The 288358-nt window shown below is 37.5% G+C and overlaps 3 protein-coding genes across 3 annotated transcripts; 2 read left to right on the top strand and 1 right to left on the bottom strand.

Annotated features, from left to right (window-relative positions):
- Nucleotides 1-39200: 39200 nt before the first annotated feature.
- On the top strand, nucleotides 39201-43208 carry NEUROD1 (neuronal differentiation 1). The gene is made up of 2 exons (XM_053597703.1): nucleotides 39201-39288; nucleotides 40822-43208. The coding sequence occupies exon 2, from the start codon at nucleotides 40832-40834 to the stop codon at nucleotides 41900-41902; it is 1071 nt and encodes a 356-aa protein (XP_053453678.1). The 5' UTR covers nucleotides 39201-39288; nucleotides 40822-40831; the 3' UTR covers nucleotides 41903-43208.
- Nucleotides 43209-57745: 14537 nt separating this feature from the next.
- Nucleotides 57746-195084, top strand: CERKL (ceramide kinase like). Its single transcript, XM_053597702.1, has 13 exons — nucleotides 57746-57980; nucleotides 115982-116224; nucleotides 155190-155321; nucleotides 162675-162738; nucleotides 169069-169211; nucleotides 181105-181179; nucleotides 182228-182405; nucleotides 182481-182540; nucleotides 183523-183548; nucleotides 183642-183750; nucleotides 186320-186416; nucleotides 191166-191344; nucleotides 192226-195084. The coding sequence occupies exons 1-13, from the start codon at nucleotides 57746-57748 to the stop codon at nucleotides 192305-192307; spliced, it is 1623 nt and encodes a 540-aa protein (XP_053453677.1). The 3' UTR covers nucleotides 192308-195084.
- Nucleotides 195085-195212: 128 nt separating this feature from the next.
- Nucleotides 195213-284488, bottom strand: ITGA4 (integrin subunit alpha 4). The gene is made up of 28 exons (XM_053597701.1): nucleotides 283878-284488; nucleotides 283400-283521; nucleotides 261037-261143; nucleotides 260818-260944; nucleotides 257555-257622; nucleotides 256124-256253; nucleotides 254619-254704; nucleotides 253875-253937; nucleotides 253648-253785; nucleotides 247849-247960; nucleotides 242088-242182; nucleotides 239566-239656; nucleotides 238930-238975; nucleotides 238412-238566; nucleotides 232721-232875; nucleotides 222756-222905; nucleotides 222175-222251; nucleotides 210902-211052; nucleotides 205715-205810; nucleotides 205014-205093; nucleotides 204558-204647; nucleotides 202780-202870; nucleotides 200504-200611; nucleotides 199492-199617; nucleotides 198694-198813; nucleotides 196520-196618; nucleotides 196008-196127; nucleotides 195213-195387 (listed from the first exon to the last, which is right to left on the bottom strand). Exons 1-28 carry the CDS (start codon nucleotides 284069-284071, stop codon nucleotides 195289-195291), a joined length of 3096 nt encoding a protein of 1031 aa, XP_053453676.1. The 5' UTR covers nucleotides 284072-284488; the 3' UTR covers nucleotides 195213-195288.
- Nucleotides 284489-288358: the final 3870 nt, after the last annotated feature.

The following is a 288358-nucleotide window of genomic DNA, read 5'->3' as shown; positions in this document are numbered from 1 at the left end:
GACATGAGCAACTTGATTTCCTCCAGCACCATATAGTCAGAGATTTTAACACCCCTTTGGCAGTGTTGGATAGATCCTCCAATAAGAAACTAAGCAAAGAAGTTTTAGACTTTAAATTAACCATTCAACAATTGGATTTAACAGACATCTACAGAACATTTCATCCTAACAAAACTGAATATACATTCTTCTCATCAGCCCATGGAACATTCTCCAAAATTGATCACATCTTAGGTCATTAGTCTAACCTCAGCAAATTTAAAAGAATAGAAATTATTCCCTGCATACTCACACAAAAACATGAAAACTAAATAACCTTAGGCTGAATGATAGCTGGGTCATAGATGAGATTAAGAAGGAAATTACCAAATTTCTGGAACAAAACGATAGTGAAGACATGGATTATCAGAACCTGTGAGATACTGCAAAGGCAGTCCTAAGAGGGAAATTTATAGTGTTGTGAGCCTTCCTCAAGAGAACAGAAAGAGAGTAATTCAACAACTTAATGGGATATCTCAAGCAACTGGAAAAGGAAGAACATTCCAACCTCAAACCCAGCAGAAGAAAAGAAATAACCAAAATTAGAGCAGAATTAAATGAAATTGAAAAAGAAGAACTATACAACAGATCAATAAATCAAAAAGTTGGTTTTTTGAAAAGGTCAATAAAATAGATAAACCTTTGGCTAACCTAACAAGAAATAAAAGAGTAAAATCCCTAATTTCATCAATCAGACATGACAAAGACGAAATAACAACAGACTCCTCAGAAATTCAAAGAAGCCTTAATGAATATTACAAAAAACTCTGTTCTTAGAAATACGAAAATCTGGAGGAAATGGAACAATACTTGGAAGCACACCACCTTCTTAGACTTAGCCAGAATGAAGTAGAAATGTTGAACAGGCCTATATCAAGTTCTGAAATAGTGTCAGCTATACAAAATCTCCCCCCAGAGAAAAGTCGGGGACCAGATGGCTTCACATCAGAATTCTACCAAACCTTCAAAGTGGAACTAGCACCTACATTACTTAACCTTTTCCAAAACATAGAAAAAGAGGGAATACTTCCCAAAACATTCTATGAAGCAAGTAATCACCCTGATCCCCAAACCAGGAAAAGACCCAACAAGAAAAGAAAATTATAGACCAATATCTCTAATTAATTTTGATGGAAAAATATTCGATAAGATCCTAGCAAACAGAATCCAGCAACACATCAAACAAATTATACAGGGAACCACCCCTATGGAGCATATTGTAAGGGTACAAGTCAGATCTACCAAGTATCGAACATAAATATCTTAACACAATAAGTAATTGAGGTGAAAGCTATATTAATTAGTTTGATGTAATCATTCCAAATTGTATTAAAAAAAATCAAGACATTGTACCCCACAGAAGCATAGATGTATCCTTGATGTATGTGTATATGACTTAATAAAAGGGAAAAAAGCTTAATATTGATTTTAATACTCAGTCATATCACTTATTTGTTTTACTCTATTATTTTATTTTATTTTATTTTATTTTGAGACAGAGTCTCACTATGTCACCCTCAGTAGAGTGCCGTGGCATTACAGCTCACAGCAACCTCCAATTCTTGGGCTTAAGCAATTCTCTTGCCTCAGCCACCCAAGTAGCTGGGACTACAGGCGCCTGCCACAATGCCCGGCTATTTTTTGTTGCTTTTGTTTAGCTGGCATGGGCCAGGTTCGAACCCACCACCTTCAGTGTATGTGGTTGGTTCTGTTTTACTTTATTCTTTAATGAAGAAAATTATTAAGATGATTTCTTATAAATAATAGAACATAATTTCAAATACTATAAATTTGTGTTGTCTAATATGATAACCAGTCACCACATATTATTATTTAAATTAATTAAAATTAAATAAAGGTAAAAATGCAGTTTCTCAATCATACCTGCCAGAATTCAGGTGCTCAATAGTCACATGTGACAAGTGGCTACTGCATTAGACAGTGAAAGTATAGAATATACCCATAATTGCAGAAAATTCAACAGTTAAGTAATCATTCTTTTGACCTGTAGCTCTGTCAAATTTCTGAAAAAGCACAATGATTCATGCATGGGTCAATGCTGCTATTAGAAAATAGGAGAATTCCTTCAGGAATTCCTCCAATCAACACGCCTCCTTATTCTTTTCCTCTAAAGTTGGAAGTAGAGAAATATTCTTCTCTCTTGGTTTGGCTTTGTATGCTAGGGAGAGAATGAGCCCACCCAGGCACCCCTGGACACCTGGGCCAACTTCTGCAGACAAACAATATCAACACATCCGTGGCTCTTCTGATTTCAATATGCACCAGCCATCTTCCAACTGTCAGTATCTCCATTTCTTTGCCTCATTTTTTCAAAAACTTCTGTGAAGCACTCTGCCTGTACATCTGAAAGTCTGAAAATGCTCGAAGATTAACACCAAAAGAAATGTTCTAGTAACTTCCAGTAAATGCGAGAATACTCTAGTTCCCCCATGTGTTCTGCTGCATTTTCCAGAGTGGCCAATTCATTATCATGAATTGATAATGTGCCCTATATTGTCGCTATTGCCTTTTCCACATAACTTTTCCAAACCCGTCTTATGTTTATTTGCACCTGCAAATCAACCCCTTGCATGCAAATTCTTACCATAGGCTTTGCTTTTGAGGAAACCTAAACTAAGACAAAATCCAAATTGAGGAGTGAGAGGGAGAAGTGGAAAGGAAGAGGGGCTTGCAAAAATAAAGATAACTAACATTTGTAGTAAATATTAGATTGTGAACTCCATGGGGACAAGAATTGTGCTTTCATTTTCTATACCTGATGGCTAGTGCACACAAGGCCCTCAGCAAGTATTAAATCTTATAGCATTTCACAGACATTACTTCTTTGATATCCTATTAATCCTATCAATAATTGGTAGCTATTATAGCCATTTTACAGCTGAGTAAATTAAAGATCAAATACTTGAAATGAATTGCCCAAAGTCACACAGTTAGCAATGGTGTTCAGCCTGGAAACAGGGCTTCAGACTCGAAGCCCTATGCTCAGCTCTGCAGCTGGTGCCTTGGCTCACTTGAGCAGGCAATGCCATGCTTGCCCCCACCTCTGCCTAATTGAACAGGGCGAAGAATGTTATTTATTTGTGTTTCTGCTCATTGTTCTAAGTATGTGTTTTCAACCTCGTTTTCAGAAAACATGGCTCTTTAGGCTTGATCCCCAAAAAAGAAGAAGAAGATGGTACAACAGTGAGTTCCTTGGTTGCCCACGGGCTCATTACCAGAGTCCCAGCTTCTTCAGACTCACTCTGGAAAGTCTCAAGAGCCTACATTACCGTATATGTCCAAGGCAATGCCACGACTCTGGAACTCCCAAGGACTTCTGCATTTCAGGGGAGCTATTCCCCAGTTATGCATGCTGTTCTCAGTTCCAAACTTCCTGTTCTCTGAATCTTCTGCTTCGACTATTAGCTTATTCTTACCTGGAGTTTTATCTCAGGTCTGTGCCCTAAAAATGTTTTCTGTTTAAGAGGTAGGATGAGTTTTTCATCAAGCCTGTTGGCTCTAGAGAGACAATGCCTAAGTTAGAATTTTTTTTTATAGCTTTACTAGAAAGAGGGTGTGAGACCTTGGGCAATTTATTTTAAGTTCTCTATTTTAGTTTCCTAATCTGCAAAAAAAAGTAATTAAAGTTAGTACCCACCCATTTAAAATGTACCCACAGGTTGTTATGAGTAGTAAGTGAAACAACCTATGTAAAGCACCTTGCCCATTGTGACCACCTGTTTATGGTTGGATACCATCATTGGCTGCACATGCTGTGTGTTTGCTCCTTCCCCCACCCCTCTAAAGCCCAGTTTTGACTTGAAGAAACCTAAGTACTTATGGGATGACCTGGTTCCTCATTTATCTAGAAATGGAATTAGATTACTGGATTAACTCTTTCAAGATTAAAAGGAGCTCTGAGATTTAAGATTCTTAGGTTGAAAGCATGCATTTCTAACAAGTCTAGGAAGAAAGGCCTTTTGTATGTGGGTACTGCAAGGTGATAGAAACTGTTTGCCTCCCTGTAAAAGACAAGCAGTTTATCCGCCAGTTATTCCCAAGGCTGGGATGAATGTTCAGTGTGGGTTAACCACTGCACCCTGCTCACAAAGGCCAGACATATGATGGTAAGCACATGTATGCACGTGTTTTTATAATTAAAAGCTGAGAGAATGTTTTAAATACAAGTCTTCTCGTGAGGTCTATCTGTACGTTTTATGTGGTTAACTATGTGTATACTGTTCATTTCTTATAGTTTTTTCTCCGTAACCACCTTATTTTTAGAGTGGAGATTGTATAAGTCTATTAGATTACATTTACTGCAGCAAACATTTGGGTACAAAATCTGCTAATTTGTAAACCATTTTCAATGCATAAAAGTTAAATTCCACTTGACTATACATTTAATAAAGCACCTCACAAAGAACATAAATATATAAAACAGGAAAATACTCAGATAATATGAGCACTAAGGCATAAAACTTGAAGTAATGCTGCCTTAATTTCTTGTTCCAGCCTCTTCCACAGCAAAAACTCATTTTCAAGCTCATGGACACTTTAAAACTGAAAGGATTTTGAAAGAAAATCTGCTACCATCTTTCCTATAACCTGTGTTAAACTACAGTTCTCATGAAGACAAAGGATTTGGTCACACAATTGCAGTTGGCAGAAATATTTTTCTCAGCTTCTTTTTTTTTAAATTTCAGATCAATATGAAGTTAGGTTACACTGTTTGCATTTGTCAGGTAAAGTTCAAGTTGTAGTTGAACCCTTGCCCAGGGAGAATGCTGTATACCTTTACATTGTGCCCATTAGGTGAGAATTTACTAATTTTCCTCCCTCCTCCCCTCACCCCCTCCCTCTTCTCTCCTACCTCCCCCACTTGAATTTAGTTTTTCTCTCATGTGGGTGTGTAGTTATTTATCTAATGGTTTCATATTAGTATAGCATATATTGGATACTTGCTTTTCCATTCTCATGATATTTTACTAAGAAGAACGTTCTTCAACTCCGTCCAGGTAAATACAAAAAAAAAAAGTAAAGTCTCCTTTTTATGGCTGAATAGTATTCTATAGGATACATACACTACAATTTATTAATCCATTCGTGTGTTGATGAACACTTGGGTTGATTGCATGTCTTGGTGACTGTGAATTGAGCTGCAAATGTCCTTATGGTAAAATGATTGTTTTTTCTTCTGGGTAAATACATAGTAATGGGATTGTGAGATCAAAGGGAAGGTCTACTTTTAGATTTTTGAGGATTCTCTATACTTCTTTTCATGGAGGTTGTATTAGTTCACAGTCCCACCAGAGTGTAAAAGTGTTTCCTTCTCTCCATATCCATCCAGCATCTGTAGCTTTGCAACTATATAATGTGGGTTATTCTCACTGGGGTTAGGTGGTTTTGATTTGCATTTCTCTGATTATTAGGAATTATAAGCATTTTTGGATGTGTTTGGCCATTTGCCTTTCTTCTTCAGAGAGGATTCTGTTTATGTTTTTTGCCTACTTATAAATGGGATTGTTTGCTCTTTTCTTACGGATTAGTTTGAGTTCTCCACAGATTTTAGTTATCAGCCTTTTGTCAGATTCATACTCTGAAAATATCTTTTCCCATTCTCAAGGTTGTCTGTATGTTTTTATTGTTGTATCTTTAGCTGTGCAGAAGCTTCTTATTATCAAACAAGATGGAGTCAGACTCACTGGACAGAAAAACATTCTGCTGTAAGAAGCCTGCCTTTCTCCTTGGTTTGTTTATAAACTTTTAACAAACTGTCCTGAAGATGGCGCCGCGTGCCTAGCTATGTTACAAGCTACATCACTTTGGAATTCTTTCTGAAACCACTAACTCCTAACGGCTGCACAGACTTACAGAAAGATCCGTAATTGCTACCTTGAAATGGTATTAGTGTATTAAATGTGACGATGACACTAAGTCACCCGAAGAATAATATTATTTGATTGTCTCTAAATTTTCTGTTAGGAGAAAGGATTGCAGAAAAAAAGTACAGTTAATGCTATTCTGAATGAGATCATGTCATGTTCTGAAAGGCAACGTCCATCTCTAATCTTGTTCATTCTCCTTTTTTCCCTATTTGTAGTCAATGGCACCAACCATCCATCAAGTTGCTGGAGGGAGAAATTTGAATAACGTCCTTGATGGTTCTCTCTATTTTAACCTGCTGCATCAGCAACCCTGTATCCAACCAACCACACATTCTATCTATCCTAATCCCTAATGTCCTCAAGTATATCCATGCCTCTCCATTCCCACTTCTACCAGTAAAGTCCAGAAGCACCATCACCTCCTCTTTGCACTGCTTCAGGAGCATGCTAACATTTCCCCTTTATCATAGCTTGCTCCTGTGAGATTTCACAAAGGCAGACAATTTTCTATGGCTCCCTAGTGCCTCCTACCTGTGTAACTCATGTTCACCCTTCAGCTCTCAGCACAAGCATTATTTCCTCGTGGAAGGAAGATCCCTAGTGTACATTAGGATGCACCACTCTATAATTCTATAGAGTACACTTTCCTAATTTTAATAGTTAGCTCATGTTATCATAATTACTCACTTATTTCCCCCACACACACTAGATTATAAACTTTATGAAAGCAAGGGCAATGTTCTTATATAACATTCTTACAATGATTTATAAGGCCTGTGTCACCTGCCTCTGTCTCCTCACCTTTCTGACTTTATCACCTGCAACTGTCTTTCATTTCTTTGCTTCAACCTCCTTACTTGTTCCTCTAACCTGTTTCCTATAGCCTTTGCACCTGCTATTTCTTCTACCTAGAATGCACTTCTCCCATCTTTCTGTGTGCTTTTCTCCCTTACCTGCTTCAATTTTTTATTCCAGTGCTTCATTCTCAGTAGAGTCTTGTGTGACCAGCCAATCTATTCCTTCTCCACTCACTATCAATGTTTCTATCCTATCCCTCCTGAGGTCTTAAGCACTATGAAATACTTTTCATAGTTTATTGTCTGTCTCTACCAGAATGTAAACTTCATAAGGGCAGGGATTTTTGTGCACAAAGTTGTCAGTGGAATCGTTCATCCTAGCCCTGCCCTAGTGATTTCATAGACTGATTCTTCTCCTCTATCTTGGTACTAAATTATTCTAATTTGTAAGCAGAGAGAATTTTATCTTCACCTGGAAATTCTTCTCTCTCTCTCTCTCAGATTACTTTTGTTTCCTATTTCTAGAATAAGTATCTTTTAGGAGATGAAGAGGTAGAGAAATCAGAACTAAAAATAAATCTTCCCATGAAATTATAAAAGCAGAAATACTGAGGTCTTTTAAGTTTTAGTTGCTTCCAAATTAAAAAAAAAGTATTGAAAACGAAAAGAACACTTGGTGTGAGGCCAGAGCTGCCAGTCTTACTAAAAAAGGATGCCACTTGGCCAGCTCCTGAGATCCCTTATCTTTCTGTTATTTGGTGAAACACTCAGATAAACTCTGGTTCCCTCAAGTCACTGAGGCACCTTTTATACAGAAATGAACATAGTTGCCTGGCTTTATGACTGCTTGATCACTGGGTAGAAATGTGAGGTTTCTAAAGCCAAGCCAGCTGTGCATTTAGATGGAGCCCAATTTCCTACCCAGGAAATGACAAAGAAGAATCAGGTTGAATGACAGCAATGTGAGTATGCTGACATTTTGTAGAATTCCAGCATCCTGCAATGATCAACAACTCCAGGGGAAAACAACATTCAGTCTCACAATGTGTAAGAATGATTCATAGCGAATGATTTACCATAGATGTTTGATTCAGCCTCCATTTTTCGAGTTGTAAGATGAGTAAACAGATGCTCACCACCCTTAATTTCAAGAGAATATCATATTGCACTGCAATTAAGCACAGTTCTATATGAATATGTAAAATATTTTTGCAGAGAAAACTAAAAACAATCATTTCTGGTGAAAAATAGAAGTAAAAGTATGTGTAAATATCTTACTATACTAAAACTTGAATGTTTGATAGAACATAAATATCCCAGTCAATTAAAGCCAAAAGGAAAGGTGAAAATCTATTGCTATATTTGAAAGACCACGCATGTCATTCATTGTTACAAAATAATACAAAGCTTACAATGAAAAGGAGTTAAAGAGGATACTATTTTAGAGACTTTAACAATGGTGAGGATATGGGTAACAATTAGGCTATAAATGATCAAGATCATGTTTGACCAGTATTTATTATATGATTCAAAATATTGCTAGAAGAATTGAAATGTTCCCAACATAAAGAAAAGATAAATGTTTGAGGTGATAGATATCCCAGTTACCCTTATTTGATCATTACACAAAATGTGCGTGCCTCAAAAAAACTCAGGAACCTTGAAAATATGTACAAATATTATATATAAAAAAAAGTTTGAGGAAAGGAAGAAGAAAACAGGTGTCATCAATTAGGAATTCCTGCAGTGAAGTTCAATAGATAAGTAATGAAAAGCTTGGTAATTTAATTAAAATAGGTCTCCCGCCCTGCAGAAAATAGAGAGAGACATGGGACGAGAAAGGATGACTTCCTGCGAAAGAATTCTCCATGACTGAGAGAGATCAGGTGGAAAGGGCAGAGGTGTGGGCAAGGTTCAAGAGAAAGATAAAAAAAGATGGCCGAGGAATGAATGAGATTATAAAAACAAAGCTATGCAATTTTCTTCTTTGTTCCAAAGCATTACTCTCTGAAATTGGGTAAAGGGATTATATGTTTAACAATTTCTTCATATTAAGAGAAAGATTCAGACCAAGCAGACTGGAATAGAGGAGATGTTTCTTAAAATTCCTGCAGAGAGTCCACTTAACAAAAGCCTACATAGTAAAAGTTTTTAACTAATGATAGGGAAATCTACAGTCATTTCTACTTGGCCTTGGAGGTGATTACCCTGCATCTTGATCAGAAAAATAGCATTAATGAGTTCTAGACTTGGTTCAAAGATAAACTGATTGGAGGAAGGAGTAAATTCTAGGAAAAAGAATTGCCTGCCTGGTCCCATTTTGGGATAAATTTTCTTTATATTATATAACTTTTAGATTTTAGATTGATATAAGGTTACAAATAAAAACCATAAGACTGCCTGACCCAGTCTCACCCTGTGGAGTCCAAAAAGTGTGAACAAATAGAAATTGGTTTTCTTAAAATATGTGCCACTGAACACTGTTCTTTGGTTAAAAAAAAAATTGTTTATATATATGTGTATATAAAGTTTGTGTACAAATTTACTATGTTAAACTACTTTAAATTGCACACAAACTTTATGTCCACCCTGTACATTAGGATTTCTGTATTAAATAAAAGAAAACAAGTTTTGTTATTGTCAGGAGACTTGGTCTTTTGTGGTCCCTGAGCATACCTATGCATCCTTCCTGGGTATATCAACATTAAAAGACCCTGATAACTCTTCCTGGGACGTTTCTTATGATTGTGTTTGCAGTGAGACATCTTCCAACAGTCAATTATTTTTTGTTGTTGTTTTTGTTTTTTTGACAGAGTCTCACTTTGTCCCCCTGGGTAGAGTGCTGTGGCATCATAGCTCACAGCAACCTCAAACATTTGGGCTTAAGCAATCTTCTTGCTTCAGCATCCCAAGTAACTGGGACTACAGATGCCTACCACAATGCCTGGCTATTTTTTAGAGATGAGGTCTTGCTCTTGCTCAGGCTGGTCTCAAACCTGTGAGCTAAGGCAATCCACTAGCCTCAGCCTCTCGGAGTGCTAGGATTACAGGCATGAGCTACAGCAGCACACAGCTCCAACAGGCAATCTTAAGAGAGGGGGATAATTCTTGCTCTGAGATAAGAACAGTCTTGCTAGAAAAAAATGTTGGATTTTCCCAAGCTCAAAGTTGAATTACCTGGCTGCAATACAAACCTGTTGCATATGCAGCACTCACTGGGTCCCCTCTCCTGGTCCTTACGTCTTGGGAGGCAAGTGGAACCAAGGCAAGCATGATGTTCATGCTACTTGCAGCGCTGTAATACTGCTGCTTGTCACCTTCTTCTGCCAGCATCCATGACAAGGTGATAGGATATCTTGTTAGCTTGGAAGTGAGGTAATATCCCTGACCCTGACAATTACTACAGAATTTTTTAGGACCTTTACTCTGTTAAAATCACTGTGATCCTCCAAAGGGCTGGCATAGTACAAACCATTTCCCAAATTTATTTAATCATGCAAATTCATTCTCCTATATAACAGTTAAAAGAATTAAGATTTTGCAATACATACCTTGGGAACCCCTACTCTAAGAACACTAATGCAGGTCTGAGTAGAACATGTACAGAATTCAAAAAGACCAGCTTTTCCAAATGCATCTTTCTAGGGCCTGCTATGCCTCCCACAATTCCCACCATTTGAATGATTCATTTGGTAAGTGCTGTATTTCCAGAAGGTCCCCATTAAAATTCAAATATGTTACGTGGAGGTGTAGTACAGTAATATATTAATTCCTTAACACAGATTGCAAAAGAGGAGATCCAGAGAGAGAGAAAGTTTAGCTCTGACAGAATGAGGAAGGTTGGCTTTAGGTTAGGAAAGGTCTGGGATTAAATTTGTGTCTGTGTAGAAAAGGCAAAATAGAAGCACGGCAGAAATGGGTCCTCTGGGGTGGCACCTGTGGCTCAGTGGGCAGGGTGCGGCCCCATATACTGAGGGTGGCAGGTTCAAACTCAGCCCCAGCCTAACTGCAACCAAAAAAAAAAAAAAAAAAAAAAAAAATAGCTGGGCATTGTGGCCGGCGCCTGTAGTCACAGCTACTTGGGAGGCTGAGGCAAGAGAATCACCTAAGCCCAGGAGTTGGAGGTTGCTGTGAGCTGTGTGAGGCTCTGGCACTCTGCCGAGGGTGATAGAGTAAAACTCTATCTCTTAAAAAAAAAAAAAAAAAAAGAAAGAAAGAAACGGGTCCTCTTTTTCCTTCCATCTCTTCCCCAAGAGACTGGGCTAAGATTTATATTTAAAATGAGTTGCAAAATGCTAATCATGTCCCCTTTTATCTCTTCATTAATTTTCTGTTTGAACTGGAATATAAATTTGTCATTCACACCCAGTGAGTAGGTTCACATTTGAGTATTCAGTTGGGTTTTGTTTTTGTTTCTGTTTTTTAAGAAGCTTGAGTCAGCATCATTTTTGTGAGCAGAGGGAGGAAATGATAGGCTGTGAGGAAGATACTTTCAAAACAAACTTCCTTGAGGACCCTTCGGAAAGTAGCAAAATAGGACAATTAGGGTGTTGAACTTTAGCCTTTTATATTTTCTGGCTCTGCCTAATATGAGCCTTACTGGTCTGGTTTTACTACTGGCTTTTAATTTACATTTGTTTTGTTTATTTTATTGATTTTTGATTTTTTTTAAAGCAGGAAACTAGAAGATTTCCAGTATGTATGGTTCAATAGTTCTTCAAATTATGACAATTTCTGTCTGAAAACAATGCATATTTTAAGGTTCTTACTTGAATCACAACTTTCAAGAAGCTGTTTATCACATTCACTTAACTTGAACATGATTTTGCTAAGTTCTTATCACCATTTGGGAAAAGTTATTCAGAGAGAACACACGAAGAAATTTTGTATTTGCTTTCTTTAAAAGGAAAAAACTGTTATGTGTATTCAGCATTCTGAGCATTGTGCTACAAGGAACTGAGTGAGATTTTCCATAGAAAAAACATCTCATTCTCTGAGATGTTTACCATGCATTATACACACATCAGAGCCAGGACAACCACCATGTTACCCTACAATGGCATGTCAAACATCACCATGCCAGATGGGCTACCACACGAAATATGTAAGATGTTTCAGAATAGCCAAGTCAATTTCTTGGTGTTTTTCAGCCAGATCTAACATAATATAATCTCTTTCAAAGAAAGCATTTCTGGACCAGCCAGTTCTTCTTTCATGTTCAAGATCATTTCCCTCCAAAAACTCTGTAGGAAAGCTTGACCCTAGGGATAGATAGTGCATCAAAAGGTAGGTCATTCAATTCGGATGTATCCTAACTCATTAGGATGCACCAGCCAACCTTGAACATAAGCCTCCTTTGGATTCTTACCTGGCAAAACTCAAACTCAATGAGGAGAAAATATAACTGCTGATAGGCTATCAGGTGATCAAAAACAAACTTCACAAGCAGACTGTAGAAAACAAGAATTCTGTAGGACATTTTCCTCTCTATTTACATACAAAGTGCTCCTTGGTTCCATATAGTTCATATAGCAATGTAGTAGTCCTTCCAGGAATTTAACAGCATTTTCTGGGATAGGAATATCATACAAAATATTCAAGATCATTAATGTATTGTAATTGAATGTATTGCCACCTACTGACGAATTATCATAAAAATGAGTACTTTTCTTTCTTTCTTTTTTTTTTTTTATTGTTGGGGATTCATTGAGGGTACAATAAGCCAGGTTACACTGATTGCAATTGTTAGGTAAAGTCCCTCTTGCAATCATGTCTTGCCCCCATAAAGTGTGACACACACCAAGGCCCCACCCCCCTCCCTCTTTCCCTCTTTCAGTTCCCCCCCATAACCATAATTGTCATTAATTGTCCTCATATCAAAATTGAGTACATAGGATTCATGCTTCTCCATTCTTGTGATGCTTTACTAAGAATAATGTCTTCCACGTCCATCCAGGTTAATACGAAGGATGTAAAGTCTCCATTTTTTTTAATGGCTGAATAGTATTCCATGGTATACATATACCACAGCTTGTTAATCCATTCCTGGGTTGGTGGGCATTTAGGCTGTTTCCACATTTTGGCAATTGTAAATTGAGCTGCAATAAACAGTCTAGTACAAGTGTCCTTATGATAAAAGGATTTCTTTCCTTCTGGGTAGATGCCCAGTAATGGGATTGCAGGATCCAATGGGAGGTCTATCTTGAGTGCTTTGAGGTTTCTCCATACTTCCTTCCAGAAAGGTTGTACTAGTTTGCAGTCCCACCAGCAGTGTAAAAGTGTTCCCTTCTCTCCACATCCACGCCAGCATCTGCAGTTTTGAGATTTTGTGATGTGGGCCATTCTCACTGGGGTTAGATGATATCTCAGGGTTGTTTTGATTTGCATTTCTCTAATATATAGAGATGAACATTTTTTCATGTGTTTGTTAGCCATTCGTCTGTTGTCTTTAGAGAAAGTTCTATTCATGTCTCTTGCCCATTGATATAAGGGATTGTTGGCTTTTTTCATGAGGATTAATTTGAGTTCTCTATAGATCCTAGTTATCAAGCTTTTGTCTGATTGAAAATATGCAAATATCCTTTCCCATTGTGTAGGTTGTCTCTTTGCTTTGGTTATTGTCTCCTTAGCTGTACAGAAGCTTTTTAGTTTAATGAAGTCCCATATGTTTATTTTTGTTGTTGTTGCAATTGCCACGGCAGTCTTCTTCATGAAGTCGTTCCCCAGGCCAATATCTTCCAGTGTTTTTCCTATGCTTTCTTTGAGGATTTTTATTGTTTCATGCCTTAAGTTTAAGTCCTTTATCCATCTTGAATCAATTTTTGTGAGTGGGGAAAGGTGTGGGTCCAGCTTCAGTCTTTTACATGTAGACATCCAGTTCTCCCAACACCATTTATTGAATAGGGAGTCTTTCCCCCAAGGTATGTTCTTGTTTAGTTTATCAAAGATTAGGTGGTTGTAAAATGTTAGTTTCATTTCTTGGTTTTCAATTCGATTCCAAGTGTCTATGTCTCTGTTTTTGTGCCAGTACCATGCTCTCTTGAGCACTATGGCTTTGTAGTACAGACTAAAATCTGGTATGCTGATGCCCCCAGCTTTATTTTTGTTACAGAGAACTGCCTTAGCTATACGGGGTTTTTTCCGGTTCCATACAAAACGCAGAATCATTTTTTTCAAATCTTGAAAGAACGATGTTGGTATTTTGATAGGAATGGCATTGAACAGGTAGATTGCTTTGGGAAGTATAGACATTTTAACAATGTTGATTCTTCCCATCCATGAGCATGGTATGTTATTCCATTTGTTAATATCCTCTGCTATTTCCTTTCTGAGGATTTCATAGTTTTCTTTATAGAGGTCCTTCACCTCATTCGTTAGGTATATTCCTAGGTATTTCATTTTCTTTGAAAGTATAGTGAAGGGAGTTGTGTCCTTAATTAGCTTCTCATCTTGACTGTTATTGGTGTACACAAAGGCTACTGACTTGTGGACATTGATTTTATATCCTGAAACATTACTGTATTTTTTGATGACTTCTAGGAGTCTTGTGGTTGAGTCTTTGGGGTTCTCTAAGTATAAGAGCATGTCGTCAGCAAAGAGGGAGAGTTTGACCTTCTCTGCTCCCATTTGGATTCCCTTGATTTCCTTGTCTTGCCTAATTGTATTGGCTAGAACTTCCAGCACTACGTTGAATAGTAAAGGTGGCAGAGGACAACCTTGTCTGGTTCCAGTTCTAAGAGGAAAAGCTTTCAGTTTTACTCCATTCAGTAAAATATTGGCTGTGGGTTTGTCATAAATAGCTACAATCAGTTTTAGAAATGTGCCACCTATGCCTATACTCTTCAGTGTTCTCATTAGAAAAGAATGCTGGATTTTATCAAATGCTTTTTCTGCATCTATTGAGAGGATCATGTGATCTTTATTTTTGCCTCTGTTAATATGGTCAATAACGTTTATGGACTTGCGTATGTTAAACCAGCCTTGCATCCCTGGGATGAAGCCTACTTGATCATGATGAATGACTTTTTTGATGATAAGCTGTAATCTATTGGCTAGGATTTTGTTGAGAATTTTTGAGTCTATATTCATGAGTGAGATTGGCCTGAAATTCTCCTTTTTGTTTGGGTCTTTTCCTGGTTTGGGTATCAGGGTGATGTTTGCTTCATAGAATGTGTTGGGGAAGATTCCTTCTTCCTCAATTTTTTGGAATAATTTCTGCAGTACAGGAATAAGCTCTTCCTTGAAGGTTTGATAGAATTCTGGAGTGAAGCCATCTGGACCAGGGCATTTTTTGGTTGGAAGATTTTTTATTGTTTCTTTGATCTCAGTGCTTGAAATTGGTCTGTTCAGGAGCTCTATTTCTTCCTGGCTGAGTCTAGGGAGAGGGTGTGATTCCAAATATTGATCCATTTCTTTCACATTGTCAAATTTCTGGGCATAGAGTTTCTGGTAGTATTCAGAGATGATCTCCTGTATCTCTGTGGGATCAGTTGTTATTTCCCCTTTATCATTTCTGATTGAGGTTACTAGAGATTTTACTTTTCTATTGCTCGTTAGTGTGGCCAATGGTTTATCTATTTTATTTATTTTTTCAAAAAACCAACTCCTTGTTTCATTAATTTTCTGAATGATTCTTTTGTTTTCAATTTCATTGATCTCTGATTTGATTTTGGATATTTCTTTTCTTCTACTGATTTTAGGCTTAGATTGTTCTTCTTTTTCCAATTCCATAAGATCTCTTGTGAGATTGTTGATGTGCTCTTTTTCTGTTTTTCGAATGTAGGCATCTAAAGCGATGAATTTTCCTCTCAAAACTGCTTTTGTAGTATCCCACAGGTTTTGGTAGCTTGTGTCTTCATTGTTGTTATGCTCAAGGAAGTTAATGATTTCCTGTTTTATTTCTTCCTTCACCCGTCTGTTATTCAACAGAAGATTGTTTAATTTCCATGCCTTTGGGTGGGGTCGAGCATTTTTCTTAGAGTTGAGTTCCATCTTTAGTGCCTTATGGTCTGAGAAGATACAAGGTAAAATTTCAATTCTTTTGATTCTGTTGATATTTGTTTTGTGTCCCAGGATATGATCAACTTTGGAGAATGTTCCACAGGGTGATGAGAAGAATGTATATTCCTTATCTTTGGGATGGAGTGTTCTATATGCGTCTATCAAGCACTGTTGTTCTAGGGTCTCATTTAATTCTCTTATATCCTTGTTTAATTTCTGTTTAGAGGATCTGTCCAGCTCTGTAAGAGGAGTGTTAAGGTCCCCTGTTATTATGGTATTATCAGATATCATATTGCTCAGACTGAGTAAGGTCTGTTTCAAGAATCTGAGAGCATTTAAATTGGGTGCATAAATATTTAGAATTGAAATGTCTTCTTGTTGTATTTTTCCCTTGACCAATATAAAGTGACCATCTTTGTCTTTTTTTACTTTAGTTGCTTTCAATCCACATGTATCTGAAAATAAGATTGCAAGTCCTCTTTTCTTCTGAATTCCATTTGCCTGAAAAATTGTCTTCCAACCCTTGACTCGGAGCTTTAATTTGTCTTTTGAAGCCAGGTGTGTTTCTTGCAGGCAGCAAATGGATGGCTTGTGTTTTTTAATCCAGTCAACCAGTCTATGTCTCTTCGGTGGGGAATTCAAGCCATTAACATTTATTGAGATAATTGATAAGTGTGGTAGTATTCTATTCGTCTTATTTTGTGAGAGTCCATTGCTTAGTTTTATCTTTTGCATCAGTGTGGAGGTTAGGTTCTGTCCTTTAATTTCTGAGTTCTTACTTTGATGCTGATCCATTGTGGTGGTCAGTGTGTAGAACAGGTTGAAGTATTTCCTGTAGAGCTGATCTTGTTGTGGCGAATTTCCTCAATGTTTGTATATCCATAAATGATTTGATTTCTCCGTCAATTTTGAAGCTTAGCAGGGTACAGAATTCTGGGCTGGAAATTGTTCTGTTTAAGTTGATTAAAGGTAGATGACCATTGTCTTCTTGCTTGGAAAGTTTCATTAGAGAAGTCTGAGGTCACTCTGATGGATTTGCCCCTGTAGGTCAACTGGCGCTTACTCCTGGCAACTTGCAGAATCTTTTCTTTTGTCTTGACTTTGGACAGGTTCATCACAATGTGTCTTGGAGAAGCTTGGTTAGAGTTGAGGCGACCTGGGGTCCGATATCCCTCTGAAAGCAGTGTGTCAGAATCTTTGGTGATATTTGGGAAATTTTCTTTTATAATATTCTCTAGTATGGCTTCCATTCCTCTGGGACATTCTTCTTCCCCTTCTAGAATTCCTATAACTCGTGTGTTGGAACGCTTCATAAAGTCCCATAATTCTGACAGTGAACGTTCTGCTTTCTCTCTCTTCTTTTCTGCCTCTTTTACTATCTGAGTTATCTCAAAAACTTTGTCTTCTACCTCTGAAATTCTTTCTTCTGCATGGTCTAACCTGTTGCTGATGCTTTCCATTGCATCTTTAAGTTCCCTAATTGACTGTTTCAGTTCCTTCAGCTCTGCTATATCCTTTTTATATTCTTCATATCGTTCATCTCTTATTTGATTCTGTTTTTGAATTTCCTTTTGGTTATTTTCCACTTTATTAGCAGTTTCCTTCATTGTTTCCATCATTTCTTTCATTGTTTTCAACATGTGTATTCTAAATTCCCTTTCTGTCATTCCTAACATTTCTGTATAGGTGGAATCCTCTGCAGTTGCTACCTCATGGTCCCTTGGTGGGGTTGTTCTGGACTGGTTCTTCATGTTGCTTGGAGTTTTCTGCTGATTCTTCCTCATGAGTGATTTGTTTTATCTGTTTCCTTGACCTAATTTTCTTTTCACTTCCTCTTGCTCTTTAAGTTCTCGTGCCTGTGGACTACGGGTTACAAGACCAGAGGGTGAGAAGGTTGAAGAGCAAGAAAGGGATGAAAGAAAGGAGGACCGATTGATAAGAAAAAAGAAAAGAAAAATAGAGAAAGGATAGGGGGTGGGTAAAAGGAATATTGACAAAAAGAAGAGAGGCACAGAAAGAGGGAGACAGAGCAATATAGGTGTACAATAGGGTACTTTGATACAGCCTTAAAAAAAAAACCACCTTCTGGGGGTGCCCAGTTGGGTGGTTCCCTTGAGGTCAGCAGCTCTTTGCTAACCTGATCAGACACAGTACCCCACCTCCACCAAGTAGAGAGGAAAGACAAAAATGCTATAAATCAAACCAAAACAAGCAAACAGAAAACTTTACGGATAAAATTGGCTGGAAAAAAACAAATAATAGCGGTAGAAACACTAACAAAAATGAAGTTCTAATTATTGAAATAGGCAGCAATGGGAAAATATAATTAAACTAGAAAAATTGAGAAAGAAAAAGGATCTGTATGGAAAAGGTTGAACTTAAAAAACAAAACAGCAATCCACAACATCAAAATAAACAAAAAAAAAAAAACAACCAAACCAAAAAAAAGAAAAAAAAAAAAAACACAACCAAAAACAAAGCAGTATGTATATGTTATTGGATATTGTCTGGGCAACACGTGGTCTTTTGGGGTATGAGATGTTAATCACAGTTCTGATATGACTGGAGGCTGCTAGTTTCTCAAACCCCAGCAGGTAGACACCCTAAATCTCTCTTCAGCCCACTTAAAAGGCACTTTGAACTTGTTCACTTGCTGAGCAGAAGCTTTCCCAGGGAAGTGCTTGTCGCTGGAATCACTGCTGAAGTGGCTATCCACTTACCCTGTGTGCCAAAACTGGTCTCCCTCTGCCCCCGAGTGTTAGGGCTGCAAGGCGGCTCAGACCCCGCCCTTAGGCTACTTGGTCGCTGGGTTACCAGCTCCCACCCAATTCCAGCTCTGCGACCCTGAGGGCGGAGCTTGCTGGGGCAGATCACTCACAATGGCTGCCTGTGTCCCAGAGCCAAACACTATTAGCTCCGTCTGGCTCAGCGGCTCAGACTGGGGCCCTAGACAAAGGCCAAAGTTCTCCGCACTCACTCAGGCTCTCCTCAAGGCAGTTCAGCTGAGTGCCAAGTCCAAAGACACCAAAACAGTTCACAGGTAAGGCCTTTCTGGTTTGCAGTCTTGCTGCTACTGAACTTACCATTGCGGGCGGGTTTAGACGGATTGAACACACGCGACCACTTGCCGGTTTTCCACTGTTTTAGTCCTCCTCTTGGGGTCCAGAAGTCTCTCACTGACTCCCTGTATCCTCTCAGGGGTGATGATAGGGAGATCCCCCCAGCCAGAGATGCCTGGAGTCCTATATCCCCAGACTCACGGTGCCCAGATGCAAGGAAGCTGTTACTTGGCTGCCATCTTGCTCCGCCTCCAGTACTTTTCTTTTATGTTTCCAAAGTCTCAAAAGAATTTTCATTGAGAATCTTCCTTCCACTGAAACAAGTGAAGAAAAATAGTTTAGCAGTAGATAGATATTTTTGCTGCTTTGTTTCATTTTTATCTCAAGAATTTTTTTTTAAGATTCCTAATACACCAGTCAAATGCATTTTTAATATTCTCAGAATTAGGAGTTAATAGTGAAAGTGTTGGCATTGCTCTTCCAATGCCACTAAAGTTATGGTTCCCTATATAACATAATGTTCCTTATGGGAAGGGCAAGCTAGCTCTTCCAACAATCCCTTCCAGCTAGTGCCCAAGGCTACTGTAATTCTCCTACATCACTGCAAACACTATTTAGCTCAGAAAACTCTCTCATCAGATTCTGTCTCCTCTCCTCTTCCACTTCTTACCCTGCTCTGGGGAGCCCATCATTTTTAGCATGTAGCCCTCTTGGCTTTGATTATGCTCCTTCTTAGATGCCGTTGATGCCTCATCCACGGCCTCTTAGACCTTCCCATCACAGTGCACATGAGGCAGACTTTCAACTGCTAGCACTGGCATCTGCCTGTGGAGCCTGTTCTGCCCACGTGGAAAGGAGCAGCCTTCAGCAATAACTGACCGAAATCAGTCTGTATACACCCCAGCTCTCTCCCACTTGGTAGGATAACTCCGAATGTCCTAATGACTCCATGATTTCTCCAGCAGTATGAAGTTCCAGTTACTCAGCAGTAATTGCCCGATAACACATCCTTAATTAACTTCCTTCATTTTCCTTTATCACTTCTCCAACCCCCTACCTACATTTCCTGGGATAACTTCCCAAATAACTACTTGAATTTTTGTATCAGGGTCTACTTTTAGGGAACCCAAACTCAGACACTGGCACTGGATTTCCTTCTTACCTGCTTTCAGCTTACATTCAAATGATGTCATATTCTATATTTAAGTTAGGCAGCCAGGTAACTTCCCAGCTCCACTTATCTTGAGGTGAGGCTGGTAATTACATGTGTATTTGTACTCAGAGGGCATGATTTCTTGTGCAGTGTATTTTTCTTTCATTGTGTCTTTAGCTCTCTACACAAATCAATACTAAATGTGTAAATGATTCCCAGATCTGTGTCTTCAGTCCAGTCGTCTCTCTTAGATGTTGAACATAAATATCAAATGATCTCCTGTCCCCTGGATGTATGCATGCTCTCAATCTTATCATAAACAATCTGTAATCTGCATTCTCAGGCTTCCCTACACCATTCACCCAGTTACTTAAGTCAGAAACTAGAGAAAACTCTTGACAACTCTCATTATACCCAATATCTAATAGGCATATGTCTAGCTAAAAGTTAAAGACGACTCAATTTACAGTAGTTTAAATGATATTATTTTCTTTCTCTAACATCACAGTTTCAAGGTAGGTGGCTTTGGGGTTGATTCAACAACTTAAAAATATCCAGCAATATTTCCACAATTCACGTGCTGTTCTCTGATGGAATTGAGTCAGAGTTGCATCACTTTCCAAGGAAAACAAGAAGGCAGCAGCAGTCGCAGTTGTGTGAGTCTCTTTTTTTTTTATTTTATTGTATTAAATCATAACTGTATACATTGATATGATCATGGGGAGATAATGCCAGGAAGGCTGTGTGAGTCTCTTTTAACAGGAAACGGTTTTCCCTGAAGAACCTCCCCGTAAACTTCTCTCTGCAACTCATTTGTCAGAATAAGCCAGATGATCACCCCAGCTACAAGGGGTTAGAGTGTTATGACTAGATCATTCCAAATAAGATCCATTGGCTCAAGATAGGCCATTTGGCACCTCAAAATTGAGGGTTTCTTTAGCAGAAAAAATAAAAGTGAAAATAAATATTGATTAAGTAACTTGCAGCATCTGCAATAAACCTCATCCTTCTTTCAACCAAGTTTCAAGTTGGGTCTCTTCAGTTCCTTAAATATCTCTAGAGTGTATTTATTTCTTTACCACTTCCCCCCACTGCAGTGTAAATGGCTATCATCTGTGCTCAGGACTGCAGCAACAGCCTGTTATTACTTGTTTCTCTGCTTTAAGTCGTAATCACTTCCCTCCAATCTCTTCTTTAATTTCATCCAAAGTAATTTTCTATGTAGGTAAATCTGAACTTGTTATTCGTTGCCTTAAATCTCTTCCCTGACCGACACCAAGCTATTCCTAACCTCTGCTCATCTTCACCCTGGTTCAGTGTCTGCTTCACCAACCTCTCCACGTCCATTTGCCCACTTTTAGCTTACTCCCGCTCTCCGTTGAGGATGTACACTCACTCTTTCCCTCATGTTCCTCATCTGTAGGTTGAGATAGGTGCTCCCTATATGTTCTCAAATGGTGCATTTGAATTTCATACGTTGTATTACGTAATACAATATTGTGTTACATTACTGCAGTATATAGTTGTCACCACCATCAGAAACAATTTCTTTAAGTGTAAAGCATTTGTTTTGTTCAATTGGGTCTTTATCACTGAGCAAAGTTCCTCATGCTAACAGGTCAATTAATACTTATGGAATAAATAGTGATTAATTTTAAAAGGTTAATTGATCAATTATTATTGTTATTGGAAAAGTTGGGTAGTAATTATTCCTCTAGACATTAGTAATAAAAAAAAAAAAAAAGAAATGGTATAACCAAGTTGTTGAGACTATGTCTCTGTATCCCTTCCACAGGGTAACTCCACAAAGTCATCTGTGGGACTTTAAGCACCTTAAATTAATCTGTTTGTACAAATTTCCCCATAGGTATATCTGGATAATGATAGTACTTAACTCAAAAATTTATAAGGATTAACAGAGTCCATGCTTGCAATTATAAGTTAATGCATAGATTAATATATGACATATGGTGAATGTTATAAAAGTTTTTTAAATAAGTAGATAGGAGTCATGTCTCTGCAGAACTTATAGTCTAAGTCAGTCCTGTTGAACAAAAATATGAGGTAAACTACATATGTAATTGAAAGTTTCTAGCACCTATATTAAAATGTAACTGAATTGCAAGTAAAAATAATTTTCATCATTTAAGCTGATATATCAAAATATTATTCAACAAAAACTTGACTTAAAAAGTGATTAATGAGAAATTTTACATTATTTGTACTAAGCCTTCATATTTTATACTTATAGGCAACTCAATTCAGATGCCTAATGAGAAATTTTACATTATTTGTACTAAGCCTTCATATTTTATACTTATAGGCAACTCAATTCAGATGCCTAATTTCCATCTTTATTTAGATTTCATAAACTTACCATTGAAAACCTAGACTCACATACTCATGTTGTTCCAAACATACTTTAAGTTTTTACAATAATTAATTCAGATAACATTTTTAACTTAAAATTTATTGCAGTTATATAAAATTAAGAATTCAGTTCCTCAGTCACGAAAGTAACATTTTTGTATTCAAAAGCCACATATTGGGCAGCACAGGAATAGAGGAAATGTGGTAAATAATCAGACAATTAGAGTGTGTGATTAAGTACTACATTAGGGCAAGGATGGAGTGCCCTGAAAGCACTCACTGGGGGGTGCTGATGCTGCTTGGCAGAGGAATTTATCAAGAGATTTTTCTGGAGAAAATGCTGTCTATCTTGACACCTCAAGGATAAATAGTGGCTAGTCAAGTGATGAAAAAAGCAAGAGCATCTATCAGAAGGAATCATATTGGAGACGAGGAAAAAGACAGCATTTTCACAGACCTGAACAAATTTCAGAGTAACTGATGCAGAGTGTGCGGGTCTGTATCAGGGGGATGAGTTTTAGAGGCAGAGGTGGAAAAGGGAGCAGCTGAGAGGTAAGACTAGAAAAGTAAGGCTGGGAGGAAATCATGGATGGTTCCTAAGACACGTGAGGGTGGCCAGACTATCCTGAAGGCAATGAGGAGCTCTGAAGGGTTTAAACAGGGTGGTTACATGGTCATAATGTGTTTATATAAATCATTCTGGCTACAATAATGAAAAGAGTTTAGAATATAAAAAACTAGTATCTGGCATCTCATATCCATTAGGATGGCTAGTATTAAAGCAAACAAATGACCCCCCAGAAAAATAACAAAAGCTGGTGAGGATGTGGAGAAATTGGAATCCTTATGCACTGCAGGTGGTAATGTAAAATGGTGAGCAGCCACTATGCAAAGGAGTATGAGAGTTCCTCAAAAGATTGACAATAGAATTATCATATAATCACCAAGTGTAGTTCTGTGTATATACCTAAAAGAATTGAAAGCAGGATCCCAAAGGGATATTTGTACAACCATATTTATAGCATTTGTTTCCAACCGCTAAAATGCGGGAACTACCCAACTATCCACAGACAGATGAATGGATAAGCAAAATATGGTACCTACATACAATGCAATGCTATTCAGCCTTAAAGAGGAAAGAAATCCTAACGTACGGTAAGTGAAATCAGCCAATCACAACAAGACAAATACTGTTTGATTCCATTTATAATAGTCAAATTCATAGAGACAAGAAGTAGAATGGTGATATTCAGGGGCTGGGGGAGAAGAAGTGGGTAATTATTACACAGAGTTTCAATTTTACAAGAAAAAAGAGTTCTGGAGATGGATGGTGGTGACAGTTGCGCGACAATATGAATGTATGTAATATAAGTGAACTGAACTTTAAAATGGTTAAGATGGTAAATTTTATGTCATGTGATTTCCCAAAATGATAACTTGGCATCAAGTTGAAAGCTGTTATTGCTGTGATGCAGGGAATGATAAAGATGGGGACTGAAATGAGGTAAGAGAACCATGGATGGAGAGAAACAGGTTGATTTCAGGGATGGCAGGGCTGCAATTAAGGAGAGTTTATCAACAATTGATTTTAGTCTTGGGTGAGGGAGAATCAGAATTTAAATTATTTTGCATATTTCTAGTGTGAGCAACCAGGGTGCACAGTGATAGCTTTCATTGTGACAGGGAACAAAAATGAGACACAGACTTGGCTGGGGCTGGGGGACAGAAAAAAAAGAGTTCACCTTCAGACACATTGATTTTAAGGTGCTTACAAGAAATCTAAGGGGGATTGTCTAGCAAGGAATGGGGAATATAGGTTATAATTTCTGGGTAGATCTTGGAGCCGTTCTCCTGTGGAGGATAATTAAAGGTGTATGGATGGGTGATCAAAAGGACATTTATTATTTGCCAGTACATTTCTCTTGATTTTCTTTTGAGTATTTTGTACTTCTTCACTAGACTCAAATCTGGCCCCAAGGATAGATTATGAGACCCAAAACTATATCAAGCAGAAGATCAACTATTTGTGGCCACGGCAATTAGAGCGTAAGAGGTGGCAGTCTAAGCTAGTAAGGGTATGTGTGAATCTAAGGACAGGTACTGAAGTTACTGATTTAAAAAGAAAAGCCTACCCAACTCAATCCCATTGGACTAGAACCTGCAAAAATATGAAGCTAGAGTTGTTGAAGCCATCTTGCTACCATGATGGTTAGAGCCACTGGAGGCCACAGCCTGGAAAGGAATCCAGTACAGGAAGATGAAGAAGAAGTGAGATCTTTTTATGTTATTTCAGCACTGAATCCAGCCATGCTTGAAGAAGGACCAAATGCTGAACATTTCAATGATATAAGCCGATGAAGTACCTTTTTTTCTTACATGAGCTTCAATTTAGATTTCTGTATTTGCATCACAATAAATATAGGCAGTTCTAGCTTTGTGTAGTAATGCAGGACCATAAATATGACTTTGCAACCTGAAACTCTGAAAAGTGATCTTAATAATCAAGGGGCAAACTTACCATTCATCTGAGACCTTTAAAGTTTTCTTGCCAAATATTAAAAACCCTCTTATTGTTGAGGAAGTTAAAAGATTATAAAGCTAATGTACTTATTTAGTGCACTAAAATTTCGAACATTGGAAACATTGAGAATTAAAGTATTTTATTTCTTTGTAAAGACTTATCAAAAATAGTTTGAACACTTTTGGCCTTCATCTCTTCTGCAACTTAAGATACAGAGCAAGCATCTTTTCTGTCTTGATGAATTATCCTACACCTTTATAAGACTGACTCAGCTTCCACTAGTTTATCATTTTGTACTGTCAATGCTCTGAAATGTCTCTAAAACTTCCTTTAACTTGGAGTTTTGTTTTGTTTTGTTTTGTTTTGCTGGTGTTACTTCCTCTGAGACATCTTCATCCTTCTTGTCACAACTACTTTCCTCATGTTATTGATACATTTGCCTTCACGAAGTTCCAATGGCTGCATGTATGTCTAGAGTCACTGAATGGTAGTAGTGTGACATTTCCTGCTCAGCTATTTCTTCTATAACTCCATGTACATTCAATTGGAATTCTGCAAAGTCATGCCAATTTCTGAAACACTGAAATTGGCCTTCCCTGGCAGTGAAATGTTCCTCTTCAGTCCGCTTGTAATGACTGTTTTCCTTCATCACAGCACCTCACTTCAGTGTTTGGCCTACGTGCAGTCAAGCTGATTAGATTTTTGTTTTCATTACAGTCCTCAGTTCAAAGTAGAAGTGAATGCTCCATGTCCACAAGAAGTGGTTCTCTGTTCTGAGTACAGCTTAAACCAAACAGTGTTGAAGCTTCACTACCCTGTTGTCCACTCATCTGACTTTTCCAACACCATTCTCCCGTTCATGCTGGCCTAGGTCTCGTCCTATCTTTGCTTTATTGTCTCCATGTTGGAATCTCCTAATCACATTTAATTTCACTTCCGGTATTAGCATTTTTAATTTCTTTACTGCATTTTAATTTTGTTTTTCCCTTAGAGACAAAGTCTCACTTTATCACCCTCGGTAGAGTGCTGTGGCGTCACAGCCTACAGCAACCTCCAGCTCTTGGGCTTAGGCGATTCTCTTGCCTCAGCCTCCCGAGTAGCTGGCACTACAGGCGCCCACCACAACGCCAGGCTATTTTTTGTTGCAGCTTGGCTGGGGCCGGGTTCAAACCCACCACCCTCAGCATATGGGGCCGGCACCCCATTCACTGAGTCACAGGTGCCATCCCGCATTTTAATTTTTATGGGCCAATTTTCTTTGTTACGCATTTTTGTAAACTGCTGTATGCGTTTAACATTAGGAGACAAAGAGGCAACACCACTACAGGCTTTGTTGTCTGTGCATGAACAGAATAACAGACATGTATAACTGATCGCTAATAGACTTTGAAGGAGCTGATGGTCCTGATCATGATACACATCTGTTATTTATGTAGAGATTTGCAAACTGAAGAACTAGCAGTGAATTTTATAATTTATGCAATTACTCACAGTTAACATACTGTGTAACTGACATTGGAACCATGTTACCAGGGATAATGTCATTTACCTAAACAGTAGTATATGAAATTCAATAGTATTGGAACTGTTCAAAACAGTGACTGCTTTTCTACCTAATGCAGAGATTATTTTTAAGAAGAAAATAGAAGGAAGCCTAGGGGAAAGTCCTGAAGAAAATTAAGGTTTAAGGGATGAGCACCAGAGTAACTGCCCAGTAACTCGTGAAGAATGGTCAAAGAGGCAGAGGAAAAGCCAAGAACACATGGTGTCACACCAGGCAAGAGAGGAAATACTGCATTTTCTACTCATGTTTTACATTGAGATATAATTAACATTCCAGAAAGTTCACCATTTTAAAGTGTGCAATTCAGTAGCTTTTAATAAGTGTATTCACAAAGTTGTATAACCATCACCATTATCTACTTTCAGAATATTGTCATCACCCTGAAATGAAAACCCTTACTTGTTAGCTGTTTGCTCTTCAAGACCCCCCACCCCCCACTTTCCAACCCCTAGAAACCACTAACTTTGTAACTTTGGAAGAAATAATCTGTGTGTCCCAATTCATTAGACCCCCTAGAACTTTCACTGAGGTGACAGGACTATAAATTTTTCTTGGGTTTACTAATCCCATCCTCTTTATGATGCATGTAGCAAGTTGGTCACTTCTACATCCCTATCTATCAGCATAATGTCACTGATGTAGCAGAGCAGTTTGATGTTCTGTGGGATGGTGAGATGACCAAAGCTCCTGAAAACTAAATTATTACATAGAGTGGAAGAGTTAAGATACTTGAAACAGTATGTGTCAAAGTAAGCTGCTTCTGGTCCTCTCTGTTTATTGGGATAAAGAATATATATATTTGTTAGAATAGCTGAATACCGGGTGTCAGAACTGTGTTGATTTACTCAACTAAAAGAGATTATGTGGACTAGCAACCACATTTAAAATCACCACACTTGATTAAGTTTACAGAAATCTGCTGACATTCTCCAAAACCCCTCTGTCATCTGCAAAAGGTAAGGAAAAGTGTTCTATAACCGACATATTACAGGAATCACTAATTATATTTGTTAGCACATGAATTCGGTTGCTGGAGAGAGATCCAAAATGGTAAGGGCATATATAAAATAAAAGTTTATTTCTCACTCAAATGAACATCTTTATTATAAGCAGACTAGAGCTAGTATCATGTTGCTATCAATGCCTCAATTCCTTTTATCTTACGGCCACGCCATGTATATAGTGGTGCCTTGGTCTGCACTTTAGCCAGAATGAAGAGGAGGAAAGGGAATAGACACATCATTTAAATGACAAGATCTATGGCTCTGATTACTATCATTCACATCCCATTGGCCACAACTCAATCACATGGAAATACACAGTTGCAATGTGGCAGAAACATTTAGTCTTTTTTCTGAATGCCTATTATCCAAGCTTAAATTTGGAGATATGATTTGTATGAGAGAAGGGGGAAGTAAAACTATTGGGGGACAACTGATAGCTGCTGTCACATTTCCTCATACCTTTCAAACCTTTGATAGTGAACTAATCTCTGCAGTTTCCCCAGTGCAGATAAGAACAGAAGCTCCATATTGGCCTTTTGTTGCATGAGAACCCTCATTTTGAGGGTGAGATATGCAATCATAGGTTGAAGGCTATAAGAAGGGGAAGCAATGGGTTATGAGGAGAATTTGTGTCTTCCTTCCTGTTGAATGCTTCAGACTTGCCTTCCATTATGTCAATATACAGAAAATGTGGAAACAATCACACTGTGGATTTTCAGACCTACAGGTGCCATTGTAACCAAATTAACCCACCAATTCAATTGTCACCCAACTTTCATGTGTCCAAGATTCTGTCAGATAGATCACAGTGACATTCCACACCATACTCCCTGAAAAATCTGGCTATTTCCCCCTTCCCACTACACAGCTACCCTGGTAAATGACCAAGATTCTTACATAGAAAGCTAGGAGAAAGTTTTATGGGATGTACTTGTGATGATATGACAAGGTTCTTCTTCAGATTTACCTGGCTTCCTCTGTTTGCAAGTTTTCGAAATACACTCAAGTTTGGGAATTGGTGAGCAGCCATCAGGACATCATAGTACTTTATGCCAGGGCTCAACCAGGTTTTAGCATTTGTATATTTTTATTTTTTTATTTTATTTTATGATTTTTATTTTTATTGTTAAATCATAGCTGTGTACATTAGTGCAATCAAGGGGTACAATGTGCTGGTTTCATATACAATCTGAAATATTCTCATCAAACTGTTCAACGTAGCCTTCGTGGCATTTCTTAGTTACTGTATGTAGGCATTTCAGACCTGATTCAATTATAGGAATCCCTTCAAAGGTGAAGGCTCTGCCACAGGATTCCCCTGTGTTGAATCTCTCCAATCACCACTCCATTTCTGCGGTGCTTTATGGTAAAAATCCCTCTGACTCTTCCATGCACTCCCTGACCTGTTATCACAGAAAGCTATTACCAAAAATACTAACAGGTATCACCATTCAGTAGTAACATTGTCCACCTGAAGGACAGCCTGAAGGAGATTTTTATTCTTTTTTCTAAAGGCATGGTCTTGCTTTGTTGCCCAGGCTAGAGCCCTTGACTCCTGACCGTAACCTTGAACTCCTGAGCTCATGATCCTCTTACCCGTGTCTCCTGAGTAGCTGGGACTACAGGCACACACTACCATGCCCAGTTAATTTATTTATCTGTATATATTTTTGTAGAAACTAGGTCTCAGGAGATCTTGCTTTTTTCCCAGACTGGTTTTAAACTCCTGGTCTCAAGGAATCCTTCCACCTTAGCCTCCCAAAGGGCTAGAATTATAGGCCTGAGCTTCCAGGAGATTTTTTTAAAGCAATACCTGAATGTTAGGCATAGTTAAGAGGTAGGTGAGGAGTTTGCATATAATGAATTCATTGTTACCTTTTCTGCTTAAGCTTTGGATTGCTTTTCCTATACCACATCAAGAAATTTTTGGTATTTCAGTCTCACATAACATAGGTCAGTTTTGAATGTACATTTTAATTAATGTTTTGAACAAACAATTAGAATTCTACCTAGGGCTTACAACAGCACTTTAAATCTAAAATTCCTAATAATTATAATTGTATTCATAAATTCAGCCTGATCTAAAAGTAATGTTCCATCTTCCCTAGGTGAGTATCTTCAAAATCTATTCCCACACATTTGCCCCACATTTACTGCAATAAAAATGAACAAAACCTTGAAATTACTTATTATCATTCTCCTGGGTATGAAATAGTTCTTGTCTGACCTGAGTCCTTTTAGGATCTGACACTAGTCATAGATTGGAGTCAGTGAGAAAGAAAAGGAATGGGATATGAAGAGAAAGGATGTCCTCTCGCAAGTTGAGTACTTCAGAGGAGCATTCAAGATGGCTTAGACCAGCTTCATTAGATATGGCAGGAGAGCACACTTATGTTGGAAAAGAAGCTCTCAGTTCTACTGGGGTATTCAGAGTAGCTGAAGCCTTCCTTCGAAATCCTTCCCAGCGTTGTCATTCTCAGGTCAAAAGGGGATTGTAGTGGGGTATTCTCAAACTTTAGTGTACATCAAAATCATCTGGAGGGATTTTTGAATCATAAATTGCTAGCTACCTGTCCTAGAGTTTTTGCTTCTGTAGCTTTGAGACGAAGTCCAAAACTTTACTTTTCCACCAAGTTCCAGGTTGTTACTGATGTGCTGATTCAGGGATCATAATTTGAGTGCCACTGAACTACATTTGTTCAACAACCTTTGTTTGATAACTATATCAGCTCTGTAGGTAAAGTAATTAGAGTTCCTTTTAGGGAAATGGTGGAAATTCTATGGTATTTTTTTTTCTTTTTACTGTGTCATGAGTAAGTCATGTACCTTCTTGAAGTAACTCAGCATAGGTAAAAGCAGATAACCCACCTCAACATTCCTTATATTCCTTGCATTCCCATAATGGTCCACTGAAGTAGCCACTTGGTTTAAAAATTCCACTTCACTCCAAGGGATCACAGGTTTATAAGTTAGTTAACTAATTCATCCTGGGTAGTATGGCTTAGTCTCATCTCCTCCCTTAATACCTTCAAACTCAATAACAATATTTTAATCAAACATTATATATATATTACCATTTTCTCATAGTTTTGTTGCCCATAAACACTTCTGATACCAATTACTAAGCAAGGAAGTGTTTAATTGCAAACAACGTAATCAACTCTGCTTGGAATTTCTACAATTGGATTTCATGATAGGTATAGATAGTTCACAGAAATACGTTAGGAGGCTTGAAGAAACACACTCCAGCCTAAACACACTCTAGCCTAATTCCAGGAATGGTATCTAAAAGCATTTCACAAAACTAGGCTGCTAAGAAAGCTTCTACCTTTGCTGGAAATAAGTTGAGAAATCATAAAGGCAATGCCACACTTGCTGGGTTTAGTGCCTTGTACCAGAATTTATGCTAGTCAAATAAATCTCCTGCTCCCTGACTTCTCCATCTAATTTAGTTCTGAATCAAAGCCTAATACATTCAAAACATATACCATTTGTAGGGACAGGAGAAACCATTTCCATTTGTTTCTTTGTTTCAGCTTTCCAGCCTTTTTACTCCCAAAAGCATGCAAGAAGGGAGTTAGACTGGGTATACAGTGCTCCTGAATTTTTTAGTCGGGTAGGTGCACATTTGCTTGTGAGTGACCCTTACTAAAGCCTGTCTCTCCCACTAGATAAAAAGCTTCAGGGAAGTAGAATCTGATGTCTGTTTCCGTTTACCCTTGTGCCCCTAGCACCTAGAAGCACAGTGTCTGACACACAGTGGCACTCAATAACGATTTGCTGGGTAAGTTTACTACCCAGTCAATCAGCAATTTCTGAATGGAAGGGGATGAGAGCACAAGCTATCTAAAAAAATCTGAAGCAGTTCTAGAGCCTTTGTTTTACCCATCCATGGCTCTCTAGATAGCCTGTGCACTCCAGCATTGTGGACAAACATGGAAGTCTAGCTTATTTTTCTCATAAAAGGCTACTCAATTTTGTCCTTGTGAAGCTTTAAGAAGTGGGAACCAGGAGTGAATTCAAAGTAGGGAAAAGGCAAATTTGATTTGCAGAGTTTCTTTAAATTACATCTTTTCTCTGAACATAAGGTCTAATTCCTTGAAAAAAGTTCTAATTCTAAAAGTCTAAGATAAATAAATTAAAAGACCAGAGAATGCATGAATTTTTCCTTTTACCATCAAAGCATTCGAAAGGTTCAGTAAATGATGCCTAAATAATGATGTGGGTGTCTGGCCTAACAGCTTCATATCCTATGCTAGGCTGTCAGGGGTGGCCAATTCTCTCCAAGATGGCTCTTGGCATCCATATTCCTCCCATGGTCCCTCTTTTCCCCCCTCAGAACCTGCCTAGAGATTGTACCATCCTCACCCACACTGTCCAGCCACATACCCAACTGTCCCAGGACAAGTCTTGAAGGTAGACAGAGGCTGCAGCCTGTATAGTACACTTGACTGGAAACACAGTATTACACCCAGATTCCATCCACCTTAGTCTTTATTAATCTCTTAATATTTATATTAAGTATTCATTCCTTTGTCTTGGGCTTTGTGACTCTGCAATTACTGCAGGTAGGGGCATCAGACTAAGCATCTTCTCTCTTATTTTAATCTCTTAATATAGATGAATTTGTGGGTTTCTTTCAACAGTAGTCTAGGTAGGCAGTGAACAGAAGGAGCTTAAGGTGCTGAGAAATGAGGGGTCTTGGAGTAGCGTTACCAGTGGCAAAAATACAAGAGCATGTAAAGGGCTGGGAGGCTACAGAAAACCCCTGGGCCTAATTCATGATCTTGTCAATATTGGTTGTAGCCTGCCTACAGGTTACATTTTTAATGTTTAATGTCAAATTAAACATTCTTCAAAGGAAAGGCAGTAATTGTATAGAAGCTTGTACACATGGGAAAAGAGGAATTTGCCTCACGTTAGGCAACTGTGTGTGTCTGGACTCCCAACTTCTCGTCCTATGCTAGGATAGCAGGGGTGGCCAATTCCCTCCGAGATGGCTCTTGGCATTCATGTTCTTCCACTGATGCTTCTGTGGTCCTTTTTCTTCCAGAACTAGGTTGCCTGCCTTGGGAGTAGATAAGTGAATGAGTATGAGTGATGGGAGAGTCCTGGACTATCACACCACCTCCCAAAGGAGCAAAGATCTCATAGGAGGAAAATAGAATGAGGTACTTCTTGGTAATTTAGGAAGTTATTTTTAAATGTCTAGTCATATTACAAATAAATCCTCTGTTACAACATCACTGTAAAATGCCCAAAGCTTAGGCACATTTGTGTCATGTGGGTATGCATGCGTTTATTTATTTGTTTGTATATTAGAGTAAAGCCTAACCTTATAATCAGATTGTTCCACTTGGGCCCCCAAAGTGGCTTGTCACTAAGTGAAAGTAATTTCCCATGGCAGGTGCTCCCAGCAGGTGGCTGCTCACGGTACCTGCATCCGAAAGGTAGATTTAGTCAGAGATTTTATTTTAATAAGAAATCCACATTGCAGCCGAGCCACCACTGGGTGATGTGCCAAAATTCATGTCTGCAGCATGATTTATTATGTGAAAATACCACAGAACTAATCAGTGGAGTTACTAATTAATACAAATCTGCATTTTTTGCATAAGCAATTAGTGCAAAGAGAGAGCAGTGAAAGAGGAAGTTTGACTCCTTTAATCTCAGTGCCTATTCAAGCGGAAAGACCCACTAGGGCCAAACTCAGAGATCTACATTTGGAATTTTCCCCTTTGATTAGTTAAAGACATAAAAGGTCAAATTATCAATATTTAATTTGAATGAAATGTGTTTGTTTAAAAGAAAAGAAAACATTTTATGTAAAGAAGGTGAGACCCTAGGAGTGAATTCTTGAATCATAAATAATTATATTTTCCATTACAGTGAAGTCTGAGTAATAAAGTCTGATAAAGATTGTGTTTGCTAATAATGAAAATTATATCAATAAGTATATATTTGGTAATACATACTAATGTATGGGTGGGGGGGTTATAGTATATATTTCTAAGATGTTTAATTTGCCAAAGGTGCCTTCTTTCTCCAGTCATGCCTCTTCGATTTTTTCCAGTGTATGTTGTATAAGTTATATGTCCTAATATATAATATTTTAAATTTGGTATGTTTAGATAATTGTGTGGCTCACCAAATCTGAGCAAATAATGCTATTTACTGTCTGTTGGTTTATTTTTTCATTAATTTAATAGAAATTGTTATCCTACAAATTAACTGGATAGTTGATGAAATTATAGTGATGGAGATTTGTATTTCCCGTAGAATTTGTGCTCCATAAAGCAAAAGCAAAAGCAAAAGTATTTTTGGAGAAATTTTATCATTGCTGTGGACAGCAAATAAATGATTTATTTTGGTTTTGAAGCTGTAAGGCAAATAAGAGTAATTGTTAGAATAATTAACATCTTTTTGAAAGTTACTCAATATATGACTTCTGTTTGTTGCAGATGGGCCAGCTCAAATTGTAGTTTAAGCCCTTCCCCTACCACTGAACTGGATGTCTAGTTTTCCAGGAAACTTATTCTGAAAAGGTGGCTAATTCGATCCCCATTTATAGGATCTCTGACTAGAAGTTCAGGCACCATGGCCAATGGTTTTTTTGTTTGTTTGTTTTGAAAAAGAGAGAGATAACAGGAATAAGAGAATGAAATGAAGGGAAGGAGGAAGACTGGAAGGACCGCAGGAGGGAAAGAGGAGGTGAGGCGGAAGGCAGACTGCTGGAAGGGAGTTTCATCTTAACAGGACAAGTTTCTGGCCCAGCGAGGTGGGAATTGTCCACGGTGCTGATACGTTGAGGAGGCCATTTCTTCTAAGTAGTAAAAGCAGCCTGAGGCTCTTAAACTTGGCTTGCCAGTCTTCTTCCTATGCCTGCAGAGGAATCCGCCGAGGTCTTCTCCCTAACCCACCCCAGCAGCCATTGTTCAGGGGACGCTCAGGCTCCATGGATACGTCTTGGCTTTTCACTCTCAAAGCTATACCCAGCTACCAGGGATGTTTATTTGCTTGTTTCTCTCTATTAAGACAAAGGTTACTGGCAAATACCGCCTTTGTCATTTACCCCTGGCCCTGCGGTCCCCTTTGGACCGCAAGCTGTTCCTTAATCCCAGCGAAACAGGTGTGCAGCCTCTGCTTATGCTCCGCCTTACTGAGAGCAGGTGCACGCGTGCACATACACTAACTCAAGCACCCTCTCACACTTACCCGTACTCAATACATACCCCTACACACCTTCACATAGTCAGGTTCACATACACTACACTTTACACACTCTCTCACACATGCTCATACACTCACACAGATTCACGTACACATGTAAACCAAGCACAATCACACACTAACGCACATTTGCACGTAGCCTGTCTATAGCACAGGCCTCGAGCAACTGTGCGTGTGACCCGCGTCTGTCAAGATACTTGGACCTCTTTGATTTTACATCGCCGATTCTGTGTGTTAGAAGGCTTAAGGGAAGCCCCCTATCCTGACGAGGAACAGAGACGAAGTCCCTCCAAGGACTGTGGGCACCAGGGCGAGAAGGCCACTAACGCCCAGCAGGACCCGGAGGACGTAAATAATAAATAAAAGGGTCCAGGCAGGCCGGGCAGGGGAAGCTGGGCACTAAATCACTTCCCAAATCACAGCCGCGTCCTGCTCCATCCAATAGCTCTAAGCGATTTGTGGGGCTGGGGGGTTGAAATCAATTTTTTTCTGTTCTCGCAGGTGCAATATGAATCAATTATCTTAATTAAGATTATGCCGCAAGCCCAGGAGATTTGGGGAAGACGGGTTTTGAGCTCCGGGCGACAGCGAGGCATTTTAATAGCGTCCCACTTGCTCCTGGCTCTTCCCCACCGCCTGCCTGTGGAGCAGGGTCAACTCCAGCCTCTGGCCGGGACCGTGGGCCCAACTGCCTCCCTGAAGCGTCTCATCGCCCCCACTCGCCCAGCCTCTTCAGGTCTGCGTAACTAACAGACCGAACAGATCCGGAGCCCTGCGCCCCACGTTCTCGAAGGCCCCCTCACCACCCCTGCCCCTGGAACGCGCCCCATCCTAGACAACCCCCTCCTGGGCCAGGCGGGGAGAGGACGCGGGAGCTTCTGGAGGTCGGCGGGGCCACTCTGGCCACACTTGATCCTTTCATTGAACTCAAACCTCCCTCTGCAAGAGCGAGCATCTGTTTCCCTGAGAAACAGGTCACTGCCCGGGACGCCGCCCGGCCCCAGCTCTTTATCTCCTACGGGTGAAAGCTTCTCCCTTCTCCCCCCTACCCCAGCCCAATCCTTCGCCGCCAGCCACACGCTTCCCACCCCCTACCTCCGGGCCACAAGCCTCCACCCGCTTCCCCACTCCCACCTTCACCCCTCCCAAGGTGAGAGGCTTCCCATCCAGCCGGCCCAGGCCACACTCCTCTCTGCACCCGGGCCACACGCCTCCTCCCACCCCGCTTCCCGCGGGCACTCCGGCTGCCGCTGTAACGGCCTGGACGCTGGGCCAGCGCCGCGCTCTCAGAGCTGGGACCCGGGAGGCGGCAGATTTGGGGCATTGCTCGAGGGCAGTGAGTCATGAAAGCGGCTTTTGTTGCCTGCGCGTGCGGTTCGCGTGCCGCTCTGCAGCCTGCAGCGCCCAGTGGGGACCCGAGCTGGGGGAGCTGGGCTAGATGCAGCGTGGGGAGGGGAGGAAAGGGAGAAAATTTAGAGAATCTGGAGGGGGGGGAGTGTGCAACCCTTCAAACGAGCCTTAAGAGAAGAAAATTAGGAGGTGGGAGGGGCGGCAGAGACCATTCTCTTTGCTAAACGCCACCGCGCCTCCAGCTCGGTGCTCTCCTGGAGTCCTGGCCGATTCTGCTCTCGCGTCCCACTTTCTCGATCCCCCAACTCCAAACGAAAGACACCTCAGTCCAGGTTCTGGACTCCTCTCTTGCGGACCTTACCACCTGGCAGCAGCTGGGGCTCCCTGGCAACCGCTGAATGTGGCGAAGTTGGTGCCGGGGAGGACGGACTTGACCAGGAGGCAAGTCCGGGTTGAGGCACTAAGGGTCTCTGAAACACCCCGGAGTGGCCTTTCCTTTGTACAATGTCTAGCTCTGAACGAACACCTGCATAGTAGGATTAGGGATGAATTTATCATCGGGAGAGGGAGGAAACGTGTCTAATAATCCCCTCACTTCACGCTTTTGAGTCTTATCTGACAAAACAAGAAGTCCAGGCTTCCTTCTTGTGTGGAACATGTGGCGTCAGCAAGATTCTCCTGTATTCTGCAGGACGTTGCAAACTGGGGGAGTTTTCCCTCTGGAGGGTGAGGGATTAGCACAGCGACCTCTAGGCTACCCCCTGGCCTTGAGGGCAGCTGGAGCCCTCTTTCACCCCTAACCCCTAGTATCTCCTCTGGAGTTCCCCAAAGATGGAGAAATGAGAGCTAAGGCACGAGTTGTGACATAGAGTGTTAGTCCGTCAGAGCAGCTGCCTGGAGAGTGGCAGCACTTCGCTTGGCCCTCCAGCAAATGTCCTCAAACCTCCGTGCTATGGCCGGCCTCTGCAGGCTGGCACTCAGTCCACCTCCATCAGGTCTGGCCTGGCCTCTGCGGGCTGCACTCCCACGACCTCGGTCAGGTCTGACCCGGCCTCTGCAGGCTGGCACTCGGACAACCTCCATCAGGTCTGGCCTGGCCTCCACAGGCTGCACACGGATGACCTCCCGTCAGGTCTGGCCTGGCCTCTGCAGACTGCACTCGGACTCCGCTGGAGTTTTAACCCAGCACTGAAGACACAGATGGTACAGAGTAAATACTGGGCGCTGGATCCTGGGTGAATCCTTTCATCCTCCTCCTCCATGTTTTTTGTCAGCCAACGAGTAAATGAAGAAAAGCAAAACTCCAGACAATTATGCTGCAGGACTCAAAAAGATTCACTCCACGCTTTGGGCCACACGGGTCACCTGGAACATCTTTCTTGCCCCTTTGGATTTGTACTGGATGCGAGTGGGTGCACCCACCACCTTCCAGACACTCGCGACCTCCTTAGGACCCTCCTCTCCACTTTCACTCTCTCCCAGTGCACTCCACTCCAACCGCTCAGCCCTGCCACAGTTTGCAAACTAGAGGCATGTTTAGGACAATTGCCTTTAAATAAACAATTCAAGTAAGAGGCATTCATTGTGAAGGGCTTCAGTGCTGAGAGGGGGTAAGGAGTTTGTTAATGGAGGATTAGAAAAGCTCAAGGAGCGAGAGTGGACAGGGAAGGGAATAGGGGTGAGGTGTGAAAGAGGGCTCCAGCTTTTCTTGTCTTTCTTTTTTAGATGTGTCATTCGGGAAAACATCTAGGAAAAGTAAATAAAGAATTGCTATTTATGTGACCACGTGACTCCTCCAGAATTGGTTAGGAAGCACCGTGGTCTTTGCTCAACCTGCAAGGTAGAGGTGAGGTCAAATCAGAGGCTTTGAACTCTGAGGCGCTACAGCCATCAGTCCCTTCTGGAGTTGTGCTGATGGCAGCTGGAGTAAGAGAGTGAAAAGACCCATTCAACACAGGCCCATTGCACCTTCTCTTTCAGAAAGTTTGTCTGAATCAAATATCTATTGCACAAGTCCAAGATTGAGGGGGGCCAAGGGTGCGATACCAGCTGTAGCAAGTGGTTAACAGTCTGGGCTGGAGAGCTGAGGTTGAGGGGTCACGCTGTCCAGGGAGCCAGAAATGTGAAGGCTCCCTTTGAAACAACCCAATGGCCTTGGTTAATAGGCAGAATCCAAGCATCAGAGAAACCCCCAGCTCCCACGCAGGAAGGTAGAAGGCCAGTGGAGTGAAGGCCTAGGTGCAAGAACTAGCTCACCTTGCGGTCAAGATCCTGGTAATGCAGGCGGAGACTGACATCCTGAGAGGTCTCCAGGGACAGTGACAGCTAAGATGAGGACACTGGGGTCGCAAAATCAGTGGAGGTACAATATTTCTATGCTGGAGGAACTAGGACCCGGTGATACAGTCACAGAGGCTAGGCAACCAGTCTCAAACCTGTTATAGATGAAGCCATTTTTATATGGCTACACGTTTGCTTAAAGAGGTTGATGGAGATTAAGAGAAGGCACCCTTTGGCGCCAATAAGCAAAGCATCTGCCAAAGGGAAGAAGCCAAAGGATGAGCGTTTCAGAGAGGGTTGGGAGTGGCGCTGTCCCGTGCGTGCCAAGGAGAGGAATCCAAAGGAGCGAGGCCTCTACGCTGCGTGCCTCGGTCTCCCCGCTTCTTTCAGCCCTGCGCTACTTCCCTCCTGAGTGCAGGTCACTTGCTCTGACCTACACCTAGGCTTCGTTAGCTTTTCATTCCCTTCCTTCAAATCTCCTCCCCTCACCACTCCCACCATCCCCTCTGCCTTCCACCGCCTGAAAGGGTTAATCTCTCCTGCGGGTAAAAACAGGTCCGCAGAGTCTCTAACTGGCGACAGATGGGCCACTTTCTTCTGGCCACAAAGGGGCCGGAATGGAGCACCCCCCGGCATACAAATGGGCAGGTCACGTGGTTCCCGGCTCTTGGCTGGACCGGGAAGACCATATGGCGCATGCCGGGGAGGAAGGAGAAGGGGTGGGGGTAGGGGTGGGGGGTGAGGGGAGCGGTTGTCTGAAGAGGGCGGGAGAAAAGCGAGGTTGAGGGGAAGTGGGGAGGAGGGGAAAGCAGGGAGCGCTCATCCCGGACGCCTGCGCAGGCGCAGGGCGAGGAGACCTGCTGGTCTCTCTGCTCGCTCGCGGCCCCGCCCGCGCTCAGCATCACTAACTCGGCTATATAACCTGAGCGCCCTCGCGGCCCGGGCACCAGGAATTCGCCCACGCAGAAGGCCAGGCGTCTCGAAGCCCCAGGGTTATGAGACCACAGCTGCTCAGGACTTGCTAACCATAAAGGTAATTGTAATCCTTTTATATTTTTGTTTTGGGATAAAAGCAATAATTGAAGACCCAACCCGATGTACCTACATAATGTGTATGTGCGTGTCTGTGAGCGTGTGAATGTGTGTTGAGAACAACATCCCTCCCCGTAGTCGCCCACAAGTACTCACACAAAATGAGTTGAGTCACTCAAGAACCTCCGCAGGCTTTTTAATTTAATTTTTAAAAATTGGGTTTTCTTGTTTTTGCTAGTCTAAGAGCTTCTTGGATTTTTTTAATACACAGTAACTTTGATTATTTGCTAGTGGTTGGTAATTTTAAAGTTCTAAAAGCAACTAACTACTACAGTCTCTCACTTCTTCCAATAAAAAGAAAGCCCAAGATGTAATTTGTGCGCGTGTATTTTATGCATATTGATGGTGTTGTGTTTTCAGTGAATGAAAGTGGATACTTGAGTATACACAATCTGGAAAATAAATCAGCTTTAGAGATAGCTGATAGGAGCGGAAAACTGCCGAAAGGGAGAAGGACCCGCTCCGCTCCTGGTACTTCTGCTACCTGTTACCGCTCCAGAGGCGGCCAAGTCCTCAACAGCCACGGCGAGAGCCAGAAATTCTGTTGTTTTACTAAAGGCTTTTTATTTTCCGTATTAGAAGCGGCAACTTCGCCATTGCCAATCGCTGACCATTATAATTACTCGATTTTTAAAGGGAGGTTTGAGGCGAACTTTGAAAAGCCCCAATAAAGAGCGGGCAGCCCTTTCAATGGGCTGTTTATTAGAGAGGAGCCTTCCGCACCTGATCCCAGGCGCGTGGGAGAGCGCTTTGCGCCGCGCCCCCAGCCCTGTGTGTAGCTAGCGCTTTTGTACAAGGTGGAAATTCAGCGGGGTGGAAGGCGAGAAAAAAAAAAAAAGCGAAGGAAGGATGGACGACCTCTGCTCATTTTTTATTGCCAAATGTTAGGTTGGTGGTGAAATAATTTGGTGGAAACCACTTTTCCTTCTTCCTGTATTTGCTTTGCAATCTCTCGTCGGTATAATCTTCTTAAAAATCACTGCCAGTATTAGTAAATTACGTAATAGCTCTTCAGTTTAAATCGCTAAGTACCCAGAAGCCAGGGCAGAAATGAGAACAGAATGCATTTTTTTGAGTTGTGAGTGAGTTTGATAAACACGAAGTCGCTGAAATGGACACTCCCTTCCATACGCTTTACCCTGCCCGGCAACCTCCATGAATACGTTTAAGTTAATCACTAGGAAACAAACACACACGCAGGAGTGGTGTGCGCACACACACACACAAACACACACGCGCTCACTGCCCTCCCCCACCCCGTCCTCTCTCCTGCGTACCACCCAGGCACAGACAAGGGTTATGAAATTCTGCATTTTAACTTTTTCTCAGAGGCATTCATTGTGTAGTGAACTGGTTCTTCTCTTCCCATGCTTTTGTGTAGTTTCCGGGAGTGGGGGCTGAAAGTGTATCTGGCTTGTGATTATAGAGTTTCCTCCTTTTCTTTCTGTTTACTTCTGTCCCCTGTTGAATGCAGGAACAGAAACATGACCAAATCGTACAGTGAGAGCGGGCTGATGAGCGAGCCTCAGCCCCAAGGTCCTCCCAGCTGGACAGACGAGTGTCTCAGTTCTCAGGACGAGGAGCACGAGGCAGACAAGAAGGAGGACGACCTGGAAGCCATGAACGCCGAGGAGGACTCGCTGAGGAATGGGGGCGAGGAAGAGGACGAAGACGAGGACCTGGAGGAGGAAGAGGACGAGGAAGAGGAGGACGACGACCAGAAGCCCAAGAGACGCGGCCCCAAAAAGAAGAAGATGACCAAGGCGCGCCTGGAGCGTTTTAAACTGAGGCGCATGAAGGCGAACGCCCGCGAGCGCAACCGCATGCACGGGCTGAACGCGGCGCTGGATAACCTGCGCAAGGTGGTGCCCTGCTACTCCAAAACTCAGAAGCTGTCCAAGATCGAGACGCTGCGCTTGGCCAAGAACTACATCTGGGCCCTGTCGGAGATCCTGCGCTCAGGCAAAAGCCCTGACTTGGTCTCCTTCGTTCAGACGCTTTGCAAAGGCTTATCCCAGCCCACCACCAACCTGGTTGCGGGCTGCCTGCAGCTCAATCCCCGGACTTTCCTGCCTGAACAGAATCAGGACATGCCCCCTCACCTGCCGACAGCCAGCGCTTCCTTCCCTGCGCATCCCTACTCCTACCAGTCGCCAGGGCTGCCCAGCCCGCCCTATGGTACCATGGACAGCTCCCACGTCTTCCACGTCAAGCCTCCGCCGCACGCCTACAGCTCCGCGCTGGAGCCCTTCTTTGAGAGCCCCCTGACTGATTGCGCCAGTCCTTCCTTTGACGGACCCCTCAGCCCGCCGCTCAGCATCAATGGCAACTTCTCTTTCAAACACGAACCGTCCTCCGAGTTCGAGAAAAATTATGCCTTTACCATGCACTATCCGGCAGCGACCCTGGCAGGGGCCCAAAGCCACGGATCAATCTTCTCGGGTGCCGCTGCCCCACGCTGCGAGATCCCCATAGACAATATTATGTCCTTCGATAGCCATTCACATCATGAGCGAGTCATGAGTGCCCAGCTCAATGCCATCTTTCACGATTAGAGGCATATCAGTTCCACCATTCCCAGGAAACAAATCCACTGTACTTACAGTGACTGTGGTGTTTACAAAAGGCAGCCCTTCGGGTACGATTGCTGCAAAGTGCAAATACTCCAAGCTTCAAGTGATATATGTATTTATTGTCGTTACTGCCTTTGGAAGAAACAGGGGATCAAAGTTCCTGTTCACCTTATGTATTACTTTCTATAGCTCTTCTATTAAAAAAAAAAAATACAGTGAGGTTAAAAAAAAATGCACCACGAATTTGGTGTAGCTGTATTCAGATCATATTAATTATCTGATCGGGATAACAAAATCACAAGCAATAATTAGGATCTATGCAATTTTTAAACTAGTAATGGGCCAATTAAAATATATATAAATATATATTTTTCAACCAGCATTTTACTACTTGTTACCTTTCCCATGCTGAATTATTTTGTTGTGATTTTGTACAGAATTTTTAATGACTTTTTATAATGTGGATTTCCTATTTTAAAACCATGCAGCTTCATCAATTTTTATACATATCAGAAAAGTAGAATTATATCTAATTTATACAAAATAATTTAACTAATTTAAACCAGCAGAAAAGTGCTTAGAAAGTTATTGTGTTGCCTTAGCACTTCTTTCCTCTCTAATTGTAAAAAAGAAAAAAATAAAGAAAATTGCACAATTTGAGCAATTCATTTCACTTTAAAGTCTTTCCTTCTCCCTAAAATAAAAACCAGATCCATAACTTTCAAGAAAATGAAAAAAATATCAAGAGATGCTTTCCCTATCAAAACATATCAATTCATTACTTGCACAAGCATGTATATACATATTATAAATAAATGCCAACATACACTTCTTTAAATCAAAAGCTGCTTGACTATCACATGCAATTTGCACTGTTTATTTTTAGTCTTTTACTCCTTTGCATTCCATGATTTTACAAAGAATCTGAAGCTATTGATGTTTCCAGAAAAGATAAATGCATGATTTTATACATAGTCACACAAATGGTGGTTTGTCATATATTCATGTAATAAATCTGAGCCTAAATCTAATCAGGTTGTTAATGTTGGGATTTATATCTATTGTAGTCAATTAGTACAGTAGCTTAAATAAATTCAAAACATTTAATTCATAATTAGAACAATAGCTATTGCATGTAAAATGCAGTTCAGAATAAGTGCTGTTTGAGATGTGATCCTGGTACCACTGGAATCAATCTGTACTGTAATCTTGTTTGTAATCCTGTATATTATGGTGTAATGCACAATTTAGAAAACATTCATCCAGTTGCAATAAAATAGTATTGAAAATCAGAGCAATTGTTGTATTTCTTCTTAAAGTGATTGTTAAAGTATAAATTATCCCTGGTGAAAATATTTATTTGCTAAATTAAACAATACTAAACAATATTTGCAAAAGAAAAGAAAAGAAAAAAAAGTTTACCATGGCATATGCTCTAGTCCCTTTATCTTGTTTGGAAAGTTACCAGCTCTTGCAGCTAATGAGAAAACCTGACTGATATTTCATTGTTTGGAATAAGGGGATAGGGGATGGAACAAACAGTTGCATTTTTATTTTTCTTTGTTTTAAGTGGCTTTGCCTTTAGGTTTTTTGTTCACATTCTTTTAAATGATTGTGTCAAATGGGTTTTTTTTCTATTTTCAATGTGAATTTTGTTAATTATTAACAAGCAAAGCATAAATAAGTACCCTGGCTTAGTTTGTGTACACATTTAAAATATAAAACCTTTACCATTTTCTTGGTGTTCTGATACCTGTACATTTTCCTAAACTAAACGGGTTTCTCTTGCAAGCTAGTATTGTCTCCAAGAGGAAGTTACAGACCTTTTAAAAACAACAGAGGAAAAGGAATTAATTTTAAGAATCCAAGCAAATGTCATTTTATAATCATTCTATAAACATCTGTGGCAACTTCAATAAATTTTCTAGGAGAAAACACAATGAATTATGTGTACTAAAGAAGATGCTATGTGTAATATAAAATATTTTAGGAAGATATAACTTTTTCCCTTCCCCTTTGGGGTACTATTCTGTTGCTTCAAAAATACAAATCCCTGGAAAAACTTATAGATGATTCTACCTATCGTTAAGTTCACTTAAAAAAAAAAAGAGTTTGGTGTTTCTCTTCCTCTGGATGTATTGACTGACAGTCCATAATTCCTAGGGAATATAATTTTGGCACTTGTGTCCTGGCTCTACTGTGGTGCTCTGATTACTGTCATTAGTAACTCCATTGTTTCTACTCTGACTCTGATGCCACATTGGATGACTACCCCCCTTCCCAAGCTTGTTCCTTTAATCTCCTTCTCATTGGTGATTTAGGGGTTCCAGAAAGCTGACCTCATTTAGCAAGCTGCTCCAGAAAAATGTGAGTAATGTAATGGACAGGAACAATTAGCCAGACTAATAACATTGCCAGTGGTGCTGTGTCAAGCTGTGACAATAGCAGTAAGGAATATTTCAATGTTAAAAAAAGTTTGTGTGCAATTTAAAATATATCGTTTTAACATATTTTCTATCAGGCTTTTCCACATGACAGGAATACTTTTAAGTGAGTCCCAACTTTATCCAAAATGCAGCGATCTCATTCCAAATGAATCCAAGTTGTTATTTTGAATCAAGCTGTTGCTTCCTTCTCACTGTTTTTACTTTAAGAGACATAATACTGATACGATATTTGAATACTACCAGCTTTCGGGCATAGGAGACCATGAAATGAACATTCAGATCTATCTGATCTGATCTATTCAGCTCAATTTCACCTGCAATTAAAATTAAACATCTTCTTACAAACTAAAAACTGTTGCTGCAGTAAACAGAAGAAATAAGAGAATGACATTTCAAGAATTTCAGCTTTTAAAACAGCAAGCAAGGAAATCTAGCATGGATTCTTCTGTAAGAAATAAAGACTAGAAGTTAAGTTTGATTTCTTTTTTGTTTCCATTTTGCCTGCACAACTTCATTCTAAAACATAGGGATTCTTTCAGTCAGTCAAGGAGTAATTCACATGCCACCATCTTTTATTCAAAGGCAGGCACAGATGTTCCTTCTGCAGGGGAGGTTTTAATTTATGAAAATGATATTGTTTATGCATGAATGAACTGCATGCACTCTGCATAACACATAGCACTTCCATCTGATCAGAGAAATACCACAGAACTAGTGCCAATGTCAGAAACATATTCTACAAATTTACTCACTTAAATGTTTAATGAATATTTGGAAGCCATTTTCAAAGGACAAGAAACCTTTTAGATTATCTTTTTCTTCTTTTTTATGAATTGCTACCCATATTTTAAAGCGATTACTATAGCTTTTATAATTGGCCTTTTATAATTTACAAGATAATTTCTATCTTGTAAAACTAGAATATGTTTTCCAAGTGAAAATCAATCAAAAGGAAGAAATGCTGACCACTTTGCCTTCACTGGGGAAAATACTTCTTTTGGTTTTGTATAATGCTTGTAAGTAACATTTAGGGTTGTATATGTGCCCTCATCTCAGGCAATTACTATTCCTATCAATGCTTAGGTCTACTTATTTAATGTGAAAATTCTCTAAAGTGTGATTTGCAGAGAAAGCTCATATTTAAAATCATCGGTTTCATAGTTGGAAATGAAATTTGGCTAAATATTTTAACTGATCCTGTGAATAAGAACACTTTGCATAACTTAGAGTTCCTTTATGTCACCACTTGCAGTTATACAGTATGATCTATCTACTGCTAATTCTTAAAAAGTCAATTATATACAAATTAAAATAAAAGATTATGTGTACTGGGCGATGCCTATGGCTCAGTGAGTAGGGCACCGGCCCCATATGCCAAGGGTGGCGGGTTCGGATCCAGCCCCGGCCAAACTGCAACAAAAAAATAGCCGGGCGTTGTGGCGGGCGCCTGTAGTCCCAGCTGCTCGGGAGGCTGAGGCAAGAGAATCGCCTAAGCCCAAGAGTTCAAGGTTGCTGTGAGCCGTGTGACGCCACGGCACTCTACCCAAGGGCGGTACATGAGACTCTGTCTCTACAAAAAAAAAAAAAAAAAAAGATTATGTGTACCAATTTTAAATCACGATATATTTCAGGAAAATAACAGTTGAAACAAATTTTGTGTATTATAATACCTTAATCTTAAAATCTCCCTATGTTTTCACATTTGAAAGTCTATATGTTCTCACAAAATTAATGTATTTTCTGAAGAAGCTAGCAATTACTAAAATGATATATGGATCATTAGTTAACAGTTTGAATCAAGCTGTTTTCTTTCTATAATTATACAAGAAATTTAAAGCGAAAATATCTATTAAGCAATTAATAAAACTAGGTTTCAAAATATAGGGTAATTTTGTCCTAATGGGAAATGCAAGACGGCAAATCTGTTACTTAAATTACCCTAAAACCTCTTCACTTTTCTTTTTCTCTCCATCTACCACCACTTTTTTCCTGAAAACCACAGAAGTAAAATCTTTAACTCCAGGGGCTGATAAAGAATAAAAGAGCCAAGTCAACATCTTGTGGAACACTAGGACTGAGAACTCTTGTTATCATTGCAAAGAGGCGTTCTGGCGTCAGATGCACAGTGATTTGTACAGTGGCATAATCATTGGCTCCTGGCCAGGCATTATGTTTCAGAGGACACTATTGTCAAGAACCATTCAACTAGAAATCTGCACTGTACACACTCAAAAGTTGATATCATCTGCCTTCCTATGTCAGGAAGAATTCTGTGCTGGCAATTGACTCATGGACACTCATCACACACACTCACACTTGGTTCAGTGGCTCTGATGGAATTAACTGGACAGCCAAACTAGTGGCACCGACAGGGCCACAGTCTCTGGAGACTTCTGGTTAAGTTGCTAATTTTAAAATGCCTCAAAATGCAAAGTAGTATGTTAATGCTGGACATAATCTTCAGATACATTAAATGGGGATTTGGCCATCTAAACTTTACAGTGTTACTAATATTTGCCTAGCAGCTAATTTTGAGGTAGATGGATACTGACAATAACCATCTTTACAGATATCCAGATATGGAGCAATCCAAAGAGATGGATCTGATTGAAAAATGACACCGAGAGATAAAAGAGTAAATTTGATCTAGGATATGAGGTGATTTGGTAACTAATTTTGCTGTTAATAAGATTAAAAGCTACCCTGCTTTAGTTTTCCTGTCTGAGGACAGATGGATGGAAACTTGGCCTTACACACTTACTAAGCCAGTGCTAAGTGCTGTTCATTCTCTTACACATTGCATCATCAAAGCAGTGTGCTGGGGAAACTGCAGGAGCTGGGGTACCTAGATATTTTCATTCTTTCACTTTCTTCATTCTTGTTCTTTTTCCAATGCTACTTCCTCAAATAAGCCTTTCCTGATCCTCATCTGAAATGGTAACTTCCTTCACTGCCACACAAATGGCTATTTTATTACACCCCCCCTTTGGGGGGAACATTTATCTATCAAATAGTATCTTGCACATTCATTTATTTAGTTCATTTTTTATCTATCCATCTGTCCATTGATCCATTCTACTTAGTAGAATGTGGACGTTTCAAGAACATGAACCTCATCTCTTATTTGTTGCTGTTTCTCTGGTGCTTGGAAGACCTAGAATATCATCAATAGACATTAACTTTCCAAGGGAATCCAACCACACTAATATAATGCTAATGCCTGTTGCTTTAACCATTAGGCCATAAATCCAATGAGAGAATGAAGAGAATAAGACATTATTCTCAGCCTGCTGAATGTTATAAACATTAATTGTACAAAAAGAGAACAATTGAAACTAATTTCTTATGCTATTGTATGGAACCAAACTAGCCCACCCCCCATCATTCTTGAGGAACAGTAATGATGAGTTATCGGTCATATGTTCTTTCTATTGATATGACCTGGTTAAATATAATCTGTAATTAGAATAAAAGGAAAACTAAAAATATTATAGGCTCTTCACAGATCATGCATCTTTTTTTTTTTACATTCATTAAGAACTCTCTTGAACGCATGCTTTCCCCTTTCTGTTCATTATTCTTTCAGCAAGTATTCTTATTCTATTTTCAGTGTTCCATAAAATTACCCAAGCTCATAATATATATTTTTAAAATGTTCAGTGTATAAATTTAGCATATAAATACCATTTCTTTAGTGTTCTCTCTCAACGATGTCATTGAAGGGATCACCACCACTTTGATGATGACAACGATGGGGTATTACAATGCTTAAGAGAAGTGTTAATTCTTTCCCAATGGTGTCACTGACAACTGTAGTACTTGTCTACTCATAACATGGAATTATGCATTTATAATCTGTGGTAGGCTGCAGGTACAAGACTAAACAATGTTCATCTCAAGGAATAAAGAGGATAATAGAGTGTTCTAAAAAAGAAGATTTGTCATTGTTAACAGATAACTTAATAATCTTTATTCTAGCCAATGGCTAACTGTACAGTAAACAAAAAGTAAAGAATAGCAAAAAAATGCATATAAGTTATGATTAAATCTAAGTAGTGAGATTTATTACAAACTTTTTTTACTAAAATAATTTCTTAGTTAATAAAGGCAAGGCTACTTGTTTACACATTTTGTAATAATAATTTGAGCTTTTTAGATAAAGAAAAACTATTTTAATGTTTCCTTGACTCAGATGGAATATTAAAATGTTAAGCAAAGAGATATTTTACTTTCCAAAGTTTTTTTTTGCCTAAAGAACTAGTAGTGTATTTATCTTACTTAAGATGTATTGTCGAGGAACTTCATTTACTTACAGATATGCTGCACTTGGTTGAATAATATCCCGTTTATCTGCTCCCCTCCATTTATGGGCATTCAGAACCTCAGAATGTGATCTCATTTAGAATAGCTTTTTTTCAGATGTAATTAAGAAGATGTAAATTAAGAGGAGTTCATCATGGATTAGAGTGGGCCCTAAATCTAATCACTGAAGTCCTTATAAGGAGAGGACCAAGCAGAGACACAGCACAAAGGCAGACTGGAGGGATGCATTTGTAAGCCAGGGGACCCCAAGGATTTCAGGCAACTGTCAGAAGCCAGGACGGAGGAAAGATTTCTCAGATTCTCCCTCTGAGTCCTTAAGAAGGGACTCTCTGACACCTTGATTCCAGACTTCTGGTCTCCAGAATTGTGACACTGTTTTAAGCTTCCCAATTTGTAGCAACATGTTATGGCAGCCCTAGAAAACTAATGCATATACTAAAATCTACAATTAATTTATATAAAATGTATATAAATATAGGAGACTTTATTTAAATTCTCCTAAAAATGTCAGCATGAACTTTTATTGACATATAACTACTGGTATATTTAGTTATTATCAATTTGATATTTGAACTAGCTGACAAATAATAGCTATTTAATAAGCATTTGACTTAGATAAAAGTTGTATTTTTTAGTCGTGTTAATGAATTTAAACTGACATCTAAATGTAGTGAAGCATGAGTAGATCCAACCAATCAAATAAGGATGATATTCTAAAAGTCTTATTCTTGAATTCATAAAAAGTATCAAATTATCAACTATTATTTATCATCATATGAAAATCTGTCACATTTATTAGCTTCATGGGAACCACATATACTAACGAATAGAGGTTCGGAAGAAACAAATATAGCATTTCCCTGATTTCACAAACATTCATTTAACGTACAAATTTACATGTAAAGTTATGCAATATTAAAAAAAAATTATAGTACAAATGAATTTAAGTTATGTGACTTGTAAAAGCTCTACCTCCTCCTTAGGTTGTAAAGGAACCTTAAGACAATACTCTCTTTTGAGCTTAAAATCCAGAGGCTAAGGCTTTAACCTTGGTTACTTGACAGGTTCGCAGAATAAGGGGAACCACATCCATGATACCATAATTAGGAGAGACCTGGGGGATCATTGAAAGGATGTGAGTGCATTTTGCTTATGGAGGATGTTAACCACTGATAACCATACCCAAAGGGTGCACTATGTTAGCCTATCTGCAAAGACAGCTGCTCACAATTCTTTCTGTCCTTATATACACACCCCCTTCCCGTGTGACTCCTTTACCTCTCCTTTAGGAGTGGGCTTTATTTCTCTTTCCCACTGTGATTGCTTTGACTAATTATGAGAGGAGAAAGTGGTACTATTCCAGTTCCAAGTCTAGGACTTAAAAGGCCTGGCAGCTTCTGCTTTTGCTCTCTTGAAACTCAGTATCATTTTTAAAGAGCTCAGGCTAAATTAAAACCACCTTACCCCTGTTAGAATGGCCATTAATAAGAAGCCAAAAATAAATGAACAGATGCTGGCATGGATGCAGAGGGAAAGGAATGCTTACACACTGTAGGTGGAACTGCAATTAGTACAACGTCTAAGGAAAACAGTATGGAGAGTCCTCAAAGAAACAAATGTAAACTGTCATTTGGTGCCGCAATCCATTGCTAGGGATCTACTCAAATGAAATAAAGTCATTTTATTTGAAAGACACCTGTACTTAAATGATTGTCACAACACAATTCACAATTACAAAGATGTGGTATCAACCTAAGTGCCCATCGATTCATGGGTGGGTTAATAAAACGTGTACATATGCCATGGAGTACTACTCAGCCATAAAATGGACTGAATAATGTATTTTGTAGCAACTTGGATGGAACTGAGGCCATTATCTTAAATGAAGTATCTCAGGAGTGAAAAAGCAAACACCACATGTACTCTCTATAATAATTGGGATCTAAATCATGGGCACGCATGAGCACAAAGAGAAGCAAAGAACACTGGAAAACAAGAAGGGAGAAAGGATGAGGGGGTGAAGGGTAAAAATTTGCTTACTGAGTACAACAAACACGATTCTGGTGATGGGAACACTAAAACCCTGACTTAAGCATTATACAGTGCATTCATACAGCAGAAACAAATTCGTACCCTCTTAATATTTTGAAATAGACAAGAAAAAAACAAAGCTGAGACTAGACTACTGAATGATGAAGGACCGTGTGAAGAGAGATAGGCCCACTTAGTCTCCACCCTTTGCAGCTATGACAGCTGAGATGCCAGACATGTGCACGAAGCCATCTTGGATTCTCAGCCTCAGCTGAGTGAGGGGCCATTTAAATGCTGCGCATCCAGTTGATATTCCACGGAGCAGAACTACCCAGGTGCATTCCGCTACCACACAAGATAGTAAGAAATAAAAAAATGTTATTGCTTCAAGTCAATAAAATTGGGGAAAGAGAGAGAGAAATAAACACCTTAGCAAAAGCTGCCTTCCATTCTAGCTTTTTGACCTTTTGGGGGAAAGGATATGTCACATAGCACACTTGTCACCATCTGGGAGCCACCAGTAGAGTCCTTATCACTACCTGGATATAAATAAAGTAGAAAATTGCTATGGCTTTGAGTTCTTAATGACATCACATGGGATGGGCAAACCCGGGAACAGCTTGAGTCTGTTTCTTTTTTCTTTTTTCTTTCTTTTTTTCTTTTCTTTTTTTTTTTTTTTGAGCTAGAGTCTCACTTTGTTTCTCTTGGTAGAGTCCTCTGGCATCATAGCTCACAGCATCATAGTTCAAACTCTTGGGCTCAAGCGATCCTCTTGCTTCAGCTTCCCAAGTAGCACCAGGCTTGGACCTCTTTCTGTATGAAAAATAAAATCTTATTTCCAAAAAAATGTTAATTGTATAAGTTGTTGACATAGGCACTGAAGTACCTTAAAATGCTGACAGATAATGAACAAAAGTCAAAGACAAAGAGTCTAGTACCAAATTCTTTTATGCTGCAGGTAGGTCTGAAAATGCTGAGCTATTTTTAACAGTGAGAAGGGACATTGCCTCCTCAGCATAATTCCTTTTTCATAGCTAAAATAGAAACTGAACATACATATTATGTAGAGAATAAGGATAGACTTCTGATTTGAACTGCCACGTTTCATTTGTGTAGTATTGCTAGCAATTGCAGGGGGAATCTTTCAAGCTCTCTTATTTAGTAGAAATATATTTCAAATTTTTGGCCCCAATGTTTGTGAATATAAGGATCTACCTAAAAAGGAGCTTCAAAAAATGTAAAAGGAGCTTCAAAAAATGTGAGGAAAGGGAAAGAGACGCCTGCTTTTCTTTCCTGTTACTTCTTCTCACTGCTGAATGAGATTCTATAGATCACAGTGGGTGAGATGTGTCCTATAATATGACTGAACAATTCATTTTCAACCAAGTTTCAATCTGAGTATTAAAAACAGGCACATGCAGAAAATTTGATATTCTGATCTGGTGGGATTCTAGGATTTGTTCTGTTTTTCTGTAATTGTTGTAGAAACATATGGCCCTCTACCTCTTAGGAAGCAGGAGCCAGAGTAGCAGGAACATTCTAGCAAAATCTCCTCACCATGAGAAGGAAGTAATCTTATTGATACACTGACAATGTGCCCATTTTGCCTCCAAAATGACTACTAGGTGGACACACGAAAAGTCACTTTACTCAAAATATATGCTGATGTGGAAAAATACACATGGCCTTCCATCACCAATCTTTTATTTTCCACCCATGAGAGATAATGATAAGTAATATCAGAAATTAATAAAGGAATTCAATTTAAAAAGTAAATTTGCTCACTCATGCATTCAGCACATTTATTAAGCACCTATTATGTTAAAAGAACTGTTGCAGGCAGAAGAGACAGGCCATCATTCTCTTTGAGGTACTAACCTGATGGCAGAGAATAGACAGAAATAAGTAAACTAATAAATCAAATACATACTTTTACATAGTGTAAAGTGCCGTGCAGAAAACAACATCGAGTAAGGGTCAACTCTGGATTGGCTGCACAGGGAAGGTCTTCGGAGGTGGCAGGAAGCTGACCCAGGCACCTGGCAAAACTATGCTGTGGTGATAGGTGTTTCAGGCAGAGTAAGTAGCAACAGCAGAGACCCTGGAAGAGAATGAACATGGCTTATCTTATTTGTTCAGAATGAAAGCCAGTGTGATGGGACACTAGTAAGAATGGGAGAAAAATGAAAAAAGAAAAGTAAGGTCTGAGCAGGCCGGCAGGAATTGGGTCATGTGAGGTCATGTGAGGTCATAGTGGGACCTTCAATGAGCAGTCCTGAAAAAATATATTCAGCAGCTTGAAAAATAACTATGCTAATTATATTTTTTTATAATATAAGCATTCAATCACATAAACTCCAAATTCTGAAGCCAGCAGAGACTATGGGAGAGCAAATGAAATGACATAGAATTATCCACTGACCAAAAGTCTGATCTATAGCAGTTGGTCCTAACTGGCATTAGACATTCTTGCCCCAGTGGAATGGATCTGAGTATCTCTATTGGTTGTGGAGTCATCTGGCTCCATCTGTAGCATGGGGAAGGTGGCCCAGACTTGAGAAGGCTGTCCATCAGCTTTCACCCCTGGGATTGGCCTTGCTTCTGTTAGAAGCTTGGGTATTTGTTTTCAGAGCATACTTAATGGCCTCTTAAAAACAACGTTAACAATAGCAGACTGTTTTTCATGGTCCTTTGCTCAGATTTGGATTTTTAAGAACCAGCAATGAGGACTGTGGTTCTAGTCCTAGCCAAATCCCTTCCAAATACAAACGACTACGCGCCTATTAAGTTTGTACTCTCATTGTTTAATGCTCTGGAAAAAAGTACCAAAGCTTTAGGCAAAGTAGAAAAAGCAATGTTTAGGAAGCTTACTGAATGTCTTTTGAAAGCAATTTTCATTCGTATTATATATATAAATAAATCACTAACGAGACCATTGATATTCAAAAACTAAGAGGGAAAATAGAAGTACTTTGGCATCATTGTTACTGATAAATGTTTAACAAGTTCATTCCTCCTTCCAGATACTTATTGAATATTTACTATGTATTAGGAACTATGCAAAGCTGAGAATTCAATGGTGAATGAGATAAATTCTCTGCTACCAACATGACTTAACCCTTGATACTTCTTATACTCTAGTGTTACTGAGTATACTAACTTTATTTAATAGGGAACACGGACAGTAAGAAAGAAGTAAACATACAATAAGGAATAAAACAAGTGATGTAAAGAAAAATGAAGCATAACATGGTTGAGAGGTTAATGGCTGTCTGAAGTTGTCCAGAACCTGTGGCTTTGTAATCTTACATAGCAAAGGGGACTTGCAAATGTAACTGAGTTATGAGTTATCTGGACAGGCCCAACATAATTTCAAGGATCATTATAAGAAGGAGGGACAAAAGTCAAAGTCAGAGAAAAAGAGATGTTAAGGATGGAGGAAAAGAGCAGAGCAGAGCTTACATTCCTGGCTTAGAAGATAGAAGAAGGGGTCACAAGCCAAGAAATACCGATGACCTCTAGAAGTTAGAAAAGGCAAGGTAAGGAATTTTCCTTTAGAGCCTATAAAAGGAATGCAGGCCTGCTAACACCTTGACTTTAGTCCCATGAAACTGATTTTGGATTACTGAACTCCAGAAACGTATAATACATTTGTTTTATTTTCAGCCACTAAGTTTGTGGTAATTGGTTACAGCATGAGTAGGAAACTGATCCTCAGAGTGACAGAATGGTGACTCACAGAAGGTGCATAGGAATGGCTTCTTTGAGGAGGTGGCTTTTAAGTGAAAAGTGAGCAAAGTGAAGGAGTTAGCCAAGGCCAAAAATATTCCAGTCACAGGGAGAAGCAATGCTCTGGGAAGGGAGTTTCTCAGTGTGTTTGAGGACTAGCAAAAAGGCTGTGTGAATGAGCAAGAAGAAAAATGTTAGCAGGTGATCTCGGAGAGGTAATGAGAGGCCTGATTATGTTAAGGCCTCTACCCTGCTAGGCTTTTTGATTTTATTTCAGAAGTGAGGAAGTCATTGGAAGGTTTGGAGCAGGGAGTGATATGCTGTTGTTACTTCTTAAAGGAGCAATGTAACTACAAAGTAGAAAATAGGCTCTGAGCTGGAAGTACCATGACAGGAGAAAGGGAAAGCAAAGAGATTAAAGTTGTCCAGCTGACAGGTGCTGACTAGGATGAGAGCAGGCTGGAATAAATACATTTTGCAGAGGGAATAAACAGGATTTGCTGTGAGGTATAAGACAAAGAAGGAGACAAGTTTGATATCAGGGATTTTGATGATACTATTTGCTGATTTGAAACATTTTGGGAATAACAGGTTCATGAAGGGAAATCGGCAGTTTAGTTTTAGATCTGTTTCAGAAGCTTATTCAGATACCTAGTAAAGACATCGGTTAGGCAGTTGGTTGTAATCTGAAGTTCAGGAAAGTGATTGGGGAGGTGATATCATTCGCAGAGCCCTGGACAGTATGTAAAGCATAAGTTAGTATGTCTAGTGTGTGTGGATGGGGCTTAAGGACAGAGCCCCAGAAGAGAGCTCATCAGAAGGAAAGAATAAAACATAACCCTTATTATTCCCATCTTTAAGACAATTCAAAGCTAATGCTTTTGACTGCCTGACTTGACTAAAGCTTGAAAAATATCAACTTGCCCTTTTGCAAAGGCCCTAAGAAGTAGCCATTGTCTTGGCCTGTTTGCCTTTGCTCTCAGTGAGTTTTTAACATGTCAATGAGCTCTAATTGTGTTGATTGTCTGCACCTGAATCCAGAGCGGCAACTTTCATCTCTTTGCTGCTCCTGACTACTGAACAGAGCCACCTGAAGCATGCCTGGGGTTTAGCGGCAGCTATACTTCTGCTCTGAGAAACAGGGTAATGCAATCATACCAAACTGAAGCTCTTCCTCCCTTTTTCTGGAGGCTTGCTTGGGTATTTGCTGTCACAGCCTTAAACAGTAAGAGGCCTAGCTTAAGTAGCACACAGGTGCTTTATGTTGGAAAGGGATTTGGTTGGGCCTACACACAATCTGAGAAAAGAACCTTGAAAAACTCCTGCTATAGTTAGCTCCTTTGATTTTACAGGGTGACCAGACGTGAAGATAAAATGAGAAGTAGCTGTCTATGTGACGGAGTTGTTTAGGCACTAACCCACTGGAACTAGATGAACAACTCTATGAATTTCCTCATTACCTCCACCACTCCTAACTTTTTCTCAATATAAAGAGAAAGACCTTATACAAAACCTGCTTTACCTCCCAGTCTTCCTGCAGACTCACTTTCTCCCTGAGTGCTTCCCCATTGCTAGTAGTCAGCTCCCTGGGTGATTACTCTGCTTTCAGGAACCTTGCTAAATAGCCTTGGCTAGACATTGACTTACCTAGGGAACTTTTAAAAATCCAGAAGTCTGGATCCCACCTGAGATTCCAACTTAATTATTTTCTAGTATGGCCTGGATGTCTGGATTTTAAAAGCTCCCCAGGTAACTCTAAGGTGCAGTCACAATTGAGAATCGCTGGCTTCCAGACTTTCCTGTGCTTTCCAAATAACAAGCCACTAATTTTAGGAATTCCAGCTATAAAGTGAAAGTTAAGAGTAACTCCTGCTCCCCCCCCTCCCCGGGGCTTTACAGTGCAAGCCCTGCTACTTGTAATCTTCCTCAAAGGAGTTCAAATCCAGGCAAAGACAAGATTGCAGAGGCGCTGTCTTGGATGTGAAAGAAAATGAAATCTTAAGGCTCTCCGTAAGCTGACTGGACACCCTCTTGGCCAAGAGGATCCCTAAAACTGAGTTGCTAGTCAGACATGCTTCATCAGGCCCCCTTCCCTTCTTAGAGAAGTCTGATGTGACTTACTAACACACCTAAGGCTGTAGAGGACCTACCTGCAGGTCCTCGATATACATGAACTACTTGAGTCAGTCTGGTACTGGTGTCCCTAATTAACAGACCCTTTATTTTAAGCATTCCTTTTCACCTCTTGGTTTTTAGACAAGCCACACTCAGCAGTTGTCAGCTAAAGAATGAAGCCCGCCTACCACCCAATAAGCCCCAGCTTCCAGATGTCCTAACTTTTGGGACCAACTCAGTGTATGTTTTCCACGTGTTGACTTATGACCTGTAATTCTTGTCTCCCTAATATGTATAAAATCAAACTGTAACCCCACCACCCTGAGTCCCAGGTGTGGCTCTGCGTCATGGTCTTTAAATGTGGCTCAGAATAAACCTCCTTAATGTGTTTTTTTTTTTTTTTTACTGAGTATGGCTTCATTTCCTTCCACATGGGGAAGTATTTAGGCGCCTAAATACTTACAGCACAGAGGCACTTCCTTTAATACTACATTTGTCAGATGCAAATCCGTGTTTGCAAACTAGGGGGCTTACCTTTCACTTCCCCTCGAGGGTTTTGGGAGGTAAGCTCCCACTCTATCCTGCAGCGTAAAGGGCTGTTTATGGCAAGTCAACAGTGCGAAAGCACCATCTCTACTCTCCAGGGGAAGCCACTGAAAGGAGGGAGGAGGAAGGGTGGGGGGAACTGGCTTCCATCCTTGCAAGTCTTAAGTGTGCAGCCAGGGGCATCAGTTACCTAGTAGCTTCTTAGGATAATCCCACACCCCCATCCCCATCCCACACCTATTCAATAGGAATCTGCATTTTAACAAGGTGTCCAGGGGATGTGTGTACAAGTAAAAGTCTCAGGACGGCTGGTTTATTTTATACAACTTCAGGGTCTTGCAATGCACCAAATCCTACTGAACAGTAGGGACCAGGCAGAGGGAGTCACTTATTCTCCCACTTGGACCTGGGTCTTTGTGGTGGGTGGCGGGCACGCGAGGCTGGCGGGCGGAGGCGCTAGATTAGGCTCGGGACGGCCCCGCCCGCGCGCTCCGCCTCCCTTCTGGGTCTCTGCCCCGCGCGCCGTTGCTGTGGCAGCGCCGGACGCAGCTAGAGCAGTGGCTGCAGCGGCCTCTGCCTCCTCCTCTGAAGGCCTTCCCGGACCCCAGGCTTGCGCCCAGCCTGCAAGTGCGCCATGCCTCGCAGGAGGCGCGGGAGCCGGGTGAGTGCCCTGGAGGGCGGCCGGGAGCAAGAGGCGTCCCGGGAGGCGGCGGTTGTGCCCTCGTCGCGGGTAACTTCGCCACGGCAGACCGAGGCAGCGGAGCAGACTTTGCTCCGAGGCATCTTCGAGATTGGAAGGGGTAGCTGCGACGTGGTGCTGAGCGAGCGGGCCTTGAGGTGGCGGCCCATTCAGCCGGAGCGCCTGACCGGTGAGTGCCGGGTCCCAGCGCCCGAACGTCGGGTGCCACCGCGCTTCCTCCGGGTTCCCGGCTCCTCGCCGCTCACTCTTGCGCTCCCGCCCCAACCTCAGCTCCTCTTCTCCCCCAGCCCGGAAGCCACTGCCGTCTCCTCCTCAACTGGGACCTCCCCTAGATCCCCCAGGGGTCCCTCCTGTGACCCGCCTCCTCCAGCCCGGCTTCCCGCCTCCTGGTGCATTCCCCAGACAGATGCCACCACCTCTGCTCTGCGTCTCAACAGGAAAACTTGGGCCGCAAAGTGGAGGTGATTTACAGAGGCGGGAAGGTCACCTACTCCGCCTCTCCAAGTTGAAGTCTTAACCCATCAACTTTTGACCATACGCCGAAAGTATAAGCCTTTTACAGACGATGCCTACACCTGAGCTCTGAATCCAGTAGTCACTTTGCGGACCTCTGAAAAGTTAGCCCCACAGCTTTGGGATCTTTCTGTTTTGTTTTGGTTTTTTTCCCCAACTTTCACATGCCTTACCGTTGTCTAGAATCAAGGCTTCTTCAGGTTCGATCTAGAAACTTTTGGGTTTCTATGATGACTGTAGAATATTGAATTGATACCAGAATTTCTTCCTTAGTAGGTCTTTGGTCTGGGGATTCGAAGAATAAACCCACGCACAGTGGGTTAATATCGGTATGAAGATAGGATTTTATTAGAAAGGAATACGGAAGCAGTAAAAAAGCACCAGAGCCTCTGGCAGAGGGGAAGACCGAAGTGGGAAATCTCTCACTTGTCCTGTGTCTAGGGGTCTGTATTACGTTTTGACCAGGACTTGGTAGGTGGAAAATCATCCTTTCAAAGTTAATGAGTGCATTAACAAATGAATGAATGCAGTCCCTCCTCCACTAGGGCAAGGTTATCCGGTCCCTACGGTTTGCTCCCCCCGCAAGGTAGTGGGAGGAGCAGTGGAAAGATCAACGGTTTATGGCGCGCCAACAGTGGTAAAGCAAGGTGGAACAACCTCAGAAGGACTTAGGCTGCTTTGTTAATGACCTTGGAGAGCCCAGAGGGTGTGGCCTGGAAAAGGCAGCCTGTTTGTGCCTGGAAATGGGGGTCTGATTTCTGAGCTCGCCTGGGGCTCAGAATGGGGTCGGAGGGGTGTCCCTGACCATCCCTGAGTGGGCGGATCCTGTGTCAGAATCACGATTTTGCGGTGGTTAGTTCTATCAGTGGTTTACTTGCGTTTACCTCTCGAATTGACCTAAAATTTTAGTTACCCAAATCTTGTTACGGTGCTGTAGTTTACAATATAAATATTTCAAGTCTTGGTCTATTTGCAGGTCTTATTCAAATAGTCTTAGAAATAGACATAAATATCTTGTAAAGATGGGCTTATAATAGTCTAACTTTCTAGTCCAAATATGAGAAATACACTTGCTGAATTAGCTTCAATGCGAGTGGTGAACGGCAGATGACATGGAAGAGATACTACATGGAGCTTATGGTACTTGGGAGGAGATGATTTAGGAGGACACCTTAGAATGGAGCACACACCCTCCTTCAGCTATATACAAATTTATGAAATTTAAAAATGTGTTTTCCCCATCGGAAAACAAGACAGTGTGATTTTTGGGTGATAGAAGAGGAAAAGTCACTGTGTTAAATTTTCTTGTTCAAAAGTCTAGCAAACTGAAACCAACTGGTTATGATAGTGAACTTCTTGTGCTGTACAGGCCATGCTTGCACACTTAACGAAGACAAAAACTATTTTTGACCTTGATTAAAATGTTAGATGCTTTTTAAACTGAAGGTGAAGTATTTTCTTGAACCTGTGAAATTAAGAGCTAGATTTGGATATAGAATTAGTCTGTTAGTCTTTAAGTCAGTTTGAGTTATGGCCAATGGAAGTTTATAATTAGAGTTTAGATTAATCCAAAGAGACAATATAACTTACAATAAAACTAAAATAGTGTAAAATTAAAATGAGACATTGTACAATGGTCATACAAGTCAATGTTGCAATGCTGTTACATGAAGAATCAAACAACGACATGGAAAAAAAAATTTTTTTATATTAAGTGGTGATTGAAGAAAGATAGGGTTAAGTAACAATCCCAACAATATGATTTTAAGTTACCTTGACAGTTTCACAACTGTAAAGGCTGCAAGTGCTGATTCTATAATTTTGCCTTCAAACCCTTTGGTTTTCTTTTCCTTCGTATAGGTGTACCACTTTTTCTTTGTAATTAACAACTGGTATTCAAACCACTTTGGGTCTCTACAATTGGGGCACACTAGTAAGTAATTCTATTTGTAAAACTAACCAAGAGATGTTAGATAAAACAATGAGAGTGGGGGCAGAGAAGGAAGTATTCAGAAATGAGATGGTTAAATGTGATAAATACTCCTTGTTGTTGAATTAACTTAGATGTGAGTGGTGAAAGATGAATGAAACAAAGGAAAAACTACATCAGAGTTACCATGCCTAGGAGGATATGGTGTGGTATCATATATCGGAGGGCCTGGCCCTTTGTTGGTCAGCAGGTGACTGGCTGTCTCAGCAAAGGATGGGTGAAGTCACTGGGCATTCGTTCTTCTATCATATATGAGATGTTTGCCTCATAGTGCCTTACTTGTTTTCACTGATGAAATAAAATACCATGTGATCTTTCTGTAATTTTCCATCCTGAATAATGAGCAAAGACTCTAATGTATTTTATGAGGGCTATCACTACCAAAATTGGTAAACTCTCACCTCATGGGCACAAAGTAAGTGTATACAGCATACTCCCTGGTCTAATAACTTTTTCAAAATGTTTTGACACATGGTCATTGTACATATTTTGCAGATACAAACTGATGTCTCAATGCTTATTTATGTTGCATGATGATCCAATTAGTGTAGGATATCCATCACTTCATGCATTTACCATTTCTTTGTGGCAAGAACATTCAGTATCTTCTCTTTTGGCTATTTTGTGAGGCATAATCATAGTCACCTGCTGTGCTTTAATAGAACACTAGAATTTATTCCTCCTATCTGATTTCTCCATTCACCAAAATCTCTTTATTCTCCCTCCACTTCTCTTTCTAGTCTCTATAACGACGTTGTACTTTATGATATCCAGTTATAATCACTTATTTAAAAAAATTCCACACATGAGTGAGACCAGGCATTTTCTTTCTGTGTCTGGCTTATTTCATTTAGTGCTCTCTGAGTTCATCATGTTTTCACAAATAAAAGGATTTTATTCTTTTTGTTATAACTGAATTATATTCTACTGTGTATATATACCACATTTCCTTTATCTATTCATCTGTATGTTGGACACTTAGATTGTTTCTATATAATGGCTAAGTGCATAAACATAGGAGTATGGATATGTCTTCAACATACTACTTTTTTGTGTGTGTGTGGATATATACCCAGTAGTGGGATTCATGGATCATATGTGTATTTTTATTTTTACTTTTCTGAGAAAATTCTATACTGTTTTCCATAATGGCTGTGCTAGCTTATAATACCAACAGTGTGTAACTGGTCCCTTTTCTCCTTATCCTTATATATACTTTTATATGATAGTTATCTTTTTTATAATAGTGATTGTAACTGGAGTAAGATATTATACCATAGTGGTTTTGATTTGCACTTCCTTGATGATTAGAGATATTTACCATATTTTTTAAAACATACTTATTGGTCATTTACATGTCTTTTGAGATGTGTCTATTTTGGGGGAGACTTATTTTTGTTTTTTATTTTTTAAATTTATTTTGATTGATATGAGGGCACAAATGATTTTGCTACATTGTTTGTGTTTGTTAGATAAAGTTGAAGTTATAGTTGAGCCCTTGGTGGGGGGAGTATGCTGTATACAGTTACTTTGTGCCCATGAGGTGAGAGTTTACCAATCCCTCTCCCCCCTCCCCTCTCTTCCTGCCTCCTCCCCATTCCCCACTTGAATTTAATTGTATTTTTCTCTCATGTGGGCAGGTACTTGTTTATCTATTGATTTCATATTAGTATTGAATACATTGGATACTTACTTTTCCATTCTTGTGATACTTTATAGTTTTTGAATTAACCTGGATGGAAGCACATACCTGTAATCCCAGCTCTCTGGGAGGCTGAGGCAGGTGATCCCCTGAAGCTCAGGAGTGAGGCCAGCCTGAGCTGGAGCAAGACCCCATGTCTAAAAATAGCTCAGCGTTATGGTGGGCACCTGTAGTCCCAGCTACTAGGGATGCTGAAGCAAGACAGTCACTTGAGCCCAAGAGTCTTGATTTTGCTGTGAGCTATGACACCCTGGCACTCTGTCAGGAGCAACAAAGTGAGACTCTGTCACCAAAACAAAAACAAAAGCAAACAAACAACCCCCCTCCCCCCATGGAGTTGAATAACATTCTTCTTAGTAAAGTATTACATGAATGAACTGTGTTTATTAAAGTCTTTTACCCATTTTAAAAATCAGGTTTTATTTTTTGCCATTGAGGTAACTTTCTTATATATTCTGGATATAAATCCTTTATCAGGGATTATTTTTTTTCCCATTCTACAGGTCTCTTTACTGTTAGTAGATTCCTTTGTTGGGCAAAATCCTTTCTAAGTTTGATGTGATCTATTTATTTGTTCTGCTTATGTTGCCTGTGTTTTTAAAAATCGTTACCCAGTTCAGTGTCATGAGGCATCTCCCCTGTGTTTTTATACTTTCAAGTTTTACATTTGAGTCTTTATTCCAGTTTGAGTTGATTTTCCTATATGGTAAGAGGTAGGAGTCAAGTCTCTTCCTTGTACATGTGGATATCTAATTTTCCAATCCTAGCACCATTTATTGAAGACATTGTCTTTTCTGCAATGTGTGTTCTTGGCACCTTTGTTGAAAATCCATTGGCCATAAAAGTGTGGATTTATTTCTGGGATCTCTATTATAGTCTATTGGTCTATTTATCTGTTCTTAATGCCGGTAACATGCTGTTTTAGTTACTATAGCTTGCAGTGTATTTTGAAGTCAGATAGTATGATGTTTGTAGCCTGGTTTATTCTGCTCAGGACAGCTTTGGCTATTTGGGGTCTTTTGTGGATTTGTATGAATTTTAGGATTATTTCCTCTATTTCTGTGAAGACTTGTTTTGATAGTGATTGCATTAAATCTGTAGACTAATTTGGACATTGCCCTATTAACAATATTTGATGCATGAATATGGGATATTTCCTCATTTATTTGTGTCCTCTATTTTTTTCATCAAAGTTTTATAGTTTTCAGTTTCACTGAAACTATAGGTATCTTATTTTTTTTTTTCTAGCTATTGCTAATGGAATTGTTTTCTTTATTTTATTTTTCAGGTAGTTCCCTATTGGCAAACTATCTGAAAAGAACTGTAAAAATTCTACTGATTTTTGTATGCTGAATTTTGTATTCTACAACTTTATTGAATTTATTATTTCAAATGATATTGTTTTGGGTGATGTCTCCAGAGTTTTCTACATTTGAGATCATGTCCTCTAAATAGAGACAATTTGATTTCTTCCTTTCCAATTTGGATTCCCTTTATTTCTTTCTCTAGTCTCAATGCTGTAGCTAGAATTTTCAGTATTATGTTGAATAAAAGTGACAAAAGTAGATATCATTGTCTTATTCCTAATCTTAAAGGAAAAACTTTCAGCTTTCCCCCATTCAATATGATGTTAACTGTGGAGTTGTCATTTATGGGCTTTATTGTGTTGAGATACATGCCTTCTGTACCTAATTTGTTATAAGTTTTTTTTTTTTAATCATAAAGGAATGTTGAATTTTGTCAAGTTTTTTGGCATCAATTGACCCAATAATATGGTTTTTGTTTTCTGTTAAAGTGGCATATTGCATTGATGTGCATATACTGAGCTATCTTTACATCTCTGGGATAAATCCTACTTGATCATAGTAAACGATTTGTGTATTGTTGGATTTGTTTTGCTAATGTCTTGTTGAGAATTTTTGCATCTGTGTTCATCAGGGATCCTGTCTTATAGTTTTCATTTGTTATGTTCTTTGTGGTTTTGGAATTAGTATAATGCTGGCCTTGCAAAATGAGTTTGGAAGTACTCTCTCCTTTTAATTCTCTGGAATACTTTGAAAAGAATTGTAAGGTCCTTAAATGTTTGGTATAATTTAGCAATGAAGCCATCATGTCCTGGGCTTTTCTTTGTTGGAAGACTTTATGACTGATTAAATTTTCTTACTTGCTATTAGACTGTTCAGATTTTCTATTTCTTCATAATTTAATATTGGTAGATTGCACGTTGAAAACTGTAATTTAAGAAGATAATGTGTGATCTGTTCTCAAATGCTCCATGTGTAATTGAGAAGAATGTGTATTCTGCAGCTGTTGGATGGAATCTTCTGTAAATGTCTGGAATTTATCATTTTATGTTATCAAATTTGTTGGCATATAGTTGTTCACAATAGTTTCTTTTGATCCTTTGTATTTATGTATTATTAGTTGTAATGTTATCTTTTTAATTGCTGATTTTTGTTTTTTTCTTAGTATAGTTAAAAATTTGTCCATTTTTTTCTTTCCAAAAAACCCGCCAACTCATTATTTTGTTCTTTTGAATTACTTTTTTAGTCTCAATTTCTGCTGTGAAATTTATTTATTTATTTCTCTCCTACCAATTTTGGGTTCATTGTAGTTCTTGTTGTCCTAGTTACTTGGAGTGTATCATTAGGTTATCAGAAATCTTTCTTCTTTTTCGGTGTAGGCATTTATTGCCATAAGCTTTCATCTTAGAGCAGTTTTTTGTTTGTCCCATAGGTTGTGGTATGATATATTTTCATTCTCATTTGTCTCAAGGAAGTTTTTAATTTCTCTTTTAATTTCTTCACTAACCAATTGGTTGTTTAGGAGCATGTTGTTCGATTTTCATCTGTTTTTAAATTTTTTGAAGTTTTTCTTATTGATTTCTAACTTTATACCATTATTGTCAAAAAAGATACTTGATATGATCTCTGTCTTAAATTTAAGAAGATAATGTATGATCTGTCCTCAAATGCTCCATGTGTGTTCGAGAAGAATATGTATTCTGCAGCTGTTAAATGGAATGTTCTGAAAAAAACATCTGTTTGGTTCATTTGGTCTATGGTACAGCTTACGTCTAATGTTTCTTTCTTTCTTTTCTTTCTTTTTCTAGGTGATCTGTCCATTCTTGAAAGTTAGATGTTAAAGTACCCTACTATTGTATTGCAGTCTGTCCCTCCCCTTAGGACAAGTATTTGGTTTATATATCTGAGTAACTCTGTTGTTGGACACATATGTTTATAATCGTTATATACTTTTGTTAAAATGATCCTTTTATCATTATATTATTACCTTCTTTGTCTCTTTTTACAGCTTTTAACTTAGCCTGTTTTACCTGATATAAATATGGCTACTCCTGCTGGCTTTTAGTTTCCATTGACAGGAATATCTTATTCCATTTCTTCACTCTCTGTTTCTTTAATGGTGAGATGAGTCTCTTGTAGGCATCAGATAGTTGGGTCTTGGGTCTTTTTTTTTTTAACATCCAGCCACTCTATATCTTCTAATTGGAGAATTTAATACGTTTACATACAGGGTTATTATTGGTAAGAACTTATTCCTGTCATTTTATTCATTGCTTTCTAGCCATTTAGTAGATCCTCCCACTTTTTTTTTTTTTTTTTTTTCATTCTCCTCTCTTCTTTACCTCTGTGGTTTTGTGATTTTCTTTGGTGCTAAATTTTGGTTACTTTCTCTTATTTGGGTATCTGTTGTATATATTTTTTCTTTGTAGTTACCATTGGATTAACATAAAGAGTATTATAGTTATAATCGACAATTTTTAAGTGGGTAGCTTAAAAAACTCTAGACTCTTTTCTCTCCTCCCCCATTTATATTTTTGTTGACTTAATTTCTTTGTAACAAATATATTATATGTCCCTTAGCTACTAACTGTAGTTGATTTATATAGTACCTTTATATCATTGGGGTATTCTAAGTTTGATTTATAAATTTACCTCATTTGGTGAGTTTTTGTACTTTCACATATTTTCATGATAGTAATTATTATCCTTTAATTTACAGCTTTAGCAATCCCTTAAGTATTTCTTATAAGGCTATTCTAGTAGTGATTACTTTCCTCAGCTTTTGCTTGTCTGAGAAGGTCTTTATTTTTTCTTCACTTCTGAAAGATAGTTCCTGGATGTAGTAAACTTAACTGATAGCCTTTTTCCTTTTTCTTTTAGCACTTTGAATATATCACCTCATTCTCTTTAGGCATGCAAGTTTATTGCCAAGAAATATTTTTTTTAGGTATCATTGATCAAAATTTTCAGATCTGCAGTTCTCTTTCTTTTTTATGGTTCTAACCTTTGTTGACTTTCTCATTCAGATCATGAACTCTTCTACTGATATAATTGCATTGCTTTCTGTATTCACTTCTACTTCAAGTTTCCTTAAGATTATTATTTTGGGCTGGGTGTAGTGACTCATACCTGTAATCCTAGCACTTGGGGAGACCAAGGCAGGTGGATTGCTTGAGCTCAGGATTTCAAACCAGCCTAAGAAAGAGTGAGACAGAAACTCTACTAAAAGTAGAAAAATTAATCAGGGGTTGTGGCAGGTGTTTGTGGTCCCATCTACTCAGAAGGCTGAGGGAAGAGGATCACCTGAGCCTAGGAGTTTGAGATTGCTGTGAGTTATAATGCCATGGTACTCTATCACCCTACCCAGGGCAACATAGTGGGACTCTGTCTCAAAAAAATTAAAAAAAAATTATTATTTTGAATTTTTTCAGGCATTTCACAAATGTCCTTTTGTTTGGTGTCTGTTACTGGAGACTTACTATGTTTTTAAGATGTGTCATGTCTCCTTGCTTTTTTTCATGTTTTTTTCTTATGTACCTGTGTTGATAACTGCACATCTAGTGGAATAGTTACCTTTCCCAATTTTATGTAGTGTCTTTGTAGTGAGATACTTTTTCCCACAGATGGGTCCTAGGGTATTGGTTGGATATGGTGAGCTGACTTTGGTTATGGGTAGACTCACTAAACATGGTATCTGTAAAGTTTCTTCAGCTGCAGTCCTTGTTGTCAATGCTGCAATTAATCAGTGGCCTACACTGTAGGCATTTGTGATGGCAGTAGTGTGGTTTCCTGGGAATGGGGTGCGAGGTTGTTGGGCCAGGCACTTGCAGGTGTAGAGGTTGTTTATTGAACTCTCCAGGGATGAGAATGTATGTAGATTTTTTTCTGTCTTTTCTAGATTGTCTTCTGTATTTATTTAAAACTCTATCTGGCTCACAGTGTGCTTTGTATTCCAAGTCCTACCATCGGTGATAATCATATCATAATCAATATGGAAGCTTCTGCCTTTCTTGACCCTTCCATTTTAGTGACTTTCACTTCACTTGCTGCCATTCATGGTCACAGCATAGATATTTGTCATCTCTCTTCAAGGTCAACCTATCCATCTCTTCAGCCTCATGTAGGAATTTGTCTCATCTGTTATACCTTCTTTCTTAGGTTCTCAGTCTTCTCTCTCTCTCAACTTTTTCACTTATGCATATGATATATTCTAAATTCCTCCATCCTAATTATTCCCTGCCTAGTTCCTGCAAGCTGCTCTCTCTAGCTGCTATCCTGATTTTTTTCCTTACTTGCTCTGATAAGGTCCTAGGAAAATCAATTTACTCTCACTGCCTCCATTAGTTCACCTCTCAATTGTTTCTTAACAATCTGAGACCTGGCTTTGTTCCTTCTCTCTGCTGAAACTGCTTGTACAAAAGTTACCAGCAACATACTAATTGCTCAAGCAAATGGGAAATTTCATCACTTATCTTTCTGGAAGTCTCCTTCATGTGACACCAACAGCATCTAGTTTATCAATTTCTTATAGGGACTTCATTCTATCTGCCTGTCAAATTCTGGTGTTCCCAAGGAGTCTAATCTATTATTACTCATGATATGCTTGCTGGACTGTATCATCCATTATTCTTATCTATCATTATCTACCTTCAAGACTGCCACAAATTTGGTATGTCTATCAGAAAAGCAACTTTTCTTGCTCCTTAGAGTAATCCTTGGTTTTGTGTTTCTTATCACAGTCATGGAACCCACCAAAAATTCAGTGTCAGTTGTCAGAATATTTAACTTAGTTTTTTAGGTATATAAAGGTTATGACACAATAATTAGGATGGAAAACTAGAATTCTTTGTAGCTTATGTTGGATGGATCATAACATTGCACATATAAGTAGTAAATATTTTGACTTAACATGTGAAAGAGTATTTAGGAAGCTATCTGGAATATGATTAAGCCACAATTCTGCAGGGAACCCCAGCTTTATTGTCTCTTACTACTTTTAATCCTACCCACCCAATTTGTAAGTATTTCTGAAATATACCTTTCTTCTCTGTCCAGCCAATCATCTCCCTAGCTCTGGCCTTTATTATCTCTCATTTAACCTTCTCCTTTAAGGCTTTGTCTGTCCACCTGCCTAAATTTTCCTTCTTTTGCACACTTTTTGACTACCTTTACTGACTCATATTCTTTAATGTCATTTATCTTCTCATGTACTATGTAATTTCTACTGTCTGTATGCCCTACCTTCCCTCCCCTTCAGGATGGTAGCAGGTTTTGTCCATCATATTACTGGAAGCAAATGTGTATAGTGTTTATACTATGGGTAACTTGAAGAGTTTTTAAAGGCAGTATTTATGAAAATGTAGGCAGGAGTAGGGATAATGAAGTACTCTTGAGAGTCATAATAGATGGATTAGGTGATATCATTCTTAAGCCCCCAAAGGGCAAAGCGAAGGGTGCAGACACTGGAGCCTGGGTTCATAAAGACACATAAGTGGAGGAGGTCACTAGGCAGAAACTGTAGCCTTTGTCTTTGCTTGGCAGATTTCCTCAACCAATCCTGCATAGATTGAGACAGGGACAAAGTTAGGCTCCCTCTTTTCTGGCTCACATCATGGCCTGAAGCCAACTGTAAGCCCAAGAACAAGGGGACCACTTAATTATACCCAAACAGTACAGCTTCCTGGGCACAGAGCAGGTGGAGGATGACAGAGACTGGATCTAGGTGGGGAAAAGGGAAGATATTCAGAACTTCTTTCTTGTTTACTATCAGCAACTGGAAGAGTGCCTGGCATGTAAACAATCAAGATTATTATTATTTTTTTTATTAAATCATAGCTGTGTACATCAATATGATCATGGGGCACCATACACTTGGTTCATAGACCATTTGACACATTTTCATCACATTAGTTGACATAGCCCTCCTGGCATTTTCTTAGGCTTGATAAATGTGGAATGTAAATATCTTAGCAGAGTAACTAATCAAGATTATTTGAATACATGAATTTGTTACTGGTTTACTGGTCTCATAAACTTTAGTTTTGCATATTTCTTTGTAACTTGATTACTATACTTCTAACTATTTAATACCAACCTCTCACTATCTACAAAAACAGTCTCCTTCCCAACTTTGGAAGCATCAGAACTCTTTTTTTTTTTTTAATTGTTTGAGATTCATTAAGGGTACAAACAATTAGGTTACACTGATTACATTTGTTAGGTAAAGTCCCTCTTATACTTGTGTCCTGCCCCCAAGAGGTGTGCCCTACACTGTAAACCCCCATTCCCCTCCCCTACCCCTATTCCCCTGCCCCAGGAAAAACATTTTTAAGTGGATCCCAAATGTATGACAGGTAAAAGCAGAGGTGTCTTAGTTAGAATAGTAGCTGAAAGACCTTGAGTCATTCTGCTTGGGTCTCCCTTTGCTTAGGATGAAGGACTATGACAGCCCTCTTCAACCCACTGAGGTAGAGACTGAGACGAGAGACATGCTCCTTAACATGGCATGAGAGTCCCATCTCAGCTCTTGCCTATTTTTGCAACCTTATTCTCCAGTACTTTTCTAATATTTTACCACCCTGTGGTAGAAGGAATTATAACAATATTCTCTCTCTATAGTATCTTTTCTTTGCTGCTCCAGCTAAGGGGAATGTGCTTCCTCTGTGTTTATTTTCTTCATATTTTTAATGATTACATCTTTATTTTCATTAAAATTAATGGAAATTCATTATTTTTTTCCTGTTTGGTCATAATTTGGTTTCCTATACTGAGACAATGAATACAGCTTTTTTTCCCCATTAGATGTGAAGCTCCTTGAGGTTCTTTTCAGCTTTACATTACTCCTGGAGTTCTCATTTAGGAGCTAATGTCAGCGGCTCACGGCTCCGTTGTGTGGGTCATGGCAGGAAGTTTCCATCTTGCTCAGCTGCAGGGCGGGAAGCACTGAGCAGGGCTCAGATGAGGGGACTACAATTATAATATAAACTGTATGTACAAAAAGACATCATCGATTCAGTAAGTATCTTTTTCATTGCCTATAATGGTACTTGATCTTTGTGTTAGAATCTCAAATTATGGCCATTTTACTTGTGGAATCATACATGAGTTTATTCATGTTAATATAAAGTGATTGTTAAGCTAGCTGTCTATGACCTGGAACAGTGTGAAGTCCTGAAGAAATGAAAGAGTGACCAGGTGAGTGGTTTTTGAGGCCAAATGCAAAGGTCAGACAAGTCTGGTCATAAGACCCTGCCAAGGCAGTGCAGTGCCCCAGTGGAACCAGCACCTCCTGTGGTACCATGAACTGGGAATGAGGTTCCAAAAAGCAAGAAGAAAGCTTAGAAAGGGGACATGGCAGATGCCACAGACTAATTTGGACAATTTTGTAATTTAACCCTTAGCTTGTGCTGTTAGTGGATCAGATATTTTCAGAGTTCAGTATTTGCAAAAGCATCACTGATCACTATTCTAGAAAGTATACTTACCAAGAGATAAGCTTTTATTTGAAATATTAGATTGAGGCAGAAAATACAAGCATTCTTGTGCATCTTCAGAGCAGGATTTTAGTGTCCTATGTAACTAAATATATTAACATGGCTCCCTTACAAGAAATACTACTGATGGGGAGAGTAACTAGTGGGTAGGATGAGACTATATTAAGCTCATATTTTACGATGTTAAAGAATGATCAATTTAGAGATCTCTGTACAAGAAATACCAAATGTCCACAATGCTATTTCACACTTCGAACATGAGTTTCCTCCACTCTTCCTCAGCTCTCTGAAGTGGTGGACCTTAGGAATTGATAAATACTATAAACATCTGTGTGATGCATGACTTTTCTAAAACAAAATTTAACAAAACAATTCTTAGCATTGCTATATGAGAGTCACTGTATGACTGTATTACTGATTGTAATTCGCTAAATTAACTTCATAATTTCCAAATGGACAGAACCTTGAAGTAGGAAAAACGACTACAGGGTAGTCAGGGCAGCTTTTCTCCATCTGCTATGATCTGCTCTCACTAGTGTCGTAGGACAGGCTTCAGGATCTCAGGACCTTATGTCCTGAGATCCTGTCTCAGAAAACAGCAAGATGGGTAGCTGACTTTGGGGAAGTCATTTAACCTCTGCCTTATAGGTGTATTTGCCTGCAAAATGAGGGGGTTATGTTACGTGGTCTTTACGTACTATCAACTCTGATCACTTGTGAAATTTCATCTTAAAATATCTATTTTTACGGACTTCATGTACTAGGGCCTTTTGTCAAATAGTTCTGAGTAAGGTTTGAATGGCCTTGCCTTTTGGTGTGTGCATAGGGGTGTAGTATTTTACAGCAGGAACTTCACAGTCCTAATGAATTTCTAATTAGAAGAACCACTTGGGAAACAGAGGCCCAAGCCCCTGGCTTCCGTTCCTCAGCTGCAGGGCACAGGGATGGGAGGTGGGCAGTCGCTTTGGCACAGGTCTCATCTTAGGCAAAGAAGAAACCTCTCCCTGGGAGAAAAGAATTTGTGAAGCCTTGTTGTAAGCAGATTTTTGATTATGAACAAAAGAACTGACTTGTTCTTATATTTCACCTACGTGTATCTTCTGTCAAATTTCTGAGGAAAGATTTGATTAGCATTTGACTACTCCAAATATTTCTAAAGATGAGAGTTTCAAATCTCAGTCCTGTTTTATGGGGCTCTATTTTCTTTTTTATATACTTACTATCTCAGGTTACCAGTTTTATGTTATGCTTCTTTCAAAAAGGTATTTCTGCCACAAGCTGAACTCAGCTGCCTTAGAGCAGTGACTAGTCTGAGAAAGCTGGACTTCAATATAAGATCTTGAAAGTGTTTCTTGCTGTTATAAAAGAGTCAAAATTATTTTCTTGAGTCTTAAGTTTATATAAACATTTACTTGATGGAAACTTAGCAACATGAAAAGGAATGTGGAAAAATGTGAAAATGAAGACCAAAAATTTAAAACGAGTGGAGCTGGTGATTATGTGGGACTTAGCAGAACAGGGTATATTCTAAGTATTAATCTGCCTAAGCTGTTTGGGAACAGATGTATGTGAAACAGATACCCTGTGTTCTGTTGTGTACATCCACAGTCAGACATCTGTTGGTGGACTGTGTGGTCAGAAATAATGGAAGCTGAGGTTAAACCCCAGAATGACCTCCGACTTATGTGAATTATTGAAAGGCTAATTACTCAGTAAAATATGATGCTTTGAGTCATCAGTCTGTATGTTAAGAAGATTTAGTATGTTTCTACACTGTCAAATTTGAAGGAGATGGGCACAAAGACTTATGTTTACCTAGTAACTGCATACTATCTGCTTGGAAAATTTAAAGGGTTTGGGTAAGTCCATTAATCTAGCATAAAACTATTTTCAAAGGTTTTAGATTTTTGTTAAGGTAAGTTGGTCCTCACAGAAAAACAAATATAGAGCAAATTCTTGAAAGCAGGACTGTCATGTGAGACTTTCTGAGATAGAGGGAAGGCCCCATGTCTGAACTGGGTTGTCCAGCTGTGGCCAGCTACATGGGGCCATTGAGAACCACAGATATGACTATGTGACTGAGGAGCTAAATGTTTCATTATTCTTACTTTCAAATTTTATGTATGTATGTATTTATTTATTTAGACAGAGTCTTACTATATTGCCCTGGGTAGAGTGCCATGGCATCAAAGTTCACAGCAACCTCAAACTCTTAGGCTTAAGCAATTCTCTTGCCTCAGCCTCCCAAGCAGCTGGGACTATAGGCACCTGCCACAACATCCAGCTATTTTTTTTGGTTGTCATTGTTGTTTAACAGGCCTGGGCCGGGCTTGAACCCACTAGCCTCGGTGTATGTGGCTGGCACCCTACTTTATTCTCTGAGCTACAGGCCCTGAGCCTACTTTTAATTTTAATACCCACATGTGGCTAGTGGCAACTGCATTAGGCAACAGAGCTCTAATACATGGAGAGTTGAAAAAGTTTATTTTCTTTATTCTCAGAGTTTTAATTTTTATTTCTATATAGAAAGTATAGCTTATTTAAAAATCAATCCTAATATAGAATTGATATCATCATGTAATTTAAGATACGTATTTAAGATAAAGCAACTAAGTCCAGAGATACCAAAGTGGCAGAGCCCTATTTCTACATGCAGAAAAAATGTTTTTATTCATGAATTAATTACCTAGTAGCACCGTTAAAGTCTTATCCATAAAAATCATTGTATCCCCAGGGGCGGTGCCTGTGGCTCAGTTGGTAAGGTGCCGGCCCCATATACCGAGGGTGGCGGGTTCAAACCCGGCCCCGGCCAAACTGCAACCAAAAAATAGCCGGGCATTGTGGTGGACGCCTGTAGTCCCAGCTACTCGGGAGGCTGAGGCAAGAGAATCGCTTAAGCCCAGGAGTTGGAGGTTGCTGTGAGCTGTGTGATGCCATGGCACTCTACTGAGGGCCATAAAGTGAGACTCTGTCTCTACAAAAAAAAAAAAAAAAAAATCATTGTATCCTCATGCTCATTATGACATTATTTGAAGCAAAATTTGGCAAACTTAATCTGTTTTTTCTATAAAAATAATATATTTGAAATGGTAACTATCCTAGCTTGTGTAATCCGACCTCATGAAAGTTGTTTCTAAATATGCCACAAGCCTATGGCACCTTCTGAAGGTAAGTACTTTTAAAACTGATCTACTTTTGTGTCCCCTCCCCCTCCTCCTCCCTCTTCCACTTGTAGGGCCCCTTGGGTTGGAACTGGCACAGAAATAGTCCCTTAGGAGTGGGAAACAGTACTCTCCTTGAAATCAAGGGACACCCAAATTGAGAGTCAGAGGGGCTGAGCCAAGGTCAGTAAGCCAGAGAGGGTGACCCAGATGGGATCGTGAAAAGCAAGAGGTCCCCAGGTGAATTGCAGAATTTAAACGCGATGAAGCTTAAGGATTACAGAGCCTGGGTAATGGATAGAGGGAACAACAGAGCCGTTGGTCTGCAGGAAGACATTATTGCCTAGAGTGGACACTTTTGTCCCCTCTGAAATTTGGAGAACTAGCCACCCTTGTTTAAAGAGCCAGGGATACAGTAGATGTAACTCATTGCCATTGTGTGATCTCAGCACTGGAACATTCATCAGAACCTTGTTGCCTGTTACCGACCCACCCTGTTACTTGACTGAGTTGTTAGATTTCATATTAGACAATAACAAGTCTAGGAGCATCTCATTAAAGTCCTAAACACAAACCTGTCTACAGTATTCTATATGACTATATTGCTGCCCAAGTTTTAGAAGTAATGTGCCAATGATGGGGATAATGTATGCTGAACAAATGAGCTCTGTGTGTGTGTGTGCGTGTGTGTGTGTGTGTGTGTGTGTGTGAGAGAGAGAGAGAGAGAGAGAACGCACCAAAGGAAGAAACTTCCAGTGGCTATAGCTTTTAATATGCTTTTGTGTTTTCCAAAATCAGAGAGTGTTGAGGAAGTCAAAGAGAAAAGGGGAAAGGGATGGAATTGAAGGAAATCACACCTTTTGCCAACTTTTGGCATGAGAACCAGAAGTTGAGGATCTTAGTGTGAAGCATGATAGTTCAGAGGTAGGCATGTTAGCAGGAAGGGGTATGTGCAAAAAAAAAAAAAAGATTACACTAGGTAAGACTTTTTTTGTTATTGTGCTGTAAACTGATGGCAAACCTACAGATAAGTCTAAAATAACATACCAGCTGGCATCAGGGATTTCCTATGTACATTCCAAGATTTTCATCAGAAACAGAATTCTGGAAACTAGCACTGCTGCTACACAACAGTGCCAGTGCTTGAGTGAAAATCAAGTACAATTAAATTGGTGTTCACCAGATTCTGTGCTAAGTATTACTTAACCTTTGCAGCAAGACTAGTCAAGATAAGATTTTATCCCTAGGGCACAGAGGAGTTAAATAACTAGTCCAAGGTCATGCTAGCAATGGAGTTGCCGGAATTCAAAGCCAGGCAGGCTGACTCCAGAGCCTGCCCTGTACCCATTACATTATGAGGCTGTCCCAAGCAAGAACTTCTCCCGATGTCCTCAGGGGACTGTCTGACCTCTGAGTTAGAGATAGTTAAGCATCGTGGTCTGAATCAAAACCTTGAAACCATGTTATCTGGCTTCTTTCAGGCTTTAAAACTATCAGAGATAGTTTATTCATTTCTTTGGCCACTTCCAATTTCTGAATGAAGAAAATGGGACCCATAAATGGGAGTTCTAACAAGATTTTTTAAAACCCAGTATTTTGTTGTGAAATCACCCACCCTACAAGTATGGGAAGAATAATAAACCTCTATGTACACCCTGAGTTCTCAATTTATGGCCAGTCTTGTTTCTTCTACGTCCTACCCACCTCCCTTCTTTTCCTGGCATACTTGAAAGAAATTCCTAGGCATCTATAATTTGATCTATAAGCATCTCAGCATGGATCTCTCTAGGAGATGAAGATTTAATACAATATAATAACAATATTACTCTTCCAATTTAATATAATCCTTTATATCCTTAAATATCTGGTGAATGTTCAGCGTCCCCTGATGGTTCCTCTCTTGGCTCTGTCTTTTAAATATTTTAATCTAAATAAAGAGAGATTTCTCTCTCTTTTTCTTTCTTCCTTGCAATTTATTTTTTGAACAAACTGATTTGTCTGGCCTGTTGTTTCCCACAGTATATGAAATATTTATTAGGGGAATGTCTGTGAAAGAGAAAAGTGGGAGGAGGGAGATGGGGCAGGGGTAACCTTCAACCAGGGGTGTTAGTCTGATATCTGTCAAAGGGGTTGAAGTAGGCTGGGGAGGGGAGCGCCTCAGACCATGATGTACATTTGACAAAGTCTTTTCTTACCTATGGTCAGTGCTTGGGAGAAAAGACTACCTATTACGGGTCCGTCCTGGGCAGAAATGGCCAAGTCTCAGCTGTGCCTAGGACCTACCTCAGCTCCAAAGTTGAGGTAGCTCTTGAGGGTGCCAGTAACCAGGGATGCTAGAATGCCGGCTAGTCACTACAGCAGAATGGCAAATTCGTCCTCAAAGTGACCAATGAGGTTTTTAAAATTATTACTATCATTATGAATTCAGGATTTAAACATTAAATATATTTCAATTCACAGCAATAACTATGCTTACTGATTTTCAAATTGTCACAATACCGAATGTTTGGACTCATGGCAGCCCCTCCAACTGGACTTGAGTCCTTTTGACACTCCTGCCACTGTCTCTGATAGCTTCCTTGCCTTCTGGAATGACAACACATTCTAGGCTCATCTTAAACACTTCCTGCCTCAGACATTAAGCCAACTCTGTTACCAGAGAGGCCCGGTTCCTGTTATTGGGTAGCAGAATTTGCTAGAGACCACAATTTGAGCACAAAGCATGCTCATTGCTAAAACTGTCCTTATGTGACTCTTGTTGCCAGTGTTTTTCAGAGAACAGAGCTTTCCTATGTTGGGTTTTTTGTTTTTGTTTTTAAATAAAATTGTATTATGGGATTATGCTAATACTTTCAATTCAAATTCAGAAACTAAGTATTTATTATGTTGTTTCTCTTCTCCTTCCCTTAAAATCCTAATTTCTAACTACCACATCATTACTCATTTGCTTTATCTTGCATTACAGGTAAATAATAAAATAACACCACCAATGCTACTATCAAAAATATAACTACTGAAAGCCATTTAAGATAGGTCTGTACAGTTTTTTTTTCATAGAGTATACATTACAATGGATATGTAGCAAAATTATTGAGTTTTAAATATACTTGGAATAATTCCTATCTGTGAAGTTATACCTCCAACTTATTTATTTTCTGAATGGTTTCATTGTGTTTTTCATTTTTAGCCATTGCTTTTTTAAAAATTCTATTTTATTTTATGGTTATGTAAAAGTATGGTTCCCAAGTCAGTCTACTAACTAAGCTACATTCTGTGTAGTAGAGCTTTTTGTTTCTTTTTGTTTTGCAGTTTTTGGCCAGGGCTGGGTTTGAAGCCAACACCTCCAGCATATTGGGCTGGTGCCCTACTCCTTTGAGCCATAGGTGCCGCCCTGAAGTAGAGCTTTTGTCTGTGTCTTTTCTATATTACCTTTTCCTTCCTCTTATGGGAAAGCTTATTCATTGTTTCAAGTTTGGTTTATTGTTTTATTTTTAAAATATGAGAAAACATATACATATATTTTTCTAACTCCACCCCTCCCACCTTCTAAATGCATGGTAGCATGCCATGTATGTACTTTTCCACCTTTATTTCTTTTCAATTAACAATATACTCAGCAGAGTGCTTAACAGCGCTATACTGTGTTTATAGAAAGAATCCTCATTTCCCTTTATATCAGTCCAATAATCAATGGTGTCATTTACTGAACTTTCTGTCAAAGAATTTAGATAGTTTCTTATCATTTTTGATAATTATAATGTTTGATCAAAACCTCATTTGTCGTTTTGTATTTTTTCATAGTGTGTTTTGGGGATAGATTCCTAGAAGTGAGATCATTGAGTCAAAGGATAATTGCCTTCATAATTTTACTCCATATTACCAAATTCCTTCAGAAATGCTGCTATGTTTTGCTTCCCTCCAAAAGAGTATATTGTAAAACGTTCTTTTTTTTTTTTTTTTTGTAGAGACAGAGTCTCACTTTATGGCCCTCGGTAGAGTGCCGTGGCCTCACACAGCTCACAGCAACCTCCAACTCCTGGGCTTACGCGATTCTCTTGCCTCAGTCTCCCGAGCAGCTGGGAATACAGGCGCCCGCCACAACGCCCGGCTATTTTTTTGGTTGCAGTTTGGCCGGGGTCGGGTTTGAACCCGCCACCCTTGGTATATGGGGCCAGCACCTTACCGACTGAGCCACAGGCGCCGCCCTGTAAAACGTTCTTTCTAATGAACCTAGTAGATGAGAAATGCTATCTTAGCAGATGTAATAAGAAAAAATGTATTTTTCTTATTACATCATTTCTGTTTTTAGATTTTTCCTCCTAACATTTGGGGGTGTCTGGTAGGTTGTAGCATACTACAATCAATTTGACATGATTTCTGCCTCAAGATATTAACCGTCTATAGGAAGACACATCAGCCAAAATATAACTATGGGTTCTGTTTTGTAAAACTAAAGTATTACTTATAGGGAATGCCCTGAAATGATCATGGCAAAGTAGGTAAAGGAGGAAATCATTCTGTTGAGTGGGCAGCGGGGGAGATCAGAAGAAACTACAGAGAGGTTTGAAGGTAAATTTGAATGTGGGCTTTAAAGCATGATTAGGAGTTAGCAACACACACAAAAGAGTAAGGAAACCATTCTAAAAGAAGAATATTTGAAAAAAAAATCTCAGAAAAGAATGTTAGTCTATTTGGAAAATAAGAATACAGTGTTTGGGTAAAGCATATATTTATGAGGGGAGATGAAAGTGCTTTGTGATTAGTCAATAGTTTGTACAGGGCCTTGAATAGCATGCCAGGACGTTGGTGTCTTATCCTAAAGGTTGAGTAAGGGGCGACAAAGGCTGGTGTTCGCAGAGATCAAGTGTGTGTGTGTTTTAGGTGAGTGGGGTGTAGAAAGGCAATCATGGTGGCAGAGTAGATTTTAAATGGGCTCTACATTGAGGAGCCCAGGGTAATGGCCATGCTAATAAATGAACCAGTTTATTAGCATTAGCTTTGGGAATAACAACTATCTTCTCAATTATTTTTAGATAGACTGGATAGACCCCCATGTTGGAGGTTTCTAGCAGATCAGGAGGCAGTGTGTATGTGGGTCACTATGAAAGTTTTGAGACATTGTGTTATGGTCCATTATTTCACTTCCAAAAAATATAGTTGACTGTATCCTTTCTATTTCTTTCTTTTTTTTTTTTTTTTTTTGGCACAGAGTCTCACTTTGTACCCTCAGTAGAGTGCCATGGTGTCTCACAGCAACCTCAAACTCTTGGGCTCAAGCAGTTCTCCTGTCTCAGCCTCCTGAATAGCTGGGACTACAAGTGCCCACCATAATGCCAGCTATTTTTAGTGACAGGGTCTTGCTCTTCCTCAGGCTGGTCTCGAACCTGTGAACTCAGGCAATCCACCCGTGTTGGCCTCCAAGACTGCTAGGATTACAGGCCTGAGCCTTTCTGATTCACCTGTGCAAGTTTCAACTTGCTTTGCTCATTGGTATTGCTGAGAGGCCTTCATTTGTTTCCATCTGCACAGATTCCACATTCCTTGATTTTTGTGAATCTCAAAACTTTTGTAATGACCCACATACAAGTAAGGAGGATGGAGAGGTGAGCCTGGATAGAGGGGATATCAGCTACGATATCAGCTACGAAGATGTGGTCTTGAGATTTCTAGTTTGGTCAACGCATGGTTAGTGGATACTGCTAAAAACATTTTTTTAAAATCAGAATGAGGAGCATCTTGTTTGAAATGTATTAAAGTCTTACCGTCAATTTGCCAGTGATTAGCAAAATGTCTAAACAGGAGGCAAATAGCTTAAAAAATGCACAAACTGGAGAAATCACTACTGAAGGACCATAAGTTGAACCCTAACATGTGCGCTTTCTATGAGCCTGAGGTTCTCTTCTTCCATATCTGTTTCTTCTTAGAGGCTACTAAAATATCACATTTTAAAGCTTTCTATTTTCAGACAAATATTATTCATTAAATGATGGCAAGTTTATAATCTATGTATGTTCACAATATTTAGGTGAAATAAAATTGAAATTTTAAAGGTTAGTGAAACAGTAAATTGCAAAGACATCCATTTATTTTCCATTATATGTGGAAAATAACTGTACCATTTTAAAATTAAAACAATTTTTTTACATCTTAAAATCTTCATGTTGGTATTTTGTTAGTCTAATAAAAGTAATATTTACCTCAAAGTAAGCTTTCACATTGCTAAATGTGACACATAATGTGCTGCTTAGTGTCCATCTGTGTGGGAAGAATAAGATCAATAAAGTTGAGCAGCTGTTAGTGTGTATTGATTTCCTTATATTTTAAGTATGTTTTCATGTTTTCAAAGTGTGAAGGGATGATAGTATATGTTTGGTTGTCATTTCCATTATACAGATAAAAACTTATTCCAGTTAAAATCTTGGTGGATTTTGCGTGTTTGTTAAAGTTACATTAAAACTCACTTCGATAATGTTTTTTTTTTTTTTAAATGCATGTACTTATAGATAACTACAACTTCCTTTTTTTTTTTTTGGTTTTTGGCCGGGGCTGGGTTTGAACCCGCCACCTCCAGCATATGGGACCGGCGCTCTACTCCTTGAGCCACAGGCACCACCTGTATGCACTTATAGATAACTAAATACTATAGATACATTTTTAGGATTTTATTTATTATCTCTCTTTTTTAAAAGAAGCAATAAATTTTTCTCCAGAGATAATTTTTCTTAAATTAAGCATTTTCCATGTTTGAGGAAAAAATACATCTTAGTACCCTTGCTTCTAAACCAAAGACACACCTATCATTTTCTAGGTTGCTTGAAAGTTTTACCTTGGTATCAAACCTATTGATGAAAATAACTCATGTGTGAACTTTATTTTTCTGAATCTTTCTTGGTACTTGAATACTTGCTTAGGTATATGACAGACTCATCTTGTATCCAGTTCTTCTGCATGGAAAATATGTAAATGACATAAGTGACCCCAGGGACAGAGGGGGACTCAGAGCAGAAATGCCAAGTGGTTTTCCAATTTCATATTCTTTGAGTATGACATGAGTCCCAACTACTCATATGGAATGCCTTTTGGCTTTGACTTTTCAAAAACCTTCAGTCAATGACATTTAATTAGATTCCATTGTGTACATTGTACACTTTGGGGTGATATGATTAATTCCAAAGGAATATTCTAGAACTTATCCTTCTGAAGACTGAAGGTGATCATATCCTTAGAAACTTATGTGCTGCTTTACATTAAAATGATTCAGCTGTTACTTACTGTTTACTAAGTATAGGATCCCAGGTTGAAACCATTAATTTTTGAAGTGAAGAATTCCTGTTCATTTTCTAAGTGAACCAGTTTATTAGCATTAGCTTTGGGAATAACAGCTATCTTTTCCATTATTTTTGGCTAGACTGGTTAGACTCCCATGTTGGAGGTCTCTATAAAAACTGCAGTGTTCTTATTTGGTAAGTGTTCTGCTTTTGTAGGAGTCTCAATAAAGTCAGTTAAATGCAAACTCTGAAAATTCAACATCCTGTCACATACTGTAACATGCTGATAAACAATACTACACACTGGAAAAAAATTTTTTTTTCACCTTGATTCAAATACTGGTCATTACTGCTGATACTGATGCTCTTTTGTCTGCTCATACTGTTGCAACATAATGTGTTGTGCATTTGATACAGATATTATCATATTGCCATAAGGAGCTGCTATTATTTTAGGTACCAACTGATTCCATGATAGTGTCAAATTTCTTTAACATATGCCTATGTTTTTGTATAAATGACCCTAAGAAACATCTGCTAGTTTTGTGGTGGTATCTACTGTTTCCTTTTTAGAATTTGACCTGTCAGTCACTTTTTAATGTGAATTTGAATCGATAATATTTCATTAGAGGAGGCTGCGTTTCTGGTTTTTATGCTATTGATATTAATTAACAAAATCGAGTCAGAAGTTTTATGGCATAATTCAGAGAAACCAAATGTCTGTGTAATTTTAAAAATACCTTTTCATAATTGTGCTTTTAACTGTTTGTCATTGACTGACACTTTAAAACAAAAAATTGTCCATTTGACGGATCTTTTAGCATTCAAATTTGAGTCCAAAATTGCTTTCTGTTGGTCCTCAAATGACTGTTTTAATTTGACAAAGTGTGTGGTAAATGTGTTACGCTATTGTTTGGTTTTATGTCCTGTTATAATTGCTAGTTTTTCTTAGTATCTTTGAAGGGTGGGCACAGGAAAGAAGTGAAGTTTCTATAGAAGAGTGAAGTCTTTGTTCTGTGGGGACTAGAGAAATTTCTAGCTCTCAGATGCTGTTGATTCTATGTGTATTATATAATAGTTGGGATCCCTGTTTGACTCTCCTGGGATTGGTCTTGACTGAGAAACTACAGTCAAGGATTTCCATTATCTGATGCTTTCTCTTCTTCCCTCTTCATTTCTCCTACACTTTAAAACACATTACTGTTTATCTAAAAAAAAGAGGGGGAGATATAATACTTCAACCTGGAACCTCAATAAAATAAAAAAGCAAAACTTTCTTTGGATAGCAGTATATGTCTGTGTTTTCCGGAGACACATGTATAGATTCTTTCCAACATTTATCAGAGTATGTTTATAATAAAGTTTGTTTCACTTACACACTGGACACCAAACCCGAACCTAATGCAGTCGTGTGCATAGAGGTTGAGTCCATGGTCACTGCACACACCTCTGTTATGGTGAGGACAGGATGGTTCACTGTTAGTTCCTCCTCGTGCGCTTTCTGTGCATCAGCTGCTGTCCTCCCGGCCTCTGAGCGTGTCATCATTTATATCTCCATGCTCATTCACTCGCTTTACTGCTCTGAGTCCCCCTCTGTCCCTGGGGTGACTTATGTCATTAGGATAACCTTCTGTCCCCCTGTTTGCCACCGCTTGGCTGAAATTGAGCAGAGCCCCTTGCCAGTTACCCTAGGTGCTGCACCTCTGTGGCTCAGCTTCAGCTGCTTTGATATCTGTGAGCCTTCTACTCCAAAATTCAATTCTGCTGAGGGTGGCAGGATTACTGAAAGCTTCAGTTTCAGTGATAAACCCGACCATGGCTGAGCTGAGCGCCTAAGGAGCTTTTCATTTAGGCCTGAAACAGGAGAGGCATGGGCCTCTATGTCCTTCGAGAAAGAGGGATTTCCCTCAGCCCTGAGTCCAACACTCAAGCATTTAAGTGGGTTGGTGGGCTGGAATCAAAAGGAAATGCAATTCCCCTAAATTGTGGTTTTATTTTCCTCTGTGTATGACTGGAGTAGGACCAAGTAGGGGACATCCCTGGGGACTTTTCTTGCCTTCTGCAAAGCAGGCATTTACTTTCAGTCGTAGCACCCACCCCTCTGTTCCCACTACCCATACCAGGTGCTGGAGGAGCCGTAGGATAGGGGACAATATTCATGAGCAGGGTCTTTGGGTGCTGGGCATGTCTGGAGTCAGATTTTAAGTATGAGAGACAAATCAGCAACTTTCATTTGATATGTATTATTGCCTATACCTTTTGTCATTAGTACAGATACAATTCATTGTACTAAAAACTATCATGGGGTGAAGAAAATAGAAAGGAATATATTTACATTAACCTTGTATGTTGCCTAGTATGATACCCAGAACAGGTGGGCCTATAATTATTTACTTGATGCTCTTTTTAATAAATCAATTACTTCAGGTGGCACCTGTGGCTCAAAGGAGTGGGGTGCTGGCCCCATATGCCAGAGGTGACGAGTTCAGACCCAGCTCCAGCCAAAAACTGCAAAAAAAAAAAAAAAAAATCAGTAAATAAAAATGACCTACAAAGTTAAAACAAAAAATAAATCAATCAATTACAACATAGGGAGTTGAAGAATAGCAAAGTTGTTTCAGCATTCTTTAAGAAATCTTACATGCTTGTTCACTAGAGAAACACTGGGCTTGTCCTTTAAAGGACAAGGCTTTGTTTTGTTTTTAATAAGACACACTCTTTATAATTAAAACAAAATCCCAGTGTTAAGGGATTACTGTTTTAAATAATTGGATTTCTTTCATTTGTTTCTCTGATCCCCATATATGAAGAGTACATCTAACGGTGTCCTAGAATAATAAATATTTTCGGATTAAAAAGTTCTCAACTACTGAAATTTAATTTAATAATGCTTCTCAAAGTTTATGAATGATATAGAAGGTAATATAAAGTCAAGAATTTATATTTGGGAAAGACAAAGATGTAGAAACTGGTTAAGAACAGTAGAAGCTATGGAAACACTTTTTAAGCGGTGACACATTTTTCTTTGCAATAAGTTATTTAAAAATATAAACTCATTATTTACATAATTTAGTCCTATCCTCAAAATACTAAATTTAGTGCTCTGTGTTTCTTATTTCACATAAATGCTTTCCTGAAGTGGTATTTTAATATTTGAAGATGGGTTAGTTTCAAAAATGATTAGAGTTAAAATGAATAGGGAAAAGGAAAGTGTGAAGGTTCAGTTTATGTTACTTTTACATAAACACTCTCAAGAAATTCTGTTACCCTCTTTTTCTCTTTTGTTTTTCCATACTATGGAGCCCTTTCCCCAGTCTATGTCATGTGTGAGCCCCGGAGAGGATAAACGTCAGGGTGGGTGGTAAGAAGGGGGAGTGCTTTGCTTGAGGCAAAAATCTTTCTCCATCTGGGACCTTCTTAAATCTCCCTGGCCCCTTAAATCAGGGCACAAGCTCCCAGGGAAGAGACTGTGTGAAATAGTGGTAGCAGGAAAGGAGGGAATTAGCTGTGCAGGTGGGCCGTTTTCTAGTTGGTCATTTCTGAGCTTTGACGAGCCTTTTCAATCTGACCTGTTTCTCCACTAGTCAGGGTCTTGACCGCTTTCCAGGGCTAGCTATGCCGTATTCTCCTGGGTGTGGAAGCTCCAGGAAACACCAGCTATCCTAGCACAAGTCTTTTAAAGAACTGGCAGAAATCTGGGAGCAAAAATATCAAGGACTTTGGAGAAATTTTCAATTTGACTCTTTAGGCACTTTGAGATCTTACGCTGCTTCTCTGTTACCTTCGTCTTTATCTGTATCCCCTAGACCATATTGTTTCTTGACTAATTCTTACCTTCCTTATTTATTTATTTATTTATTTATTTATTTATTTATTTATTTATTATAACTATGTCACCCTTGGTAGAGTGCTGTGGCATCTCAGTTCACAGCAACCTCAAACTTTTGGGCTTAAACGATTCTCTTGCCTCAGCCTTCCAAGTAGCTGGGACTATAGGCACCCGCCACAACGCCCGGCTATTTTTTGTTGTTGGTGTTGCAGTTGTCGTTGTTTAGCTGGCCCCGGCCGGGTATGAAACTGCCAGCCTGGGTATATGTGGCCGGCGCCCTACCTACTGAGCTATGGGCGCTGCCCTTTCTTACCTAATTTAATGACCTCCCAAATATAACTCTATTATCCTAACTAATAGTTTCAGCAATTATTTAGTTTTTGTTTTTCCCTGTGGCATTAAATTTTCTTCAGTGTTCACATTTGGAAATGTTGGAACATAGAGAGAAAAAAGAGAAATGATCAGTTTCTCTGTTTGCCCTGTGTCCCTTGAGATGGTAATAAAAATATAGTTCACTCAGTGAAGAAAATTCAGAGATTCTAAAGAAGATATTAGCACTGAAGATAAGTTGAGTGCAGATGGTGTACTAGTCTGCTAGGGCTGCCATACCAAAATGCCACAAATGTTGGTGGCTTAAGCAACAGAAATTTATTTTCCTCCCAGTTCTGGAGAGGTCCAGGATCAAGCTGCCGTCAAGGTTGGCTTTTGGTGACAACTCCCTTGCTGGCTTGCAGATGGCTGCCTTCACGCAGTGTCCTGAAGTGCCCTTTTTTCCTGCCTGTACTGAGAGAACTCTCTGATGTCTCTTTTCATTCTTATAAGAACACCAGTCCTATCAGAGTAGGGCCCCACTTTAATCACCGCTCCTTAAAGGTCCTATTTACAGATAGATACTCATGGGGGGGGGGGTGGTGAGTTCCTTAACATATAAATCTGAGGGGGATGCGATTCAGTCCATAACAGACAAATTTGCTATTATGCTCCTGTACCTACAGTTTTTCCAACCTTGAAGGCGGATTGTATTCCTCCCCTCAAATTCCTGTTAACAGTTATATAAGGATCTTTTGTTTTAATTTTTAATACAATGGTTAATGTTTGGTTGCTTACTTAAAAATGATATAAAACACCAAGAAATAAGAACTGTTAGGATAGTGAAGTTGCTTGGAGAGATGAGTGATTTCTGACGTTTTAGAAAGGTTTATCTAGGTTTCTTTACATCTCTGTGGACGTGGATCAGTCTTATCAGTCGAAATGCTGCTTTCTACAGACAGGAGAAATAGCAGTAGTGGCTCTCAAAGTAGTAAAATACATCCGAATATCACTAACATTGTCACAAACTTGCTGTTTTTCTCCTGAAGTTTTCTATAAGTATAAAGAGTTCAGAAAACTACATTTGTTTTTTTGTCTGGATTACTAATGTTTGGGGCGAGAGTACTGTTTGATCCCTTTTATTTATTAGATGTTTATATCATATTTTTTGCACTGAAATCAGTGTTATCTCCCCACCTCCCTGGTAAGTCTTGCCAATAAATACCCTGTAAATTGGGAAACTCTCAGGACTCTCAGGTTGTTGGGGGCAACCTGAAAAGGCCACGCGGAAAGTGACTTAGATCATTACTGTTCTGCTTTATTCCAGTCTGAGCCGTTTACTTTTTCAATGCAATCAGAATATTGACCTACATTTAAAAGTGCAACATTGTCCTATCTGTTATCTAAATCCACTGTGCTTCTGAAGGATAAAATACAGAAGAGAGACCATCAATATGACTTCTCTGCTGTCCTTGATCATATGTGATCGCTTTTTGTTAAGGGGTGTACTAAAAGATTTATATCTAAAAGATAACAAATAAAATTCACTAAGATTCTCATGTAAAATCATATGAAAGACCATTTTCAGGATTATTGAGTCAGGTTGCTGAAAATTATCAGAAATGATCTAAATAAGGACTAAAATGAGTTGATTTCATTTGGAAATAGTTAGAATTAACTTCTACTTTTAATGAAACCCCCTTTAAAAAATATTCTGGGTATTTATGCTTTTACTATAGCCATTCCCCCTAACATAGACATGGAAGCGTGTTCTTATCTCGCTTTGGGAAGGCTCTGAAAATGCAAAGCAACAGATGTTAGACCCAGCATAATTATATGTATCCTGGAAACATATCTTTATTGAGTGGAATTTGTTCTTGGGAAAACAAAAATTTGGCAAACAAAGAGCATTAACTTGCTGATCTCAGCAGTAATTACTCGGGTTAGATTATAATAATCTTGTGTGGGTGGTAACTGTATGCATATATTGGAAAAATATAATTCTAAAATATGTACATCAAAAGGAAAACCAACTTGTGTAAACTTCAGTTAATTTTGCCCCTTAAAGAGCAAACAAAAAAATCCTCAATTTCATTTTTTGGAAGTTCTTTCAACAGAATTTGGGAAGAAATTTCTAGGATTCCAAATCCTAATATATATGTTGATACTGAGGCTTTTGACCATATCCTCCATAGGTTCTGCCTTTTTTTTTTTTTTTTAAATATGCCCACTGAAAACAGCATTTCAAACAAATGAACCAATCCCTGATCTTTACTCATCCCTGTAACTCTTTGAAATAAATCCACCATTATTTGTACCAAGGGCTATGCTAAAGCAGTGGTTTGTGTAATTTTGATCTTTTTGTTCCAATGCCATCTTAAACACCCTTTTTCTTCTCTTCCAACAGGAAAATCAAAGCAGAGCTACTTAGGTCTGTGCCAAGGAAAAGTTATCAAGAGGTCAGTTTGAGCACCATCATATAAATCATTTCTTAAATAGGTAGCTGCAAAGTTGTGAAGGCCCTTCTGTAAATTTCTGAAGTTGATGGCATTGGTTTTGGAGTCTGAAATTGAAATAAAGTTTGTCAGTGGTAATGTTCAAAATAGCTGGTTAGCACCAAGGTCATTTAAATGTAGAGTCTTGTTTGTCTCAAAAGATGTGGAGTACAAAAGCAACCTCAGGACAAGTCCTTATTTGTATTTTAAGAATATATATAAAACAGATACATAATTATTTCAGAATATCTTAGATGATCAGCATGTATTTTTTGTTGTTTGAAACATTTTTTAAGATTTCAGAATATGATAGGGATATAACCATTTTGGTTACATGGTTTGCTTTTGTATATTTTAAATCAAAGTTTTAAGTGAGCCCTTCACCCAGAAAGTATGCATTATACCCAAGTTAGGTGTGAGCTTTTCTATTCCCTTATCTTCCCCTGCCCACCTACTTGAATTCCACTGAGTTTTACTTTTCTATGTGCAGTAAGTATTGATCAACTAATTCCAATATAGTAATAAGTACATGTGGTGGTATTTTTTCCTTCTTGTGGAGAATGGTCTCCAATTTCATCCAGGTTGTTACAAAAGATACTAGGTCATCATTTTGTTAAATGGCTGAGTAGTACTCCATGGTGTGCAAATGCCACATTTTATTAATTCATTCCTCCGATGATGAGCATGTTGGTTGCTTCTGCATCTTTGTGATTGGGGGGAAAAATTCATTTTATTGTTTGTTGTTGATGATGATCTTACAGATATACCATCACCTAGTTTCAAATTTTTAGCAACTCTGTCACCTGTACACTGTTGCTATGCCATGGTTTTTACACGTGTTGAGAAGCTAAAATGGTGAAGACAGAGTGGCACGCTTTGGAAGTGGTGAGCCATCGTGACCTATTTTATACTCATGTCAGGGAGGTATGCAGTGTCCCTTCCAGTCACAGAGTGGGAGAATGTTTTCCTCCTCAACAAAGTCTGTGTGTTTTCACAGCAAAACCCAAAGGAAAAAACCACTCCATGATGAAACCAGGTGATTATGATCAAATTTCTGTTCCACAGGACATGATCATTAGTTTTTGTCAAAAAAAAAAAATAGGCATTTCATCCTGGAATGGAATTGATAAATAACTTTGCACTGTGGGTAGGGCACATACCCACTTCTGCAGTGAATGCAAACTAAATTTGATACTTTTCCCAAAAATATCTGAGGAGGTTTGTGTCTACCTAGGAATGGTGAGCAGCAGTAGCACATGCATCAACTTCCGGTAGCTGTTTCCTCTTACTCTTATTTCAAAGGTATCTTCCCATTATTGTCTGTATCTCTCAATTCCTGTTTTTCTCCTCCTAATCTATTCCATACATTTCTTAGTGGGACCTTTTTACCAAGGGGGTGGGTTCCTAGTCTGCTGTAGGGAGATCTTTAGGAGGGCCCCTTTCATAAGGCAGTGATGAAGAAAGGAGAATATGGTGAAGTTCCACATGATGGTTCGCTCCTTACCCTGCTTTCCTTCCCCAATGCACTGAACTGCTACAGGGAGAGAGCCATATCTAATCATCCTTAAATCCTCAATATTTACGACAGAAAATAACTAGTATAGAGTAAACACTTAAATTTTGAAACTAAATGGATTATCGATGGAAGATACATTTATAATTTATAAGGCAATATGATCTTCAAATCTTCAGAATAGTAGGGGGAAATAGTATGAGAATAATTGTTATAAGACTATTTTTCAAAATGAAAAATCCAATTGCTATTTTCACCATTCTGTTGAATGTTCAGGAAGATAAACTAGTTCCCAGAAGGGAAGAGCCAGACCCTAGTCATCTGCTGACTACCTGAGGGCCCCCTCAGTGGCAGGAAGGCCAGGTGACTCGTCTCTTTCTTCTCGTCTTACTTCTGTAAGGATTTCTTACCTTTCCCCAGTACCTTCTCAGAGACTAGATCTCTTTTCTAAAATATTCAGGGAGCATATTTATGTCGGTAGGCCCATTAAAAGTTCTGCTTCTCAGTAGGGTTGTTAAATGGAAAACATTTTTGGGTGGTTCATGAAAGAGCAGGAGAAGCAAGGCCCATCTGATAGAACAACCCTGGGGAGCCATAGCTGATCAGGCCTGTCACCTGTCCTGTGCAGTTAGACACATGGCACCTGCTGTCACTCTGACCACAGCCACTGTCTCAAGGGCTGCTGTTCTTTTGCCCCCCCCCCCCCCACTACCCCATGCCTTCTTAGATCTTATCCACATCACTCTACCATATTGATCTGTCCTGGCTTTTTCTTTCTATTGCTGTTCGCTCCTACTGTAGTCTCTTTCATTGTTCACTCTGCTCTCCGTCTGCCTTGTTTCCCATTTTGAACATTTAGAAATCCATCAAGGAAAGCAGAATAACAGGAGAGATGTAAACACCAGTGAAATGAGGCATTGTTTCAGCACATTGCTATACTCTTGAGAGTGGTTGAAAGATAGGATTTTGGAATCAAAGCTATTTATGAGAATTGGGGCTTTGCCATTCCCTGTGCAACTGTGGGGCAAGCTGTTTAAACTCTAAGCTTCTCTGACTCTCCCTTCAATCTATAAATGGGATATATTGGTAATAATAGTACCCAGTTTATGGTAGAGTGAGCATTCAGGGCCATAATAGGTTTAAAACTCCTTGCACTACATTGAGAAGTATTTTTGTCTATTATTTATAAGCAATTATAACATTTTTGAGGCCGGGCACAATGACCCAACCCTGTAATCTCAGCAATTTGGGAGGCTAAGGAAGGAGGAACACATGAAGCCAGAATTTGAGACAAGCTGGGCAACATGGTGAGACCTCATCTCTACAAAAAAATACTTTAAAAAAAATTAACCAGGCATGGTGCATGTGCTTGTAGTCCTAGCTACTCAGGAGGCTGAGGCAGGAAAATAGCCTGAGCCCATGAGTTCAGGGCTGCAGTAAGCTATGATTGTGCCACTGCACTCCAGCCTGGGTAACAGAGAAAGACCCTGTCTCCAAAAATAAACATAATTATTATAACAGCATTTTAGACCTGAAAAATCTTTGGATTAAATTAAAATATTTGTCATTTCTCTTGCTAGTGGGTATATTTCTGTTTTGCTTACCACTGTCTCTCCAACCTCCAGAACATTGTCCAGCAAATAGTGACCCAGAAAATAATTTGTTGAATGAATTTATTCTAATCCCCTTATTTTAGGGATGAACTATGAGGCTCAAAAGTTAAAGTATTTTCTCAAACATTGGGGATAGAGTGAGGGGTTAAATCTGTGGCCTTCTAATCCTCCCAGTATCCTTTCTGGGAACACTGTTATATTTTCAGTATTTGTGTAGTTTATATAGTAAGTTCATAGGAAGCTGTGTGGTAGTATACAAGAGTACACTTTAATAATAAGATACACTTGGAATTACTATTGTTAAAATCATTGGCACAACCTTTATCTTAATTTCTATATCCTCATCTGTGAAGTGAGATAATTTCCACCTTATAGAAGTATTAATGCTAAAGGATTGAAATAATCTTCATAGAGCACTTGGTCCCATTTCTTTGTCCACCCCACCTCCAACTTTCTAGCTAAACTTAATTATACATTCACTTTGTTGCCTGTTCTTTCTTGAATCATCTATGATCAGGCTTCTGACTTCCATCACTCCACATCTCACTTGTCAAGGTCAGTCTTCATCTGCCTTGACCTATCTGACAGGTAACCACACTGCTCTCCTCTGGTTTTCCTCCTACTCCACTAAGCTGGGCCTTCCCAACCTCCTTTAGTAGCAATTATCATTTTCCCAAGTCTGCCCTTGACCTCTTATGGTCTGTGTTTCTGTTCTCGCTCTCACTGGACCTCTTCCAGTCTCTGAAATTAAATGTCTAAATGCTAATGACTTTCAAATTTATATTTCTAGTCCATACTTCCCCTCTGAATTCCAGATTTATAAAGCTAAATGCCTACTTCACTATTAACTTAGAAGTCTAATACATTTTTCAAACTTATGTTTCACAACAAAGTCCACATTCTCTCTAGAACCTACCAAATGTGAACCTCTGTGGAATTTCCCATCTCGGTCAGTGGAGATTTCATTCTTCTAATCGTTCAAGCTAAAAACACTCAGAGACCTACTGGATTTCTCTATCATTCCACATCCAATCCATCAGGAAATCTTGTTTCCTTTTCCTATGAAATATATCCAACATCGAACAGCATCACGACTGCCATCTGGGTATCACACACTGTACTTTCTCACCTGGAATATTGCATTACCTCCTACTAGCCTCTTTCCAAGGACGTGCTCCATTTCCATGTACAACTAGATAAATTACTTTCATTCTTTTTTTTTTCCCAGTTAACAAGTATTATAGATTTTCTCTTAATGCTCATTAATACATGAGTATTGGATTGATATAAGGGTACATAAGATGAGATGACATTGTTGACATTTGTTAGGTAAAGTCCGAGTTGTATTTGAGTCCTTCACCCAGGAGATGTACCATGTACCCTGACATTGTGCCTGTTAGGTGGGAGTTTACCCTTCCGTCTCCTCCCACGTCCCACTCCTTGAATTTGTGTTTTTCTCTAGTTTTTCTAGACGTTACTTTTAAACTGTGTATCAGATTGCATCATTCTTCTCCTGATTCAGGGTAAAATCCAAGTTCATACTATAGTCTGTTTACCCCCACATGGTCTACCTGCTCCCAACCTTTCTTTTCTCATGTTTTGCCCCTTCCCCCTTTCTCATCAGCACCAGCCGCATCACTGTTTCATAGACACACCAAGTATCTCTTGCCCTAAGACTTCTATACTTACAATTTTTTCTGCCTGGAAACCCGACTTATTTTATTTTATTTATTTATTTATTTTTGAGACAGAGTCTCAAGCTGTTATCCTGGGTAGAGTGCCATGGCATCATCATAGCAACCTCCAACTCACAGCAACCTCCAGCTCTTGGGTTTAAGCAATCCTCTTGCCTCAGTTTTTCTCTTGCCTCAGTTTTTCTATTTTTTTAAGTAGAGACGGGGTCTTGCTCTTGCTCAGGCTGATCTTGAACATGTGAGCTCAAGCAATCCACCTGCCTCGGCCTCCCAGGGTGCTAAGATTATAGGCATGAGCCACTGCACTTGGCCCAGGCTGATTTTAGAAAGTTAATATGGGCTATGTATAATACCCACAATCAGCCTATGATACAATCTCGTAATCAAACATTAATATTTTTTAACGCAACATTAAAAATACCCATGGGTAAGCGAAGTTTAAGTAAAGGTTTGAAAAACTCCTTGTCAGTTCATGTCCCAGTTGGCCGAAGAACAAAGTCAGTTCAATGATTTAAGAAAAAACTTAAAGTTTCCAGAGTGTTAGGGAGTTTGGAATTGAAAATGAGAGATTCTGATCCCGTACCTATGTGGCTTGCATCCTTATTTTTTTCCTGATCTTTGTCCAACCATTATACATTAGGTACTCAGGGAAGATCCAACTGAAAAGGCTTCTCTGCAGATCAAGTCTGGCATGTGGAGCGTATACAGTTAACAATTATTGAAAGAGGAATGGAGCATAAATCATTTTTCGCTCACATGTGTTATTTAGAAGACAGTGGCCAGTTTAACAATAGTTAACCATTACTGGAAACAAAGTACTATTTGATTATCAGTAAGTTAACTCAGACACATAGTGTTAGGAATATCAAAAACCCTTAATGGATGAGTCATCTACTGCCACAAACCCATTATCTATTTTAGTGCTCCATAGCCCTACTGGGTGGACCCTGTTTCACTGATTCGTTATTGATTTGTCATATAACTTTTAATCTCATTTTGGTGTGTAATTTGCTTCTTTTCTGATTGCCCTGTGCCTTTAAGCATTTTCAATCTGTTGATCAAAGATATTATCACTTTTAATCTACTTAAAATTAAAAATTTTCATAGTTATATCCATTTTAGGTATCAAATTAATTGAAAATAAAGGATATTGAAAAACTTTTGTAAAGATCACCTGAAATTTTAACATTCATTTATATTTCTCTCTAAAGATACTTTGAACTGTAATATATTATAATGACATTTGTCTTAGTTTTGGTTGAGTATCCACAGGAGAAAGTTAGATGTGAGTAGTAATTGTTGTAGTAATGCTCTCTTAAATACTTCTCCTTTAAGGATTTATGTACTTTCAGAAATTAATCATTTTTTTCTTCTTTTGAGGTTTGACACCATAATTGTATTTAAATTGCTCATTAATTTTAAGAATACATAATAAATTATTGAACATTTATATTCAATCAACTTTGTAATTTATGTAATTTTTTCCGAACATTTAAAATTGCAGGAAATGAGAAAAATAAGAGAAAATTATTCTAGTTTTACTGTATTTTTAAAAATTGGCACTTAATTTGCTGACTGAAATCCTTCAGTCATAAATTTTTATTGTTTTTCACTCCAAGACTAGATAGAACAGATGTGATTTTATTTTTTAAATTCACACTATGGAAAGAATTTTGTTTTTGATTTTCATGGAAAGGATTTTATTTATTATGGGAGTAATATTTCAGTTGCTAAGAAAATGCTCTTTTAAATACAAGTGGTAATTTGTTTGCAGCCTTAAAGTTAGGAAACATGCCTTTAAATAGTGAGTATTTTTTAAGGTCTTTATTTATCTCTGATTGTAATGGTTTACATTCAACAGCACTACTATTAAATGAAATAAAAATGAATGTCTCTTCTGCCACGGAGGCACAGGTGGACATCTTGGTAGCAAACCCCATGTGGTGTGACACATGGCACAGCCCAACATGGGGGCAAAGAGCGTGCAGCTTGTGCTAGGAGTCATTTTATGGCCACTTTACTTTAGATTTGTGTTTTTCTGTGTAACAGCCATTATTGGAGACATTTACATAGTACGGTGTTTGGTTTTTTAAAAGTAAATGTTTATTATAATTTCTTAAATAGTCAAGACCCGATTAGCAGAATCTTTTTAGAAGCCAAAGTTCCTCCACCCCATCCCTTGCTATCTATATAAATGATATTTTTGACTCTTTCCTTTATAATGTTGGCACCCTGTGCATATTAGATGTAATCAGGGCTGAAAGGAAACTTGAATCCATCTGGAAGCAATAAACTTTTCTAAAAGACTGCACAGTGTTATTTAATCCTGTGACTTCTTACTGTGAGTGAAATTAAGGTTTGATGCAGTTGTGTCACATCGTATTGATATCAAATTTATCTTTCTAAAAAAAACCTGACAGTGGTATTACGGCACAGAGAAGATGGCTTGCTGTAATCCCTAGTTTACACCGATGCTACCTAGTGTAGCTAAATACAAAAAATAACTTGATCCAGACTGTCTGTTTTCCTTAAAATTTTCATATTATCATGTAATACTTTCTTACGTTCACCTTTAATTTGGCTCTTATAGTACTACATGGTAAAAATAGTTATGAGAGGCATGGACAAAAAATTATTTTAAAGCTCCTTTAAATTAGGAACATACTTGTACCTGATTCTACCTGATAGGAACAACAAAAAGGTAAAACTATTGAGCTTATTTTAGTATAATACCCTTTAAATCCATTTAAGACTTTTTCAAGAATAATTTGACTTCAAATGGCTTCTTAAATTTTCTTTTTCTTCCAGTACAGAGTATCACAGGGTATCATAATTTTTGTGACTAGGATTCTACATTCTTTCAGCTGACTAGCATTAGTCATGAAGTGTGTGTGTGTTTATTATCAAGATTTATGTTTTTATTAGGACCTAAATGTTTATTTTATTAGGACTTGGACTTAGGCAAATATGTGAGGAAAAAAATCTAATTGAAAATAATTTACAAAGTAGGAAATGTAACTGCCTTTTATAGGTAACTTCCTTGCAATTTCTCTTTCTTATTGAATCACTTCTCACTGGGTTTACTTAACTAGCTTTTTTCAAGGCCAAAAACAAAACAAAAACCAAACATACCTGTCAACTGTATGCTTTTTATGATGGAAATGAAATAACGGCTTATATCTCCCGCTTGTCTAGCATATTAAAAATAAACATGAACTTTGTCTTGAATGTTATTAAGTTGGATTTTTCAAATAAAATTATGATAAGCTATATTAAAATTGCTTATTATTTTGCCTTTGTCTCTGGTATTCTCAGGCCCATAAATACTTATGAAATGAATAAAGAGATATAAACACTTTTATATATAAACACATATATGTATGTGGTTGAAATTTGCTTCTGGATGCTCGGTGCATGTGGCTTCTCACAATTTCTTCTTTATCCAGCCCTCCTTCTTGCAACCCCCTATCCCACAATGACCCCTTGAGCACGATAATGACAAATCTGGCATCAGAAAGGTGAACTGGTGAGTTCAAGTGTCCTCGAGGCTGATTAAATGAATCTCTTCCAGACTTTTTCTGGATGGTCAAGATTGTTCCATTCTATTTCTAGTGATTTTTGCTTCTCCACTTTCTGGTCCAGTCCTCGTCAAGTAAAAATCTCTCAGGTGGTTGTTCTGCTGCCTTCCAACAACACACATCAGCCTGTGCTGAGTTCATGAACTCTAGACTTCATAGTTACTCTGAATACTCTCTTCTCAGGATCAAATGATGAGAGCCTTGAGGGGAGAATTGAATGGGAGTGGTATCAAAGGAAACCTTTTAGTATCTTTATCTCTAAGTAACAAAACTCTTTGGATAATCTGCAGAGCTGTGTGATGTCCTCATTGTGACTCGTGGGAAGTGATGGGGCATCTGACCTGCAGAATTGGGCTGACAGTCATGGTAGAGGTGAGAGCAGAGTGGTGAGACCATCCTTGTGGTCCTGAGAAGAAAAGACGATCAGGGAGTTGTTCTGGATTGTAACATGCTCAGACCTGATCGTTAGATTCTCACGATAGAAGGTGTTATTGTGACTTAAATAGAGTTCAATTCCCATGGTTCAGCAAGTTCCAGGCCACAAAATATAAAAAACTCCTTTTTTTGTTTTTTTTTTTTGTTTTGAGGCAGAGTCTCACTCTGTCACCCTGTGTAGAGTGCCATGGTGTCCTCATAGTTCACAGCAACCTCAGTCTCTTCGTTAAAGAGATCCTCTTGATTCTGCCTCCCTTATGGCTGGGAATATAGCTGCTGCTAGAACCCAGATAGTTTTTCTATCTAAGCAAGTCTCCCTCTTGCTTAAGCTGGTCTCGAACTCCTGAGCTCAAGCTCCTAGTGTGCTAGGATTACAGGTGTGAGCCACCACACTGGCCAAGATTTATTTTTTCTTTTTTTTCTCATAAAACAGTTGGCCATATTAAACACTAAAATTAAAAATTCTATATTAATTTTAGCATTTAATATTCCCACCAGAAGTATCTGGAATGTAGTAGGTGTTCACAGTTGTTAAACAAATGAGGTGATCCTTTGGGTTTACATTTAACTACCGTGGTCTCCTTTCTTTACCCTTTCCTCACCACCACCATTATCAAATCACAGTTTAACTAGTATGAAGAAATATATAACAAGTTAGTAAAAGGTTTCAAAGAGCTTTGTGCCCTCATCTTCTGGTAAGTTAGAAACTTCTGATATGTGACAAAATGTCAACCGAGTAGTAATGGGCCTTGCGAGTTCAGATGGACTGAGAAACATACGGGATCTCTTGGGAAAGTGGTTCTATGTGGCTTGACAATTGGTTAATATTTGAAAGACTGGCTTGGCACCTGTAGCTCAGGAGCTAGTCTGCCAGCCACATGCACCAGGGGTAGTGGGTTTGAACCTGGGCTGGGCCTGCTAAACAACAATGACAACTACAGCTACAAAAAAAAAAAAGAAAAAATATCTGGGTGTTGTGGCGGACGCCTGTAGTCCTTGCTACTTGGGAGGTGGAAGCAAGAGAATCCTTTAAGCCCAAGAGTTTGAGGTTTCTGTGAGCTGTGACGCCACGGCACTCTACCAAGGGCGACATAGTGAGACTTTGTCTCAAAAAAAAAAAAATATATATATATGCGTACACAAACGCACACACATATATATATTTGAAAAGATTGGAGTCAAGGTGGCTTTTCACTCTGGCAAATAAAGGAGCAAATGTTCTGAGATAGAAATGCTCATAGCAGGATTAAGGTATCATCTGATTGATAGTAAATACAGTCAATAACTAACTTATATTGAAAGCCTAGCCTGTGTTTGAAGCATTGAGTGAAGTTCTTGGAAACAGAGATTAGAGATGAAGATAATGATGAAGACACTATTAAAATGAGTTACTGAGAAACTAGAGAATGGAGAACTAGTTGCCATGCTTCTGAGGCTCCTGAGGAATCCTTACAAAGATCATCTGGTGTGATACATATGAACTTCATATATGAACTAATAGGCATATTAGAACTGATAATGCCAAAGAAATGTCGAGATGTTAAGGTGAAGATGGATCCACTGAGGTCATATTTTCTGTTAGTGTCATTATCATTAACAGAAAATACCCACCCCCAGAAATTTTCCCTAAGTGTTTGAGATGGAAGTGGATGTGTAGGGCTATTAGTGGATAGCAAAGTCAAGGAATAAATGGTCTCAACAGAAGTAGCACGAGTGCTCTTCCTGAAGTGAAAATGATAAAACCCAATAAAGCCATGGAATAGACTATTGAAATACTTTGAGTTGCCTTTTTATTTCATTATGTTTCATATGTAATAGGGACTTGTTGCCTAGATAGTCTCAAATGATAATTTAACAACAGTGTTACAGTTATTTGATGCAAGGTAATGAAAGATATAATGCATAAACCTGGCCATCTTTTGGCTGCATTTTCTTATGTTTACATCTGTCTTTACATTTATGTACCAGGTATTCTCAAACTTTTTGGTCCTGGGAGCCCTTTATACTCTTAAAAGCCCTTTGAGATTTTCAATAATTTATTTAATACTCATGATATTTATTGTATGAGAAATTAGACAGTTATAAATATTTACTATTAAAAAAGTAATAAGTCCAATGCATGTTATTATAAATATTTTTATTAAAAAAACTTTCCAAAATAATTAAAAAGTAATGCTACTCTTCTCTTGAGTATCTGGCTTAATAGAAGACTGCTGAATTTTCAGATTGCTTCTGCATTTAGTATATTGTGAATATATTGTTTTAGTTGAAGTATATGGTATGTAAGGAGAATCTAGTTTAATACAGTTGTGGATTAGTTGGAAAAGTTTTTTAATAATGTTTTCATATAATTATAATATTCTCCTTTAACAACAAAACTTATTAAGGCCTGCTTTCTTAAAGGCTACTTATAAGTGGAATCTAAAAACATCAGTTTTTTGTAGTCTGATACTGTACCTTGAATCAAAGTTTTAACAACATACATGATTTTATAACATTCTATGTTGGCCATTTGGAAAATTTGGTTTAAGATTTTTACAGAGTTTCTAAATGTTGACATATTTTATTATATTATTTTTAAAAGTCAGATAGTAATATCATTGCCAATCACATTAGAAAATTCATTCAGATTGGGAAGCTGTCAAACTCATCGTGGTACTTACAAGTTTCACAAAATTTCAATTTTACTATATACTCAAAGCCTTGTATTTTATCAGTACTCTTGATGGCTTTCCTTGAGTGGCTGACTTTGCTCATTTTCTAGAAATTACTTGCCAGATATTCATGTCTAAATACCATAGTCTGTATTGTCAGTTGATCTTTCAAGTAAAACATGGTGTTCTATGAAAAACAGCTTGTTCACCTGCAAACCAAATGGTCTAAATGCCCTTTCTGGGGAGGTCTACCCCTACTATTTACAGCAGCACTCCTTTACTGTGGTCCCCACGTCATTCTTTACACTTTATACCAAGAAATGTCCTCAAGGACAGTGATTTTAAAACATAGTCTGAACACTTCATCAAAGACAGGTAACTGCTTTTTTTTTGTAAACCAAGAGTTTGAAGTGGAGAAGAATGCAGCAGTTCAGTAAAATTTAGTGCCCTTGCCTTGATTCATACTGACCCGAGGAGTTTCAACAACGACTGCTTTTGTATCATCAGTACAGACATCAGTGTGATAGAAAAGGTAAGTAATATCTTTAGTATTATAAAAATTGTTTTTACTCTGCCTGTGCACCCTGAGATGACACATTTACAACTGCTGATGAAGGTGTTTTGGTTTATCTGAACATTTATGTAATTTACCAATTTCTCCTGAATATTTGTCTGAGTGAAACAGTGTATAGGTATAGATCTACCTTTTAGTAATGGTAAAGATTTAGGGAAAAAATGGACTACTAAGTTTGGAACATGAATAAGTTATATATCAAGAAAAATGATTTTAAACAGAAGATTGCCTATGACTGGAAGTCAAACTGCTTAAATTTTTCTATTACGCTGCTCTTTTCTTTCTTTTTTTTTTTTTTTGTAGAGACAGAGTCTCACTTTATGGCCCTCGGTAGAGTGCCGTGGCCTCACACAGCTCACAGCAACCTCCAATTCCTGGGCTTAAGCGATTCTCTTGCCTCAGCCTCCCGAGCAGCTGGGACTACAGGCGCCCGCCACAACGCCCGGCTATTTTTTGGTTGCAATTTGGCCGGGGCCGGGTTTGAACCCGCCACCCTCGGTATATGGGGCCGGCGCCTTACCGACTGAGCCACAGGCGCCGCCCCATACGCTGCTCTTCTCAATTAAACCGATTTCTGTATATTTATGATTAAACATAGACTGCATAATTTAAAATTGTTAACATCACTTTGTGCATTGTAGAAATTACATGTTTTGAATAAAGAATTAGTATATTTATATTTTAAAACCCAAACTAAAGAACAAGATTTAAGTTTTCTCGACTGTTTTAGTTAATTTTGGACCTTGTGCAAAAATACCTGTATACCTTCAAGTGCCTACATTCTTATGAAGCCTCTGAGCTGTTTATACACTGCAGAAATAACTAAATGAAAAAAAATTGCAGACAGAAATTGAATATTAATTTTTATTTGACCAAAATGTGACATTTGGGTATTGGATTTGCAGTTTCCATCCCTTTCTGAAAATAAGTTGAAATTTTTCTAATTCTTTTACTGGATGAGAAGACTATTTGATTCTTCATTGCCACTCTTGATATATACACGTACGTAGGAACGTAAGCTTTTCTGCTAACAAATGTTATGTCATAATTCTTGAGGACAGTTAATACATCGTGATGTGTTTTCAGTTAACTACAGGAGCAGCCCTGTTTGTTTAAACCCTAGTTTAACTTGATTATTAACAATTAAATTGTGTTTTCTTCTTACAATTAAAGTGTATTCAAATTTATTGGTCTCTTGCCTCACAGATTTATCTCAGTATGTGGTATATTCAAACAGAATTTTGTATTTTTAATTAGGGGATTAGATAACTAATTCTGAAGAGCCAAAAAAAAAAAAAAAGGTTAAACATCACATTGCTTAACCATCTAATATACTGTAAGTGTGTGTCCATACTACGTTGTGGGAGCCATCTACCAGGCAGGCCTGTTTTTCAGGCTGTATTTTAAAAAGTGGCCATGTGCTGAAACTGTGAGCACAATTAACGCCAAGCAGATAAATCCAGCTCTAATCCTGTTTACGGTCTGTGTCAGACAGATGTGCCAAGATTGATTTAGACAAGCCCCAGGCTTACAGTAATATTTTTTAAAGTGACATTCCCTGTTCTATTTTTGTTAAACCTTTGCTAAATATTCTTAAGTGTTGTTGGTTTTGCTCTTCTTGTTAACCACTGTAACCTACTTCAGGCAGGTCCTGCTTTGCTCTCATGGTGACAGGGTAACCTGCCAGGAGAGGTTATCTTTATTCCCTGTAATTAAATTGACTTTTTCCCCCAAGAAAATACAACAATAGGAAGTGGGTGCTGAATTAAATAAATAGCATGATATCCAATAGACGTATACTTAAATCCCTTGCAAGAACAGATGGTCCCAGTATCTCTGTAAGTAATGTGAGAGGACAGTTAATGTTCTGAAACAACTAGCTATAACCAGTATGATACTAATGAACTCATAGACTTCAAATAATAAACCACATGCCGCAAAGCAAAATTACATATTATTCGTAGGGATCTAATTTTCGTAACCTGCAAATGGTTCTATAGCTGTGCATATTTTTATCTACTGACATCAAATATTTATCAATTTATGCATAAAGTTTTACTTCATATTTTTCATAAATAAAAGTACAATTTAAGGTGAAATTAAAGTTACATTTTAAAATAAATGCCCCAAAGTTTGTGGTGACAGTGTTTATTTTTTTTTTATTACTCCTCTTTCAATATATTATATACATGTGTTAGGTTTGCATATGAAAATGTAGCTTTTGCATACAATTATGAAAACAATTGTTTTATTTGTGGAAGAAACTTGTCCTATAGGAGGGGTGGCTAGCATGGAAATCAGAGCAGCGATCTTGTAGATGAAAATTTAAACAGAGGTATAAGACCCAGTTTTTGTAGCACTTATTAATTTACAAACATTTTATAAAAAGCAATATTTTGTGATTCACGTGGAGAATAAAATGAGTCTGAGTCATTCTTAAGGTAATTCCACAAAGGGGTATATACAGGTAGTCTATTTTGATTAACCCCAAACAATAGTCTAATCTCAAAATGGTTTAATTTTTCTCTTTAATCATATTACTTATAAATATCTGTGTATCCTAAGACTGTCCAAAGAGTGTTTTGCAGTGGGCATGGGGGTTGAGGAGAAGTGACCTTAGATGTTCAGCTTAGCCTATCAGGTGATCTCCAGAATCTTCAGCCTTCACTGAGGTTAAACCCTGGGGCTTTGTACCAGACACCTGAGGACCTTAGCTCTCCTCCAAGTCCAGGAAGTTAGGGTTCTGCTGCCCCACAGAACTAGTTGCTCCACTGCTCACATCTTAAGAACTTCAAAAACAAAACAAAGGCACAGAGAAGAACCATCTAATCTGATGAGTGAGTAAATGATATTTAGATGGGTCTAAGCCTTAACTAACTACAAACATGTTAAGTTCACAGAATTCTAACACGTTTTATACCTGAAGACCGCAACCGGAATGAAAAAACGATTTTCCTTAAAGCTCTTATTCTACATGTCTTTACATGCATTAGGAACTAATTATATTCAAAATCAAGTGAATCCTATTATTAGAACTGGACAGATGCACTCACGTAACATAAATGATTAATATTGCTGAGATGAGGAGTAAATCAGAATTTCTATGCAGGATATTGGCACCTGAGAGATTTACGGTATATCTCTCCTGAAAGAAATGGAGTGCTGAGGAACATTGGCTTATTATAAGAAATTTGTGAAAATTGCTTTTTTATAAGTCAATTATCCTTATTTTCATTTCAAATAAAAGCTAAATATTCAGAGTCTAGTTCTTCCTCCTAGTTGGTTCTTGTCACAGTGGCAAAGGACCAATCGTGTGAAAATCCCAGGTTTTAGTTTGTGAGCAAATGCAGGGAAGAGACTAGAAGCCTATGCAGGGAGGCAGAAGCACGGATTATTGTTATTCGGATTATTGCAGGGACTTTCAGAATTTTCATGTCTGGGTGTTCCTGGTTGCTCTGACCATAACTCCCATCTTCTTGAAAGTCACCTCAGTTTCTGATGACACAGTACTCAGTACATTTGCTGTCTTGCTGCTTTCCTAAGGACTACAGGCAGAAGGATGATTCACTGACTTTTTTTTTTTTTAATTTTTTTATTAAATCATAACTGTATACAATGATATGATTATGGGGCATCATACACTCACTTCATAAACCATTTGACACATTTTTATCACAGTGGTTAACATAGCCTTTCCGGCGTTATCTCAGTTACTGTGCCAAAACATTTACATTCTACATTTACCAAGTTTCGCAAATACCCCTGTAATATGCACCACATTTGACTATATTTAAAAGCAGGTAATCTCATGTGTATGTGAAATTTAAAAAGAGGGGAACTCACAAAAGCAGACAGTATAAATGGGGGTTGCCGGGGGTTGATGGAGGGTAGGGGGAAAAAAGGAGGAAGTGGGGAGATGTTGGTTAAAGGGTACAATGTTTCAGTTAAACAGGAGGACGACGTTCTGGCTCTATTGTACATCATGGTGACTATAGTATAGAGGTGAAAATTGCTAAGATTAGATTTTAAATGTTGTTAACATACAAAAAAGTATTGGAGATAATGGATGTGTTAATTACCATGATTTAATGATTTCACAGTATATACATAAAACATCATGCTATACATCATAAATACATACAATTTTTTTTGTTAAATCATAGCTGTGTACATTAACGCGATCATGGGGCCTTAAAGAAAGATGGAGACTTTACTTCTTTCATGGTGGTTGGAGCTGGAACATATTCTTCTTAGTAAAGTATCTCAAGAATGGAAGAAAAAGTATCCACTGTACTCAGCCCTACTATGAAACTAATTTATGGCTTTCACATGAAAGCTATAACCCAGTTATAACCCAAGAATAGGGGGAAGAGGGAGAGGGAGGGAGGGGGAGGTGGGCGGAGGGAGTGTGATTGGTGGGATTACACCTGCGGTGCATCTTACAAGGGTATATGTGAAACTTAGTAAATGTAGACTGTAAATGTCTTAATAGAATTTTTTATCTGAGATTAAATTTTAAATGTTCTTACCACAGCAAAAAGTGTGTGAGGTAAAGCATGGGCTAATTACCTTGATTTAATGATTTCACAGTATATACACATATCAGAACATCATATTGTACATCATAAATATGTATAATTTTTGTCAATTATATCACGATAAAACGGGGGAAAAAAATAAACCCGTAATTTAAACAAACTTCCAGAAAAAAAAGCGAATCATTGAAAGTTGGGGAAAGTGGGACCAGGAAATCCTTCAAGAAAAGGCATACAGTAGTTTTTAAAAAAAAACACCACTATCCTTTATTAATCTTATTAATGAATATAGGCAATTTCTTGACTCCTACTAATCCAGTTAAAAATCTGAAAATAATATGGATAAATCTAAAAATCCTTAGGGTTGAATAAAATAAACCAGACACAAAAGAGCATACACTTCATGGTTACAGTTATATGAAGTTTCAGAAAGTGCAACAAGCTATAGTGATAATTAAAATCATTGCTGTGGAGATTACCTGGAAAGTGGCGTGAGGGAACTTTCTGGTATAATGGAAAAATTCTGTATCTTTAACAGGATACAATTGACAAAACTCATAGAATTGTGCCTTTAAAAATCTGAATGTTTTATTGTAAGTAGTTATACCTTAATAAAAAACAAAATAGATTAGCAGGTTAATTAATATATTTTCTTTCTTTTTTTTTTTTTTTTGAGGCAGAATCTCACTTTGTCTTCTTGGGTACAGTGCTGTGGCATCATAGCTCACAGCAACCTCAAACTCTTGGGCACAAGTGATTCTCTTGCCTCAGCCTCCTGAGTAACTGGGATTGCAGACACCCGCCACAATGTGAGGCTACTAGAGACAAGGTGTCGCTTTTGCTCAGGCTGGTCTTGAATGTGTGAGCTCAGGCAATCCACCCACCTCTCCCTCCAAGAGTGAATATATTTTCTTAAAGAAGGTCTTTTTCGCTTGGATTCAAATCTTGAATCTGTCCTCTACCAGATATATGACCCAGGGACTAGTTACTTAAATTCTTTCTTGTGTTTCTTTTCTTTTAGAAAAAAGAATCTACTTTTTGTAAGAATTTTTGTGAGGATTAAATTAGATAATACAAGTGAAGTGTATAGGGTAGTATCTGGAATATAGCATTAGATATTAACTACCCTTACTTTTTAGGGAGTGGAATTTATTTATTTTTTTGAAACAGAGTCTCTCTTACTTTGTCACCCTCGGTAGAGTGATATGGCATCGTAGCTCACAGCAACCTCAAACTCTTGGGCTCAAGTGATTTTCTTGCCTCAGCCTCCCAAATATCTGGGACTGCAGGCAACTACCACAATGCCTGGCTATTTTTAGAGGCAGGGTCTCACTCTTGCTCAGGCTGGTATTGAACTTGTGAGCTCACCTGTCTCAGCTTCCCAGAATGCTGGGATTATAGGCATGAGCTACCACGCCTAGCCAGAGAATAAGATTTTTAAAATTAAAACAGGTAAACTCTTTTAGGACAAGTAAAGGAAAGAACTTTTTGTCAGTTAATCACAGAAATATTTTTGTGGTGGCAAAACTGGAACTTGATATAAACAAAGTAAAGTACAATCTCATCCTTCTAAGTTTTTATATGTATATTAAAAATGACATGCATATAAAATATTACACATATTTTATGTATTTAATAAGTGTATACAAAACTAATGCTATACTTTATTTTATATAACGAATATTCTATTATTGCACATTTAGGTTGTTTCCAAGTTTCACTAAAATAATGTGGGTAAGCATTCTTTTAGCTAAATTGTGCATATTGTTTATTCTCTTGGAGTAAATTCTTGGAAGTAAATTTCTGGATCAAAACCATGAATATTTTAAAGCATTTTCCTTTTCTCTATTTAAAAAAAATTATAACATGTAATTATGACTTTAGGAACGGAAAGTTATGGAGGTTTATAAGAAAAAATTAATCTAATATTCCCTACTTCATATCTCATTAATAGGTAATCAACATTAAATTTGTTGTGTTTGCCACCAGGGTCTCTTTTTAATTCTTTTAATAAAACTGGGTCAAATTCCTGAGATTACTTTGTAACTTATTCTTAATACATTTACTCATACCTCTTAGCATGAATATCTTTCCAGACCAGAACTGAGATCTGATTTACTTGTATTCATGAGTTGCAAAAGATGACTATGATTAATTCAGGTATCCCCCTACCGAAGAACATGAATATTGCTTCAAATGTTTTTGCTATTATAAATATTACTGCAATTAACATTTTGAAATCTTTTGATACTCCTGACTCATTCTCCAGCAGCTACCACTTTGCATTTCCCACCAGCACTGGGGCGGCATCCCCTTAGCTGCGCCATCATTGAGCATTATTTTGATCTCATGCCAATCTAAAAGGCAAAAAATGGTATCTTGTTGTTTTAATTTGCATTTCTTTGATTACTAATTAGGTTGAACTTTTTCGTGTGTTCATTGGTCAATTTGCATTTCCTTTGTGAAATGCCTGCTTGGGTCTTTTATGTACTTTTTCAAAAAGTGTTTCTTTTTTTGATTAAATAGATTATATAACTGTCATAAGTTGCAAATTTTCCCTCCACTTAATCCGGGCTTATGACTTCTCTTTATGGGTCTTTAGAACTTTATAGGCATTTAATAATTTTTATGTTAAACATCTTGATGTCTCTATGTTAGCCTTGAGTATCATGCTTAGGGCTTTTCTAATTTGTGATTATATCATTTCTTTCTAATCTAGATGTACTGATTATGAAAAAGTGCTCTCCTTTTCAAGAGATTAGCCAGTTACAAATCACCTTTTCCTATTTCCCACTAATGTCACCATTATGACATTAGTGAATTTTTAAATGTATATAAATGTTTCTGTGGTCCATTCATTTCTCTATTCCTAGATATTTTAGCTATTGTAGCTTTACCAAATATATCTTATTGGGCATATACTTGCCCTCATTACTTTTAAAACATTTACTTAGTTAATATATTTATTATTCCAAGAGAAATCAGAAATAATTTGATCAGGTTCCTTGCCCTTTCATCAAAGAAAATAGCATTGAGATTTAGATTTGAAGTTATAAGTAGTTATTAATATAAGAGTGCTAGGATGGAAAATATGTAATCTTGGAGCTTGGTATATCTCCGTTTATTCAATTCTTTGTTTCAGGGAAAATTTTCAATGGCTTTCTCCTCCTAAAAGTCCAGCATCATATTTCTAAGTTTATTCCTTGGTATAATATGTGTATGCCAATTGGTACGGGATCTCTCGTTCCTGTTACCCCTTCTTGGATATAGACATATTTGTAACCACCTTCCTTGCTGCACATATTTTTTAGGTTGAATTATTTTAAGTTTATTTTGGATTTCACAAATAAATTGTGGTATGATCTATAAGTAGTTGTAGTTTCAGCTCCTCCATTCCTCTTATTTCCACCAAAGAATGTCTAGAATAATTGGCAGTAGTAAGAAAGATAATAGGTATTCTTGCACTGTTTCTGGTGATTCTTCTGGTTTTCACTATTAAGAATGATGTTGGCTATTGGCTTAGTATCTTCAGATTATGAACTTATAGAATATTTTATATTGAAACACTCATTGAATTATTTGTTAAGCAAAGGACACATGTATTAAAGATTTCAGAATGTAGTACAAGAATTCAAATAAACTATTTATTTATTTATTTTGCAGTTTTTGGCTGGGGGTGGATTTGAACCTGCCACCTCCGGTATATGGGACCGGCGCCCTACTCCTTTGAGCCACAGGCGCCGCCCAACAATGAAATTTTTTTCATCACTTCTATTTTTTTCTTTCCCTCAGTGGCTGTTTTTAATTCCCTCTTCTTTCTTGGTCTTTATATATTTGGCTACATAAAAATTCATGTGACATAAGGTCATAATCAACATTATATGATTAGCCTCAAAGAAGTTATTTGTAACATATGTAAAAGAAACTAATTTCAAGATAATTTGAAGGACTCTAGAAATTAATAAAAAATAAACAAGCAACCAATAGAAATAGGGGGAAATCATCTGTAGAGGCAACTCTCAAAAAAAAAAAAATACAAACGAGCTGTGGGTAGTGGGGCACACCTGTAGTCCCAGCTGCTCTGGAGGCTGAGGCGGGAGGATTCCGTGAGCCCTGGAGTTCAGGGTTATAGTGATCTATAATTACACCTGCGAAAACATAGTAAGACCCTGTCTCTTTAAAAGTACCAGTAAAAAACAAATTAAAAACAAAACAAAATTAAAAACAAAATGCTAAATTTTACTAATTGTTTTACTAACTGATTTTTAAAAAACACCCACAAATATAACCAAAACTATAATTTTCTTTGGATGAGGAAGTGATACAACTTATCCCTATCCCTGCTGAAGATGGATGGTAATATGGGGAAGCAGTTAGAGGTTCCTCAGAGGAGGTTGATCCAGGATTCATAGTAAATGGAAATTTAGGTTGATTCTTCTAGCTTGAGGTAAAATGTTAATGAAATTGCTTAGGCCCAGAAAATTGGGGTCCCTTGTTCAGGCCAGAATGAGGGAACACTGTATCAACAGAAGGGGATAGTTAGGGTCTCTTCAGATGAGCAGTGATTCAGGAGTCTGCAAAAGAATCAGGTCTGGGATGGAACCCTTTTCACTGTTTGTGGTTTGATGATAATATCTCTGAAAGACATAAATCTGATTAGTACATTAAAAGGTAAGGTTAGAACAGTGAGAGGAGTGGGTTGATTTTGAGAGAAAACTATATTAACACTTTTCTTGCTGTCAAATTTTCTTTAGGCTCACAAGTGTAGGTGGAGTATAGTTGATTCTCTTCTTGGTCTGCTTCTGTAGAAGGTGGTGGGTTCCAGGATTTTACTTGTGAATGATGTATCCAGGAAACCATTCCCATAACTTTAACAGCTGTAGAAGACAAGGTAACAGAAACGGGACCTTCCCAAATTGGGGTTAGGGAAGGTGAATTAGAGGGAAGAGTCTTAAGAGCCCCAGACCTGCGCACGTGTTAGACTTCTAACACATGAGCTCGTGCTCCACCTCCCCTGCATGATGGGTAAGACAGGCCAGTGGTGTGCCCTCAGCAGACTGGAGAGGCCTCAGGATCCCCACTCAGGTGGCAAGAGCATCGTCCTTCACCTTCATTGTGCCACGGCAGCTTTCCAGAGTCTGTAAAAGCCTATAATTCCTAAGATGCCTTGAAGCTATTTGAGAGTTTGAAGTTTAGGGTGAACCAATGTTGGTCTTATTCTTTCTTTGCCTAAGGCTCTCTTCCTCTGTGAAAAGTGAAGACCTGAATAGTGAACTTCAGGTACACATAATTGTGCTTTAGCTTTGGAAACTTTGTACCCACCATCAGCTAGAAAGTTTAATAATGCTTGGGTAGCTTTGTGACATTCCTCTGCATCTGGCACTCCTAAAAGAATGTCATCTACATACTGAATAAGAGTCACTGTAGGATATAAAAAATGACTCAAATCTTTGGCTAGGGCTTGTCTAAACAAGTGAGGATTGTCCCTAAATCCCTGGGGTTTTGGTCTTCTCACCTGTCCCTTGGTAGCCCACACTTCTGGGTTAATTTCTGTCTCTAATAAGGGAAGGCATAGTATAGGTTCTTGTCCCATATCCATATAAATGTTTATTCCCACTTTAATATGTCTCTTCCCAAAAGGGGATCAGGACTTTCAGGCATGATTAGGAAGGTGTGAGAGAACAGCCAGTCACCCCAATTGCAGCTTAAAGGCTGAGAGAAAAATTTGGTAACCGGCTTTCCAGACATCCCCTGTATAGTTACAGATTTGGGGGATAAAAGACCAGAGTTAGAGAGGAGTACAGAAAAGGTTGCTCCAGTGTCCAGAAGAAATTCTATCTATGGCCTTTCACTGTGAGGCAAACCCGGGGGTCTTGAGGGGTGATGACACAAGCTGGAGCCATGAGAATTTGCCCCGGGCACCCTCACTCCAGTTTGTGTGCTGATGGGATCACTGTCCCAGGAGGCCTTCACCTCTGGGGACAGGCTACCCTCCAGTTATCACCCTTACACTCTGGACAGGGGCCTGGTGGCTTGCCCGACAGGCGATTCTGCCAGAAGCAGTCTTTCCTGAAGTGGCCAGTCTGACCACATTGGAAGCACTTGTTCTTAGCTCCTCTGGCTTCCCTCTGCCCCCTGAATGGTGCCTGTTTATTGGAGTGCCATTACTAGAGCTGCCATTCTCTCTTTTTCCTTCTCTTCCTCCTGATCTCTATTATAAAAAACCAAGGTGGCCGTTTTAAGAAGATTCTCCAGGTTATGAGATTGCCTAGAGCCAATTTCTGGAGTTTTCTTCAAATGTCTGGGGCCACCTAAGTGATAAATTTATCTTTTAAAATAATTTGGCCCTCTAAGGCAGGGGTGTTAACTGGGTGTGTTCTCATCACCTTCCTAACCTGCTCAAGAAAGGCTGAGGGACTCTCATTTTGTTCCTGGTAAAGAGTTAGAATAGTTCATAGGTTTTTTCTTAGATCGACATAAACCTTCTAGGATACATGTAGAAAATGTTTATGCCACTAATCACCTTGTTTCTTAGGGTCCCAATCAGGATCCTCAAAGGGAACTGCCTGTCTTCTTGTGGGGTATCTGTCCCTTTCCTCAGGAGACATACTGCCATCAGTATTGGACATGGACCAAAAATCACCCCACTGTCTAACTTCCTCCAAGACTTTATTTTTCTCATTAAAAGTTAGTTTGATCTAGTAGTAGCATTACATCTCTCCAAGAGAGGTCAAAGCTTTGTCCTAACCCCTGGGGAACATCTATGTACTTATCAGGGTCATCAGTAAATTTTCCCATATCAATCTTAATTTGCTTCAAATCTGCCAGAGAAAATGGAGTGCATATTTGCGCACTTCCCCTTTCACCACCAGCAGTTTCCACTAAGGGACACAAAGATGGATATGACTGCCTTCTGGGTGTCCCTACTGGACCAGAAAAAAACTCTCGGGACAGCCTTCCTCCTGGAGTTTTCTGAACACATGGAAGGTGTGGGAGAAGTAGATGATGGGTTTGAACTAAGTGGTGACAGCATCCCTCTTGGGAATTCCTGACCATTTGGGGAAGTTACAATAGCAAGAGAGCTGAATCTGACAGGTCTTACACAGTGGAGAGTTGTCCCTGAGGAAGAAGAAAGCTTGCACATATGGCACTTCAGACCACTTTTCTTCTTGTAAGTGAAAAATGGAGCTAGCTTCTTGGCCTTTAACTGTTAACATAATTAATTTTTTTCTCAAATATACGGAGAGCCAATTGAATTTAATTCTGCAATGAAAGGCAGTAAGAAAGACCTTATGACACATCCGAAGCACACTTATAACATTTGAAAAATACCAGAATGAGCCTGTACAAACTTAATATATAAAGTAATCCTTTACCAACATTCAAACCAAGCATGTAAACTACCAGGAGAGAAAGAGAAGCAGAAGAGATCTATAGAGATAAATAGGAAAAGTTTGGGACCATGGAAGAGGAGAGGAGATAGAGCTGGGAGAGCACAATTTTCCAAAAGCCCTCCCATGCCATGGGGTAGGAACCATTGCTAGGTTCCCTAGGACCTCTGGGAGCTACTTCTATTTGTTTGGCTCTCAAGCTTCCTAACATTCCCTTCTACTCCTTTCTTTTGGAGCCCAGGGGAATGAGTTTGTTCCCCAACAGCCTCTCGCCTGTGACCTGGAGGTCAGCAGTCACACTATGGACATTTACTGGCCGACAGGCATCAAAATAATTAGTCTGCATTATTATAGCTATAGAGAAAAGCAGGATAGAGGAAAGTGGTCCCATTGCTTACCACAGATCTTCAATCCCAGACGATCCCCCAAATATGATACCAGAATTTCAGTAGGTCCTTGGTCTCAGGGTTTGGAAGAATGAACCCATGGACCACAGATCAGTGGTAAGATAGGACGTTTATTAGAAGTTAGAGAGGAGTACAGAAAAGCACCAGAGCTTCTGGAAGGGGGAAAGAACTGAAGAACTCTCTGAAGTCTCCAGGTGGGCTCTTTTATCTAGGGGTCTTAAGTCTAGAGGATTTTATAGTCTTTGTCCCTGAGAAAGGATTAGGGTGTATACTCCTACCCAAGGTGGAACCACCCACAAAACCATCACAGGCTGCTTTGTTCATGATCTTATCAGAGCCCAGAGGGTGTTCTGAAAGGCAGTCTGCTTGTGCCTGGAAATGGGGGTCTGACCTCTGAGCTCACCTGGGCCTAGAGAATGGGGGGCGCCCTGTCTAGCCCTGAGTGGTGGATTCCTGTATCAGTAATGTGAGGATTGGTACTCAAAGGAAAAATTAATCCTGTTGAATTGATACTTTGAGACTATTGATTCTTATGGGACACTGGCGACTCTAGAAGTAGACTCCAGGAAGACTTGGAACCGGAGCTTTCTAAGAAATGACTGGCCTGAAAAAGGGACTTTGGGTTTACTCTATCCCACTACCATTATCATTGAGCAAAGGGCTTTTTTACAATTTCTTTTTTAGTGGTCTATTTACTTTACCATCAATCAGGCTATGGTTTGCTGAATGGTTAGGAGAGGCCAGAAAACTCCCTGAGAATGTAGACAAGGAATGTCTTAAAGATGTGGTCTTCAACTCCCTGACTGTGGACCAGTAGCAGCCTGGGGCTTGTAAGGAACTGGGCCACAGAGCAGGAGGTGAGCAGTGGCTGAGGGAAGCGTCCCCTGTATTTACAGCTGCTCTCGTCACTCACGTCACTGCCCCGCTCTGCCTTCAGTCAGGCCTCCCTCCCCCCAGACTGCCCTCTGTGGAGAAATTGTTTTTTTATAAAATTGATTCCTGGTACAAAAAGGTTGGGGACCACTGTCTTAAAGCGCCTGAAAGTCTTTGCTCCCACCTGAGGATACCATTGTGCATACCTTTAAGATTAAAAAGCTGAGAGAAGGTCTCTCTGCATCTCATTCTATTGATTTTTTTTCTTTCTCTCATGGGTCATATTTTTTCAAAGAAGCATTTTCGTTTTTTTTTATAGGCTGGGTATGGTGGCTCATGCCTGTAATCCCAGCACTCTGGGAGGCCAAGGTGGATGGATTGCCTGAGCTCATAGGTTTGTGACCAGACTGAGCAAGTGCGAGATCTTGTCTCTACAAAATAGCCAAGTGTTGTGGCGGGTGCCTGTAGTCCTAGCTACTCAGGAGACTGAGACGAGTATTACTTGAGCCCAAGATTTTGCTATGAGTTGTGATGCCATGGCACTCTACGGAAGGTGACAAAGTGAGACTGCATCTCAATAAAAGAAAGAACCATTTTTATTGAGGTAAAATATGCATATATAATTTACCCTCTTTACCTTTTTAAGTGTACAGATCAGTGGCAATAAATACATTCATATTCTTTTTCTCTCTTCCTCTCCTCCCCCCACCCCCGACTGTATTTTTCTGCTTCTTTGCATATCTAGTGACTTTGGATTGAATGAGAGATGTTGTGGACCTTGCCATGTAGAGTTCATGGATACTTTTGTATTTCTGTAAAAAAAAATTTTTTTTTTTTGAGACAGGGTTTTGCTTTGTTCCCTGGATAGAGTACAGTAGGCATCATCATAACTCAGCAAAACCTCAAATATCTGGGCTCAAGTGATTCTCCTGCCTCAGTAGCCCAGGTAGCTGGGACTACAGTATGTGCCACCACATCCAGGGAATTTTTCTGTTTTTATTTTATTTTATTTTTTGTACAGACAAAGTCTTGGTCTTACTCAGGCTAGTCTTAAACTTCTGACCTTATGACTGTACCTAACAAATGTAATAAGTATAATCTGGTTTCTTGTACCCTCAATGAATCCTTCTCCCCCTCCCCTCCTACCCAAAAAAGGTGGTGAATATTCCTGTGTGGATCTAGTCCCCAAACTAATTTATTTCATCCCTATCTCTGGCAGTGATGACTGAAGAAATGTGACAAACCTGGCAGATGCAATTAATGTGATAAAAATGGCTGCTTTTCTACCAGAAAGAGGCTTACTGTAAATTTAGGGCATTTAGTAATATTGTGGGGTTTTTTTTACTTTTAAATACCTGTTTGTTTTTTATTTAGTGAGTTGGTCCTAAAACTGGTCCTCACAAATCTTTACAACTAAACTACTTCTCTAAATGCTAAAAAGTAAAATTTCTGACCTTAAGCAATGTTCCTACCTTGGCCTCCCAAAGTGCTAGAATTACAGGTGTGAGCCACTGTCCCTGGCTTCCGACAAATGTTTTTGAGCTGTGTTCTAGGATACAGTTAAGTTACTTGGAAACAGTGTAATTTTTTTTTTTTTTGTAAAGTTTGCTTTTAAGTCTTGTTAAATGTGATCACAGCAACCTTTAGTCAGTTCATTAATGAGACAATACTTCTCTAAATATTCTCCATAAAGTTCTAGGAATTTTAATGTTTGTCCATTTTGGCTAGTAGGAGCATTGGGTGATCTCTGAGAATTGCTCAGTTCATCTGTGGAGTAGTTCTTATCCTGGCCCCACACACATGCTGATGAAGGCTCAACTGAAGACTCAACCTCTGTTCAACCTCTGTCCAACCTCTGTCAATCTGCAGGGTTGACTTTGTGTAGCCTTCTTATCTGCAGTAAATGCATACTGAACCCTGGTTACCTTGGCCTTCCTAGACCCTAGTTCCTCTCTAATTCAGGGAGAACACCAAGGATCTCCTACCTGTACTGTGGCCTGGAAACTCTCTCTAGGCAGTAGGCAGGGGCAATCTTGTGGTTCCCTTTGTTAGATGCGTCTCTCTTTGGGATCACTATCCTAGGCTACCTGACGTTCAATGCCTGGAAACAGCCATTTTGTGTATCATATGGGCTTTTGTGGTTAAGGCAGAAGATAAAGGCTGGAAGCGGAAGTTTTGGAAAAATTTTTTTTTAAGTTTAAAACTCTGAAAGTCAAAGTTGAAATAGTCTTTTACCACAACAATTATTTTTTGACCTGTGTTTAGAGAATAGATAAAAATATTACCACTATTTTTTAAAAAGTTGAAATGTAAGATTCAAGGAGATATTTCTTTCTAGATTGACAGGAGTTTATATTTTCTAATCACGATAATTGTGCTTGTGTTTTCTTTTTGCACATGTGTTACTTTACCAGGAATGTACATTTCCTTTCCTTTCAGGCTGCCCAATTTGTTTAAACCTCTATTAATGAGAACTAGCATATTTTCCCATTACTTTACTCTCTTCCTATTAGTATTAAGGAGCCCCTCTTGCCCCATTTTTGGAACTTTTTATGCACTGAATATCCTCAGATCCTAAGTATTTTAGTCCTGTATGACAGGGACTCTCTTCAATTTATTTTATACTCTCCTCATGCTTGGAGAAAATAGACCCATTTTCCCCCTTCCCATCTCAACTAGGGGCTGCCATAAGGGATAATCCATAAAATTACCAGTGATTTGGACTTTAAATTACCAGTGAATTGGACTTCAATTCATATATTAGAATTTGTTTTCCTTTACTCACACATTGAAGATATGGACACAATGGTTTTGATTGGCATATTTAATTTCTTTTCAGGTGATTCCAATTATGACATGCTATGTAAAGAAGAAATGATTGAACTCAAAGATATTTTCTCTGTGAAACTGAAACGGCGTTGTTCTGTTAAACAGCAAGGAAGTGGCACCCTATTAGGTATCACACTTTTCATCTGCTTAAAAAGGGAACAAAATAAATTGAAGGATTCTACGGTTGATCTTATTAATTTAAGTGAAGATCACTGTGACATATGGTTTCGACAATTCAGGAAAATTTTGGCAGGTAAGAATTCTTTATGGGAATTTAAAATGAGCCTGGTTTCCTTGATACAGATTCTTATATAACTGAAGTATGTTATATTTGAGTACAAACAACCTTTGATTGTATTGAGGTGGTTTCCTTCTATTCTTTGTGTGTTGTTGTTTTTTTTTTTTTTATCATGAGTGGCTATTGAATTTTTCAAATGTTTTGTACTTAATTTGAGATAATCATTTTGTTTTCTCCTTCATTCTGTTAATGAGGAGATTTGATTTGTTTCCTTTTTCAACCATCCTTGCATGCTAGGAATAAATCCTATTTAGTCATGGTGAGCACTCCTTTTAATATGCTATTAAATTTTGAATGCTAGTATTTTAAGGATTTTTGCATCAATATTCATAAAGCTGATTGGCCTATAGTTTTTCTTTTTGTTTGTTTTTGTATTGCCTTTGTCTGGCTTTGGATCAGGTTAATGCTGGCCTCATAGAATGAGTTAGGAAGTAACCCTTGAATGACTTCTTTCATGAAGTCATTGAAGAAGCTTTAATGATCTAAAATAACACAGTTCTTAAATAATTTAGTTTACTTAAGAGTTTATGGAAACATTTATTTTTCTATTAATCCATCTCCTGAGCTTATATTAGAATTTGTTTTCCTTCCACTCATACATTGATGATAAATGCATCTATGTACTGGATAGCTTAAAAATAAGAATTTTTCTTTCTTTTTTAAAAAATTTATTTATTATTAAATCATAGCTGTGTACATTAATGCAATCATGGGGCACCATACACTGGTTTTATATACCATTTGTCGTATTTTCATCACACTGGTTAACATAGCCTTCCTGGAATTTTCTTAGAAGAATTTTTCTTTAGCAATAATCTATAAGTGGTCATTTTTATATGCTGCCAATTGAGAATTGTCTACTTTAGCATAGATTTTTCTAAGTGTTAATATCTAGAGAAAAGAGAAGATGTTTACTAGTATATATCTCCTAATAAATTCAGTATATGTGAAATTTATAAATGGCATGTTTATATTTTGCATGAAAATAAAATCTGTAAGTGCAAATGTAATATAAGGTATATACAGAAACTATCCAGCCATTGTTAATACTGTTTTTCATATTACATGAGGATACTTTTCAGACAGAAGTCATACAGTTTATATTTCAACTAGATAAATTCTAGAAATTCAGTCTCAGCCAGGACCAGTGGAACATGACTTTAGTACTGGCTGCTTGGGAGTCTGAGTGGGAGGATTACTTGTGCCCAGGAGTTCATATCTAGCCTGGCCCACATGGTGAGACTCCATCTCTCAAAAAAAGTTAAAAAGTAAACATTTAAAATATAATTCGAGTTTTAGGGCTGATTATTTTTCTCTTCATAGGTTTGTGAATCTGGCTCATTTTTCCTTTTAGCCCATTTCTTCTGCTTGCCAGATTGATCAGGGTAGAGACAGCTGGTGTGGCCGAAGGCATAGTTTGGGGTTAGATGGTACAGAATAGAGATGGGTGCCAGACATAGAACAAGCACATGGTGATGTTAGAAATTTCCAGGTCTGACATCATTGATCAAGAAGATCATTAGGTCCCACGTTGGTCAAAGGCAGCTAGATGATGAAATTGTGCTCACAAGAGATGTGCTGAAGTGACATCATATTGAAATTGGGAGACCCTGTTACTAAGTGGTCCCGTGTTTCCCTGTTAGCCTTTTTGGGACCTCCAAGGAAACCTGATTCTGTCAAGAGGCAAGAATTCACACAGGCCATAGTTTAGTTCATTTCTCTGAAAACAGAGAATATGTATAATTAACTAAAAACATTCCACTTTAGCATTGGATTTTTTATAATAGTATTTTGAATTTATGTCAAGAGATTTTAAAAAGTTAAAAATGAAAAATTAATTTCAATTGAATTGAATTTATGAACATGGCCAGGTATTCATAAGGCTTAGGTGGTCTGTAAAATAAGAATGTATCATTTGGTTAGAGAGCCAAAGCTCTTCTTCGCAGTTAAGATTGAGGAAATCTTCTCCCATAGGGCTTATGAAGGGCTAGGCTGAGGCATTTTCCTCAATACAGCTCACCCATAAATCTAATAGCAAGTAAGCAGGCGGCATCACAACAAATCTCATTTCAATAAAAGCAGTTTTATAGGAGTAAAGGGCCTTGTCAAAAACAAAAAACAACAACAACAACAAAAAACTGTCTAAGTATTTATTTACCTTAATGAATAATGTTTTTGTTTGCTCTAGGGTTAAAATCTAGACAAATTACAGAGATGAATAAAGTACACATCTTTTAGGCTATCATCCTCTGAGGATGTTTTTGAACCTTTTTGAGCCTGTTTTTTTTTTTTGTTTCTTTTTTTCAAGACTGGTCAAGTGCAGTAATGAGAAGGGGGAAAAGAGAAAAACAAATAGCTTCATCTGTAACTCAGAGAACAGTCAACTGCGATAACTCACTGCCTTTGTATCAGCCTGAACTTTGTTTTTAAATTTCAGATTAATATATAGGTACAAACAATTAGGTTGCATTGTTTGTTAGTTAAAGTCCAAGTTGTAGTTGAGCCCTTCATCAAGAGATGTGCTACCCTTACCTTGTGCTATGAGGTCTGAGCTTACCTTCTGTTGAGAGTTGAAGGCAGTAAAATATGTGGGTCATATTGTCTGGCATGGTCTTGGAATACAGAGTTAATTTGTTGATAAAAGCTAATAGATTGACTTTTACAATCAACCAATTTGAACAAACAGAACAGGGTTGAACTCCTCTAATGAAAATGAAGGAACCTAAGTAAGACTGAATAAATGACTGTGCTCAAGTGGACTCAGAGTCCTAAAGGAGGTGCCAACTCTTGGAACTCACGGCCTCTCTGTCACAAGGTAATATAGCACAGGGCTGAATTCTGCCAGTACTCATGAAGGGACCATTTAGACTGGGCTGGCCAGAGGGAAATCCTCAGTGCCAGTGGTAGAAAGCTGGGTTCTAGCTAGCTCCACCACCAACTGATGAAAGCTGTCTGGGGCCCAGAATAAATTGGAAAGGCAGTCAGGCCACAGAGACAAATCCTGTATCTGTGCTGCCTCAGAGCCAGTGGCCTTGGAGTATATGTGACTCAGTGAGACCCCAGCAGCAGTGACCAAGCAAGTGTCTGTGTCACCCTCCCTAAACTCCAGGCAGTGCATCTTAGGGAGAATCTTCTTCCATGTGGGTAAAGGAAAGGGAAGAATATGAAGGACTTGTCTTACAACTTGGTTACCAGCTCAGTCACAGTGAATAAAGTACCAAGCCCGAATCCCGAAAGCCCTGATTCCAGGTGAATGGCATTTTTAGAGCCACCCTGGGCCAGAAGGGAACTCACCTTCCCAATAGGAAGGTTCCAGTCCTGGTAAAATTCACCACCTGCTTAATAAAGAGGCCTTGGGCTTTAAATAAACATCAGAAGTAGCCAGGTGTCAGTTGCCACAGGCTTTGAGCAAGACTAAGCTGGCTTCAGGTGTCACTGGTGCAGTCTCAGTTGGGGTGGCATGAAGGAATGCCCACATCACTCCTCCCTCAACTCCAATAGCCCAGGAGGAAGAGTAAGGGGGAAAAAAAGTGAGAGACTTTGCCTAGTAATCCAGGGAATTCTCCTACATTTTACCCAGGTCTTCCAAGGCATTACCACCAGGAGTCTCCACTATTCTCAGCATTACTGGTCTTGGGGCACCCCCAGTGGGGATATGACTACACTGACCAAAGACTTAGTTCACAACTAAGTTCAATTCCATTTTGATACCTGGAAAACCTTCTCAAGAAGGACAGGTTCAAATATGCCCAGAATGTGAAATTAGAATAAATACCTAGCTCTTTAATATCCAGACATTGTTCATCCATAAGCATCAAGAATATTCATGAGGCCTGGAATCAGGGCTCTCAGGAGTCTGGTTGGTACTTTATTTACTGTGACTGAGCTGGTACCCAAGTTGCAAGATAAGTCCTTCATATTCTTCCCTTTGCTTTACCCAAATGAAACCAAATAAACTAAATAAACTTAACCTCACCAGATAAACTAAATAAGGTACCAGTGACCAATCCTGAAATGATGGAGATAGGTCACCTTTCAGACAAAGAATTCAAAATAGGTGTTCTGAAGAAGTTCATTGAACTTCAAGGCAATACATAAAAGGAGTTCAGAAGCCTAACAGATAAATTTAACAAAGAGATTGAAATAATAAAATAAAATCAAACAGAAATTCTAAAGCTGAAAAATGTAATTGAAAAAATGAGAAATGACTCACAGGCTCAACAGTAGAATTGATAAAGCAGAATAAAATATTAGTAAGCTTAGAGACAGGGTGTTTGAAAACTCAGTCTGAAGATAAAAAAAAGAATGAAAAAAAATAATGCAAGATTTAGAAAATAACCTCAAAAGGGCAAATCTAAGAGTTATGGACCTTATAGAGGAAGTAGAGAGAGAGAGAGATATGGGGGAAGAAAGTTTATTTAAAGAAACAACAACAAAGGATTTTCTAAACCTAGAGAATGATATTAATGTTCAAGTACAAGAAGGACATAAAACACCAGATGGATTTAACCCAAACAAGACTACCTCGAGGCATTTAATAATCAGGCTCCCAAAGGTCACACACCAAAGGGAAACAAGAAAAAAATAAATAAATAAAGGAACTCTGATATGTCTGGAAGCAAACTTACCAGTGGAAACCTTGCAGGCCAAGATGGAAGAAAAATGCCTTAACTGTTGAATATTATATGCTACAAAAATATCCTTAAAATATGAAGAAGAAATAAAAACTGAGGTATTTTAACAACACAAGACTTGTCCTACAAGAAAAGCTAAGACTTCAATCTGAAAGAAAAGGGTGTTAATGAATAATAAGAAATCATTTGAAGGCATATGACTTACCAATAATAGTGAGGACACAAATATAGAGTGCTCTATTGTTGCATTTGTGGTGTATAAACTACTTTATCTTCAGTAGAAAGACTAAAAGATAAATCTATCAAAAATAACTACAACAACTTTTAAAGATGTTGATAGTGTAAAAAGAAATGAAAACAACAAAGTCAAAAGCAGGGGGATTAGAGTTATAGTAGAGTTTAGATTCATATTTTGTAAAAAGAGTTGTTATCTATTTAAAATAATAGCTTATAAATTGTTTTTTGCAAGCTTCATGGTAACCTGTAATTGAAAGACTTACATTTTACACAAAAAATGAAAAGTGAGAAATTAAAACATGCTACTGCTTTTATACAAAAGAAGATAGGGAAGAAGGAAAAAAGAGAAGGCAACAAAGCAACAAGAAATCAAATAACAACATGGCCATAGTAAATTCTTACCTGTCAATAATAGTATCAAATGTAAATGGACTAAATTCTCCAATCAAAAGATATAGAATGGCTGAATGGATGAAAACAATCAGTCCCATTTATACATTGTCTACAAAAAGGTCCTATACTTGTTGACACTTCCCCTATAAGTCACATATAGACTGAAGATAAAGGGAAGGAAAAAGATATTCTATGCAAATGGGAACCAAAAAAAATACAAGAATAGCTATGCTCCTACCAGACAAGATAGATTTTTAAGACAAAAATAATACAAAGAGGCAAGTTCATTATACTAATGATAAAAGGGTCAATGCAACAAGGGGATATAATAATTCTAAATATATATGCACCTCACACTGGAGCACGCAGATATGTAAAGCAAATAGAATCAAAGCTAAAGAGAGAGAGACACACAAATGCAATAATTGCTAGAGCCCTTGATGCCCGAGCATGACCACTGGACAGGTGGAAAAATCAACAAAGAAATCTTGAACTTAAAGTGCACTATAGATCAAATGCACCTGATAGATATTTACAGAACATGTCATCCAACAGCCACAGAATGCATATTCAACTCTGCTCATGGATCATTGTCAAGGAAAAGCCATATGTTAAAAAACAAAACAAGTCTTAAAAAAAATTAAAATTTGAAATCATGTATTTTCTTTGACCACAGTGGCATAAAACTAGAAATCAATAACAAGAGAAACATTGGGAAATACACAACACTTGGAAATTAAACAATATGCTTCCAAATGACCAGTAGGCCAATGAAGAAATTAGAAGGAAATTAAAAATTTTCTTGAAATAAATGAAAATGAAAACAAAATATGGAAGCATCTAAGGTACACCAAAAGCAGTAATAAGAGGAAAGTTTATAGCAATGCATGCTTACATCAAAAAGTAGAAAAGCTTCAAATAAACAACCTAATAATGTATCGTAAAGAACTAGAAAAACAAGAGCAAACCAACCCAAAGTTAGAAGAAAAGAAATAATAAAAATCAGAGAAGAAATAAATGAAATTGAAAACAAAAAAATACAAAAGATCAATTAAAAGAAAGATTTGTTTTTCAAAAATTGACATATTTGTAGCCAAACTAACTTGGAAAAGAGGTAAGAAGATCTAAATACATAAAATCAGATGAAAAAGATATTATAACTGATACTGCAGAAGTCCAAATGATCTTTAGAGACTACTAACAGTAACTATTAATATATGCCAATAAATTGGAAAGCTAGAAGAAATGGATCAATTTCTAGACATATACAACCGACCAAGATTAAATCAGGAAGAAATCCAAAATCTGAATAAACTAGTAAAAAGTAATGAGATAGAAGCAGTAGTAAAAAGTCTCTCATCAAAGAAAAGCCCGGAACCTGATGGCTTCACATTTGACTTCTACCAAACATTAAAGGAACAACGAATATCAATTCTATTTGCTGTATTTTTCTGTGTAAAGTACACTCCCATGTATAATGTATACCCATGTTTTGGGCTTAAATTTTCAGGAAATCCCTTGAGAAAGTGGCTGGCTCTGGAGTGGAGAGACACATCTGGGAAGGGCTCACACACCCCTGGTAAACGTGCAGATTGCACTGACATTCCACAACTGCCTCCTCTGTGAAGGCTGCCCTTCTCCTTTCTCCTAGGAGCCCTTCCCTCTCTTCCACATTGGAGGCTGTGTGGCCTCCAATGCCACTTGTGTGGCCACTGGGACAGAAGCTTCTGAAGCCACTAGGTGTGTAGGCAGCCAGGTGAGTCCCTGGGGCTTGTGTGGGGCTCTCACTGTCCTCCAAGTGGCTGGGCCTTGGGCCTTGAGCCACGTTTGCCCCACCTATCTGTGGCTCACCATGTCAGGCTCTTCACCACCCCCTTCCTGATTGTGGTGCTCCACAGAGGCCACTCTGCCCACTCCTACCAGATCTCAGATCCTCCCAGACTGGAGCGCCGTGCACCTGGCAGGTCCAAGTGGTTGGGCACAGCAGTCCCACGAGGTCCTCTGGGCTTCCCAGCTCCCAAGCCAGATTACTCATGTATAACGTGTATGCTTATTTTCCCCTGAAAAATTGGGCAAGAAAAGGCACAATATGATACAAAGCGCACAGCAAAATACAATAAATTACTGCATATTCCAAAAAATCAAGGAGTGAATACTTCTAAACTCATTCTATACAGCTTGTATCATCCTGATACCAAAATCAGACAAAGACACAATAAAAAAGGAAAGCTATAGGCTAATATCTCTAAGCATAAATACAAAAATTCTCAACAAAATACTAACAAAGCAAATTCAACAATATATTATAGAGATTATACATCATGATCAAGTGGGATTTATTCCAGAAATGTAAGGATGGTTTAACATACACAAATCAGTGAACATGATGCATAATATCAGCAGGACAAAGGACAAAACCATATGATTATTTGAATTGATGCTGAGAGAGCATTTGATAAAATTCAACATCCTTCATGATAATAACTAAAAAAAAACTGAATATAGAAGGAAATTACCACAACATGATAAAACCCAGATAGGACAGACTTATAGCATGTATCATGTTCAATGCAGAAAAACTGAAAGCTTTTCCTCTAAGACAGGCGTCCTCAAACTGCAGCCTGTGGGCCACATGAAGTGGTGTGAATTGTATTTGTTTCCATTTTGTTTTTTTACTTCAAAATAAGACGTGCAATGTGCATAGGAATTTGTTCATAGTTTTTTTTTTAAACTGTATTCCAGCCCTCCAATGGTCTGAGGGACAGTGAATTAGCCCCCTGTTAAAAGTTTGAGGATGCCTGCTCTAAGATTTTGAACAAGACAAGGATTCTCTCTTTCACTATTGTTATTCAACATTAGTACTGTATGTTCTAACTGGAGCAATCAGAGAAGAGAAATAAGTAAAGGGCATCCAAACTGGAAATAAAGAAGTAAAATTATCCTTGTTTGCAGACAATATGATCTTATATCTAGATAATCCTAAGACTCCACAAAAAAACTATTAGAACTGATAAATAAATTCATTAAAGTTGCAGGATACAAAATAAGCATAAAAAGTTTAGCAACATTTCTATATGCCAACAGCAAACAATCTGTAAAAAGAAACCAAGAAAGTAAACTTACTTACAATTGCTACAAATAAAATAAAATACCTAGGAACAAACTTCACAGAAATGAAGATCTCTATAATGAAAACAATAAAATATTGAAAGAAATTGAAGAGGACACAAAAAATGGAAAGATATTGCATGCCTGTGGATTGGAAGAATTAATATTTTTATGTTGTACATAATACCTAAAGCGATCTAAGGATTCAGTGCAATCCACATCAAAATACTAATGATATTCATCACAGGAATAGAAAAAATAATCCTGAAATTTATATGGAATGACAAAAGACCCAGAATAGCCAAAGCATCCTCAGAAGAAGAACAAAACTGGAATAATAATATCTGACTTCAAATTAAACTACAGAGTTGTGGTAACCCAAATGACAAAATTCTGGCATAAAAACAATAGAGCAATGGAACAGAATGGAGAATCCAGAAATAAATCTACAGATCCATAGTGAACTTATTTTCAATAAAGGTGCCAAGAATTACATTGGGCAGCTCCATGCCTGTGGCTCAAGCGGCTAAGGCGCCAGCTACATAAACCTGAGCTGGTGGGTTTGAATCCAGCCTGGGCCTGCCAAACAATGGCTGTAACCACAAAATAGCTGGGCATTGTGGTGGGCGCCTGTAGTCCCAGCTACTTGGGAGGCAGAGGCAGGAGGATCGCTTGAGTCCAGGAGTTGGAGGTTGCTGTGAGCTGTGATGCCACAGCACTCTACCCAGGGTGATAGCATGAGGCTTTGTTAAAAAAAAAAATATACACACACACACACACACACACACACATATACACACACACATTGGGGAAAGGACAGTCTCTTTAACCAGTGGTGTTAGGACTGCTGGATATCCATTCACAGAAGTATGAAACTAGATCCTACATCTCAGCATATAAAAAATCAAATCAGAATGAATTAAAGATTTAAATCTAAGACCTGAAACTATGAAACTGCTAAAAGAAAACACTGGGGTGTGCTCCAGGACATCGTTCTGGGCAATGATTTAAGTAATACGCCTAAAAGGATTGACAACAAAGCAAAATTGGACAAAGGAGATCACAGCAACCAAAAAAGCCTCGGCACAGCAAAGGAAACAGTCAACAAAGTGAAGAGACAACCCACAGAATGGGAGGAAATATTTGCAAACTACCCATCTGACAAGGGATTTATAGCTGGAATACACTTGTAAGGAGCTCCAACAACTCAATAGGAAACAACACAAATCTGATTAGCAATGGGCAAAAGATCTGACTAGACATTTCTGAAAAGAAGATATACAAATCGTTAACAGGTAAATGAAAAAAATGTTCAACAGCATTGGTCAGAGAAGTGTGAATCAAAACTATCATGAGGTATCATCTCATCCCAGTTAAAACGGGGTTCATCAAAAAGATAACAAATGCTGGAGAGGATATGGAGAAATGGGGATGCTCGTACAGTGTTGGTGGCAATGTAAATTATTGTTATTGCTATGAAGGATAGTTTTTAGTCAAAAAAGTAAAACCAGAGCTATCATATGATCAAGCAATCCCATTGCGAGGTATATATCCCAAACAAAGGAAATCAGTATATTAAAAAGATATCTGTACTCCCATATTTACTGCAACTCTATTCACAATAGCCAAAATTTGTAATCAACCTGTGTACCCATCAGTGAGTGAAAGGATGAAGAAAATGTGGTAATATACACAGTGGGATATTGTTCAGCTGTGAAGTGGAATGAAGTCCTGTCATTTGCAACAACATGGTAAAACTAGAGAACATCATATTAAATGAAATAAGCCCAGCAGGGAAAGATAAATCTTGGCTTTTCTCATTCACATGTGGGAGATAAATATTAACATAATTGGTTGGAAACAAAGCATAGACTGAGTGATGGTCACCAGAGGCTGTGGAGGATGGAAGGGTGGGGAAAGGAAGTGGTTAGTGAATACAAAAATATAGTTCAGTAGTTAGAATGAACAATATTTAATATCGCAGCACAGCAACTACAGTCGCTAGAAGTTACAGTATAGTTAATGATAACTATAGTTAATACTATAGTTATACTACAGTATAGTTGGAATGTTCCTAACACAAATGACAACTCCTTGAGATGATGGGCACCCCGATTATATGGATTTGATTATCATATATTGTAGGCCCATGTCAATACCTCACATCCACCCTATAAATGTATATAAATATTATATACCCATAATAATTAAAAATAAAAAATTAAAAATGAGCAGTTGTATGTCAAAAGAATGATAAGTTTCAGACATTTGATTGTGCGCTGTTGGAACTAGCAACACTTAATCTTTTAAGGACAGATTATTTTCTGCAAAGGCATTATGCTTGAAATTTGAGTAGTTTCTTTAGAAGCAGTGAGACAACATTTTAAAGTTTTGGTTTATGTTGAGTTTAGTTGGATATTAAAACCATGCCTGCCACTTTCTAATATAATTTTATGATAAATATGCATTCAAATAACGTGGCAACTGATTAAATATGTATTACCTCATTTATCTGTTTATCAAAGTCTAGTCCCGTTTAAGGTACTCTGTCAACAAGGATCATGTGATGTTACCACGTGTAATAGCCTGACTGGAGTGTCTTCATCCCTCAGGAAGGACTTGCCACTCTCTGGGTTTGATACCTGCCACTTATTCTTGAGCTAATGTAGCTCCCAATTGATATGTCTTACATTTAGTGGTTCTGAGTAAGGTTTTGTCTGAACAAGGCTTCCAAAACTAAAGCATTTGAAAATCTCCAATTTAATTAGGATGGTAACCTGCTAGCATTTTACAACCTACTAATGCATTTTTGCTTAACTCCTGGCACACAAAAACCTCAGAATGTCTTTTAGCTACCCAAATATACACTCATTATGGCAACTATACATTCTAAACTACTGGACAATGTCCATGTAATTGTATTCTTTTCAGTAAAAGTTATTTAGCAAATGTATATTTAAATGTATTTTTCCTCTGTATCATTTTATCAGATACTGTTTACAAACCAATTTTCAAATAAGAAACATGCATTTTACTAAGCCAAGTATTGAAATTTAGTAATAAAAATACATTTACTTCAAAGTTATGATTTTTTTTTGTCTCTTCCTTAAGTTTTCTATTGCTTTCTGAGCTAGGCAGTCAAAGGAAAACAGTGAAATTAAACTAGGTTCTATTAAATTCCTTTTTTGGGAAATTTTAATTTTTTAAAGTAAACCTCCAATTTTATTAAACTTACAACTAAAGATATAAGTATACAGAAACATAGTTATCATGTAAAATTTGCTTAATAAAGGAATAGGAAAAATTACTTATCTTAAAGTTAGAGCATGCTAGTTTGACATTTTGAGCCATTTCCTTTCTAGCAAGGATTTATGAAATATTTACCAGGAGTGTCTGCAGACAAAACAAGCCATAGCATTGGACCCCCTTGAACTTCACATAATAGAACGAGCAGAAAATATGAAATTATTAAACAAAAAAGAGAAATTGAAACTGTAAAAGAATAGAGTGTTATTAAAAAAAAGACAGCACTGTTATGACATATATATATGTAGATTTTATTTTTTAAAAGTTCATTCTTCTTAGGAATTGTTCCTGGAGTCTGAGAAGTGAGAGGTTCTATTATATGTATTAAATAGATCGGGGTGGGCCCCAGGTGTGGGTTTCCTTAAGAAGTTCCCTTACGGATTCTAATGTGTTGCTAGGGCCAAGAAGCATGGACAGTATTTAAGCGATGCAGATTGATTTAAGGAACATACACCACATGCCACACTACCAAAGATACCTTTGCAGGGATTAATTATAGGTGACGGAACATTCTGTGCTCTTGTTATTTTAAATATTCTTTCTTTCTTTCTTTGAGACAGAGCCTCAAGCTGTCGCCCTGGGTAGAGTGCTATGGCATAGCGGCTCACAGCAACCTCCAATTCCTGGGCTTAAGCGATTCTCCTGTCTCTGCCTCCCAAGTAGCTGGGACTACAGGTCCCCGCCACAAAGCCCAGCTATTTTTTTTGTTGCTGTTGTTGTTGCAGCTGTCATTGGTGGTTAGCGGGCCCCGGCTGTATTCTAACCCGCCAACTCAGGTGTATGTGGCTGGCACCTTAGCCTCTTGAGCCACAGGCGCCGAGCCTATTTTAAATATTCTTAAAGGCTAATCAGTACCTGTTCCTATGTCATACGAAGGGTTCACTTATTTTCCACGAGTGAAAACCACTTGTTTTCCATACAACTGATTCAGAAGATCCTGGTAAATGTTGATGGGGGTCTGCCAAAGGTTTCCATCCAAATTCCTTTTCATCTAGCATCAGTTCCAACTTACAGCCATTACCCTTTCAGTAGAGAACAAGCTAGAATTATCTCTCTAGAAAAAAATTTGTTCTGTTTATCCTTGGGAAGAATAATACCAGGCAATCTTCCCAAGGGCTTCTCACTTGTGTAGCATTTTTGTTCTAAGGAAGGGATATATTTTTCTATGTTGTTACTTTTATATCTAAAAACAATGTCTTGTACATGAAAATTATATTTCTGCCTCAAGCATTGACTTAGTATCTTGATAATAGGAGTTAAGATGTATATTCACTGTCAAGTTGTTATATACTTGAAATCCTTCTGCTGCAAAGATGCCCTTTTGACTGTATAACAAAACTTCTTTGACGAAACCATTTAGGTAAGCATTGACAGACCTTACTATGTGGTTATAGTCAAAGTGCTACTGAAGATTCTCTAAATGTTTCCAATAAAATATTGAATTAAGTTTTCATGCTGTTAAATAAATTAGTTAACAGTTTCTTCCTTTATCAAATTATAGAGCAGTCATTATTTTAAAAATTTAAATCTTAATGATAATAGCTGACATTTATTAAGCATTTACTGTGTGCCACTATTTAAGCAAATTTTATAAATTATCTCATTAAATCCTCATAATGATAGCATCAACAACTACCAATATGTTTTCATGTAAAAGGGAGAATAAAATTATTTTATGAGTTTTGTTGTAAGGTTTGAGAAGTGAAGACCACACATGACTTAGCACGTTGTAAAATTAATTACTATTATTATAACCATCATCATTTCTCAGCTTATCAATAAGAAAATTAAGGCTTAAATAGTTAAAAATTTTGTTAATCTGAGGTTAGCAACTAGCAAATGGTAGAGGAAGTGGGAACAAATCCGCATGAGTCTGGATCCAGAACATGAGCCCTTAACTTTTCTTACCAGGTATAAGTATTCTCTACACTACTTAAATGTATGATATTTATTAGGCAATTCAGATTTTACTCTGAAAAAAAAGACTTCAGACACTCGTAGGAGGTATCTGTATCATCTTCTTTGGGAGTTCTAGTCTTCTTTTCCCAATATTATGATTCAGAACTCTAGACCAGGGGTCCTCAAACTTTTTGAACAGGGGTTCAGTTCACTGTCCCTCAGACCATTGGAGGGCTGGACTATAGTTTAAAAACAAACTATGAACAAATTCCTATGCACATTGCACATATCTTATTTTGAATTAAAAAAAGAAAAATGGGAACAAATACAATATTTAAAATGAAGAACAACTAAAGTTAAATCAACAAACTTACCAGTATTTCAATGGGAACTATGAGCCTACTTTTGGCTAATGAGATGGTCAGTGTCTGGTTCCATATTTGTCACTGCTGGTCGTAACAAGTGATGCAAGTGTGCATCAGTTAGTCCCGAGACTGAGAGGAGGAGTCGAGAGACAGAGAGGAGGGGAGTCAGAGAGTGTCGCACACAATCCACACATGTGCACTGTAGCAGGACAGGCAGCGGTGGCAAAAACACCCGGAGGGCTGGATCAATGTCCTCGCTGGGCTGCATGTGGCCCGCGGGCTATAGTTTGAGGACCCCTGCTCTAGACTCTGGGGCAGGCAATATTTAGGGTGAGCAGTAATGTTATAATGCATTTCTCACCAAAAAAAAAAAAAAAAAAATTTATGAGGAATTCACTAGTAGTGTTTTCTCCGAGCCTTGAGATCAGTTGGTTGTCCATTATGGAAAAGATGATGTGTGTTGTGTGTTTCTTTTTGTTAATCTGAAAGAATTTTAAAAACACATATAAACCTACTGGTTTGATTGTAAATTATAAATCACCAGCATTTATATTTAGCAGAATGTCTTAAGCAAAATACAAATGTCTGTAAGCCTACAGGAGAGATAAAAAGTTGAATCCATTCTCAGATAAGAGTGTAATGGATTTTCACTTAACAACTTTTATCGCTGAAAAGAAATGCAGACAAAAGTAATAAAGCTACACTCTCACAGTATGCATAAGTAGGAAATGCATATTTCATGCTAAGCAACAAATCATTATTAAGCCCCTGGCATTCATTAGACTACCATTAATGGTAATGAAATTGTGATATTTATATAGATACTATATGTAACTCTAGGAATTTTATTATCATCTTGTATGAATATATTTATTGCTGTTTGAGGCAGGTAGTTAGATATTTGCAAATGGCTTTAGCATTGTGGTAACAGTTTTCAAATCAACCATTTTTGTCTCCTTATTTATCATTAAAGCAAAAACATCTATTTTTTATTTTTAAAAATAACTTAAATGGAAAATTATGTATTTTGAAAAACTACATTTTCTGTTTTGCCAAGTTACATACCTTAGTTCTTTTTCCAATAAAAAGAGAAGAAATGGGCAAAGGTGAAGCTGGTTTGTAGGGCAGGTTCTGGGGCCCTTTGCAGCCTCCAGTGCCAGGCTTTGCTTCATGTGCCAGTGATGTGTCAAAGCTGGGGACTTCCTTTAACCTCGAGGGCCCCTCATCTCTCATTTGCCCAGTGAATCCCGTTTGAAGTTCAGGGTCTGGTACAAACCAGAGACTCCTGTGTGAAGCTGACTGTACCACATCGCATAGTCAGGCCACTTCCTGGCACTGCTCGTGCTCTAACAGAACACACTGTTGTTTACATTAAAATCGTGAGCGCGCATGGCTAATGTTTTACCAGACTGTGACTCTTTTTGACATAGCACTTGGAATAGGGGTTCATCTATAGCAAATTTTCAATAAATGTTATTATTTTCTGTAACACCTGGCATGGTGCCTGGTTCAGTAAATACTGGTGAGGTGAACTGAGCATTTGCTTGTGTATATTATATTTTAGGCATTGTCCTAGTTGCTTTGTATTTAAACCAACTCATTTAATCTTTATCACAACACTTTTACTGTGGTCAAGATATATATGTATTAATCTCTACAGATTTCTGGCTAGGAAAACTGAACTCTGAGAGATTGGTTGAGGTGGGTCAGTTGATTATTAAGTACTGGAGCAAGATTCACTTTTTTTTTTTTTTTTTTTTTTTTTACTATACTGCACTGCCTTTTAAAAATATTTAATCTTTTTTTGTTTTGTTTTGTTTTTTTAAGAGTAGTATTGCTTTCTTGAAAGGCAGGGTATAATGGACTGTGCTATATATTTGGGATTAAATATATGTGTGTTGTCAAGTATATTTAAAAAGATGGTATCACTGTAACCAGCTAGTGGTGAGCCCTTGATATTGGCCAAGGAGAGGGTCTTTGGAAATCTAAAGGGGCAGAGCCAGAGTGGTAGCCTCCACACGGTCTGAATTTTGCCAGCACGTGTATTTTCTTTTAAAGAACAGTGTCATTCTTTAGACACTTCTAGATTGTCTGAATGTCTTATCAAAAATAAAGATGTCCAATTTCGTAATACATAAAGAATTAAAAAACTTTCAAGTTCAAACTCCACAAATTTTTGTTTCGAGACTTTTTAAACTTTTCATCTTAGATATTAGTAAATCTGTCAGCAGTGGGTTGACTGACTTAGCTCTGGCTCACCATACGGTCTGGGAAGGATGATCACCCTCAATAACATGGCTAGCCTCTCTATTTATCTCTTTTTACCTAAGCAAATGGAAATTATATTGTTTGGTTTATGAATGAGTCATTGTGACTGATGGGATTTTTATTTGGATAACTGGAGTTTGGTTCCTAGCTTTGCTACCTACTTGGCTGTGTACCTTATTTTTATTTCTTCCATGAGCCTTTAACCTTCTATCTGTAAAATGGAGTTGATAAGGCCAATCTTGGTAAATCATTGGGATACGTAAATATATAATGTATGTGAAATAGCAGGCACACAATAAAGGTTTACTCTTACTATTATTGCATAGCTGTTTGTGTTGAGCTTTGATGGAACTCACAATCTCCAACCCTTTAGCCCGTCAAGACTAAGTTTATGCATCATCTTTGCAGAGGAGAGGGTGAGAAGGTGTCATTATACTGATAAAATTAATCATTTTCACCATCATTGTCATGATTTCTTGGTGGCAGGCAGTGTACTAAGTGTCACATATATCAACAGATGTTAATTTTCACCTTGGAGATAGGTATTATTATAACTATCCTACCTATGGGGGAAAGGAGACAGCATTGGGGTAAAGAATTTGTATAAGTTCATGCAGCTAGAAAGTTATGGAACTGAGATTCAAACTCAGGCAATCTGATCCTACAGGCCATGTTCTTAACCCACCATTCTGTCCTGACACCTTAAAAATTAGGAGGCATATTCCATAGTCAATAATGTTGCTGCAAAAAGAATCTAATTTTAAACCTGCTGAAATCCATTAGCTGCTGTCTTTGGTGGTATATCAGTCAGATTGTGCTATATTTACAACTTCTACCTTGGTTGCTTATGTAGCTGAGCATCAAATACATAAACACTCAGAAAGTGAGGTGTGCCAATAACATAACTTATAGTTAATGTACATGTAATCTGTGTTCTACATGTTTGAGAGCAGGTTGGTTCTACAATATTGTCCTATACTATTTGACTTCTAGTTAAAACAGCAACTCTAAGCTTTGTTCATATCAATGTTATGCACTGGATACCATTCTCTTGTTGATTGACGTGTCTGTAAGTAATAATTGAAATTAATCTGATAATTTTAGAGCTATCAAACTTAGGACATGAGAGAAAAAATTAAAATGTTTATCTCATAAAATCAGCTAAATCAAGAGAAAGAGAAAGATGACTCACATTTCTTATACTGGTGGATCTGAGTGCCTGCGACGGGACAATTTCCTCTGCCGTAAGGTCAGAGAAAATTTAAGTCTCCTTTGAGGTAAAGAGGTGAAGAAATTTTGAGAAGTTCCTTTAAAGTTGGCTTCTGAGTTTTTTCAACCTGTTTCCATCAATTTAGGAGCATTTTGTTCACTTTTTGACATGATAGAATAGTCTAGGGTTATCTCGTCCCTTCCCTGGACCAGCCCTGGAATCTGTCACTTCTTTAAGAAAGTAAGGTTTCTTCTGGTGGACGGTGGAAACCAAGGCCTGGAACTAGGTTTGCTTGTTGCTGTTAAAACGTTGTAACTTGAAGGCTCCTCTAGCAGACAGAGTTAGGAAAAATTTATTGTAAAACCTGAGTTTACATTGATTTCTCTAATTTCTATACAATCCTACAGGGTTCTTCCTATTATATGTCAACTCTCCCATGGTGAGAACTATGACTTCCAGCAACGACACAGCTACCCATTTGCTCAGTCACATGACACAGGCACAGTAGTTTCAGAATAGTGGTGTCTATAGCACTGTGAAAAGTAAACCTACTAAAATGAGCTTAAGAATTATTGGCAGGTCTTTTTTTGGCCCGCTAGAATGAAAGTATATATTTCAAGTATGGTGTTCAAATGATATTCAGATTAGTGTTTATTTTGTGTTTGAAATACAGTTGGCTGTGTTTCTATTTGTATTCAGCTTTCATTTTTTCCCTCCATCATCTTTGTTGATATACATATATCGGCATATATATGTATATGTGAATATATACGACATTAACATGTTTCTAAAAGATAAAACACTTCTTCCTGTATTATTTCCATTTCCTCCATTTTACTCCTTAATTGGTTACTTATATTCCTCTTTGAAAAATTACCAGATATATGTATTTTTAAAAATTTCCTTTATTCTTACACTAAAAGTAACAATCAATATAAAATTTTTGCCATTTTGCTTTTATACTTACCAACAAATACTGGAAACAACTCCACAACAATTCATAGAGAGCTTTTCTTTTCTTTCTTTCTTTCTTCCTTTTTTTTTTTACAGCTGTAAAAGACTCTATTATGGTGTCCATGCCATATTTTATTTAACACTCTCCCATGTGTGGATATTTTGATAGTTTCTGATATTCTAATAATTTCTCATAGTTACAAATAGCACATCAATAATTTCATGCATATTGTATCTGGAAGGTAAATTTTTAGAAGTAGATTTCTGATATAAAGATTAAGTGTATGTGCAGTTTGTTAAATATTGTAAAATTACCTCCCATGGGATTTATACCATTTTTTATCTGTTCCTAAAGAACCTCAATAAGAGATAAACTTTCATGTTTTAGAATTTTTCCAATGCAATGGATGGGAAATGGATGTCAGTATTGCTTTAATTTACATTTTTAAAAATGACTAAAATTAAACATATTTTCATGTGTCTAAAGGTAATTTTTAAAATCTTTCATTGTGAATTGCCTTCTTATCATTTGCCTATTTTCTATGCTTTTAGTCTTTTTTCCCCTTAATTTTTAGAAGTTCTTTATATCTTATAGTCTGTCAGTCTTTTTCTGTGATACATATTACAAACAGTCATCCCCCAATATGTAATTTCTCTTGACTTTTCTTTGCAAATTATTCATGCAGTTTTAATTTAAAAGTCTTATGCAGTTAAATTTACTCTTATTCTTTATTGCATATCATTTTTGAGTCACAGTAGGAAGCCTCTCTTTATATCCAAGTTACAGAGAAATTCACTTTTGTTTTCTTCTCGTACTTGTATAGTTTAATTTTAGTGTATTTGAGGTTTATTTGTGGGGTAGCATAAGGTATTGGCTCTATTTTTTCCCAAACAGTAATACAGTTGTCCCAAAACAATTTATTAAGAAGTCTATCTTAGTTTCAGACAGACTGAGGCTAAATGGATTAATAATAAAATGCAAGGCTGAAACTGTAAAACTACTAGTAGAGAACACAATTGGAAAGGTTATACCATTGGCCTGGGTAATGATTTTTGTATATGAACTCAAAGCATAGGTAACAAAAGTGAAAATGGATACGTGGGATTATGGCACCAAAAAGCTTCTGTGCGGCAAAGAAAGAAGAGATAACCCAGGAAATACGAGAAAATATTTGCAAACCAGACAAACAGAGAAAGAGTTAGTATTCAAAATATAATTAATGGAGGGTCAGAGACAAGATGGCTGACTGAAGCCAGCTTTCCACAGAGGCTCCCATCCAGAAGGAGAGTTAAAGGACAGAAATTTAGCAAATAACTTGGTAGATTAGAGCTGCACTAAGAGAGAAGGTTGAAGAGCACACATCAATCTTCTGAGGTGAGCTGCGACCCCAGGGATAAAAACAAAAGGTACAAAATCCATCACAAAGCAGATGGGAGTCCCCTCCCCCATGAGAACAGCTTAGAGTGCCCCACAAACAAACGAGCAGAGTTCAAAAGTATTCCCACTACACTCCACGGGAGAGACCCTCTAAAAACTGGACCTACCTCCTCTACTAGGTTGCCACGGCATTCTCCTGCCAGGCATAAAACTGTATAAAACTGTATTTATTCTCTACCTGCAATTCTGAGTTTCCAGGATTCCCCTCCACTCTCACTCTGAGGTCTGGAGAACTGTCCCCCAGGAGTCCAGATTTGTGGGTGATTTCTCGAGGAGTGTGGATAGGGCCTAGACTGAAGCTAGTCAGTGCTAATTCTGTGGCACGGGAGTGAGGAGAGGATGGTCGGCTGAGAGGGAACCACACCAGAGCTGCAGTGCCCCGAGGTATAGAGCAGCAGCCGTTTTTGGCAACAATAGGGATCCCAGACATTCTGAAGCCACACACCCTGTCTCCCTAGGCAACCAGAGGAGGCCGGGTATCCTCTCAGGTGGCAACCACTGGGGAACAGATCTGGAATGGAAATGCAGGCCCCGTGAGTAAAGGGTTTGCCTGAGGCGGTACTGGCCTGGGTGGAGCGCAGGGACTAGAAACGCACGCGCAGAGCCGGGAAGTTCCCAGGGCGGCGCTGACCCAGAGGACCGCTTTACTGAGCCTAAGATGCACCCAGCCCTCAAGGGATTGTCAGCCTATAGACAAAGGAAGGCAGAAGGCTAGAACTGACAGCTAATTGAATACAAACCTGCAGGAGCAAAGACAGGGCCTGAGGCGCAGGCTCTGAGAACTCAGAACAGCTTCTCTTCTGCAGGGTAATTTAGCAGGGGCAGAAAAAAATTCCCACAAGTTGTTGGGAATTTGAAAGTTGTTCTGTTCTGTCAGTACCATCAATCAGGACAGTGCTGGAACTGAGTGAACACCCCCCAGCCTCCATCAAGCACCCGAAGTTGTCAGGCCTCACCTCCCCCTGCTAGATAGAGGCCGAGTGCAGTGGCCTGGCTGAGCAGATATAGATTTCATTGTGATTCAGGCAGGTGCAAACCCCTGGAGTATCTGTTCACTACAGGCAACTGGGTCACAGCCCTGCAGGGCTATCAGTGACTGGGTGTGACAGAGGTGCAAGTTGGGGAAGGAGGCATCAACCTTCCCAGACTAATCTATTTGCTGGGTGGGTCCTCCTGACTTCACGGAGCACTGGAGCAAGTCATATCTGAGTAGTCACCAGACCCCTGCGATCCAGTTGCCCCAGAGACCTTTTAAACTCTCCCACCTAAGACAGGTGTTGACTGAGACAATTGATTTTGACCCTTTGAACTGAGCCAATTGCCCAAGGACTATTCAAGTGATGCCCTAGGTGTGTGGTTGTAGGAAGGTTTGATTTTCCTTTTCCAATTGTTGCCTGTTGGGGGCGGGGTGACTTAATTGCTGGTAATTCTCCACAGCTGAGACTTCAACCCAGAGTAACTGTTTCACTAGGGTTGGACAGAGACCAGCTGAAAACAAGACAGAACCACTTAGCCCCACCACACCAAACAGGTCCCCAGTTTCTCAGAACATAGCACTGTACGGGTCCTCAACAAAGCTCCAGGGAAAAAAATCAAAGGGTGTAAAATAATCATGGGGCAGAATCAGTACCATGTTACTCTGGTAACATGAATAACCAGAATAGATTACCCCCAAAAGGAAAGATATGGCATATGGAACTGAAGATCCCATTCATAAACAGCTGGCCCAGATGTCAGAAATTGAATTCAGAATTTGGATTACAAACAAGATTAATAGAATGGAGGAAAAGTTGGAACTAGAAATTCAAGAAACAATTCAAAAGTCGGAACTAGAAATTAGAAGAGAAATTCAAAAGTTGTCTCAAGAATTTAACGAATTTAAAGACAAAACCACCAAAGATGTTGACGCACTGAAGTAAGAATTTGCAGCCCTCAAAAATCTCAAAAATACAGTAGAATCCTTCAGAAACAGAGTGGAGCAAGCAGAAGAAAGGATTTCTGACATTGAAGACAAAACCTTTGAACGCTCCCAAACTCTCAAAGAGGAAGAGAAATGGAGAGCAAAAATGGATCATTCTCTCAGAGAGCTCTGAGATAATTTGAAGAAGGCTAATATTTGCCTCATTGGAATCCCTGAAAGTCATGAAGTGGCCTTGCAAGGCACAGAGGCCCTTCTCTATGAAATTATGAAAGAGAATTTTCCAGACATGCCAAGAGATTCTGAAATTCAGATAGCAGACAGTTTCAGAACCCCAGCACGACTCAAACCAAATAAGACATCCCCCAGGCATATCATAATTAACTTCACTAAAGTTAATGTGAAGGACAAAATTCTAAAAGCAGCCAGATGTAAGAAATTCATTACCTACAAAGAGAAGAATATTAGAATGACTGCAGATCTCTATGCTGAAACTTTTCAAGCCAGTAGATGGTGGTCATCAACTTTTAATCTCCTAATGCAAAACAACTTTCAACTCCGGATCCTGTATCCAGCTAAACTGAGTTTCATTTATGATGGAGAAAATAAAAATTTTAATGACATTCATATGTTGAAGAAATTTGCCATAACCAAACCAGCTCTTCAGGATATTCTCAGACCTATCCTCCATAATGACCAGCCCAATCCTCTACCACAAATGTAAACTCACTGAGAAACTGTTGCTCAAACTCCAACTTCCACAGTGGTGAAAGGATTAAAAATGTCCATTGGACTTTCGAAAAACTCAATACCCAAAATTTTACCAGACTTATCAATATTCTCCATTAATGTGAATGGCTTAAACTGTCCTCTAAAGTGGCACAGATTAGCTGACTGGATACAAAAACTCAAGACAGATATTTGCTGTATAGAAGAATCACATCTTACCTTAAAAGATAAATATAGACTCAGGGTGAAAGGATGGTCATCCATATTTTAGGCAAATGGTAATCAGAAAAAAGCAGGTGTTGCAATTCTATTTGCAGACACAATAGGCTTTAAACCAACAAAAGTAAGGAAGGATAAGAATGGTCACTTCATATTTGTTAAGGGTAATACTCAATATGATGAGATTTAAATTATTAATATCTATGCACCCAACCAGATGCACCTCAATGTATAAGAGAAACTCTAACAGACATGAGCAACTTGATTTCCTTCAGCTCCATAATAGTTAGAGATTTCAACACTCCTTTGGCAGTGTTGGATAGATTCTTCAATAAGAAGCTGAGCAAAGAAATTTTAGATTTAAACCTAACCATCCAACATTTAGATTTAGCAGACATCTACAGAACATTTCATCCCAACAAATCTGAATACATATACTTCTCATCAGCCCACGGAACACACTCCAAAATCGATCACATCTTAGGTCACAAGTCTAACCTCAGTAAATTTAAAGGAATAGAAATTATTTCTTGCATCTTCTTGGACCACCAGGGAATAAAAGTTGAACTCAGTAACAACAGGAATCTGCATACTCATACAAAAACATGCAAGTTAAATAACCTTATGCTGAATGATAGCTGGGTCAAAGATGAGATTAGGAAGGAATTTGCCAAATTTTTGGAACAAAATGACAATCAGGACACAAATTATCAGAACCTCTGGGATACCACAAAGGCAGCCCTAAGAGGGAAATTTATAGCACTGCAAGCCTTCCTCAAGAGAACAGAAAGAGAGGAAGTTAACAACTTAAAGGGACATCTCAAGCAACTGGAAAAGGAAGAACATTCCAACCCTAAACCCAGTAGAAGAAAAGAAATAACCAAAATTAGAGCAGAATTAAATGAAATTGAAAACAAAAGAATTATACAACAGATCAATAAATCAAACAGTTGGTTTTGAAGAAGTCAATAAAATAGATAAACCTTTGGCTAACCTAACCAGTTAAAAAAAAGAGTAAAATCTCTAATCTCATCAATCAGAAACGACAAAGACGAAATAACAACAGACTCCTCGGAAATTCAAAAAAATCCTTAATATTACAAGAAACTTTATTCTCAGAAATATGAAAATCTGAAGGAAATTGACCAATACTTGGAAGCACGTCACCTTCCAAGACTTAGCCAGAATCAAGTGGAAATGTGGAAGAGGCCAATATCAAGTTCTGAAATAGCATCAAACATATGAAATCTCCCTAAAAAGAAAAGCCCGGGACCAGATGGCTTCATGTCAGAATTCTACCAAACCTTTAAAGAGGAATTAGTACCTATATTACTCAACCCAAAATGTAGAAAAAGAAGGAAGACTATCCAACACGTTCTATGAAGCAAACATCACCCTGATCCCCAAACCAGGAAAAGACCCAAAAAGAAAAGAAAATTATAGACCAATGTCACTAATGAATATAGATTTAAAAATATTCAACAAGATCCTAACGAACAGAATCCAGCAACACATCAAACAAATTATACATCATGACCAAGTAGGTTTTATCCCAGGGTCTCAAGGCAGGTTCAATATACAAAAATCTATAAGTGTAATGCAGCACATAAACAAATTAAAAAACAAAGACCATATGATTCTCTCAATTGATGCAGAAAAAGCTTTGGATAATATCTAGCATCCCTTCATGATCAGAACACTTAAGAAAATTGGTATAGAAGGGACATTTCTTAAACTCTTAGAGGCCATCTACATCAAACCCACAGCCAATATTGTATTGAATGGAGTTAAATTGAAATAATTTCCACTCAGATCAGGAACAAGGCTGCCCATTGTCACCACTGCTCTTCAAAATTGTAATGGAAGTTTTAGCCATCGCAATTAGGGAAGAAAAGGCGATCAAGGGTATCCATATAGGGTCAGAAGAGATCAAACTTTTGCTCTTCGCAGATGATATAATTGTATATCTGGAAAACACCAGGGATTCTACTACAAAACTCTTAGAAGTTATCAAGGAATACAGCAGCATCTCAGGTTACAAAATAAACATTCATAAATTGGTAGCCTTTATATATACCAGCAATAGTCAAGCTGAAAAAACAGTTAAGGACTCTATTCCATTCACAGTAGTGCCAAAGAAGATGAAATGTTTGGAAGTTTATCTACCAAGGATGTGAAAGATCCCTATAAAGAGAACTATGAAACTCTAAGAAAAGAAATAGCTGAAAATGTTAACAAATAGAAAAACATACCATGCTCATTGCTGGGAAGAATCAACATTGTTAAAATGTCCATACTACCCAAAGCAATATACAATTTTAGTGCAATCCCTATTAAAGTAAAGATCTTGAAAAAATAATACTTTGTTTTATATGGAATCAGAAAAAACCTCGAATAGCCAAGACATTACTAAGAAATAAAAATAAAGCAGGAAGAATCACAGTACCAGACCTCAGACTATACTACAAATTGATAGTGATCAATACAGAATGGTACTGGCACAAAAATAGAAAAGTATATGTCTGAAACAGAATAGAGAACCAAGAGATGAACCCAGCTACTTATCATTATTTGATCTTTGACAAGCCAATTAAAAACATTCAGTGGGGAAATGATTCCCTATTTAACAAATGGTGCTAGGTGAACTGGCTGGCAACCTGTAGAAGACTGAAACTGGACCCACACTTTTCACCATTAACTAAGATAGACTCTCACTGGATTAAAGATTTAAACTTAAGACATGAAACTATAAAAATACTAGAGGAGAGTGCAGGGAAAACCCTTGAAGAAAATGGTCTGGGCGAGTATTTTATGAGGAGGACCCCCCGGGCAATTGAAGCAGCTTCAAAAATACACTACTGGGACCTGATCAAACTAAAAAGCTTCTGCAAGCCAAGAACACTGTAAGAAAAGCAAGCAAACACCCCTTAGAATGGGAGAAGATATTAGCAGGTTATGTCTCCGACAAAGGTTTAATAACCAGAATCCACAGAGAACTCAAACGTATAAGCAAGAAAAGAACAAGTGATCCCATCGCAGGCTGGGCAAGGGATTTGAAGAGAAACTTCTCTGAAGAAGACAGGTACACGGCCTACAGACATATGAAAAAATGCTCATCATCTTTAATCATCAGAGAAATGCAAATCAATACTACTTTGAGATACCATCTAACTCTAGGAAGATTAGTCTATATCACAAAATCCCAAGACTAGAGATGTTGGCGTGGATGTGGAGAAAAGGGAAAACTTCTACACTGCTCTTGGGAATGCAAAATTAATACATTCCTTTTGGAAAGATGTTTGGAGAACACTTAGTGTTCTAAAAATAGATCTGCCATTCAATCCTATAATTCCTCTAAGTATATACTCAGAAGACCAAAAATCACATCATAACAAAGATATTTGTACCAGAATGTTTATTGCAGCCCAATTCATAATTGCTAAGTCATGGAAAAAGCCCAAGTGCCCATCGATCCATGAATGGATTAATAAATCGTGGTATATGTACACCATGGAATATTATGCAGCCTTAAAGAAAGATGGAGACTTTACCTCTTTCATGTTTACATGGATGGACCCAGAACATATTCTTCTTAGCAAAGAATCTCAAGAATTGAAGAAAAAGTATCTAATGTACTCAGCCCTACTATGAAACTAATTTATGGCTTTCATATGAAAGCTATAACCCAGTTATAACCTAAGAATATGGCGAAAGGGGAGAGGGAAGGGAGGGAGAAGAGAGGATAGGTGGATGGAGGGTGATTGGTGGGATTACACCTGCCGTGCATCTTACAAGGGTACATGTGAAACTTAATAAATGTAGAATATAAATGTCTTAACACAATAACTAAGAAAATGCCAGGAAGACGATGTTAACTAGTGTGATGAAAATGTGTCAAACGGTCTATAAAAACAGTGTATGGTGCCCCATGATTGTATTAATGTACATAGCTACGATTTAATAATAAAAAAATACTAATAAAAAAACAAAATATAATTAATGTACGGAATTCAGTAATTGAGTAGCAAGAAAACAACCTGATTAAAAAATGGTCAAAGGGGGCGGCGCCTGTGTCTCAGTGAGTAGGGCGCCAGCCCCATATACCGAGGTTGGCGGGTTCAAGCCCAGCCCCGGCCAAACTGCAACAAAAAAATAGCTGGGCGTTGTGGCGGGCGCCTGTAGTCCCAGCTACTCGGGAGGCTGAAGCAGGAGAATCTCCTAAGCCCAGGAGTTGGAGGTTGCTGTGAGCTGTGTGATGCCATGGCACTCTACCGAGGGCAATAAAGTGAAACTCTGTCTCCACAAAAAAAAAAAAATAAATGAAAATTAAAAAAAAATGGTCAAAGGACGTGAACAAACATTTCTCCAGATAATACATACTAATGATAACAGACATATGAAAAAAATGCTCCACATTACTAATCATCGGAAAAGTACAGATTAAAACCACAATGAGCTATCACTCAACACCTTTTATAATGGCTGTTACCTAAAAGGTGAAAGATAACAAGATCTGGCAGAGATGTGGACAAAGAGGAACCCTTGCTCGTTGTTGGGGGAATTTAAATTACTGCAATCATTATGGAAAACAGTATGGAAGTTTCTCACTTTAAAATAGAACTACCATAGGATCCAGCAATCTCAGTGCTGGGTATATACCCAAAAGAAATGAAATCAGTGCATTGAAGAGATGTCTGCAGCACCAGGTCTATTATAGCATTATAGCAGGAGCCAAGGTAGGGAATCAACCTAAGTGTCTATCACTGGATGAATGATAAAATGTAGGACATACATACTCAGCAGAATACTATTCAGCCCTGAAAAGCAGTGCTTCTATGAGTTCAACATTTTTACATTGTACATATAAGTGAGACCATGTGGTATTTGTCTTTCAATCCCTGGCATATTTCACTCAGCATAACTTGCTCCAAGTTTATCCATGAACCTGAAAATGACAGGATTTTCTACATTTTAAGTGATGATAAGAAGCTGGTGATATTGTAAGGGGGGGAGGCTTGGAGAGATGTTCATCAAAGGATACCAAATTTCAGTTGGGAGGATAAGTTTAATAGGTTGACTATACAACATCATTACTATAATTAATAACAACATACTTGAAAATTGATGAGTAGATTTATGTGTTCGCAGCACAAAATGACAAGTATGTGAGGTAGTATATATGTTAATCAGCTCAATTTAGTCATTCTTCAATGTATACATGTATATAGTTCCAAACAACATCTTGTACATGGCAAACATGTACGATTCTTTTTGTAAATTAAGAAATAAAAATTCTCTGTAATTGGCTTTAATATGTATTACAGTGCACAACTCTTTTAAAGACTATTTTTGTAATGGAACATATGTTCTTGGAATGCTAAAATCAATGCTTTTTTTTGTTTTTTGAGGTGCTGAAGATAACTTCTCTTAAAAGTCACACTTCACTGCTTATGTATGTATGATTCAGAAAAAATACTTTGAAAAAGCTTTCTAACTGATAAAATCACTAAATTAAAGCATATTCATGAAATTGCTCCCTAATGTTTTATAATTTCATGGTTTGTGAAGGGTTAAATATACAATTATTTCATCAGACTGGTAACTAATTCTGTGCTTGACTTCTGAGTAGGAAAATTTCCTTCAGCTAATTACATATATCTCTTTTCAGTCAGGATTTAATTGGGAAAAGTGAGATAGTTAATAGATCTATAGCATTTTCCAAAATGAATAAGAATTTATTATATCAGGATAAAAATTTCTAAAGATAAATGATGAATTTATCAGCTGAATTTTCTTTATCTTTGCTCTCCTGTGCTCATTCACTCTCAGTCTATCTAAATAATCTCAGTTCCTTTATTATTTAAATCCTGAAGTATTGAGGTGATTATTCTGGCAGCAGGTGATATTTTCTACTAATTGCTGTTAAGTCAGTTTCAGCTATTAGAAATAGAGATATGTTTACATTGGCAGGCTGTATGTAAACTCCGAAGTTTTATATAGCTTTGTTTTTACTTTACATAGACTATGCATTAAAATTATTTTTATCTGATGTGTAAAGATCTGCATCAATAAGCTTGCGTTGATAATAAAGTGGAATTGATGTATTTTAATATAAATTGACTGATATAAAATATCTCTAACTCTGAGCTCTACTGGGAAGTTGTCAAATCTTATGTAGGAAAGGCTTTTACCATCATTGTTACACATTAACTGGGCATAGTTTAATATTAATAGCTCCGGAGGGTTGTGGTTTACTGAAGTTTTTATTCCCTATATTTGGCTTTTATCTTTGCAGCAATTTGGTTGCTTTTCTGTGTGAAAGAGTTGTGCGCGTAAACAAGATTACGACAAGGTTCTGGGCTCTTAACTTTGATGAACACCATGCCATTTCCATAGTGCTGCACTTAAAACAGCACAGATGTGAGTCTGGGAGTGGCGTCCCTGCTGCTCTCATGAGCCTTTGTTTGGAGAACACCCTGATTAACCCCCACCCTTCATGGTTCATTGCCTCGCTGATAGATCAAGTTTAAACTAGTATGTATTAGCACATTTGTTACTAACAGAGGAACAGTTGGCCATTCTGTTTTACATCGCTGGTTCATTGCAAACTGGGGTGCTGAAAAGGTCTATACTCTAGAGTATGAATTGGGAAGTTACCAAAAGACTTAGTACCAAGCCATTTGCAAATTAATACTGAATCATATCTATATTTTAATCTTGGGTTGTCTATTCGGGGACACTTACATTATTGTAAAGTCATGAATAAATGATATATACCAGTTTGAAATTTTTTTTCCAAGGAGTTGGGATTTAGGTGTCTTAAAATAGCTTTCATTTCCTATAGTTTATCATAATTGGGTGCTAGGAGAGAAGGTCAGGACTAGCTGATGCCTTGTGTTGTCTCATTTTAAAAATGTTTTTCACAGAGTTCTTTGTAGCTAGTGATTTTACATAAGCCCTTATGTGCTATATGCATTTGTATATTACATGGAAATGTTTATTATTTGGTCAATAGGGCTGGGCTGGACCTATTTTCTCATCAATTAATTTTCTTAAAACCTAAAGAACTTCCCCCCCTTCTTAATCTACTTTTGAAAGCCAAATGCTTCTCTTATGGTTATGGTTCATTTCATGAAAGATAGTTTTACTAAAGCGCTTGGCAGTTTCAGCTGGTGAGTTTTGTCCTGGCTTCATCTTTCCTCACCAGTTACATTTCCTGAGCCACCTGCTTCTTTGTACTTTCCTTTCTTTTGTGAGATGATGAAGCTAAAGGGACATTCTAAATTTAGGCCTAGAAGAAGGCAATGAGGTTGCTTTTCAAAACACACTAGTGTCACGTCGACCAAAGACTTTTTTTTTCAGGTTCACTCTCTGATTTTTATTATAACTGATTTGCTTTTCGAAGGCAAATTGATTTATTAAGTTCTGAGCAAAGGGGTCAGTATTTTTTTCAGTGTTGATGTAAATTTAATTCAGATACTTAATTTAGAAAAGACTTTACCAGCTTTTAAATATATTTTTTTTAATTAACTATTCATTTGTGGATGAAGGGAGTAGGTATGACATAGAGATTGTGTTACTTTTTCTTTTTTTTTAAAGCTTAACTTGGCAGTAATATATATAAGAGATTGTTAGTTTTTTCATGCTAAGTATTTCCCCCCTGCCAAAGGATTTAGATCTCTATCACTAGACCTACTTTTGAGAAATCTTTGATTCTTTATTTTATTTTAGTAATTGTCATAATTTTGGACTGGTTTTGTCACAGCAATTTAAAGAGAAAAGCTTTTTGCTTAAATGATTGTTTTGCAATATTGAGCTTTTGTTATCATCAGTGCAGTTGGAATTGCAGTTTTAGAACTTTTTTGTTTAATTTTGGTTTTTAAAGGAAAGACTACTTATTCATTATATGTATTGGGCATCTCTGTGCAAGACATTATTCCAGGAGCTAGTAAACATAACAGAGAGCAGAATCACAGTTTTTGACCTCAGGGCTCTTATGTCCTTATAGCACAGGAGGAATTGGAAAAAAATATCAAGTATATTTTTATTACGTCAAGGGATGATAGGTATACCAGGCAATGAATGAAAATATTTGCTATTATATGTAGAGTGGTCAAGGAAGGATTCATTCATTGACTGTGGAATTTTAGAATAAAGCTGAAAGTAATGAGAAGAAAGAAGCAGAGGAATAATTAATTATAATTATATATGAATAATTATTATATTATAATTATGTATATAGATATATGAGTAAGAAGGTCATGTTCACAGTGGAGTCAGCAGAGGGTAGAGTAAGTTACTAAAGTCAGTCCTAAAGGGGCTTGCAAGCTTTATGTGGTTTTTGACTTTCATTCTGATAAAAACAGGGATTCCTTGGGGTCTTAAGCAGAATGACATGTTTTTTTAAAATGGGTATTCTGGGTACTAGATGAAGTAGACTATGTGGGTGGATGAAAGGGCTGAAACATGAGAATAGTTAAAGTGGAAACTGGAATAACAAGCAGGGTTAGGGCAGGAGAGGTGGTGAGGAGGAGAGCTGGCAGGATTTACCAACATAGTGGATCATGGGGATGTTAAGAGAGAATAAGTCAAGGATAACATTATGATTTGTTTTTTACTGTTATAAAAAAATAACAGAAAAAATTCCAATGGGAACCCATATTGTTATCATGTTGTTTCTGCAGGTCTTAACATTTTTCCATATTTTCTTCAAACATTTTATTCTGTCAGTGTGTTCTAAAGTAAATTATAGGCATTATATTTCTCCTAGAAACACTTTAGTAAGTCTCCCCAAAAACAGAGATTTTACAGATGTAACCAAGTATCATTATCCTACCAAATGGATGAATAAAAATTGCTTGTCGCTACTTAATTTCCCCATATTTCCCACATTGTCTTTTACCATCAATTATCGGAGAAGTGATAAGGTGGCAGGCTGATCCCTCTTGAAATTTTTCCATCTGGAACTACTAGATAATTTGTTGAATGGTACCTAGGGATCAGGGACATATCTAGTTCTCAAAGACTATTTCACCTAACGGTTATAACATGTATTGATTATCCTTCTCTGAACTAATTATTTAATTAGGAGTAGCCACATGGAGATTTTCTAATTCATAATTCATTTTGTTTAAATCAATGTCATTCTTGTACTACGAAAAACACAGAAGAATGTTACCTCTGCAACTGGGGCTATTTGGTTATCCAGATGTGTAGTCCATATTAGAAAGGCAGGATAAATGCTTTATTGGTTATTTTTAATTACCAAGTTTCAGAATAAGGTGCTAACATTTCTGATCTGAGCAAGTGGAAGCATGAAGTTGTTGTTCAGTAAGATAAGGAAGATGGTGGGTAGATAGACCAGTTATGATGGGAAAATCAGAATTTTGGTTTTGAATGTTAAGTTTAAGATGTGTATTAGAACTATAAGTTGATCAGATTTCAGTTGAATAAAACAAAATTGCTATTTTAGATAGAAAGATTTTTTTTTTTTTTTACTGAAAATGTTATTAACAGGCAAGAAGAGAAGAATTGAGTACATTGAACCTACTGGTGACCGACAATAATTTCTGCAGTGCAATTTTTCTTCTTCATTCCATATAAGTAGCTTCATGACACATTTTCTATGGCTAGTACCCTGAAGGAAATAAAAGGGTATTTTTATACCCTTTTATTTCCTTCAGGGTACTAGCCCTGAAGGGTAGTACTAAAAGGGTAAATAAAACTAATTTACAGATAGTTCTGCATGATGCAACTTAAATGAGCTACCAAAGCATTACAGTCCCACTCAAAAGGGTTCCTAAAAGATAGCAGGGAAGTGGAGTCTATCTGGGGGACAGAATGTTAGGCAGTTGATGCTAGTAGTCAGAGAGTGATGGCCACGGGATTGCTGTATATCAATGCATGGACAGTGGTTAAGAGCTTGGCTAAATAGTCAGGAACTTGAAGGAAAATGATTGATGACAAGGATGTATAAAGCAGAAAGTATACTTTCCCAGAAGAGCAGGAAATGAGGATTTTTATGTTTCATGTGAATGTTCACGGAGGAGAATTCATCACACCTGAAAATAATCAGATAGGCAAGATGCCCCCTTCTACCCATGTTGTCAGCATTGTTGCAAAGTAATACCATGGCTTCGCAAGTGACACGTAAATACAGTGGCACTGGTGTAGGGTTGGGAGGAACATGTAGATTTAACAATCATTTCTGACCAAGGCTGAATGAATTGACACCATTGCCAAGTGTTCTACCTACAAACATATCAACCTTGAGCTTTGAATATGGCACCGTCCCAGAGCAGTCAGCCAACCACCTGGTGGCAGGTTGATTACATTGGACCCTCTCCATTGAGGAATGCTGGGGGTTTGTCCTTGCTGCTATGAATGCTTACTCTAGGTACGAATTTTCATCCTCTGCCTGCCTTATCAGGGCTACCACTTGTTTCCTTGTCCAACAAATTGACATCCTGTACGATATTGTTTTTGAGGGTAAGGAAATAGGCTGACACCTATGAGATTCACTGGTCTTACTTATCCCATGTTTCTATTGTGGAATACTGTATTCTAGTTTAGAAAATAAACCTTGTGATATTAAAGTAGTTTTTAATATCACAAGCAGAATACAGAGATCTCTGAATCAAGTGGAAATTGAGGTATCATCTTTTACCTTCACATCCAGTGACCCATTAAAAATATTTTTGCTTCCTGTCTCTGTAAGTTATTACTGTGCTGATATAGAGGTTTAGGATGAGGGAAGAATACTTTCACATGGGAACATGACACCTGTTCAGTTGAACTGGACACTTAGAATAACCTGGCCATATTACTGAACTATGCAAGTGGCTCATCAAATGAAAAAACTAAGATGTTGTGCTGGCGAAGATGATTAATTCTGATTGTCAGGGGAAATAGTATTGCTACTACTCAGTGGAGGGACTGTGTCTAGAACCTAGAAGGTAACAATGATCGGAAACAACCTAAATATCCATCCCAGGGGCTGGTTAATTAAATTATGGTTCACTCAACCAAAAAATACTAGGTACTTTTATGTAGAGTGATACGGAGTCATCTTTAAAATAGAATAAAAGGAAAAAGTTTCACAAAACAAGATACAGAAGTAGTGTCCATAGGAATGCTGCTGTTGATCGGAAAAGCTACAGAATAGGCTTGCATCCTGCATGCAGAATATGGATATTTCTAGAAGGATTCGTATAGTGGTATCAGGGGTTGTTTGCCAAGATGGACACTTGATATTAGAGAATGGACTGAATCAAATGATTATGAATTCTGTACCTAGTGTATGTTTTAACCTGTGCAGAAAACAATCAAGCATGTGGTTCTCAAATATAGAATGTTGGCTCTGAGGCTGCTTGGTGAAGAGGATCACCTGGGGCCTTAGAGTGAGAGAGAAAGGAGCTTGGGAGCCTCTTCAGCTCCAGGCAACATTGCTCCTTCCCTAGCTTTTACACGGCTGGAGGAAAGAGAAGTCCTTAGCAGTCTGTGTGACTGGGGAGATGCCCACTCTCCACACTCTGTGCCCTGTTCTCTAGCCCTAACATCTGTAAACCTTATCCTTCCACACCTCATCACTGCCTGAGACCCTTCCTCACCTGCATCAACTCCAGATACCCTTTTCTCTGCCTTTTGGAATGAATGGTTTATCATTAGCAAAGCCTCCTGTATTTTCCACCTCTTTCAAGTGTTCTGCTCACTTTCCTGTGTTAGTAAAGTCTAAGCTCTCTCCCGGCTCACAGCTTCCCCTGCTGGCCTCTGTGTGACTTTTCTCTGCCCTAAATACCACTGTCCCGAAGGCATTGTTATCTTCCTTCCATCTCATGGCTATTTTGAGACCAGTTTCTCTTCTTCCTATTTTAAACATCCTCCACTTTGAAGCTCAATTTATTTCTTTACTCTTGAAGACAAGCTCCCATGTAACTGTCTCTGGACACTCCTCTCGTTATAGTTTTATGTGTTTTTCTCTCTGGTCTCCTGTCCTCCGGGGATCTTAACCTATACTTTATTTTGCTCACATCCTCTAGCATCATACTTCCAGAGCAGTGGTTTTCAGAATATGGTCTCCAGATCAACATCAGCAGCATTTATAAATAAATATGAATTCTCAGACCCTACTTCAGACTACTGAGCCCCAAACTCTGGGGCTGGGGCCCAGAATCTGCAATTTTAAAAGCATTTCAGGTTATTCTAATGAATAAACCAGTTCATTAGATTTTGTTTGATTATTCCTAATAACTTTCTCAATCTCAGTTTTATGCATCCTACCTTCCATCTGTTGCCTCGTGTCTTCCTAACTCACCTGATCTCTTTTAGGAGTTGAAGGAGTTTTCCTTCAACTCCTAAAATCCATCACCCCCACTGAGACCATCATTTATTGATTCTACCACTTTTTCACTATTTCTTACCCAATGTACGTACTCACTTTCCCCTTATCCAGCTACACATTTGAGTACTCTTTAAAACTTCTTTGACATACTTTATCCAAATACTCAACAAATCCTGCCAGCCCTATCTTCAAAATCCTTATAAAATCTAACTTTTCTTCTCTCTCTCTCTCTCTCTCTCTCTATATATATATATATATATATATATATATATAGATATAGATATATATACATGATACAGGATCTCACTATGTCACCCAGGCTACAGTGCAGTAGCATCGTCACAGTTCACTGAAACTTCAAATGTCTGGGCTCAAGCAATTCACCTACCTTAGCCTCCCAAGTGGCTAGGACTATAGGCACACATCACCACACCTAACTAATTTTTCTATTTAGTTGTGCAGATGGGATCTTTCTATGTTACTCAGGACAGTCTTAAACTCCTGAGCTCAAGCATTTCTCCAACCTTGGCCTCCCAAAGTAGTAGGATTATAGTCGTGAGCCGTTGCACCCAGCCTAAGTTTTCTTATAACCTCCTCTGCAATCATGATAGTCTAAGAACCATCATTTCCAATCTGGAATATGACATTAGTTCTTAAGTTTGTCAGCTGTTGGCCTCACTGTGCATACTTTCCACATAGAGGCCAGAGTGTTCCTTTTTTTTTTTTTTTTTTTTGTGGTTTTTGGCCGGGTCTGTGTTTGAACCCGCCACCTCCGGCATATGGGACCGGCGCCCTACTCCTTGAGCCACAGGCGCCGCCCCAGAGTGTTCCTTTTAACCCCTAAGGTTATGTGACTGGTGTTCTGAATCCACTACGCTTGTCTTCCTAACTCAACAAAACCCAAAGTCCTTGTATATGTTATCAAGGCTGTGGACAATCTGACCTTCCCTGGCCAGGGGTCACTCCTACCTTTGCCCTGCTACTCTCCCACTACTAATTTTCATTTTTCTCACTGCTTGGCACACTTTTTCTGTCTCCTGCCATTAGAATGGAAGCTTCGTAAGGGCAGGGAATGTTCTTTTGCACTGAGAGAGCCTCAGGTTCTGGAACCTGCCTGGCACATGGCAAGCAGGCAACTATTTGTGCATAAATAAATGAATATCAAAAGGAAGAGAAATACTACTTGGTTTTTATGATAATATCTTTACTGGGACTGCCTCTGTTTGAGAAATGAAACAGGGTATTCTGATAAATTTATCAGGGAAAGTAAACTTAATCTGCATATTTAATCTGACTTCTGACCTTTAGGGTTAAACAAGTTTCTTGTTGCTGTCAGGTTTTAGTAGAAGTAAGCCCTGGGTTTACTGCTTACCTCTTCTTGGTTAAAGGACAGCAGTACTGTCCTTTGTGGTGGGCTTTTAAAAAAAAATCTGATCTAGAATCACATATTGCAGTTCGTTGTCATTGTTTTAGTTCCCATGAAAGGATGTTACCCTTTGTAGTTAATGATAAGGGACAAGGTGTAAGAATGTATAGATATTTTCTTTCCAACTGACCATCACCAATGGTTTTGGCATACATCGATGATTCTTGCCTGAATCAGAAATTATTATAATAACTGAAAGTAGGGATTTTCTTATTCTATAATTCTTCCCTATTTATTAATTTTTATTCTATTATAGGACAGAATGTTTTTACCTATCCTTTGTTTAGTGTCAGTATTGTTCGTGGAGTTGGATGTATAGAGAATGCAATATTGTATGCTCATTACTGTTCGATTCCATTTTGTATTGTCCTAGGTTTGGCCAGTGGAAATCCCAAGACATAGGGAATTTCATCAGAGGCTTTTTGTATAAATGGTTATAAAAATAGGTAATAGAGGTACAGAGGGTGAATTTTGTTGGTGACTTGGAAAGGCTTCAGTGAAGAAGCAGTATTTGACGTGAGCTTTGAAAAAGTGGTAACATTTTGATAAAAAAATGGGGGTGAGGTGGAATGAAAGGAAAAACTGCCCCAACAAAGGAAGGCCTGTCAAACATGGTATTTGGCAATCATACAATGGGTTTGGACCATGATGACTCAAAGGACTAGGGCTAAAATTTCCACCCTTGCTGTTTTGCTGGGGAGTGTGATGACAGGTAACAGAGGAAACCATTTCAGATGGTGAAGCAGCATAAACGAAAGCTCCACTCCAATACTCTCTTCTCGCAGCCTTTTCCAGATCCCTAATAAGAATGAATCACCCTTCTCAGACAATCCTCCTGCACTTTGCACATCTCCATTAACAAGTCTCTAGTCTTGTGCTGTTGGTATGCAAATATGTGGATATGTTTTTCTCTTTTAAAGTATGAACTACATCTTAATCATTTTGCCCTTCCTCCCAGTGTCTAGCACAAATGCTCAACAAATGTTTGTTGAATATGACAGAGAGGGGAGAGGAAATCAGTTTGGGAGAGGGAGGCTCTGAATGTCATCTTAAGGGGTTCATGCTTGTTCTGCAGACACCAATTAGCCATGACTGCTTTTGGGCAGCGCTACATTGATTAGAGCTATAACTCCAGAGGATGCTGTGGAAGGGGACAGAAAGGGTGCCCAGGAGGTGGCCCTTGAGTCAGAGGATGATGGTAAGAGAGGGTAGAAGGCATGGAAGGGAGTAGCTGCTGTCTCATTAATCTGGGCACTCTTTTTAATGTGGGAATTGGAAAAAAGGAAGACATTAAACATGGTAACTGGAAATGTTTAAGGAGTTCAGCACGGCCCCATCTCTTCCTTATCCAAAACTCTCCCTGAATTCAAAATAATATGTTGTATCAAACATGATAAGACTTGAAATAATGTCTTTCCTTGACAGATGAAACACTCTTATGTAGTGGACAATTTTCACTTTTTGTTGTTGTTGTTGTTTTTGTATTTTTTGGCCGGGGCTGGGTTTGAACCCGCCACCTCTGGCATATGGGGCTGGCGCCCTACTCCTTTGAGCCCCAGGCACAGCCCAATTTTCATTTGTTTTTAGTAATGGTTTTATTAAAAATGGATGTTAATAACTGCTTTTTAGGCCATGAAACGTGGCCCTCCGAGAGCAGCTTACCATAAAAGACATGGTTGTCAGCTTTCTTTTGGCTCCTCTGTCCCTCCTGTCCCTTTCAAACAACAGAAAATTTACTTTGCACCTGCTCCAACTGGGTTCTAAGTGATAAGCATCTTGCAAACCCAGAAAATTGTAGTATCAAATCTCAGCCCCAACTGTGAGGCAGCACTATCATCGAATCCCTGCAGAGAGGCATTGCTTTCCCAATTCCCACTGGAGTCCTTTCTCCCTGGCCCCTTTTCAGGCTTGAACTCTGACCCAAGCCCTCTTTTTATCTACCAGCATGCATTGCTTTTGGTGCTGACACTGACCTATCCCTGATCACTCTGTTCTGCCCTGGACTCATCAGTAGGTCAGGCGTTGGTAGCCTTGGGGTCACTGTGGTGCCCAATTCCAATAATGAGCACATTTAGCTAAGGAGAGGAAACGTACCCTTCTATTTGTTACAGTCCATTGCTTTTTTGCAGGAAAAAAATGCTAAAGGAACATTTGATGTATTATCTGTGATTTGGTAAATATACATAAGCATTGCCTAATATTTACAAAGTTGCATTTTATAACATCTTCCTTCATGAATTTTTTTTTTGTATAATTCATGAGTTATTTTAAGAGGGCTATAGTTATTTAACTGCTAGGAAAACATAAATGTCTTAAAAATGATCTCATATTCAGAATGCTCTTCCAAAAAACCTGAAATAAAAATCACAGGTACTGTTTAAATGTGTATGACATTCTAACAAACTTGCATGTCATTTTAAAGCGAAAGAAAAAATGCTAACAGAGACTTTATAACTTGTCTTTGTTTTCTTCTTAGGTTTTTCAAACAGACCAAAGTCATTAAAAATACTCCTTAACCCTCAAAGTCACAAAAAAGAAGCGATACAGGTCTACCATGAGAAGGTTGAACCACTGCTGAAGCTTGCAGAAATAAAAACTGATGTAACGAGTGAGTCATTTTCATAATATAATCTCACTATTTAAAAATTACACTCATGGAAGCAAGATAAAACCTGAATTTATTGTCAGTTGAAACTTGGGAAGCCACTTAAAATGTCCAAATATTTTGTATGTCTTCTATAACCCACTGTAGCCAGCCCCAGGGTAATAATTTCATAATTTTATTTTCTTTTTTATTGTGTTATTTTTACTAGAATATAAATATTTTCTCTTTAGATCTTTCTTGGACTTTTTTTCAAACACAGTAGGTATGATTTTAAAGGGAGCTGTATGCTTTTTGATATCTTCTTTAGGATGTTTGCTGTCTACACATAATTTCTGAGGTTTGGTAAGCAGTTGATTTTTGCTCACTTACATTGTTGATTTCTTTCCATAGAATCCTTCCTTAGGTTGTTTTTGTTCTGACTCTGACCCCTGCTGGTTAGGTCAAAACTAAGCAATTAGCTGCTGGTTATAAATGAATTTAGAAAAGGCAGAAGCTTAAATTAAATTTATTGTCTAAACAAGGAAATGTGCGTAGATTTGTGCCAAGTAGAAATTTGCTAATGCTAAAATTAATAGAAGGTTAATAATACTCTCTTTGATTTTTTTTTTTTAATTTGGTGACCAAATTATTTTGTTTCTTTGAGACTTGTATTTTACTGTGACAGGGACCTGAGAGGAGTAGAAGCTATCAGGAATCCCAAGTTTACAAACTTTAGGTCTATGTAGTCTCACTTACACACAGAGAAAATGTTCAATACATTATGATCAATGAAGAATATTATAAAAATAAACCTACTCGGGAGACAAACTCAGAGTGCATTTGGAATCTTTTAGATTCCTAGGGAAGAGACTTAGAGTGACCTCGCTTTGCTCAGCTGTAATGAAGGGAACTGGGTCTTACAATGTACATGTGACTTGAAGGCTTGGGGTAGAAAAAATTTACTGGAAAAAAAAAAACAACAACAAACAAACCAAGGGCAAGCTTGATGGGAAGGTCAGCCCTAAAAGCATCTACTACAATGGAGATTCAAGAAAAACTACCACAAAAAACTCAAGAGGAATTTCTGAATTAAAAACACATTAGTAGTAGTAGTAGTAAGGAAATTAACCTTTCATTTTGGTGACATTTGGTTTCTTTAGAGGTAATTTATAAGGAAAAGAGAAAATTCAGCTGTGTTGTTTGTTTCTTCTATAGATTTTCGAAGAGTGGTTGAAGGAAAAGTTTGAGATTTGTATTAGGGTGAGACGATGAAAAATTGAATAAAGTACCCTTGCAATATACTTCATAGGTGGGTCCCACCATTGTACAAAAAATCAACACAGCGAATCCCACAAAGGCATAAATGTATTCATGATCTATGTATATATGACATAATAAATAAATAAAAAGTTAAAAAAAGAAAGAAGTTATGAGCAAACTCAATAATTACTTTGATTATACAATAATCATGGATTTACCATGTGAATACTAAAAAACAGTTTGCAATGGATATTCCTATCTGTCATTTATTTTAAAATCTTACGTGGAATGCTGGCTCTGTGTTAAACATTGATCAGAATCCAAGATGAATAAGTTATCACACCTGCTTTTGAGAGAGAGACTTATAGGTTATAATTATGATATACATAAAAGAACTCTGATGTCTCAGAGGGCAATAATTAATTTTGATCATGAGGCTCAAAGAAAACATTTGGACTAGATAGTTTTTAAGAGGCAGAGAAGGCAAAAAATGAGGAAAGGAAGGCAGGCCAGAGGACATGAGTGGGTAGCAGGGGGAGAGAGAGGGAATATTACACCTGTAACATCTTGGAAAGTTTGGTCTGTATCATTTCTCTACCTTCCTTAGTGTGGACTTCATCTGGAATCTTATTCTATCATCATGAAACATCTTCCAGTGAATCGGATTCTTTCTTATTTGTGTCTAGTGGCAGGACAGGACCCTTCCAGGGGTAAACCCCGTTTTCCTGAAGGCTGAAGATGCTGGAACTGAATGTGGATAGGTTAGGAGGAATGAAGGCAAAATAGCTTCGGGGAAGGATCCCAACAGGTACTCAGGAAGTTTGGTCCATCCTGTGGGCGAGTCTTTGTGCTGTCTGTGCTCAGCAGTTGACTCATCGTGCACTGATCCACACGTGGTGGAAGTTTATTTGGCAGAGTGTTGTAGTCTGGTTTGCCAGAGATGACTCCACCAGCAGAATAAGAATTAGAAGAGAGAGAGGCACAGGGACAGAGAAAAATCATCAAAATGTGCTTTCCTTTTTAAAGCAACTGTATTGGAAAAAATATGTTCTAGAGTTTTTTTTCCCCTAAATTTGTAAGTATTAAGTATTATATTCAGCTTAATTTAAAAACAATAGAATATTAATAAAGCAACAGTAGAATTTGCTTACATATTTGCGCAGAGTGGTTAATTATTAGCTGCCTAACACTCTTCTTACAGGGAAAATTATAAAATTATATCCTTTGTTTATAAAACCATTTTAGTATAGGCAGTCCCCGAGTGACAAACATCTGTCTGATGTACAACTCACACTTATAAGTGGAGGCTATTACAGGCAATAGGTAAATGTACCTGTTCCGACTTATGTACAGACTCAACTTAACAAACGTGCAGAACTTATCCTGTTCATAACCCAGGACCGCCTGTGTGTATATTGGCTAACTACTTACATAAAAATATTTCCTATTTTGTATGAAGGGCTAGATAAACATGCCCTTCATACAAATAGGTATTTGAAAAGTTTTAATATTCTTGCTGACCTTACTGGGTTGTTTAGGGGATCAAAAAAGATAACGTATTTAAAACTACTTTATATATCATAAAGTGCTATAGAAATATGATCATAATGCCATTTTGGTTTAATAAAATTTTGCAATAACATTCAATTCACACTTCATTTGAAAGGAAAGCTATCTTACATGAAAGACTAAAGCAGAAAGCATATGTATCTTCTGCATATCCAGTGTGACTATTGTTTTAATGTTTTCTTGTATGTGCTGGTATGTTCAAAAGGAATACAAATTACAAAATACTATGTGGTGATGAATTTATTAGGAAATGGTGCTGTGCAGATATGAGGAATGATTTGAAAAATTATAGCTTGATATACTTTCTAAAGAGCTATAATTTTTTAAAACAAATTTATTTTAAAAATGGATCTTATCACATCAATAAAAATATACTTCTTTCATTCTGGCTTGTGTTGAAATCCTGAATACTGTGGAATATAGTTCAACATCTTTTGAAACATTTGAGCTAAAGTTGTATTCTTCTTCTGCTCCTATCACCAATGTAATATCTTATTTACTAAAAGCACTAGTAACCTTCTGGAAGAAACTAAGAAAACTGAGTTATTTTTCCTAATAACGTATTGGAGCACAAATCAAAGAAGAGCATGATTGGTAAGTCCCTGCTGGCATATGATATTATTTTTTTCTCTTGCTCCTAAAATAAAATGAACTTTAGAGATGGTACCATTAAAGACATGAAAGATATTTTGAGAAATAAAGGTTCATAGGAAAATTCTTAGAACACTAAAATGAAGAAATCAAGGTAACAGAGAAATTAGAGGCCCTATAGTCTGAATTCTTCCATATGAGTGGACTGCAGGTGTGCAGCACTCTCTATGGTAACCTCTCAGCCTTGGCTTGGCCACCTACTGAATATATTGTTTCTGAACTGTACTGTTCAACCTTTCTATCCTGAGTTCAAAGCCACTGTGCCTTTATGCAAGTTAGAAAAGCCACCTCCTTTGTGCTGACTTACAGAAAGGCGATCTTTCTTGACTAATTCAGCTCAAGGACACCTAATTTGTCCATTAGGAGCACTGGCTAGATGACAGATCTACCCAGCTCTCTGGCCGAGTGCCTTTGTGCTAGACATAAACTGCACAATACAGAGAACTTATGAGTTGACAATTCCTTGTCATTTTTATCCATCAGAGTTAATGTTTCCTTTGTAGTAATACAAAATATTTTTTTACTGAGATATGTGGAGGCAGTTACCCTGCCTGCCCTTGATCTCTACTGTTCCTGATAGGCACATCCCTTGCTTTAGACACTTTAGACCTTTACATGGTCATTATCATTATCATGATCAGAGAGTTTTATCTGCATGCAACCTTGATCTCTGCCGGCTCGGGGCCTGGACACCAGATAATTTACCTCCTGGGAAGTATTGACAAGAAAGTGAGGTTTGTTATCACTTTCCTCTTCTTTCTCTTAGGATCATGCTTCTCACTTTTGACCCTTTACCAAGTCTTTCTATTGTTTCTCTTTGTCTATTTTGGGCTCTACTTGGAGCCTTCCATTTCTTGGAAATACTTCTTACCATTCCAGATTTCACTCAGAAGAAAGCTAGACAATCTGATAAAACTGTGTCACAAAAGCTGCTGGTAGCCAGAGGCATTACTTCTTCCTGCATTTTAATAAAATGCTGCATAGAAAATGTTCATGCATCATATCCAGACAGAAAAGCAAGATAATTCTGGGTGAAATGTTCTTTTTATTACCTCTTAAATAATGAGCGTATATGGCCAATCTTGGGTCCAACACTCAGCTGTGATTTAGGAAGTTGGGACTTTACACATGGGGACAAGGTAGAGTCATCAGTGGGGTTTATGCAGGAAGGTGATATGATTACGTATTTGTAAAAGGTCATTCTGGCTGGAGCAGGAGAGAGGTTGACGGTAGACGAGAAAGAAGGCTGTGTTAGTGCAGGTTGAGTATCTCTAATCTAAAATGCTCGATACCAGCACGTGCTTTTCAGATGTCATTGGGTTTTAGAATATTTGCATTTTACTTACTAGTTGACTCACCCTAGTCCAAAACTCTGAAATCTAAAATGTTCTAATGAGCATTCCTTTGAGTATCGTGTTGGTGCTCAGAAAGTTTGATGTTATGGGGCATTTCAGATTTTGGATTTTCAGATTAGGGATATTCAGTCTGTGTGTAGAAAGATAGTTAGTGACCAGACCTAGGGAATTGGCTGTAGGAAATTGAAGGATGCCGCAGTATAATTTAAAGACAAGAACAACTGATCTTGACCATGGCGTTGTTATGGCAAATGGACGAGAGGATAATCTAAGAAGGCATTTTCCTGTCTTGGAGTAGATGATGGAACACAAAAAGAGCAATATATTTGAGAGACAATATATTTGAAGGTGGACATGATGGATTCTGTTTTGAACTTATTAAGTTTGAAGTACCTATAGGAAAGAAAATGATATTGCAGCATCTATCAGCATCCTATTCTGAATGAATTTTAACAGTAGACCAAGAAATGCTTCATGTCCAATCAAATCTTGTCTGATTTTATTTCAGCCTCTTTCCTCATAGACATTCAATATCAACTTCACGACATTTCTCACCTCTAGCCTTGTCTTCCTGAGGAAGTTTTATGTAGCATTAGCACTAAAGGGGCAGGGGCTGCCAGCGGTGGAAACAGTGTTCAAAGATGTGTAAACTGTGGAGATTTCAAATCCACAAATATATAGAAAGAGCACATGGTGGTAATTTTGTAGGAAAAAGAAAGTAGGCGAAAGAAAAGACTAGGTTACATTTTTTGAAATTGCATTCGTCTTGCCATTCTTTCTGTTTGTTTATTTGGAATGCGATGGTTAAATCCTTCTCTGATTCCAGGGTCCATAATACGTAGGAACCTATCTAAATACAGATTTTATTCTTTCAACTATATCTAAATGTAGTAGTCTGCATCCCTCTTTATCTTTTGGGCTACCTATCTTTATCTTTTGTCCATCTTTATAATCACTTGTTACTATTTCATATTACATATCCATTTTTAAATTACTGTATATAGTCTATCTGCAGAGTGTCAACTCTCTAAGACCAAAGACTTCATTCACTTCATTCATTCTTTTATTTAACTTTTACAATGTTCCTTAAAAAATTACTATTCTTAGACAGTTTTCATCAGTGTATTGTCAAATTTTACCCACAAAATCAAGGGAAAAAATAGACAATTTAAAATTTTTTGAACAAAAATGGCATTCAGCTAGACCATAATTTTTAAGCCCGTTTTGTATTATATTTGAAAAACTTTACTAAATTAAGCTTTGGTATAAAAGCGGGACATGGAAAACTGATTATCGGCATAAATATTTCTTCCTAATATCCTTAATTATTTTTACTGTGTCTGTGTTAGCCATTTTATTATATTATTTTGCATTTTGTAACTACTTGCTACAGTTATGAGTGATCAGCACAAATCTTTTATAACTTAACTTTTGACTTTATTAATATTAATATTTTATATTTAGTTTTATTATAGCTTTTTTCTGATTACAATTTAATGTAGAGAGGTTTTATTCATGTGACTGTTAACAGCCTTTTGAATAAGCTACGGGAGAATTACAATGTAACACCACTGGATACAGAATGACGCTTTTAGACACCGAGACTAATAATTTTTAACAATATCTAAAAACATTGTGGGAAAAGCTTGAACCCCACTGGCACCAGGGACAGACAGGCATGAAAGATTAATGTAATCTTGCATATAATGATGCACATTCTTACACAAAAAGTCCATCTGCAGTGTCGTGTCAGTCAGCAGAAATCTTTGATGGGTGGATACAGCTGGGCCGTCTCTTCTGGCAGAGCCGCCCTGGAAAATGCTAAATGCGGTTGTGACGCTTGGTGCCATCTGCAGTGTGCCCATTTATCCTGTCTTCACTGGCATTTACAATACTGCATAGGGCATCAGCGACTGTGGAGACAGAGATACGGAATGACAGATTCATTTCCTCAGAGGATCTGGGCTCCGGGGCCTCCGTGCCACCCTTCTCCTCAGGTCTGGTCTCATCATTGGTGTTGGCTTGACTTGGTACTTTCCCGGCCAACTCCTCCTCTTTTTAGTCTAGCAGTTCCAGATACACATTCTTCTGGTTTGCAAATCTTACACTAACCTTTTGATGAATTTATTCACGTAAGGTTGCCAAAGCGATTTACCATCGACTATTTGATGCCAGCTAATATGACTTATTTTCAAAATACTACTGCTCCTGAGCCTCTGATTTAAAGGAAATATGTCTTATTGAGGGAATGCTAAACAGACAGGCACCAAGATAAATTCTCCAACCACTCTGTGTGGGATATCCCCAAATGACTTATGGAGTTGGAGCAAATAGATGGACCTGTTTTACATAAAGCTATAAAATACATCAGGCGACTAAATTTAATCTCTTTCCCATGATTAAAATATAAATATTCTAGAATAAATGTTGTTTTATGACTTGACCATATGTTTATCGTGTTATTTTGCCAAACCAAGTTAAAAAGTATAGATTATTGTTTAAAACTTTGACTTTGTGCGTTTTTTTTTTTTTTTTTTAATAGTAACAGAATATGAAGGACATGCTGTATCACTGATTAAGGAATGTGAGCTCCAGGGATTTGACGGGTAGGTCACATCATTAATCTAGATGTATCTTATCGTTTTTGTTAGTAAATGTTCTTGTTAGTTTTTAGCCACATATTTGGGAACTAAACTAAAATTTTTTAAATGTTTGTCATGTGTATGTTTAATAATTAGACTCTTTTTAGTCCATGTCTATGGAAAAATAACTAATGCTAATATAACATGATTATCCAGCTCTTAGGATCTGGCATAAGAAAACAAACAGAGGACTCTAGTTATAGTAGGGAAATCATAGTCTACAACCTTATACTTACGTAATATGCATAGATTTGTACCTGTAATTCTTAATTCTTAGATTTTACTGTATGTCTAGAAAAGCATTAATGGAAGCTATTATTTGGTCCTGCAGCATAGCTACCCTATGATCCTCTTTTACAAATTCACTGAAAATTTTAATAGTTACTCATTGGCTAATTTATCCATAATTGGAATAGTTTATAAAAACATGTATTATTTTTAGAATGAACAAAAGATACTAATTTTAATATCTCATAATTTAGTGACTACAATATAAGTGTTTTGTTCAAAAGAGGCACTGGGAACCATTATTTGCAATACAATGGAGCGTGCAGACATAGTTCATTAGCAGGCGAATGTTAGAACCACGGCAAGTGACACAAATTGAACAACCATTTAAAAAATTAGATGACTCAATCAAAGTGCAAATTCGATAAGTAGATTGATATGCAGATTATATTCCTTAGGAAAGTTTTTTTTTTTTTTTCCCCGAAGGATAGAAGCTTGAGTTCAGAAAGTTGGTGGGTATATGAATTATTTGTGTCATGTGGAGATGAGAAGGGGCAACAAAAGATAGCAAGGCAAGTGGAAATGCACTTTCACCAAAGTCAAAGGCTGCAACCTTTTCAAAGAACTATGAGGTGTTAGGGAGGGAAGTGATGCAATTAACATGGAGCATTGACAGGGCTCCTTTTCAGAAATGATTGAAATTGTTTTTCTTTTCTTTCTTTCTTTTATTTTATTTTATTTATTTATTTATTTATTTTTGATGAAGAGAAAATAGTAGCTGGTAAGGGGAAATGTTTGGTAAGTAAGGTATACGTTTTCAGGAAAGAATTTAATTGAGGGAAGTAAATCTAGATAGCAATATTGCACAAATACTGAGAATCAACAATATGAGTGGGAGGTTACTTTAGAACTTTATACTTAAAGGTAACAAAAGGAATAGTATGCTACATTTAGGAAATTATCTTGCAGTTATACAATTTATGCAAAGTAATTGGAGTCCTGGCCACCAACTATCTACTGTTTAACAGTCTCAAACCAGAGCTTATGAGTATGAGGGTGGTTGCATTGCACAGGAGTCCTTGCTTCAAAACTTGATATATAAATGATAATAATGACAAATACCACAGATTACTTGATTATTTATACCTAGTCTTATGCATCAACATTAAGAAATGTTCAGCTGAATGGGTTATTTACAATGTTCCACCGGTAATTATATTCTGGCAAAGTTTAAGAAGATCTTTGCTGAATGAAGAGTATTGCTCAAGTGTAGTACAAGTATAGTAATATTTTTTCTCTTTATTTGAATATATTTAATTCTTATTTATTTGTCCTGGCAAACATTGTCATTTTGTAGTGTGGTGCTAAAATGTATATAGATCTTCAGTTATTAATTCACAATTGTTTTTTAAACAAAATAGTTTGGCCTCACCATTGTCTGAATTGAGTTCTGTCATTTAACTGCTTCCAAATGCTACTGAATGCTGATTTATTTCATATTCACAATAATTTAAATTTTCTGTTTAAAGTCCTCTGTGTTCCAAGAACTTTCAAATAGCTCACTTATTTTTGTGTGTTTATTTTTTTTTTTCAGTAGAAGCTGATATAGTAGTTGTGATAATTATCTCAATAAGATGGAAATTTTAAGTCATTATACTTAGAATTACATACAGGGGTGTATGAGGAGAGCAATGGAAATACAGTTTCTTTAGGCACTGCAGAAGAACAATTTCATGCACAAGTAAAACTGTTTGAAAAGGGAATGTTGTGCATTGGTGGGTTTCTTACACTTGAACCTATTCAAAAAGTGCCTAGAGGAGCACTTTATTTGAAATTTATAGAAAAGATTCAAAGACTAAGATAACCCCAAGATGCCGTAAGATCACATTCCTTTACAGACTAAAGCATCCCTCCCTGACTCTAGGGGAACTATTGATAGGAAATCACCTAATGCTTTGGTTTCTAGACACAAGCTGGAGAGATTGATTCAAGAAAGGTGTTTGTTTGTTTTTATTGAGACAGAGTCTTACTCTGTTGCCCTTGGTAGAGTGCTGTGGTGTCATCATAGCTCCCAGCAACCTCAACCAGCAACTCTTGGGCTTGAGCAATCCTCTTGCCTCAGCTTCCTAAACAGCTGGGACTATAGGCACCTGCCACAACACCTGGCTGTTTTTTTAGAGACCAGGCCTTGCTCTTGCCCAGGCTGGTCGCAAACTCCTGAGCTCAAGCAGTCTACCCACTTCAGCCTTCCAGAGTGCTAAGATTATAGGCATAAGCTACCACCATGCCCAGCCTCAGAGAAAGGTTCTATATATAATATGCAGTACAGCAAAGTGATTTGATAAATAATGTTTGCAATTTAGTAAACAATGTTTAAGACATATTATTTGCTAAGATTCTGAGTTAAAAAAATGAGCTATCTATGTTTCTATGGAGACACATTATGATATATTTCTAAAGCCAACAAAAACAGTGCATCAGTGCTTAGGACAGCTGAAGCCCCACTCTAGTGTGTTCTAGTGATCCACTGAGAAAACTTACAGGAACTTCCGATACAATATTGCTTCCTACTTATGCTGAGCATAGATAGGAAGTTTTATAAAGGGTAAAAAAGTACAATAATCAGCCACGTAGAATTGAAGCAATCCCAGTTGTGTTTATGATTATAGTTTTAAAAATCTGTAGCTTTTATGCAGTTGTAAACACTAATTCTTTTTTTCACAATTTTTAAAAATGTTGACTTACAGGGTTTTTTGTTCATTTCATCATTAACTAGACCTATACTAGTGGAGCTATTATTTGACTAATATTAACACTTTATCAGATTGACTATAATATTTATATTATTTAATAAAGTTTAAAAAAAAGAATAAAACTCTGAATGAAGAACCATTTCACAGATAATATTGGTTGATCAATATATAAACACCCATTTAAAAAGTCTTTATTATCACTCTTTAAAAAGGGAAATAAGACATTAGCACCCAATTTTGTTTTGTTTTTTACCTTTTCTACACAGAATTATTCTGTTTGGAGCCATGGCAACGAGTTTGCTTCTGAAAACAAGATTTGTCACATGCAAAAAATTAGTTCTTCTAAGGTTTATATAGAGTAACTCTTAGATATTGTTAAATGAACTCATTATAAAAGATCGAATATTTGGTGATTTTTTTGCCTTTTCCCATAGTATTCAGACTTTTGTGATGTTTATGTATTAAGCATATTTCCTAGATGATGTTACTATATCTGAGTATGATCTTAATGATCTCATAGTTGTTAACACAATAAATACAGTAGAACCTGTGTAAGTTGAACACCCAAGGGCTATAACAAACTAGTCAATGTATGGAGGTGATCAACAAAAGGAACTAGGCCTACGACTGTATTGATACATTCCTGTGGTGCATGTCTAGTCTATGAAAATTAGGTCAATTCAGTTTGATGGAAGTATTTCAAGTTGTATATGGAACCAGCACATTGTGCCCCATGACTGCATTAACGTGCACAGCTATGATTTAATAAAAAAAAAAAAGAAAAGGAAAAAGAAAATTAGGTCAATTAAAGAGGTGGTCAATGTAGGGAGGTGGTCAACTATGGACGTTCTAGTGTAGATTTCTTCTCATTCATTCAATTTCATGTTAGTACTGATAAACTAATTGGCAAAATTATAAAATTCTTATAGGGCTATTTTTATTTGGTTTCACATATAGAAAAGAAATATAAAGAATAATAGTGCCGGTGCAGTCTCTATGGCCACGTTGTCTTATTTCAGATCCATGTTCTATCACTCACTAGTCGTATGACCTTGGAAAAGTTACTTAGTCTTTCTATGCCTTAGTCTCCTTATCTTTTATCTGTAAATTAAAGGTAATAGTATCTATTGTATGCGGTTATTGTTCAAATTAAATGAGTTAGTACATGGAGAGTGCTAAGAACAGTGCTTCATATACATAGTAATTAGTCACTAAAATGTGTCCTTATTGTTATAATTATTATATTTGTATTAGTTTCAAAAGATTTAATATAGAATGTGTTCTAGCAAATTTCAAAGATTTGGCTCAGCACCTGTAGCTCAGTGACTAAGGCGCCAGCCATATGCATCAAGGCTGGAGGGTTCGAGCCCAGCCCGGGCCTGCTAAACAGCAATGACAACTGCAACCACAAAATAGCCAGGCATTGTGGTGGGTGCCTGAAGTCCCAGCTACTCGGGAGGCTGAGGCAAGAGAATCGCTTAAGCCCAAGAGTTTGAGGTTGCTGTGAGCTGTGATGCATATTACCGAGGGCAATATAGTGAGACTGTCTCAGAAAAAAAAAAAATTTTTTTTTCAAAGATTTTTGTAGCAGAAGATAAAAATGGGAAGACTATCTCTGTTAACTCCAGCAATGAAATAACATATAAATGATATGTACATAGTATAATTGTATGCAGGATTCGAGGAGTGAAGGATTGTCATCCTATGTAATTATTATTAGTTTATATATTAGGTCTTTGGTGTTAAATTAGATTTTTTGATGGCTTTATTGGTTCTGTTAGGTCACACCCATATGTCAGTACGTAGGTAAGCATGCATAGGGAGTTATGCTTACGTTTGTGGAGTGTTTAGAAGTTTCATGGAGATTTTTGAAATCTAACCAGTAAGGTTCAAATCAAACTTTGCTTTCCCCATTTACAAAGATGGGGATATTGCCTATTTTTCAGAATTCTAAGGATTTAATAGAAAAGAATAAACATAGCCTCTAATGTATAGTTTGTCCTCAGTAGATATTATCTCTTTTCTCTGAATTAGTGGCCACACTGCGAACCCCTAGAATCAGTTCAGACACAAAAATAATGATAATCAAAAATGGCCGGGATCATATCCTGAGTCTCTTCTAACCAGAGTGGACTTGGCTTGCCTAGGTTTTGTGGAGCCATAGGTCCTAACCTCAGCTAGGTGAAGGGACTAGGAAGATTAGAGGCAGGTGGAGGGAACTGATGGAAAAGACACTTGGTCCTCTCTGGTTACCACCCTCTGAGCTTCCTTACCTTTAGGGAACCAGGAACTCCTGCTGATCACAGACCTTTTTTTTTTTTTTTTTTTTTGCACAGAGAGGATTTAAGTGTACCAAATGCTAGTTGTTAGTATTTGCAAATTAGGAGACTCGTCCTAAAATCAGAAACTTCCCTTGAAAAATCAGATCTGGAGCTGCTAGGCCTCCCACATGATGTGAGTGGGCTGTAGCTAAGATGTTGCTGTCTCTTTAAATTTAACGTGCTCTTCCATTCCTGCTGGGCCCTTGTAGGATTTGAGTCATTGACACTTTCAGTAAAGCAGTTTTTCTTTGATGACATTTTGCATTTTAAGATTATTTTGCATTTTTTAAATACAAGTGAGTATGAAACAAATTTCTGATATCTTATGTATTACTTTGATGGATTACCCCCATCTCCTGGTAGTCTACTTATCATGAAGTCTTAAAAAAATATTAGCAGTACTATCTAGGATTAAAAGGTAGTAAAACTAAATTTAGATGTGCCATGTAGCAGCAATGTCAAGGAGATGAAAACCAGATCGTGTTTGCAATTACTGCATTCATATACTAATGATGATTAGCGGTTTCTTAGATTAAAGCTTCGTATTTTACATGATGTTTATTGCTGTCTGTCTTTTCAGGGCTTTATTGAAAATTAGCAGAGTTTTATGGCTTTGGTTGGGGTTAGTTAAATGAATTGCATCTGACAGTATTATTAACATAATTGAAATGAGAAGGATATGCTTTTGGAAGTTAACAGAACAAAGTGCAGGTCTGATGCAAGTTAACATGTTTGAGTGTTTTAATGCCTCTTAACTCTATATATTGTCTGTTGGGAAGTCTCTAAGTATTAAATTTGTAAAGTAACCATTGCCCATGCAGTGTTTGTTTGTGTTGTTTGCCCATGGACCCATACTGGCATTTTTGAAGGTGCATGTAACTGGTCATGCACTTAGACTATATGAAATTAGTAAAATGGTTTGAAGTCTAAATTTCACAAAGTCTTACTAATCATTCTCAAGTTGTGACTCTTTTCCTTAATTTTTTTTCCAGTGTTGTCTGTGTTGGTGGAGATGGATCTGCTAGTGAAGTAGCCCATGCTTTGCTTCTTAGAGCCCAGAAGAATGCAGGGATGGAAACAGATGGAATCCTAACTCCTGTCAGAGCACAGCTTCCACTCGGCTTGATACCAGCAGGCAAGGGAGTGGCCATGGATTTCTTAATTTGATCCTCCCACATCTTTTCCTTGTTTACTTTCTAACCTAGACAGAGTTAAACGTACAGACCCTAAAAGATCCAGACTTCTGGCATCCTACTAGCAAACGAGACTTTAGATAAGTCATTTAATCTTGCTGAGCCTTCTTCTTCTTATATCAGTAGGGATAACATATGTAGTATTCACTTCATCACGAAGTTATTGTAGCATTAAGTTAGATGGTGTGTGCAAAGGGTTTAATATGTAAACAATCAACAGATGGAATGATTAATATTCTGCCTTCTCATAAGAAGGTCTAATGGTCACATAGTATGCTTACCAGATAGGAAGTTTCAAACCAAGGCCAATTTACTTCAACTGCTTACAATTCCCTATGAGGTAAAATATAACTCGCATAACTAAAGTATAAACAGATAATCTCAAGAAGGTCAAAAGAATTTCTTCTGACTAGAAGGAGGATTACGGTGCTGGAGAGCAAGCTCCTTAAGGGCAAGGCTTATTTATTTATTTATTTAGTTAGTTAGTTAGTTAGTTAGTTAGTTAGTTAGTTAGTTAGTTATTTTAGAGACAGAGTCTTACTTTGGTAGAGTGCTGTGGCATCACAGCTCACAGCAACCTCTAGCTTTTGGGCTTAGGCAATTCTCTTGCCTCAGCCTCCCGAGTAGCTGGGACTACAGGCACCCACCACAGTGCCTGGCTATCTTTTTTTGTTGCTGTTTGGTGGAGGCCAGGTTTGAGCCAGCATCCTACTCACTGAGCCATAGGTGCTGCCCAGCTTTTTATTTTTTTAATCCACTGACATTCCTTCAGCACCTAGATTAAAATTTGACACAGTGAATGTTCAGATGAGCTTATTGAATGAATAAATAGAAAGAAGACTTCATATAGTAAATGCACTTGGATTATGAATTAAAATGGATAGGATCTGACCTGAAAAGATGCGAATGAGTTATTTTGTTGGCAGCAAAAATAATAAAAGCAAAGGTAAAACCCAGAAGCGTTTGAGGAGTAGAAAACAGGGCATTCTTTGGGAGATAATGGTGTCAAAATAGGCCCTACCATGAAGGCCCTGCAGGCCACAGGAAGGGGTGGGGACTGAATTGTATTTGAGAAGCAGTAGGGAATAATGGAATGTTTCAGGGGAAGGGAACAACCTGATCAGAGTTTGTTCTAAGAGGATTCATTTGCAGCATGACGCAGAAGGATTAGGTGAAGGGGGCAAGAGAAAACAGAGGTCAGAGCCAGGGGAACAGTGAGAGCAACACTTTGAATAGACATGAACATCTTTCACCAGTCAATTGTGTTATACAATCACTTATCCCATGGCATTTCAATAAATGATAGCAAAGGAGATTGATTTTTTTTTATTCATTTTAGAAACATTACATTAGGGCCTAAAACAGAAAACTTTTTCCCTATGAAAATAGAAAATAATGTACATGGTTGAAAAAATTCAACATCTCTTTGATAACAACAGTGACTTAGTATGGATTTGAGTATATTTAGTATTGTTACTAAGTTGACTAAAGACAAAAGCCATCCAAATGCTCTTTTATAGTGTACAGTCTTTCAGAAAAGCAAGAATTTAAAAAGAGATAGGTGTTTGGATATATCCTTATACTTGTAAAGTATATATATTACAAAAAATTTTTAAGTAGAAGGCAACAAAATAACCTTGACTCAAAGAGAAAAATAAGATGCATTGGGGGCCATCTTTACATGTCATTTTAGTAGTTTCTACTAGGATGGTGGAACATTTCCAAGATTTCCCTTCATGACCAGTGTACGTGCTCAGGTAACTGTTTCTCTTCATTAGGACTTAAATTCCTGAGGTCATTCATTACAGGCAGTGCATCAGAAGTGGAAAGATGGGTGTCCCCACAGATATGTACTTGACATAAAGTGGGTAGTTGGCTAAAAAGCTGGTGGTTATGCTTATGGTTTTAATCTGTCACTCAGGGTTTATAAAGGAATAGCAATGAATTGTATCACTGCTATAATTATTAAGCATACTTAGGATTTTCGAAGCATTCTGTGTATGCTGTGGATATTTGTAGAAATGTCATTTTAACACTTTTTGTTTTGAAGACACAGTATGCCACCAAAGCTGCTCATTGTATAGGAGTTTCAGCTTTTCTAATTCCATTTAATAGGAGGAGAAAGTCCTGTGTGGGAGGTGTTTAATGTGAGGACTCTATGCCTAGTCAGGGTTTTTAATAGAGAATGGGAACAAGAGCTAGGCAGGAAGTTTCCAAGCTGAACATGAGACAGACTGCCTTTGAAGCCATTTGCCTCCTGGAGAGAGACATCCAGAGGGAGAGTGTTCAGGAAATTACTCCACTGAGCCAACAGATGAAGCCGCTGAATTATGGTCAGACTCAAATGGATCAGATGTGGGGAAGCCTGTATTTGAACTGCTGGCCATTAGGAATGGTGTTGGTTGCTATGGGAACTGGTGCTAAGGAACTATACAGAAGAGATTCTGATTAAAGTGGGGGGGGGGGAGGATGGAGAGAGAAAATGCCTGAGAGGACATAAAAATAAAAAAGCAATCCAGTTGTTGTACAACAAGGCTCGATCCTCATACTGATGGCTGTGAACCATATATTCCTATAGAGTTTGCATAAATAAATTCATGCTTTCCAATTAATTTGAGGAGAATAAAATATTGCTGAGGGACTGTTAATTTCTATGATATTTCAGGCAAAGAACCAAAGTGTAGGTACCGTTTTCATGAGAATTTTAGATATGCTTGACTAGGAAGTCATTACATCACATTTATCTGTTTGGATGTGGGAGACATTAACAGCCTTATGAATATTCATGGTGTCTGGTTAATTAAGTCAATTGTTTGGCAGAAGTGCTTGCACTTACTTCTAAGGACAATTTTTTTTTTTCTTTCTTCTTCTTTTCCCTGCCTGGTATTTCATCAGTGATGCTTTGCGTGAGCTGCTACTCCTGGCCCTACTTTCTTGTACTTGGAACATTTCAGCAGCTCTGTGGAGGGGTTGGTGGGCAAAGTTGCTGGTTGTGTTAAGAAAAATAACTTTAAAAAAAAAAAGAAAAATAACTTTTCCGGCTAATTAAAATGTTTACCTTGAGGTAGAACATTTATAGCTTTTGTGAGAACGTTAACAGTACACCGTTGTTATTTATGTGAGCAGCATGTTCTTTTGGCGTGTAGCCTTCTTTTCAAATAGAGCACAATTTCCTGAAACAAAATATGATCCATCTTCCAGATTATTCACACAAAAGACAGAGCAATCTATTTATGATCTTACATACACTTTTTAATTAACTTTTCTTTTTTTATTTACAGTGTAAAAACATTTAAAGACTGAGATGTACGTTGGTTGCATGATGACTAAAATGATTTTCTGACTTGGAGTCATGCCTGTTCACATCGGCAAGCTCTACAGAATTGAATAAAAGTTACAAAGGTGGAGAGGACACAATAATAAAAAGAGCCATGTCTAGCATCCTAAAAGAATTTGTGTTTGGACAACCTCAGCACACTTTAGCTCACAAGGAATACACTGTGTTTTCCTGAGTCATAATATGTGTCCTTCTCTATTGCACATGACAACGTGACATTATGTGTTTTAATAGCCTTTCTAGAGGAATGCTCTTATGGTCTCTTCCTAAATAACCATGGTAATGGAGGAAATGTGTTTCATGGAGTACTGTAATCCATGGATGATCCTAACTATCTCATTCTAATTATGTGGCCTTTTCCAAAACCTTTACCATAAATCTGATTGGGAAGGAAAATGGATTGATTTGCTTCTTCTTTTGTCCTGTACCCATCCCAGATTAATTAGCAATTAGATGGCCAAAGTGCAGTCTGTAGAGGGGCAAGAGATCACTGGAAAGGCCTGGGTGAAGACCCACCAAGTGACAGGTTTCTACATTATGCTGCTTGTTCTCAAATAATAGGGGCCCATAGGACTCACCTACAGAACTTGCTAAAACAGATACCCATATTCCCTCTGCCACCCATATGCATTCTGATTCTATGACATAGAGGTGGAACCAAGGAATTTGCATTTGTAAGAAGCGCCAGGTAATGAGGATGCTGTCAATCCGTGGACCATGCATTCCAGAATAGGACCTCAACAAGTCACAGTGCACACCACGTCACTTGAGGACCTTATAAACTGCAGACTCTGATTCACTACGTCCACAATGCTTCCTGAGAACCAATGTTTTCTAAAATGTATTTACTTCCATTAATTACTGTTTTAATGTCCCTTACTCTTATTTGTTTTAAAGTTGACAAAAATTATATATAAGGGTGTACAATATAATGTGAAGCACGTACACGTCAGGAAGTGGCTAAGTTAAACTACTTAACATATGTACATAATTGACATAATGATCACATATCATAGTTTATGGTAAGAAAACTACACAAAATCTACTCTGTTACCAATTTTCAAACACAAATATTATACATAGTCACCATGTTGAATAATAAGAGTTCCTGAACTTATTCTTCCTAAGTGAAAATTTTCATTCTTTGCCCAAGTTCTCGCTAACCCTCTCCATTCCATACCCTGACAACCATCATTTCACGCTCTGTTTCTGGGAGTTTAACTTTTTTGGATTCTGCATGTGAGTAAGATCCTGTGGCATCTGTCTCTCTGTGCCTGGCTTATTTCACTTAGCATGATGTCGCCCAGGTTCATCCATGTTGTTGCAATGTCAGGATTTCTTTTTTAAAGCTGAATAGCACACATGGGCTGAACATCCCTACTCTGAAAATCTGAAATCTGAAATGCTGTAAAATCTGAAACATTTTTAAGTACTGACATGATGCTTTGACTGGAAAATTTCACATCTGACCTCATGTGATGGGTCACAGTCAAAATTCAGTCAAACTTTGTTTTATGCAAAAAGCCAATGTCCACAAGTCAGTAGCCTTTGTATACACCAGTAACAGTCAAGATGAGAAGCTAACTAAGGACACAACTCCCTTCACCATAGTTTCAAAGAAAATGAAATACCTAGGAATATACCTAACGAAGGAGGTGAAGGACCTCTATAAAGGAAACTATGAAATCCTCAGAAAGGAATTAGCAGAGGATATTAACAAATGGAAGAACATACCATGCTCATGGATGGGAAGAATCAACATTGTTAAAATGTCTATACTTCCCAAAGCAATCTACCTATTCAATGCCATTCCTATCAAAATACCAACATTGTACTTTCAAGATTTGGAAAAAATGATTCTGCGTTTTGTATGGAACCGGAAAAAACCCCATATAGCTAAGGCAGTTCTCTGTAACAAAAATAAAGCTGGGGGCATCAGCATACCAGATTTTAGTCTGTACTACAAAGCCATAGTGCTCAAGACAGCATGGTACTGGCACAAAAACAGAGACATAGACACTTGGAATCGAATTGAAAACTAAGAAATGAAACTAACATCTTATAACCACCTAATCTTTGATAAACCAAACAAGAACATACCTTGGGGGAAAGACTCCCTATTCAATAAATGGTGTTGGGAGAACTGGATGTCTACATGTAAAAGACTCAAACTGGACCCACACCTTTCCCCACTCACAAAAATTGATTCAAGATGGATAAAGGACTTAAATTTAAAGCATGAAACAATAAAAATCCTCCAAGAAAGCATAGGAAAAACACTGGAAGATATTCGCCTGGGGAAAGACTTCATGAAAAAGACTGCCATGGCAATTGCAACAACAACAAAAATAAACAAATGGGACTTCATTAAACTGAAAAGCTTCTGTACAGCTAAGGAGACAATAACCAAAGCAAAGAGACAACCTACACAATGGGAAAGGATATTTGCATATTTTCAATCAGACAAAAGCTTGATAACTAGGATCTATAGAGAACTCAAATTAATCCACATGAAAAAAGCCAACAATCCCGTATATCAATGGGCAAGAGACATGAATAGAACTTTCTCTAAAGATGACAGACGAATGGCTAACAAACACATGAAAAAATGTTCATCATCTCTATATATTAGAGAAATGCAAATCAAAACAACCCTGAGATATCATCTAACCCCAGTGAGAATGGCCCACATCACAAAATCTCAAAACTGCAGATGCTGGCGTGGATGTGGAGAGAAGGGAACACTTTGACACTGCTGGTGGGACTGCAAACTAGTACAACCTTTCTGGAAGGAAGTATGGAGAAACCTCAAAGCACTCAAGCTAGACCTCCCATTTGATTCTGCAATCCCATTACTGGGCATCTACCCAGAAGGAAAAAAATCCTTTTATCATAAGGACACTTGTACTGGACTGTTTATTGCAGCTCAATTTACAATCACCAAAATGTGGAAACAGCCTAAATGCCCACCAACCCAGGAATGGATTAACAAGCTGTGGTATATGTATACCATGGAATACTATTCAGCCATTAAAAAAAAATGGAGACTTTATATCCTTCGTATTAATCTGGATGGAAGTGGAAGACATTATTCTTAGTAAAGCATCACAAGAATGGAGAAGCATGAATCCTATGTACTCAATTTTGATATGAGGACAATTAATGACAATTAAGGTTATGGGGGGGAAGCAGAAAGAGGGACGGAGGGAGGGGTGTGGGGCCTTGGTGTGTGTCACACTTTATGGGGGCAAGATATGATTGCAAGAGGGACTTTACCTAACAATTGCAATCAGTATAACCTGGCTTATTGTACCCTCAATGAATCCCCAACAATAAAAAAAGAAAGAGAAAAAAATTGTATGAAATTATCTTTAGGCTATGCACATAAGATGTATATCAAACAAATTTTATGTTTAGACTTGGGTGCCATCCCTAATATGTCTCATTATGTACATGGAAATATTCCAAAATCTGAGAATATTTGAAGTCTAAGAGATTTTTGGTTCCAAGCATTTTAGATAAGAATATTCAATAAATAGCATACAGTAGAACCTCTATAGTTGATCACCTTTCTACATTGATCACGTCTTTAAGTTGACCTAATTTTCATAGACCAGATGTGTACACATATAAGTATGGTAGGCCTAGTTCCTCATGTTGACCAGTTCCACATGTTGACCTGTTTGTTATAGTCCCTTGGGTCTTCACCTTACAGAGGTTGAACTGCAGTTTCTTTATCCATTCATCTGTTGATGAGAACGCTTAGATTGTTTCTGTATCTTGGCTATTGTGCACAGTGCTTCAATGAACGTAAGAATGCAGATATCATGTCAATATACTGATTTCATTTCCTTTGGATACATACCAAGTAGTGGGATGGCTGGAGCATATAGAAGTTCTATTTCTGATTCTTTGAGAAACTGCCATACTGCTGTTTTCTATAATGGCTATACTAATTTACTACAACTATGCAAAGGTTCTTTGTTTCCCCCACATCCTCACTAATGCTTAGCTTTCTTTCTTTCTTTTTTTTTAATTATTGGAGATTCATTGTGGGTACAAGATGTGTCACACACTGAGACCCTATCCCTCTCCCTTCTTCCTTCTTTCTACTCTTCCTAGCTTTCATTTTTTGATGGTAGTCATTCTAACAGGTGTAGGTGATGTCTCACTGGGATTTCCCTGATCTCATTTGCATTTCCCTAGCGATTACCAATGAGCATTTTTTTATTTGCTTGTTGGCCATTGTGGGTCTTCCCTGGAGAAATATCTTTTCAGGTCCTTTGCCCATTTTTATATCAAGTTATTTTTCTTGCTATTGAGTTATTTGATCTCCTTATATATTTTAGATTTTAACTTTTTATCAGATATGTGGTTTGCAAATATTTTTTCCCATTGCACAGGTTGCCTCTATACTCTGTTCATTATTTTCTTTTCTGTGTAGATGCTTTCAGTCTGATATAATCTCAAGTGTCTACTTTGCTTTTATTGCCTGTACTTTTAGGGTCAAATCTAAAAATTCATTACTTAGACTAATGGCACAAAGATTTTCCAGTATGGTTTCTTGTAGCAGATTTATTGTTTTAGGTCTCACGTTTAAGTCTTTAATTCATTTTGAGTTGATTTTTGTGTATGGTATGAGATGAGGGTCTAATTTCATTCTTTTGCATGTAGATATCTTGTTCTCACAATAATATTTATTGAAGAGAATGTCCTTTCCCCATTGTGTTTTTTTGGGGGGTGGGCACTTTTGTTGAAAATCAGATGACTATAAATACTTGGGTTTATTTCTAGGTTCTGTATTATATTCTAGTGGTCTATGTGTTTTTATGCCAGTATCATGCTGTTTTGATTGCTATCACTTTTCAGTATGAGGTATATCTTGAGATCAGGTATTGTGATGCTGAAAGCTTTGCTTATTTTGCTCAAGATTGTTTTGGCTACTTGGGGTCTTGTAGTTCCATAGAAATTCTTTTGATTTTTTTTCTATTTCTGTGAAAAAAGGAATTGGAGTTTTGTTAGGGATTGCCTGGGCATTTTAATATTCATTCTCCTAATTCATGAACATGGTATATCTTTCCATTTATTTCTTTTATATCTTTTATCAATGTTTTATAGTTTTTAGTGCATAGGTCTTTCACATTCCTGGTTAAATTTATTTCTAAGTATTTTTTGATTGATAGGATAAATAAAGTTACTTTCTTGGTTTCTTTTTCAGATTATTTACTATAAGTGAATATAAATGCTGATTTTGTATCCAAAAACTTTACTGAATTTATTTTTTAGTTGCAACAGGGTTTTGGTGGAGTTTTTAGAGTGCTTCATATATCATAAATAAGAGTCATGTCACCGGGCATGGAGGCTCATGCCTGTAATCCCAGCACTTGGGAGGCTGAGGTGGGTGGATTGCCTGAGCTCACAGTTTCAAGACCAGCCTGAGCCAGGGTGAGACCTCACCTCTAAAAATAGCCAGGTGTTATGTCTGGAATCTGTAGTCCTAGCCACCTAGGAGACTGAAGCAAGAGAATCGCTTGAACCCACGAGTTTGAGGTTGCTGTGAGCTATGATGCCATGGCATGCTACCAAGGGTGACAAAGTGAGACCCTGTCTCAAAAAAAAAAAAAAAATCTGTTGTCTGCAAACCAGAACAATTTAACTTTCTCCTACACAGTTTAGATGCCTTTTGTTTCTTTTTCTTGCCTAATTTCTTTGGTTAGAACTTCCAGTACTCTTTCAAATGGCAGTGGTGATAGTGGGCACTCTTTTCTTGTTTAAGGAATAAGTCATCATTTTAATAAGCAAGTGTTGCCACCTCTTGCTTGACTGCAGGCCATGTTCTGAGCAACAAGTATTAGAGCATAACTTGCCTTTTGGTGGTAGATCAGTTGGAACAACTTTACCAATTGGTTCCAAACTGGTTAAAGTGAACTTTTCTTTGCATTTTTTTACCCTGTTACTTCTTTTTCCCCACAGTCCTGGCTGCACTTTATTTTATTTTTATTTTTAGTTTTTTTATTGTTGAGGATTCATTGAGGGTATAAAAAACCAGATTACACTGATTACATTTGTTAGGTAAAGTCCCTCTTATAATTGTGTCCTGTCCCCAAGATGTGTATCACACTCTGTGATCCCACCCCACCCCTTCCTCCTTCCCTCTCCCTGTACATCCTTACCCCACTGTCCATCATGCACTAGGTCATTAATTGTCCTCATATCAGAACTGAGTACATAGTATTCTTGCTTGTCCATTCTTGTGATGCTTTACTAAGAATAATGTGTTCCATTTTCATCCAGTTTAATACAAAAGATGTAAAGTCTCCATCTTTTTTAATGGTTGAATATTATTCCATGGTATACATATGCCACAGATGGTAAATCCATTCCTGGGTTGGTGGGCATTTCGGCCATTTCCATGTTTTGGCAATTATAAATTGAATTGTGATGAACAGCCTAGTGCAATTGTCCTTATGATAAAAAGATTTTTTTTCACAGTAATGTCTCAGGATATAAAATCAATGTCCACAATTCAGTAGCCTTTGTATATGCCAATAACAGCTAAGATGAGAACCTAATTAAGGGCACAATCCCCTTCACAGTAGCATCAAAGAAAATGAAATACCTAGGAATATACCTAACAAACAAGGAGAAGGACTTCTATAAAGAAAATTACAAAACCCTAAAAAAAGAAATAGCAGAACATACTAACAAATGAACATACATACCATGCTCATGGCTGGGAAGAATCAACATTGTTAAAATGTCTATACTTCCCAAAGCAATCTACAGATTCAATGCCATCCTTATTAAAATACCAATCGTACTTTCAAGACTTAGAAAAAATAAGTCTTGGGCAGTGCCTGTGGCTGAAAGGAGTAGGGCTCTGGCCTCATATGCCGGAGGTGGCGGGTTCAAATCCAGCCACGGCCAAAAAAAAAGTCTTCATTTTGTATGGAACAAGAAAAAAACCCATATAGCTAAGGTTATTCTTAGCAAAAAAACAAAGCTAGGGGCATCAACCTACTTTTTTTTTTTAATCGTTTGGGATTTATTGAGGGTGCAAAGAATTAGGTTACACTGATGGCATTTGTTAGGTGCAGTCTCTATTGTATTGTGTCCTGCTGTCAAGAGATGTGCCATACACAATGACCTTCCTAACCCTCTTCCTCCTCCCCTCTCCCCAATTCCTCATTCCTCTACCCCCCACCTGGCTTAGGTATTCCAATTTATTAATAATAATTAAACATAGTTTAAAATAATTATTTAATACTTACTAGGTAACTAATAGTTATGATTTTAATGACATCTTGGTTGATAGTGGCTAAGCTACCTCAGCTTTTCCAACTGAGCAAACCCAGCACATATGAGTTCAAAGTAATGCAAATCAAAGTTATTATTCATGACCACATGGGAATGCAGCTCTCAGCTATTATTGGATTTCTATCCATATTCTTTTAATTCAAGACAAATTGTAGCTTTATTCATTTTCTGTTTAATAGTTTTAAACTCTCTCCTAAGAGGAGCAAGCTGGTATTTTCCCTTCTGAAGCAGGTCCATATCCTACATTTCAGTCACACATGAACATTATAGGAGCCTGACTTGGGAAGCTCCTTCCCTCTGAATGCTGGAGGGACAAAAATCTATGTGAGTACTAAATTATCCTAATGATTATGAAAATAAGAAATTATAGTGTCTCACATATAAATCTTCATACATGGAAAATACCATAGCATTAAACATTTTCTTCTTCTAGGAGACCATTTGTCAGATGAATAGAGAGGATTCCCATTTGAGTGACAGCTTATCTCTCACAGTCATTAAGTGTATTTAGAGTATGCTTGGGCTTTATAGTGATTTTCTATTTTTCATAGTTATTTAGATTTTTCCTTTATTTAATTATGCATTTGTCTTTTTTGCTAGAGCCATCATTCTCCTGTTGGTGCTCATATGGTGGGTTGGAACCCGGCCCCGGCCAAACTGCAACAAAAAAATAGCTGGGCATTGTGGTGGGTGCCTGTAGTCCCAGCTACTGGGGAGGCTGAGGCAAGAGAATCACCTAAGCCAAGACCTGGGGATTGTTGTGAGCTGTGATGCCATCCCAGTCTACTGAGGGCAATAAAGCGAGACTCTGTCTCTAAAAAAAGAAAGAAGTGAAAAGTCCATTCATTAAAGTTGGATGGAGTAGGCTTTGACATAGCTAGTAATTTGGGTGTAGAAAATAAACATTTATGAACAAAAAAATCTTTAAGCAGATATTATAAACTATTTTTTAATTTTTAAGTCATTTAAATATTAACAAGTAATTCTGCAAACATTGCATCTATGCTGTGAATAAAAACTTTAACTTCCACTAATATTTTCATTGACTTTTCTGACTTTATTAAACTTCCATTTATTTTTCATCTGCACATACATGGTGACACCTATATAAAAGTAAGAACAAATGTTAATTTAAATTATATAATGTACTGATAATGCGTGTTTTAAAATTATTTTGCCAGGATCTACCAATGTATTGGCACATTCTCTTCATGGAATTTCTCATGTGGTAACTGCAACTTTGCACATTATAATGGGTAAGTATTCTTCCAAAGAAGTTTGTTTTATAAGGAAGTTTTTAATATGTAAAGAAGGCTATTTTAGGCTTGGTACCCATAGCTCAACAATTAGGGTGCTGGCCACATGCACTGGGGCTGGTGGGTTCGAACCCAGCCTGGGCCTGCTAAACAACAATGACAACAACAAAAATAGCTGGACATTGTGGCAGGCAACTGTAGTCCCAGCTACTTGGGAGGCTAAGGCAAGAGAATCACTTAAGCCCAAGAGTTTGAGGTTGCTGTGATCTGTGATACCACAGTACTCTACAAAGGGTGACATAATGAGACTCTGTTCCCCTCCCCCCCAAAAAAGGAGAGAAGGCTATTTTATTTCCATTAGCATTTTTATGGAAAGGCAGGTTCTTTGTCTCTCAAAGCAGAGAAATGTTCGACAAAAAACAAAAGTCAATTAGGCAAGTCTTTAATATTTGGACTGCTTATCTTAAAATACTTGATGTGAGTATTTTAAGATGTGAATGAAGTTTTACTGCTAATATCATTTTGATAGAAAAAATATTGTGATGATGTTGGAAATCATAATTTTATAAACATATGAAGAAAATACATGCATGCTACTTAATTATATCCAACACTGATGCTTGATTGTATCAAGACTCTAGGACTAAAAGCATGTTATTAAATGAAAAAAATGTATGAGAAAAAAATCTCAGCAAGTACATATCCCTTTTATTATCCCTGTTGATAGAAAGCAGATAAGCTCAGATAATTACAATACAAACCTATTGTTAATCTGAGTTTCCTTCAACTTCACATCCTTTACCATATTTTATATGAAATAGTAATGAGCTGTAAAATTAACTGTTTTATGTTTCTTTTATCTGTTACCTGAACAAGTTGTGTCAATTGCAGTAGTTATAAGAAAGCTGAAAAGCAAGCAAGGACATTCATATGGTCTATGGACCTTGAGATATTCTTCTGAAAATAAAGAAGCTCTCTTACATTTGCTGTTTTGACAACTAGCGCTGCTGTGCTCACTAGCTAACTGATCATTAATATAATATTCAAGGGCACATACAACCAGTCGATGTCTGCACCTTTAGCACTGCTGGCAAGCTTCTTCGCTTTGGGTTCTCTGCCATGTTTGGCTTTGGTGGAAGAACTTTGGCTCTAGCAGAAAAGTATCGGTGGATGTCCCCCAACCATCGGAGAGACTTTGCTGTGATTAAGGCACTGGCCAAACTTAAGTAAGTCTTTCTTAAACAAAAAAATTTGTATTGTAGGATCAATGACTATTAATAACCAGTTTCATTATATTTCAGGCCAGAAGACTGTGAAATATCATTTTTACCATTTAACAGCTCTACGGATATACAAGAAAGGTGGGTAGAAAGTTCAAGGTGATGGGCGGCGCCTGTGGCTCAAGGAGTAGGGCGCCGGTCCCATATGCCAGAGGTGGCGGGTTCAAACCCAGCCCCGGCCAAAAAAAAAAAAAAAAGATTCGAAAGTTCAAGGTGATATAGATACCTGTTACCTTTCTTTAAAGTATCAAACATTTTGACATAAACAATTTACCAGATTTGTGATTTTTGTGTTGTGTGTGTGTATATATATATTTCTTTTGTGTGTGTGTATATATATATATACAACACAAACATATATATATACACACAACACAAAAATAACCTGTATATATGTATGTACTATAACCAGTAGTTTATTTTATTATATATATACTGGTGAAGGATATAGAATTATGAACTCCTACAGGTCCTAGTAGGCATTTGTTTTTGTCTTTAGAAAGAACCATTCATTCATTTATTCATTCAATAGCCATTTATTGAGTGCCTACTATATGCCAGCCATTTTAGATACAACAGTAAGCCAAAAAAAAAAAAAAAAAAAAAAAAGAAATCCCATAGTTAGGCCTCAGGAGAATTTTAGTCATATGGAATATAAATGTTAAGCAAGGCACATTAAGGAAGAGTGCTAGTTTTTTAAAAATATAGAGAATCATTGTTCCTTATAATACTACTTTTCCTTTTTTTACTATTTAAGAGACAGAGTCTTGCTGTATTTTTCAGGCAGAGCTTAAAAATCCAGAAATCGGGGTATCCTCGTACCTCTGCTTTCCAAGAAGCTGGGGCCACAGGTGCATGCCGTCTCATCCAGCTTCTGTTTTACCTTTAAATAATTAAAGCATTATACTGTGGTTAGTAACAAAATTGTTTCCATATTTTTACTTACTATCTAATTAATGAAAATATTTAATATATGTAATGATGAGTTGTCTAATTTTCTCATATTTAATAGATACTACTTTTTTATGTGACCTTTTTCGTTTCTTTGGTTTCTTACTTTTAGGAAGGCACAAGGATCTCCCAAATGTGGTAAGTCCAAATATATCTCCTTGAGAATTAAGTTAGGCTCTGTTGACCTTTTGCTCTAGTGAGGGAAGGTAACCAATCACTTGTTACCCTCAGACTGTGATGATCCCTGGCAGATGATCCAGGGTCAGTTCCTGAATGTCAGCATTATGGCAATTCCTTGCCTGTGTTCAGTGGCACCTAGAGGCTTGGCACCTAATACCAGGTTAGTAAGCATTTTTATTGAATCATTGATACATTTCTTAATAACCAATTTTCCCCCAAATACCCAAATAACTCTTGGATAGCTAAAAACTAATTAGGAGATAGTGCCTCATTCTATAATATGAGAGATTCTACACGTTTTGTCATCACAGTAGGTTGACAGCAACTGAACTAGAAAAACTGTCGATCAGTAACTTTTTAATATCACTGAAGTGATATTCCCTGAGTTGTATTGACATAATTTTATTATTTTATGTTTGTTTTATTTATTTATTTGAGAACATTATGTTACATTCTGATATTTCTTAGGAAATTCTCTGCTTTTCAATTTTAATGCAAACATAAATGTCCCTAGCATTAAAAGGAAGTATGTGTGTATATTTGATATCTTTAGTTAAAGAAAATATTTTATTTTTATCAGATATAAATAGTGGTGCTTATGAATCTACTGCCCACATTTTCAGTTGATTAAGTCATGAGGCATTTTATATGTCATGTTATCCATATTCCTTCTCTTGCACATTCTTTTTAAGCAGCTGTCCATTATGGGTCTGAAAATATTTCTCTCCTAAATCCAATCCTGTAGAGCAGTGAAGAAAGAATCATGAATATTGTAAAACACAGTCAACTCTAGATTTTCACTGGAAGTAGAATAAAAGAATGACTTATGTGGTTTGGCAATTTATAGCATTTTAATGATGAATTTCAATTGCCTTGCAAATATTTAGTCAGAATGATTAACAATCAGAAAAAAGAACTGATTTTAAATTTCTTCCTTGGCAACAGATATGATGGTAATAAACAGGAATATCCAAAGTTAGAGGGAAAAAGAGAAACTACAAACTTTGATATTAAAAGCCCAGATGGCAAGATCCTCATTGATTATGTCTAGTGCTGAGACTTAAAAGGAATATTTGGCAGCTCATGTGATGTAGAAATTGAGCCTGGTTGTTTTCTCCCCACAACCTCAGAAACTACAGGTGGCTGTAGGTTCCCCTACAGAAGGGACAGAAGCTGTGGCTAGCTGACCTGGGAGCTGTTGGGCAGGACTTGAGGCAATGTTTGTCTAACCGTTCTACCTGTTCAAGAGTCTTGATGGGAGGTAGTCCTGCTCCTCTGGGAGCAATTGAGCCTTAGTTCCTTTAACTCTGTTCCGTCAGTGTTCAGCTTGCCTGCAATTCCACTGCTGATTCTCCAGGTTTAATCAGTATTGATGAATTTTTAAGACTAATTAGAGATGTCTTCTGTGGATTATAATCAAATATAACATCTTTTCAAAGGCCTTTAGATCCAAGCTCAGTTGAACAGAGGATTTTCAGAGATATACTTTCTGAATGATTCAGGATAATGGAATAGGAGATTCCATTTTTAGCTTTTTTCCCCACAATAAAAAATAAGTTGCTTATAAAATACCTTAGTGCAAATTGCTGCTATGGACTAATATTCTTATATTCTAAGTATCTAAGATTAAGTATCTTAATATCTGTGAAACATTGAGAGCAGCACCAGGGACATAGGGCGTGTTTTAATTATTCATAAATATCAGAAACTGGGCCTGGGGTCATGCTTTTCCTATTTACAAAATTATGCAATTAAAAAAAATAAAAGGCGTGTGATAACACTGTGCTGAACTTTTGGAGCTGTTAATTTTCCATTGTAAAGAGGAGGCATGATGGATGGGAAGGAGGTCTAGGTCCTGGAAGTTAAGCGCGCTGGTGCTGATGACCACTTTGTTTTTCCCTGTGTACCTTTGAACAAATCAGTTGCACTTGGAGTTGTCCTTTCCTTCTATGTAAAATGAATGAATGATAAAATAATCTCTAAGGTCCCTAAAGGTTCTATCCTGACCTTCCGTAAGATTTGAAGAGACATATTATATGTCATTGTTATTCTTGGATTAACTTCAGGTTTGCGTTGAAATCAACCTAGAAGTCATTTACCTGTATTTCTGCAATGATGCATTTATGAGCGGCTGTTTTGGCATCTCTGAATTTTCAGTCTCTTATATTGGGTGGGACGGTTATATATGTTTAAAATGCTCAGTTTTCTAGCTGCATGTCTGTGGCAGCATTCGTTCACTCCATTTCATCCATCCAGGGGCCACTTTCATTTGTTTCAGATGACAATAAAGACCTGCCCATAGATAGATATTTAAACCACACATTATATTTTAGAAAATGTTGATCTATTTGTTATAATGCTTGTACATACTCTTTTATAATACACCTTTAAAAAACATACATCGTGTCTCATTTAAACTTCCTAATTACACTGGATTTTGAATTATATCTTGGTATTGTGAGCAGGATGCGTGGTGGTTTGTTTTGTAAATAGCTCTAATGTACGAGTGTGTAGAAAAGGAAGCTAATAATTTAATAAGACTAATTTGAAAAATAACAGCAAGATATGATTTAAAAATTTTAGGTAAACTTAATGTGGTGATAATTCATGTTTCTTGGACAATATTTCTAGTATAGAAGTATATTTGTTAATAAGGAACCCTGTGGAAATATTTTTGATGCAATCTCTTAGTAATCTTTTTAATGTCCAACATAAATATTTAATTTCAGATTAAATAATGGAAGCATGGCTCTTATAATTGCACGAGACACTTCTCGGCCGGAATTTATAAAACACCTGAAAAGATATGCCAGTTTGAAAAATCAGGTATGGTAAACTTTTTGTTACTTATTTGCAACACTATTAATCATGGAGGAAAGTTGCTGCAGGAGTTGACATCGAATCCTCCCTAAGAAGGCTTTATTTTCTTCTGAATACATTAATCTTCTATCTTTTTCATTTAAATTTTGAAAAGCATCCATCAACATTAATGTAATTTGGCCATTTTTGAGCTATGGGGTTACTAGTCCTATGTGTACATGTATCTTTTTTTTTTCTTTTGCATGAAGATGAAAATGTATTGTTATATTGCAAAGCGAAGTAAATTAAGGATAAAATTACATACTCAGGCTGTTCATCAGAATGAAAAGTAGTGAAATCTGAGATTTTAGCCTTCTTCATATTATGGCAGCAGACTAAGTTATGATCTTTAGATTTTCCTGACATTTGTTTGCAGATATGCCTGTGCTCAACTGATTGAAATAGATTTGCAAATATATATTTAAAACATACCTCTTTTATACAGACATTTTATTCAAAACTAGAGTGTGTGGAGCCAAGTATTTCCACTTAAGTGATTTGCTTTAAAAAGAAGCAGTGACAATATTATCTTGGCAGATACTTTGACCCAGTGATTAGGAAACTGATCCTGGCTTTACTTGAATTTCTAAAATTGTGAACCTTTGAAGTAAATAGGTGTGCTTGTAAAACTCTTTAGTTCTTAAAGGTATGAAATGGTGCTTGGATGAAGTTGGGAGAGAACAGATGGGAGAAGGAAGAAAGCAAACCCAGCCAGTGACTAGCAGTTGAATCCTGCTTACATTACGATACCTTGGTGCAAGGCGCTCTCTCTCTCTTTTTTTTTTATTTGCTTTTCTTTGTCTTTTCTTTCTTTGCCAAATTTTCTCAGGCCATCCTCATGAAGCTTGACTTCTCTTCTGCCTAGTACATTTATTTGATCAACGTTTATTGAGCAACTAACAGGACTGTTTAGGAAATTAAATAATAAAAATTAAATATAGTCCTATTTTCCTTAAATATAAACCTCTAAGGAGACAGAGTAGATGAGCGTATATAAGGCAGGTTGTAAGCTTGAGTAACAACTTCATGCATGTGGATTTGGGGGAAATCTAAATAAATATTGATTTTTTTCCCCAAAGGATTGTATGCCTTTTCAGATTTTACTAAATTTTTAAACATTAAAACTCACTTTTTAATGTTTCTTAATCTAAAAGCAGTACATGTTCATTGGTCTTATTTAAATCAGAAAGTAGAATCAAGAAAATAGCATTTAAAGCACTCAAAATTTCACATTCCTGGAGATAACCAGTATCATTACCTTGATAAAAATGTTTCCTAATCCTTTTTGATTAAATCCTATTTGAAAACTTAAATGATTATTAAACTATTAATGTACCCCTGAGCTGTTCTATATTTATTTTAGGAAGACATCTATTGCACAAATTGTTTTTGAAAGATCTCTTGCCTAAGGGTCATGTTTTTGTAGATGTTCTTTTATTTTTTAGATAAAAATATCTTTCTTCTGATTTCAAAAGCAATGTTCTCCTTGACTATAATAACATACAGAATATAATAAAATAATTCTGTTTCTGCGGGAGAATGTTTTCTGAGTGAGACCTGGCTATGGAAGGTCTGTTTTCACCTGTTTTCTGCCAGTATCTTCTTTTTACTGCAGGTAATTATGGCCTGTGTGTTTCACTAGACTTAGTTCTGAGCGACTGATTTATTTTCAACAGTTAAAGTCCATGCTGTTGCTCTGTAATCTTTTGCAAAAGAATCTGAAATGTTTTTACATACTGGAATATGTAAGACTAATTAGATAGATTCCCACGGTGACTATTTTTAAGCAATGTTAATGTGACTTATTAAAATTTATTGACACACACGCATACATGTGTCTATGTTTGTTAAGTCTCTTTCCTTCGTGGTGACTTTAAAAAATGGATTATGTTGGGCGGCGCCTGTGGCTCAAGGAGTAGGGCACCGGTCCCATATGCCAGAGGTGGCGGGTTCAAACCCAGCCCCGGCCAAAAAAAAATAATGGATTATGTGTATCAGATGAATGTAAGATTCTCTATCCACTGGGTAAGTGGTATAGTAGTGCTGGTATTCTATTTGGGAGGGAAAACGTGGCACTTTAAGGACGGCAACACCTCATTCTATGAACAAGGGTGAACAGGCGATTGTTACTACCCTGTTTCCCCGAAAATAAGACATCCTCTGAAAATAAGACCTACTTACAGGAAAGATAAATATATCCCCTGAAAATAAGACCTAGCGCATCTTTGGGAGCACACCTTAAAATAAGACACTGTCTTATTTTCGGGGAAACAGGGTATATACACAGAGTTGTGGAACAGATTAAAAATCACCATTTGTGGGGTAGCTCCTGTTGCCCTCCCCAACGCTTATAAAATAGAGGATAAAACTTTCTTCACAGTTATGGCAACTCCACCCTATCACTAGGCCCCCTTTCTCCTTCACTTTGACCATTTGGGGTAGAGAGTTTGAAACCTCAGGGCTTGTTCTCAGCCCCCTGTCTTCTCAGGATGCCCTCTCCTGAGTGATCTTGCCATCCACTGTTTGCAGCATCTGAGCATCATATACTCCAGGGGTTCTATCTTCTCTTCTAGTCTGTAAGGACCACTCTGTCTTTCTGTGTGCCACAGCAGCTAGAAAACCTACAGGTACCTTGACTCCAGCATGTCCCGCAGCTGACCTTATCATCTTTCTCCTTCAAATTGCTCCTTATATGTTTGTCTACGCAGGTCAATGGCACCACTTTCTACCGTGGACTTTCCCTGCCCCCTTATTCCACATAACCTGTCTACCAACCAGCTCTGTTGGTTCTCCTGTTAACTAGTTCTCCTTGTAACTGCTTCTGAAATTTCTCCCTCACTTCAATTCAAACCTCAATCCCTTCTTGCCAATAGTAGCTTCCTCCTGGCCTCCAGGACCTCTAGTCTTGTCTTCCCTATCTTATTTTTTGAAGAGGGATTTCTTTCCTGCTGAATTTTTCAGTATTCCTCCCATATGGAACACATGGCCTTTGCATTTTGGCCCCTGGCTGGGTTGTGCAACAGCCTTACTTCCTACCACCCCAAACAGATTCCCTGTATTTTGGTCCTTGTATTAGTTACCTTAGCACGGCCATAACAAATACCAAAGAATGGATGGCTTAAATAGTAGACTTTTTCTTGTGTGTGGCAGGGTCTTGCTCTGTTGCTAAGCTGGAGTTTAATGGCATCATCATAGCAGCCACAAACTCCTGGGTTCAAGTGATCTTCCTGCCTCTGCCTCCCGAGTGGCACCACTCTGTATCACAACTGTAACCATTTACTTATCTTCCCAGGCTCCAAACAAACCTTCACACATGATACTAAGCTGTCAGCTCCCTGAAGTCCCATTTAACAATGTCTGTGGCTTCAGAGTTAATATGGTTGAGTGGATGGATAGAGCTTCATTTTGTGAAATATGCACAAGAAAATGGATGATTTAAGAGAATAGATCTGTGGTAGCTGCAGTTCTTGGCATTCTTGGCTGGCAGCTGCATCATTGCAATCTTTAACTCTTATTAAGGCATCAGTCATACTGGAGTAGGCCCCACCTTCGTAACCTCATTTTAACTTGATTACATCTGCAAAGACGCTACTTCCAAAAAAGGTGACATTCACAGGTATTAAAGGGTAGGACCTCTAACATAAAATAACATTTTATTTTTGGAGAGGACACAGTTTAAGCCAGAAAAGTCTGTTATTAAATACTCACAACACAATCTATAAAATGAATGATTACCTAGAAATTTCTGTAAGTATAAGATGTATGCCCAAGCCTTCACATCTGGAGTGGGAAGTCTACTGCAGTTACTGTCGAACAGTTTTACAGAGAACTGCTTGAGGCCCTCTAGCTCGGTGCCTCAACCAGAATAGCTTATGCCACCATAATCCACTGTGTAACTGCATATCGTACAGGATCCACTGTAAAAGCTGCCAAACCTTGGTTTCTACATATTTAAGAGTATTAGGAAAAATATTAGTTTTCTGTACACTTTCAAAACACCATGCTTCATCAAAGTTTATAAGTGTAAGGGGGAAATTAGAAATAAATGTCATGCCATTAATCTGAAAACTGAAGTGAGTAGTTATTGTATATTTCCACTATAAAGTTATTTGTCTATCTTTTCTTATTTATTTTAGAGAATATATAATGCTTTTTCACTAGAGTTTCCCTAGGTAAGCAAGGAAAATTTTAGTTTGAAGGATATCTTTTACCATTCTAGAGTGGACATTAAGCACACACAGTGCAACTTATATCCATTCTTAAGTTGGGGGTGAAGCAGGCACACACTGTGATAGCATATATGATTGCCTTTCTCTTTTAGGTTTAGATCTATGTTTTTCCAAAGTAAATTCCAAGTATGAAACTTACACTGGAGTTTTCTTTATATCCACTAATCTATTGACAAGTTAATAATCAAGTCAGTGGATTGAATCTTCTGTACCAACAGATCAGTTTTAAAGATTCAGTCTATCTATAAACTGCATTATTATTGTATGCAATTTCTCATAGATGTGTACTATTTGTCACACAGATGTTCAGAAAAGATGTTCCTTCTTACAAAAGAATGGGATCCCTGTTCATAGTTTCCAAGCTCTGAGAACATCAGCATGCATGTTAATATTTCCTTGTAAGAGAGGGTACGGTGGACTTTCTTGATTTGTATTAACACTTAGAGATAAAGCGACCACCATGATTATTTGCATTTGTTTTATTTAGTTCAGTTTTCCATTTGTTGAGACTTACACTGTTGAAGAAGTGAAAGTTCATCCAAGGAGTAATTCTAGCAGATACAACCCAGAGAAGGGAGATGCACCTCATGAAACTGCTTCAGAAAACAGTTTCCCTTGGAATGTAGATGGCGATTTAATGCAAGTTGCATCCGAGGTCCATGTTAGGTAAGTCCAGTTATTTCACTGCTTCATGTGTCCATCAGTAGACCCAAAACTAATAGCACAATGAAAGCCCTCTTCTCTGAACTATCAAAGCAGGCAGGGGGCAACTTAAAAAAAAATCAGTATATCAGGGAAGAATAAAAAGATACATGTACAACTTTCAATTAATAAAATGGTATAGTCTTACCTTTATTCACCAACTGTTATATAGAGCTAAGGCTTTCTCATTGGTTATATATCTCCACATTGATATTCTAAATTATTGTGCTGCATAAACTTTATAGATAATGCATGTTACATTTTCCATTTTAGAATTTTAAAACCTGTGATTAAGATCTTAAACCTTTAGTGAAGCCATCTGGGTAGGAAGTTGTTAAAATTTAATCCTCCACTCTATTAGAGGTTTCTCTCACCCATTACTGATATTATAATACTTTGTATTCAACAATTTTCTTTTATTAAGTCTTTACAAAGCGTTCAACTTACTTTAACATAAGAACAATTTTCATATTATTTAATTATGTAACACAAATAACTGGTATCAATAGGTTTAGGAACCTGCAGACTCATTCCTGGTAGGCATTGTGACTCAATGGGTAGAAGTGTTCAAGGCGCCCACTAGACACGAAGGCTCTGTAGGCACAATTGACAGTGTCTCACAAAGGCAATAGAGAACATCAATTAGGGAAGACGGCTGAGAACGCGTTAGTAATTACCAGTGTTGGTTTAGTTTTCTAGATTGTAGTTCTGAATGTTTATTGGTTATCAATTTGTAGGTGGCATTAGATACCATACTCATTAGCTGTGTGTGTGCATATAGGTGTGAAAAAATAACAATGATAGGTTGATGAAATAATAAATTGTACATATTCTTTTCTTTACAGATTACATCCAAGGCTTATCAGTCTTTATGGAGAAAGCATGGAAGAAATGTATGATTCCAAAGTAACATGTAATTGTATATAAAAGAAATAGGCAAATCAGAACTTTAATATGAAGGAATAGGGCCATGTTTTCAACAGATACAACAATAGAAAAAAGTTTTCCATTTATTTTTTTAAAGAAATTACTATTTTTGATGTTACCTAAAATTAGCCTCTCTAGGGCTTTAAAAATCAAGATGAAAAATCTGAAATACTGTATTTTGCTGTGTATAATGTGCACCCGTGTTTTGGGCCCAAACTTTTGGAAAAATGCCCCTCCAGACAATGGTTGGCTCTTGGCAGCAGAGACACATCTGGGGAGGGCTAACGCTCTCCTGGTAACGGTGTAGATTGCCCCCGTCTCCTGCAACCTCCTGCTCTGTGAAAGCTACCCCTTTTCTCTCTTCCTGATACCTTCTCTTCTCACTACGTTGGAGGCTATCACTGAGATAGCCACATGCTGTGTGGCTAGTGGGGCAAGAGCTTCCAAGGCCACTTGGCCCATGGGCAGTTAGGCAGATCCAGGGGCCCATGCTGGGCAGTCAGCCCTCCATGCAGCTGGGTCTCTCGCTCGCTCCCTGCACAGCTGGGCTCACCTTGCCAGTCCTGCTACTGCCTCCTCCCCTGATTGCCCTGCTTGACAGAGGCTGCTCCAGCCTGCTTCCGCCTGATTCTGGATCCTCCCGAATTAGACCCCATGAGCCCGGTGAGCCCAGGTGCAGCAGCCCCGGGAGGCCCACTGGGGTTCCCCACTCCTGAGTCATACTATCCATGCATAATGCACATCTTTATTTTTCCCTCAAAATTTTGGGTGAAAAGTGTGCAATATATAAATTCAAATTCTGGTTTTTAGGATGTGTCACTTGGAACTGAAAATAAACTTAGGCATCATCATGGTATACCAATATTTAACTTATATAATTCCAGAGTGAAATAGTCTGGATTCTTTTTTAGTTATTGAGCCCATCAATTAATTGTAATGCTAAGTTTCCTATAGCCTGGTACAAACAGACCACAGAGACCTCATAAGATTGCCCTAATTTTGCTTGATTCAGAGAGGTTAAATTTCAAAATCACACAGTTAGGGATAAAACCAGAAATAGTACCACTTTTTCAAAATCTGTCCAATACCTAGATTACTTATCAACAAAGATAACCTATTATTATCATTATTGGTGATAATGGTTCTAAGTTTGTCATTTTAAAAATTAATCACATAGGTAATAAAGCTTATACCAAATTTTATTTTGAACTATATAAAATATCCCCCTAAATGTGCGAAACTTAGCCCAATTTATATATTGGATGATGAATAAAAAAAAGAATAATAAAATAATATCATCATAAAAGAATGATAAAAGAATAAATCTATATCTTTGCACAAAAGAATATTCTTTAAAAATATTGTATAAATTTAATGAAATGTATTTCTTTTGGTACATGATGTTTAGGATTATTTATTTCCTATAACAGATTTCAAAATTCAGACACAGGCTTTCTTATAAAGTCCAGATAAAATTATAGTCTATAATTACCAGCATCTAGAAGATCATATGTATGAAATAAATATTACAAAAATGACTATTAGCAAAAGAAAAGTATTTAAATTATTTAAATCCAGAAAGAAGCTATTTTATTTTAAAAAGAACCTCATATGTGTATGAACAAACTTTAAAAATATATTTTAGCTAGCACTTAACATTTCTTGGAAATTTTGGCATCTCATTTATATTCACCATATACATGTTAAATCAGTATTTTTCAGTTAAGTTTATGAATTCTGTTCCTCTATCTCCATGCATAGAACACTTTTGTAAACCTGATTAAAAATACTTTTAACATTTATATTTGAAGAGCAACAAAGAAAAACATAAAGCACATATTTGTATTTGCTTAATTATGGATAGTCAATATTTTATATAGTAGCCAATATATAGAGGGTATTGCCCCTCTAATTATTCTTTTCCTGGCTCTGATTTAAAAAAAAAAAAATCATTAGTGAGGTAAAAAGTCTTTGTATTTTTTTAGATCAGTGTATAACAGCTAAAGTGCAATATTCACAATCTGTTGTTTCAGAGTATACATTAAAATACTTAATTGCTGGTTTTTGTAAATAAAACATTTAAAGATGGTTTTAAAAAAATTACTCCCGGGTACTCTTGATAAAGTTGTATTAATGAGGATAATGGATTTATACCTATATAAACACAGATTCTTTTAAAAACTTATGACAATAAGGGGGATAAAGCTAATAGCTGTATAAAGAATAATTACCGAGAAGTCAGTTCCATAAGGACAAACCAGTGTATAAATTCCATCTGAAGTTTGCTCATTAGGCTTTTACTCTATTGAATAAACTGAGCGTTGGTGTAAAGCCCACAGGACATGTATTACAAGTAAAGGTCTTTAAAGATGAAACTTTACTTTAGAATGGTAATGATCCGCTTTCATCCATTAGAAAATCTGGAAAACAGCCCTTTACTAAATTCTACTAAATGTTTCAAATATGCTCTTTAAAACTATGCCTCAAAGATGCGTTTCAAATGTAAATCAGTACCCATTCAGTGGGATTTATTTTACCTAGATGAGTACATTTGGTAAATAATATTTTCCAGAAAGGAAAGATATTTTTTAAGTCCAGGACTTCTCTAATCAGGTTGTTTAATTCTTTAATATGATTTAATTCGGATGTGATTTCAGTTTAAGATATCTTCAAGAGTTTGTTTTTCTTGAATAAATCAAATGTGTTAGTGTTTTTCTATCCATTTAAACACTGAAAGCTTCTTTGGTTATGTTAAGTCTTATCGTTGCAGTTCTTTGGCTATGGTAAGTCTTATCTTTGCAGTTCTTCTCTCTCAAAGAGTAATCAGTTCTCTGTATTTTAATACAGTGTGTTGCAAGGTCATGAGCAAAAGTTGTCCATGGAATAAGTGTGAGCAAAATTCATGTTTTCTTGTAAACAGTGCCTTATTTTTTTCATAAATCCTGAGTCTGTTTTCTGTTCTTTCCATTTGAAAGAAGTCTTTAGTCATCACTCTCACTTTTACTGTTGATATAACTCCAACTGTCTCTTCTGTTTTCTTCTTGTAAAATAGATTTGTATTGTCTTTTAAAGAAGCCAGCCTGAAAACAGCATTACATAATCACTACTTGTATATACGTTATGAACAGTCACATCTATTTACTAAACTCACATCTAATAAATATTTCTTAAACTATGTCCCATGTAACACTAATCATGAAGGCTTTTAACGATGTAATTAGTAAAAATTAGTTTGGGATATATAAGGTTAAAGAAGTATTTTTGTTTTTGTTAATGCATGGCTTATCGGTAATACCACACTCTTTCCAAAATTGACATTCAATATAATTTGCAATATTTTCCAAATGCTTTACTAAAAAGAACATATTTCAAAGCAAGTTATCTTTAAGAAGGAATATTCTTCTAGAATAGTGGTTCTCAACCTTCCTAATGCTGCGGCCCTTTAATACACAGTTCCTGTGGGTAGTGACCCATAGGTTGAAAACCGCTGTTTTAGAAAGACTTTGGTATTGAAGTTAGAAGAAATGAGATCTGTATTATATGCTCACCCCACAATTTAAAAAGTTTTCTAAAATTTAAAAACTTAACATTAAAATATTAAAATGTTTAAATCTAATACCTTGGGAACCACCAATTAACTTTGAGAAAATAAACAGTGGCATTTTGAGTGCTTTAACGTTGATAATTATTAAAGGCTTACCTTCCACATAACATATGAAATCAATAAAAGTACAATAAGTCCAAGTAGCAAGCTACTTGAGATGATTGCTATAGTGAAATGACGTTTGGGTCTTTGATGATGTAATCCTTCCAGCAGAACCTACATGAATTAAATAGAAATTAAAAGAAAACCAATTCATCAGGTTAGAAACTTCTTTACATTTCCTTTGATGTCCTTTCATAATAATTAGAACTATCCACACTGTTTTCTTGCTCTTTCTCACATAACCATAGGAATCTCTGGTAAGTGTTTAGGAGAAACAGAGTGGGATAGAGTTCCTCCAACCAATTCTATTTACTGCTACCAAATTCACCCCGTTAAAGAGTTGTTCCCTCCTGCCAGATGTGGAAAACGTCAACTCTCAGTAAGGAATTTAAGGCCCTCCACGAGGTGGTCACACTCTACTTTCCTGACTCAGGTACTCAAAAGCAGGTAATTATAAACGTCCTTGCGATATTTCTCCCAGCGATTTGCTGAAAGGGCAATCTTACATGTGCAACATTCTCATCCTTGTTTAGTTCAAAAACTTTTGGATTTGGCTCTGGAAATGCTGTAGCTCTTATTTCAAATTTGAGTGCTGAAGTCTCATCCTGTTCAATAAAAGAAAGATTAACAGAAGTAATTTTTCCTGATTTTTACTAACTACAGAAGTTTTCATAATTTGTCTTTCTCAATTTATTTCATCATTTGTCATCAACTACAAGGCAATGCATCCTTCAGTCACAGAGGCCTGGGCTTGGTATTAATTTATGTGGTGTCATTTCACTGAAACTCTTGTATTAAACACGCCACTTTGCAGATAACTTGATGTAAATATTTGTTAGACCACAGTAAAAGTTACTAATTACTGGTTATTTTTTCCCCTGAATATTGAATTTTTATCCCCAAAGAAGAATTTTTTCGCCTGATAAACATTTCTGCAAATCCATTTTATTTGGGCTTCTTTTCCTTTCTAAACTAAATACATTTAGTCTACTTAACAGCTTCATGGAAAAAAATCTGGTGCAAATATTTATATAATTTGAATATAAAATCAGTGGATGAACTCGGAACTTTTACTTAAATGGGGGCTTTATAACCCAGAACCCATGAAGCTTGGGGATCTGTGGACAGGCTTTATGGATTGTTAGCATCTTTAGGAGATATTTTTATGTGTCCATTTATTGAGGGAAATGAGAATATATTCTTCAGTCAGATTCTTAAACAGGGATGTGACCTTTAAAAGTTAAAAACTAATGTGTAAAGGTTATTTAATGTTTTAGAGCTCAAGGTAAAGGTAAATGACAAGCTTTACTTAGATCTAACAGTGGTTCTCAACGGGGAGGATCTTGTGGCCCAGAAGACAATGAGCAATGCCAAGGCATTCTTAAGTGTCAGAGCGTGGAAGGTGGTACTACCAGCTCCTAGCACATGACAGCCCCTGATGGCAAGGAGTTATCTGGTTCAAAATGCCCATAGTGCCCGGGAGTTGGGGGAGAAACCTGGATCTAGAAAATCTGAGAAGGCAAACTTCAAAAAGTTAATTGACTTGCTCATGGTTCTATGACTTCGTTTTTAGTTAAAACTAAAAACAAACAAACAAAAAACAAAAACAGACATTTCTTCTTTGCCTGTCTGTGTATCTTCCTCTTGCCAACTGTGTGGTAATCTCAAAAATTCCACTGAAGATATAACAGCGGCCATTTACTTTGGCTTACTGTGTGCTGTGCGTTATTCCCAGGTGCTTATAAAAAAAATCATTTAATCTGCAGTACCCCCAAGATAGAGATATTATCCATGTTGAACATATGAGGCAGCTGAAACACAGAACTGCAGATAAAACTAGTTTTATCTCGAAGTAATTCCCATGAATATACATGTTCCTTGCTAGGAAGAAGTCCAAGACCTATTTATTTTTTTTAATTCAGCCTTTTAAAGTTCGTTATTTTAGAATATTGTGTCTTACTATTGTTGGTACATTTTGATGGTTCAGTTTGATTTTATGAATGCTTTAGTCTGTCTTCTTAGTTTTATTTTTAAAGTACTAGATTTATAAACATAATTTAAATCAGTTTGGAAAGAATGTTATGGCTATATCAAATAGTCAATTTCTTTGACTTAAGGTACATAGGCAGTTGGACATGCTTTCTAAAATGAACGTCTTAATCTTAATTATCTGTTTCAGTGCTAAAGTATTGTCACTTAGTCAATAGACAGCTGAAGTGACAAATAGAAATATAATTATTTTACTCCAAAAATGTTTTAATACCTTCTTAATGTGTTGAATGCCTCTATCCCATCTTGTCTATATAAGATTATTGAATTTATAGATTGTATATGAACTTATCCACAAAGTTGTCAACAGTTTTTGGCTCTTCCTTTCCTTTCCTCTTTCCCCTTTCCACTTTCACCTTTCCTTTCCTTCTTTCTTTCACAGAGTTTCACCATGTCACCCTTGGTAGAATGCCGTGGCATTACAGCTCACAGCAACCTCAAACTCTTGGGCTTACGTGATTCTCTTGCCTCAGCCTCCCAAGTAGCTGGGACTACAGGCGCCCACCACAATGCCCAGCTATTTTTTGTTGCAGTTGTCATTGTTTAGCTGGACTGGGCTGGGCCCGAACCCTCCAGCCTCAGTGTATGTGGCTGGCATACACTGTGCTATGGGCACCGAGCCATGGCTTACCATTTCTAACAGGGATGGCCGACCTTCCAACTGAATGTGAACACTGGCTTCTTTTCCACTTTCCATTTTCCCCAAATTGCATAGGAAATTTAAACAATGTAGATCAGCTTTCATGCAGTACTTGAAAAGAATACAAAAGTGCAGTATTAAAAATTTTGGCACTAAAAATATTTTTAAAATTTTTACATAGAATTATAACTCCGCTCTATTGAACAGAATTTAAAGATTACCTTTCTGTAAACATGGAATTAAATATATGCTTTCCTTAGTGACGTTTAAAAAAATTATCTTGCTTTAAACAAGGCACAAATGTTTGTTTTGTAAATGATAACAGAAACAAATTATTCAGAGTGGAGCATGTTTTCTCATTAATCTTATTAACTTAACCTTCTGGGATAAAATAAAAGAAAGACTCCTAATCAGGGGCTTTCTAAGTTACATGTTCTGTTTGTTATCAAATTGGGAGCATTTTAAGGTGATGATTTTCTCTCTGTATCTTTTCATAAATTCACTAAGATGAAAATTAATCTCATGGCACAAAGGCTGCCCATGTTGATGCCCATCGAGTCTGGAACAATGTCTGCCTGGTAAGGAATGGGCATTTGTTAGATGAATAATGAAACTGTGGGCCTGTGTAAACCCTCTAATCATGCTTGTTCCTTACAGGCAAGGATATTACTTAAATTTGACTTCACTTTTATCACTCAACTAACAGTTTAAATCCACTGACTTTTGGTTTTTAGTTTTTCACTTCTCTGTTAGAAAGCAAGAAATACAAACTAAACAATGGAATCTTACCAATAGCCTCTTATCAGTCTTGGACAAAAATTGAAATATGTCTTTCAATGACTGCATTGCACCCTTTTGCTGTTCCAACATACACTCTCTTTGATAATTTTTAAAATAGCATTCTCCGGCAGTAGTCTATAAAGATACAAAGCAAGAAAATCTTTCCACGTGGGAAAGAACAACAAAAACAACATCGTTTAAAAGTTCCAGTTGCTTATCTTTTCTGAACGATAACAATACCTCTGAAACTGTGAAAAAAACATTTGATAGATTTATTCAGGAGAAATTAAGTTTCTTTGTCAAAAGCACAAACCCCCAGCAAAATTATAGAAGATGGTATACAGGTTCCAAGCTGATAAAATAGCCTTAATCTTACAGAATTGTGAAAAGTACACTTGAACATAGGCATGAAATTAAACATTTCTTTGGGTTTATATACAGAACAATGTTATAACAGCATGTTTTTTCCATCTAAATCTGAAATTCAAGTAAGATTTTTAACAATCAGATCTGAAACCTATTTAGTATATTTACTTGTTGATTGCTTGTCTAGAGCCTGGAATATAAAAACAATTCTGATGGAATCAACATAGGAGTATCAGTTCTTTAGGGATTTGAATATTGCTTCCTTTAAAACAAAAAAGCTATAATCCTAATCTATCCACAGTGGCTTCAAGTTTTATGGAGAATTCTACCCATTAAATTCTACCCATTTCCACAGGTTTACATCACAGAATATATGATAAAGTAATTATTCAGTGGAGATGATAGAGCTTAGCTCTGTTATTGCATAAGTTAAATACAGAGGTTCTACTGTAATTCTGCAGTTCCAATAGAAATATATAACATTCATTTAACTCAAGAAATCCATGGTGTATTCACAACTTAGAGAAAGTATCACTAAAATAAGTGAACAAATCTCCAGTCTAGCAATATTACTTGAATAAGAGATTGGCTTGCATTTATTTTAATACTTAAGACACACCTAATAAAGCTCAGATAGAAACACACACACTTTTACCTGGACATCCAAAATATTGAACAGCTTATCAGTTTGGGGTAGAAAAGTATTTGGTATCATTATTTCCACACTAACATTTGGAGCCATGCTATTGCCAGTGTTGATAACCTGAAAATAAGGAAAAATGTGTATGCTTTTCATAAATGTAAGTACAGATTTCAATGAGCTTTTAGGTGACCTCATATATTCCACACATTTATTAGGGTGGAGGTTTGGAGTTGGCAGGTGTATTGCAGAGGGAGACAATATTCATAGTCAGAATTTTAAAAGTTTGTTATTAATTTCAAACTCTAGTCATTCCTAGCCCTCTCTTTGGGATTGTTTAAAATAAAACATTTAGATGAATAGTTCATTGGAGAAACAATCCTAAAGAAGAGACATAACCAATATACATGTTATGCTACATTATTTATTTTAAAAACAGTCAGCTGGTCCTCATAACTGTCCCAACATTTTACTATCGAACAGCTAAGGAAAATGCTAAGAGGTATTAATAGTATTCCAAATATAAAAGTTATTTAAAACTTTCAGGTATTTAAAATACTATGATTTAAAAAAAAAATGCTCCCTGAGGGGATAATCATGAGCAGTAAGTGAATAAAAATATATTTGTATTCAGGGTAATTATAATGTTAATGCATTCAGAAAACCAAAAGAATATGTTATGAGGTTTTAAAGAAAACACAAAGGTCTTTAATAATACTTTTCAAAAATGCATAAGGGAATAATATTTCATTATTGTTGACAGATTTGAGGACTGCAGATCCTTGAAAAAGGAGATTGGGTCAAAATACATGTATCGCCTACTGAGAGCCTATCTATAAAATCAATACAATTAGTCACAAAAGAGACATGCCACAGTACCTAAATGAAAAAGGGTGAATTGCAGACCTGCAGTCATCTTTTGAATGCCTATAACAGGTGAAGAGAGTATACCTAGATTTGGGGGCAGGTGGTAATTGCTAGGCTAGTCATTCCTAGCCCTCTCTTTGGGTAATTGCTAGGCTAGTCATTCCTAGCCCTCTCTTTTAAGCCCATTGCTTAAAACAAAATTGTAAAAGCACAGGGAAGTTGCAGAACAAAATGTCAGCAATAGGTATCCAGCAGTGCCCAGTACTACAGGGAAGACCTTCCTAATACCAGTGAACAATCCATCTAAATTACAGTTATGCTTCCTATCTCTTCACTTCAACACTTAGACCTCCAAAAACACCCACATACTTGGACAGATTCTGCAAGCCTATATACTACAAGTTTTTACAGTCTCAGCCACTCTTTTGTAAATTATTTAAAAAATACTTCATAAATTAATAAATAGTCCTTACAGAGTCCAGCCTGGCTTCTATTTTACCTTATCAAATTATCTATTTTTATTTTATCAAATCCACATTGAGTTCTGATTAGAACATTCTTGTGACTTAAAAATGCAAGAGTATATTTTTCTAACATGTTATATACTAGTGTAACAAAGACTCGTGTTTATATACAATCATTAGGACATTTTTTTTTTCTCCACAAATCTGAGGCAGGGTCCAGAAATTTGGATTTTAGATAGGTACCCCAAGTAATTCTAATACACATTTTGAAAAGCACTGTCTTAGAAAATATAATAATACCTAATCACAGTCTATAGATTGTTATAGAACTAAATGTTTGGACAGTGCTTTGGGGTCAAAAATATTTTTGTGGAAATTATCTCTATTTTCTCATCATCAACATCTGTGACACAACAAATGTCTTAGATTTACATAAAAAAAGTCTTAAATTTAGCTTTAGCAGTCTACTAATGCTTCTGGATGTTAATACTCTTTACTTTTTAAAAAAGGTTTTCTTGTAATTGATAAAGCACATGCCACAGGTCAATGACCTTGAAAGGCTGACCAATTCAACCTTAAATGGAGAAAGTGGAGATAAAAGCTTATTTTACTTGGTAATGTGAGAGCTTCTATAAAGTTTGAACCAAGAAGAGACTTCACTGATTTGTACCCAAAGACTCCTTCTCCTTGCCTATCCTATTTTCTGCATGCATTTTTGGCAAATTCAGTTCATCTTTTATCTTTGTCTATTTCAAGTATAAACTCTATTTCAGCGTGCTCTTTCCCAACTGTGCTGTAAGGAGATACAGGCTTGCATACCAGGGACAAGGCCTGGAGAGGCAGGAGTGTCAGGGCTGCAGCCCCTTACAGCCAGCTGTGGTATATGCTCTCCCCCGGAGCAATATATCAGTAACATCTTTTCAGGTTTTGACAAATATCAACACAACTATGTTTTCTTACATGGAAAGTGAGGTTAATTTTCTCTGCCATGCACGTTTCAGGCTCATTTTCATCATTTGATCCATACACAAATGAAGTTGGGCTTACAAACCTGATAGAAACAAATTCAAATGTAATTAGCTATCTTTTTCAACAAGGTATTATAAATGGTCTTTCTCTGTAGATTGGATTATAGTACATTCGCAAGGCATGAAGAAATACTTTTGGTATTGGGATCAGATGTGAGTTTTATTGAAAAAGTAATGAAATTAGTAGTCTGTGTGTTCTGACCTCGGTGACAACACCTGTTCTCAGCAGTAGCCTTTCCTTGCCTTGCTGTACCTGGTTCATTCACTGACATGCCTTCTCCTTCAGCCCTTAAATGATTCATACAAATTTGGCAATTATGAGATAAATCCTTAGCTTTTCCCTAGGGCCCTTATAACTCAATCTGTGTTACCTGCTTTTGAGTTATTCACATCCCACAATTCCTGCTGCCTATTTGTAATAAATCCCAAGTTTGAGGAATAATTCAAACACTGATACGATAAATTTTTTGTTAGAATAAAAGGCTGTCACCTTTTTTATAACCTGTAAATTAGACATATTTTACCCACAATAAACTTTAAGAAATATGTTCCTAGGGATATCCGTATGACAGAAGTTGCTCATACTGTATAATTAGTATTTGGTAATAAAAAATTACAAATAGTCAAATGGTATAAATTTAAGTAATTTAACAGTTACAAAGAATTCCTTGTCCAAACTTATCATGAGAAAATCAAGGAGGGGAGGCAAGATAAACACTCAAAACCAGGAAACGTACAGTCAACTTTTATTCACTTAACTATGGTTCTCTTGGCCCTAATCCCCTGTGAATGGCTCCCAGCGCCCCCCCCCAACCATTTGTTTTATCACAAACTTGACCACTCAGTTCCATTAGTTTCAGATACTAACATTTGATGTTTATATAACTGTATACCACCTATATGGGTGATGAAAATGGGAGATGGCTTCTATTTAGAGCAACAAAAGCTCATTTGTATTTGTTTTGTATCTCATATCTTCTGTTGCTTTTAAAAATGTTGCTTTAAACAAAGACTAATGTGAACCACTTCCAGTGAATTCACGGTAGGTTTACTTAAGCCCCCTTTTATTCTTTCTCCACACATGCCCTCCTTTTGTTAGAGGAGGGTCCACTCAATCACTAAGTCATGGAGAAGCAATGAATGCTGGCCCCAGAGCAGTGGTTCAGGAACTCAGTCATCTCATAAATAAAAAGAACGGACAACGTACTCTGTGAAGCCAGCTCCCTCACACAACCCATTTGTGGCTTCTGGAGGGTGGTGATTTGGTTAAATGGACTCTGTGAAGCCAGCTCCCTCATGCAATCTATTTGTGGCTTCTGGAGGGTGGTGATTTGGTTAAGCTCATGTTTCTTTGAACTTCACACTTGCCATGGAGATTGTGTATGATAATGAGAACTACACACTGCCTAAATTCTGATGCATGCAGATTGCATAACATACAAATGAAAGGCTGAGCATGACCTGCTAGGAGATTGTTGATGCCCTTCCAGTAAAAAACCTCCAGCTGGGCACTAACTCGATGTAGTGTCAGTAATGATGATAGGGTAGATTAAAATAATGAATAGGTAAGCAGGGACTGCAACACTGAATTGACTGTTAAGAAATAGAAACAGTGTAGAATTTTTAAATATGGTTTTGTCACTAATATCAGAAGCAGTGGAATTGAAAATTAGCTCTAAACTTTCCAGGCAGGCCTCTGTGTCTACTTACCCATGAACATTAAGGATTACCTCATACTTCAGAGGTATTGCTACAGTCACTTTGTTATGTTTCAGATTGTCCATTTCCCCTTCATTTATACTATAAACACAAATAGAAACACCCTATTAGAATCAATCAAGCACAAAAATCATCTTCAAAAATAACTAATTGCATATTAGGTGTGTACCTAATATGCTAACACTTTGGAGGGAGTAGTGATAAAAGAAGATGTGGTAAGAAGTTTTTAGGACAAGGTTGGCAGAAGTTTGCCCTCATTATTTAAACAGTGGTCATTCACTTCTAATGCTAGATAGAGGGTTTTGTTTGGTTGGTCTTTGATTTTTTAAAAGATCATGGAAGAGAAGGTTTCTCCTACAATTAATAGAATGCAGCTTCATGGTTCTCCCAAGGTCCTCTCTCAAAATATCTCCTCCAGTACAATTATTTTTTCACAATAAAACATACCAGTTGGCAAGCACTGTGATGTTGAGGTCCTCTTCTGCTCTGCTGAGTGAGCTCACATCTAGGAGAAAGCTAATATCTATCTGTAAAACAGAGAAGAAGAGCCTATGACAAAAACACCCTAAAACACATTTTTACAATCTGAATTTTAATTGTTGTTAATAGCTATATGTTCTATGGTATATGGACTTAAAACTATTCTAAAGGCATAGGCTACTCTGATTGGCCGTGAGACCCAGGGACATTGTTGGGTTTGTGCCAATTTTAAAGTATAAGCATTTCCACAAGAACGTTCAGAGACAAAGCCTATTCTGAATGTGAAGACAGGCAGGTCAGGACTGACAAAATTAGAAATGCTTTAACAACTCGAGGGAGCACTCTTGCCAAAAAACACCTTTTTGTATAGCAGAGGTAACATGCCTGGCAGACAGGCCCTCCTGGGGTAGGGTGAGGAGGGAAGCAGAATTCTGATTGACACATTCATGCGCCCATCTCAATGAAAACATGCCCCCCTTGGATTTCAACAGAGAACATTGCCAAGGATATAAACATAAACCTCAAAGATTCTAAGCCAAGTCTTATTTCCTTATGTAGCTACCCACTTTATGTTAAAAATATTATTTATTTGTATGCAGCATAAGGAGAGGGGAAAATGAAAAATAATCCATGTTAATAAACAAAACCCGAAAATTCTATGAGCTTACCCTTGAGAGGTGATCTACATATATATAACCAATGCTGCAGTCAAGTTTTACTATGCCAGAGTGGTCTGAGACTTCACAGTTTATTTGTTTCTCTTCCTAAAGGGAAAAATATGATAACTGGTTTGGGTAAGAAGGGAATAAAAGGTATATAACATATATTTAAGGACAGTTTTGAAAATAATATCTCAGAAGTATTGGCTTTCCTAGAAAATTATTTTGGATATGTTTTGAGGGGAGATAAATAAGAAACAAATGATAAAAATATGTGTATATATAAAAGTATATCCTTTTTTTAAAGAAAAGAAAAAAATGTCTTTATTTGTAATACTCAAGTCACATTTGACTTCTCCATTTACAAGAGGTTCTCACTATGACTTGTATTCATCTTTTGTCATAGGTATATATTGAGTATTACAATATACACGTATATGCTGAAAGCCTGGAGACGGGCTTTGGCTTTCATTTTTTATTTATTTATTTATTTATTTATTTATTATTGTTGGGGATTCATTGAGGGTACAATAAGCCAGGTTACACTAATTTCATTTGTTAGGTAAAGTCCCTCTTGCAATCCTGTCTTGCCCCTAGAAGGTGTGACACACACCAAGGCCCCACCCCCTCTCTCCTTCCCTCTCTCTGCTCTTCCTTTCCTTATCCCTCCCTCCTTCTTTCTCTCTGTACTCTCCCTTTCCCCCACCCCCACCATGACCTTAATTGTCATTAATTGTCCTCACATCAAAATTGAGTACATAGGATTCATGCTTCTCCATTCTTGTGATGCTTTACTAAGAATAATGTCTTCCACTTCCATCCAGGTTAGTACAAATAGTATTCCATGGTGTACATATACCACAGCTTGTTAATCCATTCCTGGGTTGGTGCACATTTAGGCTGTTTCCACATTTTGGCGATTGTAAATTGAGCTGCAATAAACAGTCTAGTACAAGTGTCCTTATGATAAAAGGATTTTTTTCCTTCTGGGTAGATGCCCAGTAATGGGATTGCAGGATCAAATGGGAGGTCTAGCTTGAGTGCTTTGAGGTTTCTCCATACTTCCTTCCAGAAAGGTTGTACTAGTTTACAGTCCCACCAGCAGTGTAAAAGTGTTCCCTTCTCTCCACATCCACGCCAGCATCTGCAGTTTTGAGATTTTGTGATGTGGGCCATTCTCGCAGGGGTTAGATGGTATCTCAGGGTGGTTTTGATTTGCATTTCTCTTATATATAGGGATGATGAACATTTTTTAATATGTTTGTTAGCCATTCGTCTGTTTTCTTTAGAGAAGGTTCTATTCATGTCTCTTGCCCATTGATATATGGGATTGTTGGCTGTTTTTATGTGGATTAATTTGAGTTCTCAATAGATCCTAGTTATCAAGCTTTTGTCTGATTGAAAATATGCAAATATCCTTTCCCACTGTGTAGGTTGTCTCTTTGCTTTGGTTGTTGTCTCCCTGGCTGTACAGAAGCTTTTCAGTTTAATGAAGTCCCATTTGTTTATTTTTGTTATTGTTGCAATTGCCATGGCAGTCTTCTTCATGAAGTCTTTCCCTAGGCCAATATGTTCCAATGTTTTTCTTATGATTTCTTTGAGGATTTTTATTGTTTCATGCCTTAAACTTAAGTCCTTTATCCATATTGAATCAATTTTTGTGAGAGGGGAAAGGTGGGTCCAGTGTCAGTCTTTTACATGTGGATATCCAGTTCTCCCAACATCATTTATTCAATAGACAGTCTTTCCCCCAGGTATATTCTTATTTGGTTTATCAAAGATTAGGTGGTTGTAAGATGTTAGTTTCATTTCCTGGTTTTCTATTCAATTCCAAGTGTCTAAGTCTCTTATTTTTGTGCCAGTATCATGCTATCTTGACCACTATGGCTTTGTAGTACAGCCTAAGATCTGGTATGGTGATGCCCCCGGCTTTATTTTTATTACTAAGAATTGCCTTAGCTATATGGGTTTTTTCTTGTTCCATACAAAACGCAGAAATATTTTTTCCAAGTCTTGAAACTATGATGTTGGTATTTTAATAGGAATGGCATTGAATAGGTAGATTGCTTTGGGAAGTATAGACATTTTAACAATGTTGATTCTTCCAATCCACAAGCATGATATTTTCTTCCATTTGTTCATATCCTCTGCTAATTCCTTTCTGAGGATTTCATAATTTTCTTTATAGAGGTCCTTCACTTCCTTCATTAGGTATATTCCTAGGTATTTCATTTTCTTTGAAACTATGGTGAAGGGAGTTGTGTCCTTAATTAGCTTCTCATCTTCACTGTTATTGGCATATACAAAGGCTACTGACTTGTGGGCATTGATTTTATATCCTAAAACATTACTGTATTTTTTGATGACTTCTAAGGAGTCTTGCGGTTGAGTCTTCGGGATTCTCTAAGTATGAGATCATGTCGTCAGCAAAGAGGGAGAGTTTGACCTCCTCTGCTCCCATTTGCATTCCCTTTATTTCCTTGTCTTGCTGAATTGTATTGGCTAGAACTTCCAGAACCATGTTGAATAGTAAAGGTGACAGAGGACAACCTTGTCTGGTTCCAGTTCTAAGAGGAAAAGCTTTCAGTTTTACTCCATTCAGTAAAATATTAGCTGTGGGTTTGTCATAGATAGCTTCAATCAGTTTTAGAAATGTGCCACCTACGCCTATACTCTTCAGTGTTCTAATTAGAAAAGGATGCTGGATTTTATCAAATGCTTTCTCTGCATCTATTGAGAGGATCATATGATCTTTATTTTTGCCTCTGTTAATATGGTGGATAATGTTTATGGACTTGCATATGTTAAACCAGCCTTGCATCTCTGGGATGAAACCTACTTGATCATGATGAATGACTTTTTTGATGATAAGCTGTAATCTATTGGCTAGGATTTTGTTGAGAATTTTTGCATCTATATTCATGAGTGAAATTGGTCTGAAATTCTCCTTTTTGTTTGGGTCTTTTCCTGGTTTTGGTATCAGGGTGATGTTTGTTTCATAGAACGTGTTGGGGAAGAGTCCTTCTTCCTTGATTTTTTGGAATAATTTCTGCAGTACAAGAATAAGCTCTTCCTTGAAGGTTTGATAGAATTCGGATGTGAAGCCATCTGGACCAGGGCATTTTTTGGTTGGAAGATTTTTTATTGTTTCTTTGATCTCAGTGCTTGAAATTGGTCTGTTCAGGAGCTCTATTTCTTCCTGGCTAAGTCTAGGGAGAGGGTGTGATTCCAAATATTGATCCATTTCCTTCACATTGTCAAATTTATGTGCATAGAGTTTCTGGTAGTATTCAGAGATGATCTCTTGTATCTCTATGGGATCAGTTGTTATTTCTCCTTTATCATTTCTGATTGAGGTTACTAGAGATTTTACTTTTCTATTCCTCATTAGTCTGGTCAATGGTTTATCTATTTTATTCATTTTTTTCAAAAAACCAACTCCTCGTATCATTAATTTTCTGAACGATTCTTTTGTTTTCAATTTCATTGATCTCTGATTTGATTTTGGAAATTTCTTTTCTTCTACTGGGTTAAGGCTTAGATTGTTCTTCTTTTTCTAATTCCATAAGATGGCTTGTGAGTTTGTTGATGCGTTCTCTTTCTGTTTTTCGAATGTAGGCATCTAAAGCGATAAATTTTCCTCTTAAAACTGCTTTTGCATTATCCCACAGGTTTTGGTAGCTTGTGTCTTCATTGTTGTTATGCTCAAGGAAGTTAATGATTTCATGTTTTATTTCTTCCTGCACCCATCTTTATTCAACAGAAGGTTGTTTAATTTCCATGCCTTTGTGTGAACGTTTTTGTTAGAGTTGAGTTCCACCTTTGGTGCCTTATGGTCTGAGAAGATACAAGGTAACATTTCAATTCTTTTGATTCTGTTGATATTTGTGTCCCAGGATATGATCAATTTTGGAGAACGTTTCATGGGGTGATGAGAAGAATGTATATTCTTTATCTTTGGGATGGAGCATTCGATATGTATCTATCGAGGGCAGTTGTTCTAGGGTCTCATGTAAATCTCTTATATCTTTGTTTAATTTCTGTTTAGAGGATCTGTCCAGCTCTGTAAGAGGAGTATTAAAGTCCCCTGTTATTATAGTATTATCGGATATCATATTGCTCAGACTGAGGTCTGCTTCAAGAATCTGGGAGCATTTAAATTGGGTGCATAAATACTTAGAATTGAAACGTCTTCTTGTTGCATTTTTCCCTTGACCAATATAAAGTGACCATCCACAGAATTCCTGGACTTGTAGTTTTCATTACTCTTGGTATACTTCCTATTTAATTTGAGGTCTACTGTCTTGAAATATCATGAGTCAAGGGATCTGTAAAGTCCACCTTTCGATGGTCCTCTTTGGTATGTTAGAATGTGTTTAAAGTAGTTTATAATAATAGCTTCAATTGTAATTACACCTATTACAGATGTACAAAGTATATCCCCAAATAGCTGAGTTTCCCATCTTACTTTTGCAAACAGGCTCATAGTGCTTTGGGGTAACAGAAAATTGAGAGAGATCAAAGCCTCTCTCAAATACTCTTGGTATGAAGGGATGACCTCTGGATAAAAGACAGGTAAATTTCCTAAAGATAAAGGAATATAAAAGGAGAAAGTGACTGAGGCTTTTCTCTTTGAATCACAACCTTGTCACTATCTTGTGGCCAGATTTAAGTGTGTATGACAGGCACAGTGGTGAGAAGAACGCTCTGGACTTTTGTGGAAAAAGAGAAATGTGCCTAAGTGTAATACCAGGATTTTGGAATTTATCGAAGGCTATTGTTGGGGATCCTTTGGGAATAAGGCTGAGGGTGTGAACTTGAAGTGAAGGGCAGTAACTCTGGGAGCCCAGCATGGATGACCAATGTTACTGGGGTCTAAACCATAATTAAGAGATGCATCCTTACAACACCAGACATGCTTGGTGTAGCTCAGGGGGTGATGGTGCCCAGGCCGCTCCTAACTCCTCATGTTGGAAAGCAGCAGGCTGATGCCCTTTGCACTTACAATCCAAGGTACTTGCCATTCTGAGCAGCAGTGTGGAGGAAGGATCAAAATAACTACAAGACTGTGTGCCGAGTGTACAAATTATGTTCCAAACTGACGAAGTGAATTAAAACACTTACTTTAAAAAAACAAAAACAAAAACTAAGTAAAATACGAAACAGTATCATGCTATTGTAGCTCACAGTACTTACCAGGTCTAAAATTTTAATGAAGTAAAGACCTGTGGGTAGTGTGATGTGCAGAGTCGTGTCATATGCGTCATCTCCAGCGTTGAACAAGGATACATTTAACATTAATGTCTTCATACTCCCAACAGCAAGGTAGGTTTTATTTTCATGTGGCCTAAAAATTAAGTAACATTGGTTCTTGTTTAGAGAATAAAAATTCCATTTCTCTTCCTCTTTCCATGTATACAAAAATATATGTATATAATTTTTGCTGAACATGAGATATTAATTTGGAAAAATAATCCTGGGATAGCCCCCATGCATGCAGAAGTAAACACATATTAAAAAAGACTCTTAATTCCTGATGTTTTAGGTAAATTCATCACCTATCACCCAAGAAAAGTTTGATTTTTACATAGCTATAACTAAACTAGCCTTCCTTCTATTTTATTTCTTTGCTGCCTAAATTCTTGGTTCTGTAATTTTAACATTTTCCTCATTATTTCACAATGTTTTTGAAAGGCAAATAATTTTTTTCTTCTTCTTTTTCTTTCAAGACAGTGAACTACCTTCTGCCCAAACTAAAGGGAAAAAATTGAGGAACTAGGAGAAAAGAAGAATGAGCAAATAGAGGGACTGTGAGGTCAACGTGATTGAGGAGCAGGGAACTAGTCCTATGCCCACCAGCAAGTGGGTGGCATGAAAACCTATCAGACTAGAATTAATTTCTGAGGCAGCTGGTTACCCCCACCAATAGCAAGGGCAAATTAAAACCAGATTTGTAGAAATGCTTCCCCCTCCTGTATACTACCAAGTACAGATTGCTGCAAATCCAGACGTGTGTATGAGTTCAAGTCTTGGCACTGGCCATGGAGTGGATGTGTCAATCTTTTGTTTTGTTTTTCTTTTCTTTTCTTTCTTTTTCTTTTTCTTTTTTTTTTTTTTTTTTTTTTTTTTGAGACAGAGTCTTACTATGTCACTCTTGGTAGAGTGCTGTGGCATCATAGTTCACAGCAACCTCAAACTGTTGGGCTTAAATGATTCTCTTGCTTCAGCCTCCCATGTACCTGGGACTATAGGCGCCCACCACAATGCCTGGCTAATCACTTAGTGTTTCTAAACCTTGGTTACCCTATCTATTCTAATAGCATAGTTACTATTTAGTGAAGATTCAGGTCATGCACACTCTATGAAATCTTTAGAATATTTTAGATAGGAAGAATTTGAGGCTTATGGAAATATTCAAAGCCCACAGCTGGTATGTTCTGAAACATCAAGGTAATTGCAAATTTCTATAGAATTCATTCTCCTTCCCACTGAGAGGGTTAGAATAGCTAAATACTAAGGAAAACTTTCAGTTACAGCATGTCATAATTTTATAAACTTTCCCCAAATACAGTTCATAGATATCTAGTAACTTAAAATTTAGAAAAATTAGTTCAAACTAGAAGAGGATGTAACCCAAAGCATAGCAAATGAAAAGACAGTCATAACAACAAAAAGGTAAATATTCACCTAGCACTGTAGAATTTGGAAAACTTCTTCAGTAAAGTTTAAATTACATCATTCAAATAGACATCATTTATATAGAAGATCAGTGTTTAAATAAACATACGGTGAACATTGAATAGTTACTTGGGAATTGATTAAAGACAAAGAACATGTCTTTAAACTCTTCAAAGGACAGAGTTTAAGAACATATTTCCAAATTTCTGCTTTTAAGCATTAAGACATATAAATGATTGACAACAAATGAATGTTTCTGTGCAATAAATAAGGTACTATGTTCACTGTTCCCAATAACCAAAATAGTTAAAACACACTTTATTCTCTCCTACAACCAACAGTGAAAGCAGCATTCCCCAGCCTTTTTGGCACAGGGACTTGTTTCATGGAAAATAATTTTTCCACCTTCTGGGGTGTGGGGGATGGTTTTGATGCATCTGTAGGCAATTGATTATGGTCTCTGTGCAGTCAAACCTCTCTGCTAATGATAATCTATGTCTACAGCTGCTCCCCAGGGCTAAGCCTCACCACCTCAGATCATCAGACATTAGATTCTCATAGGAAGTATACAGCCTGGGTCCCTCACATGTGCAGTTTACAGTAGGGTCCATCCTCCTATGAGAATCAAATCCTCCTGCTGATCTGACAAGAGGTGGAGCTCAGGCAGGGATGCAGGTGATGGGGAGCAGCATCAATACAGAGGAAGCTACACTCATTTCCTGGCTGCTCACCTAACAGGCCACAGACTGGAACCTGCTCATGGCCTGGGGGTTGTGGATGGCAGGCCTAAAAGACAGATGTATAAATAAATGTTAAAAACATATTATAAACAAATACATGGAAAAGAGTTATGAATAAAGGTTTCTGGAAGATAAGGGAAGGGAAGCACTGTTGTCTGAAGGCAGTAAAGGAATGCACTCTTTGCTTTTCTATTTTTCTGTTCTTTTTGTGTTCATTTTGGTTGGCTGCTTCAAGGAAGATTTTAAAGAAGGTCTAAAAAATGTCATGATTAAACCTGAGTTAATTTGGTTTATACCCTTAATTGATTTCTCTGTCTCAGTCCTTTCCTCCAATCTAATCATCACAAAACCAGAGGGTCATTTTCAAGAAAGCAAATGAGAAGATAATGTTACATGTCTGTTTAGAGGACTCCAAGAGCTGCACCCTGCCTCACTTTCCACCACACAATTGCTATTATTTTTTATTTAGCCATATTCACCTACAAATGGGTGTCCAAACACACAAGATATTTTTGTACCCCTTCAAGCTCTCCCTCTGCCTATAATATCTCTCATGTAAATGGATAACTTGTAAAGCTGATCTTTGAACAACACACATTTGAACTGTGGGTCCACTCTCATGTGGATTTTTTTCAACAAAATATAGATTGAAGGATGACCAGCCTCTCTATATGAAGGGCTGACTTTTCATACTTGCAGGTACTGCAGAACTGACTGTGCCACTTGAGTCTGCACGGATTTTGGTGTATGTGAGAGGTCCTGGATTCAATCTCATACTGATACTAAGGGACAATCACACTTCTTTTCAAGATTCAGCTTAAACATGAATAATTATTGCATATCCTTCTAGCTGAAACTCATTGCTAACCACCTTCACCCCACACGGTTTTCTTCCTAATGAGAATAATGTGGTGGCTTCTTCCTATTCCAATGCACACTGGGCACCTCTATAACTCCATGGTTTCATGATGTGAAATCACTGTCTGGTTTCTCTCATGCCTAGACTAAATGCTCTTGGAGGGAAGATGTTGGATCATGATTGTCTGTTTTCTCAGAGCCTAAAAATACAGTGTTCAAAAAAATATGTGGGAGGGGCTGTATCAAACACCCTAGGAACATGTCAGAAAAACTAGGGAAATTATTACATAAGTTATCAACTGTTAATAGCTTACGGATTCATCAATATAAATTCTCTCAAATTATAACCGTATAGTCATGTTTATCTGTTCTATGATCGTATATAAATTCCAAATGTTTCATTAAAGTAAATATCTATCAGCATAACGTTATTCTGATCTGTATCCCACCCACACAAGCTAATGACCTATAAATTAATAGCATCATCCCATGACCTTGGCAAAACCAATACTAGGAAGGTGGTATGGCTTTTGAGAAATGTGAAATAACGTGTGTCAACTTCCATGTGCAAACAAGATTTCAATCATAGACGCTTTCTCCCACTTTGAAAACTCAATATAGATTTAAGAAACTAGTTAATTTACTATGCTTGTAAGTTATTCCCCTCTTAGTCTGATTGTTTTTAAATTTTAAACTTATCAAAGTATAATCCACTTAAAGAAAAGTGTATATATCTTAAATGTACAGTTCAATACAAATGAATATGCACATGAAACCAGCACTCAGATCAAGAAAGAAAAGATTACCATTATGGTAGAAAAACCCATTAGGCCCTCCTCCTTGCAGTGATTGCCTCTAACCACTGTATTTCTGATAGTAGGAAATAATTTTGCCCTGTTTTGTATTTTATAGACATGGGATCTTAGAGTATATTCTTTGAGTATCTATTCTTTCATGTGGCTTCATGTACTCAAAGTTTTGTTTTTGAGATTAATATATTTATAATTTTAATTGTAAAATGTTTATTCTCACTGTGTATACATTGTATTGTTTCAATATGCCACATTTATCCATGAGAATTTTGGCACTTTCCAGTTTGGAACGATTATAGTCTTTTGGTGAACACATACATGGGATTCTCTAGTTATACATAACTGTCCATATCTATTTTTACCCTAGGAGCAGATTCTTCTTTATATATAAGCATATATACATATATATAATTTTAACCCATAATTAATTCTTTAAAATCTTTGAATCTTGACTTATTTTGGCAACCAGCTTAAGGTGTACTGACAAACTATATTGAAATAACAAAATAGACTATAAGCAACAATTTTAAAATAACAAAAAAACACCTGCAAAGTTGACATACAAAAAGCAAACATATCACACAGCAAAGGTAATGCCTGTAGGTTGAATTTGTGTCTGCCTGCTTCTATAAGTAAAGGTTTATTGGAGCACAGAGTAACGCTTTTGCATCACAGTGATAGAATTGAGTAGGTTGAGAGAATCTCTGTCCTGTAAAGGCTCAAATATTTCTACTATCTTTCCCTTCACAGAAAAAGGATGGGCTTCTGCTATAGAGCAATCTGATTGATGAGTATAATTAATTTCAAAAGAAACACATATTACTATATTTAATTAAAATCTCCCCTGTAATATTCTGACTATGATAGAGGCTTCAAAGAATGCAAGTATTCCCCCCACCCCAGAAACCACACAGATTTAGAGCCAATGGTCCCCTGGTCCTCAAAACTCCTTGGTAGTATTCCAGACATGAGGATGAAAGGAATAAAAAAACAACTCCTACCATCTCTAGGTTCTGATCATTGATTTGAGAAGTTGGACCTTGCTGGGAGAATGTATAATAAATAACAAAGCAATAATTCAAATCCCTGGCTATCATTTCAGGGTGCAAGAATTTGACTGAGTGACAGCATGCTATCCCAGAATTTGGGGAATGGCTGTGAGTTACTCATCCCTGTGCTGTAAACCTTTGGGGTAAGTAACTACACATATGGTTGGTAGCACTGTGTGAAGTGGAAATGAGGAGCCGTGTGGCAATGTGGCTGTCCTACATCCCCCCACCGTTCTGCAATCACGTTACAACTGAAGGAACCTAAGAGGTTCTAAAAGTAAACTTCAGTGTGACATTAAAGTTTAATTAAGACTTGTAGAAGAGCTGCCTAGAAATAGACGTTTATAAAATATTCTGGCTCATAACCAAAGCATTAGTCACTGAACACCTTTGGGAAAGAAGTTGGCACTTGGACAAGCGACAGAAGGTGAAAGCAGAGCATAAACAGCTAGGTTCCAAGACAACAGCAAATTACAGGGAGACAGTGTTCACATTACAGCAGCTAGACTCCTGGTTTATTTTCCATTTTTAAGCTATTTTGCTACATTACCATAATTACAATGCTACTCTTTAAAAAAAAAATATATATATATATATACACACATACATCTTGCTGTACCTTGATTCATTAACAAGGTGCCATAGGAAAGATTTCCTATGTAATAAAGGACCAGGTGCACATCTGGAAGGGCGACAAGACGGAACCAGAGCTTTCCCCTGGACCCACAGTTCATTTTCATTAAAACATGCATAATGCAGACTTGAAATTTACAAAGCAGCCTAGAATTCATGTAACTTCAACAAATCAATGTACTGTGTGCATAAGGAATCAACATAGTAAGTTGAAGAGGAAAAAGAGAATAATGATGTATTATAGCACCAGGCTCTGTGTTCTTTCTGAGTGAATGATAGAATTTTATTTTGCAAAAAATGTTTTCCAAATCTTAGCATAAAGAATGCACTTTGCCTCGATAAAATGAATTAGGACTTTGCAGCTAACTTCTTTTTAATCAAGATGCTAGGACAAAATATAATGTAAACTGATACCATACTGTGTTGTGTCAAGATACACAACTCATTTATTTGACAAAAGAATAGCCTGTAGCAAGCAGCTTACAGGCCCAAATAAAATCGTATCCTTCCTTTTTCTTCACGACTGACTTCAAGAAAGAGAAAATACTGAAAAATTATTGCCTATTGGAATAGATAGGTTACCTGACATTTAAGTAGATTTTTATTGAATAAAGGCCAATTCATTGAGGTCAAGGGGAGAACAGCAGAAAAACTTGAACTACAAGATTGAACTAGCATGTTTTAGAATATGAAGCATATAATTCACCCTCCTCAAACTTAATGAAGTCATTAAGGCATAACATTCCTACCATCTCCATTTTAAAAATGGATGATTTCATTAAACTAGCTCTTTCTGTGGTTAACGGCAGAGTGGCAGGTGTTGCTCATTGCTCACTGCCTACCCCAACTGTGATTTCCCTTTTTAGTTGCTGACAGAACCCCAGACTATTAAGGTAGGAGGCAGCATTGCCTTGATATTGTCTCTAGTTCAGCTTCAGGGAATGGCTCATGATTGATCTAATCATGATCATGATGACTCCATTCTCCTTTAGCCAAGACAGATTTGGGAGAAAGCATGGGACACAAATCTGGTTAATCAGAATAAATCTGGTAAGGTACTCCCTTTCCCAAAAAGGCACCCTCAAGAAAACAAAGCACTTTTGCTCTTTTCCCTTTTATCTTACTTACAACTTCGGTGCTGCTGCAGCCATATTGTAAGCATGAGAAAAACACCAAGAGAACTAGGAAGATAACAATCAGGGTCCAATCTTGGGGAGCTTCTCACCAAACCTGTGAATAGAATATCTCCTACCTCCAGATAGCTTGTTATGCAAAATAATTAGATGACTTTATGATTGTTTACATCTTTATATTAGTATCCTATAACTTGCAGTTAGATACAAAAACAGTGACTCAGGGAAAGCCTGTTTTACAATCCTGGGAAGCATGACTGAGCCGTATAAGAGAAGTAGTGTAGTATTGTTTACGTCAGTAATCCCTGTGATGGATTTGACTTCTAACTGCCTATTTGATGGGTAATAATTACATTAGTAATTTCGAGGAAGTAATGTTTGTTCATCGTTATCTTGCCCTGGAAATCCATTTGTATGTAGTTTACGGTCATGAGAATTGAAACTTACAGGAGGAAGCCTCAACTTAATGAAAAGAAGAGACGAAGTACATAAGCACCGTTTAGCATGCTGTTGGCAGTTTATTATTGTGGTCTTCAGAAACTCATGTTCTTTGCTGAGTAAATACATTTACCTAAAACAGGTTTATAGCTCTGGGGCACATAAATACCATTAGTGCCAGCAGAGTTATAGCTGGGAGAATGCAAGGAACATATGGTTACAATTTGCCTACTGTTTCTGAGAAGGGAGAAAGGACACCTCTGCAGGAGAGGCATATTTTTGTCTGATAGAATATAATTTATTAAAAATGCAAAGCACTTTTTCAGAAGCATTCACTGTGGATCTAAGAAATTCATTAGAAGAGTTTTCATTTAAAAGTTTCCCAAGTCATCATTTGCTTAATAGAGATACATAGCCTGTAACTTTCCTAATTGATACGAAAGGTACGGGGCCCACTACTTAACACGGCATTCATGTCCCTGCAAACCTCGTAAGGCTGCAAATTACTGAGCCAGTCACAGCCAGCTGTGTTCTCAGAACATAAAGTACATACGCAGAATGTTTAGAATTTGCAATATTTCGTTTCATTTTAAAAATATTTCATTTAAAAATTTATCAAGCTCTATAAATATTCCAGACATAATATATCAAAAATAATATTAGCTTTTATTGAAGCTCCCTGTGAATCAGGCTTTGAACCATGCACTTGCTTTATTGCATCTTATCTTTAAAATGAACTAAAAGAGTGTGTACAATTCATATCCACCTAAAAATGAGAAAAGAGGTTTGGAGAGGCTAAAAAGCTTTTCTGAAAAGGTTAGCCAGCTAACAAAATAGTATATACGGGACTGGATGCAGGCAAATTTGACTTCAGATCTGCACCCTGACATTGGTTCTTAGGTTTCAGTGTGATCAGAATTTGAACCCTATTAATTGTGAAGATTTCTGGCCTGCTCCACATCAATTCTGATTTGTATGGTCCGGATCTTAGGACCTTGTGTCTCTTTCAAGCTTTCCAAGTGATTCTCATGGTGTTGGCTGGAAGAGCACGCTTTGAGAAACACCTCCTTACACTCCGGTGACTGCCATTTAAAATCATAATGAGCTTGATCACTATGAGAAATATTACCATTTAAAAGTAAAAATACAATGTAGATAATTTTTTGTGATATATAGTGGAGACAAATGACTAATTCAAATTAATAATTTCATATCTTAATTCAATAAGATACATCTTTATCCTTCAGGAAAAAAGCCCTCTCAGTTATATTTCCCCTATAAATTTCAATGACCCATCTTCTCATATACTCAGGGGATTGTAATTAGAGATGACAAAGGTAACGGCAGGAATGCCTGATTTAAGAAAATGGAAACATGACTTATTTGTGGCTTAGAAAAGCTGTGCCTCACACAATTCTTTTTATTGAAGATTTACATGAGGGCCAAAGCACCAAGAAGACCAAGCATTTTAGGAAGAAAATAAGTACATAAATGGGAAGATTATAAGTTATTCAACTAACAAATCAACAAAGCACCTTGCAACATGCTGGGGCACAGTTTGCAGTCACTGTGTTTAGATTATCTGAGCAGTCAGTCTGAATAATTTAAGTACAAAGTCCACTTATCAATCAAATGTTAGGGCTTGTTGGCTCTTGACTATGAAATCTCAAGGCTGTCCTGGCATTACGTTAAGTAAAAATAATTTATTCTCTGCTATACATGATTAAACTCCAGTAGAGTACTCAACCCTGTTTATCAACCTTTTTACTTATTTCTAGTTGACTCCCTGTTCCTTTTATCACAATAGCTATTCTGAATCTTTTCTCATTCCTTTCAAGCTCCCAAACCCATCTTCAAAACCCTCATTTACCAGAAATGAACTTGATTTCCATCATAGCCATCCATGAATTCTGTACATTTTCCTTCTGTCCACACTGACATTTCTTAATAATGTCAAGCATCTTTTTCACAGCTTTTTAGTCTAAGGAGAATCTTAACTTCTTTCTAAGGCTAACTCCTCCATCCGTAGGTCTGATCCCATGTGGGACCTTGTTCCACTCTCAGCAAACCTCTGTTTGTCGACTACAGCATTCCAGGCGCTCTGTTAGGTTCTGGGAACACAAGGATGAAAAGGCAGGAACCTGCCCTGCAGCAGCGTCTGGGACAGTGTGAAGGCAGACGGGACAGAATAGAGAGCACAGCGCCGTGAGACCAGCAGGACTCAAGTTACGCGGCTGGAGACAAGAGATTCTGAGTGTCTGGTTTCGAGCCATAGTGATAGAGAAGTGCTATGGATAAGAAATATATTTAGGTGATAGTACTAGAGAACTTAAATCTGAATGTTAGGGGAGAGAGAGAGACTGAGAGAGAAGATTGCAGGTCGAGCCCCAGGTTTCTGGCCTTGGTAACCTACTAATGGTTGTGACATTCCTGGATAGTGACTTAGGCGGATTGAATGTATGGGGCACCCAGGAGGACATGTCTAATAGAAACTGGATACATGGGTAGGATCAGCTGTGGGGGCATGCCAGACGAAGGCGAAAACACAGAAAGGGCTCAGGGATGCCAGAATTCATGGTCCACCAAAGACGACTAAGGAGGAAGGACTAAAGAAGTAGAAGAATGGGAGTAGGATGGCACTGTGGAAATTAAAGACGCGCAGAAGGGAAAGGGAACAGCTGTCAAACGTTCTGAGGAGATTTCAAGCAGGGACAGAAAGCACAGCCTGGGAATTAAATTGAAGGTTTATCTCTCCAATTTATTCTTTTCCCTGCTTCTGACCCTGGCAATTAATGTCTCTTCATGATTAAATTTGATAAATACACAAAAATTCTTCAGTTGAACCCACTTGTTCCCAGTGCTCTCCTTTCCTTAGTCACTGGCCCTGTCACTTGCCTGCTCTTGCACGGGGAGTTCCGTCTGACGTTTGCCAATGACGCCCTTTACTTCTCCCACCAGCCACGTTTTACCCACCAGCTCCGATGATCTTCCTTTTGCCATGACACTGTCTAATCTCTCTATAAATTTTACAATACTAAATACTCCCTTTTAATATTCTCCTCTGGCCATTTTCCCATGGACTTAGTTCTCATTTTTGTTCTCTGTAGATACTTTTTCAGTCTCTTACAGGGATTCCCTATTTCTTTTAAGCTTATAAATTAAACAGTCCCTTAAGATTTGATCGTTGGCATTTCTGCCTTTGAAATTTGTACTTCCAGCCCCCTGGGCAATCTCACAAGTCACGAATGCTGGAAGAACTTCGAATGTAACCCTGCACTCAATTTGCAACATGCCCCCAATTAACCTTGCTTCCTTTATATCTCAATTCCCTCTAAGCAGTTTCCCATTTCCCTGTCCGTTTTTCCCCTCCTTCACTTCCCGTATATCACAATCATCCCTCACCCTGCACTGTGGACTCTCTTTCTCTCTGGCCCTCATTTTTCCTATCTTCTTTCCAATATGCCAAAAAAAAAAATTTCATATAGTGATCTAGACATGATACAAAATTGCAATGGTTTATTCCCATCATAAAATGACAACAGTAAAACACGTGTCTCGCTCTCACTATGCGAGCTGCTATTCTAAGCACATCAGATATATCTTCCTTTTACTCTGTTTCCCCTTCTAAGAATTTAGAAGAGCAAGATAGTTTATTCCCCTTTCAAATCTGTCATATGTGGATTGTTTTATATATCAGTCTGAAGGATTTAACCAGTTTTCTGCAATAAAAAACTAAGCATTGTGACGTGAAAGCTCATTTTGCCACCAAAACTCTATTAACAAGCACTTACAAATGTCTAAAACATAACTACAATTACAATAATGATTACCCAAGGCATAATTAAACCCTGAAATATCTTCTGAGTTATCAATAAAAGATCAAAACATGCTTCATAAAGCCTTGGTATTCACATACTCTTATTCCATGAAAAGTGGTAATCCGGGAATGTGTACTTACTGTGAAGGATGGCTAGATCATTTAATCTCTCAGCAGAGTATTATTCCTTTTCAGTTTTTTAAATGCTGCTGATTCTCAGGGCCCAGTTCTTAGTTCTTTTCTCTTTGTAACCCATATGTACACAGGCATTACCCCTCTTAAATGAATCACACAGAATATACTATACTTACTTCAAAAATCCAATCTTTGCAGAAACCTGTAAATCAGCAGAACAATTTTCATGGGCACAAAACCTTGCAAATTTTATCTGGAAATAAAATATGACAATATTTTTCCTTTAGTTCAATCAGTAGCTATACTTCTATATATTTTAAAGAATAACATACCTCTAGTACATGACAAAAATGAAATTCATACATCAACTTGATAACCTATTTTATCCCTTTAACATGTTTAATTTGAGAATTAGTCATCAGAGTTCAAATGATAAATAACCGTAGGATTAAAGGAACTAAATTATTTCAACAGGTAAAATTTAGAGCCCTGATTTGGTATTTATATACATAAAAACTAAATTGCAACTAAATATATATTTTAAAATATTCAGCCCAATGTGCTAAAGAGAATGTAAAACATAGAAAATGGGAAACAAGACATGCATAAATAAACATGCATGTTAAAAAATAACCTATTCATAAAAAATGTCAAGAGAATTCAGATATATTTCATTTCTTCAGAAGTATTCTATATTTCTAAAAAATGGTTTAGTTATATGTCATATAATATTTTGTATAAAGGAAAATATTCCTACTGTTTTCTTAATTATGTCTTTTTCTTTCTTCTGCTGAAGAATTGGCTGAAGTGGTGGGAATTCCTCTGTGCTGCGTTTACTGATGACGTGATGCCCAAGGTGGTAAGCGGCTTCAATCTCAATTGGAGTGAGGATGTCTCGCACATCTTTCTATGGAAATTAAAAACCATATGAATTAATAATAAAAGCAGGAATGTGAATGTAAAAATAATAGCAGGAATGTGAATGTAACACATGGAATCCAAAGCAAATACTTACCTTTAATCTAAACCGTTAAAAAATTGAAATGTGAAGATTATTTTCACATTACAAAAGCATTTATATTTCTTATGAAAAACAACAAAAGGAGTATAAAAAATGAAAAGCTATCGCCATCCAATTATAGTTTCAAGGATCTACATTTGGGCATACTTCCTTCCATGCTATTTTCTACACATTTTTTTAATAACTTGACATTATAACATAAGCATTTTTCATTATAACCTTTTTATAAATCATGACAAAGTGCTCATAAATATTTCATTTAGCATTATAATAAATTTATATAAAAATCACCTGTTTCTGTCAATTTAATGAAGTTTTCTTTTTATATCTCTCCGTAATATTTTGGTTTAATTTGATTCATTTGACTCCATCTTTATTGTGAAACGTCCTTTTTTATTCTTTGTTACTCCTCATAGACCTTTGGCCATTATACAGTAGGCCCTCCATAGTTGACCATTTCCTTAAGTTGACCTAATTTTCATAGACAGGACACACACCACATGTATGTGTCAGTACATCAGACCTAGTTCCTTATGTTAACCACTTCTGTATGTTGACCACTTTGTTACAGCCCCTCGGTGGTCAACTTACAGAGGTTCTACTGTATTTCCTCACAAATTATGAATGATAATATGGGAAAGTTACTTGTTTTACATATTTAATTTTATATCCTAGCAATGTAATATTTTCTTATTAGTTGTTACAGCTTTTTAGGTTTATTATACTTTTATAACTCACACAGAAAGAACTCTCAGATTTATTTATCAACTACACAGGAATCATTACCCATGTAGAGTCTAGTCTGGTCTGTATGACATATTTTTTTAAACTTAATATCATTTTCTCTTATTCTTGTTATATGTGGTCCAAAAAAGTCTGAATAATCAGATTTTTGAGATTTATTATCCTCTGTTTCAAAATAACAGCTCTGGAATTTATTACAATGAATTTCCAACCTTTATTTCTACATTCAGACATTAATTTTCTCTTTAAAAAGTATTTTCTATGGACTTAAAAATGAATTTATCTTTTCATTTTATTATTTGATAGCCTTCTATTAAAATAGATTATATATTATCAAAATTATTTATCGTATACACAAACAATAAAATTATCAACACGAAATGACTCTGAAAACATCCGGCATTCTACTAAGCAAGCACTTCACTAGATAGTAAGTGTTCCTGACTCTCAAATCTCCATCAGTCCTTTCTGTATGTTTTGCATCTGTGGATTCAACCAAGTGTGAATTAAAAATATTTGGCAATAAAAAGCAAATAGTAACATCTGCACTGGACATGTACAGTTTTTTTCATTATTATTCCCTAAAAACACTACAGCATTACAAACACTTACATAGCATTTACATTTTATTAGTTTTATAAGTAATCTACAGATGCTCAATGCTTTTTTCTCTGCCACACATTGGAAGAATGGAGCTGCCTTGGTTCATACAGTGAAAACCACAAACACTAATGAAAGATGATTAGCAAAGAAAAAAAAATAGTGTTCATGAATACTTTTTCTGATATGCAACACCACAGATAAGCAAAAAAAGGTCCTCACAAAATCAGCACGGTGATTTACAGTATACAGGAGGATGTACATGGGTTATATGTAAATACTCTACCATTTTATATGAGGGACTTGAACAGCTTAGATTTTGGTGTCCTCAAGGCATCCTGGAACCAACCCCCAACGGATACTGAGGAATGGCTCTATATGAAGTCAGTTAAGATATGCAACAGAGCATCTCCGAGAAAGCACCTTTTTTGGCCTCTCCCTAGACAGAAATGTAATTTCCAAAGTGTACCGAACAAAATAGACTTCTTTTCCTCTTTGTCTAAGGGGGTAGGCTAATAAGATTTTACAAACAGATTAATCCAAGAAGATTTATAACAATTCAATAGATAATTAAATTACATGTAATAAGACATGTCAATGGCAAGTCTACAAAACAAGTACTTTAGGCACAACAAAACTAAACATGGAAATAATCTCACAACTTGAGAAGGCGGTTCACCACGAGCAGACACAGTCCACCTGCACAGAAACTAGTGTAGATAATCTATGCAATTTTAATTTTTCTTGGTATTAGAATTGTTACTATATTCAGAAGATAATTTGAAGAATTGGTCACAGACTTCTTTCATACTAATAGTTTAAATTCAATGCTCACTTTGACTCCACTTCTAATACGCTCGTTTCAATCTGCAGATTTTTAAGTAAGATTCAATCTTACTTAAAAATTAAAAAAAAAAGATTTAAAAAAATCACTCTTGATGTTAAAGAGAGTCAATTGTTTTCACCCCAGATAGATATATTAACTTAAACCATAATTGAGGTTTCCATTTATGCTCAATGAGCTCCTTGGGGTAGAACCATGACATTGTAATTGGCAGACATCCTGCGGAATAATGTCAGCAGGCCAGGTTTCTATTCACCTAGAGCAGTGATTCTCTCCTAAAGCCGCAATGTATTTTCATTTTTAAAAAGGGATCGCAACCGACAGGTTGAGAACTGCTGACCTAGAGACTTTTCAGGATTGGAATATGGCTTAAACCTTACTGCTTAAAAGCAAATAAAGAACAGATTATTTTCAAAGCTCATCAATCAATAATCCCTAATGGATAAGGGAAAAATATCTATCGTGTAGGTGATTACTGGGCTACTTAAATCTAAGGTAACTTTTGATTAAAAAAATCAATGAAGTAAATTAATAAACAAGAATTAATAAACTACTTCTATGTCTCTATGTAATTATAAACAAAAGGATGTAATTTTTTCTTCTTTTACAAAATTATTGATTTTTGCATATAATGGTTAAAAGCAAGTGGTCTGAAAGTGGAGAACTGGGGCTCAAATCTTGGGTCCATCACTGATCCATGTAACTTTGGTTAAGTCAATACGTCTATTGCTCAGTTATTGTGTCTAAAAATAAGAATATTGGGCCGGGTGCGGTGGAATGCTGTAATCCTAGCATTCCAGGAGGCTGAGGGGGGCTGATTTCTTGAGCACAGGAGTTCGAGACAAGCCTGAGCAAGAGAGAGACCCCGTCTCTACTAAAAATAGAAAAATTAGGCGGGCATTGTGGGCAGGTGCCTGTAGTCCCAGCTGCTCAGAAGGCTGAGGCAACAGAATGCAGGAGTTTGAGGTTGCTGTGAGATAGGCTGATGATACTGCAGCCCAGCATAATAGAGTGAGACTCACTCTCAAAAAAAAAAAAAAGAATATTGAAGATGATGGTGATGATACCTATACCTTATTGTGATTATTACATAGCATAATGCATATATAATACTTAGACATCATCATAGATGCATGTTGTTTTGACATGCTGCTATACAAGCTGACCAAGGAATTGCTGAAGCTGACTTCCTTAGAATAAGAAATTCTGGTGAAGATTTGGAAGAAATAAGAAATTTGGACTATTGCTAACCAATCAACATTAAATAGAAAATGGATTATGTAGAAAGCATTAGACTTCTATCTATTAAATGATATTTAGAAAATGTGCTACATGAGTCAGAGTGCTCAAGGTCTGATTACTTTCCCATTCTAATACACAGACAGGCTTTTTATTAAATTACTTGATAAGTGATCATCTCTAACATGAAATCTTGACTATATAGGAATGTTTCAAATCAAGGCCCAAATCCCAAGTTACCAACTTGTGAAAACGGAACAGCTTGAAGCCCTGAGTATTACAATAGCAAACTTGATTAAATTATTCCCTAGGTGTAGAAGCTAGACAGCCACTGATTGGCCCTCCACATGTCCACTGTTTTAATTCTTCTCAACAAGCTTGCTTTGACCAAATCACATGTTATCTAATTCATACTAATTTTCCATGAGGTCTTCTCTACATCTGGTGTATATTACTTTCATTATCCTAATTAGCTATTAATTATGCTTTTCCCGCAATATATAAAATGTACATGCACTCTTGCAAGAACTGTATTTGACAGATATTCACACTTATTTAACTTTAACAGCTCCACCTAAGGACAAAAGCTGTAATATCAAAAATGTCTTAAAGTGACTAATTAAGTATTGGGGAGGAAAAAAATTAGATTTGCTTAAAATTTTTAATTTGGATAGGCATGTGCTATTTATATTATAAATAATGAAGATTCCATGCCACATTTTTATGGACAATTACATAAAACAGGATGCCCATAAGCATGTAAATTAGTACAATCCAGAATTTACACAAAATCTGCCTTCTTGCTGGACTTTCATGGCAATCTAGATTTCTGGACAATTTGAGAGTTGAGAGCTATAGGCTCAAATCCTTCTAATGTGTTTGTGTACTAAAGGAATTTATTTAAAGGATAGGGCCAAAATATTTATAAAGTAAATCTTACATAAAAAGTGATATTGTACATAAACATTTAAAGATAACTATTCATGGGTCTACGGTGTTTAAGAAGACTCTGAGGATATAAAACTAAAGATTAATACTTGTCACAATCTATATCCCATGAATCCACACTGAGAGTGTGAGGCATGAATATTCTGATATATGAACACACCAGGACAAAGGAAGTAGGGCTACCTAAACTTACACATAAAAGGAGGTGGGAGGCTCTTGCATAGAAATACTCAAAGCAAGAAACATGACCATATTTGTGGTTTTGAAATACTCCTCTGGTACCAATGCTGAGAAAGAGAAGATGAGACCACACCAAAGACTGGTATCTGAACCATCACCAGGTACACCTAGTACATCATCATGTGTACCTAGTAAGCTTCATCCAGGTGGCAGAGAACCATCAAACACCTGCCCTACGACTTCTGAGAAAAGACAATAGCTCCACAACAGAGGCCCTAACCTTTAGACTAATAGAACTCTGGTCTGTTGGTTTTTGGTCTATTTCTCCTATTGAATTCTTTACATAGCACTGAGAATACAGTATCCACAAATTTGTTAAATATTTATTCAGTTGTTGCCTTACATAATGAGTTGTGTTTGCCCCAGGAAGAATACAAGAAGACAAATATGCAAAAGAAAACATCCTAGCTCAAAGACCTCACAACCTAACAAAGAATTAACACGTGTTATAATAATTAATCTACCTCTAGAATATCACATTATCAATATGGCTACATAATTTGCTTGTACTTAGATTTTCAGCAGAAATTCTGCATATAAGGATCAGTCCAGGCAGGGGTCCTCAAACTATGGCCCTCGGGCCACATGAGGCAGTGTGATTGTATTTGTTCCCGTTTTGTTTTTTTACTTCAAAATAAGATATGTGTAGTGTGCATAGGAATTTGTTCATAGTTTGTTTTTTTTTTTCTTTTTAACTATAGTCCATCCCTCCAATGGTCTGAGGGACAGTGAACTGGCCCCCTGTTTAAAAAGTTTGAGGACCCCTGCCTAAGGGCTTACCCGTCTCATAACATCTATGAGATCATTCTAGCTCATTCCCTTTAATTATTAATTCCAATAATCTGCTGATCCCACTGAGAGCTCCCATTCAACTTTTTTCCCTGTCCCTGATTTTCCTGATGTTCTTCCCCCCCTCTTTACCACACTTCAAATTCACAGCCAAAAATGTAACCATTCCCTTGCATACTCCTGCACCTTGCTTGCTTGACTCTCAATAAAGCCACAGCCCTGGTTAATTGTAACTCTCCACCCATTCCCACCTGTAAAACTGAATGTTTTACATCCAAACTCACTTTATGGCCACCAGTGCAAGTCTAGACCCTGACACTGTCTGTAAACCACACTGTACTTCCTTACTCTTCAATTATCCTGGAAGACTAACTCACATCTTCTTGTCACCTCCAAATACCCCTTTCACAATCCCTACCAAAGCTGACAGCTTTGTCCCTTACTTCAGTGAGAATATTAAAGCAATCAGAAAAGGACATCTATGGTCTTCACCATCACTTCCACCCAGCATCAACAAGCACATAGACAGATTAACTATACACCTGACTACCTAGAACCAACCCTTTCACTTGTACGGTTAATCCCACCCCTCTTGCCTTCTCAGGGATTATGTTCCAGCTATTCTCCCTTCACCTACACCACAAGTTTTTCACTCTATTAGAGCATGTCTATAAGCAGAAAAACATAGTGATGTTTATCCTATTGTAGAAAAAGAAAAATCAGAAAAAAATCAATCTCTGCTCTACCCTTTTTGGCTACTGACTCCCAACCCTATTTCTTTGTTGACCTTTGGAGAAAAACTTGTGAAAGAATAACCTAAGCTCTATCTTTAGTTCCTCTTCTTTTCCTCTACTATTCCTCCAGAATACTTTCTTATGATCACAATAGGCTCCACATGGCTAAATCTGATGGTCAGTTGTCAGCCCTCATCTTCTCTGACCCAGCAGTAGCACTGAAAACACAGTCATGTACCTCCCTTCTCTGCTTTACTCACTTCACTTCCAGATGCCACACCCTGCTGTATTTCCTTCCGATTGGTCCTTCCCACCTTCTCAGAGGGCCTCCTCTGCTCTCCAACCTCTTCATGTCATAATGCTCCAGAGTGTAGACATTGGCTCTCTTCTCCTTCTGACCCCAGCCATCTCACATGGCTTTAAAAACCACCCATATCCCAAAGATACATTAAGTTATATTTCCAGTTTTATGCCTCCCCTCAACTCAGATGTGTATATGCCAATGTTTAGTTGATGTTTTCACTTGAAGGTAAAATAGGTCTCACCAGTTTAGCAGGACCACAAATCCTAGAGAAAGATGAACCCTTTTCTGCTCATAAGTTGTTTCTCTTGTAATATTGTCTCAATTGAGGAAAACCACATTCTTCTGATGACTCTAAAGACCTTAGAGTCACCTTGGAGCCTCTCTTTTTCAAATGCCAGATATAACATCTGTCAGCAAATTGTAGAGGATCCATCTCCAACTACTTTTCATCAGGTCTACTGTCACCACCTTTGTTGGAAGCATCTCTCATGTGGGTTACTACAGTAGACCCTTCTCTGTGTGTCAAACACTGCTGCTCTACTGTTTATTCATAACATAGCAGCTAGCATATTCCTCGTTAGATACAAATCACATCATTTTACTTCTTAGACAAAACTGTACAACACATCCCCTATTCTGTCAAAGATAAAGCCACAGGTCCTATATGATCTGGTTCCTTTCCTGCTATTCTCACCTTTGCCAACCCTTTTAGCCATCCTTGCCTTCCCATTGTTCCTTAACAGAATCAGGTACATTCTTGTCTTGAGGGCTTTTGACCTATCTTTTCTATAAGAACTCTCTTCTTATAGACCATAGGCTTTCAAAATATGATTCCTAGGCCAGGAGCATCAGCAACTCCTGAGAACTTCATAGGGCTCACTGCAGACCTACTGAATCAGGAATTGTGAATGTGGCCCAGTAATTTACGTTTTAAGAACCCCTACAGGTGTTACTATTACACACTAAGGTGAGAACCACCATCCTAGATACCTACATGGATCTCTTCTTCGCCCTTCAAGTCTTTGCTTCCATATTACTTTCTGAACAAAGCCTTCTCTGAGAACCCTATTTAAAATCACAGCCCCACTCTTTCCCTGGCATTCCACACTATTCTGTACACTGTTCTCCTTTTTCCATCGCCTGTATTTTTTAAAATTCTAAAATTCAGATTCATATCATATTATTGTCTCCCTCTACTAGATTATAAGCACCATCTCTTATACACTGGTGTACGAAAGTGTCTCAAACAGAATGTGACACAATATAGGTACTCAATAAGAATCTGTTGAATTAACTGAGTGAATGGATAAGTGGAGCTTAACTGGTATGGTAGTTGTGGACAAGGACACAAGTGAAGCATGCCCAGCTGGCAGGCAGGGAGTTGTCTGACAGTTGGAGGTTATGGGCCTGAGGACGTAATTAACAGGTGCCACCTACTTCACTGTAAGAGGTGGAGAGATATGACACATACGTGTATTAACACTCCTGCTACTGACCATGTTTTATGGAATGTGGGAACCATCCAGGCATCCTGATCACTGTGCTACTTCTTTTCTACAATTATTAGGAAGATGGAAGACTTCGGACCACTGCCCCATGCTTTCCAACTATAGAAGGATAGCAGTGTTAACGTTTCCAGATGCTTTGGGCTCCCATCTAGATGGAAGTGGCCCCAGGCTTTCCTAAGTAACTGCTTAAGCTCGAGCTCCATGAATAACAGAATCTAAGGTTGGGGCAGCTGCATCTGCCTTTCTTTCATCCTTCCTGGGTTTGTTGCAAATGAGAGGGTTGGAATAACCTTTTGCCTTTCTATATGAGTTTCAAACGAAAGCAAGGTAACTTAGGAAGGGGAAACAGATATTAGAGGAAGCAATCATTTTTCTAGGTCCTGGCTCTACACTAATCTCACCACAAAGTATTATTATTTAACATTGTCAATATGGCCCAAAGTCAATGGCTGCCTCCTGATACCACCTGAACCATGGTAATGCTAGAAGCATATATGCAACAAAACACAGAAACCTCAGCTAAACCGTAATTTCTGCTACAAACTTTTTCCAAAAATGGTGTGTAATTTTGGTGATCTCTTATTCATAGAAACAGTGCCAAAAACATAGGACTAAATAAACCAGATCAATTTGCTGCCACTTTTACAAATTTAACACATTGTGCTTCTTTGTGAATGTCTAATACTGGCCCTTTTATTGCCTTTAAAATTGTGAGTGGTCTCAATATTTGTCTCTAAAATTAATGTAAGTAAAACCACATCTATAAAGGATAAAAAAAAGAACCTCTTTAATTCCTACTATATAAATGATGGTTACATTAATATTCTATCCTTCTGGCTCTGAACCAACTAACAGCTTTATTCTAGTACAACAATAAAAAACTGTTAAGGGAAATGAGGAAATAGCATGGGGATTATTGCTCTTAGCATTGAACAGTGTATTGGAGTCTTGATGCTTGCTTGCATTCACTTGGAATAAGTATCTAAGGGAAAATTAAGTTCTAAGCTGAGGCTATTATTTGAAATCCCAGAAAGGGCTCCTGGGAATAGTTTGGCTTTTTTTGACAACAGATTTTCTGATGAAGTACACCATTCCCTAATGAAAAAGACCTGGCACCGCTTCATATGATAAATTTGACCAATGCAAGAGGCATGATGATCAGTTTGGGAATGAGTGTTTTAATAAAAGAAACATGAAATCGGCTGTGCTTTGGCAGGACATACCCCAAACCATCACGAGAGCTGTCGTCCTGGCCCACAGATGATCCCCACCATGCTACAACTGTGCAAGTTCCCACTGACATCACTGACAAAGCTGGCGTGGAGACAAAGACACAATCCAAAAGCAGTCATGTTGAATTCTGCTTCACTGGAGTCGTATGAAAAACAAACCAACTTCCCCGCTCCCCTCCACTTGGCCCCTAAAACGATCATGGAATAAATCCGAGGTTCAGCAGAACTACTCAGGATGCTTATTTCTGGGAAAGTGCATAAGAAATAGCAAGTGTAGAAAGGAAAAAGGCAAATCTTTAAAACCAATAATGAGGTCAAATGTAAAAAAAAGACATAAAAAGTGAACTTTAAACTATTTAGGCTGGGAATATCTAATGCTGGACCAACCAGGGCATAGTTTAGGAGGGGATAACACTTGTTTTTAACTACCTTTTATAAAAAGATGCCAATCCAATAGGTATTACTATATTGACAATATTGAAGTTTACATATTCATTAATAACAATTAGTTGACATTACCCGCATAAATGCTTGATGTGTTGTACATTTAGTTACTCTGCTTGATACTTTTATTCTTCCAGTAATTATGTCAGAAGTTCCATTAGAAGAAAAATAAAATCTTGATGGAGACTCTGCTTTTCTGCTCACATCCAAACTCATGTTATAAAACAAAACTGTAAAAATGTAGAGAGATTTGTAATAATGTAAGTAATTATCTAAATGCATTTATTTTATTATTTTTCAAGTGGCAACAGTCAAGGTTATATAGAGTACTGAAAATATCTTAACTTCTCTCTATTAAATGACTTTATAAAAACCAACCTGAAATATAAAAGAGGAAAGAATTAAAAATAAAAATGTCAAAGTCAGCAGAGGAAAAGAAATAATAAAGCTCAAACCAGAACTAAATGAAATGAAAACAAACAAAAAAAAATCAAAGGAATCAATGAAACAAAAAGTCAATTCTTCGAAAAGATAAACAAAAGTGATAGACTACTAGTCAGCTTTAACAGAAATAAAAGAGAAAGGATTCAAATACCTCAATCGGAAATAAGAAAAGAGACATTACAACTAATACCATAGAAATACAAAAGATAATCCATGAATACTATGAAAATCTCTACATTCACAAAATAGAAAATGTTAATGAATAGATAAATTCCTGGAAATACACAAACCCCCAAGCCTGAATCAGGAAGAGACCAATGATGAGCAGTGAGTTAGAAGCAATAATAAATAATTCGCCCACTCCAAATTCTACCAGACCTACAAAGAACTTGTACCTATCCTACAAAGATTCTTCTGTAACATTGAAATAAGGGAAATCCTTCCTAGCTCATTCTGTGAAGCTAGCACCACCTTGATAACAAAGTCAGGAAAGGACACAAAAACAAAAAAAGAAAACTACAGACCAATATCCATTATAAATATACATGCAAAAATCCTCAACAAAATACTAACAAACTAAATTCAACAGCACATCAAAAAGATAATTCACCATGATCAAGTGGGTTTTATCTCAGGGATACAAGAATGGTTCAACTTATGCAAATCAATAAACATGGTTCACCACATAAGCAGAAGTAAAAAGAAAGATCCTATAATCGTCTCAATAGCTACAGAAAAAACATTCAATAGAATCCGGCACATTTTCATGATAAAAACTCATGCCACTCAACAGAGTAGGAAAAGAGGGTGCATACCTCAAAATATTACAACTCATATATGACAAACCCATAGCCAACATCATACTGAATGGGATAAAATTGAAAGTATTGCTCCTAAGATCTGCAAGAAGACAACAGTGCCACTGTCACTAATTTTATTCAGAATAGTGCTAGAAGTCCTAGCAGAGCAATCAGGTATGAGAAAGAAATAAATAAAGGGTATCCAAATTGGGAAGGAAGAGGTCAAACTTTTCTTTTCACTAATGATATGATCTTGTATCTAGGAAATGGTAGAGACTCCAGCAAAAGACTACTGAAATCAATAAATAAATTCAGCAAAGTTTTAGCTTACAAAATCAACGTGTATAAATCAGTAGCACTTCTTTATATTATTAACAGTTAAGCTGAGAGTCAAGTCAAGGATTCAATACCATTCACAATAGCTACAAAGAAAATAAAATACTTGGGAAACATACTTAACCAAGGTGGTAAAAGATCTCGACAAGGAGAACTACAAAACACTAATGAAAGAAATCACAGATGACAAAAACAAATAGAAAAACATCCTATGTGCATGGATTGGTAGAATCAACATTGTTAAGATGTCCACACTGTCGTAAGGAATTTAAAGATTCAATGCAATACTCATTAAAATACCAATGACATATTTCACAGATCTAGAAAAAATAATTGCAAGGTTTATTTGGAACCAAATAAGGGCCCAGATAGCCAATACAACCTAAAGCAAAAAGAAAAAACTTAGAAGCATTACATTACCAGACTTCAAATTATACTACAAGGCTATAGTACCCAAATTAGCACGGTATGGTACAGGTAGAGATATGAACCAATGGAACAGACTAGAAAATCCAGAAACAGAACCATCCACTTCTAACTAACTGATCTTCAATAAAGCAGACAACAACCTACACTGAGGAAAGGAAGCCCTATTCAACAAATGCTGGGAAGCTGCATATCCACAGGCAGAAGAATGAAACAGGACTTCTCTCTTGCCATATGTGAAAATTAATTCAAAATGGATAAAATATTTAAATGTAAGGCATGAAACCATAGGATTCCAGAAGAAAACATAGGAAAACGAGGTGCATACATCTACTATGGAGTACTACTCAGCCATAAGAAGAAATAATGTCTTTTGCAGCAAGAACTGGAGATCATTAGTATCTGAGGAATGGAAAAAAACAAAAACACATACACTCTAATAATTGGGAGCTAATCAGTAACACAAAAAGATATAAAGGTCATTGGAACTTAGAAAGTGCAGAGGGGTCAAACTTACTTATCAGGTGCAGTGACTTGACTACTATTTGGGTGATGTGCACACTACAGCCCCAGTTTAAGTATTATGCAAGGTGTTCATGGAACAAAAACATTTGTACCCCCTTATATATTAAAATTAAAAAAAAAATAAATGTTCTACACAAATATCCCTGGTATTAAGGAAGGAAAAAAACAGGATGAAGTGCAGGGCTATAAAACATTTTGAAAATTGTTCAAAAATTGTTCCAAATTATTAAACATAACAATAACATAATTAAATAATATATATAAATATATATAAATGAAAAATTTTCAAATATAGAAGGTTTATAAACATCTCTCTGGGTTTCTTATTAACATTATTATCATCTTTATTTCCTATATATAAACTACCATATAAAAATTGTTACTACTAATAAAAACCTTACATTTCAGATTTCTTTGGAGTCTTTTTTGTCCTTAGAACACGTGACTGAGGAAGCAGAGGCAGAGTACTGTGCTCAAATATCACTTCAAATAATTCTATCTTGTGTTGTTACCTGACTAAGTTTATATGTAGTTAGGTTTATTTATTTCTGATTTAAGGGCTTGCTATTTTTCTTTTAATTTTCTTTTGTATAAAGTGACCATAAGGTTCAGAAGTCAAATATATAGATATATAGATACAGTGTGTGTATTTTACTCAAGAATGTCTTCTGGGTGGTACCTGTGGCTCAAGGAGTAGGGCGGTGCCGGCCCCATGTCCAGGATAGGTGGGTTCAAGCCCAACCCTGGCCAAAACTGCAAAAAAAAAAAAAAAAAAAAAAAAAAAAGAATGTCTTCTTTGCAGTCCTATCCTCTGATTATTTTCCTTCCTCTCACTTTTTATTGGCTTCTAATTCTATCTTCCAACTGTTAATTTGTACAACAATAAAAAAATATATATAGACAATCTCTCAATAACTATCCTGGCAGTTTGACGTGGTTTATTTCAAATCTGACATAATAGATGTTTACCTGCTACAGATGATTTTCAAGTTAAAAAAAAAAAAGGAAAATGTAAAAAGCAATCAAAAAAATTCCAAGCCAGTTTATACCAATCTAAATGAGTTTGATGAATTTGTTGCAAAGCAAGCTAAATCTAATACTCTGCTGAGGTATCACTCATTGTTTAGGAATAACAATTCATTAGTTATAGTTTAAAGAAAGCATTTATACAATTCCCGAAGTGTTCATTTATATTTTAGGAGTAACTTATACTTCTAGAAGAATGTGACCTACTTATTTCAAGAAAATGTAAGTATAAAACCTATGTTACTATTACACATTTCAAATACATCTTTCAATCATCCTTTGTTTAGAAAACAAAAAAGCCCAATCCAATTGACTTTAAAATTATAATAACTGAGAGAGAGAGAAAGCTACAATTGAAATAGCCGTCTACAAATTCATCACCCTGAGTTCAGACAAAAAGTAAATGAAAAAGGGGTGAATAAAAATCCATTCACAGGAAGAGGCAAAATGTCCTGTTTTTATTAAACATGCTTACCATGAGAATTATTTCTCCCAAGGAGTCATTTTATGACAATTATAAAGTGTGTTTCTGTAACAACACTGTGGTTATTTATGAGTTTCATATATTTGTCTCCAACCATCTAAAAAACTAACTCATCACAATAAAATTGTTAGTATAGGAAACCCTGATTTTACATAAAGGGAAAGAGCCCCCTGTATTCAACATGTATCTTTCAGATAATCCATCAGCTTGTCTGTGTTAACGTATAATTCACTGTCAGATTAGACTTTTTAAACTGTCCCTTCTCCAATCAGTAACCAGATGAAAGCTTGCCCACTCCCTTATGACTGCAGCTGAGCCAGGACTTTCCCACTATTAAAAATGAGTCTTTTCTAGAGTACAGCTACCAGCCTCATTCTGTACATTTCATTATAAGCTAATTCAGATTTATAACTCTATTACATACTCATGGATTGATTCAATACATATTTGCCTCCCTTCATGATGTTTAGATGACAGGTGCCTCAAGGTCGTGAGTATAATCAACTCTTGATAGGTCTTGGGGAGATAATAAAGATTGTGAATTATTAATGTTCAAATGATAACCCCAGGTATGCTTTTCTATGACTATGGGTTGGTTTCACTCTAATATTGGCTCAAATATAACATACTTAGGAAGATTAATCTACTAGCAAAAATGTAATACTTATAAATTCACAAATATGTGATTTGGAAATGACAATTTGGAAAGAGCTGTATCCATGCTTCTATCTCCAGAGAAGATAATTGAGAATTGTCTACATATAGGGAAATAGGTGGGCATGGTTCTCAGGAACTAATCATCACAGGAAATTATTAAGAGATATATATATATATATATATATATATATATATATATATATATGTATAGAAATTAGAATCAGGGCTCGGCGCTTGTAGCTCAAGTGGCTAAGGCAACAGCCACATACACCAGAGCTGGTGGGTTCGAATCCAGCCCAGCCCCGCCAAACAACAATGACAACTCCAACCAAAAAAATAGCTGGGCATCGTGGTGGGTGCCTGTAGTCCCAGCTACTTGGGAGGCTGAGGCAGGAGAATCACTTAAGCCCAAGAGTTGGATGTTGTGGGTGGTGCCTATAACTAAAAGGAGTAGGGCACCAGCCCCCCAAACCAGAGTGGTGGGTTCAAATCCAGCCCTGGCCAAAAACTGCAAAAAAAAACCAGAGTTGGAGGTTGCTGTGAGCTGTGATGCCATGGCACTCTACCCAGGGCAACAGCTTGAGACTCTGTCTCAAAAAAAAAAAAAAAAAAAAAAAGAAAGAAAGAAATTAGAATCAGGTCTAGATGCCAGATATGTTTATATAATTGTTGATAAAGGACAGAATGTAAAGAAAAAGATCTCCCTCCTAGGCCTTGTGACTTCAGCCAGCTCCAGTCTTTGAAAAGCTCAGTAAAACAGAGGAGCTGAGCTGATGTTCTTTCTATTCTAAAGATATTTCACAGATCAAGTTTAGTTATTTCACCTTCAACTAATGTAGCATGTAATAGTCTTTCCTCAGCTTCTCGCCATAGTATCTGAACAACTACAGGCTTCTGATATGCCCTTCTCCTTGATTAGAACAACTCAAGAATTGGGAAGATGGGGAAGAAAAGTACATGTCAGGTGGCTACTCCACCCCCTCCAAAGACGACCCCCACAGTGAGAAGTCAAAAGAAGACAGTGAGGTGCACGTTCTAACAGGTTTTCATTCTGTGGGGCACACTTACCAATGTAACCTGGAACTTCTTTGCCCTTATATGAGAAACAAAGGGTTAGATCCATGCACACAGAAGGCAATCCATTCTCAACACAGTCAAATTTTGTTCTATTTACTGACTCAGTGTGGTTTAAAGAGGCTTCAACAATCACTACTGGTCTTGTCCTAAGAAGGAAATAAAATTAGCAATATTCATTGCAGAATTATTTTTCCTTAGACATATGTATGTGTTTTGTCAGTTCACATTAACCCCATAATTTCAGCAATCTTCCTTATTAATAGTAGGTGTGCACATATTCAATTACACAAAGCAAAATAAATTTTAATTTAGATGTCTAAAAACATTGACTTTGATGATTTGTTTAATAATATCATTGTAAGGTGAGGAAAATGCTCTACAGTCCAATAATTAAACTGCAGAATACCAAAACGATGTTACAAGCTCACTACCGCTAATTTTCAACACTGCCTCGCATCACTTACATTTAAGCCCAATTGTCATTAGGTAGTGAGATGTATTAAGCTTACCTTAGCAACACAGCAGAATTAGACCGAAAAGCTCCAACGGCTACATCTGGAGGATGAAAAACAAAAACACAGATTAATGATCATCACTAAAGAGAATTACTTTTCAGCTGTAAATACTTAACTACATATCACCTTTTGACTATATCAAAATGTAACTTATAGAAAATTAATTGGAAAATACATGCTAACATTTTTAAATTCATTCCACGTTTGTCTGAATCTACTCATTTACAAGAACAATTTATCCCTTTGTAAACTTTATGATGTAAGTTTATGACATAATGACAGATGTACTAAAACAAAATTTTTTGATTTTTGGGCTGAAAACATTTAACCAGAGATTTACCTTTGAAATAAAAAAAGATTTTTCTTTCTTTTCATTATCATATGTTTGATCAATTTTTGTGAGTACCTCTCAGTTTTTTAAGAATAAAGAATATAACGTTAAATGGCGGTGGAAAGCTGAGGAATTACTTGATAATTTTTGGCCTATCCTTGAATTCAAGAGAGCTTCAAAACTGCAGGGAAGATGATTCTCAGTAAATCGAAGTCTTCCATAGCCGCACACACCACCATGAAGCAGCATTGCAGCAGACCTTACTTCAATTTATTAAATATGATAAATTTCATACTCACCTATATATCCATTGTTATCTGCATCAATATGTCCTGATATCGACTGTCCAAACATACTTAATGATTTGCTAATTTGAAGTCCTTCGATTCTCTGAAAAATAGGTAAGTTAAGTGGGAAGCAGATTTTGAGTACCTGATATCCCAGAAAAGCAATGGGTTAGAGCTCAGTAATGATCATGTCCTAAAACATTAACTAACAAAATGTATTTTAGTTGGGTCTTATACTTCTAAGGGAGACAAAATGTTTCAGTTTTAAATGGGCAGTTGACAGCTATTTTGTGACTTACAAAAATTACTTTCTTGACTTTGTGGGCAAAGGGAAAATTACGAAGTACAGATTTTCTAAAACAGTCTTGGATCCCTCTGCTTGAGTCATTTTTCATAATAACATAACTAAACAAGAAAATTGGAAAGTAAGGAATCTATGACCACTTAGGGAACCTGCTACTCAGGTTTATGATAAAAGACAACTTTTTTTTTTTTTTTTCAGAATCTCCCTCTGTCACTTGGGCTATAAGGCTAGAGTACAGTAACATCATCATAGCTCAACTGCAACCTCCAACTCCTGGGTTTAGGTGATCCTCCTGCTTCAGCCTCCCAAGTAGCTGGAACTTCAGATGTGGACGACCACACCCAGCTAATTTTTGTAGAGACAAGATCTTGCTCTTGCTCAGGGTGGTTTTGAACTTCTAACCTCCACTGAGCCTCCCAGAGTGCTAGAATTATAAGCATGAGCCACCCCTTCCAGCTGAAAGCCAGTTTTTTTTTAACAAGAACAACTTGAGTTAGTTATGTGCTTCCCATTCTCTGTGCCCAATTTCATATTCAGTATTGATATATTAATATCAGGTGGCTATCTATATAGAAAATCAGTATTTTTTATTAGACAAGTACATATACTTCATGTCAAATACAGATAACCACTTGCCATTCTTGCTTAATCAAAAATAATAGTATTAACTAATATATCCATTAAAATATTACTGGAAAAACTTTCTCCTCGGCATATGAATGTAGTTTCTCTATGCACTGAAATGTCCTGAGTTTTCAACATATAAAAGTGAAGTGAGAAGTAAGTCATGGAAAACCTTATTAAAGTGCTATCATCTTACTACAACACCCTTAATATTTACACACAGATTTCATATGTGTGTTGAATCTGTGTAATCTTTATGAAATATGGGGCTTTAGCCACAAGGCAAGATGCAGTTAATTGAATCTGAATGGGCAGATTTGGTATAGCGTGGATATTACCTCAGAACACAAATTCAACAAAATACAAAAAGAAATCTTTAATTAGCTAAAGACAAGCTGCAATGAGAATAACTAAGACCCTTGTTTATGAGGAAAAAAGTGGTTTTAAGAGTTATTTAACTGTTAAAAATAACACCATATACTACTCTTATAAGAAAATGGTAAAACAGCAAATGAAGAAAACGTTAAATATGTGAAACAGAACATTAAGAAAAATAAATCCAGCTGGGCATAATGTCTGTAATCATCGCGCTTTGGGAGGCCAAGATAGGGGGAGGGATTGCTTCAGGTCTGGAGTTTGAGACTGGCCTGGGCAATAAAGAGAGACCCCATCTTTATAAAAAGTTTTAAAAAATTGGAGTGTGAGACCAGCCTGAGAAAGACTGAGACCCTAACTCTACTAAAAACAGAAAAACTAGCTAGGCATGGTGGTGCATGCCTGTAGTCTCAGATACTCAGGAGGTTGAGGCAAGAGGATCCCTTGGACCCAGGAGTTTGAGGTTGCTGTGAGCTACAGTGATGCCATGGTACTCTACCAAGGGCAACAGAGTGAGACTTGGATTCAAGAAAAAGAAAAAAAGAAGTAAAAATGTTGGCCAGGTGTGGTGGCTCACATCCATAATTCCAACACTCTGGGAGGCCAAGACGGGTGGATTGCTTGGGCTCAGAAGTTCCAGACCAGCCTGAGCAAAAGTGAGACCCTATCTTTAAAAATAGGTGGGTGTTGTGGCAGGCACCTATAGTCCTAGCTAGCCAGGAGGTGGAGGTAAGAGTACTTGAGTGCAAGAGTTTGAGATTGCTGTGAGCTCTGATGCCATGGCACTCCACTGAGAACAACTGAGTTAGACTGTCTCAAAAAAAAAAAGAAAAAGAAAAGATTTTGAGATTTCTTTGAGCTGGGATGAGGCCATGGTTTTCTAGCTCAGCAACAGACCAGACTATCTCAAAATAAAAACAAAAGCAAACAAATAGCTAGGGGCAATGGCACATGCCTATAGTTTCAGCTTCAGCTGCTTGTGATGGTGAGGCAGAAAGATGGTTTGAGCCCAGGAGTTCAAGGCTGCAATACGCTATGATCCTTCCACTGCTTTCTATCCTGGGCAACAGAGCAAGATTCTGTCTTAATTAAATAAAAAAAAAAAGAAAGAAAAGAAAAGAAAGAAAGAAAGACAGAAAGAATTCCATAAGAGGAAGACCACATACTATCCTAGAAATTTTAAGGATGCTTTATCATCAATGCTTCTTTTGGAAACAGAATGCTCTTTTACCTGTGAGAAAGTTGATGAGATTCCATCTACACGGCCATTGTAGATATAAATAGCACCTTGCAAGTTGTCTTCTTGTGGAGCTCCAATTGCAACATCTATTTAAGGATTTAAATAGTGAAAAAATAAAAATTGTTGATACAACAAATTTCATGATCCTCAATTCATATTACCTAATACTGTATACGAAACCCTCTTACTAAAAAAGAAAACTGTTACCAGACAGAAAAAAATACCATCATCATCATGTACAAGAGTGTACACGGAGGAAGGCAGAGTGACTGGGTCTGGGAGGCACTCTGACAGAATGTGACCGTGTGGGCTCTTAGCCAGGCTGCTGGGCTCTGCCCCTGCTCTGCTGCTGTGCACAGCTATGAGACTCCAAGCCCATTTCTTAATCTCTGTTTTGGTTCCTTACCTCTACACTGGAATCGTAACTCAATCTACCCTCAGCATTAAAAGACACGACTCATGTAAAGTGCTTAGAGTAGTACCTGGCATGTAATAAATTTATGTGGCTCAGCGGGTAGGGCGCCAGCCCCATATGCCGAGGGTGACGGGTTCAAACCCGGCCCCGGCCAAAACTGCAACAAAAAAATAGCCGGGCGTTGTGGCGGGCGCCTGTAGTCCCAGCTACTCGGGAGGCTGAGGCAAGAGAATCGCGTAAGCCCAAGAGTTAGAGGTTGCTGTGAGCCGTGTGACGCCACGGCACTCTACCGAGGGTGGTACGGTGAGACTCTGTCTCTACAAAAAAAAAAAAAAAAAAAAAAAAAAATATATAATTTATGAATATCATAATCACAAGAATCTTTTTATTCTTTTTATTATTTTAAGATACAGGCTTTATTTGCAAAATGATTTCTAAATTGATTACCATTCCAGTGAAAGTGATTAAGGTGTCTGTTAAGGATATCTGTATATATCCCACACGCATGATTTTAGAAATGAGATTTGCTCTATACAATAGTGATTGTACCACTTTTATGATTTGGGATGCACATCAGATGATATCAAGAGGAAAAAAATACTTGATCAACTGATATGAGAAAACCTGAGTAAACAGAACCTATGAAAGACATGGTGGCTTAAGTGCTATCAATATACAGCATGAAGAAGAAAAATAATATTCCATGGCTACAAGAGCATGTCACTATGTCACCAACTATTTCTGTTACTTAGGTATATTTATATATTTATTTATATGCAATGCTCTTTATACTATAATGGAAACCTAAAGTACAGAAGGTTTGTTTTAATATTACCTGTTACTACCAAATCTAAATTCTTTTTAACAACTATAGGGGTAATATTTGACTGCCATTTCGGTGGCAATATAAATATCTTTGATATATAACTATACTGAAGGCCATACAATTTGAAAAATCCAAAAGCCTTTCTATTTTCATTTAAAAAGAAATGGTAAATGCCTATACTTACTTTGTTTAGACATACTAAGTCTAGCTTCTCTTGACTTGTGCAAACTATTTTATACTTCCATATACAAATTCACCCAGTCATTCATTGGGAAAATATTGAGCACTAATCATCTCCCGGGCATTTTTCAGAAGCTGGCAATCAGGGGAGAACCACAAAAAGGAACTCATAGTCTAGTAGGGGAGGAAGAGCATTAAAAATAGAGCAACACAGAATGCAAGGAGGAAGTGGTAGAGATTGGTGAAAGTCACTCATAGACGATGATGCCCCAAAGGAGACTGTAGTGTTAAAAGCTCATAGGCAGGTGAAGAAAAGGGGGAATGCAGTTTAGACAGAGGGAAAAGCCTGTGCAAAACTGGGGGTGGGGGGAGGGCAGCATGGCCCACACCAAGAATGGCAGTAGTGAGGGATGACAGAGGGCAGATTTGTGTAGAATAGAGGAGGAAGAGCGTGAAGAAAGGGAAAGAGAGGAGAAGGAGGTGAAGGGAGGGTACGAGAGAAGTGTCTCAGAGCCCCTGCAGAAAGACAGTGAGCAGTTTCCATAATCAAAGGGGTTTCTACCTCCACTATTGTGGCTGAGTCCCTAGTCACTAGAATTCTATACCTGGATTATTGATAGTAACACATGAAAAGAATAACATACTTGGGTGACGAAGTGGTTGATAGGCACAAATTCTTACTAGTGTTGATAGCACTAGTGGTCTAAATTAAGGTACGCATCTTGAAACAATACAGAGCCTTTGCGTAAAGCAAATCTAGACCAATTTTTTTCCATATGGTAGATGTCTGGGTATCGTACATATCAAGCCAAACTCTTACTTCGTAGGATTATACATAGGCAGCCCACGTTATACAAATGAGGACAATATATTTGAAGTATAATATATATAATAATGAAACCTATGCAACCCAATTTGGGACACAATATATACAACAAACACATATTTGACAACTGTTTTTACTTTTTGCCTGAACTTGTTTCATTCTGTTAGTCTGAATCATAATAATTATCATTAGCATAATCGTAATCTTAACATCAGCCAACACTTAAATAATATTTATAATGCAGGCACTGCGCTAGGGACTACATGCATATTCATCTGTATAATTCTAACAACCATAGCAAATAAATACTTTTTCATCCACATTTTACAGATGAGGAAACTGAAGCACAGAGTGTAACTTCTTGCTCAAGGTGACAGCTGGGATCCGAACCCTGCAGGTTGGCTCCAGAGCCCATGCTGTCACCACATTTTATAAAATCATTAACAGAGGCTATACCCAAAGTGCTCCTCTTAGTACCTCCTCCTCTTCGGTGTCAGAGAAGTGCTCATTTAATGATTTTATATCAATGTTTATTTCAGGAGTACATAAAATAATAATGTAGCTTATAATTTATAACTGTAGAGCCTTATTATGGTTCTGCTCTAAAAATATTCAAACATACAGTCTAAAAGTCAGATACTACAGCTCAAGGTGAACAAAAACTAAACCAATAATAAGTAGTCTGGCCAAATCTATTTCATGTAGGAAATCCAAAAAGATATCTATCTATCTGGGGGCCACAACAATTGGGTTAGTCAGTCTGTGTATTTACCAGTGATTCCACAACTTTCTAAATTTTTGAGGAGAATTTTACACTGGTCTTTTGGCAAATTGATTAGTCATCTCTTAGAAGATGGTTTGCTTTGTTTTCCTAAGGATATAGAAAATAGAGTGATTTTTTTCCTTTTGAAGAGTAAAAAAAAAAAAAAATGACAAATGCCAAGCTAACCTAGGTTTGCTATGCAAAGCACCATAGAGTTTTGCATAATAAAAAGACCTTAAGCATGATTTGCATCTAATACTAGGGATGGAAGAAAAAAGAACAGGTGGGGTTTTCATTCTCTTCCTAGCCTACACTGGCTGTCACAAACACAAAGTATCTTCATCCATCACCCCGGGAAAGGGTAAGGTAGAAAGTGAGGCAAAGGAATGAAAACACATACACACACACACACACAGAGAGAGAGAGAGAGAGAGAGAGAAATAACACGTATGCCTTGCTATTTTACTCAGGCAGATAGAATGGAATGGGATTAAAACATCAGAAAAGAACTAAAACACACTGACCCTTCTTTCAAATCAGCAATTTTCTTGCTAACATCTAAAATGTAGAAAATGCCTACTCATGGATGAAATTGGAGATAAAATTAAAACTAGACCAAGTAGAAAAAGATACATAGTATTATAAACATTCTCTGATGTGCCGATGTAGCCAATGAATGTAAATATGTTGCGAATTATAAATGGGATTATGAATGAAACTATAAATAGCCCGAAATATGTAGAAATATAAACAATCATTTGAATAGTACCTTCCAGACATAAAGGAGTGGACTGCTGAGGACTCTCAGAAAAACAAGTCCTACCTGAAACCCAGGATCTCATACAGAAACCAAAAGATGACATTGTCCCCTGAAGGTCCCCTCAGAAGTCCTAAGTCTCATGGACAGAACACCTTATGTCTGTCTTCATACCATTGGAAAATTGTCTGGAATTTTCTCAGGTGCGAGAGTGGTTTTGAAAAAAGAATGTGCCCATTATCTATAATAATTTTATAACTATCTGATTTATAATTCAGGTTTGTAACTGACATTTTAACATTACAAAAACCATTTCTCATATATGCACACGTGTCTTTTAGTACATTCAGAACAGTGAAAGTAGTGAGTAATCTTTCCTGAATGTGTCAATTAAAACAAGCATAGTTTTAAATAAACAGGGTATCTTACTAAATGATTTTGTGTTCTCAAAAGAGTCATATTATCTGATATGATACATGAAACATCAAGGTATAAAAACATTGTTTTACCCATAGATTTGTAATAGATAGGATCCTTAAATTGTCACTAACTAAAGCTTATTTTTTCATGTCTTAACTTTATTTTCCGTTTGGTTATAAAACACATAAAACGATGCCATTACTTTCTTCATCTTCATTATGGCACATATTCTATACCTGGTTTGGTATATCTCACCAAAAATAAATGTTCAATAAATATCACAGAATTGCTGACTACTTGTGAAATGTAACACCAATTATAATAAAATTTCATATATCTTTTATTGTTATATGTAATCATAATAACAAAAAATTATCTGCATATATTCTTCCTCCTTTCATTTTTAAAAAAGTAAAAAAAAATCCAGGAATAGTAATATTTATATACCAAATTATACCATCTTATATTGTAGAAGATTCATTGAAAGCATGTATTCAAATAACTAATTCTCTTCTTGTAGAACAGTGGTTCTCAACCTTCCTAATGCTGCGAACCTTTAATATAATCCAAAGGGGTCATGACCCACAGGTTGAGAACTGCTATTGTAGAGTAATGCATTTTATACATTTAAAGTAGAATAAAGCATTTAGGTACTAGAAGGAATTAAGGAGGTGAAAATTCATAGCACTTCCTCACTTATTTTTAGTATCCCAAAAAGTTTTAGCCTAATATTACCATATACTAATTGCCAAAGACCTTATCAAGAAAACACAATTCTGAGCTCTAAAAGTAGGTATCAAATATTCATTCACCAGACTCTAAAAAATCTCACACTCTCCTCTCAAAACCTATTCATCATTTTATGCATCTTAACAGACTTGGTTGTCACACAGTAGTAGATCAAAAAGCAAAAGTATTTTAACAACAGTGATGATATACAGGGCAGCAGGTACAGTATATTAGTGCCAGCTATTCAATTATAGAAGTACTTCCCTATCAGTGGGTAAATAGCTACTGTAGCTCAGTTTCCCAGTTGCCTCCCTTCACCTTGTTCAGGATTCTGTTCAGGGATTATCACTACAGTGAATGCCTGACACAAGGGGGCTACCAGAACCCTGTTCCAGCTCTGCAGCCAACATCTGTTGGGTCTGGTTAGTATTTACTATACTTATAGTTCCACGAGTTCAATGAATCTATGATATGCATTTCCCGTACCCTCCACATTTTATTATTTCTGAACTCAGGATTCTCCCTAAAACAGAAAAATGGTGGGTGTCACTATTTAACAGGCAGCATTTTTTAGGGTTACATAAATAATAAAGCAACGTCTGATCAGTGGTGCCTTACAATCAGTGGAACATTATAAACATTTTGAACATCATCCTTTGTTAGCAATGATAGGAGCAATAGCTGACAAATCAGGCATAACATAAAAAAGAAAACTTAGCATCCATTTTGGCTCCATTTTCTATAGAAAGGCAAACAACACAAACTCCAATCAGATTCTCTTCCACGAGCCATCCCTAAAGCAGAAATCACATACCAAATTAAATACTTTTAATTACCTTCAAAGCCATCATTGTCAATGTCACCGAGATTAACTATAGATTCCCCAAATCTTGCAGCGTATTTATCACTTCCAATGAGTTCTGTTTCCATTTCATTCATTACTGCTCCCTGGATAGCAAGGGAGAGAAAAGGTGTCATTATAACCCTCACTAACAACTTTACACATGATTTACTGTTGTAATTGGATATGGATTTTTTTCTAATGTGTCAAACAAGTTGGACAAACTACAGACTGAGCTTTAGTACACACATCTCAGTTCAATTCAATAAATATTTATTGAGTCTGTCAACACATAATAGTATGATTAGAGCACAGAGGACATAAGAAATTGTCACTCTCATGATCCCTAGCTTTGAAAATCCAATAAATCATTTCGATAATTCAATTTAGCAAATATTTATTGAGCTTCCACTAAAGACAATGCTCTGTGTAAAGAGTGAACAGGTGAACGGTGACAAGGTAGCACGTGTATAAAACACTCCCTTCCCTCAAGAAGCCCACGGTTCCAGGGAGGGCTGAGTACAAAAATCGGAATTACTTAGAAGTCCAAACTACAATACCAAGAGGCAAAAAAAAAAAATATATATATATATCTAATTGTGATAACAGATTTCATAAAGGAGATGGCATGTGAGGTGGCTATTAAAGGGCAAATGTGACTTTGAAATACAGAGAAAACTATCAGCAAAAAAAAAATTCCAAAGAATCTGGCTATAATGAATGGTATGTATAATAAATGAGATTAAAAAGTCAGATTGTAGTCTTATGGTACAGCATTTTGATTGCAGAGGAAAATTTTTTCCTAATTTAGTGGACAACAGGAAACCACCGAAGGTTTCTGAGTTGGGGAATGACATGACTGAAGCTGGCCTTGGAACCTTATCCTAGGGGCAATGTCAACTTCCAACTTTGTAGGATATAGGAAGATGAGTTATTAAAATGAGACATTCAATAACATAGCAATAATGAGCTGTTAAAATCACAGCTACCAGTTCTCTTCGCAAACTTTGATCATGTGAGTCCCTTGCATTAAAAAAAACAAAACAATCTATGTAGCATATATCACAGATCCTTGGAGGTAAGGACTAAGACTATTTTTTCATAGTTCTGCTTCATATACTCACTTAATGTCATTTATTTTATATGAACTAAGATAACTAAAATCATCTTTACAGATGTAATCACTGAGACCAAGACAGTGGATGATTCTGGAAAACAGCTTGGCTCCTGAGAAAATGCCCAAACGAAAGAGCAGAGGAAAGAAGATGCTCTGGGTGAGGAGAGGGGCAGAGAAGGCACAGACTTGTCAATGTAATGGGCCTGAAGTTCTGGAAGGAGAGTTTTAAGAGGAAGTTACTCTTCTACTGTATTCTGAGACTAAGCTTTAGACTAAGCATCTCAGTTCAATTCAATATTTATTGAGTCTGTCAACACATAATAGTATGATTAGAGCACAGAGGACATAAGAAATTGTCACTCTCATGATCCCCAGTCACAGAGAAAGCTGAACAAGAGTTTGCTGTGACCCTATATAACTATTTTAGGAGAAGCAAGTAGAAGCCAGAGTCATGCAAGTACCATTGTTTCTTGATTTCATTCAACAACGGTATCGGGGCACAGCACCTATGTGTCCAGCACTCTTGCAAGCCTTGAGGAAATAGCACTAAACAAGACAGGCAATCCCTTTCCACGTGCTGTCCGTGCTCCAGCAGACAGACAGACAATAGCAAACCAAATACATGTAAAAATATATAAGGTCACATAGGGCCATTTCAGAGAGTTAGGAAATAGGAGGTTAGATGGGAACTAAGACTAATCTACACCAGGTGATTCAAAAGCTGAAATCAATTGTTGAATTAACTCCAGTGATCAACAGTGTGTGAGAGAAGAATGGGAGGGTAGCCTGGTAGATAGAGCTCCTTCCTTGCCCTGAAACAGAGAAGCTCTACTTTTAGATTTTTTTTTTTTTTTTTTTTTGTAGTTTTTGGCCAGGGCTGGGTTTGAACCTGCTACCTCTGTAGTATGGGGCTGGCGCCCTACTTTTCTGAGCCATAGGCGCCACCCTACTTTTAGATGTTTTTCATAGTGAGATTAAGATTCCAGTGGGGAAAAAATGCAATATTGCTGTATTTTAGGTGTAAATACATGCTACTGTTTAAAGTATTCTCAAAAAAAGTTTAGTTGTAATGAAAAAGATCAATTTATAGCAAGATGTAGCAAGTAGAAGGAAGACCATTTATGGAAAGGGAAATGTGAAATCTCTATGGAAGGAAAATTATTATTATCTGTTGGGCTTGGGACTGGCCAGGTCTCTGGGCCCAGCTTATCTAGCTATGTTCTGGATGCGACTGCTGTGCTATTTAGCTTGGGAACAATTATCCTTAGCTGTCTGAGGGCTATTTGCTTTAGCAGAAAGGAGAGAGAGAGAAAGACAGTATTTGAGGGAGTGAGGCAGTCTTACTAAGAGAATGAACCTTCGTAGTCTTTCATAGAGAGACACAGTTCAGGCGTTCTGCGGGCAGCAGAAGCGACAGAGTCAAAGTGAGCGGTCCGTGAAAGAAGGTACATAGGCTCCCTGACTGCCTTCTGCAGCTTCTTATAAACATGATCCAGCAGCTCTTAGCACCACAGGCGTAGAGACTGCTAATCACTGGTTCTCAATCCCTCCCCATGCCCTTATCATCAAGGTGTTTTTTATGATTACTGAATGTTCCTAGCTTAGCTCTCACTTCTCCTTTCCACCTGCTATATGGTCCACTACAATTGTCTGATACCACGAGTAATGAGATTCTAATGATCAACACGTGGATGATGCAACTTTACTATTAAATTTAGATTTAAACATAGGCTAGGAAATCACAAAATATAAAAAAGAAAAAGCTGCTTCGTATTTTGTACTCTGAGATTCTTCCAGCTTTATGAGAGTAGAGTGTTCTTTCCTCTTTACACTGTGTACAGTTCAGGCTGCTGCTTAGTGTAAGAACTTATCACATGTTCTGAAACCATTAAACATAGGTATAAATCCCTTCTTGAAAGGCATTTTACTTTGTTGACTCCTGACCAAAAAAATGCTGTGCCATAAAAAATAGATCGGTTATCTCACAATTCTGCTCTTATTTTCAAATCAAAGGACTAGGCAAACACCCCATTCAGACTCTGTCATCTTTTTGTTTTGATTTAACATCAAGAAGCTAGGATGACAAGATATGGCCAGTAGCACTCTTTAAATTGGATCAAGTCATCAGTCAATTTTATATTTATATCAAGAATATAAAATATGTAAATCACGAAAACTAATATTGTATTGAAACATATCTTATTTCTGTTTTCAGATCAGAAATTAAAGACAGTTAATTCTTTACCTTCTAATAAATTTTGTAATTTATTAAAATATATAAGGACCTCACCTACAGAACTGTTAAGAAATCTCTATTTTGTTGGTATATATAAAGGCTACCGATTTACGAATGTTGATTTTGTAACCTGAGATGCTGCTGTATTCCTTGATCACTTCTAAGAGTTTTTTAGTAGAGTCCCTAGTGTTTTCCAGATATGCTATCATATCATCTGCGAAGAGCAAAAGTTTGATCTCTTCTGACCCTATATGGAAACCCTTAGTCGCCTTTTCTTCCCTAATTGTGGTGGCTAAAACTTCCATTACAATGTTAAAAAGCAATGGAGACAATGGGCAGCCTTGTCTGGTTCCTGATCTGAGTGGAAATGATTCCAATTTAACTCCATTCAATATGATATTGGCTGTGGAATAGCTGAAAATATTAACAAATGGAAAAACATACCATGCTCATGGCTGGGAAGAAACAACATTGTTAAAATGTCCATATTACCCAAAGCAATATATAATTTCAATGAAATCCCTATTAAAGCTCTACTGTCATACTTTAAAGATCTTGAAAAAACAATACTTCGTTTTATATGGAATCAGAAAAAACCTCGAATAGCCAAGACATTACTCAGAAATAAAAACAAAGCAGGAGAAATTACGCTACCAGACCTCAGACTATATTACAAATCGATAGTGATCAAAACAGCATGGTATTGGCACAAAAACAGAGAAGTAGATGTCTGGAACAGAAAAGAAAACCAAGAGATGAATCCAGCTACTTACTGTTATTTAATCTTTGACAAGCCAATTAAAAACATTCAGTGGGGAAAAGATTCCCTATTTAACAAATGGTGCTCGGTGAACTGGCTGGCAACCTGGAGAAGACTGAAACTGGACCCACACCTTTCACCATTAACTAAGATAGACTCTCACTGGATCAAAGATTTAAACTTAAGACATGAAACTATAAAAATACTAGAGGAGAGTGCAGGGAAAACCCTTGAAGAAATCGGTCTGGGCGAGTATTTTATGAGGAGGACGCCCCGGGCAATTGAAGCAGCTTCAAAAATACACTACTGGGACTTGATCAAACTAAAAAGCTTCTGCATAGCCAAGAACACAGTAAGTAAAGCAAGCAAACAGCCCTCAGAATGGGAGAAGATATTTGCAGGTTATATCTCCGACAAAGGTTTAATAACCAGAATCCACAGAGAACTCAAACACATTAGCAAGAATAGAACAAGGGGTCCCATTGCAGGCTGGGCAAGGGATTTGAAGAGAAACTTCTCTGAAGAAGACAGGTGTGTGGCCTTCAGACATATGAAAAAATGCTCATCATCTTTAATCATCAGAGAGATGCAAATCAAAACTACTTTGAGATACCATCTAACTCCAGTGAGACTAGCCTGTATCACAAAATCCCAAGACTAGAGATGTTGGCGAGGATGTGGAGAAAAGGAACACTTTTGCACTGCTGGTGGGAATGCAAATTAATACATTCCTTTTGGAAAGAGATATGGAGAACACTTAGAGATCTAAAAATAGATCTGCCATTCAATCCTGTAATCCCTCTACTGGGCATATACCCAGAAGACCAAAAATCACATCATAATAAAGATATTTGTACCAGAATGTTTATTGCAGCCCAATTCATAATTGCTAAGTCATGAAAGAAGCCCAAGTACCCATTGATCCACGAATGGATTAATAAATTGTGGTACATGTACACCATGGAATATTATGCAGCCTTAAATAAAGATGGAGACTTTACCTCTTTCATGTTTACATGGATGGAGCTGGAACATATTCTTCTTAGAAAAGTATCTCAAGAATGGAAGGAAAAGTACCCAATGTACTCAGCCCTACTATGAAACTAATTTAGGGTTTTCACATGAAAGCTATAACCCAGTTACAACCTAAGAATAGGGGGAAGGGGGAAAGGGAGGGGAGGGAGGGGGGAGGTGGGTAGAGTGAAGGGGATTGGTGGTGCATCTTACAAGGGTATATGTGAAACTTGGTAAATGGCCTGTGAAGCTAGTGAATGATGCTCCATGATTATATCAATGTACACAGCTATGATTTAATTAAAAAAAAAAGAAAAAAAGAAAGAAATCTATATTTTGAAAGATGTATAAAAATTCTTTCAAATTAATTTTCATCAAAATAAAACTAAAAGAAATTTCAACTACTAGAGTGAACACATGCAGGCTATGAATAGAGAAACTTCATAAGCCCTTGTCTCACACTTCTGGAATTCATAGTATCAAAATGAGAGTGAGTTTTTATTATCACCTCCCATTTCACTTTTAGAGCATCAGCACAATGCCGGAAGTTTTAGTTTTGCCAGTAAAACACACCTAAAAATCTACAGTCTCAGAGTTCTGGAGTGATAACAGTGTCAGTTTTGATAATTTCATACATGCCCTGCAGGGTGCAGGCAACTGGACATACCGAGCCGGAGTTAATATACACGAACACTCTTCCTTCCTCTCTGACGGTGCTCTGCATGGGAGCTCCCACAAGCAGATCCGAGAAGCCGTCTGCATTGAGGTCCATGGCACACACAGAAGCTCCGAAATATGAGCCAAGCTGTCTCAAAGCAAACCAGATCTAATCATTGAGAAAAAAGCAGCGTTGCTCATAAAGTCCTCAGCAATACCAAAGGTGAGACATATTACCTTTTTACCTTTCATTTCATGTAAGACAATTAGTTCTCTTTCTTCAATGCTGAATATGTATGCCTGGAACGGAGGAAAGAATCAGAAAAGGGTAGATTGCTATCAGATTAAAAAAATTATTTTCATGTGATCAAAACATCAATTCTTATAATTTATAATTATCTAACGCAAAACGATCTTTTTAAGGTGTTATAAAGAGTTTAGGGACCCACCGCTACATTAATAGACCTTACTTGCAGATCTATCTTCTCAGAAATTATCTTACTGACCCTACAAGGAGGGCACAGAAAGTAGTGCTTGCTTCACTTTTCAAAAGTAAGGTTCAGGAAAAATCCAATGACCAATGTTCACATTGGGCGCAATGTGACAATAATTAGAACCAGAAATAATATTTCCTTCTTTCTAGTCTTACCACAAAATACCTAGCCGCATCAATTTCTTTTCAGCTATAAAACTGTTACACACAGTAAATGTATTTCCTGGACCTCTTTAGATAATTCCATTTTACAAACAATTTACTTATAAGCAAGGTTTTATTTGATCTCTGTAATTATCCTGAATGATTTTGTGCTACCTTTCTTCTACAATCATAAATCTTTTACCAATTCCACTAAATGTAATATGCTTGTTAATCATTTCTAATCTCTCCATCCTTAGAAAATCTGCAGTTTTTCCTTTAATATCTTACTGATGCAACTTCACTGAATCTTTGTGAAGAAATAACTATAAAAGTGTAATTCTTACTTTGCCGATCTGTTCATGCTGGGGAGCCCCCCCAACCACTTCGGTGGTGTGCTGACTCCGAAAGTGACCCGCTCCAACCGAATATCCTTCAAGAAAAAGGAGAGAAGTATGAGGCTCATTATTTACAAGGGGTAAAATATATCATAAATCTACTCATAGCATTAAATGAGACCAAATTCAAAATGACTGCATTAAGCACAGTTATAATATTTAGCATAGTGATGCTCAAAATTATTCATTCGCTACACGTTTTAAGCAATTTTGATGTGTGTGTTATGAGATGGTCATTATGTGGTTAATTATTTCCATGACCTAGGAATTGAAAATAATACCTTTACATCTATTTATTCCCTGTGTAGTATCAGTAATCAGCTTCTAGGATAACAACAGAAATGTTTTAGAGTATACAAAATATAAATTCTAAACTTCAAATAAAAATCATCCTAAAGTTCAACTTTTTGCCATAAAATCCTTCTATGGGTTGTCATGACTTTATGATGTCAAATTATATTTCTTATAGTACTTTATGATATCTGTCAACCATAAATAGGAAAATGTTAAATTGTAAATGAATTTATCTGTCTGAAAATGAATCCCTTCTGTTGGAATAGAAAAAAATACTGTTTTATAAATTGTTTCTGAGTATAAGATGCTCACAGCTGAAGTATATACAATGTGAACCAGGGCAGTGCCTGTGGCTCAAAGGAGTAGGGTGCTGGCCCCATATGCCGGAGGTGGTGGGTTCAAACCCAGCCCCGGCCAAAAACTGCAAAAAAAAAAAAAAAAAAATGAAGTATATACAATGTGAACAAACCTGTAGTTCTTCAGGGACAATAGGAAAAGCATTCATTTTCTTGTAATGGGACCTGATGCCAGAATATTTTGCATTTCTGTAGAAATATAGATGATAAAGTAGCCTACTGCTGACTTAGGAGATGATAATAACGAGGAGGAAGAGGACAAAAATAGTTAAGCTCTGAGAAAAATTCTAAGAACTTAGGAGGTGAAGGTCAGTGAGCCGTTTTTAGACCCGCGTGCTTCCTAAAGTTGCTCCTCCTTCTAGAAAGATGTCCTCATTGGCTGTCCTCACTGACTTTCAGTCTGTCCTTAACGATACTACACTGACACACGTCCAAATGAGTTAATTCCCGCATAGTTCCTTTAAAAAGTTCTAGGGATAACAGTAAGCCTTCATATATAATAATATGTAACAATACGTTGTCTACATAAAGATACAAGCTCATCAACATTTCCTAAAGCGGTCTGCTAAGAATAAACTATACTAGAATCTCTCGTCTAAGGATTACATATTGCTCATTATAGTCACATATGAAATGTGAAATATTCACAGAAGTTTTATAAGTTCTACCCTGAAGCGATAGTTTCTGAACTTTTTGTTTAATTACCACTGGCCACTTAGATCTTTAAAAAATACACTTCCCCTTATTTATAATCACAGTGTCTGTAAAGCAGAGATAATTTGAGTTTGTCTATTTTTATAGTACCTAGATAACTTCCAAATTTCACTTCATTGTGTCTGTTTGAAAAAGCCTTGTATTTATTTGTGGTTATATTGTAGACAAAAACAGAACCAGTCCAATAAGCTGACCCTGGGGCTCCCATCACAATCGAATCCTGTAAGAAAAAAAAATATTATCATTTAAAAGTTTATTTAAATGAACTATCATTTAAAAGTTATGAGCATTTTATGAAGTTAAAAACTTATCAGGAAATAAAAAAGTCAGAGAAGCTGACTTTTTAGGTAGAAAATGGATTTCTACTTAAAAGTACAATTTCAGAGAAGAAACTCTGAAACACCATTTCACATTCACATACATATCAGTGAATTTTAAAAGTTGGAGACTGAATAGTCAAACACTAGAGTAAGCTTGTAGGAGAAAGGCAATGTGGTTTCTATTAAAGAAAGTCATATGTGGGTAATTCATTAATGCTCATAACAGAGATAATTATGTGTTGCCAAGGAATAAAAAGTAGACTTAATTTATTTCAATTTGCAAAAAAAACTGACCAGTTTATCTAACAATGCTAGCTTAGAAAAAAACAAACAAAAAACCCAGTGGAATTTGGGTCATTTTTTATTACAAATAGCAATTGCATAAAAGGAAACAGAAAAAATGTTAGAATGAACATGTCCTTCTCGGGTATAGTCTGAACACTTTGAGCAATCAAATCTATTTAACATATTTCCATCTTTCCTGAACAATCCTAAACTTAAAAAAAAAAAAAAAAGGTCAATTTATAGAGAAACTAAAGAAAGCTTTATTGTAATCACTTTTTAATATAATAGTTAATATATACAGAAATTGTTAACCTAAAACTCAATACAGCTTGATTTCCATCAAAAAAAACCCCATGAATCCATAGTGAGCTTTTAAGAGAAAATGGGAGATTTAGGGATTGAGTATAACTGTTACCGTCCATAGTATGTGTGTCATAGAGTGTTAGAAAAGAAAGCTTGAGAATGCTGTGAATCTGATTTAGAAAGATATTAACTTCTTAAATATCTCAATTAACATAATATTTATGGAAAATGTGGTTTCATGTGCTTCCTCCTATAATTAGAAATTATAAATAATATACGTGGATCAACATTTTCAATAAACACTTAAACTGTTATACCTAAGCTAACAATTAGCAATAGATACTTTTGATTTTCACTAAATTCTTAATGAAAGCAATATTCTTTAGTATAGAGTTTAGTTGGTCTCGTGTTGCACAGCCGTCTACACGATGATATTTTCTCAAAATATATGCGGAATACTGAGTGGAAAAACAAATTATAATACTCAGAAATATAAAAAACATTATGCAGAAGTTACACAATTTTTACTTTAAAGCATAACATCAGTCTTAAAACCTTTAAAATGTTTTAGATTCTTTTCTGTAACCTTCCTAGGTACTTTGTGAACTATTACCTCTGTATAAAAACTAGATATTCCAGCTTGACATGATGCAAAATTTTCTCCAAATTTTCTCACAAAATCTAAAATGGAATATAAAAACAATTTAGAATTTCATTTTGAAATAAAGGTATAATCTTAATAACTTGCTTTTCATACAGATCCTTACAAATAAGTCTTTTAAGGTCTCTATTTTGTACTATCATATTTTAAAAAAATAGTAACTTTGATACAATTTAAGATCACAAAATCTTTTCTATGTTAATCTTCTAAATATCCCTATGAAGTTTCTTTTTTTTTCTATGAAGTTTCAATAAAATATTTTCTTCTATCTCTTCTTCATAAGAAGAATATGCAACTTACATTAAAGTTTCTCAAATAAGTTGTAAGACAGAGGTAGGACCTGTGAGTTTGAGCTCCTACCTTCTTTCTATTGCATGTATTAAGGTGCACGCTATCATTTTGAGAGATATATACATGCACAGTGAGGTGATTACTCACAGTGAGGTGAGGACATTAACACACCCATCTCTTCATGGTGACCTTCGTGTGTGATAAGGCTACCTGAAACACTCTCTTGGGAATTATCTAGGACACAATATGACGCTTTAACTATAGTCTTCATGCTGCACCTTAGACCTCTAAGATTATTCATCCTACATTGCTGCAACTTTGGATCTTTTGACAAATATCTCCCCCTTCCCAACTTCTTCCTAACCCCCCCAACCACCTTTGTACTCTATGCATTTGACTTTTCTTACATTCCATATATAAATGAGATTATGTACTATTTATTTCTCTTTCTGTGTCTGGCTTATTTCACCTTCAGGTTCATCCACATTGTCACAAGTGACAGGATTTTTTTTAAGGCCAAATAACATTCCATTTTGTATGTGTATGTGTGTACACTAACCCTCCCCACAATTCCATATTCATTCATCTGTCTCTAGACACAGGTTATTTCCACACCTTGGCTATTGTGAACGATGCTGCAATGAACATGGAAACCCAGATTATCTCTATGGGGTACTGATTTCATTTCCTTTTTACATACTAGGAAGAGGGATTGTTTGATTATATGGTAGTTCTGTTTTTTTCAATTTTTAATTTTTTGAGACATCGCCATACTTTTTCCATAATAGCTGTATCCATTACAGTCTAATACTGTGAAAGGCCTCCAATTTCTCCAAATCTTTAACAACACTTACTATCTTTTGTATTTTTGATAATAACCATTCTGAAGAGTATGAAGCGATATTTCATTGTGGTATGATTTTCATTTGCTTGATAATTAGTGATATTGAGAAACTTTTCATATACCTATTGGCCATTTTGAGGCCTTCTTTGGAAAGAAAAATATTCTGGGCTTTTGCCTATTTTAAAATCATGTTATTTGGGAGTTTTTCACTATTGACTGAGTTCTTTATATATTTTAGATCATAACCATTTATGACATACATGGTTTTCAAATATTTTCTCCCACTCCATAGGTTGTTCACTTCACTCTGTTGTTTTCTTTGCTGTGTGGAAACTCTTTAGTTTAATGAGTCCCATTTATTTATTTTTGCTTTTGTTGACCAAGATTTTGGTGTGATATCCAAAAAAATCATTGCCATTGCCGGACCAATGCCAAGGAGTTCTTCCCCTAGGTTTTCTTCTAGGAGTTTTGTGATTTTTAGGTCTTATGTTTGTTTTTAACACATTGAATTGGTTTTGTGTATGGGGTAAATTCCAGTTTCATTCATTTGTAAGTGGATATCCAATTCCCAACACCATTTCCTATAGAAAACATCCTTTCCTGAATATTTCCAGCTTAAAATATTGACTGAATCAAGATTTGCATGTAGATGGAGGGTCTTTTATTATAAAGTCCCACAATGAATGTTTTTGATACTTACTAAGGAGATATACCTTTACATCTTATGAAAAACTGACGTGAGTAAACCTCTATAAAAACAAGAATAAGGAAATCTTTTTGGCTTTGCTAATCAGAAAACTTAAATTGCTGGTTATAATTACCATTTCCAGTCATGAGTTTTCACTCCTTTTTATATCTTACTTGATTCTATAATTTGCAATTTTAGGCACGTTAGGTTCGTGTCCTCTTGAACTCTACAAAATGTGGCAAAGTATATCTTGGCAAAAATGAAATCTCTACTTTAAATTCTCTGTTTTAAAATATAAACCATAAACTATTACTATTAGGAAAGAGGATGATAAATTTACAGATACCTAGACTGAGATTTATTGCAGTTGACATTTTAATATTTACCTTTTATCTTCCTGGTATAAAAAGGCAAAATGGAAATACATTTGATATAAGTTTCTCTGCAACAACAAATGCCAGGGAGAAAAGACCCCAATATTATTAGAAACAATAATTGAATTCAAACATTTGACTAAAGTTTTTATAGCTAGTAAGAATTGTTTTTTAATTGTTGGGGATTCATTGAGGGTACAAAGAACCAGGTTACATTGATTGCATTTGTTAGGTAAATTCCCTCTTAAAATTGTGTCCCACCCCCAAAAGATGTGGGGTTCCTTTGAGGGAGGTGTTGAAAAATTGGAAATTGGCCTTTATTTATGTTTCTTAGTTCTCTAAAGAGACTTTTTTAGAATTTTAGATTTGTTAAAGCTATCACTTAAAATGCTCTTTTGACATATTTACCCCTAATTTTGATGACTTCAATTATTTATGTTTTTGCTTTATACATTTTGATGCTACCTACAACACAGAATTCCCATGGGAAAGACCTTTGAAACTTCAGACACCCGACTCTTCCTATTTTAAGGAATACATGTGAATTAGAAAGAAATATGAGTGGGAAAGATTTGCCTATGCTTATACTTTGATTTCTTCTAAGTACTCTCAGAAGCTAAAAATAAAGCAAGAAACCTCAATAGTCTTTTTCTTTTTAATTAGACTTCCAATGTAATTTCATGATTGCAAATGTCCTATAATTATTGGGCATTACACCCACATCTACCAAATCAAAAATAAATTTAATGCAAAAGTGAATAATTACCAACTCGATTCCAGAATTATTCAAATTAAATTGTAGAATTTTTATACCACAAAGTACATTTATGAAAATTAATGCTACTGCAATTGGGTAAAGAAAGAAAAGGAAGGAATGATTTGAGCAATTAAGAAGAATATAGCTACTTTGAAGCTTCCCCTCTCTGACCATCTAAACTTAAAAATTAACAACAGAAACAAAACTAAAATGTATTCACTTATTTCTTTAGATTTGGTTAATATCAAAACCATGCCTTACCTTGATAACATGGAGCTAATCTTTTACTCAGTTCTGTTCGTAAATCAGGGGGCATGCCATAGCAGACACCAGTAGGGAGCTTTTCGGTTTTTATGTAAAATATATTTTTCCATCTATGCCCACAAGTCTGAACAAAATAAAAGTAGACCAAATTATGTCAACATTCCATCCAGTATATCTAATTTCATGATGAATCAGTGGACCAATTCCTATACCTACCACGATGGATCCATTTTCGCCTGGCTGTCTGGCAAGCGTGACCCCCAACCACTGATTGTCTCTCTCTTCCAAACAAGTCTTCCCACAAGGGTCTCCAGTTGGGCTACCTATAGCATTTGAAAAAAAAAATTGTATCATCAATTGTCTTGAAAACACTATTATTCTACAAGAGCAGAGAAAATAAACATGTGTGCTTATCCCCAGTGCTTTTCCTTCAACCACTTCTCTACCTTCATATATTCAGCATATAATGTAAGGGTAAATGTGAGTTACTCTGTGAAAAAATGCTTATTCTCTCGTACAAGGTGATTTTCATTTGTAGAAATGATCTTTGACTGATGGCACCATGAAGAGAGAGACTCAGTGACACAGGAGATGGCTAACCAACATGCCCAGAGTGATGAAGACCGGTTAAAACCAGCATAGTCTGTACAAATACACCCGCAGGATCTAATGCTTGGGAAATAACTTTCCATTTATCTAGCAGTGAAGGCAACATTATTAGAGTACTTTTTAAAATGTTCTTGTACTGAGATACTAAGAATAGAACAACTACAATACGGTCTTCAGCAATGAAGGCACAGTTTAGTGGAGCTGGAAGATGATTAGGCACACAGAAAGCAGAACATTAAGTTAGCACGGTAACAACGTATAGCATTTACAACAAACCGCCCTATGTTCTACATTTACTAGAACGTGACTTATGTTTTCAGCAAAGATAAAATGATTTGGAAAACCAGATTATTTCAGTAGTAAATAAAAAACTTCAATAAGCACTTTGGCAAATGCAAAAATAGCGACAGTCAAACATAAATAGAATATTCATGTGCAATATTGTACTTTGTACAATAAAAAGTATTACAGGGATAATATTTTTTTGTTGTCATAAATTCTTTGTTTTATAGCTGGGATCAGATTAAAATCCTATATGTAAGTGATTTCAAACAAGTAAATTTGGAGGAGAATAAGATGCAGTATCATAAGGTTATTTTTTTCTGTCTTTATTTTCACCCTCTTCAATTGGCACTTGATAATGCTACTCCATTTGTGCTTAATTCCAATGGCAGAGAAGTATAATAGCATCAAGTTGATTAAATAAGAATGGGAACTCGAGTTTGTTCACTTAATTTCAAACTTTGGTCACTAGGTGCCCTGTTTCATACTTTTATGGTGGCCATTCTCTGTTCCGTTAGGTGCTTTGTCTCCTCCCAGGACTTGACTTGAAGATACAGATTCCTGGGCAAACTCAAAATGTTTTCATAGAAAAGGCATGGCCATGTGCAGTAAATATTGTAGGTAGGAGAGATTTTGATTAAGGAGTTTGGGAAGATGTTTGCGTACACATTAGTTTGTGCTCCAAAGCGCCATTTAGGTAGGACCAAACTCTTACTCAAAGCTGAACTAAAGAAAATCTTCTAGCCCCTCCTTTGGAAATTCATTCAGTAGATCCATGTGGGGCCCTGACTTATGGTCAGGAACACTGTGACCGTGGAATGTGGATCATGTTTCCCTGGCCAGCCTTCATGTGGAATGATAATGACTCCCACGAATTGGCAATGGCTTTCTGGAGGGCTGGACTGAAAGGTCTGGAGGAAGACCGCTGGGGTTGCTGGGCAACGTTTACTATTGAAATGGAAAGGGAAATCTTGCTTCAGTCCCATTCTTGATAAAGGGTAGTTCAGCCAGACACATAAGATCTTTGTGTTGAAATGAAGGAAGGAAGGAGAGGGGAAGGCATAAAGAGGAAGGAAATGGGGTACACAGAAGGAAAGAGGGGCAGAAAAGAGCCTGTGGGAGGCGGGGGGAAGGGCTAAGGCAGGGAAGCTTACTGTGACTACGGAATGCCAAACCAACATAACTGAAGTGAAATAGAATGGTAAATGATAAATTTTAGTTTCCAGTTTTACTTTTCACTAAAATCACCAGTTAGTCTTCACTGTCAAAAATTCATGATAAATGGTAGGTTTAACCTACCTGACGGTGACGTTCCTGTTACTAGCACAAAAACCAGCAAAATACCTCTGGAAACACTAAAAGTTTTCTAAAATTATAGCCAACATTTAGTTAACTAAGACAACTGAGCAGGAGGTAAATGCAGGCCAGAAGAGGGTAGAGGTCACAAATACCACACGCTCTCTCCCTTAAAATATGGTACATGTAACGGGTACTTACATTAAGATTACGTCCAATACTTAGAAACGAATGTACTCTTGTAGAGATAGCCATGAGAAGTTCAAAAGTAATGACCACTAGTTTGGAACCACAAAATAACCAAGAAAATGACTTGATGAAAATAGCTAGAAAGATCCTGGGTACAAAAATAGCATATTGCTATTGTATGTTTCTTACCTGATCTGTTTTATAAATTTTAAAATGAAGACTAGAGAAACTCTTGGGTTAAGCTGTTCTCTGATTAATACTGTGTTGCCTGTCCCCACCTCCTGTGTTAGTTTTAGCTCCATGAGCGTATATCACAATATCCTCACTGCTCAGTCTCGCACTGAGGTTCACACGCACCACAAATTACTCACTTTACCAACTCACACTTAAACATCCTTTTCTCCCTGCCTGAGTGTCTCTCAGACCTCTGAGAACAGAGCCACTATACCCTTCTGTGTCCCATGTTGTCACACCAAAGTCCTGGGATTTTATTTCCAGAAGGGCTCACGCCCTTCTTGTTCTCCTTATTCTAGGTTAAAAATAATGAGTCTTGGGAACAGGAGAACAAATAGAACTCCAGAAGCTATAAGAATGGGATTTTACCTAAGAATAAATGCAGTAAAAGGTTTCCCAGGAATGCAGTGGTGTGACCTACTCACCCTGCAGCAGAAGAGATTTCAAACAGAGACGCAGGGCAGAGAGTGAGAGTTGGGAGTGGGGGCGTGGGGTTATTAAATGCCTAGACACAGTCATGCCCCGATTTGTTACCGTTTGTGTGGTTCCAAACAAAAGTGGCCTTCTGATGTATAGCTACAATTTCTGATTCATGGCAATTAATTTTCAAAGGTATCCTATTGTATTTATTGTTAGTTACTCCACTCTCGGATGACTGAGAGAAGATGGTTGGCATCAGCAGTCAAGGGTCCTCAGACACACAGGATGTGGTCACTAAAGGAAATTATGGCGGAATCAATTAATTTCCTGCAGGAAGAAGGATTTTCATTTCTGTTGGGTTAACCACATATGTTTATTTACAACCATCCTGGCCTACGTCCAAAGATAAGTAAACAGTGACCTCATTCATCCTGGCCAGGACTGTGCCATACTTGTCATCGTCCCACCCTCAACGTCCATCCCAGAAATGTGTGCTGAAAATGGAAGGTCAATAAATAAAATCCAATTCAAACTGCAACTGGGGTTTGACTGCGCACCTTCTATGTATATTATATATTCTAATTCAAAATGTGTGTTCAAAAGGATGAGGGCATAACCAAAAAGAATACTCAAACATACACTCATGAAATGATAACTCTTCCACAAAACGAAGAGTCAGCCTAGTAAGGGAGTAAATACATAGACTCGCGTTGAGATGTTTCTCCTTTTCACGTCTTAACACTGCTTCTGCCACAGAGGCAGCCTTCAATGGCGACAATCAGGCTGTGGTACTTTCAAGTATTATTGACAAGCTAGGGTCAGTTCAAAGAACATCCTCTCAGTTTCCACTACTCTGATAGGTCTTTTTGTTTTGTTTTGTTTTTTTTAATTTCCAGATTTTGTTTTTTTTCATTTTCTTTTGTACTGTCTGCAGAATCTTGGCAGATCGGACAGAAGACCTTCACCTTGTCAGCTGTGTTCAGGGATTTCTCCAAGGCTTTCCTCTCGTAATCTTGCATGCTACTGAGTCCACCCCTTTACCGTGGAGTGCTCAGCCTTGACTGGACATTATGATCAACCAAAGAGAGTTTTAAACAAATACCAACATCTCGGTCCCACTGCCAGGGACTCAGACTTGGCTGGCTGGACTGAGACTCAGAGAGGAGAATTTTTAAAAAGTTCCCAGGTACGTTGTAGTTTACAACTGAGCTTGTGAATAGCTGCTCCACAATGTAGGTTGTTAGGTCTTTTCCTATATTGTATTTTTTAAAAAACCCTGCTGTTTTAAAAGAACAGTAATGTCTTTTTGTACCCCTTGATTTTGCCTAGATATTGAAATAGAATAGCAAATGTTAAGCAAATTTTCTTCATGTAGAAATAGAGTATTTCTAATTTGGTTTAAAATGACAATTATGAGAACTGTCATGAGAAAGATAATTCTCATGATTTTCCCTGACAGAACACCATAAAGAAACTCAGATTATCTTTATATCTCATCCAAATGTCATGCTGAAATGATTTAGAATCAGGTTTTCAATTCAGCTCATACATTACTAATATAAATTCTTAGTAAATCAAATCAGCTCCATAATTAAAAATCTACACGACTGAAAATAAAAGAGGTCAGCAGAAATTAACATGTGATAATTTCCCATGTTTTTGTACAACTAGAATGACCAATTCTTAACACATTTGAATGCATTTTCCCAGTAGATATCAAAAGATAAAAAGCCACATAAAAACCATCTCCTTTGTTCTAAACATTAAGTCCATCTTTTTATTTTCATTTGGGAAAGAAAATATAAAAGTACCTGTACATGCTTACTACTTCAGTTTTTTATTTCCACCTTTTATCAGTATATAAAAATGTGTATGTAAATATTAGTAGACAGTAATTTTGATGAATGAAAACAAAGACTGTAAGGACTGAGCCCCAGAGAGAGGCGCACTCTTTACTTCATCTCCTTTTGTTTTTATTCATATCGCTAATTTTAGAGTTATTGGTCTAAGTGCCAAAAATGTGACAGCCACTACGAAAGACTAGATATTTGTCCTCGTCACCTGCAGGACAACAAATTGACTTTTTTTGGCAATGGCATTTTCACAGCTCAGAACCCTCCATGCAGTAGGCAGAAACTGAATACATATTTGCTAAAGGGAAGGAATTTTGAAATACATGATATGACTACAAAAATCCTTTACTAGAGTGTGCTACTTCATAGTTTTCACCGAACTCTCAGGGATCTAAGCTTTGTAAGCTTTGGAGAGATCTTTTCCTTTTTTTTTTTTTTATTTTTTTGAGACAGAGTCTCACTATGTCGCCCTTCGTAGGGTGCCATGGCATCACAGCTCACAGCAACTCCAAATCTTGGGCTTAAGCGATTCTCTTTCCTCAGCCTCCCAAGTAGCTGGGACTACAGGCGCCTGCCACACGTCTGGCTATTTTTTTGTTGCAGTTGCCATTGTTGTTTAGCTGGCCCAGGCCGGGTTCAAACCGCCATAACCATTGTGCTACGGGCGCCATAACCATAGTGCTACGGGCGCCAAGCCGATCTTTTCCTTTCACTATGATTCTTCCCTACTTCTCTTCCAAAATATTTCCTTAGGTTTTAAGATAGTAACAGATGGTCTGAAGGAAAACAGACTTTGCAAGTTTGAAGACCTTTACATAGCATGTGATCTGTGAGTATGATGCTTGAAGACTGTGAATGGGATGATTTAAGACTGAGAATTAGCTGGAACTCACAGGAGATGCCTATCTCAGAGGGTTTCTGCAAGGATTGTGGAGTAAATGAGATATGTGTGAAGTGCTTGGACAAGAGCCTAGCAGAGAAAACATGCAAATGTTAGTTTCTGTTGACATCATTATTATGATTATAAGGATAAAGTGAAACATATTATTAAGCTACACATACATCACGGCATACAACCGCCTCTGCAAAATAGACCTGACATGTCATTGTTGGGGAGCCTGAGCCTGTACATTAACTCATTTAATACAATAATAGCAGATGATGAGAAAATTGAGTCTTAAAAAAATCAAGCAACTTACCCAAATACGTGAGACTGGTAAATGGAAAAGATTAGAATAAAAAAAAATTTTATCTCTAAGTTACTTTGTGCTGCTCCATAGCAAACACAATAGGACTCTACAAACATTTCAAAAATATAAATTAACTGAAATCGATTTCACTTTCTGATTTTTTTCAGCTGAGAATGTGTAAAATATCAAGTCTGCCCACAGACAGTACAGTCAACTTTCGATTGTTAAAGAAAAGGTCCCTACCTGTCTTTTCGTCTAGTTAGATCAGTTCTCAGTATTTTGGCATTTCCACTGAAGTAAAAAGGACAAAGAGAAAAGACCAGACTCCAAGTTCTTCTTTCTGTCACTTGTTGACACTTTGAGTGACATGTTTTATGGGTGGGGAAGCCCAGGAGTTTTGAATGCAATGAAACATTTGGCTTATCTGCCTGCGTCACTGCTCTGTGGCTTCCCCATCAACTGAGACATTTGACTGGGGCCCTCAGTCAGCCAAGACAATATACACCCTTAACTGATCTTTCAAACTCATGATATGATTTCAAGTTTTAGAAAACCAGTGAAACCCTTTACTTCCACCAACTGACTTTTTCCAACCCTGAAGTTGACGTTCTATTATGTTGAAAGTTGGGTCCTATACATTCCAAACTCTTCCTCTCTATTTTTTTTTAAATACGATAATCCTGAAAAATGAAGGAGTCTTGTTTTAGTACATGTTTTATAAATACTTATTCATCCTGTTAATAGAAGCAATAATTACTGAGTGAATATAATTACCCAATGTCTTCACCCACATAAATTGAAAACATAAGAAAAACACACATGGAAATTTTTTTTTTCAGTGAAGAAAAAAATTCAAATAAGACAATATTATAAAACCTACAATTGCAGGGCTATGAGGATTAACGAAAACTTATGCCTGTGCACACACAATTGCCTGGCACTTAGTAGATGTTCAATAAATGGCCGATGTTTCTGTTTCCCAGGGCGACTACGTGACACTGGTTTAGACTGAGCCAGCAGAGGGCGCACACGGAGCTGTGAGATTTGATAAGCAGCCCTTAGCTCTTTAATCCAAATGGTCCCTTCAAGTAGTTTTTTTTCCTATCAAACCCTATTACTCCTAAATTCATTATATTATATTGACTACATTCAACTATGTTTCTCACATATCTAATTAAACATGGCGGTGATGTTTCCAAAAGATAACACTTAGGTTTATTAATTCCAGAGTAATACAAATAATTTGGGGTAATAAAAAGCAAAATACTCAAGTTTTAGAGGTGATGCAGGACACCAAAGTACTAAACTTCCCAGATTTGTTCCTCTAGCTAGTCTAGTAACAAACGAATCAAAATATCAAAACATCGGCATTAGAAACCATTCTCAAGGTAGTTCTTTTTGGAAACACATGTATCACGTGTATTTAAATGTCATATTCCCAGACTGACTCATTGAAATCTGATAACAGGCAGCAATCACGCACAATTAATGAGAGAAAGAGTTCATATAATTATAGGCCTGAAAAAACCAGCTATTTCAGCCCCCGTTACTCGGATTTTATTTGATTCTATTCTAGTCTGTTTGGAAAGAGAATTCAACATAGAAGTAAATCTCTCAGTTCGGCCCCTGTAGCACAGTGATTACAGTGCCAGCCATATACACGGAGGGTGGTGGGTTCAAACCTGGCCTGGGCCAGCTAAACAACTGCAACAAAAAAGAATAGCCAGGCATGTGGCAGGCGCCTGTAGTCCTAGCTACTTGGGAGGCTGAGGGAAGAGAATCGCTTAAGCCCAAGAGTTGGAGGTTGCTGTGAGCTGTGACACCACCACACTTCACCCAGGGTGATATAGTGAGACTCTGTCTCGAAAATAAATAAATAAATAAAAATCAAAAAAATAAATGAAAAGAAGTAAATGTCACCAGAGAGTAGTGCTAATGTTTAGGGTTGCAATTTTATAAAAACCTAGGCTGATCCTGAGTCATTATTAGGCCTGAGAACTCTAGACAACCATTTGTGAATTTGATTCTAGGAAATCAGTCTTCTTCAAAAGCTTGCAGAACATCTACAGGAGTCTTTTTTAATAACTACTACAAAAAAAGAAAAAAAAATGCACCCCAATGGATATATTTAGTGAGCATAACTTAAAGAATGCTACTGTCTAATAATTAATATATATTATATTTTACTATATACCAAGCAGTTTTAAATCATGCAAACACACTTATTAACTCATTTAATTTTTATAACATCCCTAAGGATATTATTATCATAATCCCAAATTTATGAATTAGGAAGCTGAAACAAGGGCAGACTAAGCATCTTTCCTAAGGAACACGATGGGAAAGGATTCAAACCACACTATCAACTCCCACCATATGCTTCTGTACAGTGATTTATGACTAGCACTTGCCCATGTTAATTTCAGATATTGACATTTTTAATAATCCTAATTCTAGGATTATTAAATACTATACCCCTGTATTTCTAAAATAATCTACTACTCAAATATTACATATTAGCTTCCAACATTAGAAAATAACAGAAACATTTCTGTACTTCCGTGGTTTTCAATTAATAACTTGGATTTAAAAATTCATTTGAAAACCACCACTAATGTGTAGATACTATTTTGCATATCTTTGACATAAGACCAAAACAAAAATATAAGTTCAAACCTAGCCCCTGCCAAACTGCAAAAAAAAAATAGCCAGGCGTTGTGGCGGGCGCCTGTAGTCCCAGTTGCTTGGGAGGCTGAGGCAAGAGAATCACGTAAGCCCAAGGGTTAGAGGTTGCTGTGAACTGTGTGACATCATGGCACTCCACCGGAGGGCAGAACAGTGAGACTCTGTCTCTACAAAAAAAAAAAAAAAAAGAAAAAGACAAAGTCCCAGGGGAATGTGCTTGGTGATCAGAACCAAAGTTCTGTGCTTGGCTTTTGGAGAGAGGTTGTAAAAAATCTTAGGGGAGAATGGATGTAAAAAAATTAAGATATAACAGGAAGACAGCAAAGTTTAGAAATGTGTCTAAGACAAAGGACAAGTCTCCAGGCAGAATGTACAGGGTGGAATTAGATGTTGTGGAGACAATAATTGTCAGACCAAATGATAATATTCTAAAGACTACAAACTTTTGCAAGAAAACAAAAATTGGTATCAGGATAAGCTAGGCAGGTCTCACAAACAGAGGGTCAACATTTACCAGGGTCTTTTTCTACATAAGGTGTGATTTTAAAAGGGCACATCGATCTGAGTCACGAGGCAGAGCAACATGGCAGCCGAGTAACAGCTTCCTTGCATCTGGGCACCGTGAGTCTGGGGATATAGGACTCCAGGCATCTCTGGCTGGTGGGATCTGCCTATCATCACCCCTGAGAGGATACAGGGAGTCAGCGAGAGACTTCTGGACCCCAAGAGGAGGACTAAAACAGTGGAAAACCAACAAGTGGTCGCATGTGTTCAATCTGTCTAAACCCGCCCGCAACTGTGGGGTACTGTGTCTGATCAGGTTAGCAAAGAGCTGCTTACCTCAAGGGAACCACCCAACTGGGCACCTCCAGAAGTCCACAGGCACAAGAACTTAAAGAGCAAGAGGAAGTGAAAGGAAAATTAGGGCAAGGAAACAGATAAAAGAAATCACCCATTAGGAAGAACCAGCAGAAAACTCCAGGCAACATGAAGAACCAGTCCAGAACAATCCCGCCAAGGGACCATGAGGTAGCTACTGCAGAGGATTCCACCTATACAGAAATGTTAGGAATGACAGAAAGGGAATTTAGAATACACATGTTGAAAACAATGAAAGAAATGATGGAAACAATGAAGGAAACTGCTAATAAAGTGGAAAATAACCAAAGGGAAATCCAAAAACAGAATCAAATCAGAGATGAACTATATGAAGAATATAAAAAGGATATAGCAGAGCTGAAGGAAATGAAACAGTCAATCAGGGAACTTAAAGATGCAATGGAAAGTATCAGCAACAGGTTAGACCATGCAGAAGAAAGAATTTCAGAGGTAGAAGACAAAGTTCTTGAGATAACTCAGATAGTAAAAGAGGCAGAAAAGAAGAGAGATAAAGCAGAACGTTCACTGTCAGAATTATGGGACTTTATGAAGCGTTCCAACATACGAGTTATAGGAATTCCAGAAGGGGAAGAAGAATGCCCCAGAGGAATGGAAGCCATACTAGAGAATATTATAAAAGAAAATTTCCCAAATATCACCAAAGATTATGACACACTGCTTTCAGAGGGCTATCGGACCCCAGGTCGCCTCAACTCTAACGGAGCTTCTCCAAGACACATTGTAATGAACCTGTCCAAAGTCAAGACAAAAGAAAAGATTCTGCAAGCTGCCAGGAGTAAACGCCAGTTGACCTACAGGGGCAAATCCATCAGATTGACTGCAGACTTCTCTAATGAAATTTTTCAAGCAAGAAGACAATGGTCATCTACCTTTAATCTACTTAAACAGAACAATTTCCAGCCCAGAATTCTGTACCCTGCTAAGCTAAGCTTCAAAATTGACAGAGAAATCAAATCATTTACGGATATACAAACATTGAGGAAATTCGCCACAACAAGACCAGCTCTACAGGAAATACTTCAACCTGTTCTGCACACTGACCACCACAATGGATCAGCAGCAAAGTAAGAACTCAGAAATCAAAGGACAGAACCAAACCTCCACACTGATGCAAAAGATAAAACTAAGCAATGGACTCTCACAAAATAAGACGAATAGAATACTACCACACTTATCAATTATCTCAATCAATGTTAATGGCTTGAATTCCTCACTGAAGAGACATAGATTGGTTGACTGGATTAAAAAACACAAGCCATCTATTTGCTGTCTGCAAGAAACACACCTGGCTTCAAAAGACAAATTAAAGCTCCGAGTCAAGGGTTGGAAGACAATTTTTCAGGCAAATGGAATTCAGAAGAAAAGAGGAGTTGCAATCTTATTTTCAGATACATGTGGATTTAAAGCAACTAAAGTCAAAAAAGACAGAGATGGTCACTTTATATTGGTCAAGGGAAAAATACAACAAGAAGACATTTCAATTCTAAATATCTAGGCACCCAATTTAAATGCTCCCAGATTCTTGAAACAGACCTTACTCAGTCTGAGCAATATGATATCTGATAATACCATAATAACAGGGGACCTTAACACTCCTCTTACAGAGCTGGACAGATCCTCTAAACAGAAATTAAACAAGGATATAAGAGATTTAAATGAGACCCTAGAACAACTGTGCTTCATAGACGCATATAGAACACTCCATCCCAAAGATAAAGAATATACATTCTTCTCATCACCCCATGGAACATTCTCCAAAATTGATCATATCCTGGGACACGAAACAAATATCAACAGAATCAAAAGAATTGAAATTTTACCTTGTATCTTCTCAGACCATAGGCACTAAAGGTGGAACTCAACTCTAACAAAAATGCTCGACCCCACCCAAAGGCATGGAAACTAAACAATCTTCTGTTGAACAACAGATGGGTGCAGGAAGAAATAAAACAGGAAATCACTAATTTCCTTGAGCATAACAACAATGAAGACACAAGCTACCAAAACCTCTGGGATACTGCAAAAGCAGTTTTGAGAGGAAAATTCATCGCTTTAGATGCCTACATTCGAAAAACAGAAAGAGAGCACATCAACAATCTCACAAGAGATCTTATGGAATTGGAAAAAGAAGAACAATCTAAGCCTAAACTCAGTAGAAGAAAAGAAATATCCAAAATCAAATCAGAGATCAATGAAATTGAAAACAAAAGAATCATTCAGAAAATTAATGAAACAAGGAGTTGGTTTTTTGAAAAAATAAATAAAATAGAGAAAACATTGGCCAGACTAACGAGGAATAGAAAAGTAAAATCTCTAGTAACCTCAATCAGAAATGATAAAGGGGAAATAACAACTGATCCCACAGAGATACAAGAGATCATCTCTGAATACTACCAGAAACTCTATGCCCAGAAATTTGACAATGTGAAGGAAATGGATCAATATTTGGAATCACACCCTCTCCCTAGACTTAGCCAGGATGAAATAGACCTCCTGAACAGACCAATTTCAAGCACTGAGATCAAAGAAACAATAAAAAAGCTTCCAACTAAAAAATGCCCTGGTCCAGATGGCTTCACTCCAGAATTCTATCAAACCTTCAAGGAAGAGCTTATTCCTGTACTGCAGAAATTATTCCAAAAAATTGAGGAAGAAGGAATCTTCCCCAACACATTCTATGAAGCAAACATCACCCTGATACCAAAACCAGGAAAAGACCCAAACAAAAAGGAGAATTTCAGACCAATCTCACTAATGAACATAGACGCAAAAATTCTCAACAAAATCCTAGCCAATAGATTACAGCTTATCATCAAAAAAGTCATTCATCATGATCGAGTAGGCTTCATCCCAGGGATGCAAGGCTGGTTTAACATACGCAAGTCTATAAACGTTATCCACCATATTAACAGAGGCAAAAATAAAGATCACATGATCCTCTCAATAGATGCAGAAAAAGCATTTGATAAAATCCAGCATCCTTTTCTAATGAGAACACTGAAGAGTATAGGCCTAGGTGGCACATTTCTAAAACTGATTGAAGCTATCTATGACAAACCCACAGCCAATATTTTACTGAATGTAGTAAAACTGAAAGCTTTTCCTCTTAGAACTGGAACCAGATTAGGTTGTCCTCTGTCACCTTTACTATTCAACATAGTGCTGGAAGTTCTAGCCAATACAATTAGGCAAGACAAGGAAATAAAGGGAATCCAAATGGGAGCAGAGGAGGTCAAACTCTCCCTCTTTGCTGACGACATGATCTTATATTTAGAGAACCCTAAAGACTCAACCACAAGACTCCTAGAAGTCATCAAAAAATATAGTAATGTTTCAGGATATAAAATCAATGTCATGATTGCAAGAGGGACTTTACCTAACAATTGCAATCAGTGTAACCTGGCTTATTGTACCCTCAATGAATCCCCAACAATAAAAAAAAAAAAAATCAATGTCCACAAGTCAGTAGCCTTTGTGTACACCAATAACAGTCAAGATGAGAAGCTAATTAAGGACACAACTCCCTTCACCATAGTCTCAAAGAAAATGAAATACCTAGGAATATACCTAACAAAGGAGGTGAAGGACCTCTATAAAGAAAACTATGAAATCCTCAGAAAGGAAATAGCAGAGGATATTAACAAATGGAAGAACATACCATGCTCATGGATGGGAAGAATCAACATTGTTAAAATGTCTATACTTCCCAAAGCAATCTACCTATTCAATGCCATTCCTTTCAAAATACCAACATCGTACTTTCAAGATTTGGAAAAAATGATTCTGTGTTTTGTATGGAACCGGAAAATACCCCGTATAGCTAAGGCAGTTCTCTGTAACAAAAATAAAGCTGGGGGCATCATCATACAGATTTTAGTCTGTACTACAAAGCCATAGTGCTCAAGACAGCATGGTACTGGCACAAAAACAGAGACATAGACACTTGGAATCGAATTGAAAACCAAGAAATGAAACTAACATTTTACAACCACCTAATCTTTGATAAACCAAACAAGAACATACCTTGGGGGAAAGACTCCCTATTCAATAAATGGTGTTGGGAGAACTGGATGTCTACATGTAAAAGACTCAAACTGGACCCACACCTTTCCCCACTCACAAAAATTGATTCAAGATGGATAAAGGACTTAAACTTAAGGCATGAAACAATAAAAATCCTCCAAGAAAGCATAGGAAAAACACTGGAAGATATTGGCCTGGGGAAAGACTTCATGAAGAAGACTGCCATGGCAATTGCAACAACAACAAAAATAAACAAATGGGACTTCATTAAACTGAAAAGCTTCTGTACAGCTAAGGAGACAATAACCAAAGCAAAGAGACAACCTACACAATGGGAAAGGATATTTGCATATTTTCAATCAGACAAAAGCTTGATAACTAGGATCTATAGAGAACTCAAATTAATCCACATGAAAAAAGCCAACAATCCCTTATATCAATGGGCAAGAGACATGAATAGAACTTTCTCTAAAGACGACAGACGAATGGCTAACAAACACATGAAAAAATGTTCATCATCTCTATATATTAGAGAAATGCAAATCAAAACAACCCTGAGATATCATCTAACCCCAGTGAGAATGGCCCACATCACAAAATCTCAAAACTGCAGATGCTGGCGTGGATGTGGAGAGAAGGGAACACTTTTACACTGCTGGTGGGACTGCAAACTAGTACAACATTTCTGGAAGGAAGTATGGAGAAACCTCAAAGCAGTCAAGCTAGACCTCCCATTTGATCCTGCAATCCCATTACTGGGCATCTACCCAGAAGGAAAAAAATCCTTTTATCATAAGGACACTTGTACTAGACTGTTTATTGCAGCTCAATTTACAATCGCCAAAATGTGGAAAGAGCCTAAATGCCCACCAACCCAGGAATGGATTAACAAGCTGTGGTACATGTATACCATGGAATACTATTCAGCCATTAAAAAAATGGAGACTTTACATCCGTCGTATTAACCTGGATGGACGTGGAAGACATTATTCTTAGTAAAGCATCACAAGAATGGAGAAGCATGAATCCTATGTACTCAATATTGATATGAGAACAATTAATGATAATTATGGTTATGGGGGGGGAACAGAAAGAGGGAAGGAGGGAGGTGGGTGGGGCCTTGGTGTGTGTCACACTTTATGGGGGCAAGACATGATTGCAAGAGGGACTTTACCTAACAATTGCAATCAGTGTAACCTGGCTTATTGTACCCTCAATGAATCCCCAACAATTAAAAAAAAAAAAAAAGGGCACATCTACTCTGCTCCACATAAACGCTTTAAGAAATTTAAAAATTAAGTCTACAGTCTGTTTTTAAACATATTTGCTGTGAATTACAGTTCTTTATGTAATTTCTATAAAATGATTTCTCATCATTTATTAAATTTCATGTGGGTAAACTGAGAAAAACAAACTGCATCCTTGGGCCCAGTCCTGTCTATAGTTAAGTCCACATCCTCATGTTTTAGTTTGAGGTTTCCAGACATTCTTAAAAATCCCTAGCTGGGTGCCATGGCTCAGGCCTATAATCCTAGCACTCTGGGAGGCTGAGGCAGGTGAATTGATTCACATCAGGAATTGGAGACCAGCCTGAGCAAGAGTGAGACCCCCATCTGTACTAAAAATAGAAAAACTAGCCAGGAATTGTGGTGCACACCTATAGTCCCAGCTATTTGGGAGGCTGAGGCAAGAGGCTATCTTGAACTCAAGAGTTTCAGCTGTGAGCTCAATGATGCCACAGAACTCTACCCAGGGCAATGGAGTGAGACTCTGTCTCAAAAAAAAAAAAAAAATTAAAAATCCCTGCTTTAAAATTCAGTAAATTTCAAGTTCCCCATTCAGGAGTAGGTATTATCATTTGGATTGTCTGGTATGAGTAAATGGAGTCTTTGTAACCAAAGGCTGATCTCGACCCCTTGGAATGAGTCTGAAATGTGCAGCAAATCCCATAGGATGTCACCCAAATCTGGAAAGTGTATCCACTCGTTTCATATTTATTGGGCCCTTACATGTGCTCTTCAAAGCCACTCAGAGCTGGCTCCACTACTCCAGTTTCATTCCTGCAGAAGCCTTGCCTCATCATTCCTTTCTGCTCACCACTGGGTCATCTCTGTTGCATTCTCATCACATCATCTCATTATTATTAAACATATTGAATTAATGAAGGAACAATCCAGTTAAAAGAGTTGTCCCTCTGCGGTCTGGCTTCACCATTAACATTTGTCTTACCAAGCTCACTAGTAAATGGATTATTTCTAAACCAAATGAAACCTCATAAATTGTTGTTTAATGTCTTGGCAACTTTTAACATCGCCAACCACCCACCTCTTCTCAAAACACTGACTTCCTTTGGCTCCACAATGCTGCATCGACCTGATTTTTTTGCTTCCTCACTCGGCTCTCCTTCTCTGTCTCTTCCTCGGGCTCCTCTTTTCTTCTACAGTGGTTCTCAGCCATAGTTGAATATTGGAACCATGTGGGGACCTCGGGCAACACCTTGATGCTCTACCTAGGCCCACCCAGAGATTTTATCTGTTTGGGATGGTGGCACCAGAACTGGTATTCTTGAAGCTCTCCAGGATGATTTAAGTTCCAGCCAGAGTTGAGCAGAGCTCTGCTAGCCACCTCTCAGATGGTAGGAATCCTCAGGAACCTGCCCTTCTTTTGATCTAGTCACCCTACAGAGTTACCAGGTTAAACTCATTCACCTCCATGGCTTTGATTATGTCAATTACATTCTCACCTCTGAATGCCAGGACAGCCTCTCTCCTGCCCACCAGACCCAGGCATCCAACAGATTACTAGAAATTTACTTTTACATCTCACAGGATTCTCATGCCCATGAAACTCTTCATTTTTGCCAGAAAACTTTCTCTTTCTTCTTTCAATACAGTGCACCACCATCCACACAACAGCCTAAGTCCAAACACTGGATAATTTTTAAAGCTTCTTCTCCCTCATCTCTCTCAGTCCACGGTTGTTGACTCTGTCTTCTAAAGATCTGTACAATTCCCCCTATTCCCACTGTTCTAGTACAGGTATTTATAATCTGTAGCCTAAATTATAACAAAATCTTTCTACCACTGACTCATTATCTTCAGTTTTAAACTATTCACTCCAAAGCATTCACTACCCTTCATCAGAAGAATCTGTCAAACACACAAATCTGATCATGTCACACCCCAGTTTCAAACACCTTATGGTAAGTTCATACTTACAAAGTTGTACCCAAACCGTCCCCGCCTGCATCTCCAACCTGCTGTCACTTTACATTTTACAGTTCACCTGCCTGCATCCTTCAGGTCCTCAAAGCCTCAGGGCCTTTCCATGTCCTGGTCTGTCTGGTACACTTTCCCACAACCTCCTTCTCTGGCTAACTCTTAATTATTATTCAGTTCCTTGCCTCACTATCAATTCTTCAGGAAGACATGACCTTATTTTTTTTAAGTAGATTAGCTCTTCTCGCCATCCTTTCCTATACTAACCTAACCTACAGATTGTAAACCCCTTGAGTTTCTATGCCCAATTCCTGGCCCATAGGCATCCCTCAATAAATGGCTAAACGAATACATGTGCATGTATGATGGATTACCATTTCTGGCCCCAGAACTATTGCTAAGTAGAGATATATTTGATCCCGAAGTATATTGCCCAGCGACCAAAAAATGTTGAGAGAAAAATAAAGTACATTTAGAAGGCCTCGTCTCTCAAATTTGAAATGAATTAGAAAACTCATTCATCTAATCTGAAGATGAAGTTTGGGAAACTGCTGGAAATCAAGGATCTTCTTTTTGTTAACCTGATAGATTATTAATGAGGCTCTCTGTCTTGATTGTCTACATAAGTCACATAATAGCCTATGTTTAGGGATGATTTTTCAAAATGATCAATCTGTACCAATTAAGCTTCATAAGCTACAATATAAAGCATGTTGCAAAGGAAAAACAATGTTATTAAGAAAAAGATATTTAAAATTTCAACAATGAGGCTGTTGCCATTTAATGGTAAGCTATAATTCCTGTGAGTCAAGTAGAAGTGAGGGTTAAAGGCTGGCTCAGGCCTGGAATCCTAGCACTTCAAGAGGTAAGGCAGGAGGATGACTTGAGGCCAAGAGTTGGAGACCAGCCGGGGCAACCTAGCAAAACCCAATCTCTTAAAAAAAATTCTTATTAGAAAAATTAGGGTTAATTTATCATCAGTTTAACTATATAATGCTGATTAACTCAACTTCTTTTAAATATGTTATCATGAACCAGGAAGTTGGCTAGGATAACATAATTTTCAGAAAGAGAGTAAAAGAAGGCTTATGGTGACTAATTTGAGATGGCCATTGGTTTTTCAAGTAAGAAAAAGAGTGGCTCAGGCAGGGAGGTTGAAGGTCCCAAAACTAGAGAACATTTGATCTGGGGAAGGAAAGTGAAAGTCCGATTCTGTCATGTAATTTGCTTTTGTATGATTCAAGTCAGAATTATAGGTGTGTCCTTCACCCAGAAAATGTATAATAGATCCATGAATGTACGTGTTGGGTAGGAACTTACCCATCCTTTCTCCTACCCCACTGCTTGCATATTATTCAGCCATAAAATAAGATAGATACCTCGTATCTTTTGTAACAACCTGAATGGAACTGGAGACCATTCTCCTAAATGAAGTGTGGCAAGCATAGAAAAACAAACACTACATATGCTCAATACTAAATTGGAACTAGCAGATCAATGCCTATATGCTCACATGAAAGTAAAATTAATTTTAACATTTTATTGGACCTAATAAATCCAAAATATTAATTATGTAATCAATATTTTAAAATATTTATATCAGTATGTAATCAATATTTTAAACATTAATTAGTTCTTTTTGTACGAAGTCTTGGCAATCTGGTATGTAGCTTACATGACAACACCTCTCACTGCACACCAGCCACATTTCAAGGGCCTAGCAGTCGCACGCGGCCAGTGACTGCCACATTGGACGGTGTAAATATGTAATGTTAGACTATCATCCAGATGAATGTCAGTGTGTAAGCACATGTGGTAATTCCAAAGTCATCTGAAATGCCCTTTGAGTAACCAAATATAGACTATCTTTTTAGTATAATTTGATAATCATTTATATTTATTATTTTGTTCTAATTGTTTGAATATTGGAAACCCCTTAAATGTTTAACTGTGTTAATGGAGTCATTATTTGTGACATCTTGGTTCAAGAACCATAAGTGGACAATGTTTGCTTTAAACAAAGCACAGTGAGGACACAGAGAGCCTAAGCAGAAGATCAAGTGGCTACATGCAAGTCGCGTGCCGTGGTCTCAGACAGAGTCCTCCCGAGCCCTCCAGGGAGACTACCTTTCTCTGGTATCCAGGAAGGGAAAAAAGAAGATACAACTCTCACCAGGGAAGGCTACGGAAGAGAATTAATTGCATATGGAAAGAAAAGGACCTGTGGTGGCGTCCTTTTCCAAGTAGCTTTCTTGATGTGGCCTCTGCAGTCAATTCACTTCACTAAAAGGTATCCTTGCCCCACCTTCTCTCATCCTGGGAATTCTGGATAAATGGGCCTTTGCTGCTCTCCTGTGATTACAGCAGCTATGTGAGTACGGCACAGTATGTGACATCATCCCCAGGGGCAGGGTAGGTTGGAGGAAGTATTGACATCCTCTTTTGAGTCTATCTGAACCAACTGTTGATCTGAAATTCTACAGACTTACTATTTTGAACTGTGTAGGAGATGCACACCATTTCTGCACCTTCTTCTTCTTGACAGCAAGTAAAGTTAATCCGCATCAAAGAAGACCCTTTATGAACCTGGCAGTCATAGCTCACTCTTTAGTTACTATATGTATTTTTGATGAGTAAACAAGAAAACATTTTTCATGTGTTTCACTTCATCTGGTACATTTTAATATATTTAATGTTTTAAATTTTCATGTAATTTATTAGTCATCCTTATTATTAACTTCAACCTGCTTCTTACAGATAACATATAGATAATAGATTGAAGTAGAAAACAGGGATAAGAAGAAATAAACTACTATTTTGTGAATGTCTATTATGTGTTAGGTACTGAGCTAGCATTTTTGTTTGTTTGTTTTTTGAGGCAGAGTCTTACTATGGCACCCTGGGTAGAGTACCATGGCATCACAGCTCACAGCAACCTCTAGCTCTTGGGCTTAAGCAATTCTTTTGTCTCAGCCTCCCAAGTAGCTGGGACTACAGGAGCCTGCCACAACGCCCGGCTATTTTTTGGTTGGAGTTGTCATTGTTGTTTGGCAGGCCCGGGCTAGATTCCAACTCACCAGCTCTGGTGTATGTGCTGATGCCCTAGTCACTGAGCAACAGGTGCCGAGCCTGAGCTAGCATTTCTCAAACATGAGAATCATTCATATTTGAGCCAGGACAATTGAAGCTATTTTATAACAGCTTCTCTCTCTCACACACACAATTTTCTAGTACACACATCTTTGAAACTTCTCCATATGAAGTAGTACATAGCCCACAAACCTGAGAATCCTAAAATATCTTTGTTACCAATTTGTTTCATGGTGTTTTCTTTGTAAACTTTAGCCTCAATTTTATTTTATAGCTTTAAGTCACTTCTGAATTTGTTCCGAATAAAGAGATGCACTGTTTCTTCATTTAAGGAAGAAAATATACACTTTTTTTTTTGAGGCTGTTACATGACAAATAACTTCAGTCAATTCTTTGGCAGGTGCTCCAAACTGTTATGACAGCTACCACTGTTTTAACCAGTTAATTGAACAGAAATATCGTCTTCTTTTTTGTCTTTCATCTCTGCAGGTCCTTTGTATATTGACCAAACTTTGAAGGTTAAAACTATCACTTTGGCTTCTCGTTTCTAATTAATTTTATTAACCAATAAAACTTTCCCTTTACTTTATTACACTTTGCTTTTATCCTTTCATTTAGCCAACAAATCTTCATTTAATATTTGTTACAGATCCATTATGTGCACATATCATATTTTTTGAGAATATTTCTTTAGTCAACTCCTATGCTCCACACATCCAAAGCATTTAGGTTTTCCTTCAATTGACAGGCATCACTATCTTAAACTGTATGTAATATTATGACATGATCTATCCAGTTAAACACAGACATCCCAAAATAGAATCAGTCCCCATCCAGACAGGAAGTAGGTGCTAAATACTAGTAGCTATAATGTCACGGATCAGGAAACTATGACAACAGAAATGAAATTGTTCCCTCCTGAGACTTTGCCAAGATTCTTAGGCAGATCGAGGTTGTCTGCTTCACTCCCTAGCCTTCACCCCTCACCTCTGTCATGCAATGAAAACTATGCTTTGCAAAATTATTCCAAATGTACAGATTTATGAATAATTTATGCATTCCAATTTGCCTGCAAGGATAAAGGATGCTTAATAAGAGGTTGGGGCATATTCTACCTTCTCCAGAAAACTCCTGGAGTTTTATGGGTGCTCTCTGAGTTAAAAGTACAAATTTCATTAGGCTTATATTTTGTTTGAATTCATGCAAATAAAGGGAAACAGCTCCACAGTTAAAAAAAAAAAAGCAGACTTCTATAAAAAGAGCAAGTAGTTAAAGATGCAATAACTAGTGAATCTCAGTTTATTTATAGCAAAAATAAATGTAAAAAGTGCCAATTGTAATTTTTTATTCACCATTTACAGAGGATCCATCAGTTCAGCAGACAACACATTTGGACCCTTCACTTAATTGTATTTGTACTGAAGATGTCAACATGGAAAGAAAGGCCTTAGATTTTAGACCCCCAAATTGACTCGACTTTGTCTAGAGCTCTCACCTACCTCTCACTAGCTAAGAAACTATAGAAAAGGCACTTGCAGGCAGTGCCTGTGACTCATGGAGTAGGGCACTGGCCCTATATACCGGGGGTGGTGGGTTCAAGCCTGGCCCCAACCAAAACTGTAAAAAAGAAAAAAAAAAAAAAGAAAAGAAAAGGTACTTGCAACTCCCCAGACATTAACAGAGTTGCAATACACACACACACACACACACACACACACATATATGTATATGAACAATGTCAACTATAACCCAGGGTTGCTTTGAGAGAAAAAAATTAAGCAATATGTATAGCTGTGTCCAACACTGGAACAAGATGGGTCTGGATTAACAGTAGTTCCCCTTTCTTCCTTCACTTGTCTGTGTGCAAAAAACTTTGCTTTTGACTTTGAAACATGAAGCTTCTCCCTCCCCCATCAGTACACATTTTTCAAGTCCTCACGAATTTAAGAACAGACATTAAAAAACGACTGCAAAAAAGATTGACCCATTTAACCTGAGAGTTTAGGGAATGAAAAATTATCACGTGAAGCTTTATGTTAACTGGATTAACCATGGGGATGCCGATTTTCCCCGTGCTTTTCTTTTACGTTGTACATTCGAAGTAAAACTGTATCACGTCTTTGTAAGGCCCTTAGGGTAACTGGCAGGGTATGGGATCAATTCCAAATGCTATTCCTGAGATGCCCCTTTGCTGATTCTTTAGCTAGGGTGATAGGTCAGAGATGGAAATAAAATTCTTAAATCTTGGTTTAGTAAGATCCTGCCCTTAATATGCTGAGAGACTGGGCAATGTGCTTTACACATGGCGGGGCCGGTGGAGAGAGAGCTGAAGAGAAGGCGTCCCGGGAAACTTTCCTCTGCACGGTTTTGTCAGAGGACTGCAATCATTACCCTAAGCTAAAGGGAGAGAAATACGATAGAAAGAAAGATATCCTTCTATATGAAGACAAAAAAAAGGGTGTGGAGTTGAAATTGAAAGTCTACACGCTTTTAACTAGAAGTAACAGCCCACACGAGTTTTCCATGACTGTCCTACTGTGGTGAGCCAGGGAGGGGTGGTAGGTAATTCTTGATCCCAGGCCCAACTCACCCAGCTGGAGCTGTTCGCACGTCCGACCTGGGTTCCTTCCAATCCTGCATCTGTAAATCGCCCCGGGATTGACCACTGAAGTGTTGGCGAGCCAGTTGGCAGTGGGTGCCCCCACTACAAGCCTGAAGCGACAAGCGTGCACGTGCGCTCAGACGGGAGCTGCACTGCCCACCCCGCTCCCCTTCTTGACCACGGCGCAGTTGGCAACTCCCCCACCTCCTTCTACCCCCGGCACCCCAGGCACCCAGCCGCCCACCTCTGTCTCGCAGCGCCCGGGCCTCTCCCCCAAACGCACCAGGGGCTGCCACCCCCAAGATAAATGAGTGTCCCGGGGAGACCTCCAGCTAGCTGGCTGCCTCAGCGTTTTCCTCCTGCATTCTCCGGAGAGAGGGAAGTTTGAAACCGGCATGGAATCCCTGGGACGCGGTCCTCGTGCGCCCCTCAGACGCCCAGAACTCCCGAGTCCGACTCCACTCACCATCGGTTCCCCCCGTGGCTGTGCAGCACCACTGAGTAGCCGAACAGCGTGTCGGGAGGACCCTGGAAAAGCAGCGCGCTCCCGGTGTCCACGTTGTAGGGGCTCCCTGTCCGGACCAGCAACGGCCACAGCATCGCCACCTTCCAGACAGCGGCCCCTCCGGGGCTGAGGCCGCGCCTCGCTTCTCCAGCCATGAGCTCTCGGCCGGGATCATTCAACACCAACGGCCGCTGCCCCGAAGTTGCGCGACATGCGACGGTTGGCCCAGGGGAAAGAGCGCCCCAAGAGAAGAGGCGCAGTGTGTCCGGCCCCGGCAGGAGAGAGGAAAGGAGGGAGGGAGGGGGAGGGGAAGTCGCCAGCCGCGGGCGGGGCGATCCGGGCGGCCTGGGATGCCGCGCGCCCGCCGTGTCCCACGCCCCGATACTGCTGCCAGGAGCTGCGGGTGTCCGCGCAGTCCCGGGGCGCTGGCCGCTGGGTGGGGTCCCCGGCGTGGTGCGGAGGTGCAGGGTCGGGCTCCATCTGCCCCCGCGCGTAGCTGTAGGGGGCGCTGGGGGACCTCGGCTGCGCAGGACGCGCGGCCTGGCCCTGGCCTCTCCGCCTGCGGAGCGCGGGGTGGCTGGGGGCTGTCCCGGCTCAGCAAGAGTGGACCTGGTGGGGGAACGAGGCTTCGTCTTTCAACCGATGTGGGGAACTGGATGCGATGCCCAGAGTAGCCCAAAGGCCAGCCACAAACTCGGGGACTGGGGCTGCGGAGGGGAACCATCCAGTTCTTTAATTGATAATTAACCACTCTCTCTTTTTGGGGGGCGGGGGCATAAGCAGCCACTGGAGAAATTCAGAGGACTACAAATTGAAAACAAAACAAAATGAACAAACAAAAACCGCACGCCCTGAGGGCGCCTGGGGAACATTTTGGTGGCAAGGACGTTATGGCGATTCTCTTCAAGCTCCCAGCCCTGCAACCTTCTATACCCACTTCCTTGCTCCCCACACTTCCTCTTACGCCCGGGGTGAAGAGGCACGCGTGAGCAGGCGAGCAGCCGCAGGTTAGGCTACTGCTGACCCCAAAATGGTTAGGTTAAGGAGCACTGTCTGAATCAATTTGGGGGATTTCCTTTTCAAGCAGTCCCTCAATTGCTATGGGGCGCACCCGTCGTCAGTTGTGTAGACTGACATAGTGAGCCCCTGAAAATGCTCTACAGGACAGACCCACAACACACCTGAACTGGGGTAGTGGCTCTCAACCTAATACAATTCAGATGTGTTTTGTGTTTGAGTCAGCAACCAGAGAGACAACCATGGATAATTATTTGACTGATACTCACAAGGGATGCAGGTCTAATTATTTATTGTTGCTATATGGAAAAACAAGAAGAAATGAAAAGACTTCACCAAATAGCACATCTTAAGTTGAAACAGCAGACACACAAGTAAAATCCTTGTTCTTTTATTCAGCATATTCATTGAACAGGCTTTAGACTAGGCCGACAGGATACACTGTGAACATGGCAGGACTGATCCAAGCCTTCGGGAGAAATTTCACTCAAATGGAAGACAGAAAAACTTTTAATAACTAAAGGAAGTTCTGACCCTTTAGGAACACTTAGGGAGAGATTTGAAGATAACATGGTTGAGTCAGGCTAAGAAGTTTGAGAGGAGAAACCAGGAAGACTTTAGGAGGGCCAGGTAGAGGAACTGGAGCCCTTGGCTGCCTATGCACAGGTTGGTGTGATATGAGGCTAACTAGGGAAGCAGGTGTCATAAGCCACATAAGCCAGGCTAAGAATTTTAAACTCTAAAGTGTGGAGGCAAGACTGGATACAGCAAATCTAATTTTGGAGACTCCTGCAATAATCAGGATGGTGGCTGAACTTGGAAGTAGAATGAAAGATAAAGGAAAAAATAGTTTGAAGAGCTATCTAAGTGGTAAAACCTAATAGAACTTGGTAAAAGTATTGATGAATATGAAAGTAGGGCAGGAATAAAGGAGTTAGGATGATGTCCAAGGTTTGGCAAAGTTTGGAATCTGGGTGTACAATGCTTCATTCACGGTGAAAAAATACACTTAGAAGTGAGGTTGTACATAAGCGTATGCACACATGCGTGCATAAAATGGGCACAGGGATGAATAATTTACCTCTTAGGCTAAGTTAGCCCGAGTTTCCTTACTCGAGGGCTTAGAAAACAGCTCACTTGTCCTACTGTCAACAGGAATAAAACATGTTTAAAGTTGCTTTGACAAAACCTGAAGATACTGTTCTGTCTCTCTAATTAATGCTTTTATAGATGAGTGTGAGAGTCAGGCAGGGGAGAGGAGGTGGAGGGAGGATAAAAGGAGAACTTTGTAAAAGGACTTAAATCTACCCCCTCACTCTCAGCTGGACTTAAATATTCATTCAATGGATAAATACTCAATTAATATGTATCAAATGCCTACTGTGTGCTAGAAATTGTATTAAAGACTCAAATAAGAGAGTTAGAAAAAATACAAGTGTAAGTTGCCTCTAACCTGTGTAAGAAGTCCTCCCCAGCAGGAAGGATTCAAGTATGGATGCCCAAATTTTTCAATTATCAAGAGCAGGTATTCGTCATTTTTTTGACTCCCCCCACCCTTTCTATCTGTCCACTCTGAGTCCCCTTTGCTGGCTCTCTTCCCTTGTCTGTTAGTGTTGGAAAGGCCCAGACTGATATTCTAGTCCCAATTTCCTTCTCCTTCTAACCTTCCCTATTAGAACATCCATCACATTTCCTGTATCTTTAAAAAGCATCTATGTATTATAAGTCATTAACAGAATCAAAACCAAAACCATACTGTATTTTAATAAATGCTGAAAAAGCATTTCATAAAATTCAACACCTTTTTATGATAAAAAAAATCCTCAAAATGGGTAGAGAAGAACATACCTCAAAAGAATGAAGGCCACATGTGATAAACCCACAGCCAGCATCATATTGAATGGGAAAAAAATGAAGGCCTTTCCTTTGAGGACTAAAACAAAACAAAGGTGCCTACTCTCACCACTTTTGTTCAACATAATACTTGAAGTCCTGGCCAGAACAATAAGGCAAGAAAAAGAATTAAATGGCATCCAAATTGGAAAGGAAGAAGTTAAATTAACCTTGTTTGTAGATGGCATTATCTTATACCTAGAAAAACCTTAAGATTCATACAAAAATCCCATTAGGACTAATAAATGAATCCATTAAAGTTACAGGACACAAAACCAACATACGAAAATCAGTAGCATTTATATATCCTAACAATGAATGATCTGGAAAAAAAAATCAAGAAAGCAATCTCATTTATAATAACTATAAAAATTATAAAACACCTAGGAATCAATTTAATCAAAGAAGTGAAAGATCTATGTGAGAAAAACTATAAAATAAAACTCTGATGCAAAAAATTGAGAAGGACACACAAAAATTGAAAGATATTCCATGATCATGGATCAGAAGAATTAATATTGTTAAAATGTCAATACTACCCAAATCAACTTACGGACTCAAGATAATACTATCAAGATAATACTATATATGTATTAAAATACTAATGACATTCTTCAAATCAATAAAAAAATTCTAAAATTGATATGGGATTACAAAAGACTTTGAATAGCCTGAGAAATCTTGAGCAAAACAAAAACAAAAAAACAATAGATCAATAAATCAAAAAGTTGGTTTTTTTGAAAAGGTCAACAAAATAGATAACCTTTTGCCAACCTAATCAGGAAAAAAAGAGTAAAATCTCTAATCTCATCAAAAACGACAAAGACGAAATAACAACAGACCCCTCAGAAATTCAAAAAATCCTCAATGAACACTACAAGAAACTTTATTCTCAGAAATATGAAAATCTGAGGGAAATTGACCAATACTTGGAAGCACTTCACCTTCCAAGACTTAGCCAGAATCAAGTGGAAATATTGAACAGGCCCATATCAAGTTCTGAAATAGCATCAACCATACAAAACCTCCCTAAAAAGAAAAGCCTGGGACCAGAAGGTTTCACGTCAGAATTCTACCAAACCTTTAAAGAGGAATTAGTACCTATATTACTCAACCTGTTCCAAAATGTAGAAAAAGAAGGAAGACTACCCAACACGTTCTATGAAGCAAACATCACCCTGATCCCCAAATCAGGAAAAGACCCAACAAGAAAAGAAAATATAGACCAATATCACTAATGAATATAGATGCAGAAATATTCAACAAGATCCTAACAAACAATCCAGCAACACATCAAACAAATTATACATCATGACCAAGTCGGTTTTATCCCAGGATCTCAAGGCTAGTTCAACATCCATAAATCTATAAGTATAATTCAGCACATAAACAAATTAAAAAACAAAGACCACATGATTCTCTCAATCGATGCAGAAAAAGCTTTTGATAATATCCAGTATCGCTTCATGATCAGAATACTTAAGAAAATCGGTATAGAAGGGACATTTCTCAAACTAATAGAGGTCATCTAC

The sequence above is a fragment of the Nycticebus coucang genome, chromosome 7 (assembly GCF_027406575.1).
Source record: "Nycticebus coucang isolate mNycCou1 chromosome 7, mNycCou1.pri, whole genome shotgun sequence".
NCBI classification, from domain to species: domain Eukaryota; kingdom Metazoa; phylum Chordata; class Mammalia; order Primates; family Lorisidae; genus Nycticebus; species Nycticebus coucang.
Note: the sequence above shows the minus strand (reverse complement) of the source record. Positions and strands in the feature narration are given on the sequence as shown.

Excerpts from the sequence above, each read along its gene's own strand:
- NEUROD1 (XM_053597703.1), top strand. The coding sequence starts at position 40,832 with ATGACCAAATCGTACAGTGAGAGCGGGCTGATGAGCGAGCCTCAGCCC.
- CERKL (XM_053597702.1), top strand. The coding sequence starts at position 57,746 with ATGCCTCGCAGGAGGCGCGGGAGCCGGGTGAGTGCCCTGGAGGGCGGC. Across the intron at positions 181,180-182,227 it reads AACTTTGCACATTATAATGG|GGCACATACAACCAGTCGAT; the intron begins GTAAGTATTCTT and ends ATAATATTCAAG. Across the intron at positions 191,345-192,225 it reads GCATCCGAGGTCCATGTTAG|ATTACATCCAAGGCTTATCA; the intron begins GTAAGTCCAGTT and ends TTTTCTTTACAG.
- ITGA4 (XM_053597701.1), bottom strand. The coding sequence starts at position 284,071 with ATGGCTGGAGAAGCGAGGCGCGGCCTCAGCCCCGGAGGGGCCGCTGTC. Across the intron at positions 253,786-253,874 it reads ATGAAATGAAAGGTAAAAAG|CTTGGCTCATATTTCGGAGC; the intron begins GTAATATGTCTC and ends GCTTTGAGACAG. Across the intron at positions 200,612-202,779 it reads AAATTAACCTCACTTTCCAT|GTTATCAACACTGGCAATAG; the intron begins GTAAGAAAACAT and ends CCTTATTTTCAG.